This window comes from Schistocerca piceifrons, chromosome 4 (assembly GCF_021461385.2).
Source record: "Schistocerca piceifrons isolate TAMUIC-IGC-003096 chromosome 4, iqSchPice1.1, whole genome shotgun sequence".
Taxonomy (NCBI): Eukaryota; Metazoa; Arthropoda; class Insecta; order Orthoptera; family Acrididae; genus Schistocerca; species Schistocerca piceifrons.
The window spans coordinates 239,507,701-239,796,058 of NC_060141.1; the positions used below are offsets into that span (position 1 = coordinate 239,507,701).

The following is a 288,358-nucleotide window of genomic DNA, read 5'->3' on the forward strand; positions in this document are numbered from 1 at the left end:
TTCGGGAACAAGTTAATGCATTAGAGTTAGAAAAAAAAAAAACCGCAAGAGCTGCTGACACAAGTAGCATACTTAGTTACATTTTCCAGGGATCATTTTGCATGACAGACCGTAATGATGTGGAATGAGTAACTTTACATTCACATCACAAATTAATTTGTGCATACGGTTAAATTTTGAACATTTATAAGTATTTTTTTTCTTTTCTTTAAAAAAAATGATATTCAGGTGTGAATTAGTAATTCCTAGTCACCACCTTTTATACATCACAGTAATAGAAATTCTTCAACAGAATAGAAGGAATTGTCAATGACAAACTCTCTCAGTTTGTTATCAGATTTTACTTTGCTGTCTGTCAGACATTTTATATCACTGGATAAGTGGTCAAAAATTTTTGTTGCAGCAATGTGCGCCCCTTTTTATGCTATGCTGTCAAGGAGGCAGTAGAAAAACACATTCCCAAGAAAAAGAATATCAAGAAGGCTAGATGGTTGTCGGATGAGGCATTGCAAATTGCAGAAGAATGAAGGAAAACAAAAGCCAATGGAATAGATCAGCAATGTTTAAATTAAATGCAGAGTTTTGAAAAGTAGCTACAAGAGACAAATGAAAACTGCAAAGTAGTTGAAGAGAATGGGGAAGATGAGGGATATTTACAAGAAAATTAGTGAACTTAAGGGAAAATTCCAGATGAAAATTGGAATGATAAAAGATAGAATAGTTAAGATCTAACAGAAGCAGAGTAGAAGATCCACATAAGAAACAGTTGCATACTGATGACAATGAAGATAATGTGATTTTAGCCCAGAGCCAGATATTTTCAACAGTAAAGGCAAATAGGCCCTTGGAAATCTACTGAAAGGAAGGATGGAATTCTAACAGAATTATTCAAAACAATTGGAAAGAACACAATGAAAGTGCTGCATTCAATACATCAGAAAAAATGGAGACCCCAACCCTTTCAGACAATCACATTTATCTCATAACCTAGTCATGCTTAAAATTTTTCATAATAGAGTTGTGGGCTGAGAGCTACCCAAAGAACAAACTGGATTTTGTAAAGAAAGAGGAACCAGAGATCTCATTGCCAAAATCTGATAGATGATCAAGAAGGCAAGAGAATTCCAGAAAGATTTGTATCTCTGCTTTATTGATTATGCTAAAGACTTTGACTGTGTTGACCACATTAAGTTGAGGGAAGTACTCAAAAACATGGGGGTGCCAGATCACCTCTTTACCTGAGATGGAATTTATACTCGGTCAAGAAGCCTTGGTGATATCTTATATGGAGCAACTAAACGGGTCAAGATTGAAAAAGGAGTATGGCAAAGCTGCATATTGTTACCGTATTTATTCACTCTGTATGCAGAGCATATCATAAGGAATGTTGGCTTAAGTAAAGAAGAGACCGGAATTAAAATAGCTGGGATATATGCAGATGACACCAAGCTGATGGCAGAGTGAAGAAGTGCTAAGGAACCTCTTACGGAAGGTAAAAGAAGAAGGTGCAAAGGCTGGTCTAATGCTGGATGTGAAGGAAATAAAAAGTATAGCAATTACACCTAGCCCTTCATGGAATATAGGATTAGAAATAATGCAGGTGGTTCCTATACTCAATTATCTCAGCTCCCAGATTTCTACTGATTGATCAAGAGACGCTTGTTACTTGGCAGAAAGGCAATGTCCAACCTTTTTACAATGTTTTAACAAGTACAGACATAAATTTCACAACATAGATCCATGTAGTAAGGACTATGGTCTTTCCAGTTGTGATACTTGGATACTAAACCTAGACCATAAGAAAGGCTAAACAGGACAGAATAGATATCTCTGAGTTTTGGTGTTGGAGGAGATTCCTTAGCTTTCCATGGACCACAAAGAGAGCAAATAGGTCACTATTATGGGAATAAAACCAGATTGCTCCTTGGAAGGTCTGATACTGAAACAAAAACTAACTTACTTTAGGCACATCATAAGAATACATGATTTGCTTGAAAAGACATTAATGCTGGAGAATATCAAAGGCACAAGGAGAAGAGAGCAGTAAAGGATGAGAAGGATCAATGGCATCACAGAAGTAATGGATTACAACCTGGAAAGTTTGTGGGAGAAAGTGCAGCGCAGAAGAAATTTGCGTGCTGTAGTTCATTGGGTCACGGAGATTTGGAATCAACCAACAAATAGAGAAACAGGATGTTAAAAGTGTCGCAAGGGAAGCGGTACAAAGATGTGTCCAGTCTCTAGCAAATGAGATAGGAACTGAAATTGAGAGCCGCAAAGAAAAACTGAAATGCTTAACTCTGTTTTCAAATGTTCCTTTACAAAGGAGACCCCAGGAGAATTGCCCTAATTTAATACTCATACCATTGGAAAGGTGTGTGAAGCCAATATATGTGTCATTAATGTTGAGAAACAGCTGAAATTGTTACAACTGAATAACTCCCTATGCTTCTATACTGGATTTGTGGCTGAGTTAGCCCTTCTTATAACATACGAAAAACTGTGCCCAGCAGTCAGAAGAAAGCACATGTTACACCCACTTAGAAGATGGGTAGTAGAACTGATCCATGAAACTACTGTCCAGTACCCTTGACATCAATTTGTTGTAGAGTCGCAGAACATATTCTGAGCTCAAACATAAGGAGATATCTTGAATAGAATGACCTCCTCTACACCAACCATCATGGATTCCGAAAACTTTGATCTTGTGGAACTCAAGTCACACTTTTCTCACATGACATACTGAAAGCTCAGGATCTAGCTAGTCAGGTGGATCCAGTACTTCTTGATTCCCCAAAAGTGTTAGATCAGTGTACCACACCTATGCTTATAGTCAAAAGTTCAATCATATGGGGTGTCAAGCAGCATGTTATTTTGGATGGAGAGTCATCTTCTGATGGAGAACCAACTTCAGGTGTGTCCCAGGGAAGTGTGTTGGGACCCTTGCTGTTCTATTGCATATTATTTGACGTTGCAGACATTAATAACAACCTCAGACTTGTTATGGATGAATCAGTTCCAACTAAAGGAAACAGTTCCCTCTATCTTTTAAAACTGTCATGGGTTGCACCAGCAAAGTACTCAGACAACCCGATATTAATACAGTATTCAAACCAACAAGAAATTTGGGTGACTATTTAAACATCGTGAAAGACATACACCCGCCGTCTGAAAGAAGCCGTATAAATATTCAGTCAGACTTTGATAAGATGTCAGAGTGGTGCAAAGACTGGTAACTTGCTTTAAATGTTCAGAAATGTAAAATTGTGTATGTGGGTAGATACTTCACAGAAATTCTAATCATCATCCCAAGCAGAAAAGAGGAGTGATCAAAACAATGGTAGATGGGCTAAAAGAATCTATGAACCATAGCACTGGTAAGATGAGCAAGATCATTTAAGAACAGCCTTCAAAAGCCTGCTCTAACAAAGAATTAAATAGGGCACTACATCCTAAAAGTCTAGAGTTTCTAGGAAAAAAAAAGAACCAACTAAAGGAAACATTTTCCTTCCATCTTTTAAAACTGACATGGGTTGCAACAGCAAAGTACTCAGACAAAAAAAAAAAAAAAAAAAAAAAAAAAAAAAAAAAAAAAAACTGTATTAATACAGTGTTCAAACCAACAAGAAATTTGCGTGTATATTTGAACATGGTGAAGGACATACACCTGCCGTGTGCCACAGTAACTATGTGTACATAGGAACTACAAAAATAAGCATTAACACCTGGCTTAAGAAAGACAAGTGTGGTTGTCACCCAGTCAAGATCGATAAATCATCAGTTGCAGATTACTACACTAAGACCACAGAAATACAAAAGCACAAAAACAATTCCAACAAAATAAGGATTGAGATTAGACAAGTTGTGGGCCTTACCGCTAAATAGAACAAAACAGGACAAACTTCATCCACAACAAGCTCCATATCATACATAAGCACAACTCCGCCATCTTAGGCAGCAGTCTGATGGTCTCATGAACCGAGCATTGTGTGAAAACATGAAAACTAGAATTATAGCCTAAAGTTGTACCAGATTTTCGAAATACCTGTACATCCATAAGTGAAATGCGACCTCCTTTATCTTCTTACATTAGAAGTAATGTCATTTACAAGATTAATGAGTTCAGATAGTTCTTTTTCTCCATGAGGCCATATAGTGAAAGTATAATCCGTGTAATGAAAGCAACAAGAGAGTTTCTTCTTTACCTTGTGAAGTGCTGCTTCTTCAAATTTTTCCAAATAACAATTAAATACAAGTGCACTGAGTGGGCTCCCCACATCCACACCATCATTTTGCTCATATAACACAGGAAACCATCGAATTAGTTTCTCCAATACTGTGATTTAAGCAAGATCTAATAATTAATATGCTAGGATGTACAGAAGACCATAAAAATATAAAAGCATAAAAACAATTTCAACAGACAAGAAGACGGATTGGAATTAGACAAGTTGTGTGCCTTCCCAGAACTAAATAAAACAAACAGTGCCACTCTTCCCCACAACAAGCTCCACAGCATACATTGGCGTGAGTTCTTGACCACAGGCGGCAGTCTAATGACATCTCGAATCCTCTGTTACGTGGATACATGTAAACAGTTTGGCGTGCTGAGCTTATTTTAGTCCATAATAGCTTTCTGAATCATTAAAGCCTCTAGCCATGTCTGCAGCATTTGAAGACAAGACATTAGGCAAGAACTGTGTCTTGGACCACGGCCAAATGCCCGTGATACAAATATCAGCTATATCATCAACCAGCCGCCCAACATAATCAATGGCTCCCACCAAACTGTGTCCAAGAGCAGAGTTGACCATCCAGTGGCAGAACATGGTGCTCAGCCCAACATGCTAGAGTTCAATGGCTGTTTCACAATTTGAGTAATCTGGTTCCTTCACCACAGCATCAGCTTTTCTAAAGTAAACAAATGGCAGTTATCCTTGCAAAAAATCCTTTGTTCCCATAATGCTTTTGGCCTCCCCCTCTGCAAACCCCCAGCCCGCCACCCACCTCCAGCCTGTCTCAGGACCCTAACTTACTTCATCCTGCACCCACACACTCTTCCCCAGTCTCTCCTTCCTCTGTTCTATCATTGCCTGCCAACCCACTTCCCTGTGTCATCATCATCATCATCATCTGGTGCTGCACAAACTCACCAGGGCTGGCACCTGTGTGTCACATCCCTTTTCTGCACCTACTGCCTCTCCCTCTTACATTCCTATCGTGTACACCTGCTACCTCCCTGCAAGCCGTCAGTCACGCTTCCCCAACCCTCCTTCCCCCTGACAAAACCCCTTGCTCTAGTCTACCTACATTACGTATTCAGCCAGCACAATGCAGCTGTTCAGGTGTGTGTGTGTGTGTGTGTGTGTGTGTGTGTGTGTGTGAGAGAGAGAGAGAGAGAGAGAGAGAGAGAGAGAGAGAGAGAGAGAGATATGATATTGTACTCGTTCTGATGTTTTAGTAGGTAAGGTGTTGTTCCTGGTGGACAGCATACCTAGGAACACATGACATACTAACTTGAAATAGGATTAGTTTGAGAGCTATGCTTATGTGTGCGCGCGCGCACACACACACACACACACACACACACACACACACACACACACACACAGAGAGAGAGAGAGAGAGAGAGAGAGAGAGAGAGAGAGAGAGAGAGTCCCAGTAGGAATGGTCAATATTGAGGGATATGATAGGACGACCATTCAAAACAAAAACAGTCTACTAAACTAGGCACTAAAATGCATACCCTAAGAGCTATGAGCACCACTTCATCTTGAGTACTGTTAAACCTCTTCTGCTGAAAGCTCTTAGCTTTCATTATTTTGAGAGGTGGTAGTACGGACCAAAACGAGAAAAAATGTCCAGTAAACATGGGCTCTAAAGTGCACACCACCAGAGCTATGAGCACTGCTTCATCTTCATATCTTTTACCGAACAAGTGCTCATAGCTCTTACAATATGAATATTAGTGCCCCTGCTTACTAGTCTTTTTTTGCTTTGAATGGCCATGCCTGTAATATCCCTAAATACTGACAATTCCTCACGGGACACACTGGATATACAACTAGCTTAGCATGTTATGTTGTTCATGTTGTTCACGAATTGCCGTGTCATTTAAACTTTTCAAATTAATTAAGGTCCTAGATGCATGGTTTTTTCAGAATGTACTTCTGACCAAAAAGCAAATCTTGTAACTGGAATCAGAGGTCTTTGTTAATCCTGCCTTTTGAGTTCTTGCGGTGATATTTACTTGGAAGCTTTCATCTCATAACACATATTTCTTTAGAACCCAAATAGCATTTTTCATAGATCTAGCTTTAAAATTTCTTTAGTGGTACTTTAACACACACACACACACACACACACACACACACACACACACACACACACACACACAGTCTTCGCCTGCTGTTTTACAATCTTAATGGCTGAATTTCCAAAAACGCTAAAACAGGTATTTTTTACCAAGAAACAAATTATTAAATTCAAAGTTTTATAGCTTCAAAATTTCCTTAATAGACATTTTCAAAAAACCATTCACCCCTACTTCACCCCTTTAGGAGTGTAATTTTAAACAACCATTTAACCATTTAACTGCTCTGGATGTCTTAACATGCGCACCTTGCTACCTGTCCCTGTGTGCTCTGAACGTGTTTACATGTGCCACCAGTCGTCCTACTTGGTACTCTGAATGTGTCTACACGTAGACATGTTCAGAGTACCGGGTAGAAGGAATGGTGGTGCACGTAAACACGTTCAGAGTACACAGGGGCAGGTACAAAGGTGCACACATTGGCACATCTAGAGCAGTTTAAAAGTTAAACGAAGCCTACAGTATAAGATCAACCTCCGATACAAATTTCAAGTTTCTATCTTTAGCAGTTTGGCCTGGGTGATGATGAATCAATCAGTAATGACATAAGTAATTATCAGTTTCTGTAGCCCTCAGTGTGTATCTTCCGTAGGGCTCAAAAATATTAGAATAATTACAGCATTCACAGAGGCATTTAAGCAGTCATTCTTCCTGTGCTTCATGAGTGACTAAAATGGAAAGAAATCCTAACATATGGTATCATACAATGTATCCTCTGCCATGTGCTTCACAGAGCATTTGTAGAGTATGCATGTACAAGAAGAGTTTGTTGTAAGTGTATTTTATTGAAGCAGCCAACAATGGTTGTTTCTGCTTGTTAATGTCAGCTTGACTTGTTCTACTTCCCTGAAGGCTCTCCAGGATTTACAGAACAGGGTGTGTGAACTCATAAGCATTCTGACACAAACTCTATAGATATTATGACAACATAACATTCTATTGTAAAATGTTCAATATAAATTGTATAACTTATTAATTCACTAATTTTATATTGTATCATGGCTAATATACTCAGACACAAAAAACTGACAAGTATAAACAATCAAGACATTTTATTTTTAAATGATGTATTATGAAAAAACAAATTTGCTACACTATTACACTTATGTAGTTCTGTAAGTATCAACTTTGGTTATGTAGTTCCTAACTGCTATTACATCACTGAGGTATAAAATAAAACATTTATCTTATCACAACATTACAGAGCAAACTCAGAGGAGGAAAAATGATATGCTACTGGGTTCCAATGTACCACTTTTAACACTTGTACAATCATTTAATACTTCTGCTACACAGAATCTGGAGAAGACATTATTAAACAGGAAAGGGAGGCTGATGACAACAGCTAATTCACAAAACAAAAACGTGCTAGGTTATTGCATGTCTTGATGGAAATACAAATCAATCTTAAAACACAATTTCACATAGGATGCAGACATATTTTCAGTACAAGTTCATGATGTTATGTAAATGCTTTTGCTTCTATGTTAAATTTTTGACACATATATATTTTTTCTTTAATTGTCTTACAATGAACTTCTGGATAGGATATGGAGACAGATCATAAATTAGAGTACAAATGGTAATGAGGTACAACTGTACAAACAACATATTGTAATGAAAGATAAAAGCCTGAAAATGCAAAATAAAAGAACAGCAGAATTCATATTAAATAAACTTTTGGTTACAATTTCTCAAAATTTGTTTTACACCAGATATTTTATAGTAGAAAAGCTGGAACTTGAAATGACTATTCCTTCACAAAAAAGTAAAAAGTATAGTGATAAAGCAGTCATACAAAATTTTTGGCCATTTATGTCACTGTTTAAACAGACAAAACTAAGGTGCTAAACATTTACAATTCCAACAAAAATGTTTTATAACAGTCAAATTTTCCAATCCGTCCTTAAGTAAAGCATTAATGTATGCCTGCATCATATGGAACTTCATGTATAAACAAAATAGCAGCTGATCACAAATTATGATGTACTTTTCTATTAAGCACAAGAATTAGTGAAAACATTAATTGTGCATAAATAAGTTAAATAAAATAAATATAAAAAAGCTTACAAGTAATTTTTCATTTGTAATTTCTGTACATATAAATTACTTTTTCCTTAAAATACCACATTGTGCTACATTAGTAAAACTTTAATCCAAATGATATACATGTCTGAAACATTGTCAATAAATACAATGATGTTTCATCAAAAATATTAAACAAACAGTACATATTTCAATTCTGTACAAAAAGCAGATTGAAATACTTCATTAAAACAAATCACACCTGTCATTGCAAAAATAAATAACCAGTATTATTAAAGTTTTTTATATACTGTTCCTATTTATGTTCTTATGTGAACTAATATTCAATACACGAACAGACTAAGAAACCAAATCAGAAAATTTAGATTTATGCATTCTGAATGCAGATTCTCTTTTCACAATTCTTTTAAAAGCTAATGGCAGTGATAATTTTGTTCAACCCGTTTTTAAAAACATTCAACATTCTATGCATCCTTACATTGTAAGTTTTTTTTATGGCATCACCAAGATATAAATTTCTTCAACACAACAATTTTAGTTTTACATTTTCCATATGCAAAAGAGTTGTATGTTACAACCATATAACAATACACTATAGTATTTTTTTATGCAACACTATTTGCATGGCACATAGCAAACTGTATCATAAAAATGAAAAATATTTCACTACAAATTTTAAAATCTTTTTTTTGTGCGAAACTTTCTTCTGAACACTCAAAAACTGTACCTTAAATGCAATGATAAACAGGGAGATTTAGCAAATTTTTCGGTCCACATTAAATTGCAATCTTGCAGATGTGTATAATATAGAAACAACATATTTGTGTACCTTGCTGACAGATCATCAGATACAAAATTATAAATCTACATTACAAATACTGAATAAATAATAATTAAAAACAACAATAACAATAACACAAACACTAAATTTTTTGAGTATTAAGTACAATAATCATATGATCCTTTTCTAAGCAACACAGTTTTTGGCAGACATGTACAGAACTTTCACAAGATATCTTCTTTATGACAGAGAAATAGGAGTCTTTGACAAATACACTGTGGAACTTGTTCTGTCAGACAAGTAATCAGATAGTTATCAAGAATTGTATTTCCATTGTTGTTTCATGCTCACACAAGGGACTTTTCAGTAGTGCTTGTAGAAAGTGTTTCACACCTTCCCACAAATATTTGGTTGCCTTTGTATATCATCCTAATACATAATATTCTTGAACAGAGATTTTTTTTTTTTTTTTTTAAAAAAAAGAGGGTTCAACATTAATGAATCACATTGGGACACCCTCAGATTAAAAGTCAGACAGAGGGTTAAATGAGTTGATAAAATGAACACCAAAGTAAAAGATGAAGACTAATGAAGTTTAAGACTAATATACAACAACTATAATATGGCTGTCAAAAATGTAAAGGCAAAAAGTACTGAGAAATAAGCTTTCAGTAAGTTCCAAGTTTCTGGGTTTTCAGGCAAGTTAATGTTGCCATTTTCCTTCCACAATATTCTGACAGCTTCCCCAGCCACCTTTGGTAGCAGATCTCGCTGGTTGCTGTTTGAACTCCAACTACACTGTGAATGGACCATGCTGTCCTTGGCCAAAGTATAACAGAAATTTAGGACCGACCAAAATAGCTATGCCAAAACATAAAAAATCTGCACTCTACATCTGATGAAGACAACTAAGGAAGCTATCAAAATATTGTGAAAGGAAAATGACGTTAACGTGACTGCAAACCCAGAAACTTCGAAATAATCAATTTAGCTGAGAAAATCTGTGTAAGATTACAAGGTTTTTCTGAAGGCAGTTCTTACATTTGAAGTAACAGGCAAGGCACAATAAAAGAAAAAGTTGAGAAAAGATGTGTAGCTGGTAGAGGGTAGGAAAAGTTTACCTAGTTTGGGACAAGAAAGATCTGTGCCCTGTGCCCCCCCCCCCCCCCCTCTCCCCCCAACTTACTGCCATTTTTGTCTTGTCTTTTGCTACAACCAATGTGTTGACTTGTTCTCGAATTCTGATGTCTTTTGTTTCACACCATCTGTCCTAGATATTGCAATTTTTTCATTTGTTACATACAAGTGCTGATTTCATTGTTACATATTATTAAAGGCAAAGCTCACCAAATATTACATTTAGGTTTGAGACTGTTCAGTCCAATTCCTATGATTTCCACTGTCTACAGGTCATGAATTGCAAATCAACATTATATAACAATTAATTATGAAATCAAACAGCTCTAAGGAAGACAATACAAAGAGCAATTCAGTTGTTGTTTGCTACATCCCTTTGCTCCAAAGAATGAATATCATTATTCAAACAATATATACAATTGGTAAACATGGAGCTAGTGGTCAAAAGTTTAGAATTGAACCCAAGACAACAGTGAGGTGCAAGATCATAACAGTGCTTCCACACAACAAGATATATGGAGATATATGGAGATGCTGTATGGTCAGTGACTGCTCACTGTGACAACATTGCTTTATGCAGAGTGATGCTCACAGCATTTCTCAAATAAAGCTCACTAGTGGTTACACAACTATTTTCCAGATCAATGGGCCTGCAGCCATGGCACACACAATTGACCAGCTTCAACCCACATGTAATATGTTGTAATTTTATTCTTTGGGGATGGATGAAGGAAGAGGTTTGCCATCAGGCACCAAGACATGGATGAAATGGAAGTAACAATCATCACTGTACCCTTGAATGATCTGTACCACACATGTTGAGAGCAACACTTGAAAGTCTACTGAACCAGCTATAAAAACATGATGTCAGTACTGGCCTTATGTAATAATTTAGCTGGCATCATACAAAACCTGAATGTTACTATGCAATGACCAAGTTTTAATGTAACCATTTAATTCATAATAAATTATTTGAAAATAGGGAGTAACTTATCAAACACCTTGAACACGGCTAATCCTATACACCATTCAACTTACAAAAAGCAATTCGTCCTACACAAAAATATAAATTTGTATATGAAAAAAAGGTAAGAAAAATTTCAGAATAAGAAAGTATATAACTAACTATAAGCAATATAGGATTGGTTTTTCAACATGTCATTCTAAATAAGAACATTGAAAGAATATTCATCTTAAATGGATTCTCCATGACCATGAGCATAAAAGAGATTCAAAATATATGTGTGAGCATGAAACAATGGAACACATAAACCTTATGTGAGTAAAGTAATAAGTAGAACTTTAAAGCTTTTCCAGATCGTACATCTAACATTATGGATACCATACCTATAAGGAACGCTGCAATATCATGGAACACATCCAGATACTGCATGGAAAACTAGTCTTTGTATGAAGATGTTGGAAGCATTTAAAATAATCATTTATCCGATACTGACTGACAATTACCCAAGAAACAACTATCAAGAAACAGTCACATGAAAAAAAGGTCATATTTAATACTTGTCAAATAAAACAAAGGCAGGAAAAAATGAAAGTGAATTGTGACAAATGATGTAAAGTATACAATAGTAATGAGGACATCCATATATCCGAAACAATAGAAGCACTTATTTCTAGCAATACTATTACTGCCAAAACCACGTCACTCACAAAGTATCAGTTTCAACATGGAACTTTCCATAGGGAAGACTAGATGTGTCAAATAGGGAAGGAAGAATGAAAAGGAAGTGAGGGCAAAGAAGCCATATCAGTCATAAAGAATGCAGTGAAGGTTAATACAATGAAGTGAAAATGATAGTTAAAATGCAGTATAATTCATATGACAGTGGGATGAGGGCAAAGTGCTAAAACTATTTCAGGGCTCACTAGCTGTAACAGCTATTGACGGAAGCTACAGTTGTGCTTCACTGTGTGTCCTAGACAATTCAATACTAAGATAAACAAATAAATACTGTGGAATGCTATGGCTGTCATTTTAGGTGTGTTCACCTGTCATTTTTACACATCGGCAGATGTGACAAATATTTAGCACTGTCATGTATATGCATATCTACATGTAAGCTTATCTTTAAAAATGCTGTGATGTTTATGTCAATTATAAAACAGCCCAAGGTATCTGAATACCTGTGGGGTATTAGTTACAGTAGCAAATAATTACATATTTTATTTATCGCAATCAGAAATTAATCACAATAAAATACTATATAGAAATATTTACTGATATAAAGAACAACTATATTGTTGGCAATTAATCAAATAAATTTTTCTTATGGTACTACTGTCCACTGTCACTAACACATCTGTTAGAAATTAGTTCCTGTGAAGCCAATGTAAGCAGTGCCAATTAATTTTACATTTCCAAAGAAAAGTAGGGTTATATCAAAAATGTTAAGAAATTGGTCACTCAACCCAGTGGATGCAAGCCCACTTTTCTTTGTCATTTTCATTTATTTATTTTCTTCTTTTATCCCTTGGCAATACACGGAGTCGAAAAATAACAAAATTTGTTATCCCTTTCTGAAGATTGCCAAACATGTCACAATTTCTAAAATGTGTAATAACACTTGCCTAAATACCTTCACATAGTATTTTATTGTGATCTTTGCTACAATGAAAGCAGACTGAGCACTCATAACTCAGTACTGTTTATGGGAAGTGGTTGATAAGTAGACCTGATAACATATTATACTTGACTAAATGTTACTGTAGGACTTTGATCCAAAATGGAAGCTGTTTGGGTACAGGAACGTGTTACATAATATGTTCTACCACAAGGGAAACATTACAGTAACATCTGCCCAATGACTCTGCTATGTTTTGTTTGCAGTACTGGTACATATGAGTAATGGAATGCTGAAGCAAGCTGACTTCTGGTAACAGAGAAAACTTTCAATGTCAAGCTCACCCCTTGACATTTTTGTAGAAAAGACAACAACAGCATTGAAACTGGAGAGTATTAAGATACTTGACATGATCACAAAACTAATGGCAAGGCTAAAATGATCTACTCTAGGAAAAGCACAACATACACACATCCTGGAAATAATACTACAAAACAAAAATTTCACAAATGGACTACTATCAGGGATTCAGCAAGCAAAAGACATGTAAGTAATACAACTGACTGATGCCTAATGGTTGATATTTACAAGACTGTAAGAAATTGGAGTGACTAGTTATTTCTGAGATGGAGCACTATGTTTTGGCTGACTTTTCCGGTGACTTTTTGCATCTATTCTATCTTGTAGCTTCTGAACCAGTTCATGCAGCTCAGACTGAAAAAGAAAACATTCTATAAGTTTTCTGGGAGTAACAAAATTATATAAGACATTTTTAACAAATAAATGTATGTCAAACAAAGAAAAAATTTATGTTTTTGCCCTGTATTCTAAGGCACTTACAGACTTAAAGGAGGCTTGATATTGTGACTTTAAAAAAAGCTGGATCTTATTAGTGCTTTCTGTAAGACATAAAGAGAAACATTTTTGTTATGTGACATAAATATCATAGGTGTACCGTTTCCCAGGTGTCCTTCAAGGGTTTGACACAAAGTTCACAGCTGTTTTGACTGCTACGTGTACAACATGTTGACACTGGAGTCAAATTTGCAACACAATTATACCTTATTGGTAGTAAGTGTAAGATTTCATTACTGACAACAGTGTCCATGTTCCTGGATATACAATAACATTATTACTGCTTTTGTTATGTTGTGTTTACATGAAAGTTTCTACTGATGTTTGCAGTTTCTTGAGGGCTGATTACACTCTAACCAAGTTATGGGGAGGCAAGGTGCAACAGTAGAGCAGCAAGCTATCTGTACGCAGAATATTTTCCATGAAAGAGCTTATCAAATAAATCATGTCACATTTCAGAGACTTGATGGTCCTCTTTGTGAAAAGGGATTCCTTAGATTAAAGTGAGAAGAAAATTGGTGGACCTCACAGTGTGCTAACTGTTCAGTTTGAGGAAGCTGTGTTGTAGCTAACTGAGGGCAACCCCAACACCAATATGTCATCCATAGGAACTAAATACCTCCAACACCAATGTTGGAACATCCTGCAGGAGTCAGGCATGCATCCATCCAAATATCAGAAGGCACAAGATTTATCAACTGATGACTTTCCCTAGTGCACAGAATTCTGCCAATGGTGTCCACATCAAATTGTAAAAATCCCTGAGTTTTGCTTACTAATGAGACTGCCTTCACAAGGCAAGGAATAGTCAACAGCCACAATAACCCTGTCTGAGAGACGGAAAATCTTAAGCAACTCTTGTGTTCCAATATCAACAGAAATTTACCATAAATGTGTGGGCTGGTATTATTCATTTACACCTGATTGGGCCGTATCTTCTGCTTAATACGTTGCCAGAGAATATTACCCTATCTTTCTCCGTGAAGTACTACCAGAAATGTCGAAGAATGTCCTGCTCCTAGTCAGGCAATGATTATGGTTCCAGCATGACAGAGGCCCACCACACTTTGCTATTTATGTCAGAGAACATTTAGGCAATGTCTTGCCCAACTGCTGGATTGGCAGGGGTGTACCATAGTCATCGTGTTCTCCCATCTTGCCCGTATGGATTCCTATTCGTTAGGGAAGCTGAAGCATTTGGTGTACAACACACCAATAGATACTCCAGAAGAGTTGATTGCCCATTTGCCTTAAACTGTAGCCATTCGTGGAACACTATGTGGTTTTGATCAAGTTAAACAATCATTTACCATACAGATATGAGCTGTGCATTATTGTAAGCAGAAGACATTTTCAGCAACATCTCTAAAGCAACTGTTTGGACATAGCCTGTAAAGATCACTACATCAAAACATTCAAGGGTCCCTAGTGGGTAAATGGTGCATACAGCTTTTTTTCTATCTCCCCTAAACATTCTAAACGTAGTACACACATTTTTTTTTTACTCCCTGTAAGTACTCCTCAAGCCACTGTAGTGTAACAGAAGGTATTTTGTACCATTATTAACAAATTTCTGTGTTATTCCATTTGCGTATTGAATGAGAGAAAAATGTCTGACCATACTTTCCCTAATTTCTCTTACCTTATGCATCTATACGCAAGGTATGCAATGGTGGCAGAAGATTTGTCACACAGTCTCCTTTGAATACAAATTATCTATGTTTACCTACCAAGTCTCTACATTTACACAACAGGTTTTTAGAAGAATAACCTCTGTTACACTTCTGCATAGGCTAATATCAATCTGTTATATGTCTAGTAGCCATCTGGGAATTTTTTTCAATTTCTGGTATCATGTCTACTCGATGAGAACTGGAAGTGCTGGAATAGTATTTCCTTTACAGACGCACTAAATTTTCAACTTTCAGTGTAACCAAGTTTTCCATTCACCTTCCATACTACTGATTGGATGTGTATCCAATTTCATATCACTTCTTGTTACTACCCCTACATACTTACTCCAGATGTTGACAACTAATATAGTGAATGGGCACAATTGGGTTCTTCCTTTTTGTCGTACATATCATTGTGGATTTATCAAAATTGAAAGAGAGCTTCCATGCATTTAAGGAAATAAAAGAAATTTCTAAGTCTTTATGAATTTCTTTATGATTGTCGAATAGTGATACTTTCCTGTACATAACAGCATCAACAGAGAACAATCTGATGGTGCTGCTAAACCTATCTGTTAAAATCACATATGTATGTAAAGAAAATCAGATGTCCACTTTCACTAACTTTGTGCACACTGAATTTTAATTTTGTCATTGTGTATAGCATAATGGGATATATCAATAAAACATTAACAGAGCCAACAGAAAAATACTTTGTATGATCATATCTTGGTCACTGGCTGATGGCATAGTACTGCACAAGTGCCCCATGCGCCCCCCCCCCCCCCTCACTCACACACACACACACACACACACACACACACACACACACACACACACACACACACACAGAGAGAGAGAGAGAGAGAGAGAGAGAGGGAGGGAGGGAGGGAGGGAGGGAGGGAGAGAGTGGGGGGGGCGGTTTAGGGGTTGGAAGTAGGGATGTGATGATGTTAACAGTGTAGGGTGTAGGTCAAAGGTGGGAGGGAGAAGGGGGTGAGGAAGAATAGTGTGGTAGGATGGGAAGAGACACAAGAGACAGGGAGACTACTGAGATATCCTTATATCCTTGAGATGTCCAGACATCACGGGGTTGGGAGGCACCTATCGTTACAGACGTCAGATGTCGTGGGCTGGGAAGACTGGTAAAACAGGAAAGGTGGGAAATTGTTGTGTAACTAACATCAGACTTAAATGCTGGGTCCATCTGTTAAATTCCAGAAATACACATAGCAAGCTATTCTCTATACATCACTGTGGTTGGCTACTGTGCTAGCACTTAAAGAGTGTTTCTCCTTACAGCCTCAACACACTGCTCACCAAATACACAAAACACTGCTGCCTCTCCACAGGTCGCAAGTTGTTATGAACCAGCTGTTCGCTTGCCACAGCTGATGCTACCTCCCTATAAACCAACTTCCCTCCCATGCTTGTGACCTTGCAGCCAGTGAATACAGTCTTTCCAAATGTCTTGTTTACTCCAGACCAAACACCTAATTCCATGTGTAAATTGTGACTCATACTCTCACTTCAAAGTCTTTGGAGAAAGGTTAATACAACCAAACGTGTCACATAATTAATGCATACACTGATCAGCCAGTGCACTGTGGCCACCATCTTACTATCGATATAAACCCATCCAGGCAACAGCAGCATCACCTGGCTAGGAATGACTGCTAGTCAGATACACGCACTGTGCATGTAGTATCAGTGAGCGTGCTGTTTGAGCAAGGGCAGAGTGTGAGAATCCAGAGGCTCAGCATGAGCATTTCGGAAACTGCACAACTTATGGGGTTTCAAGGAGTGCTGTGGTGAGTGTCTCCAACATGTGGCAAAACCCAGGTGAAATCATGTCCAGACATCATGGGGTTGGGAGGCACCCATCGTTACAGACGTCAGATGTCGTGGGCTGGGAAGATTGGTAAAACAGGAAAGGTGGGAAACTGTTGTGTAACTAACATCAGACTTAAATGACGGGCAGAGTACAAGTGTGTCTGAGCACACAGTGCACTGAACAATCCAAATGGCGGGTCTTTGCAGCCAATGACCCAAGCAGGTGCTGATGTTAACACCATGGCATTGGCAACTATGACTGAAATGGGCATATGATCATCAGCACTGGATGTTGGCATTGCATGGCTTGATGAAGCTTGATACCTTCCTCATGATGCTGATGGAGGGCACAAATCTGTCGTCTTCCAGGGGGACAGCTCCTTGACTCTGTACTGTGGGGCGTAGACAAGCTGGCGGCAGCTCCATTATGCTCTGGGAAACATTCACAGGGGCATCCATGGGCCAAGAGGAGCCTGTGCAAGGCACCATGACAGCCAAGGAGTATTGTATACTGGTTGCAGACCACATTCAACTCTTCATGACAATCATGTTTCCCGATGGCAGTGACATTTTTCAACAAGATAATGCACCATGTAATAAGGCTAGGAGAGTGATGGAGTGGTTCGAGAAACAAAGTGGTGATCTCTGATAGATGTACCCCCCCTCCCCCAACCTCCAAGTCATCAGATCTGAGTCCGAACGCACACATCAGGGATGTGATTGAATGTGGCATCAGAGCTCATCGCCCCTCTCCCCAGAATTTACGAGAATTAGTTGACGTGTGCGCAGATATGGTGCCAACTACCTCTAGTGACCTACCAAGGCCTCACTGCTTCCGTGCCATGATGGGTCGCCGCTGTTATCCGTGCCAAAGGTGGTCGTACCAGCTATTAGATAGATGGTCAAATGTTCTGGCTGATTAGTGTACATCAACCTGTTTACGGATTATATACAGGAATCCTCCCTAGTCACTCAGAACCCTTACGATCCAGCATGATTGAGATTTCATCATGATAGCTTCATGATATGGATTAAGAAACTGAATCACATTCCATCACAGCTTTACATCATCTCTCCTACTTATTTCATCACATCCTCTTCAGCTCAACCCATCACATTCCTAGATTTAGACTCCTATCTCTCCTGTAACTCCATAAAAGCCTTTGTGTGTGCCGGATCCTCAAGCACCACCAATACTTCAACTGAGATAGCTGCCATCACTTCAAAATAATTTAAGTAGCTTTTGTGATTAATAGTTTTTGTGAATCACTGAAATCTAACAGCAAAGTACTACTTGTATCATAAAAGTTAACATGAAAGCACAGGATAACCTATGGACAAGAGGTGAGCAGGTGAGATGTGCAAAGAACAAGGGAGAAGAAGAAAGGTGAATGTGCTAGGAGGAGGAGGAATGGCAAAGAGAAGCAGTGGTAGGGGTATCGCACCTGAGTGGACTCGCCCTAATGTAGGCACAGGTAGCAGTGAAGGAAAGAAAAGTAGGGTCATAAATGAAGCAGAAGTTCAGACTGCGAAGGATGGAGGATTGGGTGGAATTGGCTGTGACCTTTTCAAAGGAACCATCCAAGTATTTGCCTTAAGCAATTTATGGAGACCATAAGTCTGGATAGGAATTTCACCCTGGTGGAATTGGCTGTGCCCTTTTCAAAGGAACCATCCAGTTATTTGCCTCAAGCAATTTTGGAAACCATGGAAAACATAAGTCTGGATAAGAATTTCACCCTGGGCTTCCCAAAAGTGAGTCTAGTGTCTTAACCACTGAACCCTCTTGCCTAGTCAGGGGGCAACAATGTGTTCAATATGGCAATATGGGGAACGAGGTTGGGAGAACCAGAGGTGGGGGCAAAACTGAAAGAAGGGAGGGGGTGTCTGCTGAGAGAACAAGGGAGATGAAGATTCATAGACTCACAGAAGTATAATTGACTAGAGTAAGGGGGTCAGAGCAAAGCAATGAGGAATAAGGAGGAGAAGACAGGGGGAGGGAAATGGTAGCAACAACAGTGACACATGTTAGACAAGGAGTGCTGACAGGGGATTTGCAGGACCTAAACCCATCCTCACATGGGATATGTTTCTCATTGAGAAGTATGCTAGACATGGTATCCTTTGTGGTTGTTACACGCTCTTAAATGTCCTGCTACAGTTCGTGAAATGTGTTCATCATCGGGATTTGTGATTCCAGCACTCTCCAGTGGCAGTTGTTGGCTGCATCTGGTGCACTAATTACACAGTACAGAATACAGTTGCATTAACTCTGTTAGCAATAGTTGAAGTATGGAGAAAACCATCAAAAAGATTTTGGACTTGTTGATATATTGAAACTGAATTGCTGGTAGAGGAACATTACATACTCTGTACAACACACTGTAGTTTATAGTAGAGTTATTTGTTAACTCAATTGAATCTCCATCACATTTTCAGTTTTAAATGTCACTTTATGCTTGCATAATAATCATATTCTTTATGTTGTATTGACTACCATCACTCTGGAGTAACGCACTTCATTACATAGGTTTCAAGATAGATATTCGTTTCATAATTTTATTCAAATGGATTTTTTTCAAAGCTACTCCCATCCCTGAAAAAGATATTTACTGGCAAGATAAAAACATGAAGCAGGTCATAAAATCAAGAGACAGGTATATATCTTTTACACAAAGTTTCATAATAGCAAAAACTTCCAGTGTGTAACTTTTATTTACTTTTTGACAAACTTGCAGCCACACGGGTTTCTGGCTACTGGGGAAACATTCCAGTCCTTGGCCTATACAACAAGAATTGCAGTAAGTACATTATTTACAATAAATAACATCAACCATTGCAGATAACACTTTTGTTAAATTAATAAGAATGTGTGTGAATTGTTTGTTGCTAGTGTAGATCCTCTGTCTATGTACTTTAATTCTAACTGATAACTTGTTGGTAGTCACACCAATGTAAAGGCTGAACAGTGTTTACACAACATCTGGGACACAACAAGTGTCTTTTCACAGGTGGCTCTCAGTTTGTTTTGCCAGTTACAGGGTTGGTATAGGTGGTGGTAGGAGGAGAATAGGGTCTGACCAGGATATTGTGGAGGCAGGGGCAAAAGCTAATCTACGTGTGGTGGGAAAAATGTCTGACATACTGGACCTCATTTTAGGGCATGATTTTAGGAAGTCACAGCCTTGTCAAAGTAGCTGATTAATACATTGATGACCAAGATAATACTGTGTGAGAACAGGTGTACTCTTAAGCTGTTTTTTGTAGGGATCAGCAGTACCATGATTGGATGTGATGGCCCGAGGAATCTGCTTCTGAACAAGGCTGGTGGAGTAATTATGTCCAGTGAATGTTGAGGTGAGAATGGTAGTGTATTGCTGTACAGAGTCTGCACTCTGAATACATTGCCTTGAATGCCTAGGCTGTATGGGAGGGAACATTTGACATGAAAGGGATGGCAACTGTCAAAATCTAAGCACTGTTGTGTAGCTCTGTGTGCAGCAGTGTCTGTCTGCAGCTCCACAGTGTCACCTTTACAGAGATGCCAACTTCTAAGAAAGCCAATTAGTAATGTGCCGGACAGTGCAGGCATCGACAAGGAGGTGGGGTGGGAGGGGTGAAAAATTCTTCGATTTCCATTGGAAAAAATCAGCAACTTACATATGCTTAAGAAACTTGTCTTTAACTGGCTATTTGTTCACAATGTATTCACGTTTTTTGTTCAGAGCAGTCTGACATTGGAATAAAAATTTTTCAGTATAGTTTCATCTAGAGCAACTTCCTTTACGTAAGCCCTCGTGTTTGTCCCAATGACTGTCACTTTTCTGTACCTCAAGAGACCCAAAATTTACATGAAACAAATTACTATCGGCCTCCGAAACTGAGGATGCTCTCACAAAGTGAACAATAAAATCAATGAAAAGATTATTTAATTTTGAATGAAGTTTAAATGGGGCTTCTTATTAGATGAACATATTAAAAGAGTTGAGAAGTGGAAGACCAGAGGTGAGAAACAAAAGATAAAGCTTAGTAGATTGACTTTCAAACTGTGCCTTAACTTGTAGAAACTTCAACATAGCCTTACCTGGATATGATTCGCAGAACATTTTTAAAGGGTTTTACTCTTCTACCACACTGTCGCAGAGACAACCACCTAGTGGAAACATACTTAAACATTTTGTGTGGCTTTTCATCAAAGACTTACTGACTTATCTTAAAAGCATTTTGCCTGTTTGAGCTCTTTAGCAAGTAATAAAAAATGTCAATTAAACACTGTTCAATATTAATATTTACGAGACTATTATAGTCCTTTTAAGCAGCTACATGCACAAGATGACAAGCACAGCCTTGCACAGTGAATATTAATATTTTCTTTAGAAAATAAGAGAACTTACACCTTTGGAAACACCAGTCACACACAGTATGTGCATTGTCACATGCAAAACATACACAGTTATTCCATGGACTCTCCCTCTTCTATAGTTCATTATCCAAAACACTGAATGTTCCTTTGACTGTATTGTCATTCTTTTTGAGAGAATCACACCTGCAATCTGTGTAGTTTCGGCATCGAAAAGCAACACAACTACTGGGTACAGATTTTCGCCATTCATATCTTTGCTGCTGTCTGTTGCCAGAGCACAAGACTGGGACCTTATTAATTTGTTACCATTCCCTCAATTGTAGAAGCCACAGTTCAACTAGTGCTCCTGTTTTTGTTCTCGCACAACCAGACTTGGAGGCTTTTTTTTGAATTTGGAAACATTTTCTTGAACAATTGTCCTGCATGATCTCTGCATATTCAAGGCAGTTGAGCTCAACAAGGCATGTTGTACATAAGAACTCTGGGTTTGTTACCAAACTTTCATCTCCCGAGGATTTAGTAAAAATTGTTATTAAATTCTTGTTTGAGTCCCGCAGCTTCTCTGTATATGAATGAATTTTGCTCGCTGTCTGTTTGCACTAACTGTCTCTTCCACCATGCGCGACTGAAAAATCCTGGCTGCACACACTACATAACACATGTCAATCAGATGTGGTAAACAGGACACGATTTTGAGCATTTCTCCCTAAATTTTTGAACAATTCTGTTTGTTAACAATGCACTAGTCCTGGTACTGTCACCACACACATTTTGCTGCACCACAAATTGCTTCGCTGTTTATTTTAAAATCTTTTGCACACATTTCCTCAACACATGCTTAGTATGCACTAGAGGAGCATTCTATGTTACTTTGTTTATGATAAATTCAAAAAATGCTTGTTAATATGTCAGAGCTCATCGCCCCTCTCCCCAGAATTTACGAGAATTAGTTGACGTGTGCGCAGATATGGTGCCAACTACCTCTAGTGACCTACCAAGGCCTCACTGCTTCCGTGCCATGATGGGTCGCCGCTGTTATCCGTGCCAAAGGTGGTCGTACCAGCTATTAGATAGATGGTCAAATGTTCTGGCTGATTAGTGTACATCAACCTGTTTACGGATTATATACAGGAATCCTCCCTAGTCACTCAGAACCCTTACGATCCAGCATGATTGAGATTTCATCATGATAGCTTCATGATATGGATTAAGAAACTGAATCACATTCCATCACAGCTTTACATCATCTCTCCTACTTATTTCATCACATCCTCTTCAGCTCAACCCATCACATTCCTAGATTTAGACTCCTATCTCTCCTGTAACTCCATAAAAGCCTTTGTGTGTGCCGGATCCTCAAGCACCACCAATACTTCAACTGAGATAGCTGCCATCACTTCAAAATAATTTAAGTAGCTTTTGTGATTAATAGTTTTTGTGAATCACTGAAATCTAACAGCAAAGTACTACTTGTATCATAAAAGTTAACATGAAAGCACAGGATAACCTATGGACAAGAGGTGAGCAGGTGAGATGTGCAAAGAACAAGGGAGAAGAAGAAAGGTGAATGTGCTAGGAGGAGGAGGAATGGCAAAGAGAAGCAGTGGTAGGGGTATCGCACCTGAGTGGACTCGCCCTAATGTAGGCACAGGTAGCAGTGAAGGAAAGAAAAGTAGGGTCATAAATGAAGCAGAAGTTCAGACTGCGAAGGATGGAGGATTGGGTGGAATTGGCTGTGACCTTTTCAAAGGAACCATCCAAGTATTTGCCTTAAGCAATTTATGGAGACCATAAGTCTGGATAGGAATTTCACCCTGGTGGAATTGGCTGTGCCCTTTTCAAAGGAACCATCCAGTTATTTGCCTCAAGCAATTTTGGAAACCATGGAAAACATAAGTCTGGATAAGAATTTCACCCTGGGCTTCCCAAAAGTGAGTCTAGTGTCTTAACCACTGAACCCTCTTGCCTAGTCAGGGGGCAACAATGTGTTCAATATGGCAATATGGGGAACGAGGTTGGGAGAACCAGAGGTGGGGGCAAAACTGAAAGAAGGGAGGGGGTGTCTGCTGAGAGAACAAGGGAGATGAAGATTCATAGACTCACAGAAGTATAATTGACTAGAGTAAGGGGGTCAGAGCAAAGCAATGAGGAATAAGGAGGAGAAGACAGGGGGAGGGAAATGGTAGCAACAACAGTGACACATGTTAGACAAGGAGTGCTGACAGGGGATTTGCAGGACCTAAACCCATCCTCACATGGGATATGTTTCTCATTGAGAAGTATGCTAGACATGGTATCCTTTGTGGTTGTTACACGCTCTTAAATGTCCTGCTACAGTTCGTGAAATGTGTTCATCATCGGGATTTGTGATTCCAGCACTCTCCAGTGGCAGTTGTTGGCTGCATCTGGTGCACTAATTACACAGTACAGAATACAGTTGCATTAACTCTGTTAGCAATAGTTGAAGTATGGAGAAAACCATCAAAAAGATTTTGGACTTGTTGATATATTGAAACTGAATTGCTGGTAGAGGAACATTACATACTCTGTACAACACACTGTAGTTTATAGTAGAGTTATTTGTTAACTCAATTGAATCTCCATCACATTTTCAGTTTTAAATGTCACTTTATGCTTGCATAATAATCATATTCTTTATGTTGTATTGACTACCATCACTCTGGAGTAACGCACTTCATTACATAGGTTTCAAGATAGATATTCGTTTCATAATTTTATTCAAATGGATTTTTTTCAAAGCTACTCCCATCCCTGAAAAAGATATTTACTGGCAAGATAAAAACATGAAGCAGGTCATAAAATCAAGAGACAGGTATATATCTTTTACACAAAGTTTCATAATAGCAAAAACTTCCAGTGTGTAACTTTTATTTACTTTTTGACAAACTTGCAGCCACACGGGTTTCTGGCTACTGGGGAAACATTCCAGTCCTTGGCCTATACAACAAGAATTGCAGTAAGTACATTATTTACAATAAATAACATCAACCATTGCAGATAACACTTTTGTTAAATTAATAAGAATGTGTGTGAATTGTTTGTTGCTAGTGTAGATCCTCTGTCTATGTACTTTAATTCTAACTGATAACTTGTTGGTAGTCACACCAATGTAAAGGCTGAACAGTGTTTACACAACATCTGGGACACAACAAGTGTCTTTTCACAGGTGGCTCTCAGTTTGTTTTGCCAGTTACAGGGTTGGTATAGGTGGTGGTAGGAGGAGAATAGGGTCTGACCAGGATATTGTGGAGGCAGGGGCAAAAGCTAATCTACGTGTGGTGGGAAAAATGTCTGACATACTGGACCTCATTTTAGGGCATGATTTTAGGAAGTCACAGCCTTGTCAAAGTAGCTGATTAATACATTGATGACCAAGATAATACTGTGTGAGAACAGGTGTACTCTTAAGCTGTTTTTTGTAGGGATCAGCAGTACCATGATTGGATGTGATGGCCCGAGGAATCTGCTTCTGAACAAGGCTGGTGGAGTAATTATGTCCAGTGAATGTTGAGGTGAGAATGGTAGTGTATTGCTGTACAGAGTCTGCACTCTGAATACATTGCCTTGAATGCCTAGGCTGTATGGGAGGGAACATTTGACATGAAAGGGATGGCAACTGTCAAAATCTAAGCACTGTTGTGTAGCTCTGTGTGCAGCAGTGTCTGTCTGCAGCTCCACAGTGTCACCTTTACAGAGATGCCAACTTCTAAGAAAGCCAATTAGTAATGTGCCGGACAGTGCAGGCATCGACAAGGAGGTGGGGTGGGAGGGGTGAAAAATTCTTCGATTTCCATTGGAAAAAATCAGCAACTTACATATGCTTAAGAAACTTGTCTTTAACTGGCTATTTGTTCACAATGTATTCACGTTTTTTGTTCAGAGCAGTCTGACATTGGAATAAAAATTTTTCAGTGTAGTTTCATCTAGAGCAACTTCCTTTACGTAAGCCCTCGTGTTTGTCCCAATGACTGTCACTTTTCTGTACCTCAAGAGACCCAAAATTTACATGAAACAAATTACTATCGGCCTCCGAAACTGAGGATGCTCTCACAAAGTGAACAATAAAATCAATGAAAAGATTATTTAATTTTGAATGAAGTTTAAATGGGGCTTCTTATTAGATGAACATATTAAAAGAGTTGAGAAGTGGAAGACCAGAGGTGAGAAACAAAAGATAAAGCTTAGTAGATTGACTTTCAAACTGTGCCTTAACTTGTAGAAACTTCAACATAGCCTTACCTGGATATGATTCGCAGAACATTTTTAAAGGGTTTTACTCTTCTACCACACTGTCGCAGAGACAACCACCTAGTGGAAACATACTTAAACATTTTGTGTGGCTTTTCATCAAAGACTTACTGACTTATCTTAAAAGCATTTTGCCTGTTTGAGCTCTTTAGCAAGTAATAAAAAATGTCAATTAAACACTGTTCAATATTAATATTTACGAGACTATTATAGTCCTTTTAAGCAGCTACATGCACAAGATGACAAGCACAGCCTTGCACAGTGAATATTAATATTTTCTTTAGAAAATAAGAGAACTTACACCTTTGGAAACACCAGTCACACACAGTATGTGCATTGTCACATGCAAAACATACACAGTTATTCCATGGACTCTCCCTCTTCTATAGTTCATTATCCAAAACACTGAATGTTCCTTTGACTGTATTGTCATTCTTTTTGAGAGAATCACACCTGCAATCTGTGTAGTTTCGGCATCGAAAAGCAACACAACTACTGGGTACAGATTTTCGCCATTCATATCTTTGCTGCTGTCTGTTGCCAGAGCACAAGACTGGGACCTTATTAATTTGTTACCATTCCCTCAATTGTAGAAGCCACAGTTCAACTAGTGCTCCTGTTTTTGTTCTCGCACAACCAGACTTGGAGGCTTTTTTTTGAATTTGGAAACATTTTCTTGAACAATTGTCCTGCATGATCTCTGCATATTCAAGGCAGTTGAGCTCAACAAGGCATGTTGTACATAAGAACTCTGGGTTTGTTACCAAACTTTCATCTCCCGAGGATTTAGTAAAAATTGTTATTAAATTCTTGTTTGAGTCCCGCAGCTTCTCTGTATATGAATGAATTTTGCTCGCTGTCTGTTTGCACTAACTGTCTCTTCCACCATGCGCGACTGAAAAATCCTGGCTGCACACACTACATAACACATGTCAATCAGATGTGGTAAACAGGACACGATTTTGAGCATTTCTCCCTAAATTTTTGAACAATTCTGTTTGTTAACAATGCACTAGTCCTGGTACTGTCACCACACACATTTTGCTGCACCACAAATTGCTTCGCTGTTTATTTTAAAATCTTTTGCACACATTTCCTCAACACATGCTTAGTATGCACTAGAGGAGCATTCTATGTTACTTTGTTTATGATAAATTCAAAAAATGCTTGTTAATATGTCACAACAAAACATACACCTGTCACCAGGAAGAGACATCATGTGACTATAAAAGAGAACAACTGCACAAGATATATCACTTCATACCTGGTCACACGTTACAATGAATGAAGTCATATACCATGTATGACTTTTGGTGTAATCAAAATTCTACGCACGCAGAAAAGGAAAAGTATACCAACTGTATTGTTGAGAATTCAAGTGGTGAAGAATGATTTTTTCTTGTGCATCCTTTTGAGCACTTTACATGCTTACATTTATAAATCAACAAGAAATCATAATTTTTGCCATGTTGTTCATAAAGTCATAACAACTGGAAGAAATTCATAATTATTATGAATGATTCCTAAGTGACATCCCTATTGTTTTGGTGATTAGCAACGTATCCTTTTCATAATTTGTTTATACTCAAAATGATTGTTTTGAGAGATCTCAAGCTACTTGTTGTTCAAAACATCATATATTCACATTCCATACTCTAGAATATAAAAACTACCAAACACAAAGCTCAACTCCATGGACTTAATACAATACGGCATCTCCTAAGTTCTGCTTGTGATGTAATACCAATGCTGCATCTCACTGGTCGTGTTTCTTTCCTTGAGCCAAAAATCTGACTTGGCACATTCTTGCTTTCACACATTGCAATGTAGTGGAATGCGGAATTCCATGCTGTTATGTCACCAGCTCCTTGTCCATGAATGTTTTCATGTCCCATGAGAGGACACCTTAAGGATGTGTTGGAGGGGCAGTTCCCACACATGCAGTTCACAGAAGCTGAAAGAATTGTGGGAAATGGTGGCTACCAGTTGAAATATACCAACACCATGGTTAGACAAAAACTTTGCAACCAAAAACAAGAATCGAAAATGCATGTTATTGTTGACATAAATTCGAAACTATAGTGTAGTGATGATGAAGAATGCATTCTTTTTAAGTTAACTCAAGGCACACAAAAAGTAGTGGTTACTGATGAGCAAAACAAAATCCACTCTCACTGTAGCCCAAATATTTGGGGGCATAACAACCAGTGCTTTGTATGAAATATGTATCTCCCCTTGTCCTCAACACCTGTGTGGGTCCATCTCAACTTATGGTCTACGTGATCCTGCCCTCTCCCCCAACCCCTACCTTCCTTAACCTATCCCTCTTTCCTCCCCCAGGAGGAAAAGACAAACAGTTATTTTTTCTATTTTTTTGCATGTGTCTCAAAGTAGCACTTAACGTTTCTCCTCCTTAAGTAGTGGTCAACAATTCCGCCTCATAATTTTACTGTTTTCTCAACTGATATTTATTACATTTTTTTTTTTTTTTGTCACAGCTGCAACAGCAAAGTATTTTATATTTATCTACTCTACATCTACCATACACACAAGCACTCCCCCCCCCCCCTCCCCCCACATTTAGGCATCCATGTCTGTGTAGACTACCCCGAGAAATATAAGCTGTATGCCAGCATTAAAAATACTCTCAGAAATCTTCATAGTAAAAAGAAACTAAGAGCCCCCGCTACTTTTTGAACTGAACATTTAATGCATATATCAAATGTGTACAGACGTGTATCTCATGTATGGGTCAAAAATCATATCAGTCTGAAATTGCATGCACTTTAAACAGAATATTCTTTTTATGCAAAGGGAAATTTACCTGATCATAAGTATACATCAACTTGCAGTATTTTAAATGATGCCTCTTTTTTGTAAGTAGATCAATGGCATGGGGAAGACAGTAGACTCCTTCCTCATGGGAATTTGTAACCTGCAACAATATTAACAGGGCTAAAGATAAGCATTTAAAATAAAATACATTTTTCTCTAAAATATGGGCTAGAACCTGAAATATAGTGCCCACTTACAGTACACAAGCCAAGCGGTTATAGCTTCATTAATAACCACAACAGAGCATCCAATACGTGACTACTAAGATGGAAAGAGTAGGCTTACACTCAATATAAAAATGACTGTATTATCTCGTTTATATGGTGGCAGTATTGTTGATAAACATATGTTCTCCCATCTTAATAAAAGTACACAAGAAAATACATTTTTGCCTTTGCATCAGCAATATTTATTTTATTTTACATGACCTAGGTAATCTATTTAACCCACTGTCAATACTATATGATGGGAAACTGTATCTTTAACTTTTAATCTACTAGGCAGTGCTCCATCAATGTCTTGTATCATCACTTAATTTCTTTAATACATATTATAACATCTGATCCATTCCGAATTAACACCTAATTTCTTTGGCCATTACATGTTCTTTGTTTTACACAAGAATAGAAGACGTGAATAACATCTTTCAAGCAGTGACACTAGAAAATAGAGTTTTAACCTGAATTCTAGTCATGTAAAATAAAATATAATGAACTGTAGGCAGAAAACTGTGTTTTCCTGTATAATTATTTATTACGTATTCATATTCAATTCAGTTAAAATGGTTGTTGTTTCCATAATATGCCTCACCAGACAGCGGTATATTGCCGACAGATGTCCATATTGCACATGTTACTGCAAGAGCAAAAATCTTTAGGACTGTGGAATCAAGAGTGTCAGTGATTCCACACTGTGACAGTTACAGATAAGCACTAGCAGATGTTCTGCTTCCTTTACCATGAGTAAACCCCACAGGTCTAATGCCTCCTTCCATGAATTTGTTGTATTTAATAATCAGTATATTTAAAATGCTGTGTGCTGTTCTATATCTGTACCAATGCACACTTCCAACTTCACTCAAGATAAAAATAATGACTTTTCCTTCCAAAGTATTTACTGATGTACAAATATTACATACAATTGACTTAGAATTTAAAGATTGGAAAATTCAGGAAGGAATTGTGGTGTCTATCTGTGACTCAGCATCTCCACTATATGGTGAGTAGCAATATTGACTTAGAATTTAACAAGTTTCATCATCACGCAGTGTTGATTAGCAAATATAAACCCGAAGTCATGCAAATTGAGGTGCACATGTGCATACACTTAAATCCTGAATGAGATTTTCACTCTGTAGTGGTGTGTGCGCTGATATGAAACTTCCTGGCAGATTAAAGCTGTGTCCCAGACCAAGACTCGAACTCAGGACCTTTGCCTTTCGCAGGCAAGTGCTCTACCATCTAAGCTACCCAAGCATGACTCACGCCCCGTCCTCACAGCTTTACTTCCGCCAGTATCTTGTCTCCTACTTTCCAAACTTCACAGAAGCTCTCCTGTGAACCTTGCAGAACTCCAGGTTCGCAGGAGAGCTTCTGTGAAGTTTGGAAAGTAGGAGACGAGGTACTGGCAGAAGTAAAGCTGTGAGGACGGGGCGTGAGTCATGCTTGGGTGCTCTGATGGTACAACACTTTTTGCGAAATGCAAAGGTCCTGAGTTCGAGTCTCGGTCCGGCACACATTTTTAATTTGCCAGGAAGTTTCACTTTAATCCTATTTACAACCACAGCCGATGAACTGTACTAAGGTAAATTAACTTGACATACTAACAAGGGGAGACCACGATGTTTGGATCACAGATTTGCTTCAGACTTCACACACTTTTAATAGTTCATTAGGGTAACATAATGTGAAACTAATAAGACGTATTGCTTAGGAGATTTCAAGCAAATGGCAAGAGAAGTTTTGTGTGTCAATCATGTACCAGTGCACTGTGACACTGAGCATGAGCTGGCGGTGGTAATGTGATTAGTATTCAAGCTTCAGAATTGGTGGATAGCTGGACTGAGTTCTGCTCTTCTTCTTCTTCTTCTTCGTCTACACTAGTCACATTATTTGTTCATATTGAATTTGAAAGGTAATGTGATGAAAAGAGATGTGCATTTGCATGCACTTTATTTAATTTCCAATGTTGTTTTGCTGTTTACTGATTTTTATTATTACAACAAATATATAAGCAAGTTTAAAGCTTTATCAAGCACTTTCAAGCTTGTCCATATTTGACTGACAACAAACAAAAAAAATTCTCTCCTGAAGATGTTATTAAAATGCATTCAATTGTAAATCGCCAATTTTTGGTATTGATATTTACAAAAATGTTGTGTTAGGAATATTTTGCTCCAAATTGTCAAAAGGAAGAGAAATTTTTCAAAAATTTGATGAGCTTTGTTTCGCCTTACAAATTTAGGAGATTCCTTGTGCATGCGGGAAGCTGCATTCATTCAATGGAGTATAAGGTATTTTAATTTATGTTTTCTGTGTATATATGAAAAATATCATCCTGCAACTTGTAATGTCAAAAGAACAACTTCAAATGTGCCTCTAACAATTAATCGTATCTTACCTTCACATTCTAGCATTTTGTACCTCATTGTGTTATTGATTAAAGTTATTTACACCTTTATTTATTGATGTTTGACTTGGTCTTTCCAAGCCTGTCCCCTGTCCTTGAAACTTGTGCCTGTAGATCAAAGCATCCAGGTGCCAAGCAGTTCTCAGTACCTTACTCAATTGCAGGTATACAAGGTTTTGGATATCATGACAGGCACACATTTTCAGGAAAACTTTATGCATTTGGCTGTTTATTTACTGTAATTATAAATGTAGTATTTGTTGCCATAATAAAATTAGCAAAAAATCAAATAGCATTCGAAATTCAATAAAAGTCCATGCAAATACACGTATCTTTTCATCATACTACCTTTCCAATGTAACACGTACAAAATAATGTAACTAGAGTTGGTGGGGGAAAAAAAACAAAAAAAGAAAATTATATGAGCGAGACTTAACCCAGTGCGCTTGAATGCTAACCACATGACTGCTCCACATGACTGCTGCCATCTCGTGCACTGCATCGCAATGCACCGATACATCAATCATGCATAAAGTTTATCTTGCAATTTTATCAAATTCATATAACTGGTACACCTTACTACTTGCACATTATGTTGTCCTAGTGTACTATTAAAAGTGTATCGAGTTTGAAGTAAATCCAAGAGCTGAATGTTGTTGCCTCCCCTTGTGAGTTCTCATCTCTGAATACCGTGGGGTCTGATCAGAAGTACTGATCACCATATGTTACAAGATGCTCTGCTGAGTACAGATGTAGATGTAGATAACATTAATCAAAAAGCTTATCATTTCTTTCAATAGCATGATCCAAGTGGGATACGTTTACCTCCACAAAACTTGCATCACTTCAGCTACCACAGAACTTAATTTTCATTTATATTTTAATGCTAGTCAATGAGATACTGGAAAGTTAGAAAGTCCTAGAAGGGACGGGGCACACAAATAATTGAAGAGGTACAGGCAATAGACAATCACTTGTCAGAGGATGAAAAGGTTGCTAAGCTTCCAGACAACAAAATTTAGCACCCAGAAAGAGAAGAGAATTTAAAATGAAACCTCTTGTGTTGAGTCGGGACCTCTTCCTAGATTGCTGCCATATTTGTTGATTATTATTATCTGGGACAGTACAGAACAGCAGTATATTGCTGCACACAGTCTAATGTCATTTATTGGCAGTTATGCTTTGCGGTCATTGCACCACTACAAACACAGCCATTTGAGTTGGGGTATTAATGTTATCCTGCACATGGGATGTTAGTTCCCTAGTCTGGTAGCTGATAGTCTCCAACCAGTGGTGCAGGATAACTCAGAATGTTGCAGGAAGTTCTCGGATGACAGGTGCTTGTATGAAGGGCTTATGATGTGCCCAGTACACAAAATATTGATCTTACCTTATTGTTGTCTGACATGGTCAACGGGAAATTTGACAACCCTCAATTTACAGTCGTGTCCAATATCAGGCCATTGTCACATCCGAACGTGCCACAAATCTGCAGCATATCTGTGCCTTTTACAGTGATCACTCAACATCAGATGCTGTTCGAATACCTTATATACCCAAGTGGGCTTGGTAAAAACGTTAAATATGAGCAACACTAATGCACTATGGTGGCCATTCCAACCTACTGCAGAGAACTGCAAGTAATCATTTACATACCTGCTGATGATATGTACATGTATGAAGTTACATTGGCACCCAAGCATGTGTTCTGCGTGCTTCACTTTTAGTCTGGCAGTGCATATATACCTGAAGAGATTACTGTCTGAAAGCCTGGCAACATTTTCATCTTTTGTTTATGCACCTGTCGACAGCTCACTACCTCCAACTATTTATTCCTTTCATTAACTATCACTTGTCAACAACATTTCTGTTACAAAGGATGTGAATAGTGTTATTTGCTAATATATGGGTGTTGAATTTCAAAATGAAATCAGTTTTTGGCTATTCAGCCCACTTTTATTGTGACACATTACCCTCTATCTATTAAAATCCTTGAAAACACTACATATTGGTTATTAGTCTCTGTCGTAACTTATTTATTTGACAGGTTTAACTGTTGAAACATAACAGAAATATTTACAAGGAACTGAAACACACAAACTCCAGTTTATAAATCTGCATCCAGGATTTTGGTACACACAGATTCGTGTGTTTGTTGTAACTTGCATCTAAGCATTGAGAGTGCTGACAATTGTTGGAAGTGACTATTGTTCTAAGTCTGTGAAGGTTTATGGTTTGTGTTTTGGGATAATTCAGAAGAAGAAATGCCTCATACCCAATTAATGAGTATAAATTTTCTTTTTGTATCTGTGGAGAGTTAATTATGCAGAAATAGATGGAATAACCTCAAGTAAGAAAAACAATGCAATAGCCCAATCTACCATCTGCTAAACCAGACCGCAGTTATAAGTTTCGAAGGACATGAAATGGCAGCAATAGTTGAGAAGGGAGTGAGACAATTTTGTAACCTGTCTCCAGTGTTATTCGATCTATGTACTGAGCAAGCTGTGAAGTAATCTGAAGACAAATCTGGAAAGGGAATTTAAGTTCAAGCACGTGAAACAAAAATGTTCAGGTTTGTTGATTATGTCGTATTTCTGTCACAGAGCAGAAGGTTTGGAAGAGCAATTGAACAGAATGGGTAGTGTTTGGAAAAGTGGTTATAATATGAACATCAACAAAAGTGAAACAAAGGGAACGGAATGTAGTCAAATTGGCTCCAGTAATGCTGACAGAATTAGACTAGAGGAAGTATGTGTATGGAATGTAGCCTTTTGCAGATGCGAAATATGGACAATAATAAGTTGAGATGAATAGGGAATAGAAGATTTTGAAATATGGAACTACAGAAGAATGCTGAAGAATAGATAGTTAGATCAAATACATAATGAGAAGGTACTGAATGAAACTGGGGAGAAAAGAAATTTATGGAACAACTTGACCAAAAGAAGGGATAAACTGACAGGGCATATACTGAGGGATCAAGTAATCGATACCTTGCTACAGGAAGGAAGTGTGGTGGGAGCGAAAATTGTAGAGGAGACCAACGCTTGACTACAGTAAAAAGGTTCCAATGCATGTAGGTTGCAGTAGTTATGCAGAGATGGAAGAGGCTTGCAGTAAGCAAGCCTTCATTGCAGGCATTTTCAATCAAGGCCACCTGTATTATAGATTTGCAGTGTTTGGAAGAACGGGAAAGTATGCTGAGTCATTGCGTGAACGATAATCAGATCTGATCATAGTGAGTCTAGTAGCAACCATCCTTCTGCTCATTGCATTGTATTACAAGAGCTTAAATTAAATTTCACAGTCATTTACACAAAGAAACACTGCTTTTGAAGAAGGCCGTCTCTATAATGGGCTTCCACAAATTGTTGTAATTTCTGCATGAAAAACGCTAATCCAAGCCAGGCAGCCTTATGCTGGTACAACCTGATGTTAAATGTAAACACTCCTCCTCAAGATGCTCCACAACATGACAGTAATTTCTGCCCTCTTTCTCACCCAGGATGTCCCTGGACTGAATGACCTAGTCAGCAACAAGCTGTACATATTTTGCCTATTGTTCTCTGTTTACGAAGACTCTAAACTTTAGTGTTTTAACCAATATTGCGCTAAAAGTTTTATTTACTGTAATTTTATAGTGAATATCAATAATAAGTCTCACATTAGGACACAAATATCTTTTTATGCGGTTTCACAAAAGAGCAGGGCTAATTGCTGTTAGAAAGAAACAAAAACAATTAACTATTTCAGATTTTTTTCAAACGGACAAAATTCAAATTTTTTATTTTCGTATTTTGAGCAATATAAAGAGAATGACGGTAAGAGTAATTTATTCACTTTCGCTTGTTATGTTGTCTATGCTTTTCTCTATTTTACACTTTCCCGCATTTTACACTTTTTTGGGTCAGTTAGCTGAAAAGTGTAAAAGGAGGTTTTACTGTTAGAAAGCAGTGCTTCTCCACAACGAAAACAAATTTCCTTCTGTTCCCGTTGCTTGCGCAGTTAATCTGAAGGAAATATGAGAACATTAAACTGGTACTACAATTATCCAGTTAGAGGATTACTAAAAGGGTGTATCTGGAGATCTCAAGATAACTTCAATACTTCTTGGCATGCTGCTCGAGTACACGAAGCACTGCTGTTTCTATGTGAATGGGGCAACAGAGACAGGAAAAGTCACTATTAGGGAAAAAACAACCCACTCAGAATGACCTACTGCATGGACAGAAGAACACGGTGAAAGCCCCTTTCGTTGTCCCCAAAAGGCATGGTCGTGAGGATTCATATATTTTTTTAAGATGTTTCCAAGGAACAGTGAAGCAAAAATAAAGGAAATATGTAAGACCATAAATTATTTGTTGATTGATGCTGAAAGAACGACAAGTCTGTGTTTCACAAGTGTTTGCATGAAATTTTTAGGCAACCATAATACAGAGAACTATCATAACACTATATAAGAACTATTGAGATAATATCGCCTAATGGGTTGCATCATGTCACTTAAACTACATTTACTGAATGATCATTTGAGCTTCTTTTTGGATAGCCTAAGTTCTGTTAGTGATGAACATAGAGAATGATTCCGTCAGGACATTTCTCAAATGGAAAAGTGTTATCAGAGCAAATGCAGTACCACAAGAGAATTCAGCTAGGTGACTTCTTTGACAACTGGCCTGTGGTTGCCAAAGGCATCACCCAACTGCGTTACTGTAAGTTGTTTGAACATTTTATACACTGGGAGAAACTTAAGTTTCACACAGATCCACAATGTTGTCAGGAAGGAAATATTTTTAGGTATGATTCTTCACTCTTATGCTATTCACTTCTTTCATTCCTTTACGTACTGACAAATTCTTTTGCTGTTTGGATTTTGTAGCCTTGTTGTGTGAGGGGTATCATTTTGCCAGATACATATAGGAGTAATACATAGGCTTCGATACACATTTGCAGAAACTATTATTGCATGAAAACTAGGGCCTGAACATAAAGTCTGAAATTAGATCTATATTCTGAGGCAAATCATCTTCAACAAACTGTGGACAGGGTTCTTGTACTCGCATTCCCTTTTTTTCTCTTTTCTTTTGTTACCAAGAATGACACACACACACACACACACACACACACACACACGACTCTGTCAACTATGGCAGCTAAAGCCTGAATGTCTTTTTACAAAGAGAGAGAGACACACACTATTTGCACACACAAGCAAGCACACCTCATGCACACACGACACCCAAATTTGGCAGCTGAGGCCTGAAGACAACTATCACATGGGATAGTAGTGTATTGGTGGGAGGACAGAGGTAAGTTGTCTGGTGGAGTGTGCAAGGTCTAGAATGCTAACAGATGTACTGTCAGGAGGTCGCGAGGCAGGGAGATGGAGAAAAAAGAAGCATAAAGGAAAGGAGTGTGGAAAGATGGGTGGGTGCATTGGCAGAAAGCAGTAAACAAAGAGGCTGGGAGACATGAGAATGGGGAGGAGATGACGGGACACAGCTGTAAAACCATTGGGTGGAGTGTGTGGCTGCAGTATATTACCACATGTTGAGGCCGGGATAATTACAGAAGCAGAGAATGCATTGTAAGGATAAGAGTTTATAGGTAGAGGAAACAGATAATTGGCAGAAGCCTTTTGCCAAGTAGTCACTGTGATTCATAACAACAGTGGTGGAACCTTTGTCTGCAGGTAGGATGTGTAGGACAGGATTTGTTTTGAGGTTGTGTATCATTATTTTTTCTTCTGCTGAAAGGCTGTTATTCTGAGGAAGGGACCTGAGGAAGTAAGGAATTTCTGGAAGGTGATCATCAGGTAGTTAGGTAATGGGGGGGATCACGGTTGGATGGTGGTATGAACTCAGAGAGGCGGGGTTCAATGTTGCAACTATGTTTTGGTTGGAGGGATTGTCTCTGACAAGTCAATCATGGTTAAATTTGGGTGTATGGCTCAAGGTGAGGCCTTTGGATAGCACTGAAACTTCCATGGGGCTGAGGGTTTTGGTGGAAAGGTTAACAACAGTGTTATGGGAAAGTTTCAGCTTTTTGAGCCAAGATATTCAACCACTTGACAGAGAGAGAACAAAATACAAATAAAAACTTCTGTAAATTCTTTTTTTCTGTTATATTAACACCTGGATTATCTGCTCATCTACTCTGGACAATAATCTTGTTTGCTCTACTGCTTTCCTACTTCTTGCAATGTGAAGATATGTCCGATTCTGAGAGTTAGGGCTTGGAAATTTCAGTATTAATCTGAAATGAATTTTTGAAATAATAGACAACCTAAATCATTATAGCTGGAGTGACCAAACTCTAGTTTATTACAACCTGAGTACACACAAAATGTAACCATAACCATGACATTGAACTTCTAAGTTAAAACAAAAAGAGTTGAGGTATAATGTATTACCAGTGAAACAAAAAGATTTGCTCGGCAAATTTCGCACTCGTAATCCCCATCTTCTTCTCTTGCAGGTCGATACTTCTTCTTTTCAGGTAATGGCAGCCTCTCTGATGTCTTAAGACCAAGATTAAAAAGCTGCTTTCGCTGATCCAGTTCTCTCTCCCTGACTTTCAGTATCATTGGCAGCACCTGAACAACAGAATTTTCATTAAGCCACAGAAATCATCAACTCTAAACAAATGTAAGACAGAATTTTGACCCTGTGATGGAGAAACAGTTGTGGGGAAGATACATAAATAAATGTGGAGTACAGCGACGGACACCAGCATGGTGTACTCGTATGCAATCAGTTTATGAGCCATCAGAGGAAGCCTTTCTGACTACCCCAGATCCTGAATCTCGACTGGTTCAGGTCCAATGATGATATTTTCATAATATGAACTCATGGTCAGAGCACTACACTCATTCCTCAACAGTCTCAACATTTTCTCTCCTGTACATTTCATACGCCACTGTTCTAGGTTCATAGAAACCTCTGTTCATATGAAGCCCACCAACCATCAGCAGTACCTCTACAATAACTGTCATCCCTTCCACATTAAAAATGTTCCTTCCATACAGTTTGGTAACTCCTTGGCAGTCCACCAGCAGAGATGAGCAACATGTTGCCCAGTATGCTGAAAATCTTCCTAAGGCTTTCACAGATAGGCATTACCTCCCAAATTGAGTCCACAACGACTTTTCTCATGAGACATCCACAAATGCCATTTATTCTCAAACCATCCTCATGAAGCAGGTGTAGAGGAGCATTCCCTTCATTACTCAGTGACACCCTTAATTGGAATAACTGCAATATGTATTCCACTGGAATTTCCACCCCTCTCAAAGCAGTATTCATCTGCTCACCCAATCTACAAAATATCCTGTTTTATTCTTACTCCTTGCATATCCCCAATCCCTTGTCACATGGGTTAACATTTGAGGAAGATCCTGGTGAAAGACCTGAGCTATGGACTCACGCAACATACAGCACCGTCGCAGGCAGTGTCATCTGTGAAAGTAGTCCAACCACATATCAACTCTGCAGAAAATTTTGAACAGCCTTTTATGTGGGCATGACCATATCCAAATGAACTGAAAACTATCTCCACCCAAATGAAAAGAAACTGAAAAACTGTAGTCACAGTACAGATGACCACCCAGTGACAGACATGCTTATGAGCATGACATGCTCAACTTCAATGGCTATTTCACAAAGACAATAGGACAGCATGTGACAATCATTTGTTAGCAAAAGAAGTCATTGTTATAGATGGCAGTGATATCACTTAACAAGATAAAGAAATGAAAAACTTGGAATAAAGGGATACACGAGGGAATGCTGATGGTGACAGAAGAATGAATGGAGCAGCAACAAATTAAATAAATGGCTCTTCTTCTTCTGTTATTTCAAGCTTTTGCCCTTTTTTCATGATGGCTGTCCGGCTAACACTCATTTACACTTCAGTGTTTACTCTGTCATTCTTTTATTTCTTGACTTGTTGGGTGGTCTTTCTGGCACCTGTTAACTTGAATTTTTAAAATTCATTTGCTGCTGGGATGTCATTCTGATCTACCTTTTGCCTTGTTCAAATGTATTCACTTTTAGTCTGGAGCCCTGTTGATATCCTACCCAGCTTACAAATCAAACCATTCTCAAAACTTTTCCCTCTGTTTAAGCATTTCAAAGTCTTGGACTCCATAGCTCTCCTACAGTAACAATTACAAACAAAAATATATAAGACTGTACTTCTGGGTGATATGCCAAATTGTTGTTTCCATTTGTTGCTACCCAGCTATCATTTTCAGGAGCTGTGACTTTTGCCTGCCTGGACTCCACCGGACTGAAAATTACTCTTGGTCTCATGCAGCTATTTATAGCAGGGACTGTGTCCCGAAACCCATTACACTCCATGATACTCTTTTGTTTCTCATATTTTGCCTTGATATTCAGTGAAACGGAAATTCTTTCAACATTTTCCAACTCTGGTGGCTGATTTTCCAACTCTGGTGGGTGTTATGGCCAGTGAGATTTTAAAAATTGAGTTCCAGGCCCCATGCATTGTTTGAATTGAACCCTCCACTCCTCTTTTATTAGGTTTTCTGGCATCTTTATTTTGACAGACTCCTCAATTTTGCTGTTCGACAAGTTTGCCGTTTGTACCATGATATTGGTCTTTCCATATTTCATTTCATCATTATATTTGAGGCATGGCTCAGCGGCAGTCGATATGCTTTGTTGTTTAATCAGGTGTGTTACTGATGTTCCTTGCATTTCACATAACAACAATGTGAGCTCTGACAAATGAGTATCAAAACTGAGAGTTAGCATCAGAAATTGAACTCAGCTATAAATTGTGGTGTGAGACAAACAACATTTCACAGTCTGGTTGGGGTCCAGGCAGTGAGTACACATAACAGCAAAACACACACCACCTGAAAAAGATGGCTGGGTCAGTTGTCAAAATATTGTGCAGGAAATGGAAACAATTAGACAGATCACCCAGAAGCACAATATTAATCAGCCATGCCAAGAAAACCTGAGACATCAAAAAATATATACAACCAACAATGTAATTAAAAGGAAAAATTAATGTTCAAGGTCAGGTTCTCCAGCTACTCGATTTCTTCATGACCCGCCTGATGCAGTTCTTCCAAGGTTTTCACGAAAGCATGCAAAAGAGTGTCCCAAAGGATATGTGATACTGCCTGCATCACCTTCCTGCAATCATACCTGGCAGAGTTTTGCAATGCCCAGATGTGGAAAGAAGAGGCAGTTCTTCCTGAGCCACAAAAGATGTGGACATATTTGCACTGGATGGCACAAAAGCAAGAATTTGGCACCCGTGTTTTGACTCACAAGATGCTGTACTGGAGTGAATATAACTACTCTGATTTCTAGGCAGCCTCAGAATTAAAATTGTAGGCTAAAAGTCTCTTGGTGGTTCTATAGTCCAGTTGATGAGATTTCAGTTGAACTGCAGAACCTCAACTGCTTAGCACCGTGATGCACCAGAAAAAACTTGTTTGTCAGGTTTTGTGTATGTATCAGTCTATTGTAAGCTGGTAAGTATATTTATTTTTGCTGACTGACAATTAACTTAAAGCAGAAATAGATGATCTTGTACATCTAAAAGAATTTTTAAAATTAAAGTGTCAGTACTTTCTGCTCTAACATCTTCGACATTCTTGAAATGTTTAAGACCTTTTGACTTGCATGAAACTACAATTACATGGTGCTAAGAACAAATTATTAAGTATGTGATGTATAATTAAATGCTCACCTGTTTTAAAACCTCCAAGTTGGACCGTGTGTCAGTTGCAATACTGAAGAGCAATCTCTCCAAAGAAAACATGGAAGGCTCACAGCTTTCTTGAATATCCTGTATGAGAGACAGATTAATAACAACTTTTCCTTAACATTTACTCAGTTAGTGACAAAATATCATTAGCTACAGCACTGTAACATGTATATTACTGAGGTGTTGCTGAGTGAATTATTTAGAAAACTCTCCGATTACTCGGCCTTGGATAGATATTTATTTATCCCAATCACACAGAAAACAGCAAAAGGAATGACCTCTGTAGTGTAAAAATAAATTTTACATGTTTTTCGAAGTATAAATGCAGTAAACACATAATCTTTTAAAAAATCCTTATATAGTACAGCACACTATACACTGACGAGCCAAAACATTATAACCACCTGCTTAATAGCTTGTTTGTCCATTTCTGGAACGAAATACATCACTGATTATGTGTGTCTCAGATATGACAGTTTGTTGGCAGGTTTGTGGAGGTATGTGGCATTAGATGTCTACACACAGTTCATGTAACTGGCGTAAATAACAGATTGCTGATTTGTGTATGCAGTGATGGCACCCAATAGAGACCAGATGAGTTCCATTGGATTTACAGCAAGTGAATTTGGTCATCGAGACATCAATGTGAGTTCACTATAATGCTCTTCAAACCGCTGTAGCTCAGTTCTGGCCCTGTCAGCATGTCTTTGATTACCACCACAGTTCCCATGCAAGTGGAGGAGAATGTCTCCCATAGCATATTACTGCTCCCACCAGCTTGTATCACTGGCGTGCTGGACGTTTCATGCTGCCGTTCACCTCGATGATGGGTTTTGTGAAGACAGCCGGTGACCTAATATACCAAAAATGTGTTTCACCCAAAGAGCCAACACATTTCCACTGATCAACAGTCAAATCCTGATGGTCCCATGGCAATCGTAATTGAAAGTGTCATTGGGTCAACAAGTGAACACGTATGGGTGGTCTGCTGCAGAGCTCCATGTTCAACAATGTACAATGAATGGTGTGCTCCGAAACACTTGTGCATGCACCAGCATTGTGCTCTTTTAGCAGAGATTCCACAGATCACCATCTATCCTACTTTACAGAGTCGACGAGCTCCGAATGCGTTCTGTGAAGAGTCGTGGACATCCAGCCATTTAGCACCTAGTTGTGGTTTCACTGTCCTTCTACCTTTTTCTTTAGGTGCTCAGGATACTGGCATTTGAACATTTAATCAGCTTCACCACTTTTGAGATATTCATTCACCTTCTCTGCTTATTAATCTGCCCTTTGTCAAAATAACTTATCTCAATGGATTTCCCCATTTGCTGCCTATATCTTCACTACGGTGATCTCCAATCCGTGTCTGCTCCACTTACATACTTTTGTTACCACGCCACGTGCCCACAATGCCACCAGACTGCATCCAACATCACAGTTGGCAGTGGTCATATTGTTTAGGCTTGTTAGTGTACATCAACTCAACAGCACTTAATATACTGCACCTGTGATTTAATGATCATGATCTAGAATGTAAGTCTCATTGGAAATTGCTGTCTCCTAAGGTCAAAAGAGAGAGCCTTTGGAATGAGTAGTATCAGTGGAATAAAGGTTATTCGACTCTCTTCCTTTCCTTTTTCAGATTGTCAGTTCAGTTCAAATGCACTGCAATCACCTACGCATACTGCCATGTGCCAATACATAGTTTTGACAGGTCAAGTTTCTGTATTAAAAGAACTGGAGATCTCACTTAAAGTTAAGAGTGGTATGGTGAACTGGGCTGGATCATGTGAGTGTAGGAATTTCTCTTGGAAATTGATGACCCCATCAGAACTTCCAAAGGTATAGTAGGCCATATGTACACTGATGGAAAAAAAATCACAACACCAAAAAATATTTAATGTAGAGTAATGAAATTTCAGGAATACCTTTATCTAGGTAACGTATTTAAGTGATTAACATTTACAAGATCACAGGTTAATGTAAGTGTGAGATAAACCAGTGCAAATGTGAAATGCTGGCACATATGTTGAATGCAAGCGTACAAATGTACATGCATTGTATTGTACACGTGCCAGTTGTCAGTTTGTCAGATGTAGTTCCATGCCTGTTGCACTTGGTCGGTCAATACAGGGACAGTTGATACTGTTTGTGGATGAAGCTGTAATTGTCATCCAAAGATGTCCCATATGTGCTCGACTGGAGACAGATCGGGTGATTGAGTAGACCAAGGTGGTATGTCGACATTATGTATAGCATGTTAGGTTACAACAGTGGTGTGTGAGTGAACTTTAACCTGTTGGAAAATACCTACTCGAATGCTGTTCATGAATGGCAGCATAACAGGTCGAATCACCAGCATGATGTACAAACTTGCAGTCAGGGTGCATGAGATAACCATAAGTGCTCCTGTCGTCATACGAAATTGCACCCTATACCATAACTCCAGGTGTAGGTCCAGTGTGTCTAGCATACAGACAGGTTGATTGCTGGCCCTCAACTGGCCTCCTCCTAACCAACATATGGCCACCACTGGCACCAAGGTTGAATCATCTTTAATCAGAAAATACAAAAGTCCTCCATCCAGCCCTTCAATGAGATCTTGCTTGACGCCATTAAAGTCACAAACAGCAGTGGTTTGGGGCCAGTGGAGTGTATGCTACAGTGCATCTGGCTTGGAGCTGTCCTTGAAGTAACGGATTTGTAACAGCTCGTTCTGTCACTGTAGTGCCATCTGCTGCTCAAATTGCTGCTGCAGATGTAGTACGATGCTCCAGAGCCATATACCAAACAAGGTGGTCTTCCCTCTCAGAAGGGAACCTCCCCATCGCACCACCCTCAGATTTAGTTATAAGTTGGCACAGTGGATAGGCCTTGAAAAACTGAACACAGATCAATCGAGAAAACAGGAAGAAGTTGTGTGGAACTATGAAAAAATAAGCAAAATATACAAACTGAGTAGTCCATGTGCAAGATAGGCAACATCAAGGAGAGTGTGGGCTCAGGAGCGGCGTGGTCCCATGGTTAGCGTGAGTGGCTGAGGAACGAGAGGTCCTTGGTTCAAGTCTTCCCTCGAGTGAAAAGTTTACTTTTTTTATTTTCGCAAAGTTATGATCTGTCCGTTCGTTCATTGATATCTCTGTTCACTATAATAACTTTAGTGTCTGTGTTTTGGGACCGCAACGCAAAACCTTGCGATTAGTAGATGAAAGGACGTGCCTCTCCAATGGGAACCGAAAACATTTGATCGCAAGGTCATAGGTCAACCGATTCCTCCACAGGAAAACGCGTCTGATATATTCTATACAACACTGGTGACGGCATGTGCGTCACGACAGGAATATGTTGTCGACCCACCTAACGTGTACACTTGGCGAATGGGTAAAAAGATCCTTCTACCTTGCCCGATTTAGGTTTTCTTGTGGATGTGATAATCACTCCCAAAAAGTGATGAAAACATAAGAGTTTGTCACATAAACTGAAAATAAAAAATTAAACTTTTCACTCGAGGCAAGACTTGAACCAAGTACCTCTCGTTCCGCAGCTGCTCACGCTAACCACGGGACCACGGCGCTCCTGAGCTCACATCGTCCTTGATGTTGCCTATCATGCACATGGACTACTCAGTTTGTATATTTTGCTTATTTTTTCATAGTTCCACACAACTTCTTCCTGTTTTCTCGATTGATCTGTGTTCAGTTTTTCAAGGCCTATCCATTGTTCCCTTGTCAGTAGTGCCACATGGCTGTCTGGAGCCCAATTTTCTTGCAACCGTACATTCTCGTGACCCCCACTGTATGTCATCATGTACGACGACTACATTCCTGCCGAGTCTTTCTGCAGTATCACAAAAGGAACCTCCAGCTCCTTGTAGGACTATTAAACAACCTCATTCAACTCACTGGTGGTTGATAATGACTTCTTCGTTGTCTTAAAGGCATTCTTGACTAACATCAACTTAAAACGTTCATTCTCATTCTGTTACAGCATGTATTAAAAGAAAACCTGATTTGCATCCTCGTAATGGTGCTACTAGCGCCACTCTTATAGGAGACTGGTGCGATATTTGAATAAACATCAACCTTCAGGTGTAGAAACATGCCTACCAACCTTTTTTCCCCATCAGTGTGTATGAAGTTTGGTTTGAATTACACATGTGTTCCAGATGTATGCTTACATGTCAGCCCTTCCTTCTCCTACCACCACTCCCATCCCTGGAAGTGCTATAGGTGACCTACATCCAAGAAATTAATCCCCTCCCCCTAGATAGTATATCATGCGTTCAATGTTTGTCACTTGTTTTCAATTATTTTTACATGTCACCTCTCCACCTATTTATAAAACTTACTTTTACATTTTGTTCTCTCTCAAAAGTACTACCTAAAAAGGAAAAACATACTTACCTTAAAAACCTGCTCAGCAGTGTCAAGCCAATGTGGCTGAGCAAAATAGACACTCTCAGAAACCAGGTATCCTGTGCAAATGCTTGAAGTGAAGGCTCGTGGGAAGACAATGATGAACTGGCCTGGCTCTTGGACAGTATGGCAGAGAGACACACCGTGTTGCACGAGCATTGGGGGCGGCACCATGGCAGTGTCAGAAGGCAACCAGATGGTGCGATTGCGGCAATAACGTGGCACCAGTTTCCCGAGAGCGTTCCTGAATGCTGTACTGTAGGTGTCGGGTATGCCATACCTGCAAGAAAAGTTGAGCTTCAGTGTAAATTGTCTGAACAACAGAAATGGAAAAAATTATAGACGTATGTCCTTCAAAGTTACCTAATTGTAGTACAATATACAACCTGTAAACTTTTACCTGCAATGCAACACTTCTAGTTGTGGTGCACCGGCAATAAACTCTTGTGTACTTAACTACTGATCTACATATTCATCTGTATGGAATGTGGCAGAGGGTAGATAGTCTACCAATATTAATTCAGAGTGTATATGCGAACAAGGAAAAAAAATTCCTTGATTTTTCCCAGATTTCCCGGTTAAAAATACACTTTCTCCCGGGTGAAACACACTTTTTCCGTGTTAAGTGACAGTATATTTTCCTGCGGAACTGCAAAACTTATCAACCCTTTGAATGGTTAAGGTTTTATACAAGAGTGTAGAATTTCCTGGTACTTTAGAAAATGAAACTCAGGGAAAAAGACACGTTTTGGAAATATCTTTGATGTGCACCAACCTGTACACTGCGTATTTTCATATTATGAAAGTATACATTGGGATTATTCCAACAAACACCGCATATTGCTTTCTGAATCATTGAAATTAATGCACTTTTGTAAGCCAGTCATAGCTCATGTCAAGTGATCTTGACAGTCAATGACAGTGGATATTCAGAGCATAGGACACGTGATGTAGTCAGCCAACAGCAACATCACTGTTACATAACACGAACACACAAACAGGGAAAGTTAATAGTTTAAATTAATATACATAATGTTGCTACACATATAATATTGGTCTCTATGGTTAATAAGCTGCAAGAGAAGCTAAGCTTTCACATATAATGTTGATTTTTTTTTGCCCATGTTACACTTTAAGATATATCACACAAATGTGGCAGTAAAATTTTTAATAATGACATAAATGTCTGATCTTCAGGGTTTGACATTCTTCTAAATGGCTCATCATCAAAGAGTTGATTTTTAAATGAGAATCAAACGCTCTGTGATTTAAGAAATTCATGGTACATTCTCGCAAATAGTTCAACTTACGTAAAAGGATACTTACTTTGAAAGTAACACTTTTCAAACCACCATTCGCAATATTTTCCCGCAACTTATTAGAAATAGGTTCATTTCAGCAGCTGCCAGAGAGCACAGGTAACAGGCAACATCATGCTTGCGCAGCTATCATGACTTAGAAAGCCCGTATGTACGTACATGTAAAACATTAAAGATCATACATTATGTCATAAAAGAAACAAGACATCAGAGGATACTCCAAGAGCGCCGTAATTTCATGACCCTTACTAAAATGTGCACATTTAAAGTGCATACTCAAAGTGCACCTTTGTATGTCCAGATTCCCAATGAAGTAGACTTCGACCTGATATTAAGCTTTTCAGTGTGGTTTTCGGGGTGTAAATTTTCTTGGAGCACCAGTACTGTATTATATCATGTTTGGTTCTTTATTATCACATAATGCCGTATGTGCTAGAAGATGAAAATGTGCACTTGAAATGCAGTGAACAGTTGAAACCAGCCAGTGGAATTAAACATTTCTTTCAAATACACTGACTGCCTCTGGGGAAAAGGTTAATAAAAGTCAAATTTCTTTAGCAAACACACAAAAATAACTTCATTGTTCTGCAAGGCGATTAATGCTTGACTGTCAGAAAGGTGGAAATAAAATAAAATCTGAAACTAATAACATATTTTAGCCTTCCGTAATTATGTGAATGTATTTCAATTAAATTGATAGCTCCCGGCCTCAGATATCAGTTTTGTTTTCATTTGACGTGAGAATAAATGAAGGGGAAACAAGCAAAATCACTAAATGTAAACACAGGTCACATGGAGACTATCCACTATAACTCAGACTGCTCTGCATATCAGCCCGGGATCTACCGATATTTGCGAATTGGGTCAGTACTACAAGAAAATCAAATTTTCAAAAATATATTCACATCGTAGCGCACATCTTTATGAAAAGTCTGAAACATAAAACGTACATGTTCGAGGAAATGTAAGAATGTTATTTGCTCTTAAGTGTGCCGAAGTGCAGTGCCACGCCTCTTCATACAGCATTGTTCTATCGCACATTGCTGTATTTTGCTATGCAGAATTGAAACAAGTATATTTTGTAATGGATGCCATCAGACTATATTCAAGACAGTGGGAATTGAAATGTCCTGTGGTGCCTCTCCTGCTTCCAGTTGACTGGTTTGACAACCTGCCCCTCTTTAAAAAAAATCTTGCAATTAATAGCAGATGGGATTATTTGTAATTGGGATAGCAAGAACTCAGACAAGAGACAAGCAAGAAAGTAAAGAAAGTACACATTTCTTCAATCCTTAGCTCCTAGCATTTTTTCCTCTCTAATCTTGCTACTGCTTTACATGATGTGCTTTCCTTTCTGCGAAAGAATCTATTACCTCATCAAAGTTCATCAAACGTTTTGCTACATGAAAAATCGAAATGTCGTTATCTAATACTGAAAAAGCTGTTAATACAAATAATACCCAAGAACGGTGTGGTTCCTCGATCTGATTACATCTATTTCGTCACTGCCTGCTAGATAAAACAAAATAGGCCTTTCTAATACTGCAGCAATTTTTTAACACACACCAAATAAATAAGACTGTTTTGGCGCAAATGGTCATTTTTATAACACGAAGTTCATGAAGTACCAATATCAAATGCCTATTAGGCCTACTACAACAAAAAAGCTGCATGTTAGGAAATAGTTTCACATTTCATTCATACACACCAGTTTCTCAAGCATGAGATCGAAAAGTAGTATTTTTATATAAATTTGGAATCATCTTATTCTTCCATAATTTGTGTGATACCTTCGTTTCTTCTCCTTCCTTGTTCTAACAAACAATCTTGTCATCACCAATTCTGTAGATATTCCTGCCATTGTCAAAATTTGTTCGCCGATTACCTTCACTAACGCTGCCAGAATCAGCAGTTTAATTAACCCGCAATTATTCTCCGTTTATGCGTTGTTACATGTTCATACAACACGTTTTCCGCATTACTTCCAGAATAGAACTTAAGCAGTTGCTAGCTGGGGACTGTACAACTGGTCCTTACTAGAATGAGATTTTCACTCTGCAGCGGAGTGTGCGCTGATATGAAACTTCCTGGCAGATTAAAACTGTGTCCCAGACCAAGGCTCGAACTCAGGACCTTTGCCTTTCGTGGGCAAGTGCTCTACCATCTGAGCCACCCAAGCACGACTCACAACCCATCCTCACAGGTCCTGCACACAGTGGTCCTTACTAGTGTAGCGATCTGGCCAAAAATTTTCTGGCAAAATTTCATTTTCTTGGATACATCGAGAAGATAACACATAATTTTTCTCGCCTGTTATACCTGTTAGTCATTTATTTCCACTCTGGTAGTCTGAATCTATAGATTTCACTAGTAATTATAACAACATTGATCTTTCGCAAACCAAATGAACCACATAATCAGACAGCGATTGGCATTCATCCATTCGCCTTTACTTCGCTCTGCTTGTATGGACCCGTGGTCGCCTTAACTGTTTGGCTATCTGACCACACTTTCCATCCAAACCAAATTCCCAAACCCTCATACACTATTTCCTTAGTGATCCACTGTCCACAATCCTCATTGCTCGCAGCACTTAGCATGATTCCTACAAGAGGTCGGACCTGGGTGCATTCGCTTAAGGTATCATGTAATGCCATCAAGGCATTTATATTATAATTATTATAATTATATGTGTGGTCTCTCTTCTTTCTTCCATGTCCAAAAGATCAGACACCACACATATAGTAGTCATACTAGTGATTAAAAAATAATAACAGCCATATTAATGATTAAAAAATAAGGCAATTCACAGTTCTCATAACTAACTAAACATTATGATTGTTTAATATATCTATTTGTTTGTAAATAACATATTTCCTTCAGTAATCTAAAAGCTTGCCAAATTTTATGTTTATATGGTGAAGTACAAAGCTGTAAGCACACGATTTCTTTAACCGAGAAACCACCCGAAGCAGTTTTCACTACAAACACAAAATGATACACAACTTAATTTGTAAGAATCATTAATTTACCAAATCTTGCTTGCGCCTGTGTGAAGGTATTCAATCCAAGGGAGACCATGAGGATCTCTGTACCAACAGCATGTTGCGAATAACATTCCCACATGGAGGGTTGGCACTGTCACGCCTGAAAAAAAAATTGAGCTTAGTATGGCTTACTGTAATCAGTATTTAAAGTGGTGTCCTAATTAACCTGACACTTTAATTTTTATTTTTTATTGAACTTTGCCATTTGTCTTGGTCTCACATTGAACTTCTGCCCGAAATATAGAATATCTTGTCTCAAATGTTCTACAAAAATAATATTTGAAAATAAAAATTAGCTGTTAGCTATTAGGTGCACATTTTTCTAACACCGAAGGAAAGCTCCAGTATACCTTACTGGATTACCACACTTGGGGGGAGAGAATGTTAAGTTACTTTCTAAAAGTAATATCAGTACAGAACTTTGAGAAATGATCATGCAGCTAAAGGTGTGTTTAACACACTAGGGAGCAGCTCATCTTGCTCTGGGCATGTGTCTATGTCTGAAGGCCGAAGTGGGTATTGTGGGCACGAAGTGTCCAGTGGTCAGGCATTGCACTAAAGGCATCTACGGTCACTTCTGGTCAGCATACTTCAGCAAGCCAATGCCCTTCAGTACTCGCTGGAAGGACTCATTTACAACAACAACTGTGCTACAAGGACTTTGCAAATAAATGCTCCTAGAATTCTTAGTGATTGTGGTACTGACAAATTCTGGATACAGGCTGGATGCCAGATGGGATGTGAATGGTACAAACTATTATCTGGCTGCTGATCTACTGAGTAAGCCTTGTCAAATGAGTGTTTTTGCACAAACATTTTCATTGTCTTCCAAAATATCTTATATTATTCTATGCTTAGCTGATAAAACTTTCTTGGCCTTATAAAATCTCTTATACTATAGAAAACATAGATTATAAAACATACTTTGGTATCCTTTCTTCTCCCTCTCTATTCAGATATCTTTCTTTGATTCTATCCTCTCTCTTTTGGTGTGTGTGTGTGTGTGTGTGTGTGTGTAATCCATCTCAAAAAAGAATTTGTCCGAAAGCTAGCGAAATTTTTTGTCTTGTTTCGTCCCTGTCAATGATTCAATGCCTGTACTTTTCAGTGTGTTGTTACCTTCACTAAATAAAATAAATAAATAAACAGAAATATGTTTTGTCAAGACTTTCCGTTGCCATTATAAAAGTATGATTTTGATTCATTCACAAAGTGAACATGTTAACTCAGAAAATGATAGCCTAATTTTCAGTAGATGAAGATTTTTGATGGTGTTCCATTAAGTTTCGGGTGTGCAGCCGCAAGAAATCTCCTTCTTCTTCTAATATTTCGGCTGTGTAACGTTCAGCCATCTTCAGAGTGAGTCGCAAGACTGCCGCTCCAGTGCTCGCTTCGTGCCTTTATACTGTTTTACCGGGCGTGCGGCCACAGATGCAAATGCACCAGAGACGTTGGGCGGCAGAGACGTGCATAATGCGCGAGTTGTATCTATGACTCCGCAGTTGATCTGTGTTGGCATATCGATATATCATTGTGAGCTGCACTGTGACAACGTCTTTGCAAGTTTATTAAGGCAAGTGCCGGATTCCAGGATTTATCAAGATTGAAACCACTATCTCTATTAATTAAATTCGTCGTCAAGTGAATTTCAATTGCCTCCTTCACTATCGAGTCCCAAAAGGATGATGCAGTTGCCAAAATTTCGACGTTGTCATACAACATACTGTGACCATTATCAATACAGTGCTCTGCAACTGCTGACTTGTTAGGTTGTAAAAGTCGTGTGTACCTCCGGTGTTCTGTACATCTTTCTTGGACAGTACGAGTTGTTTGTCCGATGTAAGAAAGGCCACATTCACATGGAATTTTGTAAACTCCAGATTTTCGGAGCAGCAAATCATCTTCGACGGAGCCCACGAGTGCGGCTGTCTTGGGTGGAGGACGAAAAATCACTTTTACTTTGTGTCTGCCGAGAATGCGTCCTATTTTTGATGAGAGGCTACCCACATATGGCAGGAAGGCCATTGATTTAAAGGTTTCTTCATCTTCTTCTGCTTTCTTTGTGACCTCTTTCGGTTTCATTTTCAGTGCCCTCTGTATTTGTTGTGGAGAGTACCCATTGGGTTCATCTTGCAGACTGCTTTTGTCAGAAACAATATGCGATCTGTGAGTCAAAGTTCGGAGAACACTCATTGTCTGGGCAGGATGGTGGCAGCTATTTGCACGTAAATACAGATCGGTGGGCGTCGGCTTCCTACATGTCCCAAAGTGCCATCCTCTCTGTGCCGAAGATGGCTGAACGTTACACAGCCGAAATATTAGAAGAAGAAGGAGATTTCTTGCGGCTGCACACCCGAAACTTAATGGAACAGTCTTTGCGCCGCCAAAACCTGAAGATTCACATTTTTGGTGGTGTTTTCCAAATTTTATTGATCTGTTGCAAACAGATGGGCAGACAGAAAATTGGGTCATACGTTCGCTATTCAATGAAGTATGATGTTACAATGTACTCCTTGACTAAAATGAAATGCAGTGTATCATAAGCAGATTTACTTAAATTGTTAAACTACTCTCGTCTATTCCTTTTTAGCTTTCTATCTAAGGCAATCGTGTGTGGTATCATTATTTTTAATCACCACCAACACCACCACCATCATTATCATCTCTGGTGTCATTATCTTGGATGATAGTTACACCTAACCAATGAGAGGCGAGAAAAGGAGGCCTTGTATTTCTACAGTGTGTTAACCGTAAGTTAGCCCATGCCAGAGGATGGGGGTTACGAGAGCAAGCTTATAATCTTGGATGTCATAAATATTTGGCTGTTTCTTATATGCTGCAATTTCTAAGGTTGTGATTTGCGTGGGACCAGAGAACTCAACTGTTTTCCCCAGATACACAGTGAATTTCTCTTTCATATTGACATTAGAATTTGAGAATACTCCTTTGTCTCTTGCTTTCATCAAACATTCACTGTTGGCAGCACTACGAATTGTGCTGCCCACTTACCATTCTCCTCCCCACATTTGTCCTAGTCCTTAGCCAAGCTGATCTCAACATTCTCTTTCGGACATTTTCAAAATATAACTGCATATGATCTCAACTTCCAAACATTCATCTTTAAATGTAACATGACCCCTATATTAATCTTTTAAAGAACATAAAAAAGTTGAACGCAGCAGCAATTGTTTAATATGTGAATGTAATATGACCCTGTAGTTTTTGATGGGGAAAAAATCTTGTTTTACAATCAGTTAAAACCTATCAGAATAACTAAACCTAATAACCTAATTCCAATCAGAATAACTAAGCAACAAATTCTAGCAATGATACAATTCATAATCACAACTAACTATAATAAATTGGTAAATTCAAACAACACGTTATTTTCTCACTTTGTTTCGGTTATATCCATAATAACTTCATTGTATTTTTCTGATTAAAGTACTCATGACAATCCAGTCGTAAGCAAGAAATAAAATGTAGTTTTATGATACCGAACTTGAATAATCATAAATATACTACTACCTATTTCATAACATTTGACTCCTTCGTTTTGAGCTTCTTATCTGGCTACCTGATGAAAATTTATGTGCTTTATCTCGTTGGAATTGCAGCAATGTTTACTTTTATCTGGTGTACTAATATCACTTTTTAGTTGAAAAGGGGTGACATCTGCAGTAATATTTACAAGAAAGCTCTTTTGTGCATGTTTTGGCGAGTGTCAACCTTGGAGAGACACAGAAGCCAGGTCACAATTATGTTAACAGTATAAAGAGAAACCATTGTCTACTTGAAGGCAGTTTTTGTTGTTTTCTCAATAGTGATTCTGTCTTAATACGAGGGGCGTTTGAAAAGTTTGTGCAAAGCCCGAGAGATGGCACCACTGGCGCATGTCGAGGTCATGTTTAGTTAGTAGCATCTTTGGAAAGAACGCACACTGAGTTTCAGCCATATTGGTCTATTTCTTTGTGTTTGGCATTCGTGTGAATCAAGGAAGTTGAGTGATTGTCAAAAAATGGACGGAAAGAATTTTGTGTGGTGATTAAACATTACTTTACGAAAGGCAAAATGTCTCGGGAGACTAAAGAGAAGCTTGATAAACATTACGGTGTCTCTGCACCTTCAATTAGAACAGTTTATAAGTGGTTTCAAAATTTTCAGAGTGGCCATATGGGCACAAGTGATGGTGAACATTCTGGGCACCCTGTGGAGGTTACGACTCCAGAAATCATTGATAACATGATATGGTGATGGATGACAGAAGAGTTAAGGTGCGTGAGATTGATAGTGCTGTGGGCATCTCGAATGAACGGGTACATAATATTTTGCATAAACATTTGGACATGAGAAAGCTATCCACAAGATGGGTTCTGCGATTGCTCATGCTTGACCAAAAACAGAATTGTGTGAAGTGTTGCAAGGATGGTTTGCAGCTGTTCAGGAAGAATCCGCAGGACTTTAAGCATCACTTCGTCACTGTGGATGAAACATGGATACATTACTATACTCCTGAGACCAAACAACAATCTAAACAATGGGTTACCAAGGGAGAATCTGCACAAAAAAAGCCGAAGACCACTCCTTCGGCCGGAAAGGTTACGGCGACTGTCCTTTGGTATTCACAAGGAATAATCCTCATTGACTATCTGGAAAAGGGTAAAACTATTACAGGTGCATATTATTCATCATTATTGGAGCATTTGAAAACAGAGCTGCAAGAAAAACGCCAGTGATTGGACTGCAAAGAAGTCCTTTTCCATCACGACAATGCACCAGCACACACTTCAGCAGTTGTGGTCGCAAAATTAATGGAAATAGGATTCCAACTCATTTCACATCCACCCTATTCTCCAGACGTGGCTCCCTCGGACTACTATTTGTTCCCCAAATTGAAGAAATGGCGGGTGGGACAAAGATTTTATTCAAACGAGGAGGTGATTGCAGCAACCAATAGCTGTTTTGCAGACTTGGACAATTTCTATTATTCGGAAGGGATCAACAAATTAGAACAATGTTGGATGAAGTGTATAAGTCTAAAAGGAGACTATGTTGAAAAATAAAAAAGGTTTATCCCAAACATGTAAGTAGTTTTTATTTTTGCATGAACTTTTCAAGCACCCCTCTTAAAGGTGGATAGATTTACATAGTTTCCCCTATGGCAACACATTTGAGCAAGATGAGAAGTATAAATGGAAGCTCTGTCATTACCTTTCACAGCTATTATGTTTTTATGGGCATGTTTAAATCATTAGTTTTTTCATTCTGGGCTCGCAGATGCTATGTTACTGGACCTCTAAACAGTTTTTCCATTTCAGTGTTCATTGTTGCAGTATCTACATTGGGGCTTCCTGACAGATATGAAACAATCTTGTTGTCATTTGTTGTTGTGTACTCATATGAGACGGCCTTCATGATATAATTACTTGCCTTGTACTTGTGTGAAATTGTGCATCAATTACCAAATTGTGAAAAGTCAATGGTATTTTGTGCCTGTGCTTACTTTGAGGATGAAAAAGAACAGATCAAGGAATTCTGTATCTCAGTCAGTACAGAAAAGAGAAGAATGCCTCAATAGTAAGGAAATTACAAGGAAGCAAATTTCGAGAGTATAGAGAGAATAGGTACTGCTAAGATTTTCAACTACAACATGATTTTTGAGCAGTGTTAAAATCAATAGGATAATACCTGTGATTTTTGTAGTATTCGATCTCTCAATCACTTTTCTAGAGAAGCAGTGAGTGGTGGATGGACTAAGTTTTCTCTTACTTGACTACGTCATTTGATATTTTGATTCTATGTATCTTGCAATGTATAATGTAAAAGCCTGAGGAGATCTCAGAGTCTTTCAATCTTCGTTCAATGCCTATGTTTATTACTGGAAATAATAGCAATTAAAAGCAAAACAAAAAATTGGTTATGCCTTGTATTTAGAGAGAGAGAGAGAGAGAGAGAGAGAGAGAGAGAGAGAGAGAGAGTTCTGGTGGGCGAATGAAGTTTGCATTCAGCAAGTTTAAACACAGAGTCATAAGAAAGAAAATTCATAACTTATATGTGGAAAAGCAGTTTCCAGCAGCAGCAGGCATATTGGAAAAGTTCAAGACTGAAGTGGAAGACTTTACTGATATGAGTGAAGATTCTGTGAAGTTTGGAAGGTAGGAGATGAGGAAATGGCAGAAGTACAGCTGTGAGGATGGTTCGTGAGTCACGTTTTAGTAGTCCAGTTGGCAGAGCACTTGCCTGTGAAAGTTAAAGGACCCGAGTTCAAGCCTTGGCCTGACACACAGTTGTAATTTGCCAGGAAATTTCAGCATGGAAATTATGGCAACAGTAATAAATTAAAAATTTAACAATCCCACAGCTCATAATACAAATAGAAAATAGCTGATCTGCTGCCTGTGTCTCTGTAATATGCCTTTATCTGCTTGCCGCCCTTGGAAATGGACAACTTAACATGAAAAATTGAGATATCAAACTTCAGCCTTCACCCTTTAGCACTGGCTATTTGTGATTTCCAGGTACTACTAAGATCCTCGACTACAACATGATTTTTGAGCAGTTTCAAACATTAAAATAAATGGGAGAATATTGGTGTTTTTTGTATATTCAATCTCTCAATCACTTTTCAAGAAAAGCAGTGAGTGGTGAATGGACTAAGTTTTCTCTTATTTGCCTATTTTATTTGATATTTTGGTTACACATATCTTGAAATGTATAATGCAAAAGTCTGAGAAAGTCTTAGAATTTTTCAATCTTCGTCAATGTCTATATTTATTACTGGAAATAACAGCAATAAAAAACCAAAAATTGTTTATTTTAGGTACCAGTTATTTTGAACAATTTTAACAGCTATGTTAAAGTGGATACAGAAAAAAATGGTGGGAGGGGGGACTGAAAACTGGTTGTTTCAGAGATAACTGGCATCCCTAACAGGGAGCATGACATACGATGTAATTAACAAAAGTTCAAGCTTTGTGCCCATGCTCTCTTTGCTGTTATAGCTACAATGGTAAGTGCAATCACAGCATCTCACATTTGACGCTATAGTGATGAAATGTCTGCTCTGAAAACAGCAAACATCTGCCTGCAAATAGAAAAAGCTTGTAGCTATAAAGTGTGCAAAGGAAATTATTCTCCTAATCATGGTCTGGCTTCTATGACCCCTTAAGGTTGACACTCAGGGGAAAATGTTCAAAAAAGCATGCTTCCTCTTAAATATTACCACATATGCTGTCCTCATTCCAATTACACTCTAATATTCACAAATCAAGTAAAGGCAGACACTTAAAGACTATTCTGGCAAAGTACAACACGTCAATGTTCACTGTGTGATGTAATCACAATATGAGCTCCAAGTCAGGGGTCAATCATTACGAAATGGGTAACAGTCACTGGAATCATATGAGTCATTCCGTGTAAAAACACAGATATTTTGGTGGGTCCTAAGGTGAATATTTTAGAATTTAGTCATATTTGGTACATGGATACCTACATGTCTTGATACTAAAACTGCCCCTAGCATTGTCTTAACTCTAATCATTTTTGATAAATTCTGAAGACTCTAGGGTACCTGGTCATTATTCAGGTGCCAATTTCCCTGTTTTCAGATACCTACTACTCACTAATGAGTTTACCTACATGCCTCAATTTTTTTGTGTTGGCCAGTAAGTTGACATAATGTGCAAAAAGTTACATTTTTCATGAAAAATGTTGAAAAACAAACTTTTTCCATGCTGTGCTTTAAAATTGTGATTATGTGTAGCTATCGATGTATGTAGACACCTGGGTCATCTTTGGTTTGACTTGTAAACTGTAATAAGCTGTGGAGTTGGCAGTATGTTGAGTGCTCCCTCTCGTAATGTTGTACGTTGATTATTAATAAAACCTGAAGGAAAGCAGTGTCTGGTGGAATTTCATTGCTAACAACAAAAGTTATATTACAGTTTGACAACAGATAAAGCTGTATGTATGCAATGTATCTAAGTATTTCGTGATATGTATTGACACATTCCGTTACATTACTTTATGTGTTGCACTTTTATTTCCAGTGACGAGTTAAGGATTTTATATTATTTGAACCCATTGATTTCATAGCACCTTGTAAGCGCTTGTAAAGATTTTGTGTGTGTACATAACATTACATTATGCAAGTTTTTCTTAAATATGTGGCAGTTAGTGATATAAAGAAAGTTCAATTTGTAATGTATTTCATGTGTTCTTCCATTGTTATACAGGCTATCTGATGATGATCTGTAGACCAAAACAGGTTGTATAAAAAAGAAAAACTTGTTCAGCAACTGTTAGTGGCTAATCATGACTTTTTAAAAATAAAATAGCTTTTCATCAGCAAGACAAAACACACCATTCATTAATTTTCAACTGAATACATCCTTACCATCTAAATATGTTACTACCTTACTGCATTAGAAGTACTACTCACCCATCACTGGACCAAGAGAACGTAGAACAGAACCACTATTGTTCGTGAGAACTTTCAGATTCCATGGGTGCTTTGCAAATGGGCTATTCTTTGATACAGGAAACCCATAGCCCCAGCCACTGGAATCAATAGAACCAGAATGGACGCAGACATGTGCCTGCCGGGACACCACATGCTTCCAGAATTCCTGCTCCACTTCAGATGCAAGGGGTTCTGGCTGCTTAAACCACATGGCCATAGTATTCCTTGCAATCCGGTAAAATGCACTGAGAGCCATGCTTCGACCCTGTAAATGGAATATAATAATTTCATCAGAAGACGATAAAATGAATACTACCAAAAAAATCAAAAATTAAAGATACTGCATTATTGTAATTTCACACTTTAGAAAATTTCACTTACAACTATGAAGTTGTGTGTTTGAGTGGGCATGAACGACTGATTCATTCATTCACAAATTGTGTTTTGTAAATCCAAACCATCCAGCATACAAAATGAGTAAGTTATATACAAACACATAGAAAGCACAATTGCAGACTACTTTGCAATTACCAAAAACATGTTAAGAAGGCAGACAACAGTGTACAAAATTATGTATGACAATGGAGAAAAACTTGACAGGAGATATCTTAGAATATGAAATATACATGTTGGTGTCCCTTTGGGGCTCCATTTCAGATTCTAGTCATATGGCATGTAAATGCATTCCCTAGGTGCTCTAGACAGTAAGCACCTGATCACTACATACGCCATGACACACCCTGTGTCTACTGCGCAGGCATCTAACCCAATCATACTGAAGAGATTACAAAATTTATTGAATATGAAACAGCTCCCTTAAAGTGGTAACTTAAAAGTTTAACATACAAAAAACAAATATTATTCACTTTAAACATAGTCGTCCAAATAGACAAAAGATGGTAAATGATCAGATTTTGTAAAAAAAAAAAAAAAAAAAAACCTGTTCAGCAAGTAAATTTTTGGGTATGTACTTAGGTAACTGACTTCCATGGAAGCATCAGGTTGACTATGTCTCCTTAATGGAAAAAAAAAATTCCTATCTACAAGTATTAAGGAGATTAGCATCATAGCTTAACTCTTAAATTCTATTTCAAACTAATATCAAAAGGGCTTTCATCAAAAAATAAAAATCCAGGATGGAATGTAACAATACGATGAAAAGGAAAGTTGCTACTCTCTATACAGTGGAGATGCAGACTCGCAGGTAGAAACAACAAAAAGACGGTCACAAACAAAGCTTTAGGCCAGCAAGTCCTTCATCAACAATAGATCACTCACACACACACACACACACACACGACTACAGTCTCAGGCAATTGAAGGTACACTGCGAGCAGCATGATGGGAATGGCGACTGGGTGGGGTAAGGAGGAGGCTGGGGTGGGGAAGGGGACGGGTAGTTGGTTGGGGTGGCAGACAGTGACATGCTGCTGGGGAGTGTGCACGGATGAGGCGGAGAGAGGGTAGGGCAGGGCAGCTATGTGCAGTTGGGAGTTTAGATGGAGGGGGGACGGGCGGGGGTTTAGCGGAAAAGGAGAGAAGTAAAAAGACTTGGTGCGATGGTGAAATGAGGACTGTGTAGTACTGGAATGAGAACAAGGAAGGGGGCTGGATGGGAAAGGACAATGACTAATGAAGGTTGACGCCAGGATGGTTACAGAAACGTATGATATACTGCAGGGAAAGTTAGCACCTGTACAATCCAGAAAAGCTGGTGTTAGCGGAAAGGATCCATATGGCACAGGCTGTGAAGCAGTCATTGGAATGAAGGATGTCATTTTTGGCAGCATGCTCAGCAACAAGGTGGTCCACTTGTTCCTTGGCCACAGTTTGTCGGTGGCCATTCATGCAGACAGACAGCTTGTTGGTTGTCATGCCCACATAGAATGCAGCACAGTGGTTGCAGCTTAGCTTGTAGATCACATGACTGGTTTCACATGTAGCCCTGCCTTTGAAAGGTTAGGTGATGTTTGTGACCGAACTGGAATAGGTGGTGGTGGTGATGGTGGTGGTGGTGGTGGTGGTGGTGGGAGGATGTACGGGACAAGTCTTGTATCTAGGTCTATTACAGGGGTATGAGCATTAAGGGGTTGTGTAGGGATGGACGAGTATATTGTTTAGGTTCGGTGGACAACAGAATACCACTGTTGGAGGGGTGGGAAGGATAGTGGGCAGGACATTTCTCATTTCAGGGCATGATGAGAGGTAGTCGAAACCCTGGCAGAGAATGTAATTTAGTTGCTCCAGTCCTGGGTGGTTCTGAATTATGAGGGGAATGATCCTCTGTGGCTGGATGGTGGGACTTTCCCAAAGTCCCACCATCTGGCCACAGATGAGCATTCCCCATGTAATTCGGTACCACCCAGGACTGGAGCAACTATCAATTGGAGAATACTGTAAAAACACTTATCTGTGGATACAAATAATGCTGTAATTTGTACTTTATTGAGACTGCCCAAGGATGTAAATTTGCATGTTATGAGGGGGGGTGGGGGGCGAGAGAGAGAGAGAGAGAGAGAGAGAGAGAGAGAGAGAGAGAGAGAGAGAGAGATTGCTGACCTACTAACATTGATAGTTGCGGACATTACATCTTCATTACATATACAGGTAACTAGTTCGAAAACTGCCAATGTTTTTGCTCTTATATTACTCATCTGCTGCTTTTATGTACTGCTTCACTTTAAGCATTTCTGTAAATTTACTGGTTTCAGAGAACTCTATAAGCTATTTATACACTGAAAACACTGGAACAGGCATTATGTAATATTCTTGCTGCACACTTCTGTACAATGACTTTTTTGACCTGAATTGCTTCATCCTATACAATTATGCCATGTGGCAGTATTGAGTGAAAGTATGCAACATATGAAAGCAATCTTGTCCACAAGTAAACATAATGAGAGAAATTATTAAGTTTAGGTTAAATTATCCAAGTGCTTTCGTCATCACAGTTTATTACCTACCTGAATGGATGGGAATTTCACACGTGGAGATTCATTTGAGCCCTTTATCACTATACTTTTGTCATCATCAACCATCACCAATTTTGAAGGATTTTTCAACATCTACATACATACTCCGCAATCCACCATATGGTGCGTGGCGGAGGGTACCTCATACCACAACTAGCATCTTCTCTCCCTGTTCCACTCCCAAACAGAACGAGGGAAAAATGACTGCCTATATGCCTCTTGTAATTCTTTTAAACAGGTGAAGTACAGGAGTGGGCCAAGTTCAGAACCTTGTATATTTAATGTTTCCCCCTTTCAAATGATTGTATGTGGACATTTACACCTCACTGTTCTCAGTGAGAGAGCATCAGGAATTCGGGTGAGGGGACTACACTGATTCATGTCTAAAAAATTCAACAGAAGACACTCTAAGAAAACATTTAATATAGTGACTTGTGGTCAGTCATTGTGAACTCTAACCCATATGAATATCTGTTGTCTGGTTGTTTCCCTATTAATAGCAGCCTTATCTAGGTAAAAAGGAGTCACAGCTGTACGAAGAAAACTGATCACCTCATTACTCATGAACATTCTACACCTGACACCATTCATACTGATACTGAATTCATGGTGACTGCTGAAGATTATATGCAAACAGGGCAAAGTGAACACTTCTCCTTCTGTTGTAGTCACAACAGAATAGTCAATTCATACTGATACTGAATTCATGGTGACTGCTGAAGAGTATATGCAAACAGGGCAAAGTGAACACTTCTCCTTCTGTTGTAGTCACCTGATCTAACAGCATGCACACAAAGAACCTGAGTATTCTATATTTGTGGACTAATACCTTTTACAGGTTCTTCTAATGAATGAGCATGTGCATTAATGCCCACTGTGGGTATATTTTATTTACATTTTTCTCAAATGTTAACTCTGTACAACAGCAGTGCAGTGCATCAAACTTTGTTTTGTCTCTATTGGAGAAAGGTATTTAGTTTGAATCGGGAAGCAAAGAAAAAAAATTGTAGACAAATCTGTTGGTGCCCAGGGTGGGAGGGGGTGTGTAACGCTGGAAATGCATATCCTCCTATTTCCATCTATTGTACTATAATTTTTTTCCCTTGTTTTGTTACCTCAAGATATGACATTTCTGTGTCTTTATATATTGTAATTGTTTTACTATTTGTATATATATGCATTTATGTCGATTTATAATTGGTTTGTTTTGTGAATATTATTTGTATTTATACGTTGGGTCTGGCCTAGGGAAAACTATGCTATCGAACGAATACATCGATAGGTCGTGTGGAGAACCAAAGTGTTTAGAATCTTTGGTAGTGTTAACTCTGTCGCGTGGAGTGCGGGCAGAGGGGGAGTCTGGCTGGGGTGGTGCAGTGGAGCAGGTGTGTTGTGTGACGCTCCCGAGAGTTGCCGCGCTTTCGGGGTTGGGCAGCATGTAATTGCGCTCGACTTGCTATGATAGTTTCTGACACGGTGTCGTGGACGGGAAGCATTAGCTGGCGCACATTAAGAGCCCTTTTCGCCTGGTGACCGTGTCAAGAAGAAGGCGCGCCAACATCCAGCTTCTGCAATAGGGACGGCCGACAATGAGTGACTGTCGCCACCTCCTCGATCGACGGCTTCAAACCTTCAATCAACCAACAAGGAAGACTGGAAGCACGTAAAGTTTTAGAACTGTATGGCAGACCTCAGATTTTCAAACTGTTCCATTTTCATAACTAAATTACAGCAACGTAGCATGAACCTTTGTTGCTCATTGTCCCAATTGCATTACCAAGCACGGTCCCTTCCTTTTCCGGAATGAACCCGAGAGTCCTTGAAATTCAAACGCCAGCATCATTCGATTTCACTGCCTTAATTTCAGAGTTCAGTTAAGGTATTCATAGCTGCCTACAATATTTAGATTACACAAGCACAAATTAAGAGTGCGAGTTTTGTTACTGTATTTTAGCTTACCTGTGACTGCAGCTCAGCTTGGTACGTACTAAATTTTACTATTGTTAATTGTTCAGAATCATTTAACTCAAGTTCAAAGTTAAATCTCTTATTTCTAAATTGCGTAGATTCAAGTAGCTTTTGAAATGATTGTTGAGGTAGTCCAAGACTAACCGTATTTTACTGAATTTCGATGTGCTTCAGAAAGAAAGCTCACTATTAACTTCAGTCACTAAATTAACTTTCGATTTTCCGGTTTTATTAGTTCTTTTGCTAAATTAAGTCAGAGTGTAGCGAAATTTATTACTTCTGACAAACTTTCGGTTTTCACACTACACGTGTCAACCTTCAGTTGCCACGCTTCTAGTGCTAATTATATGTGTAATAACCTTTCTTTTTCAGTTACTATAGTAATTGTCCTTAGGACTGGCGACCGTAATTTCCCCCAAATCTCAAATTACCGCTAGTTAATTGTTAACGTAACGGCCGCACATTTACTTTCTTTATTAACTTTACCCCTTTTCAAAATTAATTTCCACTAGTTTCATTTGCATTTTTCTTTTCATTTAGATGTAACCCTTTCCTCCCTCTTTACCGACAGATTAACTTCGGTGACGATTGCTTTTCCCAAATTTCCATTAGGTACACGCGGTTTAATTTTTCACTGTCATTAAGGTCGATAAGTGAGGGGGAGGTTACAGGTGGGTGGGGGGAAACACACACACACACACACACACACACACACACACACACACACACACACACACACACACACACCTACCTTTACAATACATTCTTCATTTTCATCACTTGTATCTCCGTCTGACGAATCATCTTCATGCGTGCCTGTACTTGACGTATTATCTGGTACGGGTAAACGACTTTCTCGGAGTGCCCATTCTTTCTCCACTTCCTCAAACAATTTCTCTCGTTCACCTATATAGCAAAAACAACTTTATTACATAAAACTTGCTGTTCTTACTTAGGTATCATAATTTCAGTTATGGAGACAATTTACACTAATAAAACAGCAGATAAACTATGGAATGAATAAAGGCGATGAGCCATTGTGAAGAGAAGGGGCTAAGCAGTAGATGCATATATATAAGCAACTGAAAGCTGTAGTTTAGCTTTTAAAATAATGTATTTCTGCTGAGCAAGTTGCATCCACAAAGACAGACTAAAAATACAATACATGTTGCAGATAAAAATGTTTCCAAGTCAGATGCAAGTGGCATATGAAGCATATGTACAACTTCACTGGTATTGACATACCTGGGGAAAATCTAAAAAAAATGGCTGCGAAACTATATTTTTCTCTACTTCTAAGGGATTCTTTTGCCAAATACTTGGCACTCTGCCTCCCGAAAGAAAGTATTAGCCAACAATTCCGTTTCACTGTCGTTTTATACTTTTACATCACGGTGGTGCATGGAACTAAAGTAAGTCAACTGAAAGAAATTTGCCTTGGACAATTCTACATAAATAATATCAGATACACGCAGGAAGTTTAGGACGAATACAAAAATTTGGAAAAAAACTACAAAGCCAAGCAATAATTAATTAAAAATGTTAAAAACATATGGGGAGGAAGTCAGCTGAGCAAACAAACGAAATGGAGAATAGTGGGATTTTAAGGTCACAGAGTCTGAGTATTTGACAGAACACAACCTCTAGAATACTGGCAAGCATTCAATTTGCATAAACATGAAATTTGGCATTCTATGCGGAGTGACCTAATGCAATGGAATTTGAATGTGTTAGGAATACCTGGAGACAATGTGTCATATGGAAGTAGATATTTGCAATATATATCATCCAACTTTGTAACCCTGTCTTGTGCTGCTTTCGGTATTTTCATTCCATCAGCAACTCGCTGCCATTTCTTCTTTTCAATCACTTCCTTCAGTCCACCAAAACTTTGTACTGTCTGATACAACCTTGGCAGGTCTACTTCCATACCTCCGACCTACAATAATAATAATAATAATAATAATAATAATAATATTTTAAAAGACTTTTGAAGTAACTCATAATAGCAGTTCCCAGTCAAAACTTAAAAAGGTCAGGTCAGCAAAATGTTTAAATTGCATTTTTATTTTTAGTAGCATCGTTGTCAGTTAGCTTCTATTTTCATCAGAACACGGTTGCAATTGTGCTGAAAATGTGATGAAGACACAATGTTATTATGAATGTTACAGTAGATTAATGCATATGGTTGTAATGAAAGACATGGAATGCAACAAAGAAACTACATCATCATGGCAGAGAACACTGAAAATTAAAACAAAACATGTATGGTTTACACAGAGAATTTCCAATTGTCAGATCAGATGTATTGTAAAGTAGCCAACTGAGACAAATATGCAGTTAAGCTTTTGGTTAACTATAAGTTTTTTTTTTCTTTCGAATAACCCATTTGGAGGGTATGATGAATCAACTTTGGCTACTGTTCATTGTATTAGATTTCTTCAGTTTCCAAATTTCCTTCATCCTTTTAGAGTGTTGTTCCCTTTCTTCTTGAGTCCACTTTCGTCTAGTTATTTTTTTTCTCTCCTGAAATTCTGCCTTTTGAACTGCCTTTCTGAAATGTGTTCTGTTTTCTATTGTGTCTATTGTAACTCCAGCATTTTCAATGTCCTTTTCAGTCTCTATGAACCATGCTGGCTTGGATTTGTAGCTATTGAGTAATGTGAATATCTGCTTGGTTAGTCTGTTGTTATCCATTCTGAATATATGTCCAAAAAACTGTAGTCTCCTCTTCCTCATTACATCAGTTAGTTTCTCCGTTTTCAGATATAGCTCTCTGTTTGGTCTTAACCTGTATTCAGCATTATCGTTTCTTTTAGCTCCCAGTATTTTCCTTAAAATTCTTCTTTCGACCTTCTCTAGTTTCTCAAGATCTCCATTTCTTGTTAGTTTAAGTGTTTCTGCCGCATAGAGAGCTTCAGGTCTGGCCACTGTTTGGTAGTGTCTTAATTTCATGTTCCAGGACAAGGATTTTTTATTATAAACGTTTTTGGTCATACGAAACACTCTTTCCATTTTGTGCACTCTAGTTTCTATAGCTATCTTTTCTTTGGCATTGTATGTAATCCGCTCTCCTAGGTATTTAAAGGAATCTGTTTTGTGTATTGTGTATTGTGTTGTTGTCAACTGCAATATTTTGAGGAGCATCACAGATGTTTGTCATAAACTTTGTTTTTTCATAGGATATTTGTAGTCCTACTTTGGCTGCTTGTTTTTGTAGTTCTCTTACTTGTTCTTGGGCATTGTCTAGTGAATTTGTATTCAATGCCATGTCATCTGCGAAGGCTAAACAGTCGACAGTGATCTTGTTTGGATTTCTCCCTAGTTGAATCCCTTTAGTATTGATGGCCTTCCTCCATTCTCGAACTACCTTCTTCAAGACACAATTGAAAAGCAGAGGTGACAGACCATCTCCCTGTCGAACACCTGACTTTATTTCAAACGATTTTGAGAGCTCTCCCCTAAATTTTACTTTCGATTTTGTATTTGTCAAAGTACCTTTAATTATTGCAGTTGTTTTAGCATCGAGTCCCAATTCTTTTCAGATATCAAGCAGTGTATTTTTGTCAATTGAATCATAGGCTTTTTTAAAATCCACAAAAGTAATTACATATTTTAAGTTCCTGATTTTCCTCATTTCTATTATGTTCTTTAAATTTAGTATTTGTTCTGCACATGACCTTCCCTTCCTAAATCCAGCCTGATACTCTCCTAGCTGTTTGTTAAGTATCTCTTCTGCTCTTTTTAAAAGCGTCTTAGACAAGATCTTATAGGTCCTATAGGGGAGATTCCCCTATAATTGCTAGGATCTGTTTTCTTCCCTTTTTTATGTAGTGGATGTATTAATGCAGATGTCCAGTCTGGTGGTAATCTGTGTGTTGTCCAGATTTCTTTTAGTATTTCTGATAGACACTGTATCATGTTGTCACTAGAGTACTTCCATAGTTCAGCAACTATATTATCCTCTCCAGGGGCTTTATTATTTTTAAGCTGTTTTATGATTTCTTTTATTTCTTCTGTGGTTGGCGGCTTGGAGTCTGGTGGTGTTGTGTTTACAATATTGAAATTAAATTTTTCTTTCGGTGGATAATAATTATGTAGTTCTTCAAAATATTCAGCAAGTATTCTACAGTTCTCTATGCTATTGTATGCAGTTTTCTGCGTTTTTGGGTCCGTGAAAAATAGACTAGGAGGAGAGTATTTCTTTAAATTACTTTTGAAGGTTTTGTAAAAGTCCCTAGCATTGTTCTGTTTGAAGTTGGAGTCTATTGATGCTAGTTGGTCTTTTATGTATTGAACTTGGATCTTTTTAAGGCCTTTTGAAGCTTGCTTCCGGGCTTCTTTTAGGGAGTTCCTATTTTTATCATTTTTGTTGGCATTCCAAATGTTCCACGCTCGTCGTCTTGTTAGGATTAGTTTGTCACACTCATCATTCCACCAGGCATGTTTCCATTTTTTGGTAAGGAGAATGGTTTCTTCTGCTGTCTGTACTATATCTTTTTGAAGTTGTTCCCATGTTTTAGGTGTTTTCTTTTCCAAAAGTGTCCTGAAATTGTGTTCCTTGGTTAATTTCTGAGTGTCAAACTTTTTAGGTTGATATTCGCTCTTTCTTTTATATATTGGTCTAATTTTGAATTTAACGACAGATAGATAGTGATCTGAATCTAAACTTGCACTCTTAGCAACTTTTACATTGAGTATCTCTGATGCAGACAGTCTGCTTATAGCAACATGGTCAAGTTGTTTCTCCCCACAGACTGGATTCGGGGATACCCATGTAGTTTGTTTTCTAGGAAGTTTTTTGAAATATGTAGACTTTAGAACTATGTCATGTTCTCTGCATAAACTAATAAGTCTTTCTCCATTTGCATTGGTTCTTTTATGTGCAGGGAATTTGCCTACTATGGATTGGTGATGACGTTCTTTGCCGATTTGAGCATTAAAGTCTCCCAACATTATTATTGTGTTTTTGGATGAAATCTGGTCTAAGGCGTTTGACAGTTCCTGCCAAAAAATTTCTGTTTGTTCTTTTTGTGTTCTGTTTTTCTCATTTGTTGGTGCATGTGAGTTTACAATGGTATACAGTTTGTTTACTGATTTGAAGGTTAATGTTGAAAGCCTTTCATTGACAGATTTAAATTCTACTATCGAGTTTAATATATTTTGGTTTACAATGAATCCTGTTCCAAATTGGGGTACATTCTTCATAACTCTTTTTCCTGGCTTCCCTTTGAAGATTCTGAATCCCTCTGAATCAAATGAATGTTCATCAGTATACCTTGTTTCTTGGAGTGCAGTTATCATTATATTTTTCTGTTTTATAAAATTTATTAACGTTTTAAGTTTTCCTGTTTTTAGAAGTGAGTTTACGTTGAACGTTGCCAAGTAGTTTATATTTTTGTGTTTAATTTTATTTGTTGCTTGCTTAAGGCAGGTTTCAGGATGCTCCGACTCATCCTTCGCACATTGCTGTAGGCCCCCAGAATCCGAATGCCTACTTTTAATTTCCTTAGAAATTGGAGATTGGTTACTCCCTGGGGTAAAATCTCTTACAAGGTGCGTATCCATTGTTGATTGTTTGTTGGGTTAGGGGAACAAGTCCCCTAAGGATTCTACTCGAGGTTATTAGCTCCGAGGAATGGTTTTCAGCCGCACCACTGGTGGACAGACGCTGACCACTCAGCCGCTTGTTTCAAGACAGACGCCAAGTGGATTTTTTTCTTTGGTTGCCTCTTCCGCTAGTTCCGCCGTACCGAGAACTATTCCCTCCGCCTTCACTACCATTGAGGTCTTCACTGTAGTCCTAGCAAGGACCCCTTACAAGGTGCTATCACCCGGGCCAGGTGAACCTTGGTTTTTTAACGAGGTTGTTACTCCTCCCCCTCCTCCTTCCTCACCTCTTGTATGGTGAGGCCCTGGGCTTGGGACCGGCGTAACTATAAGTTTATGATATTAATATCAAAGTCAATACATAGTTTAAATCTCTTTTTCCTCATCAGATTTTTTATCTGCTGATTACATACAAGAAATTTGCAAAATGAGTTCCCATATACATTTGGATTCCAAGATTCATTATCTATGCATGTGGTTATAAGTTGAGCACATGGAAAACACATTTTCAAAAACAAATTATTTAATATTCAGAAACTTAGTTTCTTACAAACTAAAACACGAGCTCTCTCATAAACTACTATATATTGTAAATCCAATGGTTAGAACCGCTTGAAAGAGCTCAACATGGGCTCATCTGTATGTTGTACATATTATGTGTTAATAAATTACTTAAATTCAGTGGGACACTCAATTCAAAAAGAAATTGTGATACAGCTTTGAAACTGGTTAACTGAACAAGTTGTTCCATACTTAAAAGTTAAAAGGAATCTCCAAAATTTTGATTGTACATTCATAAGTTATTACACGTGGTCAACAACACTCACCCAAGGAGGATTGTTCAAGAGTATGCTTTGAGTGGCCAAGTATTTTTTAATTGCCATCATTTCTCTTACATTTGGTCCCCAACGATGCAACATTTTATGAACATACTGGTTATAGGCTGTAAATCTCATTTCATCGGAAACTTTGCATTCCGGCTGAAAAAAATAACAACAGAAAGTTAGTACCATCATAGAATAAAAAAAGAAAGAGCTAGAGAAATGTAATACAATACTTCCACTTAAACTACATCAGCGACAATAAAAAACATTAGTCCTGTGTCGACTCACACAAAAACAAACTTATGAGCAATCTTCCCCGCCACCCTTTCTCTCTCTCTCTCTCTCTCTCTCTCTCTCTCTCTCTCTCTCTCTCTCTCTGTGTGTGTGTGTGTGTGTGTGTGTGTGTGTGTGTGTGCACCCTCTTCCTTCCCCCCAGTTTCAGACAGGTGTCTGCAACTTGACACGTCTTCTTTACGGTGAGAAGCACTCTATCTTGTTGATAATCCTACCTGACGTTTCCACTGCTAGAAAACATACATTTCTGTTGAAAAGGTGCAACTTACAGTACTTGTAAGCATACCCAACTGGTTACAAAAATGTGATGCCAGTACAGGGGCCAGTGTCAAAATTAAGCCACAGTCAAACAGTACCTCAAGGTCTAGTGTGGGAAGTGGCCAAGTTTTAAGCAAACCACTGCATGGGGTAGCCATATGGTCTGAAATGCCTTGCCATGGTCCGCTTTCCAACCACTGCTTCCCAGTCATGCCCCTAGACTTTTACAACTGCCATCTGGTTTCTGTACAAACTGTAAATAGCCTTTCGCTCCCTGTATTTGACCCTGCCACCTTCAGAATTTCAAAGAGAGTACTCCAGTTAACAGTGTCAAAAGCTCTGTGTAAGTCTCCAAATGCTAGAAATGTGGGTTTGTCTTTCCTTACTCTATCTTTTAAGAAAAGTCATAGGGTCAGTACTGCCTCAGTTGTTCCAACATTTCTACAAAATCCGAACTGATCTTCCCCAAGGTCGGCTTCTACCAATTTTTCCATTCATCTGTAAAGAATTCATGTTAGTATTTTGCAGCCGTGACTTATGGTAGAGTTTTGTCATGGCTGGGTCTCCCAAGGCTATCAGCAGTTCTAATGGAATGTTGTCTACTTCTATGCCCCTGTTTTGACTTAGGTCTTTCAGCACTCTGTCAAATTCTTCACGCAGTATCATATCTCCCAATTCATCTTCATGTACATCCTCTTCCATTTCCATAATATTGCCCTCAAGTACATTGCTCCTGTATAGACCCTCTATATACTCCTTCCATCTTTCTGCTTTCCCTTCTTTGCTTAAAACTGTTTTCCATCTGAGCTCTTGATATTCATACAAGTGGTTCTCTTTTCATCAAAGGTTTCTTCAATTTTCCTGTAGGCAGTATCTATCTTACCCCTAGTGATATATGCCTCTACATCCTTAAATTTGTCCTCTAGTCATCCCCGCTTAGAAAATTTGCACTTCCTGTTGATCTCATTTTTGAGACATTTGTATTCCTTTCCGCCTGCTTCATTCACTGCATTTTTGTATTTTATCCTTTCATCAATTAAATTCACTATCTCTTCTGTTACCCAAGGATTTCTACTACCCCTCGTTTCTTTACCTACTTGATCCTCTGCTGCCTTCACGATTTTATCTCTCAAAGCTACCCATTCTTCTTCCACTGTATTTCCTTCACCTGTTCTTGTCAACTGCTCCCTAATGCTCTCTCTGAAACTCTCTACAACCTCTGGTTCTTTCAGTTTATCCATTTTCCATCTCCTTAAATTCTTACTTTTTTGCGGTTTCTTCTGTTTTAGTCTACAGTTCAAAACCAATAAATTGTGGTCAGAATCTGTATCTGCTCCTGGAAATGTCTTCCAATTTAAAACCTGGCTCCTAAATCTCTGTCTTACCACTATATAATCTATCTGAAATCTTCCAGTGTCTCAAGGTCTCTTCCACATATACAACCTTCTTTCATGATTCTTAAACCAAGTGTTAGCTATGATTTAAGTTATGCTCTGTGCAAAATTCCACCAGGTGGCTTCCTCTTTCATTCCTTACCTCATTCCATATTCACCTACTATTTTTCCTTCTCTTCATTTTCCTATATTGAATTCCAGTTCCCCATGACTATTAAATTTTCATCTACCCTCACTATCTGAATTTCTTTCATCTCATCACACATTTCTTTAATCAGATCATCATCTGTGGAGCTAGTTGGCATATAAACTTGTACTACTGTAGTAAGCACAGGCTTCATGTCTATCTTGGCTACAATAATGCGTTCAGTATGTTGTTCGTAGTAGCTTACCTGCGATCCTATTTTTTTTTATTCATTATTAAACACACTCCTGCATTGCCCCTATTTGATTTTATATTTATAGCCCTGTATCCGCTGACCAGAAGTCTTGTTCCTCCTGCCACCAAACTTCTCTAACTTCCACTATATCTAACTTTAACCTATCCATTTCCATTTTTAAATTTTCTAACTTACCTGCCTGATTAAGGGATCTGACATTCCATGCTAGGATCCATAGAACGCCAGTTTTGTTTCTCCTGATAACGACGTCCTCCTGAGTAGTCCCTGCCCGGACGTCTGAATGGTGGACTATTTTACCTCCGGAATATTTTACCCAAGAGGTCGCCATCATCATTTAATCATACACTTCGATTATACACACAGTGTACAATCGAAGTATTCGAAAGTAATCACCAGAGGTTTGAGCACAACCACCCCACTGTTTCATGAGTCAAAGGATTCCCTGTTCCCAGAATTCCTGTGTCTTTGATCTTAATCATCATGGTACAATAATTATGCCCTCCGCCCCATGTACAATGTGCATTTTATTAATGGTCTGCTTGATTTCCTCACTGCATTTAAGAGCTGTTCATAAAAACTGTGGCTTTAAGCAACTAGTTATTAAGTAAATGTTATTAAGAATGGCATGTGAGAAAAATTGTTGCAGACTAGGCATGCATAGTCAGATGCAAACATAAGCCAACCCTGCAAAACATTAAAACAGAAAATTAATAGGTTTTTGGAACAAAGAAGTCATGTTTTTATGGGTGTTAACAGTTACTCCAGTTTGCAAATATTTCAAGAATATAGAATATAACACATCCAGCTGCTTTCGTGGAGTAATTTTGTGATTCTTTCCCAAAGGCATGCCCTGAAGGGCAAAAGGTCAAAATATGTGTAAATTATTTGAAAGATGGATCACATATACAGTGAAGCGAAGCCTCCAAAACATATAACACTTTCCAAGAATTTGATAAGGAATTTTGGTGTGAATAATAGTGTCAAAGCTTCCAGCAGAAAACTGGAGTTGAATTAAAGCTGCTGCCAATAAAAGATTGAAATAAAGGAACAATGAGTAGCTATTTTCAGTATCACTGGGATAAAAACACACATCTGCATGATCTGGTAAAGAATCGAGATTCCGCGAAAGACTTGCTATAATGCTGCACCATGACTGTGAAGAGGTACTGTGTTTGATGCTCGATCACATGGAAGTCATTAACGATGAATGCTGAATGCAGGAACGAAACCAGAATAATTGATGCGACCAAAATTTTGGGTACGCAGCATGACTAACACTACAATAATCATAACCAACACTGTAATTACAGCTTATAGGTAGAAGAAAATTATAGGCAGACAGATAATCGGTACGTGAATGAACAACACCAACAATATGAAGGACATTCTCAGTCACACTATGATGAACAAAGGTGTGATAGGTCACCTGAAAAATCAAATAATGATCAACAGACACAAGTGCATCATTACTTGGAAAACTAAGTTCAGTTTGGAATAAGATCCAATTCAAAACAACGCAGCCACAGAATTTGTCATGCTACCTCATATGACTATGGACATGACATGAGAGAAGATTTATTGTGAGAGATTGAAGTAATTATGGACAATCGTCTTAATGGCTATTATACCAGTTCATATCTGTGGGTTAAATTTATAATTTACTCGCTGAGAAATGCAGCATTGTCCAGTTGGAATATATGGCATGGCAGATGGCATGAGCACCATTCTAGATATGAGATGCATACAGATGTATATCTCATCAAGGATATTATGAATGCATTCAGATTTGATGTCGGTTATCTGATTCGAGATTTGTGAGCGAAGACACTGAGTCGCATTGCTTCATGTTCCTCACTTTTGTCACATTCTTGTGCGCATTTTTGTAAGTGTTGCTTTTCTTTCTTCTTCCATTTCGTTTCTTCATGCTAGTTTTCTTCATTGGGAGTTCACATAAGAGCGTGTGAACATACTTTTATGCTTCAGCATGTTGTCTGGAAATGAAATTATGTACTGAGTAATACTAAATCATCCACAGTAACTAATAGAAGTATGATAAGGATATACCCTAAAAGAATAATGCAAAAGAAGAAAAAGCAAAGTGAGTGACAAAAATGCACTAAATTATGAAAAGGATTGTACTCATGAAGGATAAGCAAACTGTTTATTCGAAATCACTATAGTCTACCATTTGAGTATTCATTTGTTAGTTACGTCTACCATTCGATTATTCTTTTGTTAGTTACAAGTATTTTTGTCTTTGAGTCTATCTGGATTTTTTCCTGTGTATCTCTGTTCATCATCGGTAAAGTGTGATTGATGAAAATGCACTGAGAGATTAAAAATTGATCTATTTGATATTACACAGTGATTAAAGTCTGAATGATGAAACGACGCAATCATCATATTACGTTGGACAACTGATACAATAAACGCATTTTCACATGTGCGGTAAAGTTCCTAAGTCACAGACTATACAGGGGTTTTCCTAAGAGTATTTACTGCTCCATATTTCATGGATTTTTGCTTGTCACATTCGCCCACTGCCACGCACCATGGCCAAATTCTCTTACTAACAGCATGAAACCAAGGGCTGTCTACCACCACAAAGACAAGTGGGTGGCAAAGTGTGGTCATGGAGAAAAGTCTGTCAATATGTATACTCACTAGCCTTTGTTATATAGACAAAGAAGAAGATGGAAAATGACAGTCAACTGACTACAGTCTCACATAAATAACAGCAATAATTATGCAGCATTGTTATTTCTGGTCTTTCCAGCAAATAGTGTGAGAATTATTAGTGTGATTAAAAATAAAAGTAAACCCATAACTGAGCAGATATTTTTAAAGTTTTCTGTTGACAGTAGAGAATTTGAACATGAATGTTGATATTTCCATCTTTATTTGTTAATTTCTTGATTGGCAATGCCTGGCTTATGAAATACAAGTGTAGATTGGATTTCATAAGCAGTAGATTAATTATTAAAGGTAGCAGAGGAGAGATGATAGTATATTTTAAAGGGTGCTCTAGAAGATGTTGACACTCCGAGTGTAAATGAAAAATATATTGATGTACGAGAAAATGAAGTTGAAGCTCAAGTCAGTGTGGTTAATTATGCTGATACGCAGGTCATTGCAGTTGAGGAAAATGAAGACACGAATCTGATTCTGTCTGTAAACGCAAAATTACATATTACGGATCATGACTGTTTAAAGGCAGACCTTATCTTACTCTGTCAATACAATGTGAAGCTGTGAAATGAGAAAGCAAAAGAAAGCTGTAACAAGGAATCACTGAGCAGTCAGATTGCAACTATTGTAATCCCATCTATGTAGTTAGAAAAAAAAAAAAAATAATAATAAAAAAATGCATCAGTCAGATTGGTTTTGGATGCACATGCTGTTCACAAAATTATACTTGTATAACAACATCAGACACAGAATCTAGAAGAACTATTACGGAGATTTAAAGGCATCAAATATTTAACAAATTTCAAGTTAAAAAGCAGTTTTTGGCAGCTGGAATTGATGAAGCTAGAGGAGGATACAATGCCATTCAAAATAATGGCACATATTATCAGTCCACAATAATGTCATGCAGCCTGAATGTGTCATTTTCACTTTTATGCATTCGTTGGATAAAGTTTTAGATGAAAAGTTGCTGCGAAAGGTAGTCATCTGCAATGATGATATTTTAATTGGAAGCAAAACTTGGGAAGAGCACCTTGATCCCGTGAAAGAAGTATTAGAAACATGTAAAATATCAAATATTATCATCAGTGTGGATAAAACTAAATTGGGCAGAAACAATTAAAATTCTTGGGACACATTATAACGTCAGATGGAACTGGGCCGGATCCAGAGAAACTGAAAGCTGTAAGAATGTTTGGAATGCTGAAATGCGGGAAACAACATAAAAGCATTTTGGGATTCTGTGGAAATTATCGTTGATTCCTTGAGATTACTGTCTCACTAATGAAGTTACTGAAGAAAGACATAATCTGGATATGGTCAGAGGAATGATGATCCAATTTCGATTTTATCAAGTCAAAATTATGTCAAGCTAAACCGTGACACCATCCGGATTTAGCAAAGGAATTTTTCACGGACTGACAGTAGCAATACACCATAGGTATTGAGGTGTATGAAATACATGGCAAAACAGACCATCATACAAATGCATCTGCAAATCGCTCCTTAAATCTATGAGGAAGTACATAGTTACCAATCGTGAACCTCTAATGATTGTCTGGGGATTTCAGAAATTTCACTTTTACCTACTTGGAAGAAAAACCATTATCTTCACAGACCACAAGACCTTAACTTTCTTAACGAGCTGTCGCTGAATGCACAACCATGACATGCTGGGGATTAAGTTTACAAGAATTTGATTATGAAAGCTTTTTGCCACTCCAAGTCAGTATTTTTGACACATTGTCACATCTTACTGATTATGTAGGAGAGACAGACAGTGCACATCTGTTACAGTGAGATATACACATTAATTTCATCAAGGGTGTTGGAGGAGAGTAGTTACCAAGAAATTACTATGCAATATGTTGGCAGAACAAGGTGCAGATGAAGTGTTAAAGCAAGTGAAAACTTTGTATGATGACCCAGATCACTCCAACTCTACTGTAGTGAAGAACAAGCAATATTATCAAAAACAGCAGACTATTTTGTACCAATGATCCAGTCTTAATTCTGATTAGTGGAGATTATTTATACCACAACATGCAACAGATGATGATAAATAAGAGATACACACATTTTGGCCCAAGTAAATGCATTATGAAATTGCATGAATATAATTCATTTAATAACATGGCAAAAACAGTTTTTGTGATATCAAAACTGTGTGACTTTGTGTTAGAAAATAAAGGTTTCAACTGAGTAGCATAGAGGATATATCAATAGTAAAATACTTGACAAACCTGGCCCCAGTGCTTTCAGCTGATCTCTATGAATCAGTGCCAAGAGCTAAAGGCAATTTTATGCACAGTATGCACAATTTGTTTGTCTTTATCCTTTGCATAATGCACAGCATGTTTGTCTCAACACAAATGCAGAATGCTCAAGAAATTGAAAGGTTATTTTCTGAATATGACGAAACCAGAATGCATCCTCAGCGATAATGGCTCACACCTTAGATCAAAATTATGGAAGTTTCATGGAGAATCAAGCCATAAAGAAAATTTTAATTTCCACTTATTGTCCAGCTTTGAATCCAATAGCGTGAATTATGTGAGAACATGGAAGATTATTTCATGCATACTATGACAAATATCATAGGAAGTGATAAGCAAACCTTCACAACTTCAAAACAGAAATGAGCATTATAAGTATGACACCACGCACAGTTTTATGCAATCAAAAGTAACCCAGTATTTTTGAACAGTATGTAACTTATCCATAAAAAAACTGATATCCCACATGATGAAATGTTGCAACAAGTTTTAAGCTCCACAAATGAGAAAGCTAATGTTCACAAGTAGAGCCATCATGAAGTAGTGACACCTCTAATACACAAAGTGAGTGAGTGGATTCTTGTCAAATTTCATACAAAATCTTCCAAGGTGAAACATGAATTTAAGGAATTTAATCATCACGTTGGCCCCTTTGCAATCAAAATGACTGTGCATCTATTTGCACACAACAGCAATTCAGGCAAATTTATGGATTCCAGCACACAGAGAATATTACACTGTACTACAGATGTTGAAATGTGGGTGTAGAGTTTTTCACTTAAATGGACAATACTATGGAACTGTAACTATTTTCTACTGTATAGGATTTTTTATGCGTAGAAGAAGATTATTTGTGTGTGTGCATTGTTTTTCATCTTACAGACAGTGACTGATCTGATGGAGACATCACAACAGTGCAGTTTTATACAAATTGTGTGTGTGTGTGTGTGTGTGTGTGTGTGTGTGTGTGTGTGTGTGTGTGTGTCAGAACTTATTGAAACAAGCATTTTAACAGCAAAAACTGCAAGAAAAGAATAACACATTCACATGATTGTGTATTTTCTTTTTTATTACTGCTGGTATCAACTGTCTATTTTTTATGTACCTGAGCCACATACACAGCCATAGAAGCAACGTAGCAGAGATTTGATTCTGCAGCTACGTCATCGCAAAGGTGCACCACAGTTAGCAGTGTTCTTTGATGATTAGAGTTCACCACCTTCAAGTCCATTCTATCCCCTCCACTTTGGCAGTGTCCACCAATGTCCACCAACACTGACCTTTCAACATTGATACACTCTGAATGCTTTGCAGAGCAGTTGTCAATGCATCATGTCATTAACCAAAATGAATTTTAATCACCTCAACTTAACCTTAACTTTGCTGTTCTCACATGCGTTTTCACAGTCTGCCTAAGATATTAGCTTAACAACTACCAATAAAGTACACACTAGAAGATGTCTTGTACGTTTGTTGTTAACAACTACCAATAAAGTACACACTAGAAGATGTCTTGTACGTTTGTTCTGATGAAGAACACTTTCAATTATATTATTGTTTGATTGCTAATTTATGCACGTACTACATGACATTTCTCCCCTGTTCAATGGTTTTATGAGTACGTTCCTACATTTCCAATCCATCTTGCAAATATTTCTATGTTGTTTATATTTATATATGTGCAATTACTTTACTTGACAGGTTAGGCCAACTTATAGTTTCTGATCATTCAACTATATGCTCTGCCAGTATTTTTAGTTTGTGAATAACATTTTATTAAATCAATCAGGGTGGTTCCCCCCCCCCCCCCCCCTTCTGCATGAGACTCATTGAGGCTCTGGAAGGTACCGACAGGGATGAGGAGCCATGTTGACACCAGTGCCATTGCCAGCTGTGCTAGGTTTCTCAGTTGAGAATCCATGGCATGAAAGCCCAATCAATGTGGTCCCACAGAATCTTAATCGAGTTTAAATCTCAGTGGTCAGGGGAATATAGTAAATTCATTCTGATGCTCTTTGAACTAAGCATATACACTGCGAGCTATGTGACACAATGCATTGTCCTGCTGGTAGATGCCATTGCGCTGAGGAAAAACAAACTGCATGCAGGTGTGGCCATGGTTCCCAGGACGGATGCATACTTGTATTGGTCTAGTGTGCCTTCAAGAATGACAAGACCACACAGGGAATGCCATAAAAACATTCTTCAGACCATAACCCTCCCTGCTTGTTTGCTTTCGGACATTTCATGATGTACACACCAACGACCATCTGCCCAATTGAGAATAAAATGGATTCATTTGAAAAGGCCACCTGCCACTCAGTGAATGTCCAGTTACAATATTGGTGTGCAAATTCCAGCTTTTGTCACGCATAAGCAGCAGTTGACCTGGGTGCATAAAACAGACACCCCTTGTGGAGGACAATATGCAGCAATGTTGAATGAATAGTTGTTAAGAAGACACTGTTTGTAGCCCCTTGGCTCATCTGGGTGGTCAATTGCTCAACAGTTGCACATTTATTCACCCTTACACATCGTCACAGCCATCTGTGGCTTGTAGTGCTTCAAAGTTGCCTCGGTACCTGTTTTGGGTAGTCCAATTTTGTCATGCACGGTATACTTTAACTGTGGCAGCACATGAATGGCTTACGAACAGAGCTGTTTCAGAAATGCTTTCACCCTTGGCCCGAATGAGAATGATCATGCCCTTCTGGATGTCAGATAAATTGCTCCAATTATGCATTACAACAATGACTGCACTGTTTTCCATGTGACAATGCTGAGAAATAAATATGTACTCATGAAGAATAAAGATGTAGAATGTTAATAAAGTTTATTTTATTTAAAAAGGCTTTAAGAGTTTTCACATAAGAAATTCAGAGGCACTACTCTTCAGCAATCCATCGTACAAATTGAATTATTTGAACAAAGTAGAAATCTACAGAGATCTATACAGTTTTGCAAGTAAATTTTGTGGCTTACAGTGTCAAAACACTTTATATTTATTGTATGTGACAAAAACTATGTACTACACTAGTTTGCTCCTGATCAGCAGCCTTGTTTTTTGATACAGTTAATCAATTGATTGTATAGATCAAAGGATATTAAGGATGGAGTACGATTACATATACATCTACACCTATACTCCCCAAGTCACCTCAAAAGTGTGTGGCAGAGGGTAATTTATGTACCACTGTCACTTCACCCTTTTCCTATTCCAAGTACATTTGGTTCTCAGGGAGAAGGATTGCCAGTAAGCCTCTTTGTGGGCTTGAATCTCTCTAATTTTATTTTAGTGGTCTTTTCATGAGATATATGTAGGAGGAAGCAATATATTGGTTGATTCTTCTACAAATGTACACACTCTGAACTTTAACAGCAAACCATACCATGATGCAGAACACCCTTCTTCCATTGTCTTCCACTGGAGTTGGCTGGGCACCTCCAAGATCCTTTCTTGCTTAGCAAATGAAGCTATAATGAAACATACTGCTCTTCTTTGATCTTCTCTATTTCCTCTATCAGTCCAATCCAATATGTATCCAAGATGGATAAGAAATACTCAAGTATTGGTCAAATGAGAGTTCTGTAAGCTATTTCCTTTGTTGATGGACTTCATTTCCTAAGGATTCTTCCAATCAACCTCAGTCTGGCATATGCCTTATCGACAATTAATTTTATGTGGTTATTCTAATTCAAATGATTCTGTACACATACTCCTAGACAGTTTGTAAAGTAACTGCTTCTAGTGATTGTTTTTTAATCATGTAATGATACATCATTTTCACTTTCTTCACTATTTTTATTTGTCCACACCTATCCGACCAGGCTGCTCCAACTCATTTGTGTAGGAGGATCACACTAAGCATACTGTTGTACAGGCTCCTGTATGAAGGACATAGTAATATGCATCCCTGGCACTGATTTACAGCTGAGAGCTTAAAACAAATAAGTCACCTAGTCAGGATGAAATCCCTATTCGGTTTTACAAAGCATACACTACAGCATTGGCTCCTTACTTAGATCGCATTTATCATAAATCTCGCACAGCACAAAGTCCCAAGCAACTGGAAGAAAGTGCAGGTGACTCCTGTAAACAAGAAAGGTAGAACAACAAACCCACAAAATTACAGACCAGTATCCTTAACACTGTTTTGCTGCAGAATTCTTAAACACATATGCTCTTTTAAAATACAATAAATTTCCTTGAGATGAAAAAGCTTCTGTCCAAGAATCAGCACAGTTTTAGAAATCATCATTTATGCAAAACTCAGCTTGCCCTTTCCTCATACCCTGAAAACCATGGATGGAGGGGAACAGGGAAATTCCATATTTCTAGATTTCCTACATTACTTTGACATGATGCCCCACTGCAGAATATTAACAAAGGTACGAGCATATCGAATAGGTTCCCAGATATGTGAGTGGTTCAAAGACTTCTCAAGTAATGGAACCCAGTGCATTCTCCTCGATGCCAATTGTTCATCAGAGACAAGGGTACAGTCAGGAGTGCCCCAGGGAAATGTAATAAGACTGCTCTTGGTTACTTTATACATAAATAATCTGTCAGGCAGGGACAGCAGCAATCTGTGGCTGTTTACTGATAATGCTGCAGTGTACAGAAAAGACTTGTAGCTAAATGACTGTAGGAAGTTACAAGATTACTTAAACAAAATTTCTACTTGGTGTGATGAATGATTGCTTGTTATCAATGCAGAAGATTGTAAGTGAATGCAGATGAGTAGGAAAAACAATCCTGTAATGTTTGAATAAAGCATTAGTAGTGTACTGCTTGACACAGTTACATCAACGAAATATCTAGATGTAACATTGCAATGCAATATGATATGGAATGAGTACTTGACAAAGGTAGTGGGGAAGGCAAATTGTCAACTTCAGTTTTTTCGAAGAATTTTAGGAAAGTGTGATTCACCCGAAAAGGAGACTGCATATAAGAACACAAGTGTAACCCCGTTCTTGAGTACTGCTTGAGTGTTTGGTTCCTATACCAGATCGGATTAAAGTAAGACACTGTAGTAATTCATAGGCGGGCAGCTAGATTTGTTACTGGCAGTTTTGATCAACACACGAGTACTATGGATTTGCTCAATTGGGGATCCTTGGAGGGAAGCCGGCATTATTTTCACAGAACACTTCTGAGAAAATTTACAGAAACCAGATGATTTGAGAACAATTCTAGTGCCACCAACGCATGTTTTGCATAAGAGAAATTGGAGCACACGCCGAGGCCTACAGACAATCGTTTTTCCCTCATTCTATTTGTGAGTAGAAAAGGAACACAAATGACTAGTAATGATGCAAGGTACCCTACATCACACACTATATGGTGGCTTGTGCAGTTTGTATGTAGATGTAGATGTAGTTGTAGAGCCCACAAGGCTCTGCTCCTCATCCACTGGGCATGTGCAGTACACAGGTGACCTGTGGCATCATGTTCATACCTTCTTCAGTTGTGTATGAACAGCCTGATCTCTCACTGATATTACACAAGATTTAAATAACTTAAATATGATGCTTCAAAGGAAGAACCTACTGATTATCCACGTTCATGATTGAAGTCCATCTATCTGAATGACACGCATTTCCTCCCTCCCCTACCTGTCTTTATATCTATGGTTAACTTTAGATATTTCACATCGTTTATCAGCAAAACATTATTCACTGTCATCTGACTTTTGAAACAAGATGTCAGGAGTAGTGTAGCCTATAAAATGAAGTGAAATAATTAAGCAATCCATTTTTCAGTTGCACATGACATTGTGCCTTTCGAAATACAATAAGAAGCAATTGATTTACAACATTAAATTTTGTTCAGCAATATGTACTACAGTGGCACGAATTTGCGATGTACAGGTAAAAGTGCTTCCCAAATGACACTGAAATGTGATTGATATCATGCCTATGCTTGGGTCAACATTTTGCTTTGATCAACTAACTTTCTTTCTTTCTTCTTTTCTTGTCACATAGAAAAAAAGCTGTAGAAAGATCATAGCATTACTATCCAAGACTGAAAAGTTTTCTGCATCTTGTGACACTACAGAATCTGATGACATATATTTCATCAGCTATGAATAAGAATCAATGTCATATACCAAATCTGTAATAAAATGTCAGTATTTTTTACTTGGGTGGAATATTTCTGTTAAACAGTCAATGTTAACTAACCAGACTGCATTGTTATGTGAAAAGTGTTGACTACCAACGTAAGAGCCATTACTCAAGCTCTGGTTGTGGGCACTTGGTTGAAGCACACAACTGAGTTTGCTTTGGCCCGATAGAGGCTTCTCACGCTGGAAATCCTGTAGCAGACCATGCTTTTCACATCCTTTCTTTTGATACAGGGGTCTTAATCACCATACTACAGAAAACTTTCTTGTATTTCTGTTTTTGGTAAAGCACCCCAATACACTCACATCTCACACTCCCCTGCATCCACCTCCTGTTAGTTCTGCTGTATTTCTTGACTTACCATCAATAACAAGAATTTTATTCACATTTGATGCCTCCTTAAATGGAAATTTGGTAACACATATTAATTCAGCATAATTCCAATTTAACTTCATGTTTTCCACATAAAATATTTCACACTCTTCTCCAGATGTCACTAATGATCAGAGATTGTGCGGACTTTAATTTGATTCATGGTGTACATTAGAATATTGATTTTTTTTCTTTTTTTTGTGATTCCCCAGAGACTTTTTTCTCTGTCTGAAAATCTGTTCTACAGTTTGAACACATTATTCCCATTAATGTTGCAATATATTGTTAATTCACCTGTTACTGGACGGCAACAACATACCACACGACCCCCCCCCCCCCCCCCCACTCTACCAGCAGCAAGATTCTTACTTGTATGAGCAGTATTCGCTCAGTCCATAGCTATACAAAATCCTACCGCATCTAGGATGAGATAATGAGTAGGAATAGAAGTAAAAAGGTTAGTAAAAAAAAAAGGCCTTACATTAAAAAGGCAACAGACATTACAAGTTAATTGCAAAATGTTAAATGAACTGAAGTAAACTTTACATTTCTCTAAGCTAATTTTCTACAGCTGATATCACCGAACCTGGTTTTTTTGTGTTGGTAAGTGCTATTTAATAACATCAATCATCAACTTGGTCTGTGGAATAATTTTGTTTTTACAGATTTCAAAACAGTTGTATTGTGCATGTAACCTTAAAATCAGTAAATGGGAGTTTTCTCTCCGTATAAAGTTCTTTGTCGGTCAGTTAATCACATACGTAAATTCAATCAACATTTCTAATAATTCATACTTGAGCGACTAAATTAGAATATATTCGTATGTCTCTTGAAAATGAGCCATATGAAGGATGTTGCAACACTGCAGCCACACATGTAAACATCAAGAAAATGTGCAATATGGTATAGAATGAAATGTGCTTAGAACCGAATTAGCCACAAGTATGCCATAAGTATATTGGAGGGAGAGTAACATAGATTTTACATGGAGAATCAACTATGAGAATCTTTGGAGCCAAATGGAGGCAGCATTTTTTAATTATAATATTTAATTGTAACAGTCAAAAATAAATGTGAAAATGAATTTCACAGGTTGTTTGGACCACTTTGAAAATGATCTACTAATTTTGTGAAGTAATCTAGTACTGGGGATGAGACATGGATCAATCACCCCCTCAGTAATGAAACACAAATCAGGGCAATGAGCCAAAGTTGATGTCATTTCACAAAATAGGACTAAGTCAAATTTTATCTGCTGGAAAGATTATGGTCAGCATTGTCTGAGATGTGAAAAGGCTTTTCTTCATCTATTGCCTTGGAATCGATAAACCAGAAACCAGTAAATACTAGCAAAATCTTCCGTGCTAAATGGATTAACAAAACATGTAAAAAGATGACTGGAATACAAAAGGGAGAAAACAGAGGTGGTAGTAATTATTCTTTTACTTATTTTGTTAGTTAGGCTCTAGAATCATGATAATCTTCCAATGACTATAACAGTTCTCAATAAATTATTCCAAAATATATGATCAAGTTGACACATTGTTTATAAAATCCACATTTCGGTCACTGTTGCAAGTGACCTTCATCAGAATGACATATTTCCAGCGAATACATTACCTTGTTGAACGCCATTTTCAACAGTGACCAAGACATTAGTTTTATAAGCAACATCATGATCTCGTACATGTCTAGAAATATTTTGTTGAAGGTGATTATAGCCACTGAAGCCTACTCTTGCACATATTAATAGTTGTTATTTTTTCAAGGAAGATGTTTCTCTAGAGTTCACTGTGTCCAGCACAGCTCTCTAAATCTACATCTATACTCTGCAAACCACTGCAATCTGCATGGCAGAGGATACATCCCAATGTACAAGTTAGTAGAGCTTTTTCTCATTCCATTCACCTATAACGTGTGGGAAGCGTTTGATACCTCCATGCCTACTATTATTAATCTAATCTTCTCCTCAAGGTCTCTATGGAAATAATATGAGTCATCATTTAAAGTCACCAGTTCTTGAAACTTTTTAAGTAGTCATTCTTGGGATATTTTAAGTCTATCTTCAAGAGACTGCCAGTTCAGTTTCTTCAGCATCTCTCCGTGACACTCATGGGACCATTAGGTACTAGTTCCCAGTTTCTCATACCAAAAACTCTCAAAATTACATTATAGTCGTTCTGAAGATCTTTTGGTTTTAAGTGTCTTCTTTTTGTATGCCCATTTCCTATATATTTTTTTTTCTAAATTTCATGTATCGGGATAGTCTTGTTCTCGGATCAAGTCAAGGATGTTGAAGGTGTGTTTCATCCATTTAATTACCTTTTTTGCACAGTTTCCTTTTTTTATCTTTTTCTTTCACTTTTTTAAAAATGTGTTTCTTTTATTGGATTCTTTATGTTAACAATTTTGACCCAATATATTGTGTATGAACTTTCTCTCTTTTCTTTTTAATTCCACTAACAAATAACAAACTTCTTTGAGAAACGATATGACACTTGGATGTACACACACACACACACACACACACACACACACACACACACACACGATTTATGACAATTTTGGAGAGTTTAATTCTGGTATTTATGGAGAACTGTTTTCTATTGCAAATGTGTTGTTTGTCTCAAGAATCTATTTCTGGCTCCTGCTGTCAAGGTTTCTACTCTGTCACATATTTAAAGCTACTTGCATACGCATTTTAATGGTCTGAATGTGGAGCTTAGTGGGACTGTGTTTTCACAGATATTAAGCATTACTTTCACTTCTTCAAAAGATACTTGCAAGTCAGTTTGTGCTGCTACTTCTCTCAGTATGTTAATTTGTTCTGTCACTGTTTCACAATCTTCTGTCAATATGGCTATGCCATTTACAAAAGCTAAGCCTTCTATTTCTACACTACTCTTGTTAGTCTCAAGCATGAAAAATTTAAACATGGTCTGAACCTTTAATTTATTTTGCAATACTTGTATCTTCTTCTACTTCTTCTTCCCCCCCCCCCCCCCCCCCCCCCCCCACACACACACACACACAGGTGAATTACAGTGACAAAAGTGCATTTCCCTGCCAACCTACTGCTTTGCTTCAAATTGTTTATTGAACGTCCTTGGAATTTTATTTTGGACTCGCTATTAGTGAATGCTGTTTTTCATCAACTACCACTTCTCACAGTACGTTAAGAAGCACATCATGTTTAATTGAGTCATACGCCTCATTAAAACTGGTGGAGGTCAATATACGAATATATTACCTTTGTGCTGGCAGAAAACAGCTTATTGATGTTTCCAGGTGATGTCAATAACAAATAATATTTTTAATCAGGACAATGGATTGAACTGATAGGGCTAGAAGGACCAAACTACGAGGTCATCAGTAACTCCATCTTATATGTGTACAGCAGGAAAGGATACAGAAGACAAATCCTGATGAACTCAGTTGTAACCAAGAGTCAATAAAACCAAGAGAGAGAGAGAGAAGCAAGTAGAAGTGAGAGTGGGGTAAGAGGGTGAAGATGAGGGAAGTGTTCTGCTCAGAAAGCATCTGATGGCCCCTGAGACATGTTATGGGATTGGAGATGTGCCCTCTGCATGTGAAAGGCATTCCCTCACCCTCCATTACAACATGAAAACTAGCAACGTGGACAAGTTGGTAAGACCTCAGGGAAGAGTCCAATGATGACAAGACAGTAAATCAATGACAGATGTAAAAAAATAAGAAAAATTACAACGTGGGAAGGGCAGGAATCACACTGGACCACTGAGTAAGTGCAGATATGGGCCCGCTGGGTCAAAGCAGGTGACGAGGGAACCCCACCTATCCTTCAAGTAGCCAATGAGGCGATGTGACCTACCTCACAGAAAGGAGTAGAAACCACCCTTACATATAAAATGTAAGGCCAGACCAGTCACTTTGGCATCATCCGCTAGCACCAGAGCATCTGGTAGCAGGTTGAGAAACCAGTGCAGACAATGTGTTCTGAAACACTTCACTATCGGCAGGGAGATATCACATTGTAGACAGCAAAACCTAGAGACATCCTCACACAAACAGCCACAACCTCCAAAGTCATATTGAGTGGCAAATGTTCACTATAGACAAAGAGTCCAGAATGTACATGCAACCTCCGCCCAATGCTCTGTCACAGTCAGCTTGATTCTTAAAATAGCCCCAACAGGCACAGAGGGCTGGGGTTCACAATGCTCAGAACAAAGTTTCCTAGATGGCAATGCAACCATAAGGGGCATGCATAAGACAAATTTTAGCTCAGTCAGATGGTGGAAAAACCAAAACAGTTCTGCTGAAAGATCATGCTATTCGTTTCCAACACAGGGTTGAAGGAACCTATGAGGCATGTCATGCCCTAGTGTTGCCTGCTTGCCACTGGTTGCAAGGATACAGCATCATTACACATTGGTTCTGAGTCAGTTGGTGTGGGTGATGTGGTGCCACAGGAGCCACCAGGAACTCGGTATAGAGGTGGAACATGAGGGGTCTGGTGGCAAGTGGACCACCGGAACCTTTGTTGCCCTGGAGGTCTTCTTTTTGTCCGCCTTTTCTTTGGATGATTTCGATGTCTGCAAGAACTTAGTTTCAGGGTCAGGGGAAGAATGTTTAGCTTTACGACCAGCAACCTGTGTTTCCTTCAGCCACTGATTGATATTCAGTAGTAGATCTGCAGAATCCTGCGACAGGAGTGTTGGAGTGTTCCAAGGAACCTCTGCCTTGTGACAGACACTGGAGGAGGGTGTTGCACCTTTGGCTTCAGATGAAGATCAATATCCTTAGTGGGTGGGCAGTCGACACTCCAACAGTGGATGTGGAGGAAACAGGAGGAGGAGGGGCCCCAGGTGAGTGGAGGTAGTTTAGTGGCCCCAAGGGCCTGATGTAGACGGCACAAACGGTATTATAGCAGTAGCAAATGTCATCTCCATATGTACATAATGCAAATGATTACATTTTGTTTTGGCCTCCTGATATGCGAGTCGGTCAAGAGTCTTGTGAACAGGAGGAATGGTGCTCCCCACAGTTGACATAGCAGGATGGGCAGGGTTGGCCAGGTGGGGGGTGTGGGGTGGGGGTTGGGGTGGATGGCTACTGTGTTGGATTTTGGGCATAGCACAAGGAGCATTGGCAAGTTACAAGGAGAAGACATGTGCCCACTCGTGAATTTGCAGCACCGCATAGGAGGGACAACATACAGCTTCACATCACAGCGATAAACCATCGCCTTGACCTTTCAATAAATCGGTCACTTTCAAGCGCCAAGACGAGGACCCCAGTATCAACCCTATTGTCCTTTCGTCACAACAGGACATGATGGATGAAATGCATACCTTGTCACTCCAAATTGGCACATAACTTGTCATAGGTCTGTAAAGCACGTCATGGTGGAAGACGACATCTTATACCACACTGCGACTGTTGCAAGGCGGTGTTAGTTACAAGAATGTCACCTCAATTGCTTGTCACAGGTGAGCAGTGTCCGCAACAGAACAGGGGATGCTGTTTTAATCAGAACGGAATCACTTTTCATTTTCAAAATAGCTGCTACTTCCCAAACCTGTCCTCAAGGGGTTCAACAAATAATAATGGCTTTGTGGACTCCATAGCAAACTACGTGTTGTGGGGAGTATTTCTCTCCTTGTCTGTTTGCCCTCTATCCCTTGCATAGCAAAGCCAGGGAAGGAAACATTGCGGAATAATACTCCTCTGCATTGCATTAGTCCTTTCCTTCAAAAGAGACTGTTGGGGCCATGTTGCCACCAGTGGAAAAAACGTTTGTATCGTTTGTATTCGCAAGTCATCTGCCTTGGTGCCACCGCCTCTGAACATGGACTTTCCTCATGGGCATCAACCACCCACAGCAACAGCAAACTAGCTCGTTAATCATTGCTAGGAGTCCTTGTGCCCCAGCTACAATGGGCACATACTCCTTGGCATACCTGGGGAGTTTCCAGCTCAGGTACCAGTAGTACGATCCCTGCATGATCAGGGGGCTACCACCATGCAGTACCAGACAACCCCCCCCCCCCCCCACCCACCCACACTGGAATGGCTACGGTGTTGGGTTTACTGCTTTTGCCAAAATGGAAGGGTACAAAGACAGAAAGGCACAAAAAAATGGATTATACACAATATAATGAAAGATGAAAGGTTTTAGAAAGTGCCGGAAGACAGGATAGTGAGTGTTCAAAATCATAAGCCAAATCCACGCACAATTGGTGCCAAGAAGACTATCCAATGGAAAAGTACAGGGAGAAATGAAGAAGGATAGACTTGCAGCATGGAAAGGGAAGAAGCACTGTATGGGGCAGGCCCCGTGGCAGTCAAGCACAAAAAAAAAGAAATGGGAGCCCTCTGGCGGGGAATCAGGACAATTTGTCTGCCCACAAATCTACAGTGGTAATGGGAAAACTGATGGATTTTTATTAAAAATTGTAGGACAAACTACCATGTTACTTAGTATTATCATTATCTGGCTTCAACCTACTCTGAGATATAAAGATATTGTTGACTGGGAAATGTTCTGAATCTAATGAATGTGTTAAATTCAACTGAAAGGCTGTGACATATATATTCTGCTAATATTCCTGAATCACACTTCAAATGGAATGCACATGCAGTTGGACAAGATGCACTAGTGTCAAAGAGAAATGTTTGGGAAAATAAAGTAATTTTTTGACCTTAAGGGACAGCCTTTCCACGAATTAAAGGAAACTATGACGATTACTACTACTACTACTACTACTACTACCACCACCACGGGGTGTTCAAACAGTGAATTCATGCATTTGGTCTACACAAAAAGTACATCAGCTGCAAGAATCCCCTCTACACACTCAAGAACTGTGTGTCTGGTATGCATCATCACATAGCCAAATAGTCATTACATTCTTTCATGGCACAGTAATTAGTGAGCGCCACATACAGATGATGCAACAATATCTAAACATTATACTTGAAAATAAGTTCTTACCTGGCAAAGTGAACTGGTTACCTGGTCAGCATGGCAGCACCTTTATGTCAGAGGAGGAGGGAGAAGAGGCATTACTAGAGGACACTCCAGCAGTCTTGCGAGCAGAGAAACGTCACGTTTCACAGTTGTAAGTGCCACTGAGTGTACTCCCAGTTAATAAGAAGAATGAAAAAAGGCATACAATATATCTCACCATGGCTGCTCTCGATGCTTCATTGGCAGTAACCATAATATGATCTTCTTCACTGGAGGTTATCGGTATTCATTGAGCACTACAAACAGATGCTCCAACGTTTTCTAGACACTATACATGGTAATCAGCTATTACCCAGCATAGCAAACTGGTTGCTTGGTCAGCATGGCAGTACCTTCATGCCACAGAAACATGGAGAGGCATTACTGCCGTACAGTCCAGTACTCATATAAGCAGATCAATGTCACACGTTAAACAGTTGTATGTGCCACTGAGTGAAGTGTCCATTAATAAGAACAAAGAAATGGCATACAATTTATCTCACCAAGAGTGCTCTCATTGTTTTGCTGGCAATATCCATAAAATGACCTTCCCTCCTGAAATCACTGTCTTCCACAGCTGTGTCTGTTGACTCATCATCTGGAGTATCAATTGTCGATGAAAATCCTCCCTTAACGTTTCTATCTTTGACGGGTGTTCAATATGCAATGCAACACATTTTCTTCAGCCTGTTTTGGCTGATAAAATGTGGAATTTGTTGTGGGATATTGTGGAATATTTCCACTTCAGCCTTTATGACATTCCAATAAGTAGTCAAGCTATATGTAGCCTTCAAAACGGCATTTTCAATGGAAGGGCATTCCAAGCAGAGAGTAGTCACTGAGTTTCTTTTGGCGGAAAATCAGACCACCGCAGACATCCTTAGGCATCTGCATAACGTCTGTGAAGACCTGGCACTAAATAAAAGCATGATGAGTCATTGGGCGAGGTGCCTGTTATCACTGCAACACTGCTGCGCAAACCTGTCTGATCTCCCAAGTGCCCACTGGCCGCACACAGCTGTGACTCCTGCGATGTTGGAATGTGTGGACACACTTATTTGAGGTAGCAGACCGATCACAATCAAACACCTCGCTACACAATTGGGCGTCTGTTGGTAGTGTTGACACACACGTCCACTACTTGGGGTACTCAAAAGGTTTTTGCCTGTTGGGTTCCTTGTTGCCCAACACGAAACCATAAAGAGTAATGGAGGATCATCTGTGGAGGATTGCTTGCATGTTAAGAGGCTGCTTGACAATTTTTTTTTGTTTTGTTTATTAAACATCATCACAAGCAATGAAACATTGGTTCATCACATTGATCTGGAAACAAAACGGCAATCCCTGGAGTGGTGCCCGCCAGCTCTTCTTCAAAGAAAAATTTCAAAACTACACTCTCAGGCGGTAAATTCATGGTGACAGTCTTTTGGTACTCTGAAGGGATTTTTCTATTTCATGTCCTCCTTCATGCTGAAATGATTAAATCTGAAGTGTACTGTGCTACCCTCAAGAAATAATTTCTGCATGTTAATCACCACAAAAATGCAAACAAACTTCTCCTTCTTCATGGCAACGCAAGGCAAAGTATGTGAACCCAAGAGGAGCTGACAAAATTTCATTTTTTGGATTCCTCTTCCTCATTCATCCTAGAGCCCAGATCTTGTACCTTCCAACTTCCATCTGTTTGGCCCAATAAGGACGCACTCTGCAGGCATTACATTCTCACAATAGAAGGGTCACTGCCTGAGACTGCAGTCCTCTGTGTGTGTGTGTGTGTGTGTGTGTGTGTGTGTGTGTGTGGGCGCGAGCGCGTGTACAAGTGTGCATGCGTATGTGCCTATTGGTGATGAATGCTTTAATGGCCAAAAGCTTCAATTGTCAGAGTCCTTTGCTTGTGCCTATCTGTGACTCAGCATCTCCACTTATGGTGAGTAGCAACTTTCCTTATCCTAATATTGTTATATTCCATCCTGGATTTTCCACTATTAGATTCATATTCTTGACGTATTAGAACTATCGATCTTATTGTTTGCAAGATTCCAGATCAGTTCCGTAGGACTTATGTGCAGATAGTGTGACAGCAGTCAGAAGGGAACCAGTCTTCCTGTCAAATTTTGTCAATGCAATGAAGAGCAGATGGTTTGTGCTCCTTAAATAATTAATGCCAAAAGTTCAAATTTCCTTGTTTCTATGTACTTTCTGTCCATTTCTACATGATAGTCCAAAGTTTTTCTGTTACAAGTATAGGAGAGAAGTGAACGTGAAAAGAATTGTTACATGACACTATTTGACAATTCTCGTACCACACTGTAAATTTGCAACTTTTATTCACAGTGTTGTGTGTATGAATCCACAGTTTGTCTAAAGAAACTATTTAATTATGATGTTCATTTCTTTTTATAAAAAGTCTAATGAAGTATGCTATTTTTGTAACTGTGTTCTCATGTCCACACATAATTATTCGTTCATTCTGGAACCTTTAACAATGAAATTTCATAGGTGGAACAGCTTTTCTCAGAGTTTCTTTCTTAGCCTGGAGGTCTGCTTCTGTGTGACAAAAGCTGTGAAGTTTTTGCAAAGATCGTATTTCAAAAATTGTTGTCTAATAACACATTTATCTACTTCATGGATGAAATATTTATTATATGCATTTTACTTATTTTGCTTTAGTGCAGATACTAGAATTCTGATCGGCTCAGCACTGTGTCCCTCCTTCGATTTTTACACTACTGACACACTCAACTCCTGATTCTCTCTCTGTTGGTAAAATTAATGACTACAACAGCAAATTAATGTGGCTAGCCATGAAGGTATTTTCGGTGGTCACGTTTCACTCACATTCTGTGCTCACACTGCCAGCTAACAATGCGGATTACTTTGAAATGGAACATGACTCAACCAAGTAATGTGACCAACTGATTTCCCACTATGGCTGGTAACCACTCTACCTTGCTGTGTAATATAGTACTCGTGGTCCCAGCAAGACAATGTTACTGCTCATACAGTCAACAATAACAATATTCTTTCAGCTCATTCTTTTCATGGACAACCTATCCTAAAGGGCTGCAGTATACAATTGCCTGATTTATCCCACTTGATTTCTTCTTGTGGGGAATTCTTACGGATTCTGCTTACACAGCTCATCCTCACATTATTCTTGAACTGCACAAAGAAAGCGAACAATGTATGGCTGAAACCCCTCAATACATGCAGCGACATATTCTATCACGTGACTTGCAGCATATATGCCACTATCAGCTATTATTGTAAGCTAATATTTTTCCTATTAGGTTCTGTTGCTTTTTGAACACCTTAGCTACAATTTCTACTTCTACTGTTACTACTACTTCTATGTTACAACTACTATTACTGTTACTATTACTACTATACTAAAGAAAATCATTTACTACTCTTTTATTCAAACCTTGAAATTCTGAGGTGGAACAACACGGCATAAGCCAAATTTCTCTGCAATTGGTCGTATCTTATCTATGAACTCAAGGGGGTCCTGAAATTCTTTCTCAGTGGGTCGAAATGTAGGTGCTTCCACCAACTGTGCAGCACCACCTGGAGCTGGGAATGCTGATGAATTGATGGGTGTAATCACATAATTTGAATCTGATGACTTTACACATTTTGCCTTTGCAGGACCCCTAGAATTACAAAAAAAAGGGTAAAATAAACATTTACTACAATTTCATATGTTGAAGTGAGTTCTGCTATAAAACTAAATAACTTCTAACTACAGCATAACATACTATACGTGCAATGTAACTTGGCACTTAGTGCAGAATGGGGTGGGGCTCTGGAAGCAGTGGAACTGGTAAAAGTCAGCTGGTATTAAGTCATTTCCATCTTAGTAAACAATCCTCTTCATAATATTAATAGAAACAGCGATAAGATTTTGGCAACATGAAATCATTTAAGCAATTGTCACCTCTGTGTATCAACTCTGCTCTGCTTTCACAGAAATGTAGCTGCATGTTTGTTTTGTATGCTATCTGCCATGTAACCATTGCTATCACAAATTGCTTACATCTTTTCAACTGCGTCTTGTACTCGTCCACCGCAGCACTCGAGGTCACAGAACCAAGTTACGACACCTGAAGATGGGCATATAAGAGCTCGAAACCGGGCGTGTGATAAATGAAAGAACGTTATAATTCTAGCGGTATTTTCAACCTCTGGCTTACATCTTTGTTCCAAAAAGGAGTGCCCCCCCCCCCCCCCTCCCCGTGTAAAGTGCCAAGTTATGTTGCCTGTATAATATCAGACTATAAAAGGAAAATATATTACACTGCTTAAAGGTAAAAGTCATTTACGCTTTATCACACATTTATCTTCAAGTGAACTGTTGGCAATGAAAGACACTTTCAATATTAGTTAGTGAAAAAATTAAATGATTATTCTCCATGAAGTAAAAATCACATTTCTCCCCAAATTTAACAGTGAGACAGTATGAAAAGCTCATACATCTTAGTCATAACCACATAATGTAATTCACATGCATCACAGCTTGGCAAGTATACTAACAAAAACTGTATTTCAAAAAGGACCGATGTCATGGCTGAATAAAGTTTGGAATTGACAGGTAGGAAGAAAAGGATGCAAGATGAATCCAACTAAGGAACAAGTACACAAAGAATTTCTAAGCCCTCTTACAAAAGATATACTGCCTTCAAAAAAGTCACTCGGTAATTTTCAATACAGAAAATTGTAACTGGAACCTTGGGATTACTTAGAAAATGGATGAGGGAAAGGCTATGTTAGAGGTGAATTGCCATGGTGACAGGGTATATGGACATGAACTTACAAAATGCGAAAAAAGCAATTACAAATAGTACTACAATTGTGTGACTGCTGGAATCACTAACCAATTCTTCATTAAAAAAAAGGGCTCTAAGCACTATGGGACTTAACATTTGAGGTCCTCAGTCTCCTAGACTTAGAACTACTAACCTAAGGACATCACACACATCGATGCCCAAGGCAGGATTCGAACCTGCGACTGTAGCAGCAGCAGCACGGTTCCGGACTGAAGCGCCTAGAACCGCTCGGCCACAGCGGCCAGCAATCCTTCATTACAAATGGAATATTTTCACCTCATTGTATGACAAGTGCCATATTAATGTTTAAAGCATTCGTGCACTCACTTTTTACATTTGCTGAAGCCTGTGAAGCCTCAACCTCATCAAAAGCCCCAAGAGTAAGATCACAAAGATCTAGTACCCTGGGATTTTCCTCATGCTAGTGTTCTAACGTCATCTACACTGCCTCACAGAGACAAGAGGAGACTGATAATTGGACATTATTATAAATTTTGCCAAAAATTTTATAAATTCACTGAGTAATACAAAATGCCCAGATATCAATACAAAGCTTGAGGGGAAAATTCACACAATTTAGCCAGGTATGTTGTAAGAATATCTTACAAAAAAATTAAGTAATGTAAAAAACCTGTACAGCTGCAATGTACAAGAAATTGGCTTGCACAATGCTGCCCGCGCCCCTATTATTTGGTGAGTTGTCACCCTTGTTCTTTAAATTATTTATAAAAAATCACTAGTTCAAAATACGACTTGTACGAAAGCTACCATGTTATCAGCCTTGTTTATGTGTGTGTTGAGGACGCAACATATCTGCAGTTTGTTTAGTTGTTACCTTTACTCTTAAATTCTTTACATTTTCGTAGAATTTTCCATTAACATACACTCATGCTCATAAATTAAGGATAATTGCAGAATGTGGTGCCACACAACGTGGTACTACACAAAAGTGGCGCTAATAGCATAGGCACGTAGGAAACACACACGACACAGATCTGTAAGTCCACTATATTGGTGATACATTGAGAAAACCGTCCTGAAACACTTGTGCTACAAAATGCCACTGTTTCCTGCGCATGTACCCTGACATCAATATGGGATATGATCACCATGCTCATGTACACAGGCCGCACAATGGGTTGGCATACTCTGGATCAGATGGTAGAGCAGCTGCTAGGGTATACCTCCCATTTTTGCACCAGTGCCAGTCGGAGCTTCTGAAGTATTGTAGGGGTTTGAAGACGTGCAGTGATATGTCGACCGAGAGTATCCCAGACGTGCTCGATGGGGTTTAGTTCTGGAAAACAGGCAGGCCACTCCATTCGTCTGATATTTTCTGTTTCAAGGTACTCCTCCACGAGGGCAGCTCAGTGGGGCCGTGTGGTGTTATCCATCAGGAGGAAGGTGGGACCCATTTCACCCCTGAAAAGGTGGACACACTGGTGCAAAATGACATCCCAATACACCTGACCTATTACAGTTTCTCTGTCAAAGACATGCAGGGATGTACATGCCCCAATCATAATCCCACCCCACACCATCAAACCACAACCTCCATACAGGTCCCTTTCAAGGACATTAAGGGGTTGGTATCTGGTTCCTGGCTCATGCCAGATGAAAACCTGGCTAGAATCACTGTTCAGACTATACCTGGGCTCTTCTGTGAACATAACCTAGGACCGCTGTTCCAATGACCATGTACTGTGTTCTTGACACCAGGCTTTATGGACTCTCCTGTGACCAGGGGTCAGTGGAACGCACCTTGCAGGTCTCCGGGCAAATAAACCATGTCTGTTCAGTCGTCTGTACACTGTGTGTATGGAGACAACTGTTCCAGTGGCTGCAGTAAGGTCCCGAGCAAGGGTATCTGCAGTACCCGAGCAAGGGTATCTGCAGTACTCCGTGGCCGCCTGTGGGCACTGATGGTGAGATATCGGTCTTCTTGTGGTGTTATACACTGTGGACGTCCCGTACTGTAGCACCTGGACACGTTTCCTGTCTGCTGGAATCGTTGCCATAATCATGAGATCACACTTTGTGACACATGGAGGGCCTGTGTTACAACCTGCTGTGTTTGACCAGCCTCCAGTCGCCCTAGTATTCTACCCCTCATAATGTCATCAATATGTGTTCTTTAAGCCATTTTCAACACCCAGTCACCATTAGCATTCTGGAAACGTCTGCACACTTACTCACTGCACCGTACTCTGACCTGCACCAAGACACCTCTGCATATGTGGGCTGCTGCCAATGCCACCGTGCGACGACCGCAGGTCAATTACCGTATTTACTCGAATCTAAGCCACATTTTTTTTCCGGTTTTTGTAATCCAAAAAACCGCCTGCTGCTTAGAATCGAGGGCAAAGCGGGAGTTCTGAAAAATGTTGGTAGGTGCCGCCACAACTAACTTCTGTCGTCGAATATATGTAGCGCTTCACAGGCACAAAGATAAATACTGGCACCAAAACCTCTGCGTCAGTAAATAAATTTTAAAAAAGGTGGAAGACGAGCTTTTTTTCTCCACCCTGAGTTTTGACCACTGCATTTTCATACATTATCCAACGAAGTAAATACAAATTCCGTAGTGTTCATCTTCGAATGTAGCAGCATTTCAATGTACTACGAAAATCTGACTGGCAAGATTGTTTGGGATGTTTGTCAATATGGCCAACTCTGCGTTCTGAATTTTTTCCTACCTGTGAGAAGAGATGGTTGCTAATAGGAACTTTTATGAATTGTGAATCACATGCAGTATTCTCTTCACCATAATAGTAATACGAATATAAAAATTTTGCCATGAATTCTTTCGTGTTTGCTGCTATCTCATTTAAATCCTGTCTGCCTAATAAACTACGAAACTAGGGTGAAACAACAGCAAACGCGGTAGAATATACATATCATGTCATGTTTATATTCGTATTATTCTTATGCCGAATAGTGATACAGTCAGAAATGAAACACGGCAATTGATTAGATTTTTAAATCTAAGATGACTCTAATTTCTGTGCAGAATGTAATGTACAAAAGAGGCGTCTGCAAAAATTTTGAAACGGAGAAAATTTTTTCGCTAAACTCTTGTAAGCGGCGGTAGCGCGCACAAAAGCAAGCCATGCCGTGAGTGGCGACAGGTCGTAAACACTCATTATCAGAATGCGACAAACAATGCATAACACAGTACAGTAATGCATTTTCAGCTTTGAGTGGTGTAAACACCAATAACAAAGAGAACGGCACTTAACAGATCAAAGAAAAATAAGCAATCAATTCAAACCAAACGAAGCATGTGAAAAAGGAAGGGTTCCCGTATAAATACGAATGGAGTGCCTGACGCATAGCAACGGCTACCTGGTAAAGCTTAACTGCTAAGCTTACGACTCGAACCAAACTACTATAGCTGTATCGTCATTCATTCGACCTAAATTGTGTCTCATATTACAATGGACCAGCTTTGTTTCAATTTGGAGGTACGGCCTAAAACTTTTCTCTCCCCTTGAATTTCGAGTCTCAGATTTCAGGTGCGGCTTAGATTCGGGAAAAATTTTTTTCCCTCGATTTCGAGTCTCATTTTTCAAGTGCGGCTTAGATTCGAGTGCGGCTTAAATTCGAGTAAATACGGTAGATAGGTTTCATTTGGACTGATGCTTAAAGGTACTGATACTGGTCCTTGTGATATTACGCGCAGTAAAAATTACAAAATGTCTATGAAAGTTTAAATATTAAAATCAAGATATTGAGCACATCACAGTTCATACCTAAACTCATCACTGACTCATTAAAATTATCTTCCATTATGACATGGTCACACTGGTTCCTTTGCAATGAACTGGGTTATACCAAAACCCTGCATGCAGCCATTTAGCAGGCAAACTTGTGTAAAATAATGGCAGAAACCTATGAAGGATTTCTAATGCAGGATTTACTCTAGTAGTGGCATTAGACCAATGTAACTAATCCACTGTTATTCATACTTTTATTTCTGCCAACACAACTGCCTTCTGCCTTGTTTTTGAAATTTATATGGAGCTCTGAGAACAGGTGGAACGAGTCTTTCACTTTTATATACCAAGATATAAGAATGTAATGTTCGAAACATGTACAGTACATGAAATCTATACATACATAAATTACAGACTATGGCTGCAGTTTCTTTCTGTATGTTTGGGATAATCTCACCAAAACTGTAGCACCCAGTTCTCACTAATAGATGGACTGATTGATTCATGTATCTAATTTATAAATATTTTGTACAAACTGATCGAACTATGATGAATTAAAGCCAGCCATAACTGCAAAAACAATGCCATTCAAGATGGCAATTTGGGCCACAGCTTGTACCAAAAGAAGACGCACACCGACCTATACTTAAATGTGAGACAGCTGCCACCTCCCAGCTCAGAGGAATGGCATGCTCAAAAGGGCTTGCACCCTCTCTGAGAATGAAAGTTTCAACAAAGAACTTGAACATATGAGAGCAGCTTTCCTGAAGAATGACTTCAAGGAGCAGCAAATTTGAAGAGCCCTTGGTTCCATGCCCTCTGTACAACTGGCGGAATCAGAAGAGGATTCTCAGGGCATAGTCATTGCATATATTCCTTTTTGTGGCGTGTTATCTAGGAAGACAGAACGAATTCTCCAGAAACATCTCGTGAAAAATGATCTTGGACTACAGAAATCCAGGGTCTGTCAGATACTCTGCCAATGTGATAAGACATACATAGGTCAGATGGTGCATACTGTCGAACACCAACTGCGTACCAGATTGCAGCAGTTTAACAGATTGTAAGTCACAGAACATTGCCTGATAGAACTGCATGGAATGGACTATGACCATAACCTAGGTTCTGAAACAGATGTCCAACTTCTTGGACTGTGTCATTAAGATTCCAGTAATAAGGTAATCACTGATAAGTTGTGACAGCACGTACATCCCAAGTAGGCATGGGATCCTACTATCAGAATGATCAAGAAGAGAAATGAGATACCAGACATCAAACTGACATCGGGGGCAGGTGGAGAAATAGCAGAGGTGCTACCAGTATGCACATGTGGGTGCAAACCTAGTACGGAGCATCGTGTCAGCAGGATGAGTGGGGTTATGGATGCTGGGTGTGGACAGCTGACACAGCTGCTGATCAAAGGGAGAGGGGCAGGGGATAAAAGCACAGTGCCGGGCCCACCATCAGTCAGTTCATCAGAGTACCTGATGATGATAATGTGAATATTTGTTGAAATACTGTGCCCCTTAGACACTGACGTCCGGCAGTTCAGTTCACCTGTGAACCATTTTGGAATGACATTGCCATATAGCGGCACAGCTGCCATGACTCCAGAGAGCAGTGAGGCTTGAGTTGAATCCAAGTCAGGCCTTGTAGTCTACAAGTAAAGTGCACATCTGAAAAGCAGAAGGTTGTGGGATTGAACATACCCGGATTGTAGATTTTTTTTTTTAACTCAGCATTCACCTCTGTCTTTTAACTTAGCATTCACCTCTCAATGACGTGGAGAATCACCAGAAATGAATTGTGGTTACACACACACACACACACACACACACACACACACACATTCTCCTTCTATACATGTTATAAATTAAAGTCCCCCCTCCCCCCTCCTTTTTCTGCCCATATATGAAGGCTAATCAGAGGAACTGCCATAGTGATTTTGATACAGCTTTCATTAACAGATAGGCTGATTCATGAGGCAGGTTTATGATGTGACTTACCATACGAAAGCGCTGGCAGGTCGATAGAAACAGACAGACAGACACATACATACACACAAAATTCAAGCTTTCGCAACAAACTGTTGCCTCATCAGTAAAGAAGGAAGGAGAGGGAAAGACGAAAGGAAGTGGGTTTTAAGGGAGAGGGTAAGGAGTCATTCCAATCCCGGGAGCGGAAAGACTTACCCTAGGGGGAAAAAAGGACGGGTATACACTCGCACACACACACATATCCATCCACACATATACAGACACAAGCAGACATACACTCCTGGAAATGGAAAAAAGAACACATTGACACCGCTGTGTCAGACCCACCATACTTGCTCCGGACACTGCGAGAGGGCTGTACAAGCAACGATCACACACACGGCACAGCGGACACACCAGGAACCGCGGTGTTGGCCGTCGAATGGCGCTAGCTGCGCAGCATTTGTGCACCGCCGCCGTCAGTGTCAGCCAGTTTGCCATGGCATACGGAGCTCCATCGCAGTCTTTAACACTGGTAGCATGCCGCGACAGCGTGGACGTGAACCGTATGTGCAGTTGACGGACTTTGAGCGAGGGCGTATAGTGGGCATGCGGGAGGCCGGGTGGACGTACCGCCGAATTGCTCAACACGTGGGGCGTGAGGTCTCCACAGTACATCGATGTTGTCGCCAGTGGTCGGCGGAAGGTGCACATGCCCGTCGACCTGGGACTGGACCGCAGCGACGCACGGATGCACGCCAAGACCGTAGGATCCTACGCAGTGCCGTAGGGGACCGCACCGCCACTTCCCAGCAAATTAGGGACACTGTTGCTCCTGGGGTATCGGCGAGGACCATTCGCAACCGTCTCCATGAAGCTGGGCTACGGTCCCGCACACCGTTAGGCCGTCTTCCGCTCACGCCCCAACATCGTGCAGCCCGCCTCCAGTGGTGTCGCGACAGGCGTGAATGGAGGGATGAATGGAGACGTGTCGTCTTCAGCGATGAGAGTCGCTTCTGCCTTGGTGCCAATGATGGTCGTAGTCGTGTTTGGCGCCGTGCAGGTTAGCGCCACAATCAGGACTGCATACGACTGAGGCACACAGGGCCAACACCCGGCATCATGGTGTGGGGAGCGATCTCCTACACTAGACGTACACCACTGGTGATCGTCGAGGGGACACTGAATAGTGCACGGTACATCCAAACCGTCATCGAACCCATTGTTCTACCATTCCTAGACCGGCAAGGGAACTTGCTGTTCCAACAGGACAATGCACGTCCGCATGTATCCCGTACCACCCAACGTGCTCTAGAAGGTGTAAGTCAACTATCCTGGCCAGCAAGATCTCTGGATCTGTCCCCCACTGAGCATGTTTGGGACTGGATGAAGCGTCGTCTCACGCGGTCTGCACGTCCAGCACGAACGCTGGTCCAACTGAGGCGCCAGGTGGAAATGGCATGGCAAGCCGTTCCACAGGACTACATCCAGCATCTCTACGATCGTCTTCATGGGAGAATAGCAGCCTGCATTGCTGCGAAAGGTGGATATACACTGTACTAGTGCCGACATTGTGCATGCTCTGTTGCCTGTGTCTATGTGCCTGTGGTTCTGTCAGTGTGATCATGTGATGTATCTGACCCCAGGAATGTGTCAATAAAGTTTCCCCTTCCTGGGACAATGAATTCACGGTGTTCTTATTTCAATTTCCAGGAGTGTATATATATATATTTTTTTTCCTGTGACGAACGACAAGTGTGTTAGGTTGACAGAATGAACCACTGATGGAACATGCTCTCAAACAAAAACAAATCAGTTATCGCAAATTTAGCTGTCCCACTTGCTATTGAACAACTAATTAATGATACTAAAGAAGCACACATTATGAAAGTGTAAATGACTGTCTTATGCTATTTTGTTTATTTTTTATGTATTTTACATTGTGGTGTCATGAATACTGCTTGCAGCATGTGCCTTTAGTCTGAAGATAGCTACAGGCTGCTTGAACTTTGTTACAGCATTGTGAAATGCTCATTTTATTGTATGGTAAGAAATACATAAGAATAAAAGATGTTCAAAATATTTCAGATTACTTGTCAATTCTCCAGCAACATCAATTTCAGTTCAGTTCCTTTATTTGTTTATTCAGATAAAAGTACTGTAGTTATTGTCAAGAACCATCATCAATTTCACTTAACTACAAATACTGTAAGTTATTTTTATAATTGGTTTTTAAGTCAAAGAACATTATTAACCTCCTACTTTGTCCACATTAAGCAGCAATATGTAGGGGGGATATGGTTGAAAATTCAAAAGTGTCAGCATTTCTACTCACTTGTTTGGAATGTTTAGAGCAATATTTTGAAAATGTGATCTTACTTAAAAATAATGTACGAATACTACAAATGATGTCAAATTTGGTGAAGTATTGTCTTCAATCTACATTACACAATTTACGATTCTTAGTAATTCACAAGACAAGTGAAAAACACATAATGACAATTTTATAAAACAGAAACAAACTAATTCATCCTCAACAAAATGGCTCCTACCAGTCAATTGCTACCATGATACACAGAACTCAGAAATGGGGCCACCAGATGTAAAATAGTCGAAATTCCCTTACAGATTGAAACTGTCTCATTAAATAGAAGCTCTAGCTGCTTAAAAATTTATTTTAATAATTTTTTATGTAAGTGAAAATCACTCCTTGATCAGCATTTTTTGCTAAGTATGTGCCTGATTACATAATTCTTTGAATCTGCTGAGTTTGTAAACAACAAATCATGATATGGAGAATGTTGGAAAAGTATCTGATTTTTTTTTTTTTTTTTTTTTTTTTTTTTTTTTTTTTTTTTGCGAGCACCAGATGGATTTGAATCTAGTGCACTTGCATGAACTGACTTTGAACCTTTGTGTGCATGCGTGAACTTTTCCCCGCCTGTCGATAGCATCAGTTGCTAGTTAGCAGCAGGTGCATGAGGTAGTGTGTAGTGGCCACGTCGGTTTTTCATTGTAAGGGAAATGATTGGAATGACTGGAGCAGTGCTACTGCACCAAATACTGCCAGAGACTGGGTGACAGCCAGGTGGAAACTATTCGGATGGCTTTCGGTGACTATTCTCTAGGCATCACACAGATTAAGGAGTGGTACAACTGGTTTAAAGATGGCTGCACATTGGTGGATGGCGAGACATGTTCCGGCCAGCCATCAACATGCCCATATGATCACGCCACTGCCAAAGTGAATGCTGTGATGATTCGGGACCGTCGTGTGACTATCAGAGAAATTGGGCAAGAGGGGACACCAACTTTTCCAGCACATTCCATTGTGACCAAAGATTTGGCAACAAAGAGAGTGTCGGTAAAATTCGTGTCGAAGCTGCTGACGGTAGAGCAAACGCAAGTTCATGTTGAAGTCTCACAGGACACGCTGAGCTCCACAGTGACCCCCAACTTCACTAGTGAGTCCTGAGTGTATGAGTACGTCCCAGAAACCAAATACCAGTCATCACAGTGGAAGCACTGTTTTTCGGCAAGACCAAAGAATGCCCATCGATTGCACAGCAACATCAAAGTGATGCTGACTGTTTTTTTTTTACTCCCAAGGCGTGTACACCAAGAGTACATACCACAGGGTCAAACAATCACCAAAGAGTACTACAGGGATGGCCTCCATTGCCTACGTGATGCTATGTGGCACAGGAGAACAGACTTGCAGTCAATAGGAAATTGGCACCTCCATCACAACAATGTTCCAACACTTCCTCGCACCTGATTCAGAGCGTTTTGGCAAAAAAACTATATTCCTGTGCTTCAATAGGCTCCTTAATCTCCTGATTAGGCCCTTTGTAACTTCTGGCTGTCCCCAAACTTGAGGCCATTGAAAGGAATGTGATTTCAGACAAGAGAGGACATTATGGAGTGCTTTTTCTCCTTCACTGATCTGCAACGAGCAATGGCTACTGGACACTATATTTATGGGCCATATGCTACCTTACATGTATTATTTTTCTGCCAATGTCAATAGCTGTTAAATATGTCTTCCCTGACATCTTCTGGCAACTCCTTTTACTCCCCGTCCCCCTTGTATCTGCTCCACCAGTGTGTCCCAAGCACTCCTTGACTTACAACATTACTTCTACTGTGTAAATTATGTACATCTGTTAAGTATAAAAATTTTACTTAAATTAAGCAGAGCTGTAATGCAAAATTATTCATAGCTGTACTTAGTGTAGCTGCTTCTACCACTTTTAAGACACATCTTATTTGTGATTTTATATTTAGGTTTATTGATGTTCACCTGAGAAGGCCTGGGAGGCAAAATGAGTTGTGACAATAAAGAAATTTTATGAAACTGAGGCTACTAATTAATCAGACTCATATAAACAGTTGTTGAAAATGCTTTATGTCCAAAATAAGGAGTGTGCTAGACAAAATAATAAAACACCGCATTGAACCGGAACGTAAACCGATATAATTACCTTTTATACTAAAATACTGACTTTGTGAGACAGATCATGGGGCATATCTGGACAGCTCAGCCGGTAAAAGCACTGCCCACAAAATTTGAAGGTCAGATTTTGAGTTCCCATCTGTCGCACAGTTTTAACCTGTCAAGAATTCTAACAACAACGCACAGTTTTAATCTATCAAGAATTCTAACAACATTTTGCTGCAGATTGAACCATTTAGTATCTGCCAAGAAAAACAAGAATGTAGCTACATCATATTAAATATTATTGTGAAAAATCACACAGCTTAACAAATAATCCTGCCACACACACAAATTATGCCTGCTACACACACAAATTATGCTACAAACAATCCTAATACATAAGCAAATGTATATCACTGAGAATGAGCTATGCAAACGTACCGCTTACTTGGAACCAATGCCGATTTAGATGACGTGCCTGCAGCGCTCTGATCAGCAGACCCTCTGCGTTCCTTTGGCAGGGACTGTACCGACACAGGCTGTTTCACGACTGGTGCTGGTGAACGTGGAGTAACCTCATGTTCAACAGTTGTCGTTGTTGCATCGGTGCTGATAGGTCTTCCACGAGCTGTAGGTTGCACAGTACCCACGGGTGTAGATCGTGATTGCGTGATAGATCGTTGACTAGGTGCACCAAGGACAGACCTTTAAAACAGAGTTTCACCTTTCACTTTACAAAATATGGCTTAACACAAATAAATATTTGGATGAATCTTGGATTTTACAAAACCATACGAACAAATATGGAGGCTCGAAACTATCTAAAAGTCGAGCTGGTCGGCTCATTGTGGCTAATTCTGGATCTGCACATATCGTTTTTATATCAGGAGCAAAACTTGTGTTTCATGATCGTAAGAGTTCTGTTGTATCTGATTAGCACTTGGAAATGAATGGTCGTGTTTTCAAGAATTGATTCATTAATTTGTTACACTCTTTGTAAGTAGTATGCATTATTGTACTGGATAATTCCAGCTATCATTCTATCAACATTGACAGAATACCAGCTTCGAAATGGTTTACAGCAGACATCATGGATTGGCTTCAGATGCCGGCCGGAGTGGCCAAGCGGTTCTAGGCGCTACAGTCTGGAACCGCATGGCCGCTACAGTCACAGGTTCGATTCCTGCCACGGGCATGGATGTACGTGATGTCCTTAGGTTAGTTAGGTTTAAGTAGTTCTAAGGGACTGATGACCTCAGAAGTTAAGTCCCATAGTGTTCAGAGCCATTTGAACCATTTTGGCTTCAGATAAGGTTGTTCAGTTTTCTCCTGCTGAAACGAGGGATGAACTTTTCTCCAAGCACGAGATAATAGATGTGAAGAAGGTAGGTGAGTCCATCTACACTGCAAAGGAAATGGGACGATGATGTGAAGAAGGTAGGTGAGTCCATCTACACTGCAAAGGAAATGGGACATGTAGTTGGGTGGCTACTACCTTACCACGACCAGTATAATCCCATTGAGTTGATATGAGCTCAATCCCTTTTTATATAAATTATAGGCTACCAGTTTTTAAATAGAAATTATCAATGGTATATAAGGAGTTATTCAGGAGAAATGATTTTGTTAGATTTAAAACTTGCTTTGCTACATGTCAGACTTTTTATGTTATTGAGCAAATGATCAAAACTTTCTTCTGTTGCTGCATATTAAATTCCTTTCTCAGCCACTGACAGCTTGAACAACTGGTATTGTAGCTGTGGATTTCACAATTCTTCTCAAACTGCGGTGGATTATTTATGACAAATTTCATTAGTGAATATACAATGAGGTGATAAAAGTAATGGGACAGCAATACACACTTTACAGATGGCAGCAGTATCGTGTACACAAACTATAAAAGGGCACTGCAATGGGTGGTGCTCTTATTTGGACTCAGGTGAATAGGTTTCTGGCATGTGATTATGGCCACACGAGGGGAATTAACAGACTTTGAACACAGAATGGTAATTGAAGCTAGATGCATGGGACTTTACATTTTGGAAATCGTTAGGGAATTTAATATACCGTGAGCCACAGTGTCCAGAGTGTGCTGAGAATATTAAATTTCAGGCATCACTTCTCACCATGTACAGCTTTCACATAATGACCAATAGCAGCAGCATTAGCAGAGTTGTTGGTGCTAACAGACAAGCAACACTGCATGAAATAACTGCAAAAAAACAATGTGGCATCTATGACAAACTTATCTATTAGGACAGTACAGTGAAATCTGGCAGCAGATTGATATTAGTGCCTTTGTTAACAGCATGACATTGCCAGCAGTGCCTCTCCTGGGTTTGTGACCGCATCCGTTGGGCCCCAGATGCTCGAAAACTGTGGCCTGGTCAGATGAATCGCGATTTCAATTGGTAAGAGCTGATGGCAAGATTCGAGTGTGATGCAGACCACATGAAGCCATGGACCCAAGTTGACAATAAGGCACTGTGCAAGCTGTTGGTGGCTCTGTAATGGTGCCAATTGTGTTTACACTGAATGTACTAGGTCCTTTGGTCCAACAGAATTGACTATTGACTGAAAATACTTATGTTTGGCTTCCTGGAGACAATTTGTAGCCATTCATGGACTTCATCTTCCCAAACAATGATGTCATGTCACTGGCTCACAATTGTTTGTGGTTGGTTTGAAGAACAGTCTGTACAATTCAAGTGAATGATTTGGCCTCACAGATTGCCCATCAAGCATTTACAGGACATATGCTCAGTTGATGCCACATCAAGTTATTGCATTACACTGGACAAAAGGTGGTCTGACATGATATTAGGAGGTATCCCATGACTTTTGTCACCTCAGTGAACGTACTATGATCGTGCAGCTATAATGCTAATTCTACCCTACTTGCTGACTCCTGTTTATGTGTTACATCAATTATTGGAATGACTCCATCCGTTGTACAGAACTAAATGTAGTGTGTTTTCTCTAAACTCAAGGAGAGTCCATTTTCACAGAACCACTTAATAATTCTTTGAAAAATGTCATTAATAATCTCTAGTGTTTCTTTCTCTCTTGGGAGTCATTCTAACACTAGTATCATCTGCAAAAAGTACCAATTCTGCTTACTGAATATTAAGTGGAAGGTAAATCACATACGTAAAGAATAGGAATGGACTCAAAATTGAAACCTGTGAGATTCAACCTTTGATGTCTCTCCATTTGCTAAAATTTTTTATCTTTTCAATGTTGTCTGAATTACTGATCATAACTTTTTGAATTCTGTTTGTTAAGTATGGTTCAAACCACTTGTGGGTAAAGCCATCAATTCCGTAAAACTCATGTGTTGCTAAAAGTGTAACATGATCTACACAACCAAATGCCTTGGAAAGATCATAAAAAATGCCAAATGGTGATATTTTATTATTTACGGATTGTAATATTTGGTGGGTAAATGTATAAATAGCATTCTCAATCAAGCAACCCTGCTGCAATCCAAACTATGATAAGCTAAATAAACTGATTCTACCTCAATGTAAGACCAATGACACCCATACAATTGTTTGTAGAGGGAAGACCAAGACCTAGGGGTATGGAGTATCTTAAATATTTTGGAAGATGAGTGGCAACTTTTAAGTAACCATTGAAAAGTTCCAGTTCCAAGCCTGTTAAAAACTTACATAATACCAATTTCTAAATCATTTTTTCAAAGAGAAACACTTGATTACATCATATTTTTTCCTTTCCCTCCAGGCATGGGCAACCTTGTGTGAGACTACTTTCAGGTACACTACTTTCTCAAATATTTTGGAAAAAGATATCAGTACAGAAACTGGATGATGATTATTTATATCTTTCTTGTCACCTTTCTTATACAAAGGTTAAACAATTACATATTCTAATCTGCCTGGAAAAATTCCCTTCGCCAGTGATGCATTACATACAAGATGTCCCTCCTAACTCTGTCACTCATATATTTCCAAAATGAAGCAAAATGTGAAAAATGCAATTGGTCAGGAATGCACCTGTCAGGTGCTCACACAATGGGCAGCAGGAATGCATAATCCATAAGGTCAATGAACATCACTTCCTAAAAAAAGTTAAGATTTTTTGGCACATATATGTTTTTTTCCACAGGATTGAAAACTTGAGGGACAATTACTGACAGCAGACTTGGTTTCACTGTTCTAACGTCAAACATTCTGAAATATTAGACTTAAAGAATGACAACAACACCATGGTTTTTTTGCACTGTCCTCCAGCCACCTGTCAGGGACTCTCACAATGGGCAGGTATGCACAATCCATAAAAGTAAACAAACATCACTTTCAACATATATTTATTTAAATGGCACATGTTTTTGACAGAAATGAGAATTAGAGGTACAATTTCGTGACAAGACATGTTTCTACTGTCTTAAACACAATTATTAGTGGCATCTACCCACAGAAATTTCACGTTTGTGCATGACATCTAGCAAGGAAAACACACTCACAAATAACCGGTAACATCATATCCAATGAACTTCCATCACCTCAACAGATGTTTGAAGTGTCCACTGTTTGCATCAGTACACTTGTGGAGACAGTGAACAAGTGAGCACTGCACAGATTGTAGTATTTTCACAGGTATCACTGGACATGCAGCAGTAATATGTTGTTCCACACCCTTTGGTCTTGTTAGGGATTTGTAGTACACACATTATTTCACTGCACCCCACAGAATGAAGTCTAGCGGCATCACATCAGGCAGCTGTGCTGGTGAGCTCCCAGGACCTCCCCATCCTATCCATTTATTTGGAAACACTGCAGCTACAACTTCCCTGGAAACACATGCATAGTGTGCAGGGCATCCATCATGCTGGAACCACTTTGATAGACATGTTTCCAATACCATGTCCTCCACGAGAAGGGGGAGTGTGTCTTCCAGAAGTGATGCATATTGCCATTCAGTTAATGTTCCCTGATAAAAATAGGGACCATAACATGCATACCAATGAAGACCAGACCAAACACTGAAACCCCACAGTCACTGATGACCAACTGAGCAAAACTAGGGGGGATTTTGTTATTTTGTACTGGCCAGTAGTGTATGTTCCACAAACTCATGCTACCATTCTTGTCAACAAAGCTTCACCTGTAAACAATATATAATGTAGGTAGTCAGAATGACCTCACGGCACTGATGTGCAAAAGTCTTCCTGTACATTTCTTGGTATAGTGAGATGCGATACGGATGAAATGTATGCCTAAGCAAAATTCTCCGAACACTACTACAGCTTATTCCAGAACTGTGTGCAATCTGTTGTACAAATTGTTAGTTGCTGTGTTTGTACACGAACACTTCCCAGGCGCCCAGCTGAGTGTTTCCATGAGATAAGATCTGGGTACTGTTCAGCCGATCTGGGTAGCATTCAGTGCACACTGCTACAGCTGTTACTGCATTTCTGTGACATCTGCCATAAATTAACATCATATCTAGTTTCTCTTCATTACTGAAGACCGGCATATTGACGAGATGACTGCAAACGTCACAAGCCACACCAAAGCAGGGAAAGCACTGTCTGAAACACATATGAAATTTGTCACAGTGTATTATCCTGTTTGACACTGACAGCAGTTCTGCCAGTAGTAACTGCACCTCTAGTTTTCATTTCTGTGGAAAAAAACGTACATGTACATTAAAAAAATTACTGTGTTGAAAGTAGTGTTCTTTGACCTCCATAGATTATGCATTCCTGTCCATTGTATGAGCCCCTACACAGGTGCAACCCTGGCCAATTGAATTTTCCACATTTTGTTTCTTTTTCGAAATTTATAAGGTGACAGGTTTGGGGGAGGGGGGCACCTTATATCATTATGGAAATTCCTTACTAAGTTAGAGAAATTTTTCAGTATTCTGTTTAAAATGCCATCGACACCAGCTGTGCTTTTGTTTTTTAGATGATTAATGAAAAACACATATAAAGATGTGAAACAAATACTAACAAAGAGATAGAGGGGCTGGCCAGTACTTACCTCAGCTCAGTACATCAGTACAGCCAATAGATACACAAAAAACACAACCGAAAATTTACGTTCCTAGCTTTCGGAACAAATGTTCCTTCAACAGGGAAGAGAGAGGGGAAAGAAAGGGAAGAAGGGAAAGTAGATTCAGTTACTCACAACCCAGGTTATGAAGCAACAGGGAAAGGAAAACAGGGGGGGTAGCAAGGATGGAGGCATGGTTGACAGAGGGAAGCCAAAGATATTCTACTGTAAGTACTGTGCCAGCTTCAAACCAAAGAGGATGCATACAGAAATAAAGAGGTATATAGTATAAAGATAAACACAACTATGTAGGATGAAAAGATGCGTGAATGGCTAAAGAGGAAAGGGAAAGAGGAGAAGACTGAAGAGTAAATGGGAGTGAGGTTGTTTAACGTAGGTTCAGTCCAGGGGGATGGCGGGATGAAAGGATGTGTTGGAGTGCAAGTTCCCATCTCCGCAGTTCAGAGGGACTGGTGTTGGGTGGGAGAAGCCAAATGGCACATACGGTGTAGCAGGTTCCTAGGTCCCTAGAATTATGCTGGAGGGCATGCTCCGCTACTGGTTATTGGACACCACCTAGGCGGACAGTTCGTCTGTGTCCGTTCATGCGCTCAGCCAGTTTAGTTGTTGTCATACCGATGTAAAAGGCTGTGCAGTGGAGGCATGTCAGTTGATAAATGACATGTATAGTTTCACACGTGGCCCTGCCTTGAATTGTGTATGTTTTACCAGTAGCGGGGCTGGAGTAGGTGGTTGTGGGGGGATGCACGGGGCAAGTTTTGCAGCGGGGTCGGTTACAGGGGTAGGAACCGCTGGGTAGAGAAGGTAGTCTGGGAATATTGTAGGGTTTAACAAGGATGTTACAGAGATCAGGGGGGCGACGAAAGGCAACTCTGGGTGGTGTGAGGAGAATTTTGTCAAGGGATGATCTCATTTCAGGGGTTGACTTGAGAAAGTCATATCCCTGGCGGAGTAATTTGTTGATGTTTTCGGGGCCAGGATAATACTGGGCGACAAGGGGGATGCTTCTGTGTGGTCTGGGGGTAGGAACATTGTTGTTGGACGGGGAGGAATGTATTGCTTGGGAGATCAGTTTGTGGACAAGGTCTGCAGGATAGTTGCGGGAGAGGAAAGCACTGGTCAGGTTATTGGTGTAATTGTTGAGGGATTCGTCACTGGAGCAGATACGTTTGCCATACAGCCTAGGTATTCATGGCAAACGTATCTGCTCCAGTGACGAATCCCTCAACAATTACACCAATAACCTGACCAGTGCTTTCCTCTCCCGCAACTATTCTGCAGACCTTCTCCACAAACTGATCTCCCAAGCAATACATTCCTCCCCATCCAACAACAATGTTCCTACCCCCAGACCACACAGAAGCATCCCCCTTGTCACCCAATATTATCCTGGCCCCGAAAACATCAACAAATTACCCCGCCAGGGATACGACTTTCTCAATTCAACCCCTGAAATGAGATCATCCCTTGACAAAATTCTCCTCACACCACCCAGAGTTGCCTTTCGTCGCCCCCCCCCCCCCCCCTTACCTCCGTAACATCCTTGTTAAACCCTACAATATTCCCAGACTATCTTCTCCACCCAGCGGTTCCTACCCCTGTAACCGACCCCGCTGCAAAACCTGCCCCATGCATCCCCCCACAACCACCTACTCCAGCCCCGCTACTGGTAAAACATACACAATTCAAGGCAGGGCCACGTGTGAAATTACACATGTAATTTATCAACTGACATGCCTGCACTGCACAGCCTTTTACATCGATATGACAACAACTAAACTGGCTGAGCGCATGAACGGACACAGACGAACTGTCCGCCTAGGAGATGTCCAATACCCAGTAGCAGAGCATGCAATCCAGCATATATCTAGGGACCTAGGAACCTGCTACACCGTATGTGCCATTTGGCTTCCCCCACCCAACACCAGTCCCTCTGAACTGCGGAGATGGGAACTTGCATTCCAACACATCCTTTCATCCCGCCATCCCCCTGGACTGAACCTACGTTAAACAACCTCATTCCCATTTACTCTTCAGTCTTCTCCTCTTTCCCTTTCCTCTTTAGCCATTCACACATCTTTTCAACCTACATAGTCGTGTTTATCTTTATACTATATACCTCTTTCTTTCTGTATGCATCCTCTTTGGTTTGAAGCTGGCACAGTACTTACAGTAGAATATCTTTGGCTTCCCTCTGTCAACCATGCCTCCATCCTTGCTACCCCCCCTGTTTTCCTTTCCCTGTTGCTTCATAACCTGGGTTGTGAGTAACTGAATCTACTTTCCCTTCTTCCCTTTCTTTCCCCTCTCTCCTCCCTGTTGAAGGAACATTTGTTCCGAAAGCTAGGAACGTAAATTTTTGGTTCTGTTTTTTGTGTATCTATCGGCTGTACTGAGCTGAGGTACTGGCCAGCCCCTCTATCTCTTTGTTAGCTTTTGTTTTTTAGGCTTTTTATAATGTTATTAATTTAAGTGACGGACATTGTTGCTACTTGAAGTTTTATGGAATGATATTTTTAACATACTTTCTTGCTTCTTCAACTACACCATCATGGTAAGTTGATTATTCATGTGGTGGCTGTTGGAAACGGCAGGAGGTGTGAATTACCCCTGTATTAGGACTTCCAAGGGAAGAAGAGTGTTGAAGCGAGGTAGCATCAGCTGCTTGCCACAGTGTTGGCACCATTACCCTTAACAATGTGTAACATAACAATTCGCATCTAGGGGCAGCTTAACTCTGGCAGCACTCAGAAATAAATGAATATATCCCAATTAGTGCCAGTTTTCTTGGCTTCTGGTAGCACCACTAAAATCTACATTATCGTAGACATGCAGCACGTGAGCTCTTAATTCCCTTAGTTATCCACGGCTTACATGGTTTTTAACCATATTTTCTGCATAAGTTTTTAGGGTAGCTATTTTCAAATACTGATACAAATTCACAATGGAATAAAGTGAATTTGATATTAGTGTTCTTTCCATATATATGCCTCACCCCATATCACGTCTTTTTAACTTACTCTTAAAACACTGTATCCTGTTCTCATTAATAAGCCTCACTGCTTAGTAGGAACCTGTCTCAGGGCTGTAAGGTGCTATATTGCTAATTTCCATTAACTGTACATCAAGGTTGGACGGTCCATTAACAATTGGGTACAGATTAATTGGTTCAGCCTGAACACTGTCTATTAATATGCTGTCTATTAATACATTGTTAACCAGGGTCCTACTATCTTGCTGCACCCGAGTTGGAAAATTAGCTATTGAAATTAGACTGAAAAACCCAAATACTGATTATGGTTCATTTTTCCTGCCTGTATCTTTTAGGAAAGATACTTTGAAATATTGGCATATTACTGTTTCTTCTTGTCTGACAGGCTGTCCAATAATGTACCTAGATTTCTCATAAATAGCTGAAAGTTTCCTAGTGGTGCTCTGTAGACTGTCGTAATTACCAGAGAAGTATCCTGCAGTAACAACTCATAAGCATATGGTTTTAGGTTCTGACTACACAAAAAAGGTTTGTTTCAATATTTCTGACTCTGTGTCCAACAACTAACTAATAACTAACTCTAACAACAACTAACTAACTAACTATACTTCCTGTAATCTCCATTTTGTTATTCTTATAATTTCTGTACAAGATGTACTGTAATGACAGATGAACTGTCATACAATCTCCATGAAATACTAGTTCTTCATGCAACACGGTTTTGAGAGAACAACCTTGCCTTTCTTCAAAGATTTGCATTTACGTTCCTCAAGAATCTCTGTTACACTTTCATATGGGCTCTACTGCCCTGTTACAATCCTAGCATTAAATCAGATCAAATGAAACTATATGATTCCAGAGATCTTTTCAAGTCTCAAACATCTATGATGTATATATGCAGACTGATGCAACAAATGAAAATTTGTACCACATAGTTTCATTTGGTTACAGCACCTATGCCTGGGTTTCAGGAAGGATCCCAAATTTCATTTGATGCTGATGTGCTGTTCCAATACAGTTGGAGAGTCTCTGCAATGCTGTTTGAGTTTAGTGGGAATACCAAGTGGGCTGCGGTGTGAATGGGAATTTGGACTGAGGAGGGAGGTGTGATAGGGTAGTCAGTGAAGTTGTGCAAAGCTACTGTGCCAGGGTGGCACAATGTTCACTGGATCTGTTTATTGAGTAGGAGACCTGGGTTCGAATTGCGGCCTTAGCACAAATTTTCATTCGTCGCTTCAATCAGCATTTATACATAGAAAATATGTAACACTATTTCTTAATGTTTTACATTTTATGTAATTAATATTGATAATATTTCATATCTTTAATCCTTTCACTGTAGTAAATAAAAATGAGATGTATGTCATTGACTTCCTTCCACGACCCAGAGACTCCTCTCTGCGGTATGTGACTAATGTAATCTTATTCCCAACTAGTGACTGCTCTTTGGAGATGTGCTTCAAATGCCAGTAGCAAGAAAAATCAACTTACCTCCTAGCAAGAGCAGAATCTTGTGCAGAAGCAGATGAGCGGCTGAAGTTTGGTGGTTTCGTCACAAGCTTGGCTCGCATGATGACACGCTGGTTCGGCCCTGTGGGACCTTCAGTCCCCAATTTCACTGCTACACCCTGTATCATCTGTGAGGAGGAACCATGGCATGAACCAGGTGACGACTGTAAGGGAATGTAAAAGAGATGGCCTTCTTCATCATCTTCGTCATCGTCGCCTCCCTCTGTCTGAGTGGAAATCTCCATGCTGCGCTGAGGTGGTTCTGGTTCGGGAGGCCCAGTATCTGGATCAGAGTCTAAATTCACCTGTACAGCTATCGATGTACTGGTCTTCTGACCAGGGACAAAGCTTTCATTTAATATGTCTACCTGGACACATGCTGACTTTTCAAGTTGCTGCTGAGATTTGTCTGGCAGGGCAAGTGAAATAGTCCGCTCATCAGTCACAGACAATTGGCTAGAAGCATGAACATAAAGTTTTTCGGGATGAGGGTCTCTCACAAGTTGCCCTGTAGTGTTCCCCTCAAACACATTCGGTAAAGACTGGCATTCTTTGCTTGTTTCGTCCATTCCCGAGGCAGCGTCAGTCTTACAAGGAGCCAAGAAATCTCTCTGGCAGCTTGATTCCAAAACTGATTTGGACACTGGTCTATCTAAAATTTCTGTGTTATTCGGTTTGGGCGAATATGGTGCACAGATTTCTTCCAATGGGAAATTTCTCACTTTGGTAGGAACATTCTCCTTCTCTGTTACTGAGGACTTCTCTGATGCCCCAGTACAAACAGGAGCAACTGAAGGTGGAGATTCAGCAATAAGTGTGTTCTGGACCAGTGAATTAGTGTCTGCTCTCTCTTCAGTACTGTAGTGAGATGAATTATTTAAATTCTGTGGTTCAGTCTCAGGTTGTTGAACTGGCGTGTCGCAGTGTTCAAAGTTCTTCTCTGTTACTTGTGACATGGAGCAAGACTCATTCTTATCAGCGATGACACAATTCTCTACACTTCTCTGCATATCCTCTTTATCAGCAGATATGATATTTTCGCTTACAGAGCCTTCTAGGGATACATTTTGAATTTCAAAACCGGTTTCATTAGCATCATCAGGACTGGGACATACCTTTCCTAATGCACTTTTTAGTGCTTCTCTTGCGACGCCTAACCCACCTCCATCCAGAGACAATTCTTTTTCAGTTGCTGACAATGGCAAATCTGTCCCGCTTAATTTTTCTGCAACAGATGGCATTGTTGTAGTAATGTCAAATGCCTCGGTATTTATAGCTGGTGCTTCAGTGACATTTATATTTTCAACAATTAGCACTGGTTTCTCTGGAATATTTCTTGTTTGTGGAAGTACTTTAGGCATTTCAGGGACATTAGGATTATTGACAGATATATTTGGAACATTTGAAACATTTTTATGTAACTCTCTTGAGCAGTCTGTTGGTGCAATACAGTCTGAAACAACACGACTGGAAACACTGTTTTCAGTTTTCTGTTCAGACACCACAGTTTTCAGCTTTTCAACTTCAGACATATCTACCAGAGGTGCGCTCTGCTCACCAATCACATTCTGAGCCCCTGCATCTTTTGTTAACAGGAGGAGAGGCACATGAGTGGGGCTGAGAAGTATTTTGCTGGGGTGTTTGATAGGCGGCACACTGGTACTGGTGGCAGGAAAGCTGTTGTCTCTCACTGTGTTTACATTGCTCGCTTGCACAGTACCATGTTCTTCACTGTAGACTGGACATGCAAGAACTGATGTCTTATCGGAGGGTGCCAAGTACAAACATGTTGTGTGTGGATCTTTCTGAGTGACCGTTCTTGCTGGGCTTAGTAGTATCTTAGTAGGTGCCCTCACTGGTGCTGTGCTGAATTGTCCACCAGCCACACTGCTAGAAACGTTGACAACAGAAACATTGTTACCTTGCAATGCAGACACATGGCACTCTGAGGGATTCGCAACGCTTGGAATCAGTGCAACATATTCAGTAGGTTTTTGTGCTGGGAGAACCAACAATGTTACAGGTGAGTTGGGATCTGTGCCAGATCGTAACAATATGCCACTGACCTCTTTATTCAGATGAGGTGTATGTTCCTTGGTAGCCGGTACTGGCTGATTAGATTCTTCAACTGTACGAGAGACTGTAGAGCTGACCGTACCGCTTACAGTTTTTGCACACCCGATCCCCGCTGCTTTATCCTGAGGTACCTCCGTGTTCTCTGCAGATTTTCCAGGATCGACTTGTGGTACTGATATGACAGGGGGCGGCATAGGCAGTGGTTGTACTGTGGCTGTAGGAGGTGACGGTACATCAGTTTCTCCCAGTTTTGTTAAATCCTCCTCAGATTTTGATGTAGTAGTGCTCGATGTTCTACTGTCACGAGTGTTTCTTCTGAAAGGTGTGCTAAGAGGAGGGAGCTCAGAATCTGATTCAAATGCGTACACACTACTTTCATTTTCGGGTGAGAAGGCATTTGCACTCGGTACAAGCTCTTTCCTTGCTTTAACTTTATGTGAGAAGGACCTTCGCTGCTGGAATATGGACTTTTTTTCTGGAGATGGCTGGATTTTGTGTCCTGGACTCTTCATTGGGGTAGGCACTTTACCTGCAATTTTGACTTTTTTGGTTTTGGCAAAGCTGGAGGGTTTTTCTGCCCTGTTTGCATTAGATGGATAAGTACCCACATTTTTTGTATGGTTCAATATATTGTGATTGGCAGCAGAACCACTAGCAGTGACTGGTGTCACTTTGTCTTGCATTATTGGCTTACTTTTGTGGGTTTCGTATTCTTTTCTCGTTTCAGTGCTGCCTTTTTTTGAGACAGGGTCTTCTGCTGGCACTTTCTTTGTTGGAGGAGATTCAACCACTTCAACATTAATTATTTGTGATGCTGATGTGTTGAAAACAAAATTCAAGTTTGAAGGTGTCCTCTCACCAGGTGATCCAACAGCTACTTTCTCACGAAGAGGTGAAACTTTGTTCTGCACATTTAATTTATAGCCGCTCTTTCCCGATGAAGTAGCTCGAACAGTTCCAGCAGTACTCCTATTGCCAACTTCCGTTTTGTATGAGTCCTGTTCCACTTTCGAGAATACTGAATCACACATTTTTGGTGTGTTATCTTCAACTTCACTGCAAGAATATTCACTGTCTATCACAAGTTTGTCATTGAAATAATCATCTTCATCAGCTGAAGAGGAGCACTTGCACACATTTGTTGTAAACACTGAACAATCTCTTTTGTGTTCAATGTTATCACTATAACTTTCATTGAGCCACTTCTCAATTCTCTCCGTTGACATGTTAACTTTGGTTTTACTCTTAGTATTCCTCATATCATGAGGGATATCAAAATCTGGTAGTTCTGCTGGAGGTGCTGCCACCGGACGCTCTTCATTGAGCCTTGTTTCCATTTCTTTGCCAGTTTCGACATCTTTATTGATAACAGCATTACAATCAACAGATCTCTCAGCACAATTACCTTTTGCAATATCTTCAAAAGTTTTAAACTGAGGTTTCAGTTTCCTGGAATCCATTTCACTTCCTTTTGGAGAAACCATTTTACTTTTTTCTTTTCTTTGACTCTCCTGACTTTCTGTGACCTGAAGCAAACTGTTATTCACACGATTGGGTACATCCAGCTCACTCAGTCCCTGACAGCTGTATGGCACAGTAGGATAGCGTTGCTGAGGTGGTATCTCTGATTCTGGAGATGATAAAAAGCCTAACAGTTTCTGAATGTCTTTTACTGACTCCCTACTGGATGAAATGCTTAACATGCTCTGAGTTTCAGCCAGATTTTCTACACTTTTTGACAATACAGCATTCTTCTTATCAGCACTGCTCTCATTTTGAAACAATAAGCTCTCTCTCCCTTCACCATCTTTCTCTATCGTAAATGCTCCGGATACATCCTTTTCGCTAGCACCGTTACTGTGGCGTCCAGTTGGTATGCTGCAATTTCTATCAAGTACTGCAGAAGCCCCCACGAACAAGTCTCCGTGGGCTTTCTCTTGGATTTCAGGCACAGTTTTATGGACAGCAGTGTCTTCATCGTTCTGAAATGACGAATCACTTGAAACAGACAACTTCCTTTCAAATGGTCTCTCCATGTTCAACATTCTCTCTGCAGCAGCTTTCTTACTGTTCATAGAAGTTGGTATAGCTGACATCATAATACCAGGTACACATTTCCTCTCCATTTCGTAGTCATCTGTCGATGAACTCGATAACATTTTAAATTGGATGTCATTTTGAGGATTACGTTTTGAGAAAAGGCCTGCCTCAGTTCCATTTGTGGCTGTCTTTAGGTATGGCACCTCCACTTGTGTGTTGACTGGAATACTAAAACCAAAAGATTTTGAAAGAATTGGAATGGGTTTTGGCACTCTTAAGTGTGGTCCAAAGACACTACTCGTAAGACTACTGTCAGGATGACGCAGAGAAGAAAATGTGCCTTGGGTCAGAATGTGCTTCCTTCCAAAAGCTGCACTTCCTGAGCTAAAGGAACTAAATTTATTTTCAATGTGAAAAGAGGCAGCTTTCCTTGAAGAAAACACCTCCTCCTTTGTATTTTGTTTTTCTTCCAACATTCCTCTCCTGAGTCTGTCCCCATCACTACGAACTGATTCAATCCGCTTTTCAGAAAACAACCATGAATTTGTTCTGATACTAGAATGTCTCTTTTCCACAATAGCAAAACTATTAACAAACTTTTGAGTATCTTTTTGTGATCCGGAAGATCTTCGTCTCTTGCCTGACACCCCCTCCTGTTTTGGGCTGTCTGCATCCTCGGACTCTGTGTCTGATTCTTTGAGTGAGACCAGACTCAACCTTCTTTGAATTTCCATTTCAGATTCAGTCCATGAGGAACTGGACCTCCGGCTCGACTCTATCTTTGACATTTTTTTCTGTGACTCTGTTTCTGGAGTAGGGGAGCAAGGTAATTCACTTGTGTTGTGAGTTTTATCAATATTACACACCTTTTTCTTGGGTGATGCCTTTAAAACATCTTTCGGCCTGCTATGTTTCTTCACTATTTCTTTATCAACAGCTGTTTTTTTTTGAAAGATTTTTTTGCTTGTGTCCTTGAGATCATTTGAACATTTCTTTTCATTCCCTTCTAGAACACATTTACTCTCTTCCTTGCCTAAATTATCTTTTTCTTTAGTCTTTTGTTCACTAGATAACACAACTGGACTGGCAGTATCACATTTCGCATCATTCAGTTCTTTATTTTTTGAAAAAACTGTCTCACTATCAACAGAATTTCTGCTGTTCTTCTCAGTTGTGTTTTCTTTTGTTTCATTAGAAACTGTTTTAGCACACACTTCCTCAATTAGAAGTTTTTTTTTATTGCCTCCAGAGTCGTCGTCCGCTTCAGAGGCCTCAGCACACTGTTCACTACTCTGACCTTTCTTATTTGACTTCAACTGACCACTTGTAACTGGCGTGCCTGTACTCCCAGATAACACAGGTTTCTTCCTCGTGTTTTCTTTAGCAACAGTGGGCTGAGGCTTGCCTTCCTCATTTTTTGTATTCTCTTCGTTTTTTGGTCTTCTTGCATCTTTTGTCACCTGTTTCATATCATTGCTCTTCTTTACCTTTTTAGATAAATCCACTACATTCCTTGCGCGAGTTTCCTGTACTTTATCCAACTTTAATTTTGAAGACTTCTGAGCAGAATCACATGTTTTCCTCGGTTCTCGTGAACTGGAAGATGTGATTTTTGAACTATGTTCTTTGCTTTTCTTAGGTACATTTTTATCCTTTTCTGTTACAACAGCTTCTATTTTACTTTTTACATCCACTTTGTTTGCCTTCCCTGTCGAAGAATTTTGGGTATCTTTATTTGAAATATTTAGTGCCTTAACTGCAGCATTTTTTAAAGCTATTTTACCCAATGGTTCTTCATCAGAGTCACTAAATTTATCATCCAGAGCACTTTCGAGAGCTCTAGGCTTACGTAGTGCTCTACTGGGTGAGGAAGGAGATGAATCCTTATTTCTAAGATTTTTAGAAGCAGCTGACTCAGAGGCAGTACTCTCAGATGATTCAGAAATGGTAGATACAGGATCTTTCATGGGTGCTCGTAGGCTTCGACGAGGAACTTGAGGTTGTTTCATGCCACCGTCGTCACCTTCCTGTTCTTTAGGTGTACGCTTTTCTTTGGTTGTGATCTGTGTTTTGGTACCCAATGAAGTCTCACATTTCTTTTTTTCCTGAGTTGCTTGTAACTTCACTTTTGCCTTCAATCCAGGTGAATGAACCACTTCCTTTGATTCTTTTGAAGAATCTGTGGAAACTTTGGCATCAGTTTTAATTTTTACCCTACACTTACTTCCTTGCTTCTCATTTTCAACTTTCCGTCTTGCTAGAAGCTTTCGTCTTTCTTCTGGAACTTTTTCCTTTCCCAGCGTTTCCTCTTTCTTCACGGCCAACTTTGGTTTTGCACTAGGAGTTTTTACCTTCTTTGTATCCTTTCCCTTGAGATTCTCGTCATCTGCACCTTTCTTTTCTGTCTTGTTGGGAGCCTCCACTTTCGTTTGTCTAGAACGTAAAGGTGAACTGCTCTTACTGATAGTCTTTAGGGTCTTCACAGCTTTTGCCTTTATTTCATTTTCTTGTTGCTCTGGGGGAAAAAAAGAAAAAATGTATTTATAGTAGTAAAGTAATTGTGACTATCGCAGAATAGTAAAGTCATTGTGCTTTATCTTCAAAACAAATATTTCTACATCACATTCATTTTAAATTGATAAGGAACAACCCCTCTGCTAATAAATTGTGGATTCAATGGAAGAAAACTGAATGGTATTATGTGAAACTGCAATCAGAATAAGGGTAAGGAAGATCAGAGTTTAATATCTCGTCAATGGTGAGGTAATTAGTGACAGAGCTCGAGCTGGGACAGAAAAAGGATGACAAATGACACTGGCTGTGACAAGACACCATTTCTAAATTCAAGTATTGCATCTGGTTGTACTGATGGTGTGAAAGACAGCAGGAGTTTTGATACTGAAAATCCTAGAGTGCTTTCCACTATTCTGAAACTGACTGAGGGAAATATTAATCTGATGATGCTTTCACCTCAAGGAAGTATAATGGCATCAGTGATAACCACTTCAATTAATTCTGATGCACACATTAAGTAATAGTTGTAAACAGTATTCTCCAACTTGCAATACAGGGTTTGATTTATTTATGATAATTTCTTTTTCATTTCTCTCTCTCTGTATTATCATTGCCTCCATTCAAGGTACAGGACTACTCTTATGATACTCGATCCAGTTACCATATTTACTTGATTTTTAGACAAGATTTTTGCCCAAACTCGTAATTCAAAAAACAGAAGGCCATCTTATATCTGCAGATCAAACTACTGCCGCTGATGTTAACAGGTTCACATCATTTAATAGGGTATATAGGGATCATCTCATATTTACGGATGAAGCTTTGGATATTGGGGCCACCTGCTAATTTATTTTGAAGAATTCAGAAGGGCAGGGCTGGACATACAATACTTGCTTTTGAACACATTCAAGATTTCCCAATATGTCATTTGAACAACCAAGTGACATTTAACTCACAAGGCACCAGTGCAAGGGATATGCGAGAAACAATGAACTAGCCACTACAACAATCTATTGCCCTGCTTAAAATTTGACACTTTGTGAAAGACATGAAGAAATAGCACTAAATTCTATCACCTTACAAACTGTTGTTGTATTTGAACAAAGAAGCAATGAAAGTTCTCATACATGTATGGATACCATACACAAATACTACGCTGCTTTTTAAGTGAAGGTAACTTTCAAAAGTGGAAATGTTGTCCTTCAAAAAACATTATTTGATTCTGAACCCGAATCAATATTTTATTTGATTATGAGAGACTGTAACAATTTACGAAGTGGGTTACAAATGAGAAATTTTATTGCTGTTCACATTTTAGAATACTGAGTAAAAACATGACCAGCTTTTAATCAGCTTTAGAACATGATGGTGACATCCAGGTGAAATAACAAGGAAAATTAACTGCAATTTGCCTGAATCCTTTTGTAGTCGAATTTGAATTTAAAATTGGGAAGTACTCCACAATAATATTCATTTCTGCAGGAGATGGTAAAAGTCTAGATAGGGGCCCAGGACATACTTATGTGTTTTGTGCTGGAATTTTGTCAACATTCACCAAGACATACAGTACGATGGGAACAAAATGGGGAGTGTCAGCTGTTAGTTCTACACAGCCAATGAGAGAGCAGCAGGCGGACGATATGCTTGGATAAGAACAGCTGAATTCTCAGATTCCATGGTAACCACAACTTCAGAATCACAAGTTAACCTAAACCATTTCTTTTTGTTTATTTTATTTCTCCTTGTTTTATCAAAATGTAGAGAACTAACAAATGGCATAAATTTAGACTAGGTATAATGTTAACTTTTTAAGCAGATATTTATGTCAATAAAAATTTGTAACTTTAATTAGTCAAAATATGTTAAAAATAAATTTTTCTCAAGAAGCCTCTTGGAAAAAAAGGGGTTGCTTATACTCAGGTAAATATAATTAAGTTATTTTTAATTAATGTGTGACTCTGTACTGTAGTTGTCAGTCAAGCTATGCAGAGATATAAATTTTCTGGTAATGTATGGAATTCTCATAACGAAATTTACTTGTTTCATTTATGGTATTTTGTTTCTATACATGATTTACTATAGGACTGTTCTCATCCAAAAACAATAAATTCCTTCAAACAAAACCTCATATTTCTACAGTGTTCCTAATATTTTGAAGTTTAAAATATGTCGTACGATATGACATTATAGTATATTGATATCATAGTCTCACGCAGAGCCGTCTGATTTATTATGTCACTGTTCAAACAAGACATGTTGTATAACAATCTCCACTTTATCCACAAGGCCTTTGGCCTGTCCGCACTTCCAATTCACACAGGTTTGCAAGACAACATTGAGAAGCACTCTGCTCTCAAAAGTGAATAGTCTCTTGTAAGAAGTGTATGAAAGAATACCTCCTTAAATTCTGGATCCTCCCCACAAACACCAGCTTTTCTAAACTGCGCATGTGGGAACTCTCCCTGCAATATATCCTATGTTTCCATAACCCTCCTGGCCTTCACCTACCTATCCCCTTCTCTGTTCCCATTCCAGCACTATGCATTTGTCTATTTCACCAGTCTTTTTACTTCTCTCCTTTCGCGCCCCCCCCCCCCCCCCCTCCTGCCTGCACCTAGCTGCCCTATCCTCTCTCTGCATGTGTGTATGATTTCCACTACATGGTGAGTAGCAGCTAACCTTTTCATAATGCTAATTATTTACCAGATAGGATCAGCAACACTACAAAACTGATTTCAGATGATGCTCTTGTCAGGGAAGTATTGTCAATGGATGATTGTAAACAATGCAGAAAGCCTTGGGACAAAACTTCAACAGCTCATTTTAAATGCAAGACAATATCTATAACAAACAGAGAAAAACCTGCCAAAATTCCACTACAAAATTGATGGTGAACCTCTGGAGCACACAATATGCCAGCAATATGAAATGGGACATGCAATATTATCGAAGGTGAATGGAGATGTCAGATATGTTGCAAGGGTTTCGAGAAAGCACAGTAATCTGTACCTGAAACTTCATACAAGCCATTACTGTGACCAGTTCTAGAATACTCCTCCAATGTTTAAAAGTTGTCATCAAATAGGTATCACAGCAGAAAATGAATGAATTCACACACACACACACACACACACACACACACACACACACACACACACACACACACACACATATATACACGGCTAGATCATAACAGAACAGTGTAGCCCAAATGTCAGAGTAGCAAAGATGCTGGGGGAATTTCTGTTGAAATCATGAGAAGAATGTTGACAAAGTTCCTGCAGAACTGTATTAGTAAAGATAGTGTGACCATTAAGTTGCCACCATCACATATCTCATGTAGGAGTCATGACATTAAGAGAAGAGAGACTAGGATGTGTACAGGTACATACAGACAATCATTCTTCCCCTCCCTTAAAACGCGAATGGAATAGGATAGAAAAATCACTAATGTTGGTACAAAGCACCCTCTGGCATGCCCTGTACAGTGGATTGTGGAGTATGTACAAATATGTAAAAGTAATTAAAGCCTCTTTTGAGTGAGTACAGAGATTTCAACAGTGCAGGAACAGTTAGGAACACAAATGTGTTACTACTGATATATAATTATTATTGAAATATTAATTTTTACCCGCCACATACTGACATGATCCTTCATTACTCCAAAAATTTTATGTAGTGTTTTCCTCTCACATATACTAAAGGTCTCTCATCTTTCTTTGGCAGTGTTTGGGTTTCACATGTGTATGTTACAACTAGTTTTATAACTGATTTGCTGCTACATATTACAGTTTTCCTACAGATATTTCTGCTCTTTAAGATATCTAACAAAGCGTAATATATATGCGTTCTGATTTCAAATTTTGATTTAATCTGTTAAATTATTTGCTATACCAAAGACAGCTCTAAGATATTTAAATTCATTGACTTGTTTAAATGGAGCAATTTATACATTCAAGATTCAAATCATCATTATCTTTGGGAGCACAGATCAGCAAAAAACAAAAAGTTGTTTTTCTGGCATTAATTGCAAACCAGTTCCTCTGAGGTCTTTGGTCAACTGCTATGCAAGAGATATAATTTCTCTTTCATTATCTTAAAAAAACTCTGTCATGTAAATCAATATTGGAATTTTTTAAAATTTTGTGCTCAGTTGTCTGATGAGTTCGATCCCTTTTTAATTGCTAGAACGGATAAATATGCTGATAGGCCACATATTAAATCCATCTGCAATGAGAATTTTAATTTTGATCCTAAAAACGGCATCTTCTGTGCATATTTGGGTTATGTTCGTAAGTTTCTATGGGATTCCAAATTCTCTCATGGTTGTCCAGGGCTAATTTCTCTTAACTAGAAGATGTTTGAGACATTTTAAGAAGGTTTAAAGTGTGCAGTGATACAGTGTGTATAATTAAATTTATTTTTTTCAAGCAGAACAAATGCGGCTCCATATTAAAACTTTTTTATTACAACTGCACCATTCAGCAACTCAAATCTCAACAAAATTCACACACAATTGAGAAAAACATGGTATCTCCAATCAAATGTTTGGAAAAAAGCCGTACAAAATTATTTGAGTACACCTCAGTCTATCTGAATGTGGCTACTTACCAATTCTCCTTGAATTTGGCAGCTCTGGAAAACTATCTATTGAGAGAGAATCCTCATCTACTTCCTGATCCGGTGTGGCTAATTTCTTTCCCAATAATTCCATGTATATAGCAGCTGCTTCCTTTGTCTTGCGAGTTGGTCGAACAGAAACTCTGCAAAAATGCAAATTTAACAGTATGTACAGAATGGTTCTTGTGTCTGTAAAATGCAAGTGTGTCTGTAAAATGCAGATAACATTTAGATAAAAGCACCAATAACAGTGGTTTTTTTTTCCTTTCTGGAAATTACAAACAAAAATGCTATGAGCTACACTTTACTACACATACACTATGTAATGTAAAAGAATTTTTGTGAACACTGCTGAGTGATGTCTGGATATTCATTTCTTTTAAAACGTAATTAAAGAGATTTTTGTAACATCATGATTTTATGAAATAATTACAAAGCGTGTATTTTTATGTTTCATTTAGACTCATCAGACATCGGAACACTATGGCTGAATGTACTTTGCTGGAGAGGACAATCGCTGAGCCGATCAGAGCAACAACTGTAGCCGAGAACCAGCGACTGTGAAAAAATAGCGCCACTTTCTTCTGATTACCTATGTCCATTATTTTTAATTGTAAAGAAAAAAGATATACATTTCTGTTCTGTTCATGTCTGGCTACGCTGGCATACACATTGCTGACCTACAGTGATGAAAACTAAACCATTTTCTGAAGCAGTCCTGTCACCGTCCCCACACATGCCGTGATAAGCCTTGTTTCACTTGACCATCAGCTGATGCAAACACACATCATTTCTTCTGTATGTATTTTAGATTAGATAGTTGCATTTCAGCATGATTTCGCTTTGTATGCAAGTTCCTTTCAGGAATATTTTATAATTGGTGTCCCGATAGTTTTTGCATTTGGAAGACATAAGATAACCACAACAAGAGGCTAGAAGAGACTCATACCACAGGCACAGTTATTGCAGAGCATCCAGAGAAAACACTCAGGTCTTATGGAGTGCACCAGACTGAGAGGCCACTAGAAGAAAAAAAAGAAGGGCAAGAACAAGAATGTTCTTTCAGGGAGGAATTGGTAGAGGAAAATCAGATATATAATAGGGCGTCTCAAGTGAAACCCATAAGGGTACCTTGACTTATGAAGTACCACTTACTGGGTGGGGAGGATTTTGGACTCAGGAGGAGAGAGTTATAAATCAAATTAAAAAAAAATAAATAAATAAAATAAAATATTGATTTGTCTGGTATTACGAGTATATGAAATTAAAATGGTGTGTATAACTGGATACAGGGGTAAACTTGTAGGGAACAGAGAATTTACTCAAAGTTCTTAAGTAATCCAAAATATGAATGTACCATTACTATTAGGATTAGACTGGTTGGAAAAATACTATGCTATACTGAACTACAAACAGTTTGATTACCTGATCCTAAATCTGGAGCAAGTATTTATTTAAGGGAAACCAATATTTTATCAAAAGTATCACAGAAAATAGTGAAATGAATGTAAGTATTAATTTAGTAGAACAGATAGGAAATAATGAAGAACTGGGCATAATCCATAATTAGGATATGGATGCACAGGAAGCTATTATGAAAAAGGTGAGAGAGCGTGATAATTTGTCTGCAAAGGAAAAAATGAAATTATTTAATTTCCTATATCATCAAAACGTATTTTCAGAAAAATCAGGCGTGATAAGGATACAAATTTCAACGTAAAATAAGGAATGACTGCTCTGTTTTTAAAACATTATAGGAAGCCACAAATATACAGTTTAGTACTACTATTAAGAATGAAACTAAAGGAAACTATGAAGAATGGAAATAATACTTTGTTGGTGAAATGTTAAGATTGTGCGACATTGCCTGAAAAGTTTATTTGAAAACCCATTACCCTCTCTTACCGGAGAGAGTTTAATGAAGTGAAATGTTTCATTTAATTATGAAAAGAAGTTGTCAAAGACAATACACTGAGGTGACAAATGTCATGGGATAGCGATATGCACGTAGACAGACAGTACTACTGCATACTGTAATGTAATCAACCGTCGGAGATAAAGTTTATCTCATGTGAAAAGTACAATGCCCACAGTAAAGAGTTACGTTGCCAGAAAACGTGTTTAATTTATTTAATTATGAATATTTTCTTTTATGGTAAGGGAAACATTCCACGTTCGAAAAATATATCTAAAAACAAAGATGATGTGACTTACCAAACGAAAGCGCTGGCATGTCGATAGACACACAAACATACACACAAAATTCAAGCTTTCGCAACCAACGGTTGCTTCATCAGGAAAGAGGGAAGGAGAGGGAAAGACGAAAGGATGTGGGTTTTAAGGGAGAGGGTAAGGAGTCATTCCAATCCCGGGAGTGGAAAGACTTACCTTAGGGGGAAAAAAGGACAGGTATACACTCGCGCGCGCGCGCACACACACACACACACACACACACACACACACACACACATACACAGACACACACACACACACACATATCCATCCACACATACACAGACACAAGCAGACATTTGTAAAGGCAAAGAGTTTGGGCAGAGATGTCAGTCGAGGCGGAAGTACAGAGGCAAAGATGTTGTTGAAAGGCAGGTGAGGTATGAGCGGCGGCAACTTGAAATTAGCGGAGGTTGAGGCCTGGCGGATAACGAGAAGAGAGGATATACTGAAGGGCAAGTTCCCATCTCCAGAGATCTGACAGGTTGGTGTTAGTGGGAAGTATCCAGATAACGCGGTCGGTGTAACACTGTGCCAAGATGTGCTGGCCGTGCACCAAGGCATGTTTAGCCACAGGGTGATCCTCATTACCAACAAACACTGTCTGCCTGTGTCCATTCATGCGAATGGACAGTTTGTTGCTGGTCATTCCCACATAGACAAATGTCTGCTTGTGTCTGTGTATGTGTGGATGGATATGTGTGTGTGTGTGTGTGTGTGTGTGTGTGTGTGTGTGTGTGTGCGCGCGAGTGTATACCTGTCCTTTTTTCCCCCTAAGGTAAGTCTTTCCGCTCCCGGGATTGGAATGACTCCTTACCCTCTCCCTTAAAACCCACATCCTTTCGTCTTTCCCTCTCCTTCCCTCTTTCCTGATGAAGCAACCGTTGGTTGCGAAATCTTGAATTTTGTGTGTATGTTTGTGTGTCTATCAACCTGCCAGCGCTTTTGTTTGGTAAGTCACATCATCTTTGTTTTTAGATATATTTTTCCCACGTGGAATGTTTCCCTCTATTTTTTATAACTTACCAAACGAAAGCGTTGGTACGTTGATAGACACACTAACAAACACAAACACACACACAAACGAAAGGATGTGGGTTTTAAGGGAGAGGGTAATGAGTCATTCCAATCCCGGGAGCGGAAAGACTTACCTTGGGGAGAAAAAGGGACAGGTATACACGCGCACGCACGAACACATACACACACACACACACACACACACACACACACACACACACACACACCATCCGCACATATATAGACACAAGCAGACACCTGCTTGTAGACAATAAAACTGTTCAAGTAGAAGGCAAATTTGAACAAAAGACAGGAATCACTGCTGAAAAAATAGATGTAAATAAGGAAAGATGAAGTCAAGGGTTTAGAAAATAGTATTAGTGACATCACTAAGAAACTTGAAAGTGTTAGTAGCAATATGGTCACCAATAGTTTGGCGAACAATATTGGCACTATGTGGTGCAACATTCCAGTAAAAACTTTTCATGGACTAACCATTATTGTATGGAGGGAATGGCTTTTGCAGAGTTTGAGGAGAGGTTCTTAAGTAAATTCTTGTCAGAGACAGAACAAGCTAGAATAAAAAGCGAATTCTTGAATGGACCTGGTTATAAACATGAGTTTGGTAGCATGAAGCAATTTTGCAAAAATCAGTTAAGGAAACTCACTCACCTAAGTAAACCTTTTGATGAACTCACTCAAATCGATGCGCTAAAAAGAAGGCTACCATATGAATTACAGTGGGAGTTAGGTTATGGACCGGATGACACAACAGATCAGTTTTTGAAACATGTAGACAAACTAGACAGAATTATTGAGAAAACGGGCAAACCACCACACCATAATCAAAACCATTTTTGAAAGACAGGACATATAAATTGGGGAAACAGACAACACGATAAAAAGGAACCACACAATTTTGGAAGTAATGATTCTCATCAGAGAAATCACCAGTACAACTTCAAGGGATCACAGCGAAACAATTTCCATTACAAGGGTCAATATGGAAATAATCATAATCAATTTGGTAACAGACACTTTGGAAATAAACCAAAGGAGTGGCATAGTCATAATGGTATGGGGAGAACTGAACAGGAGTTAAAAAACTGAATAGGGCCCCATTGGCGGTCCGCAAGGTAGGAGCTACTTATACACAAATGAAAGGGCCAACCCAAACTGTCAAACTATTATTTTAAAGAGAAGTGTTACCCCATTAATGTGGTATCTGTTACAAACAATATATGTCATACAAATAAACCAGAAACAAAAGGTAAGTTATTTAAAGACACTGATTGCTTAGATAACTGTGAAGAAGAATTAAACTTAGATTCATTCTATGAGTGGGCTGAGAGGGACATCTTGCTGGAAGATAGTTGTTCAAATGATCAAAGTGTGTTAGGAATTAGAGAACTTATGAAAGAGTTTGGTGGGCTAGGAATGAAAATTGCACCTAGTAAAGATGATTTAAATGTGTATCTGCATAATGAAGGTAAGGGTGCAGAGGATCAAGAGGATAATTTTTGTGATGTTGATTGGGAAGAAAAGGAGATTGAGGATAGTAGTGAAGAAAGATGTTTTATTGGTGTAAGTGAGGAGTTGGTATCTTTAGCGATTACTAATATAAAAGAGGATAGTAATGAAGTTAGTGAGGTACACATGAACACAGTTGACAATTTGAATGATAAGGATGCCAGAATTTTAGTCAATGAGCTATCTGATCTTAATACATGTAAGAAAAACAATGAGAGGGAACTGACAGCAGGTAATCTTAACAGCATTAGGGGAGTAGATGATGAAATGTCAGAAAGTGAGCAATTTTTGTTTAACTTATGGGTTAACAGTAGTGCCATTAAGAATGATGAAAATTTCAAAAAGGTAACACTTGATATATGTGAAACTTTGTATCCAGAATGGTGGTACCACATTGCACAAATGTTAAGAGAGAAATATAAAGAAGACACACACAATAGCACAAATGAATGTAGTTGGATTAATGAAATACTCAGGAATAGTAATCAGGCCATAGAAAATGCAATTATGAGTAATGGCAGCATATAACTCTGGTAGTAATGATACAGGTAAGGACACTAGTAAGGGATATGGATTTAGTGAAATTGAAGATGACTTATTACACGAGAATATTAATAAAAATTTTAACTTTGATGTAACCAGTCCGTTTATTGATGTACAGATAGGATCATGGAAAGGAAAGTGTTTATTGGACACAGGAGGTCAAGTATCTGGGATATCAGAATCATTAAGTAAAAAACTGAAAACTAATAAGGATTATGTTGAGTTACTTGTAGTAGGAATTAAGAGTAAGAGGTGCTACTGGGAGGCACAGTAGATCAGTAAGGAGTCAGGCTTTTATTACTTTTGAGATTGAAAGAGTATCGTGGTCACATGGGTGTCTCGTTATTCCGGATCTCACAGAGGATTTTATCCTAGGCATGTCTTGGATAACAAAAGTAAATGTAGCATTTGATTTGGTTCGACAGAAATTAATGATAACTGTACCAAGTGGTGAAGTCATTGCTACGAAACTTCTTACATCAAATGTGTCTTGTATGAATTAGACTGTGAACAGTATTGAATTTACAAAAGAAGGTAAGTACATTGAAGGCCATGTCACAGATTTTGATACAGATGAGATAGAGTTTGAAAACTTGGTAAATGAAAAGTAGCCGAAGCTAGAGAAATAACTGAGAACCAAAAACAAGAGTTGAAAGTATTTTTATGGGAAGAATTAAGAATGTTATTTATTAAATAAACTATGTATAAATTTTTTGTATAAATTAGTTCATAGAAATTCGTCAAAAGAGTTAAACCTGACTAGTACCACTAGGACTAGTAAAAAATAAACAAAAAGAATGTTCTCAGCAACCCCTACTTTTACAAAATGTCACTCTGAATGACTTTCATCATTGTCATGATTGATTTTACAACCACCGACACAAAAATAGTGGCAGTGTTGTAGGCATAAATATTGGCTGCATCCTTTGCATGTATATTTGGTGAGTCTTGTCGTTTTATTTTCGTCGTCCAAAAAAGGGGGGTAGGACGTCAAACGGTCCGACTTGGAGCAGGAGAGGCACCACAGGACATTTTAATTTCCACTGTCTATACTTTTACAAGTAAATTCATAAAACTCTGTCAGCATGACCAGGATGGATTCAGGATTCACACTTGTAGCAGCAGAAGTTCAAAAACATAACCAAATAATTTTTTTTACATGTGAAATTTCATCATTTTTTCACTTACTATTGGCTGCATTTGTTGCTATAGGTACACTTTTCTTCATAAGTAAGAGAGACTGTTCAATGAATCTTGCACAGCATACAAACCATACTTACAGGTGTCTGAAACTCTAGAATCTATTTAATTTATGAAAAAATGAATGAGCTGTTACGTTTTAAACTATGTTTAGAAAAAAATCAAATTTTGTAGTTAATAATCTCAATTTTTACCACAGTTTTTAATTGATTTGGAAAATTCTAGAGTTTCATACACCTGTAAGTATGGTTTGTATGCTGTGCAAAATTCATCAAAGAATCTCTCTTACTTGTGAAGAAAAATGTACCTATAGCAACAAATGCAAGCAACAGTATGTGAAAAAATGATGCAATTTCATATCTAAAAAAAATTATTTTGTTATGTTTTTGCACTTCCACTGCTATGAGTGTGAATCCTGAATCCTTCCTGGTCATGCTGACGAAGTTTTATGAATTTATTTGTAAAAGTATAGACAGTAGAAAATAAAATGTCCTGTGGTGCCTCTCCTGCTCCAAGTCCTATCCCCCTTAAATAGCTTCTGGGCTGGGGACAAGTTTAATCCCATAAGGGAAAGTGTAAAAAAGTTCGTGTTAAAGTGGATGACAAATTTGTCATACTTAAACAACAAAATCGAGCCAGAGCAAATTGTTATGGGTTTGGAAGGTAAACTACCTGCGCACTGGCGGAACAAACTTATTTCAGCGCCGAGGGATGATGTACGTAAGTTCATTAGTCATTTGGAGAGGGTTGAGAAGTTTTTGCATGAGGAGGAACATGCAAATCGTAATGTCAGACCACCAAATGATGCAGGACCGCGACATAATGTAAACATTAACAGAATTAGCATGTTCCGTGGAAATGGCAGGGGCAGAGATGCCGGGACGTGGTGCTATCCTGCAAATGATTGGCGAAGTAATGGGGAGCAGGTGCACGATTATCAATCGTATTCTCCAGTGCGTGAGAATGATGTTGCGCAAAGGCAGCAGCAGAGATGGGCAAACGTAAGAAAGGATACCGAATTACAGAAGCCATCAAACTAAACGCTGTCTGTGAAAGGGCTAGTAGTTTGAGCCCACTAGCAAAACCTTTTGTATGTGTTAACAGTAACCAGACAGGGACTGTAAGGGAGGTACAGGAGAAAGTAGTAGCAACAGGCGAAACGAGCTATGTAAAAATCTGTACGTTTAATGGAGGTTTAGAGGATTTTTTTGGATGGACATAAACAAGATAAGCACTGTATTGCAGACGAGAGGGGTGGTGTATTAGTGGAAGATGTGACAGAATCCGATTGCAAGAAAGTGGGTAGCAACCAAGTTAAAGTCGAGTCATGTTCTGAGGAAGGAGAAAGTATAGAGGCTGCAGAATTACAGGAAATTAGTGATGCCAGTGTGGAGGAAATATTAGTGTCTATAAATGATGACATTTGTGAGGCTATTAGGGAGAAGCAGGAGGATGGTGACCAAAATGGGGGTCAACCAGTTAATAGTGGAGAAAGGGAAGAGAGAGAGGCTATAATGGAGAATAGTGAAGTCCCAGAAGGGAGTTTTGAGTTGTCACTAGTGGATAGAATACTTAGTATGGGGGAGGAAAGTGGTGAAGGTGATTCTGCAAAAATCTGTGTAATTTCCGTAAACAGGCAAGGTTTCGATAGAAGAAGGTTGTGAACGACTTGTTGGAGGAGTGTGCTGATACTAGTATGGAAAGGAAAGTATTGAGTCAACCAATAATTAGTCTGCAGGTGTGCGATGAATAGGTACAGTGTTTAGCAGATACAGGTAGTGATTTATGTGCTGTGAGTAAAGGTTGGTTAGAATCATTGCAAAAATGGAATGATCTTGTAATTATGCCAGTGTTGGGGGTACAGGTTATTGTAGCTACTGGAAAAGTGAAAAAACCTGATGGACATGAATGGGGTGGAAGTACTCCATAACTTCCTTATAATTCCTGATCTGTGTATAAAAATGTTGATTGGTGTAGATTTCTTTAACCATTACAAAAGGAGATTAAATTTTAAAGAAAGTGTGATAATTTTTGCGGTGGTGCCATTTTTTTGAAAAGACTATGTGATCAATGAAGAAGTAGCCAGTATACCAGTTAGGTATTGTAGAAGGACAGAGGATTTGGGGGACTACAACGAGTATGGAGATGATGTGGGGCTGGACCCTGAGGAAATGAGAGTGGTACAAGAAAAAATAGAACAAGAAGTGAAAGAGGTGAGGGTAATCCTACCACAATATACAGCACAAGATTCCATAAACAACATTTCAGTTAGCTAAGAAATGAGAAAGATGACAACCAGTACAGTACACAAGGTAAAAAAGGGCAAAGCATTGGTGGAACTGTCATCTGGACTCAGGTGATTCATGTGGAAAGGTTTCAGACATGATTATGGCCGCATGAGAGTCTGACTTAACAGATTTTGAATGTGAGATGGTAGTTGGAGCTAGAAATTGTTAGGGAATTCAATATTCCGAGATCCACAGTGTCAATAGTGTGGCTGGAAATCCAAATTTCAGGCATTAACTCTGACCATGGACAATGCAGTGGCTGACGGCCTTCACTACATGACCGGGAGCAGCGGCGTTTGCTTAGAGTCATCAGTGCTCACAGACCAGCAACACTGCATGAAATAACCACAGAAATCAATGTTGGACATATGATGAAAATACCCATTACGACAGTGCAGCAAAATTTGGTGTTCATAAGGTGTGGCAGCATATGACTAACCGAAGTGCCTTTGCTAACAGCATGACATTGCCTGCAGCACCTCTCTTGGGCTCAAGACATTATTCATAAGACCCTAGACAACTAGAAAACTGTGGATTGGTCAGACAAGTCCGGATTTCAGTTGGAAAGAGCTGATGGTAGGGTTCAAGTGTGGTGCAGACCCCACGCTGCCATGAACCCAAGTTGTTAACAAGGCACTGCATAAGTTGGTGGTGGCTCCATAATGGTGTGGGCTGTATTTACGTGGTATGGACTGTGTACTGTGGTCCAACTGAACCTGTTATTGACTGGACATGGCTACTTGGAGACCATTTGCAGCCGTTCATGGAATTCATATTCCCAAACAAGATAGAATTTTTATGGATGACAATGCTCCATGCTATCAGACCACAACTGTTTGTGATTGGTTTGAAGAAAATTCTGGACAATTTGAGTGAATAATGTGGCCACCCAGATTGCCCGACATGAATCCCATCAAACATTTATCAGACATAATCAAGAGGTCAGTTTTTACACAAAATCCTGCACCAGAAACACTTTCGCGATTATGGATGGCTACAAAGGAAGTATGGCTCAACGTTTCTGCAGGGGATTTCCAGCAACTTGCTGAGTCCATGCCTTGTTGAGTTGCTGTACTAAGCTGGGCAAAACAAAGTCAGACTTGCTATTAGGAGGTCTCCCACGACTCTCGTCACCTCAGTGTATATTGCTTAATCTGTATACAAACAGATTTCATTTATACAGTAGTGCTTAGCTTTCAAAATATTGAGAAGTAGCTAACTGAAAGACAGGAAAGCTATAAAATTTACAGAATCAGTTTAACAGATGTTTAGCTGATGACACTATGGTCATGAAAATGAAATACAAACAATTTTCTAAAGCAGTTAGATTATGTTGTTCAAATGAAAAAAAAAAAACTATCTGGATAACAACTATAAAATATTCCCAAAAAGCTTACATATGAACTGAAATCTTACTGATGTGAAACTACCTAGTTAAACATTTACACAGAAGAAATAAGATGTTCGTAGCTCACCAGTACAAGGTCACATAAAATAAGATGTATCACGGCAAATGTTAATACTTAGAAGCATTCTTCCTCAATTGCCGGTTCAATGCTATTATCTTGTAGATAAGAATAACTGTTTACAGTTTTAGTCAACTGAATTTTATTTTGTTTATTGAGCTGATTTCACACAAAAGAAATTTTTATTGAACCTAGCAGCTAGGATAAGTGCAGGAACAGCACTATTGTGAAATGCACTTCAGAGAAAATTTTTATACGAAGGAGTTTTGGTCCAGAATTGTCTACAGAAGAGTCAACAAACAAGCAATAAAACTAGGAGACAGAAAAAGCAATGCAGATTCCAGTAAGCAACTGGATGTGAGATTTTTCATTAAAAACAAAAATACAGGTCAGTTGTAAAAGATGATTAATAGTTTTATAGAGGCACTGGATAACAATAGGCTCGCAGTGGTTAACAACTATAAGAAAACAGAACAGTGGGCATGTGTATTCTAGCAATTCACTGCATTCTTCAAGACATCTTTAAGAGAGGACACAATATCCTTTATGGACAACACTCTCCTTCACAAAGTAGATGATGATAGGCGAATAATGACTTACTGCCCAAGAAAAAGAGTAAAAAATTAATCAATTACAGGGAGTATTGTATGATATAATGGTGCTTAAGAAGGTCATACAAATGAGAAATGTGTTGATGCATGTAAGGGATTCTTGTCTTGGGCTACTTTAACTTGCTAGCTGATTATCCCAAGATAACTTGGGTCAAACTCTCTTGCTAGAGTTATCCTGAGATAACTCGAGCCTCCAAATTTTACACATCCCTGCACCATCATCCCGATTATAAACATTGCAGTTTCTTTCATTGTCACTTGTTAGCAGCAGGATCCAGATTATGATCCCTGTAGTTCCTTCTGCTATCACTAGTTAGCATTTTTTGTAATTCTGCATTTTGTTACAGTGTATTGCTACTGGGTTGTGCTCATGAAGTTGTTACATACAACATTGCCATGTTGTTTCATAGAATTTTGGCGCAGTTGTTGCATATTACATCTGCTTGCAGACTTCTAAAATGAAGAGAGATTATTCCAGTGAGGAAGAGCGGTGGGAAGACATCCCTTTTTGGAATGTGTTGATGACTCTTTTGAACTTCTGTCAAGGGAGGAAGAATGTGAGGAAGACACCAATATAGATTGGTCTCAGATGAGTGCGTGGCATGTTGTTGATCAAAATAATTATCATGCTCCACCAAGATTTCCATTTACTGCTAATCCTGGCTATATGATTCCTTTTGCTGATGATGAACTTGAAATATTTGAACACTTTTTTGATACAGACTTGGTGGAAATGGTACACTTGGAAAGGCCTAAATGTATCAGCCAAGGTGCTTCAACCACTAGATGTAATGTTTTGCCACCATAATATGAAGAACTTTGAATTTTCCTTGCTCTAATCATTTTGCAGTGTTGTTCAGAAACCTGAATTGCAGATGTACTGAACATGGCAGGCAAGCATATCAACTCCATTTTTCAATTACATAATGTCTTACAAGAGGTTTTGCCAAATCAAAAAGTATCTCCATTTTTCTGATAAAGAAGTATATGATGCTGCAAATCACCCAAAACCCTAAGCTTAAAAAAATTTGGCCAGTTTACTGCAAAGTGAAAATAAATTCAAAACTTCTTATGTTTCATTATGGTGGATGAAGGTCCACCTCTGTACAAGGGCTGACTGGGTTAGGTACAGTATATCCTGATGAAAATGGCAAGATCTGGAAAAAAATTCTACATGTTGTGTGAATCATCTAGCAGACAAGTGTGGTCCTTGATTATTTACACAGGGAAAGTGGCACAGCTGAATGCAGACTTTACAGATTTTCCACTGTCATCACAAGTTGTTTTAACCCTTGTAAAACCACTCCTGGAGCAAGATTACTGTCAAATGACAGATAGCTTTTACACATCCCCACATTTAGCAGATTCCCTAATTTTGAAGTTCACTGATAGTTATGGAAATAAAAAAGTATGAAAGGAGATCTTTCAAGTGAGAGACAAGAAAGGTGTCATACTTCATTCAACTATCCACGCTATGGTGATATGGTGGAAGAACAAACAAGAAGATTTGTGTTTATAGTGTTCTGTCGACAACACAGATGGAGCACAAGCTTGGATTAGGGAAGGATCAAGAAGGAAAGCAACTATGCCCTTTTGAAGGGACCAGCCCGGTGTTTGCCTTAAGTGATTTAGGGAAAGGAATGCGAGTCCGTGTGCTAACCACTGCAACACCATGCTTGGTGATATGATGGAGACTAAGATAAGGTCAAACAAAATAATGAAGCCAAAGCTTATGCTTGACTACAACCACAAAATGGGAGGAGTGGATCGCGTGATCAGAGAACGGCTAAGAATCCAATACCTAGAAAGGAAGGCACTGTTTAGCAAAAGTGACAAAAAGCAGATTACAGAGTACCTGATGGCTCAACACAAAAGTTTTGTCTCAAGTACAGATAGTGTTGAGGATCAGTGGACAAAGTTCAAAACCATCGTACAATATGCGTTAGATGAGTATGTGCCAAGGAAGATCGTAAGAGATGGAAAAGAGCCACCGTGGTACAACAACAGAGTTAGAAAACTGCTGCGGAAGCAAAGGGAACTTCACAGCAAACATAAACATAGCTAAAGCCTTGCAGACAAAAAAAAATTATGCGAAGCAAAATGTAGTGTGAGGAGGGCTGTGCGAGAGGTGTTCAATGAATTTGAAAGTAACGTTCTATGTACTGACTTGGCAGAAAATCCTAGGAAATTTTGGTCTTATGTCAAAGCGGTAGGTGGATCAAAACAAAATGTCCAGACACTCTGTGACCAAAATGGTACTGAAACAGACGACGACAGACTAAAGGCCGAAATACTAAATGTGTTTTTCCAAAGCTGTTTCACAGAGGAAGACTGCACTGTAGTTCCTTCTCTAGATTGTCGTACAGATGACAAAATGGTAGATATCGAAATAGACGACGGAGGGATAGAGAAACAATTAAAATCGCTCAAAAGAGGAAAGGCCGCTGGTCCTGATGGGATACCAGTTCGATTTTACACAGAGTACGCGAAGGAACTTGCCCCCCTTCTTGCAGCGGTGTACCGTAGGTCTCTAGAAGAGCGTAGCATTCCAAAGGATTGGAAAAGGGCACAGGTCATCCCCGTTCACAAGAAGGGATGTTGAACAGATGTGCAGAACTATAGACCTATATCTCTAACGTCGATCAGTTGTAGAATTTTGGAACACGTATTATGTTCGAGTATAATGACTTTTCTGGAGACTAGAAATCTACTCTGTAGGAATCAGCATGGGTTTCGAAAAAGACGGTCGTGTGAAACCCAGCTCGTGCTATTCGTCCACGAGACTCAGAGGGCCATAGGCACAGGTTCACAGGTAGATGCCATGTTTCTTGACTTCCGCAAGGTGTTCGATACAGTTCCCCACAGTCGTTTAATGAACAAAGTAAGAGCATATGGACTATCAGAACAATTGTGTGATTGGACTGAAGAGTTCCTAGATAACAGAACGCAGCATGTCATTCTCAATGGAGAGAAGTCTTCCAAAGTAAAAGTGATTTCAGGTGTGCCGCAGGGGAGTGTCATAGGACCGTTGCTATTCACAATATACATAAATGACCTTGCGGATGACATCGGAATTTCACTGAGGCTTTTTGCAGATGATGCTGTGGTGTATCAAGATATTGTAACAATGGAAAATTGTACTGAAATGCAGGAGGATCTGCAGCGAATTGACGCATGGTGCAGCGAATGGCAATTGAATCTCAATGTAGACAAGTGTAATGTGCTGCGAATACATACAAAATAGCAGGTCAGCAACTGGAAGCAGTTAATTCCATAAATTATCTGGGAGTACGCATTAGGAGTGATTTAAAATGGAATGATCATATAAAGTTGATCGTCGGTAAAGCAGATGCTAGACTGAGATTCATTGGAAGAATCCTAACGAAACGCAATCCAGAAACAAAGGAAGCAGGTTACAGTACGCTTGTTCCCCCCACTGCTTGAATACTGCTCAGCAGTGTGGGATCTGTACCAGATAGGGTTGATAGAAGAGACAGAGAAGATCCAACGGAGAGCAGCGCGCTTCGTTACAGGATCATTTAGTAATCACGAAAGAGTTACGGAGATGACAGATAAACTCCAGTGGAAGACTCTGCAGGAGAGATGCTCAGTAGCTCAGTACGGGCTTTTGTTAAAGTTTCGAGAACATACCTTCACCGAAGAGTCAAGCAGTATATTGCTCCCTCCTACGTATATCTCGCGAAGAGACCATGAGGATAAAATCAGAGAGATTAGAGACCACACAGAAGCATACCGACAATCGTTCTTTCCACGAACGATACGAGACTGGAATAGAAGGGAGAACCGATAGAGGTACTCAGGGTACCCTCCGCCACACACCGTCAGGTGGCTTGCGGAGTATGGATGTACACTCCTGGAAATTAAAATAAGAACACCGTGAATTCATTGTCCCAGGAAGGGGAAACTTTATTGACACATTCCTGGGGTCAGATACATCACATGATCACACTGACAGAACCACAGGCACATAAACACAGGCAACAGAGCATGCAGAATGTCGGCACTAGTACAGTGTATATCCACCTTTCGCAGCAATGCAGGCTGCTATTCTCCCATGGAGACGATCGTAGAGATGCTGGATGTAGTCCTGTGGAACGGCTTGCCATGCCATTTCCACCTGGCGCCTCAGTTGGACCAGCGTTCGTACTGGACGTGCAGACCGCGTGAGACGACGCTTCATCCAGTCCCAAACATGCTCAATGGGGGACAGATCCGGAGATCTTCTAGAGCACGTTGGGTGGCACGGGATACATGCGGACGTGCATTGTCCTGTTGGAACAGCAAGTTCCCTTGCCGGTCTAGGAATGGTAGAACGATGGGTTCGATGACGGTTTGGATGTACCGTGCACTATTCAGTGTCCCCTCGACGATCACCAGTGGTGTACGGCCAGTGTAGGAGATCGCTCCCCACACCATGATGCCGGGTGTTGGCCCTGTGTGCCTCGGTCGTATGCAGTCCTGATCGTGGCGCTCACCTGCACGGCGCCAAACACGCATACGACCATCACTGGCACCAAGGCAGAAGCGACTCTCATCGCTGAAGACGACACGTCTCCATTCGTCCCTCCATTCACGCCTGTCGCGACACCACTGGAGGCGGGCTGCACGATGTTGGGGCGTGAGCGGAAGACGGCCTAACGGTGTGCGGGACCGTAGCCCAGCTTCATGGAGACGGTTGCGAATGGTCCTCGCCGATACCCCAGGAGCAACAGTGACCCTAATTTGCTGGGAAGTGGCAGTGCGGTCCCCTACGGCACTGCGTAGGATCCTACGGTCTTGGCGTGCATCCGTGGGTCGCTGCGGTCCGGTCCCAGGTCGACGGGCACGTGCACCTTCCGCCGACCACTGGCGACAACATCGATGTACTGTGGAGACCTCACGCCCCACGTGTTGAGCAATTCGGCGGTACGTCCACCCGGCCTTCCGCATGCCCACTATACGCCCTCGCTCAAAGTCCGTCAACTGCATATACGGTTCACGTCCACGCTGTCGCGGCATGCTACCAGTGTTAAAGACTGCGATGGAGCTCCGTATGCCATGGCAAACTGGCTGACACTGACGGCGACGGTGCACAAATGCTGCGCAGCTAGCGCCATTCGACGGCCAACACCGCGGTTCCTGGTGTGTCCGCTGTGCCGTGCGTGTGATCATTGCTTGTACAGCGCTCTCGCAGTGTTCGGAGCAAGTATGGTGGGTCTGACACACCGGTGTCAATGTGTTCTTTTTTCCATTTCCAGGAGTGTAGATGTAGATGTAGATGTAGAAGTACTACATGAAAATCTTTGTCCTTTTGCTGGAAATTTTTGTGTGGAATTCTTTAACTTAGGATGGCAAATCTGGAGGGAAAAAGGAGTCCCTGTAATAAATGTTGACCATCTTGGAAAAAATGTTTGAGAAATACAAAGGGATTATCATTTCTCCTAAGTCAGGCCAACCAGGACGAAGCCCCATGCTCTTCAGTTGATGGAAAGATGTTTTCAAGAAGTCATTGAAACAACAGAGAAGAAGAGCAATCCGACATGAGTAGGGGAGACAATCATGATACTCCTGTCCCCAGTGCCAGGTCTTCTAGCGTGTCACAGGTGCTTCAGAATCATACACAAACAGATTTCTAATACCATTCTAGTGTGATTCTGGTATCTATATCTTATCTACCGCCTGATTTGTATCTTTAAATAAAAAAATTTCATCTCTGTAAATAAAAACAATGTGACGTAACGAGTATTTGCAGAGATTTGGGATGAGTCCGAGTTACCTCCAGGTAATACTGTTTATCCACTTCCACCTACAATATCTCCTTAGATTTTCAAGGATGAGTTGCCAAATCAATATATTTTCAAAAAGCATAAAATTACATAGGAAAAAAAAGAAGCAGGTAACATTTTGAAAGTTTCGTGGCAGGAATAGGTACATTAGGAGGTTACAGTATAAGTCAATATTTTTCCTTCCATTAATTAGTGCAGCCAGCTGTTGTTTACAAATACACACCATATTTCATCTTGGCACCTGCCACCTATTTTCAACTGAGCCAACGAAGACTGTTACAGTGTACTGGTCGCAGGTGAGTGTGTGGCATGTTGTTGATCAAAACAATGATCGTGCTCCATGAAGATTTCCATTTACTGGTAATCCCGGCTATATGATTCCTCTTGCTGATGATGAACTTGAAATATAAACACATATGGTCCCTGATTATTTACACGGGGAAAGGGGCAAAGCTGGATGCAGAATTTATGGATTTTCCAATGTCGTCACAAGTTGTTTTGACCCTTGTAAAACCACTCTTGGAGCAAGATTTGTAGTTGCAAGACCAACCACACTACTGCACTGCATCCTTGATTGCAGAAATGTAAAACTCAGATGCCTGGTAGGCTGCAGATCACCATGGCCCTAAGCATAGTCTATTACATGCACTGAGAGCAAATCGTACAAATAATAGTATTCCACATGTTACCCAACTGATAACAACGTCCCAGTCAATAGGGTTTCCCACCATGCTTCCAGACTCCTTAACAATTGAATCCCAAAAAGAATTACCAATAGCCAAAATTGTTGTTTCACTGTATTACACTGCATGCCCAGCAGAAATACAGTGCTCACTAGAAGTAGACTTCATCGGTTGCAAAAGGTAAAGGCAGCACTGATTTTTCTACTCAATATTCTTCTACAGTGCATGTGGTCTGACCTAAATACACCATACCACACTGGATAAGTATTTTACGCACTCCAACTTTCTATCATTCACTAATCCAAGAAGATCTGCAATCTTAGATGGTGGGTGCTGTAACGTTACAAAAACTGGGAAGAGCACCTTACTCATAAATGGTGGTAGAAAACAAGAAGTTACTAAGGCTGAGCAGGCAATCATCATAGCTAGCTGATGGAGCATATGTCAGGACGTGGTGAGGAACTGAGTTGTCTGTGGATTTTCCCCACAGGAACTGGTTGAACTCCAGCCTCGGAACAGAGCGGAGTTCTGCAGCAGCAGCAGTTTGTTTGTACACAGGTCACATACATATTTAGTTTAGTGGTACTCTTAAGCATTTCTGACTGGAAGTGAATAATAGCCGATTGCTTATCTGTTTTTAGTAGTGCTATTTGGGGAGTCCCCTACAATCAATCTTTCTCGGCCAGAAAGTCTTCACCGACCCCAAGATTCTGGGCAACTTTTCTGTAATCCTTCCCATTTCCTAAATCTCACCAGTGCTTTTCCTTCATCCCTCTTCCTTTCCCATCAACCATTTTGCCAGATGAAGAAGCCACTGGCTACAAAAGCTCTCATATTTCCTTAACTTTTATATGTATTTTCTTCTGCCACTGCTTGGTGAGTACATTTTTTTAATCTAAATCTATATGATTACTCTGCAATTTGCAATTAAGTGCCTGGCAGAGGGTTCATCGAACCATGTTAAGTTACTTCTCAAACAACATGCGAGAAAAATGAACACTTAAATCTTTCAGTGTGAGCTGATTTCTTTTATTTTATGATGATGATGATGATGATTGGTTTGTGGGGTGCACAACTGTGCAGTCATTAGCACCTGTACAGAGTCCCAATTTTTCCATAGTCCAAATTTTACACAGTTCGATCTAGCCACTGTCACGAATGATGATGATGGTGATGAAATGATGAGAACAACACTAACACCCAGTCTCCGGGAAGAGAAAATCCCCAACCTGGCTGGGAATCAAACCCGGGACCCTGTGATCCAGAGGCAGCAACACTAGCTACTAGACAATGAGCTGCTGACATTTTGTGGCGGTGATCATTTCTCCCTATGTAGGTGGGCACTAACAAAACATTTTCATACTCTGAAGAAAAAGTAGGTTACTGAAATTTCCTGAGAAGGTCCTGTTGCAGTGAAATACAGTCTTTGTTTTTTAATGGCTGCTGCCCCAATTCTATCACATTTTCAAAATCTGATAATTCTCTTTGCATATTGGTCCAAGACTGTTGCTTGATATGGTACATATTTAAATTTGACTTGAGGTAGTTTGGGATTTTAATGGCACACTACTTGTATATGACAATTTCAGAATATATGAAGAAGTTTTTTTATTGCGATCGTACTTTTATGATTAGTGAACATCACACTTTTACTGTAAATATATGTTAGGCATCTTTTGCTTGTTATCACACCTGGATTGAACATAGTAGTCATTACACATCCAGAATTGGGAAAGTGTTAAGTTACGCCATCAGTCTAAGAATATTTTAATATTCACCTCCCTATAGCCAGACTGTCACAAGTGTCTTACCACCCTGCATGGTATCAAGATTTAAGCTCAACATCACGACACTCACCTGAAACACTGGTAAAGTTTTGCACTGTTTTGTTGTAGTACCATTAAAAGTTCTCAAACTTGTATCCCATACCTTTCATCTTGCTGATGTGAACTGTCTTGTTTATATAAGTGAATACTTGACTTAAAAAATTGATATTTTTAACTGATGAAAATATCTTATTGGATATAGAACATTGAATATCCCAACTGCCAAACAATACAGAAATACGTGGTCAAGTGGGTGGGTGGATGAACAAAATGTAGTGGAAATTGCTATGAAAATTACAAGTCAGTAGGCCTCTACAGCAGTACTTCGCTTGGTCATTTATAAAAAAATAGGAATTTTATTCTAAAGCCTACAGTAACTCACCCACTGCTAGTTCTTTGTTTTGTTTCTGTCTCTTGAAGTCTAGAACGTGTTACAATTTGTGGTTTTTGTCTTCTTGACCTCTCAACTATCCGCTTAATAACTCTTCTTGCTAGCTGTTGCTTTCGATTCTTTTGATTTTGTTGCTGTTTCTGCAGCTGTCTTTGTTGCTCCACAGGTTTGGTTTTCTTCACCAGAGGTTGATCATCATCTGACGAAAAATCCGAGAGAGTGCTTGCAAATGATTTACTGGCGTTCTTCTCAGTCACTGCAAATCAGAACAGTCATATCACAACTCAAAAGCACAATTTTTACAATAATACCTATAATTTGGAACTTTAGTATTCCTCTTAAATTATTGAGTTACAATAACACAAACCTCTAATACACCGGTTTCAATTTAAAATCCAATTTCAAAACAAAAACATCGCAATACATCAGGAAACAAGTCATTACACTATAACTAGATCATTGTAAACACATAATGATCTATAAACTCAATTAAAAACAAAAACATTAAATTGGTTCAACAGTGTTTGAGAGAGGAATATTATTAACATAAAGTAAAATGCTTTATGCTGTTGTGTGACGCTGTTTTACGTTACTTTAGGTGAACGGTTTCACGCAGAACAATATTATCTGTACTCACCAGGTCCTCATTCACTTCAATGGCAAATACATAAAATGTACTTAGAATTTGGGAGCTATTGCACGCAAAGAGTTACGCATTATTTAGGTGTCATTGTTGAGTTGGGTCTTTATGAAAATCAGACAAAACTGTCCAATCTTCTGGAGAAATTTCACATTTTTTCATAACACTTTCTTTAAACATGCACTGTAAGCCTGAATGACTCTACTGAGATAAACTAAGGTGTGCACACTGTACAAAATGAAATGACTCATTCTGCTGTTCACAGGGCAGCCTTTATGTGCATCTTGAAAGTTGTTTGGTGTACACGACACTAAATGATGGATATTAAAGCTTGGGAATTTTAGTGGACATCCTGTTCAAAACAAGAAGAAACAATTGGCATACAACTTGTTGTTTCTGAATAATGAACATTAAATTATTCTCCTCAGCTACTATGCAACTATTGTGGCCTCTAGATCCCACAATAAATCGTCATTGAAAACAGTCATAACTCCATCTGATATTTCCATGGTTGTCCTGTCAACACACTGACATGATGCCAGCCATAGCATCACAGTCTGCACAAAAAATAAGCTTTCATCCATGTTTATGCTTCCAGTTGACAGTGCCATGCACCACTGTAATGGAATCAACTATGGCTTTGTTTGCATTTAGTGCCCAGTATATCAGGAAAACAGCTTCTTTGGCAAATCAGCGTAGATGAAGATCTGGATGGTGTTTGTTTTGCATGGTGTACAATACACAGCTTTAAATTCATTTCAGCAAGCATTGAGTTCACACATATTATGTCTGCAGAATCATACAGCATGAAACATGTGAAGAACATCACAAAATACTGCCAATTGAAGCAATGGGATTTTTGCAACTGACATGCCATGAGAATTCATTCTGTGATTTCTAGAGAGTAAAAATGCCCATTCACAGATTAAACTTAAGCAAGAACAACTACTCATACACCTACGCCTGTGTGAGCTATTTGCCAAATTGTATCTATATGACCTCTAGGGATAGATACGTATTGGCTGGAAATATTGGTAGTTTGCGACATGTCAGTCCAATAACTTTCCTAAGTAAGTTCTTTCTGACATGAGTGTCACTTTTCGAGTGGCTGCTAATTAAGATTTTTCAACATTTCTGTTACACTCTCTCCAGGCAACAAATCTGTGACCATTTGCGCTGTACTTGATGTTCTCTGCCTTTTGGACCTGATATGGTTTCTTCCACTTGAGCAGGATCTGAGTATGGGCCACACAAGTATTTTGTATGTACAGTCTCTTTAGAAGACAAGCTGCAATCAATGAATCGGCCTGGGATTTGTGTGGTCTACGACTGAGCTTATGTGGTCATTCCACTTCATATCTCTACAAGTATTATTATTCTCATATATTTGTATGTTGTGACTGACTATGGCAGTAACTAATTAATCCTGCAGTCAAAGGACGCTACAATTTTACTTTCCATGAAGTGCACAATTATTATTTCTCTATATTAAGAACAAGTTTCCAGTCATTACACCAGAAGGATATTTTGTGGAAGTCTAACTGGATAAACTACAGAATTAGCAGTCTCCATCGTATTTTATTAATTTTACATCGCCTCATGATTTAACTAGATATGGCAACAATTTTTAGGGTTTCATGCCTCAATCAGTAAAAACAGAACCCTTATAGGATTGCTTTGTTTTCTGTATGTCTGTCCATCTATCGGTTCGTCCAACTGTTAAGAACCCTTTTACTCAGGAACGGGTACACATGTCAAGTTCAAATTTGTCACATATGTCTATGGTCAGTTGGAGCTGCAAAAATTTTAATCTTCTAGGTCACTTCACTCAAAAGATGCAGCCATTTCTGCCTTGTATTTTGATACTCAAAAACTCACTCATCAAAAACGAACAGGGTACTTCATATTGACCAAGAACCACGAAATTTGCCAAGACACAAGGTTTCACAGTACAAATAAAGGAGAAAGCCCCAAACTTGTTAATTAGAAATTATATCTCATTCCGAAAAAAAAATTTTGTCATTTTTTATTCGTCTGTCTGTCTGTCCCTCTATTAAGACCCCTTTGTCTAAAGAGCAGTTTGGCATATCATGTCCAAATTTATGTCACACACTAAAGTCTACGGTCCCTTGGAGGTGGAAAAATTTTAAGCTCCTAAGTCACTGCAATCAAAAGATTCAGTCACTTGTCACATATTTTGATATTTACAAACTCAGTCATCAAAACCATTAGGTTACTTTCTGTTGACCGAATCATGAAAGTTGTAAAAATATAACACACAAAAAAATATCTTTCACCATTTGATCATACATCGCATTCATCATCTGTCAAACGCATAATAGACAAACACTACTGCATGCAAACATAAAATGTAAGCTGTACTCGTGTTTTGGTAAGCAAATAAAATAACATTTTCTTAAATCTTTTCTCTTTATATGTATAAACTGAAGTTCCCTGCTTACTTCTTTTTGTACATCCAGACTATTGTGAGGAACCATTGTAGAGATTTAGATATGGTCTTGGAATTTCCAGGATCAGTATCTTGCCAGTATCGATAATAGGCAAAAATGATTGAGATTCTTGATTCCCAGGATGTATGAACTATATATAAGGGGCGTTCAAAAGGAAACGAGCCGGAGTCTGGAATGCGCAAACCAGTGACAGGATGGTAATATCGTGGCATGTGTAACGAAGTGTGGTTCCGATCAGAGCATGGAAGTTCACAGCCTGTCACTAGAGGGCACGCGTGCATGTCACGTGACTATACAGAGCTAGCAGCAGCATGTATCAATTGTCCAATGCTGCCAGTCGCATTGCAAACAGTGACATCGAGGCATCAACAGAAGAGCAAAGAGGTGTTGTTCGTTTTCTGACAGCGGGAGGAGTAGGAGGAATGGACATTCATTAACAAATGTCACAAGTGTACAGCGAACACTGCATATCCCTTGCAAGGGTCAAGGCGTGGCACAAGCGCTTCAGGGAAGAACGGGTGTCGTTAGCCGATGATGCACGGTCTGGAGCACCACACTGCATTACTGATGACATCCTACAACTGGTGGATGCACTCTTTACCCAGGACCGACGAGTTACTGTGAAAGCCATAGCCGCCGTGGTTGGATTGAGTGTTATAAGTGTTCACACTATCATGAAAGAACGAATGCACATATGCACAATTTGTGCCCAATGGGTGCCCCACAGTCTTCAGCTACACCAGGAAGTATGCTGAATGGGCCATTGTCTTGCTCATCTGCAGCGCTATGCTCGGGATGGAATGCTTTCCTGGCATGAGTGGTGGCTGGATATGAGTCACGGCGTCATCCCTTCGAACCAGTATCAAAACGACAAAGTCTCCAGTGGAAGCACCCAGGGTCACCACCACCAAAAAATGCCAAGGCCATCCACTTGAGTGCAGGAAAGGTTATGCTGATGTTCTTCTTTGAGCATGATGGACCCATTCCAATTCACTTCCTGCAGCACGGGACAACACTGAATGCCCAGTGTTACTTGCAAACCTTGACCACCCTTCACCACGCAATCAAATCAAAACGACCAGGCAATATCACCTGTGGGGTCATTCTGCTCCACAACAATGCAAAGCCTCGTATGGCTAACACAGTCGCGGCACTCCTGCAGAAATTCAAATGGGAGGTTCTCGGCCACCCTCCATACAGTCCGGACCTCTCTCCTTGTGATTAAATCATTTTTGGTCCCCTCAAAAAGGCTCTGAGGGGCAAACGATTCACCTCGGATGACAACATCCATCTGTATGTGTGGAACTGGTTAACATTGTAGCTCCAGAAATTTGTGTCACAGTGGGACAAGTGTCTCAACAGCCTGGATCAATACTTCTAACACACAGGTACTGGTTTCTGTAATTATGCCTCCGGCTCGTTTCTTTTTGACCGCTCCTTATATATACACAATTAAGTTTGTGCTGAACCCTAAGTGCGTGAGTCTACTTGCACTTGGCCAATTTTTATTCAATAAAATTTCCTCACAGTTAGCAGCATTATCAATGAAGACCCTAACATTGCAACTAATTTTACTCACTAACTCATTAATGTATAACATGAAAATCTAAGGATGACTTTCCAATCCAGGATAAAATGCTGATAATTTCCCATCCAGTTGCAAACCTGATTAGGTCGCCAGTAGGAATATATCTGAATATTTTTCCCTTGTGCCCTATGTGTAGTTTGTTGTTTTCTGACAGTTACCTTTTTTGTCGCCTTTTGGTTCAGCCGGCTTAAGGGCACGTTCGTTTATAATTCCCTGATCACTTCCCACAGGAAGCTGCCCACCACTGCGCAGTCCCCGCCGCCTCGCAAGAATCTCTCTTGATATTTCTCTTCTTCGCAGCAAGATTCTAAAAAAAAGGTACAAATGAAATACAGCCTTAAGTAGATGCATAAACCCAAGTTAGAATAAAATATTAGTGAGCTACTTACAGGGTAACAATAAATATAAATCAAATGAACCTTTGTAATTACGTTTTCATGCAATTTACCTCCTTAAAGGTGAACGCTTGATTGGTCTCAGTTTCCTAACAGCATGAATAATTTTGACGGGAGATTTCTTGACAACATGTTTTGCTGCTGAAATAATTCTTTTATTCGATTTTGTCTCTTCCATCAAAGCAGCAGATCTCGTTCGCACCATATTCTTGTCTTTAACTGAAAAGAGAATTGGGGAAAAAAGATCAAACTTTAGGCAAAATCTAAAGGAAAAAGGATTAATTTGACAGTTCAAATGGAAATATGAGAAAGATAGTTTCTGAATGCATTTGAATAAAGACTGGTAAAGATCGCACGTTATGCAGTGGTTTTCCTTCATCAATCGGGCAGTGCACATCTGCAACTATACAGGGTGATTCTTAATAATGTTTAAAAACCTCCGAAGTGATGTAAAAGATGCAGAGACAAGTAACTTCATATAAGACACGTGGGAGCCACAAATGTCGGGAAATGCCCAAAAACTGGCTGACAAAAGTTTGAGCATGTGATGTCACCAGATAATGTATATAGTTGCACGTGCACGACTTTAGATCATGGGGCACAGGGTTTGAGTCTTGCACCTGGCAGGCAGTATTTTCTCACAGTGTGTAAGACAATTCTGTGTTTACATTTAGGTAAGATTTGTTATTTAATTTATTGGTTTCGCTGTCTCCAATGGTGTATTCAAAAGTATAGTACAACAAAAACCTACTGCGTTGTTTACAAGTAAATGAGTATAAGTTTCCGGACTGTACTGCAACCAATAAGTGATCTACATTTTTTTTTACTAAATTATGTCTGTAAATAAACAAAGAATGGAGGAAAGAAAAGAAAAACAAAATAAGAACAGCTTTTGGTTGGTTACAATGAGGACTATAATTCTGTAACTACTTCATTTACAACAAATCACACTGCTTGAATGCGAGTATTGCAACACTCAATCATTCCTTCACTCACGCGCTCAAAAATACCCTCTGTATTTGGGATTTACACAGTGGCAATGGCCATATGGGCTAGGAGATCCATTTTGGACGTTACTGGGGTGATGTAAACTAGCTCCTTCACATGACGTCAAAAGCAAAAATCTAGTGGAGCAATGTGTAGCAATGCACACTACTGGCAAGGGTAGAAATGACAGGCCCAATCAGCGCAAGTGTGGCGAGGCACGTTGACTGGTGACATCATATGTTCAACATTTGTCATCCGCTTTTGGAGTATTTCCTGACATTTCCAGCCCTATGTGTTTTATAGTAAATTACTTGTCTCAGTGTCATCTACGTCACTTTGAACATTTGTAAACATTACTAAGATTCACCCTGTTTAGTGCAGGGGTACCTTGGTACATTTACATCTACATCTACATGGATACTCTGCTAATCACATTTAAGTGCCTGGCAGAGGGTTCATTGAACCACATTCACAATTCTCTATTATTCCAATCTCGTATAGTGCACGGAAAGAACGAACACCTATATCTTTCTGTACGATCTCAGATTTCCCTTATTTTATTGTGGTGATCATTCCTCCCTACGTAGGTTGGTGTCAACAAAATATTTTCACATTCGGAGGAGAAAATTAATGTTTGGAATTTCATGAGAAGATTCAGTCGCAACAAAAAACGCCTTTCTTTTAATGATGTCCAGCCCAAATCCTGTATCATAAAAAAAAGTAGTTGTGAGATGAGAGAATGTGCTTCCCTACTTTGAGACTCATACAGCGCCATATACTTGTATCTTTCTCTTGGTGTTATAATGGCTTTGAACGGTTGCAAAAATAAACAATACCAAAGTGTGTGTGAATTCTAATGAATTATTCGATTTATTACAATAGAGGATTTGTATGGTTGGTGATGAAACAGGTTAAAAAAACCTGCAACAAATTTTCATGCCAGAGGTTCAAAACCAGGTATCATATTTAATGTATTGTGAGACACTTTTGCAACCGAGATGTGCCATTCGGAACCAGTGATGGGAAAAGTCAAGATCTAGAACTCTTTCTGAGATTTTATGGTCATGTATTAATGCCAACACTGTAGAGTCAATATGAGCTTGTTATTGTTGTACTTGTAGATGGAGCACCATAGTCTTCTATTATACCAAAATGTTGATCTAACACATCAATGTTAAATCACTGTCTTTGTGCTGTAAACAACACAGAAATATTTCTAAAGAATACTTAGATTTTATGGTCTTACAGCATGTTCTGCCAATAAATTTCACTGTACATTACTGTCAGTATAATTAATTTTTGTTGGGAACTTCTGCCTGATTTATGTCCTGAGAACTGTCTTGTTTCATTTCACACTACAATGTTCTGGCTACATTGTGGAGCACCACTAATTTTGCTTTAACTCTTGGCAGCAAAGGAGACAGAGGATGGTTCCAGGCAAACGGAAGCCTTTTGACAGGATTCAGTACATGCATTTCAATACTGCTCACAGAACTCACTAAGCTACAAAATTATACTCAAACACTTAAATATAAGACAATATTATGAAAACCAAACAATGGAAAATCCAGGATGGACAGCCTTCATTCCACCATCGCACCCAGTCTCTTTGCTTCTCTCCTTTTCCGCTACCCTCTCTCCCCACCTATGTGTGACTCAGCATCTCCACTATATGGTGAATCGCAACTTTCCTTTTCATAATATTATGAAAACGATAGACTGCTACTCAAATATAGAGTTACAGATAGGCATACGAAAAAGACTGCTACACATTTGAGGCTTCGGGTGAAAGGCCATCTAAAGTAGAAATCACATGCACATTCACGCATGATCCTTGTCTTTGGTTGTTGAGGCCTCAACGGCCATAGGCTGTGTGTGTGTGTGTGTGTGTGTGTGTGTGTGTGTGTGTGTGAGAGAGAGAGAGAGAGAGAGAGAGAGAGAGAGAGAGATACAGAAGGCAGGAATATGTACAAGAAATGTCCAAGACAGTTTTTGAAAATGAAATATTTTGACCAATTTTGAAAAAATTCCACATAACAACGGAGCAGATAACTTTTTTTAGATACATAAAATAACTACGCAATATTCAGTTCAGAGTCTGTTTTTGCTTACAATATTTCCTGAGAGTGGACTCTCATGGTGAGGTGCTTTATTTGTTGTTTCTCCTATGAATTTCATTAGTAAACTATAATTTCTGTTCATTCATTGTATATAGTTTCTCCTGGATTTTCTTTTTTTCTTCTTTCACTAGCATCTCAGTTCATTTTTGTTAATATTGTTTGTCATCTGTCTTCTGACTGATTTGATGTGCCCTGCCACGAATTATTCTCCTGTGCCATCATCATCAGAGTACCAACTGTATGCTCTGTCCTCAATTATTTGTTGGATGTATTTCAGTCTCTGCCTTCTCCTATAATTTTTTACCATCTACAGTTCCCTGTAGTATCATGAACATTATTCCCTTATGTCTAAACACACATCCTTTCATCCTGTCTTTCTTTTTGTCAAGTGTTTCCTGTACGCTCCTTTCTTTTCTGATTCTGCTACGAACCTCCTTAGTACTTAACTTATCACTCCATTAATTTACAACATCCTTCTGGAGTACCATATCCCAGATGCTACAGTTTTCTTCTTTTTTAGTTTTCCCAAAGTCCCACTACTGTACAACATTTTGCTGCAACATACATTCTCAGAAATTTATTCCTCAAATTAAGATCACGTTAGATACTAGACGACCTTTTTGGGTAGGTATGCCTTCTTTACCTGAGCTAATCTGTTTTTTATGTTATCCTCAAACGTACATCATATTTCATTTTGGTTCCGCATTAGCAGAAGTCCTTTACTTCATCTGCTTCATGGATACCTATGTTGATGTTAAATATATTGCTAATGTCATTTCTGCCACTTGCCATCGCTTTCATCTTTCTTCAGTTTCCACTCAATCCACATTCTGTAGTCACTCCATTCAACAGGTCCTGCAATTCTTCTTCACTTTCGCTGAGGATAGTAATATTATTATCAGCAAATCTTAAACAGACGTACCCAACCTGCTATTATTGTACTTGTATTAATTTTTTTTTCTTTTCCTCTTTTTTATCTTGAATCCAGTCAGACATTAAACATTTTCTGGAACATTGTTCCAGGAAAACAGCAATCTCCTGTATATCAATAAAATTTGATAAAAACTGTCCTGATAGCGTAAATATTTATGCTATCAGAACTGTTTTTAGCAAATTTTATCTAGTCATACATATTGTACATCTGTAGTGAACACCCACATCTGTCAAAATGCTAGTCAGACCAAATGCTAGTCAGACCATATTTCATACAAATCCATCATTCATATGATACTAATTACACTAATGTGTTTAGCTTTTCTGAAAACCATATTGATTAAAAATAATGAATAACTGACATCACCATAACGGATTGTAATGTTAGATTTTGAGTAAGCTACTCAAAAGTTTTGAAGTAGTGACACTTACCATTAGAAAGCTAGGAATTCATGCTGTACAGTAACATGTTTTAATTTTTCTATAACTAATTAACTTTGGATGTAATTGGTACTTAAGTTCAGACATACTGTACCCACAATTATTGTTGCCTTTGGTGCCATTGTACTTGTTTAAATCCCACATTTACTATTATAGTTTTGTTGTCCTAATTTTTCTGGACCAAATGACACACTTCATTAATCAATTAAGCCACTAATTAAGACTTTGGATAAATTATTATATTTACAAAAATGGCAACTTTACTTGTAAATGGGAAATTCACAGTGTAGATACACAGAATAGTTCTGTGTCTTTTTTTACTTTACTAAGTACTTCTTATGCAAGCCAAGTCATCCCAGAAATATGTAGCTTGTCTGAATTAGTAAAACCTCACCTAGTAGTTTTATAAACAAATCTGTATGTTCCAAAGTCCAAAAACATCATTATCTCTGTTTATAAACACCCGTTGAAACCCAACCATCTTCAGCCCTGGGCTAGCTAGCACACAGCAACATCTATGTAAGGAGTACGCATACTGCAATTACTTGCTAACATCTTTGTGTTGGTAAGACTTTTATCCATTGTGGATGTGGAACACTGCGACTGTGGTGTGAAAAGGTTTTCAGAAATTACTGCAACCAGTCGCCTTTTATGTAGATGTATTTTATTTAACCATGACCGGTTTCGAGCTGCCTAGCAACTCATCATCAGATGGTATATACATTTAGTGCTTTTTTGTACCCATTGTGTTGGTATCTGCAATCTCACGTTTACCATTATAGTTTTGTTGTCCTAATTTTTCTGGACCAAATGACACACTTCATCAAAGTCAGTGCATACAAATAATTCAGTTCACAATTCACTGCAAGTATGTGCTCATTTGGATCAAGTTATGCTGTTATATACGTTTAAAAGCCTCTCCATTGTCATAGTTGGAACGATTAACATTCTCGTGTCATTTCTCCTGTTAATATGTCTTAGTGGAATATCAATGTGAACTACTTTGACTTGTGCAAGTATAAACTATGTTTACCAATTTACACTTTGTGGATATGTTTTTGTGATTTATGCCTTGTTGAATGCTTACAGTGTCATTAATAATAAATAAACTGCCCTCAATTGACTGTGTTTCTATGACCTGTGATTTATGTGATTGGGAGATTCATGGTAAGTGTTACCACTGAAACAGTTTCATAGTGTAGGGACTATCCTGGTTGTCGCGCTATGTAATCAACAGAGTTAAGAAACTGGTCATCATCCATAAAAGTCACCGGAGGTTTAAGAAATGTGTGAAAAAAGTCATTCTGGAAACAGTAGTGTTGCATTCACAATTGTTTAGCACCATTCAAAATGCAAAGAAATTTTCAGTTACAAGACAAGGAACTTACAGAGGACAAAAAAATTACGCTCAAACCAGGTTAGTACCATCACAAACCTGACTTTTAATCCCACTCTCGAACCTGCCAAGAGTCTAACTGAGGCATCCACATACAAAAGTTATCATCCTAGTCTGATTCAGAAACAGATCTCCCATGCCTCGTCTCTACAGTCACCTCCTACATACCCATTGCCCAACAACAGAGGAGCTCTCATCTTGTGACTCAGTATCACCCAGAACTGGAGCAACTGAATCACATTCTCTGGCAGGATTTCGATTGCCTCTCATCGTGCCCTGAAACGAGGAATATGCTACCTATTATCCTCCCCAGTCTCAATTCAAGTTTAACAAATGTGTGAAATAAGTGGATCTAAAAACAGTGTAGTAGAAAACATTATTATTTAACACCATTCAACACCAAAAAAAGTTTTAAGTTATGAGACAACAAACTTATGCACTACAGAAAGAAGAAGATGAGGCTCGAACCAGGTTAGTACCATCAAAACCCTTACTTTTAACCCTACTCTTGAACCTGCCAGAGGTCTCACTGAGGCCTCAACAGGTCGAAATCATTATCCCAAATTTGTTCGGAAAGAGATCTTATGCCATGTACATCTGGTTTGGCCACAGAGGAGCAATCCTCTTGTGACTCAGTAACACAAAGGACTGGAGCAACTGAATCACATTCTACTTATTGTTACGGCCTGAAATGAGGAATCTTCTACCCTCCACTCTTCCACCTCACCCACAGTGCTATTCCACCGTCCACTGAACCTACACAATATCCTTGTTCATCTCTACTCAATCCCTGCTCCAAATGTTTTGCCTCATATCCCTGCAACATAACTAGCTGCAAGACCTGTCCCATAGACCCTCCCACTACCACCAAAACCAGTCCTGTGAGAAGCATCTCCTATCCCATCACAGGCGGGGCTACCTATGAAAGCAGCCATGAGCTCTACAAACTAAGCTGCAACCACTGTGCTGCTTTCTATGTGGGCATGTCAAATAACAAGTTGTCTGTCTGCATGAATGGCACTACCAAACTGAGGCCAAGGGACAGCTGGACCATCTAGTTTCTGATCACATTCAACACAATGTGCTTCACTTCAATGACTGTTCCACAGCCTGGGTCATCTGGATACTTCCTACCAATACCATCCTTTCTGAATTTTGCAGGTGGGAACTCTCCCTACAACATATCCTTCACTGCCCCAACCACCCTGGCCTCAACCTTTGTCAGTTCCTGTTCTCTACCTACCCATCACATTCCCTGCTCCCACTCCAGCACTACACACACCTTCTATTCAGCCAACATACCTACAATCTTGTACCCTTCTCTACCTGACTCCTCTCCTCTCCCTATTCCGCCCACCCCGCACACGCTCCCGACTCTGCTCCTAGCAGCCCTATCCTGTACCCACCCCACCTCTGCTAGCTCTCATAGGTAGCACATCTACCTCCACCCTATCCTGTTATCTGTCCCCCCCTCCCCACCCCAACCCTCCCTTAAACCCCAAACCAGATTGCTACGCAGGTGCAGACTGCAGTTGGGCCACAGCAGGTGGAGATAGTGGCCACATTTTTACAGCTCTACACCTCCTCCCTATGGCAAGTAGCAATATACCCTTTTCCTAATTTTGTTGTATATCTTTAATTTTATGTCCCTGTTTCCTGTATATTACTCCTGTCAGTAACTTGGATGCACAAACTGTTAAACTGATTGTGCAATAGTTCTTGCACTTGTCTGAGCTTGCTATCTCTGGAATTGAGTGGATGATATTTTCCAAAAGTCTGATGGTATGTCTCCAGTCGCATAGATTCTACACACAAACTTGAATCATCATATGACTGTCATCCCGCCCAATGATTCTGAAGGAATGTTATCTGTACCGTCCGCTTTATTTGATCCCAAGCCTTAAAAGGTCTGTTAAACACTGATTCTCATACTGCAGTCTCTCTGTCTTCCATATTGATTTTCATTTCTTCCTTCTATCACATCTCTGTAAAAGTCTTCTCCTTTGTAGAGGTCTTCAACATATTCTTTTCCGCCATCTGCTCTCTAACCCAAGTTTAAGAATGGAATTTCCACTGCACATTTAATGTTGGCATCCTTGCTTTCAATTTCACTATATGTTAAACATTTCGATAATGGAAAGCTAAGTTCATTCAGCAATTCTGAACAACATTACTGGGACCCTGCCGGTAGCACAGAACACAATGATTCCACTGCAACTTCTACTTTTCTCCTCCTCTTAAGGCAATAGCTATTACACTCTTTATGCTTCTAGGGTGTTAATATTTCAATCTTATCATATACTTCTACCCTGAGCAACTTGTGGGCTGAATCCCTTAAAAATACTTTTTATCTCTATGCTTTTCACTCTTCTTCTTCTTCTTCTTCTTCTTCTTCTTCTTCTTCTTTTTTTTTTTTTTTTTTTTTTTAAAAAAAAAAAAAAAAAAAAAAAAAGGTCAACAAAGTATCAAAGGGCTGAAACTATTAATGGCTTCGGTGTGTGATGGTCAATGTGTATCTACCTTTCTAATTGGTACGATGTCAATTTCATGCAGCTATCTGATCTGGAAAGTCTTCCAAAATGTTTCACTGAGGAAGATCATAATGCAGTTCCTCTTTCAATCATCTCACAAATGCTGAAATGGCACATATTGACTGTGGAATAAAAAAATCAACTAAAAATTCTCAATAGTGGAGGGGCAACTGGGTAAAATGAGATACCTGTGAGGTTCTAGATAGAATATTCAAAAGAACTTGTTTTTCTTCCAGCAGTAGTTTACCATACATCACTGGAGCAACGAAGGCTATCTCGCAACTGGAAACAATAATGGGTCGCTCTCATTTTCAAGAAAATTTGTTGAACAGATGTGCAAATTATAGGCCTTTATTGCTGATGTCAACCTGGTGTACAATTATGGAACATGTTTTATGCTTACAAATATTAACATGTTTGAAGAATGAAAATTTCTTCTAGAAAAATCAGTAAGGATCACACACAAAGGTCATTCAAAAGCTCTCTCTGTTCATTCTTGAGATCCATAGCACTGCAGACAAACGTGCCCGCACTGATGACATGTTCCTTGACTTTTGGAAAGCATTCGATGCAGTTCCGCTCTCTCATTTCGTGAACAAAATATGAGCTTACAGAGTATGGGACAAGATTTATGTTTGGACAGAGGACTTCCTTGCAGACAGAGCTTAACATGTCATTCTCAACAGAACAAAATTAACAAATTTTGGTGGGACCCAAAGAGACCTATGGGCCACGACAATTTACAATTTAATGATCTAGTGGATAATATTGGAGGTGCCATGGGACTATTTGCAACAGTGCTGTTGTCTACAGGAAGGTAGCAAGGCTAGAAGAGTATGGCGAAATGCAGGAAGACCTGCAGATGATCGGTGATGGTTGCAGGGACCAGCAGTTGACTCTGAACATAAATAAATCTTAATGTATTGCACATACACTGCCAAAGAAATCCACTGCTGGTGAAAAATCACTGGGAACAGTAACTACCATACAATATCAATGAGTAGCCAAATGGAGTAATGTAAAGTGAAATGATCACACAAAACAGGTAGTAGGCCAAGCAGATGCCAGGTAGAAATTCGCTGGAGGAAGCTTAAGGAAATGTAATCCACCCACGAAAGAAGTGGCTTACAAAACACTCATTCAAGCAATTCCTGAGTACCGTTCATCAGTATGGGACACTTACCACGTAGGGTTAATATAAGAGATACACTAGGTCCGTGAAGAGTTGTGCATTACTCACAAGATCATTTATTCAGCAACAGAGCATTAGAGAGATGCACAACCAACTCCAGAGGCATACGCCACAAGAGAGGCGTCATGTGTCATGGAGAGGTTTGCTACAGAAATTTGGAGAGTGTTTTTTCCAAGGAGAGTCAGGGAAAATATTACTTTCTCGCACAAACACCTTGCAAAATGATCATGATGAGAAAATTAGAGCTCATTATTGGCCGTCACTGACAGCCATTCTTCCTGTGCACCATTTGTGAATGAAACAGGAAAAGGGAGGGGGGGGGGGGAGATAATGGTACAAGAAATACTCCCCCCTCCCCCTCCCCCAACACCATGAAATGACTTGTAGAGTATAGATGTAGATGCAGACATAGATGTACAATTGAAGGAGTAAAGGGAAGCCACTCACAAAATATTTTTGGGCTGAGAAGTTGACATACGCATGAACAGACAACAGCTTCCCACAGTGGTAAAAAAGAGACAAGAGGCTGGACAAGCTGGACGGGAGAGACAGCAAGGGAAAAGGGTAGGCATGTGGCACCAGCAAATGATGTTATGTTAGTCTACTAGCTCCAAGGAACAGCAAATAGCTGTATCTACTCCTTACTTTATTTGCTTGAACTTCCATTTTGGACTATTATTTTCTGCTGCATCTTTTTGTCTGTCTGTTTCCCATAAGATAATGTATGCACATCCGTACTTCTCAGGAAAGAATCATTACAGCAATCTGCCCAACATTTATGAATCACAGACTTAAAGAATCTGAGTCCACCCCACATTGGGATGTCCTTACCAATCCCATGAAGAGCAAACATGTAGATTTCTCTTTATTATCAATTCATGCAAAATTGGAGAAACAGGGCTCAAAATGGTGTCTACTAGGAGGGAACTTGATTTCAATAATATTAATATGTTTAGCTTAGTCACTCAATTTACAACCAGCCGAAGATGTACATCATCATTTCAATCTTTACCCTGGCTTATAGCTTCTTGCTTCTTTCAACAATGGGGTCTTCATTAAATCATTTCATATTTCAGCATCTTTAAGAAAGACTGGAGGAAAAGGGAACAAATCTAGACAGTGAGTTACCTTTCTGGACAAGTTTGCTCAGATTGCCTGCTCTCTGCCTGGCAAGCCGTTGCTCTTGGTACTTCTTCTTAAGAGCCTGAACTGCAGCTGTTGGCCTCCTTTTAGCAATACTCTCCACTTTTTCATTTTTACGTGGAGTAGGTTGTGACTGCTGGAAACAAAATGTAGCTTATTTTATGAGAAATCACTTATTAATGTCACAATATTTATTCAAAGTTCTGCAAATAAATGGATATGTTAAATGCAATACTTATAAAACTAAAACCAAGCAATGAAAATGTGCACTTAATAATAAAGAAAAAAAATAAAAGGAAACATTTTACGGAATATGGGCTACCAAAATGAAACAAAATCTGTCCTAAGCCCAAATCTTTACTCAGTCTCTTTTTTCTCTTTTCACTTATTTTATTTATACGCGAGAGAAAGTATATAATTCTTTACTATTAAGATATAATATTGTAACAACATGGAGAGGGGATGGGGCAAGGGGTGGTCATCAATAGAACAGACATGAAGGAAGTACCTCCGTCATACTCATACTGGCAGAAACATATCGCCATTTTTCTGAACTGTTTTATGAAAACTCTTAAGTGTAATGGGAAGAAGAAATTATTACTTCTCCAGCTACTTTACAGCTGCCTATCCTCTTGACTACGTTATCAGTTGGCTCAACAAAGATAACATCTGCCATAGATTTTCTTCCAATTTATGGACAATTCAGTGCTGACCAGCCGCCACACCATCCTCTGCCAATGGCAATAATTCGGATGCAGTACAGAGACGTGTGAGGGTGAGGCACAGCACACCTCTCTCCCCGTCACTGTCATCTTCCCAGACCTTGGAGCTACTACTTCTCTTTCAAACAGCTCTTCAGTTAGCATCATGAAACTGAGTGCATCAAATTTCAGTTCTCCCACAAATGGAAAATCCCAGGCAGTACCAGCAATTAAGCTCAGGCCCTCCATATGGCAGTCATCCCTATGACCAACCAGTTATTGATGTGGAACTTATATGTAGGAGAATCACATGTACACCCCCCCCCCCCCCCCCAAAAAAAAAAAAAAAAAAAAAAAAAAACCTGCATCAAGAATACCATCAATGACTGCAGGAGAGACTAGATGAAGTGGCTGTTTACATTTTGTACAGTCAAGTACGTTTCTTTCAGTTTCTCATCAAATGTATGGTCTCTGTGAAAATAATGTCACCCTTTAAATTCTTCTCTACAAGTTCACACATATCTCTTACAGAACTACTCAATACGATCCATACTGTGCTTATCTATTTTCTTATTCTCATGTGAGGCCCTTTACGTGTCAATGTAACTGTCTGCAAATGCAAAGTGCTAAAAATATTTTTGGATTCTGAACAAGTTCTTTTACTATTGGATCACATATTCATACACTTTATGTGATACAGATGGATGTAACAATGGATATTCCATAGGTACAACATGCCACTATAAGAATACCTACACATTCAATATTTCAACACATTTTTCAATACAGCAGCTATTGCTACAGTCACATTAAAATGAGGGAAGTATTCTTCCTGGATACCTTTTTTAGCACCTTGCCTCAAGCACCTGGAAAGAATTGAAGAGCATTTTACTCCTATAGACTCTGGGAAGACACTTGGCATGGTGGCTCATGGGTTTAGCAGAATCAACAAAAGCCACAATGCATCATACAACTTTGGATCAATATTCACTTGTTTCGGGTAACTAACAATCTAAGCTCAGCACATAATGCACTGTACACTGGCACTATGGTCATTATTCTATACGGTCTTCGTTATGTTGAGTTTTGTTTCATGTGACGTTAACTGAATGGGTTGTCTCTGCTCTTGTACACAGAGGCAGACAACATGCTCAATCCAGTGCTGACTGCTAAGTTAGGCTTGGCTGGCAGTGAGGGAAAGTTGTACTTTCAGTTTGCACTGATTCAGCTAGCCCCATCAGCCAATGCACCAAGTATCTTAATGGAGGGCATCAACAATAACTTTTAGTAGTTTGCATGTCTCACGATATAAACAGTTTGCTGTAAATTTTTTTTACTCCTGAGTTCCCATGTGGATAGCATGAAAACACTGATTCTCAAGAAAGTTAGATACCAGATAATCTGAAGCCAGTTTTTTTGTTAGAAAAGAAAATTTAACAAATATTAAATTATAAAATTTACTTGCCTAATATGAGAACCCGATGGTAATGCTTCATTTTAACCCATAAAGATACCAATTAACATTTTCTTTTTTCTTCCAAAAATTTAAATAAGAATAACAAAAATTCGTATACCTCAGTTCAGCCATCACGCCACCAATATATTTGGAATAATTAGTGAACAATTCATATGTGGTGTGATTAATAACATTACAGACAGAGAGTGAACATTCACTACACAGCCAGTACACTATATGCAAATTAAATTGAATAAAACACTTGCTAATAAAAACTTAACATCAAATAAAGTTCAAAACTTTGCAACTAGCATATCTTGTGACTGCAACTGGAAACAAAAGTTTCACTTTTAACACTTGAAATAGTATAGCTGGTAATGCCAAATGCATTTTAGCATCCACAAAAAATGTGGTGAAGACAGTATAATCTTCATTTTTTTCCCTTGTATTACCTCTAACAGAGAAAAAATTCAGCTCAGGCAAAAACACAAACGATCAAAAATGTAAATAAAAGACATCAAACTCAAGATAAATGCATCTCTCAGCAGTATTAAAAGGCACACAAGGCATTAGCAAAATTCTAACATAACATTTTGTGCAGCTGCTATTTCAAATCTTCCAGCTCAAATAACGTACAGACTGATATAACCCCGTGCTACGTACACACAAACCAAGGCTAGACGCCTGACCATCCGGTTGCGAGCAATGAGCTTTGGAACTTGAAGCTACCAGTGGCTCCTTAACAGCCAAAGATATTCCACATTCCTGAGTCACACTGGCCTAAGGAACAAACAATTCACTGTCAGAAAAAACGACCAGGTAGAAAAAATTAAATATGTAAATGAAGAAACAGTTTGCAAGAAACTTCAATATTATTCCTTTATATGGCTGACAGAATGCACTGCTTTCAAGCAAGAGAGGCTAACCGTTAAATGGGACCTCTGCGTATCATCCTCATTTTCCAACTGCCACTACAATATATAAACACACACATATATATAGTTTATATTACGGCCTTTCAGGCCCTCTCTTGCATCTAATCAATCGTTCTTAGAGAGATGACATTGCAATGTTCATAGTATATGAAGTGTGCACAATAATAATAATAATAATAATACAGTACACAATAAACAGTACAACAGTAACACCAGTCTTATTAGCAGTGTGTTAAATAGTTTTCCTGTAACATAACATTCCCGCTAAATGGACGTAATGATACACCAATTAAAATACATAGCAAACTAAATAATTTAATTTTTGAAACTTAATAAGCATTAAAACATTGTGAATTTACAAAGTTCTTCACCTAATAAAATGCTTTTTCATTAAAAACCCGAGTCATTATTATTCATTTCAAACACATTTTACCATTGGTCACTCAGCATAAAGCAGATTCAGGCTAAAAGATGCATGGAATAAAGAATTATCTGATTTCAGACTTGTGGAAAAGATTTAGCTGCAGGACGGATATCCGCCATAGCTTGCTATGGTTCTGAAGGACAAGGACAATTTAATTTTTTTATTAATTAATCCTGGGATCATCTTGCTATGATACAGGATTTGTCATCACAATCCAATCAAAACAGATAGCCTGAATACACATACCTACAGAGTATATAAGTATGTTTTTTAATGAGGATAGGACAGGCAGTCAGCTGTACCCTTGCTGAAGCAACCATCCCAACTTTTGCCTCATTTGGGTGGTTCCCGTCATACAATCTTCTTTTCTTCACACACAATTTGTACTATACAGCATTTTACTTAATCAAAACTGAATTGATTGTTTTACTGATCTAGAAACACAAATGCTAAAATTTTTAAACTGGAATGTCTACACTATCTTTGATATTACTCCTGGGGCAAATAAATACTAATGTTTTTCTGTTTTGGAAGTAACTTCCGCACAACAACTGGCTAGTAAATACCAAAATTACTTCAAGGGATATGTTTTATAATTTCCAGTTGTTCAGACAGTAAGTTTTGCAGCTTTGTTGAGGGATTTCTATTTTACGGGAGAACTTGATCTTTAAACTTTCAGAGTATCATAAGCTCTAAAATTTTGAGCCAGCTAATAAACTTTTGCTTGAACACTGACACAGATTGAATGAAAGTACTAAGTTTTCCCATTATATAAATATATTTGGCTTACATGTCATGCAATAATTTGAAAATGATTTTAATTTAAATATTTCATTGTTTACACAGAACCTTAATAACAAATAAAACTTAAATTATACTTCAAACAAGTTTAATGTTTAGAAAGGCTTATAAATTACTGGGGGACACAAGGATTGTCATCTTATTGACTAAAATATTACTTGATCATAAACTATATAAAATAAGCATTTTAAATAATTTGTGAAGTATGCTCCAACTTAAGACTACATGTAGAACCATGAAACAACGCAAAGAGGCTACTGTCACACGGTTTTGGCCTTGTGATTATTCAAGCTTTCCCAGAGGATGTGTTGTAAATAGTATTCACGAGTTTGCCACCTTCACGGGTTTTGGCCTTGATCAGCACTTGCTATCCAGTGAAATATAACTTCATAAACCTTAGTAAAAGCTTTTGCAATGTCTCCGGTTGGGATTTTCCAGAATGTGTGTGGGGTAGGAAGTTAATATTTTTGTCTGAACTATATAACTCTTAAGATTTTAGGCAGGGTACTCACTGATGTGGCATGATAAGTGATGTGAACACATGGCATGGCAGGACAATGGCATGGCATGCATGTGACTTGACAGCAACAGAAGTAATATGACACCTTGTCTTCTTTGTACAAAGATGATCGTTCGGCTTTAGTCAACTTGGTTAATTTTTATGTAAATAAAACAAAGCTATATCTGTCTCTGTAGTTAGTTTCTTATTACAACTTTCACTTTTTATGCAAGAAATTAAAAATCACATGTTTGGGATTTGTGTATGTTATCTGCTATGTAACAATACAAGAGAAGGAAAGTTGCTATGCACCATATAGCAGAGATGCTAGTCGCGATAGGCACAATAAAAGGATTCACACAAAAGCTTCGGCCATTAAGGCCTTTGTCAGCAGTAGACACACATACACACACACGCACACGCTCACATAAATGCAACTTGCACATACGTCTACAGTCGCAAAGAGCTGAGAAGCGTTAATTGTGTGAATCTTTTTGTTGTGCCTATCAGCATCTCTGCTATATGGTGAGTAGCAACTTTCCTACTCTGGTATTGTTACATTCCATCCTGGATTTTCCACTGTTTGATTTTTATCTGCTACGTAATATTTCTCATTTGGTTTTGAAGAAACTTTTCAATATAAACATTTTTGATTCTTTCACATCTTATATTCTCACATCACAGCTTTATAATGATCTGGCTTTCTTTTCATTATCGCTTGTAGTTATTATGATACTTCAAAATCAAGTAATCTATCAGCCATATTTCAAAAAGGTTTTAGTGAAAAATACAGTCACTGCCTAGTTTACATTTGGTGCACTGTAGGTCATACATTGCTGCGCATGAAATGTAGCTAACACATCGAAACTGTTTGTAACTATGGAAGGAGAGCTGTATCTATTTCCAGTCTTAAGTAAACAGGTAATATATTTTGGCAGCTGGCTGTGAAGGGCTATGTCATGCCACACTTGACACTATAGCCTTGCGCTATGTGGAGTTGGGCTCATGTATCTCTTACGTATGTGGTTTCTGAAGTCTGTTACAGTCACATTTTAGGTTAACAATGTATTAGGAATTATTTTCGCTTAGAAGTGGAAATCGACAATAGCAGATACAACAGCACAATATACTGTATGTGTCAATTTTTCTTGTTTGCACTAACAGTTTCATTCATGAAACATTCAGTAACAGTTTCTGTTTACATGTTGTGTGTTCCAGTGAGCAATGAATGTTAAATTGGACTTTGCTGTTGATATAATTAAAGCATACTGTGTTCTGAATGATTACCTATGTGTGAGAGAGAGTGTCAGCAAACTGAAAACACATTTACTGCAAAAGAACTTGAATCTGCCACAAACATGGATGAAAGAAGAAGAAAAATGTCAGCAATAAGAAACATAGATGCAATGGTTAATTATTTCTATAAGTGAGACTGGTAATGTGCCTTGCCAGGACACCAAAATCTGATGTTTTTCACACATGAATCATCATATAGATTTTCCTTTACATGTGTAGTTTTGTTGATTTCATTATTTTATCTTGATTGTTATTTTCAATAGCTGTGTCTGTAAATTATTTTGAAACATAATAAAACAAACTAATTTGCTTCTGCTGCCTCTTTCTTACATTATCTAGTAATCTGTTTTAGAGCAGTGCTTACTGAATGTGGTTTGTTTGATACTCTGATTTTGCTGATGTCAGTATCAATCCTTTCCAATAACATAATTGTCCAAGTCAATCATGTGGCTCAATTCATGTGATGCAAATGAATTGATGCCACTATTTATGCTCGTTCACAAAACAAGCGTCACATCATGTAAGAAATCATAGTGCGTGCTGCCATCGATGCTTCATTCTCATCCGCCATTCATTTGTTGTACATGTTGTAAAAGGACACCCTCCTCTAATATTACCTTTTTTTATAGAAATAAACAACTGCATGTATACTATTGATTCTTGTATAGGTGAACATTATCTCAGCTGTTTAACTAAATGATTTCAGACTACCTAACAGATCAAAACGAAAATTTCTGTTCTGACACTGACAATGTTCAGTGTTTATGGAAGAAGTTCAAGGCAATCGTAAAATGCGTTTTAGACAGGTACGTGCCGAGTAAAACTGTAAGGACGGGAAAAACCCACCGTGGTTTAACAACAAAGTTAGGAAACTACTGCAAAAGCAAAGAGAGCTTCACTCCAAGTTTAAACGCAGCCAAAAACTCTCAGCCAAACAGAAGCTAAACAATGTCAAAGTTGGCGTAAGGAGGGCTATACGTGAAGCGTTCAGTGAATTCAAAAGTAAAATTCTATGTACCGACTTGACAGAAAATCCTAGGAAGTTCTGATCTTACATTAAATCAGTAAGTGGCTCGAAACAGCATATCCAGACACTCAGGGATGATGATGGCATTGAAATAGAGGATGACACGCGTAACGCTGAAATACTAAACATCTTTTTCCAAATTTTCCAAAGCTGTTTCACAGCTGCAGTTCCTTCTCTAAATCCTTGCACAAAAGAAAAAATGGCTGACATCGAAATAAGTGTCCAAGGAATAGAAAAGCAACTGGAATCACTCAACAGAGGAAAGTCCACTGGACCTGACGGGATACCAATTCGATTCGACACAGAGTATGCGAAAGAACTTGCCCCCCTTCTAACAGCCGTGTACCGCAAGTCTCTAGAGGAACGGAAGGTTCCAAATCATTGGAAAAGAGCACAGGTAGTCCCAGTCTTCAAGAAGGGTCGTCGACCAGATGCGCAAAACTATAGACCTATATCTCTGACATCAATCTGTTGCAGAATTTTAGAACATGTTTTTTGCTCGCGTATCGTGTCGTTTTTGGAAACCCAGAATCTACTCTGTAGGAATCAACATGGATTCCAGAAACAGCGATCATGAGAGACCCAACTCGCTTTATTTGTTCATGAGACCCAGAAAATATTAGATACAGGCTCCCAGGTAGATGCTATTTTCCTTGACTTCCGGAAGGCGTTCGATACAGTTCCGCACTGTCGCCTGATAAACAAAGTAAGAGCCTACGGAATATCAGACCAGCTGTGTGGCTGGATTGAAGAGTTTTTAGCAAACAGAACACAGCATGCTGTTATCAATGGAGAGACGTCTACAGACGTTAAGGTAACCTCTGGCGTGCCACAGGGGAGTGTTATGGGACCATTGCTTTTCACAATATATATAAATGACCTAGTAGATAGTGTCGGAAGTTCCATGCGGCTTTTCGCGGATGATGCTGTAGTATACAGAGAAGTTGCAGCATTAGAAAATTGTAGCGAAATGCAGGAAGATCTGCAGCGGATAGGCACTTGGTGCAGGGAGTGGCAACTGACCCTTAACATAGATAAATGTAATGTATTGCGAATACATAGAAAGAAGGATCCTTTATTGTATGATTATATGATAGCGGAACAAACACTGGTAGCAGTTACTTCTGTAAAATATCTGAGATAATGCGTGCGGAATGATTTGAAGTGGAATGATCACATAAAATTAATTGTTGGTAAGGCGGGTACCAGGTTGAGATTCATTGGGAGAGTCCTTAGAAAATGTTGTTCATCAACAAAGGAGGTGGCTTACAAAACACTCGTTAGACCTATACTTGAGTATTGCTCATCAGTGTGGGATCCGTACCAGATCGGGTTGACGGAGGAGATAGAGAAGATCCAAAGAAGAGCGGCGCGTTTCAGCACAGGGTTACTTGGTAACCGTGATAGCGTTACGGAGATGTTTAGCAAACTCAAGTGGCAGACTCTGCAAGAGAGGCACTCTGCATCGCAGTGTAGCTTGCTCGCCAGGTTTCGAGAGGAGATCATGAATGTAAAATTAGAGAGATTCGAGCGTGCGCGGAGGCTTTCAGACAGTCGTTCTTCCCGCGAACCATACACAACTGGGACAGAAAAGGGAGGTAATGACAGTGGCACGTAAAGTGACCTCCGCCACACACCGTTGGGTGGCTTGCGGAGAATAAATGTAGATGTACATGTAGAATTTAAAATGATTTTGTATACTATGTATTATATTTCAGGCTAAAATGTATAAAAAGAAATTAATTAGTACTCTGTACGTGCAGTTAAAATTACTCTTCTTTTAGAAATATTTGAAATTAAGAAATATCTGGCATACTTAAAATTCATATTATTAACTGCACAATCTAATGCTACTTATTAAATTTATTTCTGGATTCATTTATTAAATAATGTTATATCTTGGTGACGAGTCTTCTTTTGCTTTGTAAACTCTTTGGAATACTGTAAGTACTACAGAATGTTAGTAGTAGTGGGTATGCCTCTCATGGAGACAGATGTATTATTATGACTGACACTAACAATGTAATTTGGGATGTTATAGAAGTGGAAACTGTAAAAACGGTGTGATACTGAAAAACGTGACAAAAACTAAAATTCAAGAGTAAAACAGGCAAATCTTTATTCAGATCAACAGGAACCTACAAAATCAAAATTTCAGCTTCAAGAATATACCCCTAGACGCAAGAACTGCAGCCAACAACAAGAGAAAATGAATATAAGTAAAAAGTTTTTTCTTTTGTAAATCTTATGCCTCTCAGTACTTTCAAAACTTGTGCAGAGACAGAGAATTTTAATAGAGATGTGTGGGACAGTAAGATTAGAATGTTTACAATGAAATAATTAAAATAACATATTTATCTTTATACAAACATACTACACATTTCCAAATACATGTCTGTCAACCAATCACACTAGAAATGCTTCAGAAAGCACATTATTTCAAGTTTTCACAGTTATTTGACTTGACTTGTCCACAGCAGCCTGTTACAAAATACTTGTTATAAGGTTCTGTCATAACACAGTTGCATTCATTTATTAGCCGACTGTGTCAGAAGAAGCATGATGCAACTCTTCAACAATAAGAGAAATGTAGGAATGTCTCCAAACTTTAAAGCTGAAATCCAACAAACATTTAAAGTGTTCAAAGACTTGAATATGTACCCCTCCCCCTCTTTTTAATTTATTCTATCATTTGAATAACTATGGTTGAAATGTTATAGGCAATGTGGGTATATCTGCAGCATGAATATTTACTCAACATTAAACTCTGAACTTTCTGGGGGTCGCAGCTCGTGACGTCAGGCCATCAGATACCTAGTGCTGTCAGTGAATGTTACACTCAGACAATCATCTTTACACAGCCTATACACAGAAAGTACGAATGGTCAATAGTCGAGTGCACAGTCTGCTGTTAGACCTCTGCACTGTGGCAAAAACATAAGATGAAATTGCAGAAAATACACTAATAAATGGGTTATACCGTATTTACTCGAATCTAAGCCGCACTCAAATCTAAGCCGCACCTGAAAAATGAGACTCGAAATCAAGGAAAAAAATTTTTCCCGAATCTAAGCCGCACCTGAAATTTGAGACTCGAAAATCGAGGGGAGAGAAAAGTTTTAGGTCGCACCTCCAAATCGAAACAAAGTTCGCCTAGTTGTAATATGAGACACAATTTAGGTATAATGAATGACGATACAGCTGCAGTAGTTTGGTTCGAGTCGTAAGCTTAGCAGTTACAGTTTACCAGGTAGCCATTGCTACGCGTCACGCGCTCCGTCCGTATTTATACGGATATCCCTCCTTTTTCACGTGCTTCGTCTGGTTTGAATTGATTGCTTATTTTTCTTTGATCTGATAAGTGCCGTTCTCTTTGTTATAGGTGTTTACGTCACTCTAAGCTGAAAATGCATTACTGTACTGTGTCATGCATTGTTTGTCGCATTCTGATAGTGCGTGTTTACGGCCCGTCGCCGCTTGCGGCGTGGCTTGCTTTTGTGCGCGCTACCGCCGCTTACAAGTAAAAAATAGAGAGGAGTCGTCTCATTAGCGAAACATTTGTTGTTACTTACACTACTTCTTTATTTGATAACGATCAACAAGAACCAAATAATAGACTGCGTATGATAGACAATGTTCTGAACGAAATTTTAGCGAAAATTTTTCTCTGTTTGAAAATCTTTGCAGGCGCCTCTTTAGTTCATTACATTCTGCACAGAAATTAGTCATCTTAGATTTAAAAATCTAGTCAGTTGCCGTGCTTCATTTCTGACTGTATCACTATCAGGCATAAGAATAATACGAATATAAACATCACATGATATGTATACTCTTCCGCGTTTGCTGTTGTCTCCTCTAGTTTCGTAGTTTATTAGGCAGACAGGATTTAAATGAGATAGTAGTAAACACGAAACAATACATGGCAAAATGTTTATATTCGTATTAATCTTATGGCGAAGAGAATACTACATGTGATTCACAATTCATAAAAGCTCCTATTAGCAACCATCTCTTCTCACAGGTAGGAAAAAATTCAGAACGTAGAGTTGGCCATATTGACAAACATCCCAAACAGTCTTGCCAGTCGGATTTTCGTAGTACATTGAAATGCTGCTACATTCGAAGATCAACAATACAGAATTTGTATTTACTTCGTTGGATAATGTACCAAAACGCAGTGGTCTAAACTCTGAGCGGAGGAAAAAGGCTCGTCTTCCACTTTTTTTTTTTTTTTTTTTTTTTTAATTTATTTACTGACGCAGAGATTTTGGTACCAGTATTTATCTTTGTGCCTACAAAGCATGCCTGTGTGGCGCTACATACAGGGTGTTTCAAAAATGACCGGTATATTTGAAACGGCAATAAAAACTAAACGAGCAGCAATAGAAATACACCGTTTGTTGCAATATGCTTGGGACAACAGTACATTTTCAGGCGGACAAACTTTCGAAATTACAGTAGTTACAATTTTCAACAACAGATGACGCTGCAAGTGATGTGAAAGATATAGAAGACAACGCAGTCTGTGGGTGCGCCATTCTGTACGTCGTCTTTCTGCTGTAAGCGTGTGCTGTTCACAACGTGCAAGTGTGCTGTAGACAACATGGTTTATTCCTTAGAACAGAGGATTTTTCTGGTGTTGGAATTCCACCGCCTAGAACACAGTGTTGTTGCAACAAGACGAAGTTTTCAACGCAGGTTTAATGTAACCAAAGGACCGAAAAGCGATACAATAAAGGATCTGTTTGAAAAATTTCAACGGACTGGGAACGTGACGGATGAACGTGCTGGAAAGGTAGGGCGACTGCGTACGGCAACCACAGAGGGCAAAGCGCAGCTAGTGCAGCAGGTGATCCAACAGCGGCCTCGGGTTTCCATTCGCCGTGTTGCAGCTGCGGTCCAAATGACGCCAACGTCCACGTATCGTCTCATGCGCCAGAGTTTACACCTCTATCCATACAAAATTCAAATGCGGCAACCCCTCAGCGCTGCTACCATTGCTGCACGAGAGACATTCGCTAACGATATGGTGCACAGGATTGATGACGGCGATATGCATGTGGGCAGCATTTGGTTTACTGACGAAGCTTATTTTTACCTGGACGGCTTCGTCAATAAACAGAACTGGTGCATATGGGGAACTGAAAAGCCCCATGTTGCAGTCCCATCGTCCCTGCATCCTCAAAAAGTACTGGTCTGGGCCGCCATTCCTTCCAAAGGAATCATTGGCCCATTTTTCAGATCCAAAACGATTACTGCATCACGCTATCTGGACATTCTTCGTGAATTTGTGGCGGTACAAACTGCCTTAGACGACACTGCGAACACCTCGTGGTTTATGCAAGATGGTGCCCGGCCACATCGCACGGCCGACGTCTTTAATTTCCTGAACGAATATTTCGATGATCGTGTGATTGCTTTGGGCTATCCGAAACATACAGGAGGCGGCGTGGATTGGCCTCCCTATTCGCCAGACATGAACCCCTGTGACTTCTTTCTGTGGGGACACTTGAAAGACCAGGTGTACCGCCAGAATCCAGAACAATTGAACAGCTGAAGCAGTACATCTCATCTGCATGTGAAGCCATTCCGCCAGACACGTTGTCAAAGGTTTCGGGTAATTTCATTCAGAGACTACGCCATATTATTGCTACGCATGGTGGATATGTGGAAAATATCGTACTATAGAGTTTCCCAGACCGCAGCGCCATCAGTTGTTGAAAATTGTAACTACTGTAATTTCGAAAGTTTGTCTGCCTCAAAATGTACTGTTGTCCCAAGCATATTGCAACAAACGGTGTATTTCTATCGCTGCTTGTTTAGTTTTTATTGCCGTTTCAAATATACCGGTCATTTTTGAAACACCCTGTATATTCGACGGCAGAAGTTAGTTGTGGCGGCACCCACCAACATTTTTCAGAACTCCCGCTTGCTTTGCACTCGATTCTAAGCCGCAGGCGGTTTTTTGGATTACAAAAACCGGAAAAAAAGTGCGGCTTAGATTCGAGTAAATACGGTATACTACTGTACGCTTACTGGAGCAATAATACATCTCCCTAGCACTACTTACACTAACAATATGTGGAGTTCAATACAGCGAATGTAAAAGATATTTATGCAGCTACATATTTCTGCTTTGAAGCTTGTTCAGGAGACAAATCACTGAACTAAGAAAAACACAGACTACAAATTTAGGTGTTTTACGATTTTACTTCTATGTCAAGTACTTGAACATGAAACACACATTACAGCCTATAAGATAAAACCACACAATAAATATTAATATATTAATGTAGATAGTAAATTTGCAGGTGTTTTATATGATGTGACTACCAACTTCATAGTCTAACGTACTCTGAAGGCTATTTGTTCAGCAAAATGTCTTCAAGCGGGTGCTCATTTACAAAACAGTACAGCAATCAACTACAAATGTGGAATTGCATTCATAATGTACCAATGTCAACAGTCATCAGTAATAAAAAAATTAAAAAAAGGCAGCCTGATGTTCTGGATCATGATAAAACTGAGACTGAAACTTTACGTCACCAGGAAGGACTGTAGAAGTCTGGTGATTGCATGCACAAAATTCAAAAAAAGTAGTTCATTGAAAAATCAGTATGTTTACATACTTGTTTGAACAAATGATGTTTACAGAAACAGTCATGCAAAGTGTTGAGAGACACTGTGAATAAAGTGAAAAAGCATCCCTCATGAGTCATCTAGTAGATTCTAGTACATAACAATTCAAAAGGCTGGACAGTATCCACAGAAAGATATGCTGCATTTTTTCCCAGGATATTCTACATTTCCTCTGTTTCGTGCCCACTAATTTCTTCGTTCTGTGGAGAAATGAGCATACGAAATGCACCAGTACTGTCGATGAAACTTCCTGGTAGATTAATCTGGTTTTACTCTGTGACGAAGTTTCTTTTCAGTACACACTCTGCTGCTAAGTGAAAATACATTCTGGACGATTATTGATGTACCTAAGTCATTTTACATGTTCATACAAAATTTTAATTTGTTTCATATGACCCACAACTGACAATAAAATGTTATTTTCCTTAGAAAATTATGACTGAATACTTGTTCATTACTATTTCCAACTGACAAATGTATAGAATTTAAATAAAAGTAAAAAATGCTGTAAAGGAGATCCAAACTGGAGACTTCCACCCCAGACTTCAACAATAAGCATTCAACGACAGGCATCTACATAACATGTGATAACTGTTTTGCACTTAATAGTGCTTTGGAATCATCTCATTTTTATCGGTGACTTTTTCAAGATTTACTTTTTTAAAGCTGTGTTTCACTTCGTTAGGAAACTAGTATCTGAGAACAGACTTTCAAATCCTATAAATATCATCATCATCATCACATCATCTTACATCATGGACTGGGCCTTTAAGGCTGTTCTGTCTGCTTTAGAACTGATCAAGTCATCTCTTCACTGGTCTCCTCAAAGACATTTTGTATTTTGGTTTACATTGTTTTATAGCTTTAGCGATTCTTGCATCTGGCATACAGTCTATATGGCCCTCCCATCTCAACTGATGTCCACTCTCGGTAGCTGAGTGGTTAGTGCGACAGACTGTCAATCCTAAGGGCCCGGGTTCGATTCCCGGCTGGGTTGGAGATTTTCTCCGCTCAGGGACTGGGGTTGTATTGTCCTAATCATCATCTTTTCATCCCCATCGATGCGCAAGTCGCCGAAGTGGCGTCAAATCAAAAGACTTGCACCAGATGAGTGGTCTACCCGACGGGAGGCCCTTGTCACACGTCATTATTATTATTGTTATTCTCTCAACTGATATTGCTTTATTATGTCAATTATGTTTTGCATATTTAGTTCAGCTTGGATGTCACCACTTCACTTTTTATCCATCTGTAGAGGAATGTTGGAAAAGGATGGGCTGTCATGATGTGACATATCAAAACTCGTCCGAATTTCCCAAGTGATTTATTATTTCCAGCTACAGTGCTCCTATTCCTCTCGGTCTGCGTCACCGGGTCCCGCAATGCTGAGGACACCACTTTGGTGTCTGTGAAAAAGCTTGGCATGTAAAGGATTGCCTCAGCGACCCATGCAGCGCACTGCTGTGTGTTGGCCGCGGACTTGTGACATCAGGTTGCGCCGGCAGTCGACTCAGCGGTCTTCATCCCTGCCACCTCAGTGCCGCAAACTGGGAGTTGCAAGGCAGCCCGCAGCATGCTTCCTCGGCGGCGTGGCTAAGATCGCGGCGACAACAAGTGCCCGCAATCTGGTGTCTGAATCTGCGGCCCTTGTCTTGGGATGCTTCCGGCGTGTGTTGAGAGCCAACAAGACTGCCCGCAGTAGCAAGCTGTGGCGTGGCCCACCGCTGGCTGGCTGCAGACCCTGTGTTGGCCTCAGAGGGTTGAGCCAGTGACCTGCCGTGGATTGGAATGCTGGCACCCCATCTGCTGCTGCATGTAGCTGGTGGTGTGATGCGCCCCACCATCCAGGAGAGCTGTCACACTTGAATGCCTTGTTAGTGAACCGGTGTCCTCATAACACCTGGGTTGGGCCAGTGAGCCCATTCTGCCTGTAAATCGCATCATGCAAACTGCTGTGTTTACTCTTTGCAGTGGGTCTACAGCCCTGTGGCTTCCATTCTACTTTGTAACCACTGGTAGCATAACTTACTGTCAACAGGCTCACGCTCAGAAATATTGCACCGAAGCTAACCTTTTCCCATCTTAAATGGTGGTGCCGCTACATATTCTCCCCTTCGGAAAGACCTGGTCCCCAGGTCGACCTCTAACTACTCTTAAACTTGTTTGGGCCAGCACGTACTGATGACATATTTACTACTACTATTAGAAAACTCAGATGTGGTCTAGTCCTCTTAAAGCACATGACATGAAACAAAATGTAAAAATTCCTTACTGGATGACCACTCCACTTAAAGCTCAATCAACCCCTTACCTACCCATCTTATGCCCTCGGTATCCAATCCACAGGGTTTTGGACTACCGTCGATTGGCTCTCCACCTGATCAGAATGAAAACAACATACAACAAAGTTAAGGCTGCAATGGCACTTGGCACAGAGGTGCTTAAGATGATTGTTACTTGTCATTGCCTTTCCCTGTATTGAGCGACATGCTGCACAGCCTGTTCGGCTGATATGCACCCCTCTTGCTCTGAAATGAACTGGTTTACAGATCTCAACAGACCTGACTTCAGAGTTTGATTTAGCAAGGTCAGATTCTGCCTTGGCAAAAACTCCAAATTTGCTTCTGGCCATTACAGCTGTGGCTGTGTAACATTCAAATGCGTGACTCCTGAAATTGATGCTGGCAGATGGAAGGTTGGTCCTATTATGTTACACGCAGTTCCACTGATTAAAATTCCGCTCCCCTCAAGCTCTATGTGTTTCGCTTCGGTAAATATTCCCTGCTCAAAACAAATTGCTACCACTATTAATTTTTCATATGTGGAGAAGATCCAATGCATCCCGACCTGTTGCAGGCTCAATTTTGGCTCCGTGATGTCCCTTGGACAGTCTATTTCTTTACTCCTGGCTAAAAATAACTGCACCATGCACATGTCCGAATTGGTGCTTATCACCCTGGCTGGACATACTGTTACCTTCCCTCTTGGAAAAGACAGCTGTCCCTAGCAGGCTCACAATACATACAACATATGAAAATACAATGCCTAATTAACCTACGCAAACCCAATGACACATAACAAGAAAACAAAAAAAAACTACAAATACTCCACTACTTTCTGGATCGCAACGCACAGGTACACCTCTCTCCACGCTCTCTTTCTTCCTATTCTCTTCCTGTGACATGTCTGGAATCACATCTGGACAACCCTTAAATGGCCGCAACCGCCCAATGTATACTATCATTGTTCTAGTTGGCAGCTGAAGCTTGACATTAACCAGGGATGTGGTTTCAACTGCCTGGTATGACCCTTGATACCTCGTGACAACTTCTTCGCTTTCCCTTTTGGCGTATAGGGGCTGGATAGCACTACCCATTGCCCTACTCTATACTGCGGTAAACTCCCTTTCCACTTCACTGCGTCTTGCTGCCTTTCCAAAGCCTTCGTATTCGCCTTTTGTACCCGTTTCCAGACCTCCTGAATTGTCCTCGCCAATTGACGTACAGATTCCCTGGCCCTTCCTTTCTGTACCTTCACTAAATCAAACGGTGATGGCATTTTTCGTCCATACACTACCTCAAATGGAGACAAACCGGTATTGGTATGGACTTTTGCATTGTATGCGCATACAATATGCTTCAAATACTTGTCCCACAGATAGTGATGAGAACCCACACAAAAACTCAGCATCTTCCCCGATTGTTGTGTGTACCCATTCTGTCTTTCCGTTCACCTGTGGATGCAACGCGCTCATCCTCAACTTCCTTATGTTCAGCAATTTACACAGTTCCTTCATTAAATCCGACATGAAGTTGGTCCCTTGGTCAGTAATTATTATCTCTGGTACACCAAACTTCAAAATCCAGTTGTTTATTAATGCTTGCGCGACCACTGCTGCCTGTTGATTTGGCATAGCCACCATATCCACATACCTCAAAAAATGGTCTATTACTGTCAGAACGAAAGTGTTCCCTGATGGTGTTCGACTGAAAGGTCCTAAGACAGCAATTCCCAACACAGAAAATCGACTTGTCACTTCCGGCAATCACTGTAGCTGTATCCATTTCCAACTCAAATCTACTCTCTGCACAGATGGTATTCAATTCTTGACATATTGATCCACATCTACTTTCCTACCCATCCACCACTCTCTTATTTGTCGCTTTACTCACACCATGACCAGATAACACTTTCAAAACCTCATCTCTCAGCTTCACTGGTACTACTACCCTTGGCCCTAGCTTCATTTCCCTGCACAGAAGACTGTCATACATATTAAATTGTGGCTGTGTCCGACACAATTCACAATCATTGTCAGCGTCCTGTAATTATAGCCATACTGCTAGGTCATAACCTATGACTTCTACTTTTGACACCTTTCTACTCAGTGCATCCGCATTACCATGCTTCTTCCCAGGCTTATGCACGACCTCGTAGCTGAATTCACTAAGCCTCACAACCCACCTAGCGAGTCTAGTGGATGAATCCTTCAACCCCAACAACCACTTCAATGCAGCATGAGCTGTCACTACCCGAAATCTTCTCCACTGTAAATAACATTTAAAATATGTGATTCCATAGATTACGCTAAGCATCTCCCTCCATTTTGTTGAGTAATTCCTCTCTGCTGCATTTAACTGCCTAGAAGCATAGGTTACAGGATGTTCTTTCTCATCAATTTCCTGACTAAGAACAGACCCTAATGCTTGATGTGATGCATCACATGCGCGATAAATTCCTTTTCAAAATCTGGAAACATAAGAACCGGACTTGATGTTAACACTTCTTTCAGTTTGTCAAACACTTTCTGACACTCTTCTGTCCACTCAAATTTCACACCCTTCTGTAACAATCGCGTCAATGGCTGTGCTAAATCTGCAAAACCCATCACAAACTTTCGATAGAAATTGCAAACTCTGAAGAATGATTGCACTTCCTAAACTGTTTTCAGCTCCCGAAAATCCCTTACAGCCTGTACCAACCTCACATCTGTTCGCACTCCATCCTTACTGATAATATGACCCACATATTTTACTTCTTCTAATGTAAAATGACACTTCCCCAGGCTTAACGTCAAACGAGCTCCTCTTAACCTCATGAAGACTTCCCTTAACTGCTGTCTATGCTGCTCCATACTATGTGAAAACACTATAATGTCATCCAAATAGACAAGACACTGCCTTGGTTTCAAACCCCTCAACACACTGTCTAGCAACCTCTGAAATGTTGCTGGAGCAATTTCTAAACCGAATGGCATTCTCATGTACTGGTAATGGTGTCCAGGAATAGAGAAAGCAGGTTTTGGATGACCCTCTGGAGCCACCTCTAACTGATGATAACCACTTGTCAATTCCATCGTAGAGAAGTACTGACACTGTCCTAAGTGATCCAAAGTCTCCGATATGTTTGGCATGGGGTGTGTGTCCTTAACTGTCTTATTATTGAGGTATTGGTAGTCACAATAGAACCTGTATTTCTTAGTTCCATCCACAGATTTTATAGGCAGAACGACAATGCCCACTCCTCAGCAACTATTACTATGCTCTATAATACTGCCCGCAAGCTGCTGATCAATGAAATCCTCCACAACTGGCTGCAAATACCTCGGTATTCTATATGGTTTACAGTAAACAGGTGCTTTGTTCCCTGTTGGTATCCTATGTAGAACTAACGGAGTTTCTGGTAATGGCCCTTGAATAAAAAACAAATCCTTAAATTCCCACAAAAAACTCTTCCATATGCTCTTTTTCTCTTCCTTTCAAATGCTTAACTTTGTTATGCAATGCAGTTCCATTGGCAGTTAGTGGTTGATCGCTACGCCTACCTCTCGAACACCAGTCTTCGTCATCTGGTCCATACAAATTCGCTACTAAAACTCTTTTTCCCAAATTCGCCTCTACAGCGCTAAAATTATCCACAAACACAGGGACTACTCGCCCGTCGTTTCCCTCTTGTAAGCGTACAATACTACGTTTCACAAAATAACCTAATGGATCCAAAACTTCATTATCCTCCAATGGTTCAATAACACATACTGTACCCACAGGTCGATTTGACTCTACACTTCCCCAAAGCGACTTCCCAGTGCCTCTAGACACACACTCATGTGAATTAAGCCTTAATGCTAATGTAGGCGGCTCAATTGGTTTGTTCATTACGTTGAATCCCCCTCGCAACAGCTCTGCATCGACAACAGTTTTCGATAGCTGAAGTAACATTCCGCCAAGTTCCACAGTTCGTTGTCCAAGGTCAGTTTTGGCATGATATTGATGCAAGAAATCTTCACTTAGGATCATGTCATAGCCCTGGCTCACCCATGGTACTACCTCCATGCATGCATCAAATCGGACTTTCCCTATGCGAAAGTCAACTGTCACTGACCCCAAAGGAGTGACCTCCTTACCCCTCACTCCACTCAACCTATAATGTGGTGGATCTAACTTCCTTCGTCCCATTAAACTCTTAGTAGCCACTGACACTTGCGCCCCTGTGTCCAACAAAATCTTAAACTTTTTAGTTCCTATGGATCTTACAACGGAACATTCCACCTCTGCATATGTCTTTGTAGCACTGAAATTAAATGGGAGCTCCCTTGGCGGGTCTTGCGCCCCCTCTGCCGTTTAACGACTGTCAACCTCTACTAACTGCACTTCTCCATCCTCCACACTGCTGATTTCCACCCCCTCCTCTATTCCTTGGTGACTAGGTACATGTGTCCCGTACGACCAAACTTATAACATTTTATATCCGCTGTAAACACTGCTTGTCTATCAAGTACCCCCGTTGCCACGTTTATTTCCTCATGTTGAATTGCCAGCTGAATGGCCGAATACAAATCTTTCGGAGTCCCTTCATGCACTTTCCACGGCATACGCGGCAGTAATCCCCTAAAAAATATATCAAGTGCCCTTTGCTCAGCCTCCTGCAACAGAACACCATTCGCCTCATCGCTCTGACCCAACTCGTAAGTGTACTTGTTAATTTATCTTATCCTGTCCGCAAATTTCTCTACGGTCTCCCCCTGCCTCTTCGTCACTGTACTCAACCTCTCCCAGAAGTACTGAGCGCCATTCTGTTTCTTGTACCTCTGTAAAAGCCCCTCCTTCAACTGCTTAAACTGTCCCGCCTTCCTTAAGGCCTCAGAACACCTTACATATGTCTTCGCTTCACCCATTAATCTAATATTGGCTACATGTAACAACTGTTCATCAGACTAACCATTCATCACAGCAGTGGTTTCCAAGTCCTCCACAAACTAACACACATCCTCAGATGCCTTGCCAGAAAATGGAATAATCAAACTCGCGGTGGCTGGATCAATCACCGCTACACATCAAAGTATATTCATCCTAAAACTATACACAAGCAAAGCAGAAATGTCCAAAAACTGATAGTAGTACAGCCAAGGCACATGGCAAAAGTGGAGCACTTTGCATTCATCTGGCAGTGGTGTCACTGCCACATAGCATAGTTATGTTGTGTCAGTCTGATAGGAGTGATCCCATTAGACTTTGTGCGCGTTCCATCTGAAGTTGCATGCATTGTACCACACCACTTGTCACGTAACACTCCAGTGGGCGCTCTGCCCTATGTTTTGAACAGCAATTCACCAATGTACTCATTACTGAATAAATGATGGTGTAACACAAATGTTATTAACTACTGTCTTTATTACCTACAGAAACCACTGTTGTGAAATTTGTTGTAGCACTGAAATTCCAACAGTAATCAAATGGTGAAGTTCAGAACACCCTGTACACCAAAGCATTACAACTTTTTCACTATGAACTGCGCTGGGCCACTCACCGGGGGCTGGTCGGCCATGCGAGAGGGGCGGCTGCTGCTGGTGCTCGCCACGGGGGCGGCCTTGCTGCTCTCCCCAGCCACCGAGCCCCCATCCTCCTCGATCGTCTCCTGGACCGGCGCTGTGTTGAAAAAGTCCAAGCGTGCAGGAAGTATCGGAGTACCTGTAATAGAACAGTTGTGACTTCTAAAGTTTTATGAGCTGTGTATCCAAAAGTAACAACAAAAGTTAATATAAATCATCTTCTGTCTTTTCAGTAGCGTTTACACTTTGCCAACATACACTTCAAAGCACTGTTCCACCAACAGGGCTACAGTTGCTGTGTAAGAAACATGCAATGCCAACATACCAGAAATGCATATTTGCAAATTCTGCCAATGACTTTTGCATATGACATCACAGTGAAGTAACTTTCACATGTTGTTGACACTGTTTTGTGAATATACAGAGTTTTCGACAATGACAAATGATCAACTTTTATGGCTTCTCTACAGTAGGAACTGGAATTTACTGAATTATTTCTAACAGTGGTAATTATGTTGATTCGAATAATTTTTCTGAAAGTCTGAAATTAAAATACAGGAAGCAAAAGGTTACGTAATACATGTGAAGAAACCAGACAGCAGTTCTCAGAGTGGAAGGGCATGAAAGGGAGGCAGTACTTGACAAGGCAATGAGATAGGGTTGTAAGCTATTCCCCATGTTATTCAGTTTGTAGATAGAGCAAGCAGTGAAGAGAACTATGACGGAACTTGAAAATTGAATTTCAGGAAGAAGAAAGAAAAACTTTAAGATACGTTAATGACATTGTAGTTCTGTCAGAGACAGCAAGTAATTTCAAAGATCAGTGGAATGGAATGGATAGGGTCTTGAAAAGAAATTGTAAGCTGAACATGAATAAAAGTATAGCAAAAGTAATTGAGTGTAATCAATGCAGATGGTGCCAGGAGAATTAGATCAAGAAATGAGCTACTAAAAGTAGAGAGACGAGTTTTGCTATTTGGGCAGCAAAATAACTGACAACAGAATAAGGAATGATACAAAATGCAGCCTTACAATAGAAACTAAAGATTTCTTGAAAAGAAGAAATATGATAAAACTGAATTTAAAATGTGTTAGGAAGTGTTTTCTGAAACTATTTTTCTGCAGTGTAGCCTTATACAGAACTGAAACATGGACAGAAAATAATAAAGACAAAGAGAGAATAGAGGCTAGGACGCAACCCGAGGCATCAGTACACTGTGAAATTGGTAATCAAGAGAATTATGGGGGTTAACAATTGGAGTGGGAGACTAAAGCTGCACTACAGTAACGAGGTTCAATTGGATGTAGATGGCAGTAATTATGTAGAGAAGAAGAGGCTTGCACTGGGAGGACTAATGTGTAGACAATGTGCCGGCCGCAGTGGTCTCGCGGCTCTAGGCGCGCAGTCCGGAACCGCGCGACTGCTACGGTCGCAGGTTCGAATCCTGCCTCGGGCATGGATGTGTGTGATGTCCTTAGGTTAGTTAGGTTTAAGTAGTTCTAAGTTCTAGGGGACTGATGACCACAGCTGTTAAGTCCCATAGTGCTCAGAGCAATTTGAATCTTTTTTTGTGTAGGCAATGTGTAAACAAGTCAGACTGATTATTACACCTAAAACGACGAAGGCCTCGGTGCTTGAAGATTGGAAAATCACAACTGAGGTGACAGCGGAAAAGTGAAATTCAGCTGCAGATCAGTTTTCAATTTCTTGTACAGAATATTTAAAATGTCGCTGCCCATTGGGTTGTGCGACTGTTGGCATCAATTCAAAAGGCCAACTAAATAGAGCCAGCAGCAGAAATATTGCAGCTCTGCCACACCAATCCAGATGACCGCTTTAGCCACTCAATTGCCACAGACAAGCTGTGTGTATCACTATGAACCCAAGACAGATGAGCACAACAAGCACTGTGAGAAAAAAGTCATAGACCCAGCATCATAGAGGCTCGTGAAACTGAGTGTTTTTGGGACTGCCATAGTTTAGTGCTAACAGGTTTTGCTCCTTGGTGCAAACTGCCATAGGATTATACTGGTAGTCAAGCTGAACCAATGTGAGGAGCTGTCTAAAGGGGAGTTTTTGCTCCAAGACAATGTCCAGCTCATTCTGCACAAAGCACAGACAAGCTGCTTATTTGGGCTATTAAATTTTCCCTTGCACCCAGTACTGTCACGACATGATACCTTCCTCTTTCCTCGCATGTAGAAAGCACTGCGTGGCAGGCATTTCTGGAATGACAATGAGGTGGCTTTTGAGGGGGGGGGGGGGGGGGGGGGTAACATTTCCTGAACAGTCAAAATGCAGACATCTACAAACACGGTCTCAAGCAAATCATCCATCGCTAGGAAAAATGTTTGCATAGAAGGTTGAATATGTAGAGAAGGATGAACCCCATCACCAAGTTTTATGGCTGCAGTTTTATTTTTTTTAGGTTCTAGTTAAAATTTAATAATACCTCCTATACAACCAAAAAAGTTTTCATTTATCTCAGAAATGCTATTCCCAGCACATTTTATAATGCCCTACACTACTGTAACACATAGTAAAAAGGAAACTGGTAACACAATTTCATCTATAGCACAATAACTGGCAAAAGAAAAATTCCGCTTTTAAATACAGCAACAGTATGTTTTGCAAACAGTGTAAGTACGTAAATGACATAGGTTACATACCATATGCATTCCTAGAGAGTACACAAATTAGTAAAAAAATGGGGAGGTTAAAATTACATAACCAATAGTATAAAAAATCAACACTAATTACAATCATCAATAGTATAAAAAAAACCAACACTAATTACAATCATCAATCAGTTTAAGTACATAAATGACATAGGCTACATACCATATGTGTTCCTAGAGCGTACACAAATTAGTAAAAAAATGGGGAGGTTAAAATTACATAACCAATAGCATAAAAAATCAACACTAATTACAGTCATCAATAGTATTAAAAAAATCAACACTAATTACAATCATAACTAAAATATTTTGTTTTTAAAACTACATTAAAGGGTAATTTTAAAAATTGCTTAACCTCGGAAGCATAGAAATGTAAGAAAATCCTCAGTCTTTGGCCGCTTCGATGGGATGAGTTCTGGAGAGACGACGGTGCCATTGCTCTTTACTTTGTCCTTGTCTTTCACTGGAGTTAATGCTGGGCTGCTTAGGTTAGAAGAACCCTGTGCAAATTTCCTCTGAGCGTGTACTTTTGTTCTGCAACAGTAGAGGGAAGAAAACGGGTCAAAATTAATAGCTGTGATGTTCCTAACACTGTTAACTGTTCCACTATGAAGAAATAATAACTACTATAAATGGAGCACAAAATACAGTAAAAGTTACGAAAAAGGACAATGTTCATATTTAAGCATTTTATGAAGCTGAGTTGGAAGTGGTCTCCATGTGGTGTGGCATTTGTGTCTACAGCTGATCTTAAAGCAGCCAATGAGAGAATAGCAGAGAGACAACTTGATTCATACAAATAAATTTAAGTAATTCTCCATGTTCTGGTATTAACACAACCTAGGGATGTGTAATATATATTAAAAAAGGTGTCATGGACATACGGTAGCTACTACAGAACTGTAATACAGCTCACTGTGATGACATCAAGTTGATCTTTTCTGCAAAATGCAAATTTTTATGAGAGATAAGATCAGTAAAGATATTTCTTATTTTTTATATGATAAATACAGGGTGCTAGAAAAAGAGCCTTGTACTCTTACAGGAGACGTTCTGGCTGAAACTAGAGAAAAAAGTCCTTTAAACATACGTCTGGAAGCAAGAACTTGTCAAGATATAAGTAATTTTACTTGTATCTAGAAATAATAAGCACAGAGTGTTACAGATTGTCTTCTTATTGATCTTCATTGAACACTTATTATTGGTTGTATTTGTCTCTGTGCTTAGTTCAACTATGATGCTATTGTGTGATACAGCACTTACAACATTAGTCAATCTGTACATGTTGCTCCAAGATTTTGCTGGCATCAGAGCAAGATTTTTGATTCCATGCAGTGTGGACAATGTCAAAAGTAAAGTGGAGGCTTATTATTCCACAGAGAACTCATAGACATGGTGTTCTGGTATTGTTTAGCCAATGGTATTGATCGGCAGCACATGTTGTGTATGTCAGCCAAATTCAACAATGCATTAAATCTTAACCCCTGGAGTGGGCATGTAGCATACTTTGTACACATGTAAAAAAAGAAACTATCTTTATGTTATGAAGGTAAAAAAGTATGAGCAAAATAATAGTTTAATCTTAGTTTAATTAAACAATGACAAAATAAAGTTATACTATATGTGCTAAATCACTGATTGCTTAAACAATAATAAAATAAACTTTCACTGTATCATTCTGTAGTCATGTACAGGTGTTAATCCACTGTGATGACTCACTCGAAGCATTAAACAGCACAGTTGCAACAGATCCCAGCTTCATGCTTATTCTATTATTAATTACCTCACAGACAACTGGCTCATTGTGGGATTGTGCTGCTAGCTTGGAATGTGGGGCATTTCCCGGCTCAGATTGTAAATTTTTTTCTCACCTAGCTCACCGCTTATTTTATGTTATTGCTGCTCATTTGGATGGGGTGACACCACAACTTATCACTTTGTTAGCTGAAACAATAATGAAGGAATAGATGTGGGCTCGCAATTGTAAAACAACAATGTAACGGCATAAGACAATGTTATTTGTGGATGGCGCACTTTATACATAGCCACATTCACTCAAGGGTCAAAGATGTTCAGCAGATTGTTCTAGCAACTTGTAGACACAGTGTTATTCACAACAAGGACATGGGATTGCAGCAGACCTTTCACAATTCATTTGAATGCCAGATATGATTCAGCGAGTGTTGTGATGATTATACGATCCACATGATTACTCTGCAATACACACTTCAAAGCCTGGCAGAGGGTTCACAAACCATTTTCATACTATTTATCTACCACTCCACACTAACAGTACAAAGGAAAAGCAAACACTTAAATCTTTCCATGTGAGCTCTGATTTCTCTTATTTTATAACAATGATCACTCCTCCTTATGCAGGTGGGTGTCAACTAAATAGTTTCGCATTCAGAGGAGAATGCTGAAGATTGAAATTTACTGACAAGATCTCACCACAACAAAAAACACCTTTGTTTTAATGACTGCCACCCCACTTGCATATTATATCTCTGCACTCCCTCCCCTATTTTGCGATAACACAAAACGAGCTGCCCTTCTTCCAATTTTTTGATTTCTTCTGTCAATCCAGTCTGGTGAGGATCCATACAGCACTTCAACACTTCGGTAGATGATGGACAAGCATGGTGCAGGGAGTTCTTTTAGTTGATTTGTTGCCTCTTCTACTTGCTCTGCCAGTAAAACACAGTCTTTGGTTTGTCTTCCCCACAACATTATCTCATGTGATTGTTCCAGTTTAGTTTGTTCCTTATTGTAATTCCTAGGTACTTGAGTGAATTGACAACCTTTAGATTATCCTGAAACGTGTGCAAAAAATTGGCGCTGCTGAAGTCATAAATCACATCCTTGCCTGGTCAGTTCTGCATAAACAGTTATTTTATCCATATCACTCACAGCATTTGTGAGTCCTGAGGCCACAAGGACACCATGTCAGATAATACTTCTACTAATGGATTCTGAGACGGAACATTGAAGATATACAGTTTACAGCTTGCATTTTATTTATGAATGAGGCTATATTTACACAAGATGGGATAAAAAATCAGCACAATCATCACTTGTATGCAGATATAAATTATTGATTATGGAACCAAGACACCAAGTTCACTTAAGTATCAATGTGTGAGCGCAAATTGTGGGTGGTGGGTTCACAGGGCCATACATCATACATTTTACTGGACAAATTGACTGCTACTGTTTCTTTTGAAAGTTTGTGTGTGTGTGTGTGTGTGTGTGTGTGTGTGTGTGTGTGTGTGTGTTTGTGTGTGTGCGTGCGTGCATATGGGGGGGGGGGGGGTGGGGGGGGGGGTGGACAATGAAGAAGAGATGTGCTGGAGAACATTACCACTGCAAACTGCAAAAACAAAATTGATGTGGCTTGTGCATGACAGGGCACCATACCATTTGCTATACCTTGTACAACAGTAGTTAACAAATGTTTAATGAGTGCTGGAATGGTCAAAGACGTCCAGTAGCAAGGGCTCCTCATCCTCTGTGCCTTAATCCCTTATATATAAGATTATCGAGATAATGAAAGGCATTAGTATAATCCACACTCTCTAACAATGCACGAGTTTGTGAACCTTCTAGAAGGAAGCTGAAGGTTGTGGAAGAATGAGTGGTACTCACAGTGAGCAACTAGTGTAGTATCAGGCACATGGGTATCACAGTACATGTATTTTTTTCTGGGAATATGTTTCTAGGAGTGGGCGTTTTTTATTTTTTATTTTATAATACTGTGCCCTGTAAGAGCATGGAACACTTAAAAAAAAGGGAGAAGGAGAAGAAGAAGAAGAAGAAGAAGAAGAAGAAGAAGAAGAAAGAAAGAAAGAAAGAAAAAGATAATAAAAACATCCCGCATACCAAAGTATACTTACATTCAGTGATAATTCAATCTCTCAATTTAGTCAAATGGTTTTCTCTTGTTGCCAGCATTTGTGGAGGAGTTCATTATTGAGCCACATGTTTGTATGTGGAAAAAGGTCTTTAGTGGTGGCAGTATCTTTTTTTACTCTTGGATGTCCTGATAATGAATTTTCAGGTGGTACTACAATAACAGTGTGCAATGTGATCAATGTCTTTTTCACCCTACTCTTGTAAGGTACCTATACGATGGGCAAAAGTAAAAAGGAAGAGAGATGAGTCTGCTGTACCATTGACGATGAGGTCATTACAGAGGGAGCATAAGTTTGGATTGGGAAAAGACAGGGAAGGAAAGTGATCATTACTTTTGACATGTACCATCCCAGCAATAGCTGTAAGTGATTTGGAGAAATCACAGAAGACCTAAATCTGCACTGTCAGATGGGGATTTGAATGTCACACTAGTAAAAAGGTAAAAAGAAGAGGATGGCAAGCTTTTATCACAAAAAACAAACCAAGAGTTAGTGGAGTTGCTGAAAATGTGCAGCTACAAGTGGCAGGAAAGTATTTTTGAGGTGATGTGGACAATGCAGCCATGGAAGCACGACATAAGAACTAATATCACATGTGGGCTTTGGAAAGTGCCATTGAGAATCCACCCCTGCTTTCCAGAATGTTACAAACATTAACTTTTCATTAATTAAATCTTTCATCAAATGGTTATCTGGACATAAATATCACATATAAAACTGTGATACAACAGTTCATCACAGAGGAAAATTACCAATACTGGCTTATGTACAGTACAATAAATATTATAGCAAAGTGGGATACAGAAATTAATTTGGTCCAATCGACACTTTACTTTACAATGTGTTGTTGTTGTTGTCGTTGTTGTTGTTGTGGTTTTCAGTCCTGAGACTGGTTTGATGCAGCTCTCCATGCTACTATATCCTGTGCAAGCTTCTTCATCTCCCAGTACTTACTGCAACCTACATCATTCTGAATCTGCTTAGTGTATTCATCTCTTGGTCTCCCTCTACGATTTTTACTCTCCACGCTGCCCTCCAATGCTAAATTTGTGATCCCTTGATGCCTCAGAACGTGTCCTACCAACCGGTACCTTCTTCTTGTGAAGTTGTGCCACAAACTCCTCCCCAATTCTATTCAATACTTCCTCATTAGTTATGTGATCTACCCATCTAATTTTCAGCATTCATCTGTAGCACCACATTTCGAAAGCTTCTATTCTCTTCTTGTCCAAACTATTTATCGTCCATTTTTCACTTCCATACATCCTGAAGGAAGTCATTCACAATATGTGCATGACGGAGGCATGAATTGTCATCCATGAAGACAAATACCTCGCCAATATGGTTGCACTATCAGACGGAGGATGGCATTCACTTATCTTACAGCCATTATGGCACCTTCCATGACAACCAGCAGAGTATTCTGGCCCCACATAATGCCACCCCAGAACAGCAGGGAACCTCCACCTTGCTACAGTCGCTGGACAGTGTGTCTAAGGCAGACACATCTCTAATGATTATCTGGTTGAAGGCATATGCTACACTCATCCGTGAAGAGAATGTGATGCCAATTCTGAGTGGTGCATTTGGCATGTTGTTGGGCCCACCTGTACAGCACTGGATTATGTTGTGGTTGCAAAGATGGAGATTGCCATTTACGTCGGGAGTGAAGTTGTGCGTCATGCAGTCTATTGCGCACAGCATCATTCAACACGGTGGCATTACTGTCAAGGTTCCTTCGAGCCATAATCTGTAGGTAGCAGTCATCCACTGCAGTAGTAGCCCTTGGGCAGCCTGAGCGAGGCTTGTCATCGACAATTCCTGTCTCTCTGTATGTCCTCCATGTCTGAACAACATCGCCTCGGTTCACTCCGAGGTGCTTAGACACTTCCCTTGTTGAGAGCCTTTCCTGGCACACAGTAAGAACGCGCATGTGATCGAACCGCGGTATTGGCCACCTCGGCAAGGTTGAACTACAGACAACACAAGCCGTGTACCTCCTTTCTCGTGGACTGACTGGAACTGATCGGCTGTTGGACCCCCTCCGTCTAATAGGTGCTGGGCATGCATCGTCGTTTACATTTTTGGGTGGTTTTAGTGACACCTCTGAACAATCAAAGAGAGTCAGTCTGTGATACAATATCCACAGTCAACACCTATCTTCCGCAGTTCTGGGAACTGTGATACAAAACTTTTTTTGATGTGTGTCTATAGATCAGAAACAGCAGAGGGCCTACAACACTTTGTTAGGGAATGACAGATATAACTTCTGTTTCTATCAATTACTATGAACTGTGAGCTTTCCGACAGGAAATCACAACTCCAGTCACATAATTGAGGTGATACCCCACAGTCATGCAATCTGATTAGAAGCGGCTTGTTAGGAATGGCAACAAAGACCATCTGGAACACTAGAAATGTACAAAATTGTTGAGGCTTTCGTGGCCACTTGTTGACAAACTGCCTACTGGCTTCTGTCTCGGGTTCTTTGGCTGACGTTCATCTAATGATTTTTCTGACGTTTCGCCAGCACGAGTGGCTGGCATTGTCAAAGCTTCACCCTCCATTGCTGGTGGTGACCTGGGGCCGAGCTTGCGGGCACAGACTATATGTACCTGGCGCGCCAACGTCCGAGGGCTTCTCCGCGGTCATTTCCGGTGCGGTTCTCCTCTTGCTACCTGCGACGGTCTTTCGCTGCAGTACGGGAAGCCAGGATCAGTTTACCTTAAGGCTTTCCTCTTTCTTGTTCAAACTTTTTGCGTGTTTTTGTATTTCCACAGCTTCTCTGAACAAGCACATGTGATAGTGCTTCTCTACAGCCAGAACTTCCGTGTCGGCGAATTTTATTACATGGTCGGTCTCATTCAGTGCGTGCTCCGCCACGGCCGATTTCTCCACCTGCCCCAACCTGCAGTGTCGCTTATGCTCTTTGATCCTGGTGTTAATGGATCGTCCAGTCATTCAGACATAAATTTTTCCGCATGTGCATGGTATACGGTATATTCCCGACATTGCAAGTGGGTCTCTTTTCTCCTTCGCCGATCTAAGACACTCTTTGATCTTCCTTGTCGGTTTGAAAATAGTCTTTACGCCATGTTTGCGCAATATACGGTCGATTCTGTCCGTCACTCTGGGAATGTAGGGCAGAAAGGCCGTATCCGACATTTTTTTTTTCTGGTTCCTTACTTCACCGAGTGTTTGGCTCTGTTACACTTAGTGCAGTTCATGGATCGCTGGTTCAAGTTTCGCCTTAGTCATTCTTTTTTATGAATAATACACGTCTTCTTGTTTCTAGTTACATATTTCATTAAAAATTCCTGTCTTCATTTCAAATATAAATTCTTAATTATTGATATTTTATAAAATATTGTTACTAAAGGTAGCTTAAATTGTGAAAACTTAACAACTTAATTTTTAGGGCAAAAAAGAAAAACCAAATACTCTTTATTTGGACTGTGTCCTTTGTTTTATACCACAGATGTAGTCTCATGTGAACGAGAGTGATAAGAGGAGAAAATGCTGTGCCTGGGTGGCTTTGTGGATTCTGACTCATTATCAATGTAGTAGAAGACAGAGGATTCAGATAAGGAAGGAGTTAAGAGATTACCAGACGACTGATTGTAATTAATAACTTCAGTGGTTTCAGTATTCACCAGTATGGTGAAATCCCTGCAGTATGCCTTTGTATCACACGTAGCTCATTCAGAAAAATTACCTGTATTTAATTTAGGAATTTTCATTATGGTTGTTTGTTATTAAGACATTGTTTTAGGTAAGAACGATAGCATTTTGTGCTTTCCGTCTGGTCACCTAAGAAGTGTTTTGCCAAATATCACTTCATTCTCTTTGCAAATTAAATGAAACTCAAAGCTATATTGTTTCTTTGCTCTTCTCTTTTTATGTCTGAACTGCAACTGCTCAGGTTAGCTGGACCAGCTGGCTGGCCAGTGCTGTCTAAGATTAATGTGGCGGTAAAGCTGTTGTCCTGAACTATCATTCAGCTATGTGCATGTAACACAGCATAAAACATATCCTTATGATCATACTTGACACTACTGGACACAGCTTGGCTTCTGCTTCATATGAAACAAAATCCAATGAGATTCAAGCAAATGTGGAAGAATACATGGTGTAATGTTTACATCAGGTTCATACTTATAATGAACAGAGTACAGTACCTCAGTATAAACAGCACTTGGAACAAAAATTTTCTTATTGGCACTGAGAATCATTCAGTTCTATGGTATAGTACTAGAACATGTTTAATAAATTATTTATTTTCCAATTTATCTCACTATTTCTCGCACTGATGAGCTTAGCACCATAATTCTATGAGATCACAATACCTTCTCAATATCTGGGATGCAAAGAAGTTACATACAAAAAGAGATACTTTTTTTTTAATTTTCCTGATAAATGTGAGATTTGCCACTCAGAACATTTGACACTTACACTATCTATATGACATCACACTTCAAGGAATATATCAATGACACACTTTGTTCACTAGATCTCATTGTAACTGTTCTGAGATCACTTGAGTATCTGCTCTTCTGCAATTCATTAGAGTAGGGGCCTACTTAATGACCTAGAATCACGTGTTGAAAGTTGCAATCACTCTTTGACCCACCATTCTCACCAGTCCAGTGCCTGACATCAAGAGTTGTCCAGAGTGAGTTTCCCAACTCTTTCATACTGTACAGACTGAAGGGGGTAGGCCTATGTAGGGTTGTCACTATAAAGAAAATTATACATTCATAGCTGCGTTGTTTAGACTTCTGCAGTTTTCATGACTGATGTCATCTGCATAATAAATCAGTCAGTCGAACTATGCAACAGCAGCCCTTGCAGAGTCCCTCCCTACAAATGTGAATTAATATTTAGTGTCCTGTAAGCTAGCAGTTGTTGAGCATTGGAAATAACATCCCTACTCAACTTGTTTTATTTTTCTGATAAAGATTCATTAGATGTATTCAGTTTCTGCATTACTTTCAAAGTATTAGTTGTAGTGTTTTAACAGCTCTTATACTGCATTTGTAGTACTGGACTGGAAAATACAGCACAAACATATCACACTGGCCAAAACTGATGAAGATATGATGAACAACAGTAACATTAAAGTTACTTGTTTCTATCTGGTGGATAATTTATTCAATACTAGTTGCACTAGTTTGTACATTTTCTAGAAGGTGAGCTAACACTAACTCCTGATGATTACAAAGTTTCCCTCGATCTGGCATCTAGATTAACATCCCAATATTAATTCTCTTACACTGAATCCATTGTCATATGTTACATTTGTTTGATGAACAGATTTCATTTCTTGAGTAATGTCCAGTGTCCTGTCAACAATGAAGTGACATGGAAAATGCAATAAATAATCTTTTTTTATGTTCTACATGAACCAAAAGCTATAAGTTATACAGCAATAGCAACAGACAAGGTATGAAAACCACACTGCACACAAATTTGCTCTCAAAAGTAAAAAGAAGTAAAAAAGAGGAATGTTAACTTACACGCAAAAATTAACAATCATTCATCTTGAAAGCTTGCTTTGATTTGGAGAATAGCACTGTGTGAATTTAAGGCTTGTAAATAATACATTGCACTATGCTACAGAAATCATAAAAGCAGCATAGATGACAAACACTTCCTGACAAAGTACTTTATCAGCGACCAAGGGTAGTATTGGGGTGAAACATTCAAAGGCTCAATTTTCATAAAAACTGTAAAAGTGATACTGTTTACCTTTTTGGACTTCCCTGTATATCTTCATCTAGGGATTCTTCCTCCTTTCTACGTTTCTTGATATCACTTCTGCTGATAACCATTGCTGAAGAGGGCACATTACAGCTTTGGACACTGCGTTGTCTCCCCCATCTTCTCTGGAATCCTACGCTGAAATTATAAACAAAATAAAAAACAACTGAAGAGAAAGGTAACATTCAAACTTTAAACCGCATTATGGAAATGGAATATGTAAATAATGACCTTCAACAATGTGAAATCATACATCAATAATGAAGGAAAATAAAAAACAAGTAATTTGGATAAAACTGCCATGTTCCAACATTTTATCACCGATTAAAAAGGTCTTGGCCAGGTACAACACATAATCCCAGTATTCAGTCCTCCTCCTGAGATTACAGCTCATATGGATTTCAGTGATGCAACTGGTTATAGCCAACAACGATATCCATTAACTTCATTAATTACAAGATCATTCACGATCCAGACATTTCAGTGTGAAACATCATGAAGGGCACTACAGAACACATCCTTTAAACTACAATGGTTTTAAAATTACTGAAGTCGGCTTTTTTATTACAAGACAGGCATCACAAATCCACAAACAAGTTACTGACAAAATACGACTCATCTGTTCAACACGAGAACAAATAAAATGGTATCTTACATTTAATAAGACATTATCTTCCTCCAGCTTATTTTTGAGTACCATGAATCCTAGACATGAGCGAATTGCTAGTATATAAAGCACGTCAGATTATTACACTAACAGCCTTATGTAGATGATCATAAGTTACTCTCTAAATATTATGCAAACAGGTATGTGAAAAGTGAGGTGCAAGTGCTCAGATGATTATAGGCTAGTAATAATAGTCACACACAAAAATAAAAAGGCTTACACTTTAATTCATATATAAAGTATTCTGTTTAAGTGAGTTAACAGTGCTACATTGTAAGTTCACATTATAATAGCCTAAATAAAATTAAGCTGAGTTGACAAGTATTACATTCTCAAAAAAATCCTGTTAAGAATAGAAAGAGTCTTCAAAAGACAAGTTTTTGGCGGTTTTTCGACTTTAGTCAGAATCCCAATGGCTGATCTGACATTAAATGAATATTTATTATATACCTTTATGCTTGTATAATGAACTTTCTTCTGCACCATGCCGAGGATTTTTGGTATATTTGAACAGATATTGTTTACTTTTTGTATCATGATTTTGATAGGGACTGCTTATTTTGTAAGTAGTACGACCTTTGTTGACAAATCACATAAGCGAATAAATGTACTGGGAATGGCATTGTGAGGTTTTTCAGCAGTTCGAAAAAATGTATGTAGAAACGGATACCAGTTTTAAAAAGCAAAAATGATCACTTCCACCAAACATAAAGTTAAACGTAACACTACTAATTCGAATAGGCATTAAACATTCTTTCAGACTGATAAATGTTTACGCCAAAGCTCTAATATTTACGCGAGCCATCATTCGTGCGTATTATGTATACAAGCTGAATCGCACGTGTGCGCTTTCCGTTCCTGAAATCTAATTCTTACTTTCTTTCAGAGTTGTTGGGAGATGATTACATGAAATACAAACCAAACGACAGCTTCTACAACTCAGAATTGGATGCTTCTCGCAATTTTCTACCATCGTGTAATGACCTAACAAAGTTCAATCACCTAGACCTTGGTCTTTATTACCTCAATGGATATTGTATTTCGGTTCTCACACTGAAACATGCAACTACACATACCCGTACTGCTCCTAGGAACTTCTTCCGTCACACAAATAACCATTATAACATCAATTTCTCACATACCTACACCGCTCACACACACACTTCACATGGACGCATCCTAACTTTGTTATTGTTTTGTACCTGTGTTCCAGCTATTGTCAAGAGGCGGCGTAAAAGTCGATACCGATGAGTGTACCTGTAAAGTGTAGGGTATTATCTTGCAATCCAATGAGAAGCCCTTGCTCGAATAGCAGCATCACTCCCTTAAACTGCTCTTACCTTTCAGTTTATAATTAACGTTAAGTTCACATGTTACACCGCGGCGTATAAACTTTTTAAGGTAGTGTCAACACATTTTCTCCGCTGCAAATCGAGATGGCAGTGGTAGACAAATGGCGGCAAATTCAAACGTAATTCCTTCGGAGTCACCTTCGCAAAACTGTGCTTATCCACAAATAATGGCTGCCTGAGCAAATTATTTAACGCAGCTGTTGCCTAACAGCCAAATTTTACGTCAAATGTTTTTGTGTACGAAAACATGAAAAAATAAAGAAATATATCTACAATTTTTTATTTGGTATCTGTTTATTGAACCACACTGCCAACAAAAGGTATAAATATAAAATTATACATACAGAGAAAACTCTATACAAATAGTCTGAACAACTATTTAATTTTTTTTTGTAATTTCCATATAGGTTGAACAGTTATAGCTAACGTATCTTGACATACCAGTTCAACAGAGTGGGGAGCATACACCTGGAGATTAACGTGTTAACGCAACTAAAACTGGAACACCAAACTGGAGACACGCACGTTACAGTCTCGTAGAAAACAAAAAAGGGCTTCGTACATTTGATGGTCCATTTCAGGGTTTCAATAGCTTGCAACATGCTCTTTGAGTCTGACGCTTTCAGCAGGTTCTAGAGCCCCGCATAACAAGCAAATATGTGAGCCTCTCGAATCGCCATCTTTTTCGCGGTAAAAATTGATCAGTATGGGAGCAGACGAAATTGTTTGGGAAATTTCAGCTTGGGGTCAAGAAAGTCGCTTGATATCGAAAGTCGTAAGTAATGCATGAACAACATGTGGCCAAGAAAAATTAATGTAAGTGCTGAAATTTGAATTGATTACGCCAAAGCAATTTTTCATAAATTTGTAATGGTGAATATTGAGGTTTCCCAAATTATATCTGAATGAACTTCCAAATGGGATTATATAACTGTCTGTTTGAATCCAGTTGTCGATGGTATGCCTAATGGTGGCATAAACAGTGGGCAAATGTTCCTAATTTCCAATGTAGACCTTATGAGGGAAGATTGTCTATTATTTCTCGTAGGACGATTAGTCTACTAGTAGGCAGCTGACTCTTGCGGCAAATAAATTTTCTCGCCAAGTACTGACGTCGAACATACAGTAAAGGCATCTACATCTACATCGTACTCTGGAAGCCACCTAATGGTGTATGGCGGAGGGCACTTTTGTATCATTAACTGAGTCCTCCAACCCTGTTCCACCCACGAATAGCGTGTGGGAAGAATGATTGTCGGTAAGCTTCTGAAATGGCTCTAATTTTCAGAATTTTATCCGGTTTAAACCCGTCTCTGGCCACCCAGGTTTAGTTTTTCGTGATTTCCCTAAATCGCTCGAGGCAAGTGCCGGGATGGCTCATTTGAAAGGACACGACCGATTTCCTTCTCCATCCTTGACACAATCCGAGCTTGTGCTCCGTCTCTTATGACCTCGATATCAACGGGACGTTTAACCCAATCTTCCTTCCTTCCTTGGAATTTTTCCTCGTGGTCATTACGTGAGAAGTATGTGGGAGGAAGTAATATGCGACAAAAAATAAAAACACCTACAGCCGTCCTTATGATTTTATTTTATTTTGTTGCTATCAGTTTCGACGCTTCATTGCGTCATCTTCAGGCTGTTTTGATGTGGTACAGACTGATACGATCCCCATGCATAACCCATCAGTTACCAGCATTACTGCGAATCCAATTGTCTGGAGGCCATTCTGCGAATCATTACTATCTTCTGGTGTTGCTACTTTGTAACAGATAATCGTATCATCTGCGAGCAGTCTTAAAGAGCATTCGACGTTTGCTGCTAGATCATTTATATATATTGTAAACAGTAACGGTCCTACAACACTTCCTTTGGGTGTTGCGGAAATTATCTATACATCCGTCGATTTTGTTAAATTAAGACCGACGTGTTAAGTTCTGTCTTGAATCCAGTCGCAAATCTTCTCCGATACTCGATAAGCTCGTATTTTTTTTCACTAAACGACGGTGCGAGACGGTGTCAAATGCCTTCATGAAGTCAAGAAATACGACATCAACCATTGTCTATGGCGCTGTGGATCTCACGGCGGAACAGAGCGAGCTGAGTTTCACAGGATCTCTGTTTGAGGAATCCGTGTTGATTTTTATAGAGGAGATTTTCATTCTCCAGAAACGTCATAATTCTTGAGCACAAAACATGTTCCATAATTCTGAAACAGATTTACGCCAACGATATAGGTCTATAATTCTGGGCGTCTGTCCTACGGCCCTTCTTAAAAATGAAAATGAACTGCGCTTTCTTCCAGTCGTTGAATGCCCTTCGTTGCCCAAGCTATCTGCGGTAAATTACTGCTAGAAGGGGAGCAAGTTACTTCCAGAATCTTTGTAGAACATTACGCGTATCTCATCTGGTCCTAATGTCTTTCCACTACTAAGCGATTGTAGTTGCTTCTCTATCTCAGTATCTGCCATTTCGACGTTCGTACTACGATTGGAAGGAGGGACCGTGTTACAGTCTTCAGCGGTGAAACAATTTCGGAAGACCGAATTCATTATTTCGGCCTTTTCTTTCGGTGCCAGATGGTCACTGAGTGAATGAATAGATGATTTTGACCCACTCGCTGATTTTACACACTATCAAAACCTCTTACGGTTTTTACTCAGATCGGTTGACAAAGTTTTACTTCCTAAGTCATTGAACGCTTCTCTCATTGCTTTCCTTACGCTCATTTTCGCTTCATTCAGCTTTTGTTTGTCACAAAGGTTTCTACATCTCTTGAATCTGAGATGACGTTCTCTTTTTTACGTAGCAGTTTCTTAACACGACTATTAAACCATGGTGCTTCTCCCCATCCCTTAAGTCCTTACTCGGAACATACACTCCTGGAAATGGAAAAAAGAACACATTGACACCGGTGTGTCAGACCCACCATACTTGCTCCGGACACTGCGAGAGGGCTCTACAAGCAATGATCACACGCACGGCACAGCGGACACACCAGGAACCGCGGTGTTGGCCGTCGAATGGCGCTAGCTGCGCAGCATTTGTGCACCGCCACCGTCAGTGTCAGCCAGTTTGCTATGGCATACGGAGCTCCATCGCAGTCTTTAACACTGGTAGCATGCCGCGACAGCGTGGACGTGAACCGTATGTGCAGTTGACGGACTTTGAGCGAGGGCGTATAGTGGGCATGCAGGAGGCCTGGTGGACGTACCGCCGAATTGCTCAACACGTGGGGCGTGAGGTCTCCACAGTACATCGATGTTGTCGCCAGTGGTCGGCGGAAGGTGCACGTGCCCGTCGACCTGGGACCGGACCGCAGCGACGCACGGATGCACGCCAAGACCGTAGGATCCTACGCAGTGCCGTAGGGGACCGCACCGCCACTTCCCAGCAAATTAGGGACACTGTTGCTCCTGGGGTATCGGTGAGGACCATTCGCAACCGTCTCCATGAAGCTGGGCTACGGTCCCGCACACCGTTAGGCCGTCTTCCGCTCACGCCCCAACATCGTGCAGCCCGCCTCCAGTGGTGTCGCGACAGGCGTGAATGGAGGGACGAATGGAGACGTGTCGTCTTCAGCGATGAGACTCGCTTCTGCCTTGGTGCCAATGATGGTCGTAGTCGTGTTTGGCGCCGTGCAGGTTAGCGCCACAATCAGGACTGCATACGACCGAGGCACACAGGGCCAACACCCGGCATCATGGTGTGGGGAGTGATCTCCTACACTAGCCGTACACCACTGGTGATCGTCGAGGGGACACTGAATAGTGCACGGTACATCCAAACCGTCATCGAACCCATCGTTCTACCATTCCTAGACCGGCAAGGGAACTTGCTGTTCCAACAGGACAATGCACGTCCGCATGTATCCCGTGCCACCCAACGTGCTCTAGAAGGTGTAAGTCAACTACCCTGACCAGCAAGATCTCCGGATCTGGCCCCCATTGAGCATGTTTGGGACTGGATGAAGCGTCGTCTCACGCGGTCTGCACGTCCAGCACGAACGCTGGTCCAACTGAGGCGCCAGGTGGAAATGGCATGGCAAGCCGTTCCACAGGACTACATCCAGCATCTCTACGATCGTCTTCATGGGAGAATAGTAGCCTGCATTGCTGCGAAAGGTGGATATACACTGTACTAGTGCCGACATTGTGCATGCTCTGTTGCCTGTGTCTATGTGCCTGTGGTTCTGTCAGTGTGATCATGTGATGTATCTGATCCCAGGAATGTGTCAATAAAGTTTCCCCTTCCTGGGACAATGAATTCACGGTGTTCTTATTTCAATTTCCAGGAGTGTACATTGGGCACATTGCCCGATGGCTTTGAATTTTTTCCATTTGTTCTCCACATCTTCGTCCTCATCACCGAATATTTGATGCTGACTGCTCAGATACTCTGAAATTCGTGTCCTGTCACTCTTGTTAAGAAAAAATATCTTCCTACCTTTCTTAACATTCTTTGTAAGACTCGTTGTCATAGATGCTACCACAGCCTTATGATCACTGATTCCTTCCTCTAAGTCAACCGATTCGGTAAGTTCAGGTCTGCTTGTTGCCAGGAAGTATAAGACGTTGCCCTCAGGAGTTGTTTCCCTAACTATCTACTCAAAGGTAATTTTCGGACAAGACATCCAGAACAATGTCATACGAATCCCTGTGTCTGGTACCAATTTTGATAGCATGACACTAACAATCTATATCTGTCAAGTTGAAGTCATCCCCTATTGCAACGGCGTGATCGGAAGATTATTAAGGATATTCTGCAAGTTCTGTCTGAAGCTCCTGCTCCAGGCGGCTTATAAAAGCATCCGATTTCCATTTTTGACCGATCTTTGATAATTAACTTCACCCGGATTAATTCCCAATCGGAATCCGTGATAACCTCTCTAGATTTTATTGAATTCCTTGCGGCAATAAACAGGCCGCCACTATTTGTGACTAACCTATCTTTACGATAAATATTCCAATCTGAACTTAGGATTTCGTTGTCATTAACGTCCGCTTTGAACCAACATTCTCTCCCTAATACTATACGTACGTTGTAACCTTCGTTAAGCGATACTAATTCTGGGATCTTTCCTCGGATGCTCCTGCAGTTTACTAAAATCATGTTAACCTGTTCATTTCTGATGTGCGAAGGCGAACGTTCTCGAGGACCATGTGGCTAATTTATTAGGTAAATCGTCTTTGATCCCAAGCGAGAGTACCTGTAACCTAAAAGAGCCCTATGTGCACGCCACACGTACTCCACTACCCTAGTAGCCGCCTCCTGTGTGTAGTGCACCTATTAAGTGGACCCCTACAATTCTACACCCGACAACAGAGGTCGAGAAATTCACACCCGATACCGTCGCAGAGTCGTCTGCGCCTCTGGTTTAGACATTACACTCTGCTCCAAACCAGAGGACCGCGATCAATCCTGGGTACAACGCTACAAATAGACAGCTTAGCCTGCACCCCGCGTGCGATGCTAGTTGCCTTCACCAAATCAGCCATCCGCCGAAAGGAGCCGAGTATGCCCCCAGAACCCAAAAGGTAGGTGTCACTCCTGCCAGCATGTGCCACTGCATGCAGCCGGTTGCACCCATTGCGCTCGATAGCCACCGGCAGGACCTTCTCCACATCAAGCACGAGACCATCCGACAAACATACCGAGTTCACACTGGCTTTCTTTCCCGCCTTGCCTGCTATTTCCCTGAGAGGCTCCATCACCAGCCTAACATTGCAGTTCCCAATGACAACCATACCCAAACTCTGCACTTGTCCGGAATGGGCAGGAAAATCAGCCGCTGGCCCGACACGAGAGACATCCCGCGCAGGCTCAGAGTTATCATCAGCACTTCATCAGTGTCCCAGTATTTATCTACACTCCTGGAAATTGAAATAAGAACACCGTGAATTCATTGTCCCAGGAAGGGGAAACTTTATTGACACATTCCTGGGGTCAGATACATCACATGATCACACTGACAGAACCACAGGCACATAGACACAGGCAACAGAGCATGCACAATGTCGGCACTAGTACAGTGTATATCCACCTTTCGCAGCAATGCAGGCTGCTATTCTCCCATGGAGACGATCGTAGAGATGCTGGATGTAGTCCTGTGGAACGGCTTGCCATGCCATTTCCACCTGGCGCCTCAGTTGGACCAGCGTTCGTGCTGGACGTGCAGACCGCGTGAGACGACGCTTCATCCAGTCCCAAACATGCTCAATGGGGGACAGATCCGGAGATCTTGCTGGCCATGGTAGTTGACTTACACCTTCTAGAGCACGTTGGGTGGCACGGGATACATGCGGATGTGCAATGTCCTGTTGGAACAGCAAGTTCCCTTGCCGATCTAGGAATGGTAGAACGATGGGTTCGATGGCGGTTTGGATGTACCGTGCACTATTCAGTGTCCCCTCGACGATCACCAGTGGTGTACGGCCAGTGTAGGAGATCGCTCCCCACACCATGATGCCGGGTGTTGGCCCTGTGTGCCTCGGTCGTATGCAGTCCTGATTGTGGCGCTCACCTGCACGGCGCCAAACACGACTACGACCATCATTGGCACCAAGGCAGAAGCGAGTCTCATCGCTGAAGACGACACGTCTCCATTCGTCCCTCCATTCACGCCTGTCGCGACACCACTGGAGGCGGGCTGCACGATGTTGGGGCGTGAGCGGAAGACGGCCTAACGGTGTGCGGGACCGTAGCCCAGCTTCATGGAGACGGTTGCGAATGGTCCTCACCGATACCCCAGGAGCAACAGTGTCCCTAATTTGCTGGGAAGTGGCGGTGCGGTCCCCTACGGCACTGCGTAGGATCCTACGGTCTTGGCGTGCATCCGTGCGTCGCTGCGGTCCGGTCCCAGGTCGACGGGCACGTGCACCTTCCGCCGACCACTGGCGACAACATCGATGTACTGTGGAGACCTCACGCCCCACGTGTTGAGCAATTCGGCGGTACGTCCACCAGGCCTCCCGCATGCCCACTATACGCCCTCGCTCAAAGTCCGTCAACTGCACATACGGTTCACGTCCACCCTGCCGCGGCATGCTACCAGTGTTAAAGACTGCGATGGAGCTCCGTATGCCACGGCAAACTGGCTGACACTGACGGCGGCGGTGCACAATTGCTGCGCAGCTAGCGCCATTCGACGGCCAACACCGCGGTTCCTGGTGTGTCCGCTGTGCCGTGCGTGTGATCATTGCTTGTACAGCCCTCTCGCAGTGTCCGGAGCAAGTATGGTGGGTCTGATACACCGATGTCAATGTGTTCTTTTTTCCATTTCCAGGACTGTATATAAGCATACATTTACACATGTCACTATCCGATCGCCAGAGATTTAAATCCGCTTCTTTCAGATAACGTGATATTACACTTACCCGTACAGCTGTGCTGAGGACTGCTAGACTTCGTTAGGCGTGTAGGTATCTTCCCGCCTACAAGAGTGGGTAAATTGTCCACTCTCTGAATTACGCAGAACATAACTTTATTTATTAGAACATTCAGCTCGCTTATGAACAGTCGGAAGACGTTTTAAACGACTGTAAAATCATCTCTTAAAGGCTGAAACAGTTGACGATGAGTCACTAGTCAAGCTGTATGTAGCCATGTACAATCTCTACGAGAGTAAGCATAAACCAAGGAATAAAGAGCACTATCGCTGCAACATCAACTGTGGCGGCGTTCGCACTTCCACTTGACAGCGCAACGACACACAGCAGACGACGGCAGATGCCCTCGATGTGTCACTACATACTGTTAATTTCAAGATTGTTCTCATTCGCGGTTCAGTAGTTATGGCAAGGGAATTCGCATTGATGTAGGACTTTCTCACAATTTATTTTGATTTGGAGCACATTTTGAAAATTCTAAAATGATGTGGCTAAGATCTCCGCCGTCTTATGGACGTTTGCTGCATGGAGGAAAATCTACACTGAAGCGCCAAAGAAACTGGCATGGGCATGTGTATTCAAATACACAGATATGTAAACAGGCAGAATACGGCACTGCGGTCGGCAACGCCTACGTAAGACAAGAGTCTAGCGGAGTTGTTAGATCGGTTGCTGCTGCTACAGCGGCAGGATGTCAAGATTTAAGTGGGTTTGAACGTGGTGTTATAGTCGGCACACGATCGATGGTACACAGCATCTCCGAAGTGGCGATGCAGTGGGGATTTTCCCGTACGACCATTTCACGAGTGTACCGTCAATATCAGGAATCCAGTAAAATATCAAACCTCCGACATTGCTGCGGGCGGAAAAAGATCCTGCAAGAACGGGATCAGCGACGACTAAAGAGAATCGTTTAACGTGACAGAAGTGCAACCCTTCCGCAAATTGCTGCAGTTTTCAATGCTGGGCCATCAACAAGTGTCATGGTGCGAACCAGTCAATGAAACATCATCGATATGGGCTTTCGGAGCTTAAGTTTCACTCGTGTTCTCTTGATGACTGCATGAAACGAAGCTTTATGCCTGGTCCCATCAACATTGACATTGGGCTGTTGATGACTGGAAACATGCTGCCTGGTCGGACGAGTCTCATTTCAGATTGTATCGAGCCGATGGAGGTGTACGAGTATGGAGACAACCTCATGAATGCATGGACCCTGCACGTCAGCAGGGGACTGTTCAAGCTGGTGGAGGCTCTGTAATGCTGTGGGGCGCGTGCTGTTGGAGTTCAAAAAATGGCTCTGAGCGCTATGGGACTTAACTTCTGAGGTCATCAGTCCCCTAGAACTTAGAACTACTTAAACCTAACTAACCTAAGGATACCACACGCATCCATGCCCGCGGCAGGATTCGAACCTGCGACCGTAGCGGTCGCGCGGCTCCAGACTGTAGCGCCTAGAACCGCTCGGCCACCCCGGCCGGCGCAGTTGGAGTGATATGGGTCCCGTGATATCTCTAGACATGACTCTGACAGGTGCTACGTCTGATCACCTGCATCCATTTATGTACATTGTGCATTCCGACGGTCTTGGGTAATTCCAGTAGGACAATGCGACACCCACACGTCCATAATTGCTACAAGGTAGCTCCAGGAACATTCTTCTGAGTTTAAACCCCTACGCTGGCCTCCAAACTCCCCAGACATGAACATTGTTGAGCATACCTGGTATGCCTTGCAGCGTGCTGTTCAGAAGAGATGTCCACCCTCTAGTATTCTTACGGACTTATGGACAGCCCTGCAGGATTCATGGTGTCAGTTCCATCCAGCACTACTTCAGGCATTAGTCGAGACCATGCCATGTCGTGTATCGGCACTTCTGCGTGCTCTCGGGGCCACTACACGATATTAGGCAAGTGTACCAGTTGTTTTTTTACTCCTAGGTGTATCAACTGAAGTCCCCTTCTCGATTTATTATTATTATTATTATTATTATTATTGTAAATTCAGGCTAGTCTAAGGAACTACTGCAGAGATTTTGAGCCATTCTGCCTCTATTTCCGTCCATAATTGCGAAGGTGTTGTCGGTACATGATTTTCTGCACGAAGTGGCCTCTCGATTATGTCCCATAAATGTTCGATGGTAATCATGTCAGGCGGTGTGGGTCGCCAGATCATTCTCTCGAACTGTCCTGAATGTCCTCAAACCAGTCGCGAACAATTGTGGCCCAGTAACAGGGCGCATTATCATCCATAAAAATTCCATCTTTGTTTGGGAACATGAAGTCCATGAATGGCTGCAAATGGTTTCCAAGTAGTGGAACATACTCAATTCCAGTCAATGATCGGTTCAACTGAACCAGAGGACTCAGTCCATTCCATGTCAACGCAGCCCATACCATTATGGACCCACCATCAGCTTGCACAGTGCCTTGTTGACGTCTTGGATCCACGGGGTAGTGGGATTTCCACCGCTCTCAAACCATACAATCAGCTTTTACCAACTGAAATTGGTACTCATCTGATCTGACCACTGTTTCCGGATATGGTCACGAGTCCAGGAGACGCTGCATGCGATGTCGTGCTGTTAGCTAAGGCACTCGCTTCGGTCGCCTGCTGCCATAGCCCAATGACACCATATTTCGCCGAACTGTCCTAACAGATACGTTCGTCGTACGTCCTACATTGATTTCTGCGTTTATTTCACGCAGTGCTGCTCGTCTGTCAACACTGACAACTCTACGGAAATGTTACTGCTCTCTGTCGTTATGTAAATCCCGTCGGCCACTTCGTTGTCTGTCGTGAGAGATAATGCCGAAATTTGAATTCCTGAGTCTGTCTCCATGCTCGTACAAGTCCATCCGCTTGATAAAGTTTGGAACTAGACTCGCCCGACCAGGCAACATGTTTCCAGTCATCAAAAGGCCAACGTTGGTGTTGGACCAGGCGAGGCGTAAAGCTTTTTGTCGTACAGTCATCAAGGGTACACGAGTGGGCCTTCGGCCCCGAAAGCCCATATCGATGATACTGACACTTGTTGATGGTCCAGCATTGAAATCTGCAGCAATTTGCGGAATAGTTGCACTTCTGTCACGTTGAACGATTCTCTTTAGTCGTCGTTGATCCCGTTCTTGCAGGATCTTTTTCCGGCCGCAGGGATGTCGGAGATATGATGTTTTGCCGGATTCCAGATATTGACGGTACAGTGGACGTTCGGGAAAATCCCTACTTCATTCCTATCTTGGAGATGCTGTGTCCCATCTCTCGTGTGTCGTCTATAACAGTAATTTCAAATTCACTTAAATCTTCATAACCTACCATTGTAGCAGCAGTAACCGATCCAACAACTGCACCAGACACTTGTTGTCTCACATAGGTGTTCGCCGTATTCTGCCTGTTGACGCATCTCTGTATTTGAATACCAGGTTCTTTGGCGCTTCAGTGTATATGTAGAGGGAGATGATTTAATAAAACATATTTTATTTACTTACTAAAATATGTACTATTAAAACTTGCTTCTTGCCGAACTTCGTGATTCTAGGTCAACGGGAAGTATCCAATAGGTTGTGATGAGTGAGATTTCGATTATCATAATATGTGATATAAATGACCGAATCTTTTGATTGCTTCAACTTAGAAGATTAAATTTTTTACACCGTCAAGGGATGATAGATTTTAGTATTTGACAAAAATTTGAACTCGATATGCAAACATGTTCCAGAGAAAAAGGGATCTTAAAGACAGACGGACAGACAGACGGATAAAAAATATAAAAAAAAATTTTTTTCATGTGATATAATTACAGATTAACAATTTTCGGATCTTTTTCCTTTGCTTGTACAGTTGAACATTATTTCTTGCAAAATTTCATAATTCTAGGCCAAAGGGGACCACCCTATAGGTCTTGAAAACGAGTTTTCAAGTATCAAAATATGTGACATGAATAGCCGTATCTTTCAATTGCATTGACTTCGAAGCTTAAAAGTATTACACATCCGAGGAGCACAGACCTTCACATATGAAATAAATTTTAACTTGATACGTCTACCGTTCCTGAGAAAAAGGGTGGGACAGACAGACCGACGGACAAAAAAGCGATTCTAAAAGGTTCCGTTTTTACAGATTGAGGCGCGGAACCCTAACAAACAACGTATACAGAATTTCACAGTGTTTAGAGGAGATCAAAAGGAAGACTTTTTTATGTGACAAAAATGTCACAGACAAATAGGGCTCCTTGAAGGACTGGACACTGGATTTAATCTGGATGCAAACAGAGCTTTCAGAAAGCACTTGTCTGGAGTACAAGTTTTAAGTTAGCTATCGTATCTCTGTACTCTTCGTTAACCTACACTACTGGCCATTAAAATTGCTAGACCACGAAGATGACGTGCTACAGACGCGAAATTTAACCGACAGGAAGAAGATGCTGTGATATACAAATGATTAGCTTTTCGGAGCATTCACACAAGGTTGGCGCCGGTGGCGACACCTACAACGTGCTGACATGATGATAGTTTCCAACCGATTTCTCATACACAAACAGCAGTTGACCGGCGTTGCCTGGTGAAACGTTGTTGTGATGCCTCGTGTAAGGAGGAGACATGCGTACCATCACGTTTCCGACTTTGATAAAGGTCGGATTGTAGCCTATCGCGATTGCGGTTTATCGTATCGCGACATTGCTGCTCGCGTTGGTCGACATCCAATGATTGTTAGCAGAATATGGAATCGGTGGGTTCAGGAGGGTAACACGGAACGCCGTGCTGGATCCCAACGGCCTCGTATCACTAGCAGTTGAGATGACAGGCATCTTATCCGCATGGCTGTAACGGATCGTGCAGCCACGTCTCGATCGCTGAGTCAACAGATGGGGACGTCTACAAGGCAACAACCATCTGCACGAACAGTTCGACGATGTTTGCAGCAGCTTGGACTATCAGCTCGGAGACCATGGCTGCGGTTACCCTTGACGCTGCATCACAGACAGGAGCGCTTGCGATGGTATACTCCACGACGAACCTGGCGGCACGAATGGCAAAACGTTATTTTTTCGGATGTATCCAGGTTCTGTTTACAGCATCACTATGGTCGCATCCATGTTTGGCGACATCGCGGTGAATGCATATTGAAAGCGTGTATTCATCATCGCCATACTGGTGTATCACCCGGCGTGATGGTATGGTGTACCATTGGTTACCCGTCTCGGTCACCTCATGTTCGCATTCACGGCACTTCGAACAGTGGACGTTACATTTCAGATGTGTTGCGACCCGCGACTCTACCCTTCATTCGATCCCTGCGAAACCCTACATTTCAGCAGGATAATGCACGACCGCATGTTGCAGGTCCTGTACGGGCCTTTCTGGATACAGAAAATGTTCGACTGCTGCCTTGGCCAGCACATTCTCCAGATCTCTCACCAATTGAAAACGTCTGGTCAACGGTGGCCGAACGACTGGCTCGTCACAATACGCCAGTCACTACTCTTGATGAACTGTGGTATCCTGTTAAAGCTGCATGGGAAGGTGTACCTGTACACGCCATCCAAGCTCTGTTTGACTCAATACCCAGGCGTATCAAGGCCGTTATTACGGCCAGGGGTGGTTGTTCTGGGTACTGATTTCTCAGGATCTATGCACCGAAATTGCGTGAAAATGTAATCACATGTCAGTTCTAGTATAACATGTATGTCCAACGAATACCCGTTTATCATCTGCATTTCTTCTTGGTGTAGCAGTTTTAATGGCCGATAGTGTATTTGTGTTTCACTGTTTTCACTGTTCCACCTTGCTGGGTCCACCCAAGCAGACACAATTACGAATAATATGTCTCTTGCACTCACTGACAAAAAAAGATCGCAAAACCAAAAAATAATTAAATCAGGGTAATGAAGTTTCCGGAACATATTTTTTTAGGTAATATATTTAAGTGATTAATATTGCAAGATCACAAGTTAATCTAAGCGCGAGATTAGCCACTGCGAATGTGAATGCAAGCATGCAAGCATGCGGCCATTGTACTGTACGGGTGACGGGCGCCAATTTGTAGAAGGAGTTACATGACTGTTACACTTGGTTAGTCAATATAGGGACTGTTAATGAAGTTCGCAGATGACGCTGGAGTTGTCGTACGATGAAGTCCCACATGTGCTCGGCTGGAAACTGATCTAGTGATCGAGCAGGCCAAGGGACATGTCGACACTCAGTAGAGCATGTTGGGTTACATCAGCGGTGTCTGGGCGAACGGTATCCTGTCAGGAAACAGACTCTGGAATGCTGTTCGTGAATTGCAGCCAATAGGTCGAATCACCAGACAGATTTACAAATTTGCAACCAGAGTGCGCTGGATAGCAATGAGAGTGCTCGTGCTATCGTACGAAATCGCACCCCAGGCCCTATCTCGAGATCCAGTGTGTTTAACACTCAGACAGGTTGGTTACAGGCCCTCAACTGGCCTCCTTCCAACCGACCCACGCCATCACTGGCACCGAGGCAAAACCAGCTTTCACCAGAAAACACAACAGACCTTCACTCCGTCCTCCAATGAGCTCTCGCTTGACACCATTGAAGTGACAAGTGGCTGTGGTTTGGGGTCAGTAGAATGCACACTATGAGGCGTCTGGCTCAGAGCTATCATTTAAGTAACTGATTTCTAACAGTTCATTGTGTCACTGTGGAGCCAACTGCTGGTCGAATTGCTGCTTTAGATGATGTGGGATGAGCCAGAGCCATGCACTGAACACAATGGACTTCCCTCTTAGTAGTGCTATGTGGCCGTCTGGAGCTGGTCTTCTTGCGACTGTACCTCTCGTGACGACCGCTCCCAGCAATCATGTGCAGTGGTTACATTTCTGCAAAGTCTTTCTGCAGAACCACAGAAGAAAAACCCAGCTTCTCGTAGCCCTATTGCATGACCTCGTTCAAATTCAGTGAGTTGTTAACAACGGCGTCTTTATCGTCTTAAAGGTATTCTTGATTAACATCAACCCACCACGTCCAATCTCGAATGTAACCAACGCTCACGACCGTTACAGTGTATTATGTTTCAGATGTAAGGACATGGTTATCAATTTTTGGTTATGTCACACAATTCTTTATTCAAAAATGTGTGTGAAATCTTATGGGACTTAACTGCTAAGGTCATCAGTCCCTAAGCTCACACCACTTAACCTAAATTATCCTAAGGAAAAACACACACACCCATGCCCGAGGGAGGACTCGAACCTTTGCCGGGACCAGCCGCACAGTCCAAGACTGCAGCGCCCACACCGCTCGGCTAATCCCGCGCGGCAATTCTTTATTGGTGTTGGGATGTTTTCCATCGGTGTAGTTCTAGCCACTGGCTCATTCTGTAAGCTGTACATAATTTCTGTGACATGGATGCTAGTGTAAAGGTTGTCTCGAACCTTTTGGGTCAAATTGAAATAAGTGATAGTGGGTTCACAACCGATTATATTGAGACAGGGGATACATACTTACTGCGTTATGAACATACACAGTGTACACCTCATAACAACAATGTAGCTCATAGTAATTGTTCAAAGTGACGCCTGCCAGCCTTGGTGCACGTATTGCAATTGCAGATGCAGTTCTGCTGTACTTTCGCAAAGATCTCACGTGTCTGTTGTTCACTGGAAGAGGCAGCGGGTGGTAAACAGTGTACACCTCTAACTACCAAACAGACACATTGTACACCACTTAGCTCATAGCATGTGTCTCATGTGATGACCACATGCATCATATGGGTATATTAACGTGTACCGCATGCATACCACTATTCATAGTGTCAGTTGCCCATTGCATCATACACCTTATTATGTGTCCATGGTGAGGTGTGTTACTGTGTACAGTGCAATGTGCGAAGTCAAAGATGGAACGTTACTCATCACGAGAGTTGGCAGGAATGCATTTAATGTACAGTGCGGCAGGATGAAGTGCCCATAAAGCAATATGAATGAACAGAGACCAACAGACGTCATCCTAAATGGAAAAAGTTTATCTCCGTGGGTACTAATTTACGAAAGGTGGGGTCATTCGCGTCACAGAGAACTAGTCAAGATTTCCACCAAAGATATGTCCAAACACAAAAATTTGAAGAGAGAGTGTTGGATCACATGGTCAAGCACCCAGCAATAAGCACCTGTCAATTACCTGTGAAACACGCACTTCGAAGGTTAGAGTGTGAAGAGTACTGGTAGAATAGGTATTACTCTTCTATCATAAATAACACGTGAAAGCACTGGGACCAACGGATTTTGAGACCCGAAGTCACTTCTGCAAATGGATTATCCACCACAGTACTGTAATGTTGAACTTCAAACAATTCGTATTGTTCATGGGTGAGCCCTCATTCCCTATGAGGCTGTTTTAAACAGCTGCAACAGCCGTATCTGGAGTGAGGACAAGCACCATGCCACCCACATTGGTGGTCACCAGCAACAATTCTCTGTGAAGGTATGGGTGTGCTTTGTCCAGGCTCACCCAATAGAACCTTCTTTGCTGCCTCCCCATTAGACTGCTCCACGTTACCTGATGTACTGCCACAGTTCTTGCAGATTGTACCACTTTTGTCCATGGAAGGATGCGGTTTTAACACAATGTCGCACAAGCCCATTTTTGGTGTTAGCAGCCATGAGCATGTGAATAACATGTACGAGGGTGAGACAAATGAAAACCTTAAATTTGTTATAGCAAATCGAAATTTCGCGCCATTATCCTGTAAGTTGGTAAGCGTGCTACAAACAGCTTGCACAATGGCCTGTAGGTGGCAGCATAGTGCAGATGCACACATACCGTCGCAATATCAATATAAAGATGGCTGCCCCACTTGCGACTTGCACCAGGGAAGAACAGCGTTGTGTTGTTCGGTTTTTTGCATAGTTAAGGTGTGAAACCTACTGAAATTCATCGACGAACAGAGGTTCAGTACGGTGATGCATGTTTGTCACAGTAGCAAGTCTACGAATGGAGTAGGAAGTTCGCAAATGGTGTGACTTCAGTGGAACATGCTCCTCGTCCAGGTCAGGCACAACGAGTTGTGACTCCACAGAACATTGTAGCAGTTGAAGCCATAGTGAAGGAAACCCACCGAATGACACTGAATGACATTGCAGCATGTTTACAGATTAGTCATGGGTCAGCACTGCATATTGTGCATGATGTGCTCCAGTTTCACGAAGTGTCTGCAAGGTGGGTGCCATGGCAGCTGACTCCTGAAATGAGAGAACGACGTGTTGGTGCTTGTGAAGAACTTCTTCAGAGCTTTGAACGAGAAGGTGATGGCTTCCTTGCAAGAATCGTTACTGGGGACGAAACCTGGGTCCACTTCCACCAACTGGAAACGAAGAGAGCGAGCAAAGAATGGCGCCATTCCTCATCACCAAAACCAAAGAAGTTTCGAACAGAACCATCAGCAGGAAAGGTTATGCTGACTCTCTTTTGGTACGAAAAAGGAGTCATTTTGGAGCATTACACGCCTAGAGGGACCACTGTCACCAGTACATCATACGCAGATCTCCTACAAAATCATATGCGGCCTGCAATCAAATCAAAGCGACGTGGATTGATGTCAGCAGGTGTCCTTTTGCAACATGACAATGCAAGGCCCCACACTACCCGTACAGCAGTTGCAACAATCACAGACCTGCATTTTGAGTGTCTCCCTCAACCACCATACTCACCAGACCTTGCCCCAAGTGATTTTCATTTGTTTGGACCACTCAGACACGCAATGGGAGGAAAGAAGTTTCGTTCTGATGAGGAGGTACGCCACGTGGGGCATGAGTGGTTGCGCAGACTACCAAAAGAATTTTTTTCTAAAGGAATTTAAGCAATTTGTAAGCGCTGGAGGACTTGCATTGAGTGTGGGGGAGATTATGTTGAAAAGTGATACAGCTTTGTACCACTTCTGCACAATAAATAATATTTAAAAAAAATATTTAAGGTTTTCATTTGACTCACCCCCGTACCTTCATTATTGGATTGGAAGCAGAGGGTCTGCCCAAGGCCAGCGCAATCACCAGATTTCACACCCCTGTACTCTTTCCTCTGGGGTTACGTCAAGACATTGGTGTATGAAACCCCTTAGATGCGGATGAAGACCTGCTTGCTAGGGACCAAGCTACCTATCTGCTGCCACAATAGACACCAAAGAACTTTGAGAGAGTGAAGCAGAACTTCATCTGTTGTTGCCGTGCATGCATTGGGATTGGCGGTCTTCACTTTGAACAATTACTATGAGCTTCATTGTTATTATTCAGTGTACACTGTGTATGTCCATAAGACAGTAAATATGCTTTTCCAATCATTGGTTCCTTATCTCATTATAATCGGTTGTGGACTCACTATCACCCCTTTCAATTAGAACCCAAAGGGTATGAGATACCCTGTATCTAATACGCTGCCGAAAAAAAGAAAAGTGCAATACCCTCAAGGACTGCATCAAGCCATACCGGGGTATAAGACGTGCATATTGAGGGACTGTAGCGTTACTGATTCATTTGTCATGCTCTTTGGCGCTCAGGAAGCCTTTCTGTGAACCCACATTTTCGACTCTGCAGGCAGTAGCTGTGCTGAGCTTAGAGGTGATCAGTATTTACTATATCCATTCTAGGATACAACCATGCTTCACTGATGAGTTCATACTCCTGCTGAACAATTTCAGCCATTTGTACAGGGTCATATTGTGGGGCTGCAGGAACTGGATGGGCGAATTGATGGAATGCTGCATATTTTGGGCTCAGTGTATTGGTGGTGTGTTGCTGCTTTCCGTAGTGGTCTTGGGAACATTCCCACACCTGTAGACCGGGTTCTGGACATCTGTGTCCGACTGATGCACGTCAAAACCAATGCAATGTGTGAGCAGTGGTGGCCGACAGAACATCATCCAGAGCTCAAATCTGGGCACGTTTCACCTTCTGTGTCATCAAGAACTATCAGGAGCCATTTGCTTGCTGCAGGATTGAGATCATTTGTGCCTCCAGCCGGGCTACCACTGACACCATGACACCACCGAGCACAGCTTCTCCGGTGTCGTAAATAAGGTGACTGGAGAGTGGAATGGCAATTTGTTGTTTTCAGTGATAAGAGTAGGTTTTGCCTGTAGACGAGTAATGGATGCATACGTATACCGTGTAGGCCTCACCTGTTCCAGAAGCATTCAGCTACGACACACAGTTCCCATCCCAGGCTTCATGGTGTGGGTGGCCATCAGTTACAAATCAAGGACACATTTTGCATTTCGGCAGGGTAAAGTAACCAGTGGCCACTACCTTACACAGGCTTTGCTACTGCGATTTCCTCGAAAGGAAGGTGATGCGCTTTTTCAGTAGGACAATGTGCATCCACACACGTCTTCTGCAAGACAACATGCTCTTCTTGGTATACGATTGCCCTGAGCAGCAATATCATCAGATCTCTCGCCAATTAAACACTTATGTCCTGCAGACATATTGCATCGTTCATCCGTTCATATTTTAATTTTTCAGCAACAGCTTTCGACCCATACACATTTTGCCACTTCTAATAATGAACTACTAACAGCTGAAAATGCATAAACTGCTACGCTTCTCTTTAACATAGCGACAACAATTGAAAATGTACGAACTGTTAAGGCTCTCTCTTATATTGCAGCAGTTGAACTGTTAAGTTTCACCTCATGAAAAATTTGCTAAGTTTCACCAACATAGTATCAAATTGGACTGCTAAGTCCCTCTTTAGGCAGAATTCAAACATTTATTGCTTCCAGACTACAAAAGATAGAAACAAAATTCCAACGTTCCTGGAAAGAGAGAAGTTAATATTTTTATGTATTCGATGTGAGCACAATGTGTCTCATGACAAATAGCAAAATGGTCGCTCATTTCCTGCCACACACAAAGCAGCTGGTGTCTCGTTATTGAAGTCACAGCTTCAACAATGCGAAGACTTTCAAGAGCGTCAGGCATAAGGAGGATAAAAATGTGGTCTTATACGTAACTCCCCAGATAAAAATCACAATGTGTGGGTCTGGTGACCTGAGAGGCCATCGGCGATGAAGTTCATCTTATGCTCCTCCTCTTCCAATCCAACGTCCTGGAATGGTGTCATTCAGGTAACGTCAGACATACTTAGGGAAATTTGGTTCTCTTCGAAAACGAAATGTATCTCAGTGGAGTCAGGCAGGAGACAATACCACAGATCAATTCTCGTGAACTCCCTTGCTTAAAGTTCCCATAAAGTGGCACAAAGCGGGTTCTGGTGCAATTCAGATGTCAAATTAATTATGCCAATGAATTAATTGATCAATTAATTATCCCCACCACCTCATGATGTCATGAGTTTTCCACAGCTGGCCCACAAGTCCCCCTCATGGACCTCGCAGCTCAAGGTCCCCTCCCCTCCCCCTCCCCACCACTCCCATGATATAATCCAAGATGGTGGCTCTGGGAAAAATGGTAGGGAATTCAAATTTATTGGCAGGAGATTCAAAATTTGCGTGTCCGAGGGCATTTTTGGCCCTCCCCCACTCCCTTCCTCCATCTGGCAGTAAAAGGACTCAGTCTGTGCTGAGCTGCCAGATAGGACAGATAGGATGGATGTACATTTTTATTATTTCACACATAGACCAGTATATTGTTTATTTAAACAAATATAGTTGCAGTTGATCGATCACTAGACAGTAGCCCCATCCAGTTTCATCAATAACTGCTAGATGTGGAGTGGATATCATCGATATTAGCTTAACAATGAAGAGTTGCAGCAGCCAGACTAGCCAATAGCCCTGTATGGGAAGGATGGGTGGTAATATAGGACAGCAAGCTGTCACTGAAATACATGACAGTAGCCTCCTGTCGATCTCCAAGTGAATAGCTGCTGTTAGGAGGAACATAAAGATAGGTAAAACAGCGACCAACTGTCCCACCACGCCTTTTTTTTCTTTATTGTAATTTCATTCCCTGGCCCCATATGGGCAAGAGAGGGCTGTCGGCGTCACAGTCCGCTGCTCTTCAGCCAAGAGACAATATAGTGTTTAAAAAGATGAAACAAAATGTAGGTTAGGTTAGTGTTGTTTAACGTCCCGTCGACAACGAGGTCATTAGAGATGGAGCGCTAGCTCGGGTTAGGGAAGGATGGGGAAGGAAATCGGCCGTGCCCTTTGAAAGGAACCATCCCGGCATTTGCCTGAAACGATTTTAGGGAAATCACGGAAAACCTAAATCAGGATGGCTGGGGACGGGATTGAACCGTCGTCCTCCCGAATGCGAGTCCACAAAACGTAGGAAAAGGCTTTAAAAGGAGAACATAAGAACACAATAATGGGGGACACAATGGGGGTTAAAATATATACTTACACGGAGACTTTCATTGTGAGTTACAGTTAAAAAAAGACTACATAAAGATAATAACACAGTTGGCGATATGTGTAGCACATAAAATATACCGAAGTCACAAGTACAAGATGAAAGTTGGCCACAGTATTAAAAATCCACACTAGAACGATGGCACTATCAAAACCACTGCACGAGACAGAGCACATACAACAAAGAATAAAAACTGCTGGGAGGGACCAGCCAAGGGAGAAGAGGCCTCAGAGGATGGAAGACAGGCGAGAGGAGGGGGCAGTGGTGGAAGGAGGGAATGGCTAGGATGGGATGAAAAGAAATGGGGGCGGGTAGCACACCAAGGGGTAGGAGATGGACAGGGTGGGAGAGGGAGGCGGAAAGAAAACCAAGAGGGAGTGCAGAGACATGGAAGTGGTGTGCTGGAAAGGGAGAGAGCATAGGAGGGAGGAAAAAAACAGCTCAGCTAAAGGGAAAAGGATGGAAGAGGGAGCCCTGAGGAAATGGGGGAAGGTGGGGTTAGTGAGGCACTGGAAGGTACGTTGGTAAAGGGGTTGGAGTGTATGGAGATGTAGAGAGGGTGGGACACAATGGTAAAGGCGTGGCAGTGGGTGGGTGGTAGAGAGGATAGGAGACATGAGGGTGTGGGATGTGGATGTGTTTGAGGAAAAGGAGAAGATGTAGGAAGGGGATGAGGTCATATAGGATCTGTGTGGGGGATGGGATGTGGATAAGGAAAGCTGGGCGGAATGCATTGCATTCGAGGATTTGGAGGGTTTTATAGAATTTTGGTGCTGCAGAAATACAGGTGACGCTGGCATAGCAAAGGGTGGGATGGAGCAAGGATTTGTAGGTGTGAAGGATGGTGGAAAGATGCAGTCTCCATGTCCAGCCTGGACAGGAGTTTCAAGAGGTGGAGCCTATTGTGGCCTTTGTGTTGGATAGTAAGGAGATGGGGAGTCCAGGTGAGGTGACAGTCAAGGGTGAGGCCAAGGTATTTCAGGGTAAGAGTCAGGTGGATAGGATGACCATAAATGGTAAGGTAAAAATCGTAGAGACAGAAGGAGAGGGTGGTACGACCTATGACGATTGACTGGGTCTTGGAAGGGTTGACGTGAAGGAGCCACTGGTTGCCCCCAATGATGATAACTGGTCGAGGTGGGTTTGATGGGTGCATTGGGACTGTTGAAAGGTGGGATAGAGGGGCAGGAAGGAGGTAGTATCAGTAAATTGGAGGAGATGAACAGGTGGGGGAGCTTTGGTCACATCTGCAGTATACAGGAGATAGAGGAGAGGGGAAAGGACAGAGCCTTGGGGGATGCCTGCGGTGGGATAAATCATATGGGAGTTTGTATTGTGGATAGTGACATAGGAGGGACGATGGGAGGGAAAGGAAGCGACAAGATGGACGAAATTGATAGGAAGGGCGTAGGTTTTGAGTTTAAAGAGGAGCTCAGGATGCCAGACACGGTCATAGGCGTTCTGGAGGTCGAGGGAAACAAAGATAGCGGAATGATGGGAGTTAAGTTGGAGGGAAAGAGAATTGATAAGGTTAAGGAACTGATCATCGGCAGAGAAGGAGGGCCGGAAACCACACTGGGTAAGGGGAAGGAGGTGGTGATGATTGAGGTGGTGATGAATATGTTGGGAGAGGATGGACTTGACCTTACTGAACATGGAGGTGAGGCAGATGGCATGATAGGAAGAGATGTCAGAGGGGAGTTTGTTGGGTTTAGGGAACAGCGGGCTGCAAGAAATCTTCTACAGGTCAGGGTAAAAGCCAGTTGAGAAGATGACATTGCACAAGGTAGCAAGGACAGCCAGAAAGGAATGGGTGGATACTTGATTTGGCAGTCGGTGACACTACTGTGACAAGGCACAGTGTTGCATTTAGAGTGGAGTATGAGTTTGAAGTCGTGTGCTGTAATGAGAGTATTTAAATCTGAGGGGTATAACTGATGGAACTACTGGAAACTGGGTGCAAGTGGCAGGATGAGGTATTGGTGCATTCAAGGGCTGGGGGGAGGAGAGAGTAATCAAAGTGGGGACTGATGGGAATGGAGAAGACCTGAGAGAGGTGGGAAGCAATTTAGTTAGCCTGTCTGAGGTTGTCAGGGAAGGGGTGATTGTCATGGAGAAGGGGGTAATGCAGTATGAGATAGGTACCAGTGAGGCAGGGGAAGGCAGACCAGTACTTGGAGGAGTTGACAGGGAGGGTGGTGTTGAATTGTGAACATTTCTGGCGCCAGTAATGGCCTTTCTTTCTATTAAGTGGTTACATATGTGTCATTGTAATTGCTGATGGTGGAGGAATGTATCCCAGTCATGGGTGCAGAGGAAGGAACAGTAGCGCCTGTGTGATTCACAGAGTAGAAGGACAGGATGTGGAGGAAGAGTAGGGCAGTGAGAGTGGATAAGTTTGGTAGGAACGTGGGCCTTCACGGCGTCAGTGATGGTCTTATGGAGGAAGGACGAGGCATAGGTGAAGTCAGCAGGATGTTGAAAGACAAGTGTGTGGCTTTTGACCTGGGAGGGAATGGATTCCCAGTAGGCATCCCAGTCGGCTTGGCAGTAGTCATGAAAGGACTTTGGACAGGCAGAAAGGCGGGGGCCAGGACATGGGGCAATGGGTTGAGGAGATGGTGAGGAGGTCTGGAAGATGGTTGCTACCAATGGGGTCTAGGATGTCCATGATGATACGACCAAGGAGGTTGGGGGAAGTGACAACGACATTGAGATGGAGTTACTTTTGGGGTGGTGTGCTGTGGGATGGGAACAAGTCCACTATGGAGGGTAGGGTGTACGTCCTGGAGGATGATAGTGGGGAAACAGATGATGTCTTTGGCTGTAGGGGTGCATGGACGGAATTCTTAGGGTTAACGGGCTGATTGATGGGGTGAACAGGCATGTTAAGCTCAGGATTGGTGGGAGGGCGTTTGGCCTTGCATTTGGAGGAGTAAATGGGATGGGGTTTATTGTAGGTGTTGGAGGGAGGAGGAGAGGCGAGGTTTTGGGCACCGTTTTAGGAAGTGGGAGGCTGTACAGTCGGGCCAGGTGTTTTTTTTGTAGTTTTGGGTGAGGTGATCATTGTAGAGGAGGCAGTGTTGACAGCAGTAAGATTGAGGAGAGGTCAGTGGGGTGTCAGTGATTAAAAATCAGTGCTCCCTTACTGAAAAGGTGGTCAATAGAGGAGGCAGGATCTGTGAACACATGCATCAGGTAGGTAGAAGTGGAGTTGTTATGGATGTGTTGGCCTAAGCGAATTTCCAGGGTGGGGTGGGCATTCAATTCCGCCAACACCTCCGCCTCTGTGACCATGGGACTGAGCTTTGTGACCATGGCAGTGAGGATTGGAGGATGATGAGGGGGTTGGAGCTGACTGGGAGAGGAGGAGAAAGGAAAGGTGTGAGAGATGCATGGGGGCCAACAGTGATACGGGGAAGTTTCGGAAGGAGGTCAGTGTGGAATGAGGAAGAGGGGGACTTGTTAAGGATTCTGCAGAGGATAAGCTGAGCAGTGGGTGCACTGGGGATATACTTCTGTATTTCTAGGATGAGTGTGCACGCATCGAGGAGTTTGGAATTGGAGTGGGAAAGGATGATTGTATGCAGGATGGGGGCTTTGGATGAAGAAGGAGGGGTGGTGTTCATGGGGGGGATCGGGATGAAGAGGGGTGTGCTTTGGTTTCTTGGAGGACGGGGTGGTGGCGAGGTCAGCACTCAAGTGTTTGGGGATTTTTTGGGTGGGACTGGGCAGGAAGGAGAGGTGAGGGTATGGTTGGAATGGGAGGTGACACGAGGCAGGCCATCATGTGAGATGGAGGCACTTTTAATTGTGGTTATGCGCTCTGTGGTGGAGACTGTGGAGTGGCGGGCAATGACTCTGGTGGGAGAAGCAGGAGTGGTTGTAGCAGAGCAATTGAGGATTGGGAGAAAGTCTTCTCGACAAGCTATGGGAACTGGGGAGGAGGATGGGCATAGGCATTGGTATGGGCATGGGCATGAGCATGGGCAGGCACAAGGGCAGGCACAGGGGCAGGCATTGGAGCAGGCACAGGAACAGCATACAAGTGGGGATACAGGTAGGGATACAGGGGTAGAGAGGAGATAGAAGGGGAGAGGACTGTGAGGAGGGGAGATGGAGTAGGCAGGGGAAGCCCAGAGGAGGCCCGCCAGGAGGTAACAGTCGGTGCAGGGGAAGGGGAGATGTAAATGATGGTGGTAGTGGGTGTGTCCATGGTGGAAAGAGCTGTCACTGTCACCACAGTGGGGAAAGAGAGCAAATACGTGGGAGGGGGTACAGTGGTGAATGGTGGCAGTGGCAGCAGCAGAAGCAGCCATAGCGGCAGGCAGGGGGAGCTGTTCATGAGAGTAGCCCAGGAGGCAGAATCTTCCAATTTGGAAGTGGTTGGACTCCAACCCACAGGATGTCTGCGCCTCTTTTTTTCCCTTTATTTTATTTGCAATTCCCCATGTATGGCGGATTTGCAGCAGCATAGGTGCTGCTCTTCAGCCGAGTGATATTAAAAGTGTGCAGGAGGACATTTAAAACAATTTAAAGGAGAAAACATGGTGGGACCTACAAAAGGGGTGACTGTAAAATGGAGATAAAATCTAAAAAAGTAAGTAGGCATCCCAGTTGACGCAACAGTAGTCAGGGACTACCTTGGGAGCGGGTGCAGGGTGGGGATCTGGAGGCAAGTGGTGAGCAGATGTTATGGTGAGAAGGACAGGGAGGTGGTCACTACCTGTGGGGTCAGGGATGTCTGCGGTCATATGCCCAAGGAGGTTGGCAAAGGCAATGACAACATCAGGGTGGTGTACTTACGAGACGTGTGTGCTGAGAAAGAGGAACACAGTCTCCTTGGATCATGGGGAGGAACTGATGCCATCGCCAAAGGGCAGCAGGGGAGCAGATGTGAATAATGATTTCAGCGGCAATCACACAAGTGGAGAAGGTGTGGTCAACTTGGGAGATGAAGTCATAGGGAACAGAAGCAGTGGAGTGGACATAGATGTGGCTTTGTGGGTGTGGAGGCTGGGGGAAGGGAGTAGAGGTGTGGGTAGACAGCAGGGGAGGTGATGGGGAATGGGTGAGGGAAAGGGGTGGGGAGCAGAGGGGAGGTGAGGGGAGGGGGTGGAATGAGAGGGGAGTGGAGTGGAGGGGAGGGGCAGAGAGAGAAGGGGAGCAGAGTGGAGGGGATGAGTGAGGAGGGGAGTGGGGATGAGGGGATGGGAGGGGAGAGGTGGGGAAAGGAGGGTAAGCAAAGCAAAGTGAGGTGGGGTGGGGCAGGGTGGGGTCAGGCAGTGGTGGGGGGGAGGGAAGTGGTGGGGTTGGGCGAGATGAGGCACATTGAACTGATACCATCTTTACCTCACTATAGTGACTTTGAAAGAGTTCTATATTATACAGAATGTAACGATACAACGTAAACTATGTCCACAGGTCCTTGTGGGCTCATAATTGTCGAACAACTGCCATGTCATCGTCTGCCAGTGGCTGCCAGTGGCTTCACTGGATGTGGTTCAGAGGTTGTGGGGTCAGCACACCACTTTTCCATGTGTTGTCGGTTTTTGTGATTTGGATCCACAAATACTAAGTAGCTCCTCAGCTGGCATCGTGAGGCTGGGGGCATCCCACCAACGAAAATTCTGGACAGTACTTCGAATTGAACTTAGTTCCTTCAAATAGCAGCCAGACATATTGACAGACATGCTGGACCTAGTGATTTATACTACTAATAACTGAGATATACAGATGGTGGTCAAGTGTAGGCTAGACAATAACTGTATACATCCAGGTCTATTAGAGGCGACCAGTGGATGAGACAAACAACTGTACACAGCAAAACAGCAGATGCATGACTCCTTGGTGAATTTGAGTGACTGGGACTGCTGCTATGTGAGGTGGTCAGTGTGCAGTGTAGCTTCATAACTTCACGCCAGAAACTGTACCTTACGCTAAGTGCCATCTAAGCCAGGCACCACACCCCACAGCCTTGCACACAAGATAGCGTCAACTGTTAGTTTCTGCCTCATTTGTCTGCTCTCAAACATTAAGAGCACGAGAATATTGGATGAATTAAAGTCTGACACCTAGGAGATTTTGAAAGGTCGCTGATAGTCTAGACCAGCGACAGGGCATGGTAGCTCTCCCAAGTTCACAGTCTGAAGAAGGCACAGAACGAGGTACTTCTACTTGAGATGGCTCCCCAAGACCACCCCTTGATTTGTAATGTTCAGGGCAGGTTAAATGGGTAGTGATGAATAGCAGATTTTAGAGTGAGACTTAGGTTAGTGACCAAGTATGTGTTTCTGTATTACACACTGAGGTGACAGAAGTCCTAATACCGTGTTGGATTTCCTTTTGCCAGGCATCGTGGCATGGACTCAACAAGTCGTTACAAGTCCCCTGCTGGAATACTGAGCCTTGCTGCTTCTATAGACATCCATAATTGCGGAAGTGTTACTGGTGCAGGATTTTGTGCACCAGCTGACTTCTTAATTATGCCCCTTAAATGTTGGGTGGGATTCATATCAGGCGAACTGGGTGGCCAAATCATTCGTTCGAATTATCCAAAATGTTCTTCAAACCTGTCACAAACAACTGTGGTCCAATGACATGGCGCATTCTCACCTGTAAAAATTCCATCTTTGTTTGTCCATTAATGGCTGCAAATGGTCTACAAGTGGCTGAACATAACCATTTCCTACCAATGATCGGTTCAGTTGGACCAGAGGATCCAGTCCATTCCACGTAAACACAGATCACATCAGTAAGGAGGCACCACCAGCTTGCACAGTGCCTTGTTCACAACCTGGGTCCTTAGCTTGGTGGACTCTGCATCACTTTCCAACCCTACCATCAGTTCTTACCAACTGAAATCGGGACTCATCTGACCAGGCCAGGGTTTTCCAGTCGTCAAGGGTCCAACCGATAAGGTCACGAGTCCAGAAGAGACGGTGCAGGCAATGTCATGCTATTAGTAAGGGCACTCGCGTCGGTCGTATGCTGCCATAACCCATTAACCATAAATTTCACCACTCTGTCCGTCGGCCATTGCCTTGTCAGTGGTGAGAGATAATGTCTGAAATTTGGTATTATCGGCACACTCTTGACATCGTGGATCCAAATACCATTCTGCATTCAAAGTCTGTTAATTTCTGTCGTGCGGCAGAATCACGTCGGATACCTTTTCATACGACCACCTGAGTACAAATGACCATTCTGCCAATGCTACCATTTTTTAATTTGTGTATGCGATACTACCGCCATCGGTATACGTGCGTATTGCTATCCCATGACTTTTGTCACCTTAGTGTATACTCCTCGTCAGTAAAGGACTTTTGAAAACATGTTCGATGAAAACTAACTCCAAGCTAGCACCTGATCCCTGGCGTAATTGATTTATGATTATGTAGAGGGTGGCGACACTGAGATATTTCAGCTGATTTAATGTATGATGTTACTTTCAGAAGCCCATCTGTCGGTTATAAGCCGTGACAGAAGTCAATAGATGAAGATATGCTGGCTTTTCTGATCGGAATTCATGGAAGTCTGGCGCGGATTTCCACCTGACCAGTTGCTGCTACGTTAACAGAACCAGAAGCCTGATAATCTGTACGCTTTCATTGGAAGGCGTCAACGTGTAACGCGACGTCTAGCGAGCAACAGTTGATACTCGGACTCCCACAGAATCTCTTTCACCTGTTACGTGCAATGAGCAAAGTGGGGCTGTCTAATCTGTGCTCTAAAATAATTCTTTTGAATTATTTGCGCTTTTTTTCAGTCTAAGATCTATTGTAAATTATCGACGGGACCTAATCAAACGCTTCAAATACAAACTACTTCGTAACTTACAACCGAAATGTGAAAGTTGGTTCTGATGTTGAAAAACAGACACATATAGCTGCGTGAAATTATCCACCCACTTTCAAACCGCTCTTTTTAGGTACGTGTCGTTACTTCATCAGCTTTCTCTGTGTGGTTCAAGTTTTCGTATTTGCTTTGTCTTTTAAAAATTACCCCAGCTGCACCTGTACTATCATTTATTGGTAGTCAGAACTACTCCTTGCTCAAAGTGGTGTAATAGGTGATATGGGGGAAGGGGCGGGGGGAGGGATGGCTCTATGAATCAGTTGCATCAGTCCTAATAAGAATAAATTGTTTACCTAACGTGAAGGGAGACGTACATCACAAAAACGTACAGCCCAACCTCGTCTGTTGACTGACAGAGACCGCCGACAGTTGAAGAGGGTCATAATGTGTAATAGGTAGACATATATCCAGACAATCACACGGGAATTCCAAACTGCATCAGGATCCACTGCACGTACTACGACAGTTAGGCCGGATGTGAGAAAATTTGGGCCGTCCGGGGTGGCCCGCGCGACAGCTACGGTCGCAGGTTCGAATCCTGCCTCGGGCATGGATGTGTGTGCTGTCCTTAGGTTAGTTAGGTTTAATTAGTTCTAAGTTCTAGGGGACTGATGACCTCAGAAGTCAAGCTCCATAGTGTTCAAAGCCATTTGAACCATTTTTGAGAAAATTTGGATTTCATGGTCGAGTGGCTGCTCACAAGCCACACACCACGCCGGTAAAAGCCAAAAGTCATCTCGCTTGGTGTAACGAGCGTAAACATTTTACGATTGAAGAGTGGAAAAACGTTGTGTGGAGTGACGAATCACGATACACAATGTGGCGATGCGATGGCAGGGCGTGGGTATGGCGAATGCTCGGTGAACGTCATCTGCCATCTTGTGTAGTACTAACAATAAAATTCGGAGGCGGCGGTGTTAAGGTGTGGTTGTCTTTTTCATGGAGTGGGCTTCAAAAAATAGCTCTAAGCATATGGGACTTAACATCTGAGGTCATCAGTCCCCTAGACTTAGAACTACCTAAACCTAACTAACCTAAGGACATCACACACATCCATGCCCGAGGCAGGATTCGAACCTGCGACCGCAGCAGTAGCGCGGTTCCTGACTGAAGTGCCTAGAACCGCTCGTTCACAACGGCCGGGGGAGTGGGCTTGCATCCCTAATCGTTTTGCGTGGCACTATCATACCACAGGTCTACACTGATGTTTTAAGCAACGTATTGCTTCCCACTGTTGAAGAGCAATTCGGGGATGGCGTCTACATCTTTCAACACGATCGAACACCTGTTCTTAATACACGGCCTGTGGCGGAATGGTTACACGACTATAACATCCCTGTAATGGACTGGGCTGCACAGAGTCCTGACCTTAATCCTATAGGACACCTTTGGGATGTTTTGGAACTCCGACTTCGTGCCAGGCCTCACCGACCCAAATCGATAGCTCTCCTCAGTGCAGCAGTCCGTGAAGAATGGGCTGCCATTTCCCAAGAAACCTTCTATCACAGACTGAACGTTTGCCTGCGAGAGTGGAAGCTGTCATCAAGGCTAAGGGTGGGCCAACACCATACTGAATTCCAGCATTACCGATGGAGGGTGCCACGAACTTGTAAGTCATTTTCAGCCAGGTGTCCGGATACGTTTGATCACATAGTGTAGGTAAAGCGATATACCACTGGCGGACACTGATTAAAAGAATCCGCTCGTCGAAATGAAAACAGTTGCTGTTTAGTATCAGATGAAATCAGATTCCACGTCTTATTGGAAGGGAAACCCTTACCCCGATTAATAATATTAACAGGTAATCGAATTTCAATACATTCCTTTAGAACACATGCCAAGTAGCGGGATGCAGGAGCAATCATTTGTACCTCATTATACAACATCTTGTGTCCCTCATTAAGGCAGTGTTCTGGCACTGCGGATTTCTCTGGCTGGAGCAGACGAGTGTGACGAGGGTGTTCCACACATCGGTCCTCAATAGGACGGATAGTATGGTCAATAGAAGCCATCCCACAATGACTAGGTATTTCGTATACTCCTTTATCCCAAGACATCTTTTACTGATCCAGAAACGGCTCTAATCGTAGTCTGTGGCATAAATAAACATTTGATGTCATTTCTTTATAAAATCTTTGAAATTTTCTGGGATATATTCCTAGAAAAAGGTAAAAAGCAGTAGATTTACAAGAATCCTCTGATGGTTTCGCTGGCAGTCTGAACTGAAGAGCACGACATACACTCTAAGACAAGGAAAAAGAAGTGAGTGTATGTGTGTGTGGAGGGGGGCTGGGAGGGGGGGAGGGGGGGGGGGAGCAATGCACCACGAAGTCGGTAGATGTGATGTACTTGTACAGACAAGTGAATGATTATAATTTCAGAAAAAGTGGATGATTGATTCAAGAGGAAGAGCGTCACAAATTAAGCAAGTCAATAACGTGTTGCGCCGCGGAATTTGAATCCCCATCAGACGTCATGGACGTCGAAGATCCCTAGAGGTCTCTGCACTATGCGCCGTAAGCTGTGGCGGCGTGCGCCTCCTGGCGCCACAGCGGAACACGTGGTCCCAGCGGCCAATAGCGGCGTCCCCAATAGAGTACTTAAGCGCCTGCCTCTCGATCAGCCGGCGATCATTGTAGGCAAAACCACCCCTTCCTTCCGTCTCCTTGACTTCTATGTCACCATCTATGGCCGTCCTATCGCCCTCACCCCCACCCTTAAGTACCTTGGCGTCACCCTTGACCGTCGCCTCGCCTTGAACCCCCATATCCGGGCGATCCAAGCCAAGGCACGCTCCTGACTCCGTCTCCTCAAGCTCCTTTCTGGCCGCGCATCGGGTCTGGACCCCCCCACCATCCTCCACACCTATAAATCCCTCATCTGCCCTATCCTCTGCTACGCCCACCCTGCCTGGATCTCCGCCCCTCCTCGAACGCCATGCTCTTCGCCTCGCCTATCGGATCCGTCTCCCCTCTCCCACGCGGATCCTGTACGACCTTATTCTGTTCCCACACCTTCTCCTTATCCTCGAACGGATACAGATCCTCTACACCTCCCGTAAGGACACGTAAGATTCGTTAATTGTGCTATGAGCTGTCCAACATTCCAGCAATGCGGAGGGACGCCACGGTCATTTTACGAAAATAATGAGGATCTATGGAGACCAGCATACACTATGTGATCAAAAGTATCCGGACACCTGGCTGAAAATGACTTACAAGTTCGTGGCACCCTCCATCGGTACTGCTGGAATTCAATATGGTGTTGGCCCACCCCATCTTATTCAGTCTTAGCAGCCTACGGTTTGTCGTGTTTCATTTTTTGGGAGCAGATGGGCTGTACACGAAGTGATGTGACTGGAGGAGATGGCGCAGCGTTCAGCTGAATGGACTCTTGTTCGGGAGAACGACGGTTCAAACCCTCATTCGACCACCAAAATTTAGGTTTTCCATGATTTTGTAAATCGCTTAAACCAAATGCCGGGACATTACCTTTGCTCTGTCTCTAATGATCTACACTCATGCTCATAAATTAAGGATAATTGCAGACTGAGGTGCCACAGAACGTGGCACTACACAAAACTGGCGCTAGTAGCATAGGCACATAGGGAACACACACGACACAGATCTGTAAGTCCACGGTATTGGTGATAAGTTGAGAAAAACGCCCCGAAACACGTGTGCTACAAAACGCCACTGTTTCGTGCGTATGTACCCCGACATCAATATGGGATATGATCACCATACACACGTACACAGCCTGCACAATAGGTTGGCATACTCTGGATCAGGTGGTCGAGCAGCTGCTGGGGCATAGCTCCCATTCTTGCACCAGTGCCTGTCGGAGCTCCTGAAGTGTCCTAAGGGTTTGAAAACGTGCAGCTTTACGTCGACCGAGCATCCCAGACGTGCTCGATGGGGTTTAGGTCAGGAGAACAGGCAGGCCACTCCATTCGCCTGATATCTTCTGTTTCCAGGTACTCCTCCACGATGGCAGCTCGGTGGGGCGTGCGTTATCATCCATCAGGAGGAAGGTGGGACTCACTGCACCCCTGAAAAGGCGGACATACTGGTGCAAAATGACGTCCCGATACATCTGACCTGTTACAGTTCCTCTGTCAAAGACATGCAGGGGTGTACATGTACCAATCATAATCCCACCCCATACCATCAAACCACGACCTCCATACAGGTCCCTTTCAAGGAAATTAAGGGGTTAGTATCTGGTTCCTGCTTCACGCCAGATGAAAACCCGACGAGAATCACTGTTCAGACTATACCTAGACTCGTCCGTGAACATAAACTGGGACCACTGTTCCAGTGACCAAGTGCTGTGTTCTTGACACCACGCTTTACGGGCTCTCCTGTGACCAGGGATAAGTGGAATGAACCTTGCAGGTCTCTGGCCGAATAAACCACGTCTGTTCAGTCGTCTGTAGACTGTGTGTCTGGAGACAAATGTTCCAGTGGATGCGGTAAGGTCCCGAGCAAGGCTACCTGTAGTACCCTGTGACCGTCTGTGGGCACTGACGGTGAGATATCGGTTGTCTTGTGGTGTTGTACACTGTGGACGTCCCGTACTGTAGCGCCTGGACACGTTTCCTGTCTGCTGGAATCGTTGCCATAATCTTGAGTTCACACTATGTGGCACACGGAGGGCCCATGCTACGACCTGCTGTGTTTGATCAGCCTCCAGTCGGCCCAGTATTCTACTCCTCAGAACGTCATGAATATGCGTTATTTGAGCCATTTTCAACACAGAGTCACCATTAGCACGTCTGAAAACGTCTGCACACTTACTCACTGCATCATACTCTGACATGCACCAGCACACTTCTGCCTATGTGGACTGCTGCCAGCACCACCGTGCGACGATCGCAGGTCTAGTGATAGTTCATTAAAATGTATAGCCTACATCAGTTGTGCGGTAAAGAGAGTTCTGGGACAGTTTCAGTTTATTCAAGATGGTGGTTCCTCCCCCACCCACATCTCCCCTGGCCCCCTGGTGTAGATGTGGCAATGTCGTACTGATGATGTCACCAGATAATGTCTGGGTTTTTCCTCCCTTCCCCACTTCCCCTCCCCTCATCCCACTTCCTTTCCCCTCCCCCACTTGGAAATTGGTGGGAAAAACTCAGCCTATCCTAAGCTGTTGGTGTGGAAGGACTTAGGATAGTTTATTTTCTTTATTTTATGTGTTATCCTGTTGGAAAATTTTCTTTATTTCATTATTTTTGGAGCTAAAATTAGTGATAAGTTAAAATTTTGGAGGGAGGCAGAGGATATACTGTTTATTTGTAAAATCCGGTTTGCATATTCCTTATTTAATCAGTTTGCAGGAGACAGGGCTCCTCCCATCCCTCCCCTCCCCAACCTGGAAATTGGCAAGAAAAACAGATCAGTCTGAGCTGAGCTGTTGGCGTGGAAGGACCTAGGATGGTTTTCTTCTTTATTTCATACTTTTGGAGTGTTATCCTGATGGAATATTCCTCCTAAATTTTTTTTATTGTGCTTGTGCTCACCTTGACACGTGGAGACTGATCTAGTTCACATTACCGCCACCAAAGGGCGTTCAAAATTGTGACATCATGAGTGAAAAATTGGTAGGAACCAGTAGGAATGCTTGTACAGTGGGAAAACCCAGGCCTGCATGTTCAGACACGTCAGCTATTGTTCACATCCTTCAGGACCACCCACATACAGAATGCAGGTGGGAAGATGGGGAATGTGTTCGACAGCGTTCACCAGGCCTTCCCGGAAAGAAACAACTGTTTGCTTCATCAAAGTCAGCGCAAAGTCCTCTGGGACAGATGTTGTTCACAAGGGATGCCTTTGAAGCAACTGCTTGTGTGTGGAGACAGGAAACACAGCAGTATTTGTAGATGGCATAAAAACCGGTGTGCATCGAGGAGGGATACTGTTCACAGATCCACTTTCCAGCAAAACCTGTTGTCAGCTACATCAAAGCTGGCGCATAGCTGCTGGACCCTCCTTGCCGATCTACAAGTGAGTAGCTGCTGAGAGGGACATAAGAATGGCTAGTAATACTAGAACAACATCTACTGTCCCAGTGCTGCTGTAAATCCATTCTATCTATTTACAGGAAACATACAGCAACAGCACTGGGAAATGAAAGCCAGTTATAACTATTTACGAGTTGCAAGTCACATCCTAGCCAACAGAAACACGGGCAATACATCGTACAATATTTTTTACGAGTCTAGTGTTCATCATCTTACTTGAACAATGGGGAGTCACCTCCAGTCTAGCCCAGCGCCATCTGCCAAGTGTATTGTGTATTTGAAGAGCCGACAGGTCAGAGCTTTTCTTTGTACCTGCCGGTCACCTTCAGACCTTCAATCTGGTCGGCTGAAGCCTCGTGACTACGCCTGCCGCTGGAAGCGAAAGGGCATCGTTAACCCCAGCACCCTGCGGGACAAGCAGACAATGCTTGGACATAGAGTTCTAACTATAATTTCACCCTTGACATAGACTCCCCAGTTTAAAAAATCCACTTTACCCAGTCCAAAACGGGGATATTGTTGTCTATACATCTCGAATTTCTCGCGTGAATTGTGGAGTCGTCCATTTTATGTGCGTTATTTTCGAAGATAGAAGAAATAATAGCATACACGAGTTTTCACATTGCTAAAGTATCGCTAGTTGTGAAAATACTGTACACCATTATGCCATAGGCCACATTTCCTCTAAGTATTCTTCCATCTGGTAAAATTTGTTCAAATACGCTTAATATCTGTTACGTCCTGCATCACCGGACTAAAATATTAAACTCATTTTTGGCTCATAACGGAGTGCTTAAAGCATGCTCTACTTCTGTCACAGGAAGCTTTCTCAATTTCGAACCCTCTTAAGGTATTCAAATGCCTCGTCACCTACGAAGTCTCTTAAGGTAGCCAAGAAACAGCACAGAGAAGGTGTAAATATCAAATTAACACAACGTTGTTTGTTGTTGTGGTCTTCAGTTCATAGACTGGTTTGATGCAGCTCTCCATGCTACTCTATCCTGTGCAAGGTTCTTCATCTCCCAGTACCTACTGCAGCCTACATCCTTCTGAATCTGTTTAATGTATTCATCTCTTGGTCTCCCTCAGCGATTTTTACCCTCCACGCTGCCCTCCAGTACTAAATTGGTGATCCCTTGATGCCTCAGAATATGCCCTACCACCCGATCCCTTCTTCTAGTCAAGTTGTGCCACAAATTTCTCTTCTCTCCAATTCTATTCAATACCTCCTCATTAGTTATGTGATCTACCCATTTAATCTTCAGCATTCTTCTGTAGCACCCCATTTCGAAAGCTTCTATTCTCTTCTTTTCTAAACTATTTATCGTCCATGTTTCACTTCCATACATGGCTGACATTTAAATCTATACTGGAGGTTAACAAATTTCTCATCTTCAGAAATGCTTTCCTTGCCATCGCCAGTCTACATTTTATATCCTCTCTACTTCGATCATCATCGGTTATTTTGCTCTCCAAATAGCAATACTCATTTACTACTTTAAGCGTCTCATTTCCTAATCTAATTCCCGTAGCATCACCCGATTTAATTCGACTACATTCCATTATTCTCGTTTTGCCTTTGTTGATGTTCATCTTATATTCTCCTTTCAAGACCATATCCAATCCGTTCAGCTGCTCTACCAGGTCTTTTGCTGTCTCTGACAGAATTACGATGTCATCGGCGAACCTCAAAGTTTTTATTTCTTCTCCGTGGATTTTAATTCCTACTCCAAATTTTTCTTTTGTTTACTTTACTGCTTGCTCAATATACAGATTGAATAACATCGGGGAGAGGCTACAATCCTGTCTCACTCCCTTCCCAACCACTACTTCCCTTTCAGGTCCCTTGACTCTTACAACTGCCATCTGGTTTCTGTACAAATTGTAAATAGCCTTTCGCTCCCTGTATTTTACCCTGCCACCTTCAGAATTTGAAAGAGAGTATTCCAGTCAACACTGTCAAAAGCTTTCTCTACCTCTACAAAGGCTAGAAACGTAGGTTTGCCTTTCCTTAATCTATTTTCTAAGATAAGTCGTAGGGTCAGCATTGCCTTACGTGTTCCAACATTTCTACGGAATCCAAACTGATCTTCCCCGAGGTCGGCTTCTACTAGTTTTTCCATTCGAGTTTAAAGAATTCGCGTTAGTATTTTGCAGCAGTGGCTTATTAAAGTGATAGTTCGGTTATTTTCACATCTGTCAGCAACTGCTTCCTTTGGGATTGGAATTATTATATTCTTCTTGAAGTGTGAGGGTATTTCGCCTGTCTCATACATCTTGCTCACCAAATGTTCAAATGTGTGTGAAATCTTATGGGAATTAACTGCTAAGGTCATCAGTCCCTAATCTTACACACTACTTAACCTAAATTATCCTAAGGACAAAGACACACACCCATGCCCGAGGGAGGACTCGAACCTCCACCAGGACCAGCCGCACAGTCCATGACTGCAACGCCCTAGACCGCTCGGCTAATCCCGCGCGGCTGCTCACCAGATGGTGGAGATTTGTCAGGACTGGCTCTCCAAGGCTGTCAGTAGTTCTAATGGAATGTTGTCTACTCCTGGGGCCTTGTTTCGACTTAGGTCTTTCAGTGCTCTGTCAAACTCTTCACGCAGTATCATATCTCCCATTTCATCTTCATCTACATTCTCTTCCATTTCTATAATATTGTCCTTAAGAACATCGCCCTTGTATAGACCCTCTATATACTCCTCCCACCTTTCTGCCTTCCCTTCTTTGCTTAGAACTAGGTTTCCATCTGAGCTCTTGATATTCATGCAAGTGGTTCTCTTTTCTCCAAAGGTCTCTTTAATTTTCCTGTAGGCAGCATCTATCTTACACCTAGTGAGATAAGCCTCTACATCCTTACATTTGTCCTCTAGCCATTCCCGCTTAGCCGCTTTGCACTTCCTGTCGATCTCATTTTTGAGACGTTTGTATTCCTTTTTGCCTGCTTCATTTACTGCATTTTTATATTTTCTCCTTTCATCAATTAAATTCAATATCTCTTCTGTTACCGAAGGATTTCTATTAGCCCTCGTCTTTTTACCTACTTGATCCTCTGCTACCTTCACCGTTTCATCCCTCAAAGCTACCCATTATTCTTCTACTGTTTTTCTTTCCCCCATTCTTATCAATGGCGACCTAATGCTCTCCCTGAAGCTCTCTACAACCTCTGGTTCTTTCAGTTTATCTAGGTCCCATCTCCTCAAAGTCCCACCTTTTTGCAGTTTCTTCAGTTTTAATCTACGGTTCGAAACCAATAGATTGTGGTCAGAGTCCACATCTGCGACTGGAAAAGTCTTACGATTTAAAACCTGGTTCCTGAATCTCTGTCTTACCATTATATAATCTATCTGACACCTGTCAGTATCTCCAGGCTTCTTCCATGTATACAACCTTCTTTTATGATTCTTGAACCAAGTGTTAGCTATGTTTAAGTTATGCTCTGTGCAAAATTCTACCAGGCGGCTTCCTCTTTCATTTCTTCCCCCCAATCCATATTCACCTACTACGTTTCCTTCTCTCCCTTTTCCTACTATCGAATTCCAGTCCCCCATGACTATTAAAGTTTCGTCTCCCTTCACTATCTGAATAATTTCTTTTATCTCATCATACATTTCATCAATCCCTTCGTCATGTGCGGAGCTAGTTGGCACATAAACGTGTATTACTGTGGTAGACTAGAAGTCTTGTTCCTCCAGCCACCGAACTTCACTAAGTCCCACTATATCTAACTTTAACCTATCCATTTCCCTTTTTAAATGTTCTAACCTACCTGCCCGATTAAGGGATCTGACATTCCACGCCCCGATCCGTAGAACGCTGGTTTTCTTTTTCCTGATCCCTGCCCGGAGATCCGAATGGGGGACTATTTTACCTCCGGAATATTTTACCCAAGAGGACGCCGTCATCAGTTAACCATACAGTAAAGCTGCATGCCCGGCTGTAGTTTCCCCTTGCTTTCAGCCGTTCACAGTACCAGCACAGCAAGGCCGTTTTGGTTAGTGTTACAAGGCCAGATCAGTCAATCATCCAGACTGTTGCCCCTGCAACTACTGAAAATGCTGCTGCCCCTCTTCATGAACCACACGTTTGTCTGGCCTCTCAACAGATACCCCTCTGTTGTGGCTGCACCTACGGTACGGCCATCTGTATCGCTGAGGTACGCAAGCCTCCCCACCAGCGGCAAGATCCATGGTTCAAATTTATAAATTCAGTAATGTAGCTGATTTTTATTAAGATGACCATCTCTCCTTGTGTAAGTGGGAGATTGAAATTTTGTTAGAAAATCTCGCCGAAACGAAAAAACACCTGCTTACCACTCCAACTTATGAATCATATTCATGTCACTCTTGCCCTCGCTTCTACCCGCCCGACGGCATGTCATTGATATCTAATAGCTGCTGATTATCTTTCAGTAAAAACGTTTGTATTAGCCTCTAATTTCCCATGGCAGTCTCTTCGCGAGACGTATGTGAGAGGCAGTAATATGTTTGCCCATAACTCTTAGAAGAAGCGGTATAGAGCTCACCTTTCAACTCCCCTTTTGTCAGAATATTGCTTACCCACCATATTCTCGAGAATCTTTCAGTTTTCGACATACAGCATTTGAATCCACCTGATTTTTATGAGTAAGAGGTGTCCCCCACCAGTCACAGATCCCAGCTGATCCTATCGAAATCCCATCACGTTCTGGCAGTATTGTTCCATTAGTTAGGAGGCTGTCTAGTCCTCCAGTCGTCACTGACTAGGTAGAGAGAGCTATCACAACGAGAAAAACAAAACATCCATTTTTTTTTATTGCAGCCATGTAACTGTGGTTGCCCTGTACTTCCTATTTATCTCGTTCCTAAGGTATTTATACAGCCGTATTACCATCTTTCTGTGAACATTTTTGTGCTGCCTCGATGAGTCAGTCAGTTGAGGTATAGCCACCAATTTTCTCATTGTAGTCACTTCACAAGACGAATGTGGGAGAGAGTAATATGTTTGTTCACGACAATTAGAAGAAGAAGTAAAAAGATCACCTCTCAGCCTCTCTTTTGTCAGAGTATCGCTTACCTCCCATATTTGCACGAATCTTCCAGTCTGTGATTCGTAGCAATATCTATATCTATCTATCTATATATATATATATATATATATATATATTATTATTATTATTATTATTCACGTTTGGGCCCTACTGGACCACGCGAAGTACAATCACGGGGCATTCAGTTATTTTCTTTTAGACTTTCTCTCTGCCCAAATTGTTTTCATTCTCTCGGAATGAGCTCTTTTCCTTTCATCAGACCATGTGGTTCCAGTTTTCTTTGGTTTTTCAGCTTGACCAACTACCCAGTCATCAATTTTTTGCCTAAATAATTTTCTGTCTTGAATTTCATCTTGTTTTATATCTGCCTCTTTCATGTCCTCTTTTATAGCAGCAATCCATTTTATTGTCTCAAATTTAGCTTTACTTCGATTTTCGTAGAATTCCATTACTTGTTTAGTTAGTCTGGTAGCATCCATTCTTTTACTATGCCCATAAAATTTTAATCTGCGTTTTTTCATATCCGAATATATGCTGGTTTATTGTTGAATTTCACTATTTGCTCTTAGCCTGTATGTTCCTTCTTCAGTATATTTTGGACCTAGAATTTTTCTGATTACTTTTCTTTCTCTTTTTTGGATTTCTTGAATGTCCTTTTTTCTGTTTAAAATTAGCGTTTCAGCCCCATAAAGGCACTCTGGTTTTATGACCGTGTTGTAATGTCTCAATTTAGAGTACCTCGAGAGACATTTTTTGTTGTAGATGTCTTTTGTAAGTCTAAAAGCTGTCTCCATCTTTTGACAACGAATTTCATTTCCAATTTTTTCTAGACCAGTCTCTGAGATTGTTTCACCTAAATATTTGAATTGCGAAACTCTTTTGATTTTTCCATACTTAGTTTCCAAAAGTTTGGGTGCCAGTTTGTTGCTAGTCATATACTGTGTTTTTTCAAATGAGATTTGGAGACCTACTCTTTCTGCTGTTTCTTTAAGAATTTCTATTTGTTTCTGAGCAATTTGGATGTCCTGCGTTAGAATAACCAAGTCGTCTGCAAAGGCCAAACAGTCTATTCGAATATTTGTTCGTCCTAATTTCACTGGTTGGTCAATTTTGAACTCCAATTTTCGTTCGCGCCACTCTTGTATTACTTTTTCTAGAACGCAGTTAAATAGCAACGGAGAGAGTCCATCACTTTGCCTCACGCCTGTTTTTATTTCAAAGGATTCTGAAATTTCTCCTCTGAACTTTACTTTTGATTTTGTACCAGTTAGCGTGTCTCTGATAATTGCCATGGTTTTAGGATCCAGGCCTTGTTCTTTCACAATTTGGAAAAGAGATTCACGATCCACTGACTCATACGCCTTTCTAAAATCTACAAAGGTACAAACTAGTTTCTTATTGTAAATTTTTTGATGTCTGAGAATTAGTTTGAGGACTAAAATCTGTTCTGGGCAAGATCTATTTGGCCTGAAACCTGCTTGATATTCGCCAATTTTCCATTCAAGTTGTTGTTGTGCTCGGTTCAGAAGACATTGAGAGAGGATTTTGTATGTGACTGGAAGAAGAGAAATTCCTCTGTAATTATTAACATCAGTTTTGTCTCCCTTCTTATGAAGTGGGTGAATCAAGGCGGTTTTCCATTCATCACGAATTTTTCCAGTTTGCCAAATGTTTTGCATGATTGAAGTAATTTCTTTAACGGTTTTTGGACCAGCTGCCTTTAAAAGTTCTGCAACAATTCCATCTTCATCAGATGCTTTGTTGTTTTTCAACCTATGAATTTCTTTAATGATTTCCTCTTCATTTGGTGCAAGTGAAACTGGATTGCATTGTTGGGGAATTTTTGGTGGAAATCTTTCTGTGGGCTCGGGGCAATTTAGAAGACTCTTAAAATATTTAGAAAGTTCTTTGCAATTTTCTTGGTTGTTAAGAGCCAACTGTCCATTTTCCTTCTTGAAGCAAAGATTCTGGGGTTGGTACCCCTTTATTTTGGTTTTAAAAGTTTTATAAAAATTTCTGGTATTGTATTTCTGAAAATCTTCTTCAATTTCTAAGAGTTGACTATTCTCATATTGTCTTTTTGTTTGTCTAATTAGTTTTGAAGTGTCTTTTCTAGTTGTCAGGAATGTATCATATGTGTCTTCTGTCTTGTTGCTATTCCATGCTTTAAATGTCTCTTGTCTGGCTTTGATTGCATGATCACAGTTTTCATTCCACCAAGCATGTTTCTTGTGTTTTCGTAAAGGAATTTGATCTTGAGCTGTTTTGATAATCTTGTGTTTGAGTTGTTCCCAATTTTGTGCACTTGTTTTGTCAAATTCGTCTGCTAATAATGATGGTTGGATTTTACTGGTGTCAAATTTGGGGATTAATGGTGTCCTTTTGTTGAAATTTTGGGGTTTTAGCTTTAGTTTCACACGGGTTAAGTAATGGTCTGAGTCAATATTGGCGCCTTTACGAACTTGAACATTTAAAATTTCTTTGTGACATGGATACGAGATTGCAATATGGTCAATTTGGAATTCACCTATGTCCTTGTTAGGTGATCGCCATGTCTTTTGTTTTGAAGGTTTTTTCTTAAAATGACTTGACATAATTTTGAGATTGAAATTTCTGCAAAATTCTACCAGCCTCTTTCCATTTTGATTGGTCCATTTATGTGCAGGGAATTCACCGACCGTTTTTCTAAATTTTCTCTCTTTCCCTAACTGTGCATTAAAATCACCCATTAAAATCTTTACATAATTTTGAGGAATTTTGGAGACTGTATTCTCTAACACTTCCCATGACTTATTTACTTTTTCTGGATTTGTTTTATTCTCCTGGTTGATAGGCATGTGTGCGTTAATTAAACAGTATATATATATATATATATATATATATATATATATATATATATATATATATATGGGATGAGGCAGCTAAGTCATAACACCCCTTGAATCTCCCCAACCGTAATAGATACAAAGATGTTTTTTGGACAGTGGATTGCAAGGCCAGGGGCTACTTGAATACATCACATTTCATGTTTGTGTTTTTTTTTATTATAGAGATATGAGGCCATCTTTGGTTTATCTAAATGGAACCCTATGTTAAATTTTAGCGTAACACGATGGGCTTAAAAAGACGGTTTCAAATATGTATATATCATAATATTTAGGCAAATAGTTTTTGAGACACAGATATGGTCTCGTATCGTGTTCGTTCTGCGAAGTGGCGTTGTCCAATGCGACCTTTCCTGTTGTGTAGAGTACATGGTAAACGTCGCGAGTCCGTCCTTACACAAACACGCCCATTTAGCAGGCAATAGTAATACATGCTGCGATATTTTGCGCAAAAATTAACTGATGATGTCCCTAAAATATTATTCAGTTATTTGACAACTGAGATACCAGAATAGTAGACAACATACAGTATTAAAATACTACAAGATGTTAATACATTTTAAGTAACAGAAATACAAATGTAAATGAGGAGGCCCTTACTAGTCACAATTATTCCGTACGTATTTGCTTTTTATTTGAAGATATTTACTATTGATCACAATACGAAGCAAATACACACAAACATGCAAAATACATACTGCACATGATGCAAAACTTTACTGAAGCATGTGCTCAAAATGCTTCCCCTCTACTGCAATGCACATTTTTAGTCGCCATTCGAATGATTTGTGAACGGCTGCGAGGGTGTCACGTGAGATATCAGCGCACGATTCGATGATACGTTGCTTGATATCGTCTGGCGTAGTTGGCATTTGAGCATACACTTTATGTTTGATTGCTCCCCACAGAAAAAAAGAATCAAGAGGGGTCAAATCAGAAGACCGGGCTGGTCACTTCACTTCAGCTCGTCGCCCTATCCAACAACCCGGGAACTTTTCTTTTAACAGCTCTGTAGCCACACGGCAAGAGTGAGCACGACAGCCGTCATGTTGCAACCACATGCACTGACGCGTAGTTAGTGGAACTTCTTCCAGCAAAACGGGCAGAACGTTTCGCAGGAACTGTGCATGGTTATTGCCATTTAGTATACCCGGAATGACGTACGGCCGCACAATGACATTTCCGACGATGCAGCACCACACGTCAACACTCAACGGTTGCTGATGCTGTACCTGTCGAAGCCAATGAGGGTTCTCTATTGACCAGTAACGCGTATTATGCAAATTCACGTTACCGTCGCTTCATCAGTAAAAAGCAACCGTTGAAAAAACGTTGGATCATCCTGTAGGCGCTGCAGAGCAAACCGGCAAAATTCCTGGTGCCGTTCGAAATCCACACCGGAGAGTGCTTCATGTAATGAGAGGTGAAACGGGTGAAACCTATGCCGGTGCAATATGCGTAGAACACTTCTCTGACTTATTCCACATTCCGAGTCGATACGTCGCGACGAAACTGTAGGGTCGTTATGCGCCAACGCTAGAACGCCCTCTTCATGTACCTCGCCAGTTGCAGTTTTCTGCCTTGTCCTCTGTATGGCGTTCCATGATCCCGATTCAAGTAGTTTCTTGAAAATACGTGCAAGAAGCTGGCGCGTAGGACGCTCACGACCAGGATACAGCTCTCCATATCGCTTTATTGCTCTAACAGCATTTCTTCTTTCACCACACTAGAAGCAATCTAACTTTTCTTCGTTGGTGTACATGTCTGCTTCAAGAAACTGTGACGGAAATGCGATGTCCAGCAGCACACTTATACCCTTCTCTCCAGCTACCTCATGAGTCACCATGCGGTGTTATCGAGAAGCAGGAAAACAGCGCCTTCCCTGTTAAGTTCCTCAGTAGTCAACAGGAAAGGTCGCACTGGATAACGCCGCTTCGAAGAACGAATACGGTACGGGAACATATCTCTGTCTCAAAAACTATTCGCCTAAATGTTATAATATACACATATTTGAAACCGTCTTTTTAAGTCCATCATGTTACGCTAAAATTTAACATAGGATTCCATTTAAAAAAAACCAAAGATGGCCTCATATCTCTGTAATAAAAAATAGCACAAACATGAAATGTGATGTATTCAAGTAGCCCCTGTCCCTGCAGTTCACTGCCCGAAAGGCATCTTTGTAACTATTACGGTTGGGGAGATACAAGGGGTGCTATGACTTAGCTGCCCCACCCTATATATATAACAATATAAGTCACGAACCCCCGCTAATTTTATCGAAATCCCATCACGTTGCGACAGCTATGTTCATTAGTTAGAAAGCTGTCCATCCTTATGTCTGACACTGGCTGTGTACAGAGTTATTACAATGAGAAAAAAGATAGCACACTATTGTTAGGGAGAAATTCACCATCATTCGAGAGGAGTTTCAAACATTTTATTTAAATCACTTGTGTAATCAATTCTGTAGAATTATTGTAGTGTTAGGATTCCATACAAAGAAGGTAATAGGAAGAGAGAAATGATGTAGACCATAAGGACACACTCATAAGGCTACACAGTCCTGCACTTAAGCATGCTTTAATGTTAAAGGAGCGTGGTTGCAGATATTTTGGTCATGTGGAATGAAAACCTTTTAACACACCAATGCAACAATTATATTACCAACACATAACACACGTTCACTCTGTAAGTTTTCTATCCAATACTCAAGATGAGAAAACTGCTACCTTCTACACCAAGAGGAAAAAAACATACATTCTTACACTATACAGCTTTCCGGAGGTATACAGCACCAACTGTTCACATCCGATTACGGTTCGGGAAATATGCTACGCGCGCATCAGTCCTATAAAGTGATAGTCAGCGACAGAAAATGCATGAAACAACTACATCTTATGAGGAAAGAGATAAACGGATAGGAGTGGTGTTTGACATATGAAATTACACGCCATGCTACTCTAACTCCGTCAACAGAACACACTTTCTTCCACACATAACATCTTTCAAACAAATGTATACACAGGGGTTGCAGCACCTCACAAACCTCTGTCGCTATTTCGAATCACTGCAATTATGAAACTGAAGACTCGATTTATGTTCAAGACGTGGCAGGGGAATGGAGTAATTGGCGTACATCTTATTCATCTAGAGGAGGGTGCCGAAATAAGTTTTTCGTCGGTTTGGTGGACACGGTTCATCACACAAGCTTTGGAAGATGCATTGGAAGTCCTCTAATGACTGTAGTACGGAGAGGTTTGCTGTTAATGATCCCAGATAGTGCTCTAAGTCATAAACAGAACACGCAGTTGTATACTATTCGAACGCAGGTTATACCACACAACTGATACATCCAGAGCGAACAACGGAGAAAAAACGGTAAAAGGTGTGATAAATGATCTGCTGCAACATCTCTTTCTCTCTAGAAAGCATCATCAGTCTACCATTACATTAGACCTCATTACAACCCCTCTCAACTAATTACTCCATCTACTTTCTATTATCCTTTAACGCAGATCCATATCAATTTAGAGGCAGATGTTTCTCTTTTCCAGGAAAGCATCAAAGACAGCAGTCAACTTTTATGTATCCCTATTACCTCAGAACACATAGGGCAAAATGTTGTCAAAAGCCTTGCAGCAACTGTTTCGTCAGGTATTTGTTAGCTGACACTGCATGGTTGTGATTGGTGGAGAGTACAGAGAAGCACGCTGTAAATACTGTTTTTTTTTTTTTTTTAGTGTCCATAGCATGTAAACAATCTTGCACAGGATCAAAGATTCGATCCATTCTGTAGATGTGTATTGCAACCCACAAGCTGGTAATACAATGCTCTTAGACTAAGGACACTTTATATAAAAATCTATAAGGTGGTTACCAATAACATTGGGGCCACAACTGGGCTTGTGATCCGACGTGTATACATTTGTTACTCTATATTTGGTGGTCATGCATGTTAAAAATCTTATAAGATGTCGTTGTTTCATGGATTTTCTGTCGCTGACAATCATTTTATAGGACAGATGTACACATAGCATATTTCCCGAACCGTAATCGGATGTGAACAGTTGGTGCTATATACCTCCGGAAAGCTGTATAGTGCAAGGACGTATGTTTTTTCCCTTTGGTGTAGAAGATAGCAGTTTTCTCATCTTGAGTATTGGATAGAAAACTTACAGAGTGAACGTGTGTCATGTGTTGGTAATATAGTTGTTGCATTTGTGTATTAACAGGTTTTCATTCTACACAACCAAAATATCTGCAACCACGCTCCTTTAACATTATATCACAATGTTGCAATAGATATGTAAAAGCAAATAATAAATATTTGAAAGATTTTGATGATAAAAAGATATCAAATTTTTTAGCGTATTTAGATGAAAATAATCTGTATGGTTATGCTATGAGTCAATATTTACCATATGACGGATTTGAATGGAATGAACCAAATAATTTTGATTGTACAAAAATAGGTGAGATGTCAAACACTTGTCGAGATGGATACATATTCGAAGTAGATCTAGAATATCCAAAAGAATTACATGATTTACATAAAGATTTTCCATTAGCTCCTGAAGGAAAATTGTGCCAGGGACGAATGAAAGCGAATTGATATGTACTCTGAATGATAATAAATATTTGAAAGATTTTGATGATAAAAAGATATCAAATTTTTTAGCGTATTTAGATGAAAATAATCTGTATGGTTATGCTATGAGTCAATATTTACCATATGACGGATTTGAATGGAATGAACCAAATAATTTTGATTGTACAAAAATAAGTGAGATGTCAAACACTTGTCGAGATGGATACATATTCGAAGTAGATCTAGAATATCCAAAAGAATTACATGATTTACATAAAGATTTTCCATTAGCTCCTGAAGGAAAATTGTGCCAGGGACGAATGAAAGCGAATTGATATGTACTCTGAATGAAAAGCATAATTATGTAGTTCGTTATAGAAACCTTAAACAGTATCTGTCTCTTGGAATGAGACTCACAAAAATACATAGAGTTTTAAAATTTAAACAATCTGATTGGCTAAAGAAATATATAGATCTGAACACACAGATGAGGACTAAGGCTTCAAATGACTTTGAGAAAGATTTCTAAAAATTGATGAACAATTATATGTTTGGTAAAACGATGGAAAATAAAAGAAACAGAGTGGATATAAAATTAGTTCCAGATGGGAAAATGTGTGATAAACTTACAGCAAAGCTAAACTTTAAATGCAGAACCACATTTAATGAAAATCTTGCTGCTATCCATATTAATAAAACAAAAATCACATTTAATAAGCCTATTTATTTTGGAATGAGTATACTTGATCTCTGAACTATTGTATAAAGACAGGCTTGTTTCCCCTCAGCACAAAGGCGTTACTGTTTCTGGACCTGACCTGCTTGGTTGCTTGCTTTCTACATGCATCTCCAGACTGTGGGATTACAAGAACATATTTAATTTCACATGGTTTGCCAGAATATCATACCATTTTGCGATACTTCTCGATATCAAGCGCACAGCAGTATTGCTTGCATAGCAGTATCGCTCGCGCAGTTTAATTTCAACCGATTTCTGAGCTTTAGCTCAATACCTCATTTTTTCAATAACTCTATCGATTTTAGCTATTTACCTCATTACGCTCGATAACCAACCGATTTCTGAGTTCATTATCTAATTTTAAACGTGAGTGTAAGAAAATAATTTAGTGACTCATTTCTCTAGGTGTGCATCAGAAATTAAATTTAAGATTATTTTTAATAATTCATGAGTGGAAATATCAGTTTCCTCTATTTTTTTTCGAGCTCTCACGTAAAGGTCTTCGCAGACAGGGTAAGGTACTAGTAACTCAGTGGTTAACAGCACGCTACACCTCGCAAAAGTTTCGGGTTTCTAGAGAAATAATTACGAGTCTGTATCTTTGGAATTAAACTGCGTGAGCGATACTGCTATGCAAGCAATATTGCTGTGCGCTTGATATCGAGAAGTATCGCAAAATGGTATGATATTCTGGCAAACCATGTGAAATTAAATATGTTCTTGTAATCCCACAGTCTGGAGATGCATGTAGAAAGCAAGCAACCAAGCAGGTCAGGTCCAGAAACAGTAACGCCTTTGTGCTGAGGGGAAACAAGCCTGTCTTTATATAATAGTTCAGAGAGTGACTTCAGTCCGCTGAGGGCGCACTGGTCATGCATCGGAAGCAGATGATCTGTGACCATCGGCTTTGGTGGATGACTGCTGAACTTTGCGGGAAAATATCTAGTGGTACGAGAAGTATATACGGTGCTGTCGGTCTTCGCGGTATACGTACAAGTGTCTGGCAGTTGATAGCTATATGAATGATGCAAAGGTAGCGATTTTTTATGGCGCAGGATACGGATTGTTGTTTACTACATGGTCATGGTACGCGGTGTATATTGTCGAGTTGGAGATTGGTTTCACACTCTAATATTCATGCTTCTGTCCTCAGTGGCAGAGCAATGTAATTGAGTAAGAGTCTTTCCATATTTGACGATCTGTAGGTAACTTTTGCAGGGTTTAACTGTCAGTGCAATATGGCCATCTGTACAAAATAGTTTTGCCACTGAATGTCTCGTCTGCAGAAAGAAAAAGGCAGACAGTGCATCCACACCAGCAGCATCAGTAATTTGGCGGGTAAATCAATAAGTTCCAATCATAATGCTCCATTCATTCACAAGACATCCTTTGTCCAGGACGTAGGAGCATGTACTTAGTGGTGAGAACGTTTGCATTTCAGAGATGTTTGTTGAAAGCAGGACTTAACGATTTCCAGGAAGGGTAACACGTGATGGACTGGGTGCCATGTTAGGACCATCAGAACGACTACATTCGGTATTATTCTGGGCTATTTTCGTAAACAGGTTCTGTTAGGACAAAACCTTCCGTGCAGACTAGCTGAGACATCATGAAAGCTCCTATAAAAGCGACTATTAACTATTTCTGTGACACTTTACAATTTCCGAGAGGTATGTAAGTAGTCATATGATGTCAGTATAAGACTGAGAACCTTTTGGATGCACCTGCAATGGTGAGTCGCCACAGGAATATTTCACAGAGGTGTGTCAGCCATGCCAGGCAGGTAAATGTGTGCACTGCTAGACACAGCTTGCATGTCCTGTTAGAATCGCTAGGAGCAATGCACACTGCGCTATTCTGGGTAGCATTGGAACAGGTTTCTATAGTGCGACCTGTTACATCAGTATAACATTGAGAACCTTTTAGCTGCATCTGTGAGGATGAGCCACTATGCAAACATTTCTCTCGGCTCTGAACCGGCAGATACGCCCCAGCCACAGTGGTTAGGTAAACATGTGCATGTCCAGAGGGTGACTAGGCTCTTATTTATATAGAGATGTGGCATCAGTATAACATTCAAAGAATTCTAACTGTATACCTGAAAACTGACATGACTTTCACCTCCTAGCAGTATGTGGCAGTGGCCTGAGCGCAATGGCTCATGCCCTTGCGTTCATCTCTCCGGCGACGTCGATTCGTGCGAGCGTTGGACCTTTGTTGGAGATATTTTGCTGATACGTTGTTGTTGATTATAGTTCGAATGTGGTTTTTAAGTGCAATGAGTGTTTGTGCACTACATTATTTTCGGCATTTTAAGCGTTGTGAGCTTGTTGGCAGAGCATTATACAGCATTATTTCGGTAATTTATGAGTAGTTTACAGGTCTGGTAGGGTATTTAGTGTGACCCCAGCAGAGTGAGTGTTTTGTACCAGTGTTATAAATATACTATGTCAAATCCGTCGCTAAATAAATTGTTCCAAAATAAATAAAGTACAGTTCTGCCTCTTTCCTGCAGCCCAGAAAAGGCTGACTCCTTTTCCCGCCATTTTCCCCAAACCACCATCTTGGACTACATCACGGAAGGGACTATAGCGCCCTCTAGTGGTGGTACTGTGTACTAGATCAGTTGAACTCTGGACCTCATGATGAACTCACTGGATGGAGCTACTGCCTATGAAAACTGAAATTGTTGAAATAAAGACTGCGTGTGAAATAAAGACTTACGTCTATCCTATGCAGCATCCCAGCACTGGAGGAGTCCTTTTCCTGCAATTTCCAAGGAAGAGGTTGAGAGGTTCCATGCCCTCTTTTGCATGTCTCCTCTCATTTTCATCAATGTTATCAATGTTCTGTGTCATTGCATGGCAGTAACAGACCAAATAAGGTTATTGTAATTGGAGTATTTGTACTGAAACACGTATGTAACGTAGCAGCGATGGTGAAGCATGATAAAATCTTTGACCAGAGAGCCATTTATCGTAGTTAGTCTGCGCTTGACCGCGCGAGTGTTGCGAGCAGTACGCTAGTAGTCGTCGTGCAGTACAGTCTGTCGGTAGTAGCAGCCCAGTGCGGTTGTGTGATGTAGTCTGTCGGCAGTAGTGGTCTAGTCCTGTCACGGTCGCGAGCGGGACGCAGTCGGCGAGCGTCGACATGGCATTCTGGTCAAGATGCTGAATGAGGTATATTGTTAATTAAGGTAATCATCAGATAATGTAAAGTTTATTTATTGTAATTAATTTTCAACAAGTGCCCCAATAATAATTTTGATTTCAAAGCAATATTTTTAACAAAAGAAGCATTTAATTGAACCAACGATTTCCTTCCATTTCCCTTAAAGAAAAGTTTCAGTTAAATTTAAAAAAAAAAATATATTATTTGCAGTGCAGTTCCTCCAAGCTGTGGCCAACAATAAGAGCAGAAATTTGACAAGCAGTTTCAATGAGGTAAGAAATTAATTCTGATTTTTTTTTGCACAGGGCCAAAGACCGATATTTTGGTTTAATTGAATTTTCATTATCACTGAGATTTTCTTATCACTGAATGGACTTTCATTTTTTGTGAGGGACTTATACTTGGGTCAGATTGCTAATTTTTGTTTAATTGTCATTGTCAGTAGATTTCATTGCGGGAGGTTACACTTGGCTCCCATTTATTATTATATTTTTTATTTAAATATTTCTGTGGGGACGATATTGCTTCTTGGCTCCATTTCTATATAATATTGTCTTCTAAATTTTTGTGGGGAGGTTACACTTGGCGACACCCAGTCCAGGATCGTATTTCGTTGAGAATCTTTTGAAAAACAGTCAGATATCTGCTCTTATTTGCTTAGATATAATTAGGATTTGGCGCAACGCTTTTACTAATCTTGTGACTTTCTTTCTACAGGTCAACGGCAATTCGTTGCTCTGTTGTATTTGTGTGTTGTTTTTGCATTGTGCTTATTTATTTTGTAAAAAAATTTGGACTATTGTAAAAATGCCGCGAAAGACTGTGAATAGTGTATCGCGAGGTATTATGAATGAAATTACCGACTCAAACAACTTAACCGATAGGACATGTGACACGCAGTGTAATGATGACAATCCTGCGTTCACTAACAATCAGTGCATTACAACCACTAATGATGACTTTTATCTTAATGACGAACAAAGGAACTCAATTGTCTCGTCTGTTAATTTGACGACAATTGATGACGCGGGACGCTCTATTGTAATGAGCGCTGCCGAGCTTAACACACCTGATTTGGAAAATTCAAGTAACGAACAGACAAATTTTTTTAATGAAAATGAACAAGATACACAAAGTACGCCGGAGTTATTTAATTCCGAAATAGTGAATGAGAGTGTACATTTGACAGGGAAAGCTTTTTGTGAACCAAAGAATGACCAAATGGTCACACAAAACGTGACAATTGCATGTACTCCATCACAGAGTACTGAGAATGCAACAGCTACTTTAGGTTTGGATCAATTTATGACAATAATGCTACAGATTAAGAACGAACTTAGTGTAGATATCAAACAACAGAGTGAGAAAACAGACAACAATTTCAGACAACAGAATGAAAAATTAGACGACAATTCCAGACAGCTTAGTGAACAAATTAGAGCCGTTGCCGCGCAGTGTCATGACACTAAGGAACAGTTGCGCGTGGAAATTGAGGCTTGTTCAAAAAAAAGTAGCGAAGAAATTAGGTCTGTTGCTCAGGAATTAAGGGAAATGCAAACAGCTACAACAGAAACACTTAGAGCGGAAATTAGTACAGTCGCTAAACAATGCTCTGAAAAAGCTACACAATTACGCGACGAGTTTAAAGCAATGACAGCAGAACTTTCGCGCACAATGGATGAAAAGATCGACGCGAAATTCGACCAACAGAACACTCAGATTGACGAACGCTTTAATCTCCACATACAAAACAGTGATGCGCGTTTCCGCAAATTTATTCAGGATCAAAATAAAGTCAAACGTCAAGTCATGGAAACAATCACTGCTCAGAGACAAGAAGACAAACGTAAAATGTTTGCGAAGGCAAAAACATATGTAGACAACAGTATTGCTACAATGTCCGACGAAATTAATTCCATCAAACAGTCGAACACAGAATTACGTGACGAAATTTCTGACCTTAAATCGAAAACAGACACATACACAACAGATTTCCAAACAGTGACAGACAGATTCGAACAATTAGAACTAACACAGGATTGCGATGTCATCAAAGCTGATGTTAAAAAACTGAGCGAAACTACACGTAAGTTGCAAAGACAGATTAATGCGTCCGATTCTAAAACCGATGATCAGGCAAAAATACTGACTGAAAAATATGATGAATTAGCCAGTCGTATTGATGCTATTGAAAGTAATAATGAAAATAAATCAGATGATACTGCAACGATTTCATTTAACCAAACACCTGAATTTCAAAATTTACAGCAGACAATTAATGAGATCGATTCGTCTAATAACACGTTGCGTAGAAAATTGTCGAGTTTACAACAAGAAGTAACAGAGATGAAAAACATTTCAGTTAATAATAACATACCACAACAGACGCCACTTTATGAACATTTGTCAGACTCACGCAGCGCGTATAATTTGGGTAATCTACAGAGAGTACGGGACTTAAGATTCCGATCAACCACAGTTCAATAGATTCTCTTACGATCCTGAACCTGTCCCATCACACAGAGATGATAATTTCGATTACAAACATTTTCTGTCAGTGAGAAAGTTTAAAGTTTTTAAAAACGATAGAACGCAGATTCACCCACTGGATTGGATTCAACAATTTAGCTTTGCTCTTCCACCGACTTGGCCTGTAACTCATAAACTTGAATTTATTTGCAGTTTTTTGGAAGGCGAACCGGCAACTCGTATGAGACCGATCGCGAGACAATGCTATTCGGTAGAAGAATTCCAGAATGCATTTCTGTCAGCGTATTGGTCGAAGACGACACAGCACGGAATTAAAGACCAGTTAATTAGCTTACCAAATTATGAGAACACAAATTTTCCCAGTGTGACGCAATTTTTTGAGCACATGGTGCAACAGAACCAGTACCTAAGTGAACCGTACAGTGAATCCGCACTTATACAATTATGCATCTCTAAATTACCACGGTCATTAAGGGTGTCACTTCCAACGGGGCAGCAAAAGGAAAACATTTCAGCATTCAGAGATCTTTTACAGCTCTTGGAAGTACAACAATCTGATTATTCTTTTGTAAACAAAAATTTTTCTTATAATAACCAAGGTCAACAAAAGTACAGCAATTATGATCAGACACGTAATTTAAATAGGAAAGATAACAGACGCTTTAGGAACGACAACTACCAAAACTCTAATAACAGCCAAAATTCTAATTATCAATATCGTCAAAATTTTCAGCAACAGGAACCACACTTTAGTAACAATAGAGGTATTTCACAACAACAACATCAAAACCAGCCGGTTAGCATACCTAACCAACAATGGAATGCACAAGGTCAACCAGGCTTTAATGTTTCGCCGCGTGCACGTATAGTCCCTGATACAAGAAATAGTAACGTACGGCAGCAAGGAAACAACTACGTACAAAGAAGGCAGTATTTCAATTCCTATCGTAATGCACCGTATAGGAATGACTATTACGACAGACGTAAAAATAATGAGGACAATTTTCAGCGTACATCTAACAACAGTCGGTCATACCAACAGCAAAATTATGCACGAGAACCTATTCTCATGAACGAACCCGACAGTAGGTATCATCCAGAGCGTAATACGTCTGGAAGAAGTAATAGGACAGTTCAAATAGTCGAAATGCCACAACATCCTCCTAATAATAATAACACGTCAGATAGAATCTGACTAGATACTGTACAGGACGCATCTTCCAATAATACAAGCACTACCTTTGACACGCAAAATGTTGTTCGTGAAAATATAATTACTTTTGACGACATACGAGACACTCTTTTACAGGAAAGACCAGTTGTTCAGAAAACTATTTCACATCCTGTTATCGAAATTAAAATTGGTTCATCAAAATTTTCAGCAGTAATTGATTCCGGATCACCTATATCAGTAATAAATGAAGAAACTTTTAACGAGTGTAACAAAGAGAATACCTATCCGACATTACCATTAGGCAAAATGAAAGTAAAAGGAGCAGTGTCGAGTAAAGGAGTAGACGTCAAATTACAGACGCATTTATCATTTTGTATTGGAGGTCATACCTCCCACTCTAATTTTTGGATTGTTCCTTTATTGACAACAGACGTAATTTTAGGTACGAATTTTCTGGTACAACACGACGCAGTTATTGATTTTCAGAATTCGTATTTAATGTTAAAGGATGAAAATGTACAACTTGCTTTAGAATTTCAGCACTCACTATCTGCGGAAGAACAAACAATAAACCGCACAGAGGTCATTTCCGTATCACGTAACATAGACTGTAATCCCACATTGTTCACTGATACGTACGTACACAACTATAATACTCCAGACGAAACTGACTACGACGTAATGCAGATGATTTCCGATAAGGTTAAACAAAGCAGTGCAAATACAGACGACGAACGCACGCAGTTACACAAAATTCTTTTACAGCAAGCTCCAGTTTTCGACAACATTCCTGGTACTATGTCCGGTTTTATGTATGAATTTCAAGTCAAACAACACGACACATTTAAAGCAAAGCATTATCCCATTCCATATATTCACAGAGAACAAGTTAAAAAGGAATTGCAGGATATGCTTGATCAAGGAATTAACCCGTTGCATATTGTTAAGAAGAAAGATGGCTCACTTCGCCTTGTACTTGATTCACGTCACATTACTGACATTATTATTAATGAAACAGATCGACCACAGACTTTAGAGGAACTTCTACAGAAATTTCACGGTACAGCTATTTATTCTACACTAGATTTGAAATCGGGATTTTGGCAAATTCAGCTTCATCCGAACTGTAGAAAATATACAGCTTTTCTCTGTTTCGGCGACTGTTATCAATTTTGCAAATTACCATTCGGCTTAACTATTTCTTCTGCAGCTTTTATTCGTGGTTTGAACACAATACTTCCGACAGAACTTAAGGACAGAATTACGACGTATGTAGACGACATTCTTATCGCAGAAGCTAACTGGTCTGAACACAATATGATTCTTGAACGTCTGTTACAAACTTTCCATGCACAAGGACTCACAGTTAATCTCAGTAAATCGCACTTTGGCAAAACTTCCATAAAATTTCTTGGACACGTAATTTCAGCAGAAGGCATTGCGCCTGATCCGGAAAAACTTCAAGCTCTACGTGACATTACTGTTCCGACGACGAAGAAGCAATTACGCAGTTTTTTGGGTTTAATTAATTTTTTTCGTAAATTTATTCATCACTCTGCTTTAGACACACCCAGATTTGCCAATTAACAGGTAAAAACACTATTTGGTCATGGGATAAGCAAGCACATTCTGAATTCATGAACCTGAAACATGCTTTGTTGAATGCTCCACTGTTATCGCACCCAGATCTTACTAGAAATTTTTCCATTGCCACCGACAGTTCCAATACCGCTTTAGGCGTACACATTTTTCAGGAAATTGAAGAAGATGGCTCTACAGTAATTAAAAACATCGCATTTGCAAGTCGCATTCTGTCACCTGCTGAACGAAATTATGCTGTTACAGAACTTGAAACATTATGTGTTGTATGGGCTTTTACGAGATTTCGGCACTTTCTTTATGGCAGACATACCACCGTTTACACAGACCACAGAGCAATACAATTTTTACTTTTGGCTAAATTCACTCACGATAGATTAAGCAGATGGAAACTTTATTTACAGGAATTTAATTTTACAATAGTTCACATTCCCGGCACACAAAATGTTATAGCAGACGCACTATCGCGTTCTCTCGGCAACAATCAGCAAGACGTAGCAACCAACTTCTGCAAAACAAGTTTCAGTGTCATGTATATTCAGCAAGTTGCATTTGAAAACTTTATTTTATCGTCATTACAGGACATAGCACAAGAGCAAAATAAAGACAATGTGTGGAAAGAAATTAAACACCTTTGGCAAGATAAGAATAATGTTACGATTAGAAACCATTACACTGTACGCAATGACATTCTGTTTCGCCGCTCTCATCCTGACAGCAACAATTGGTTATTATGCATTCCTGACGAACTGGTTAACAAATTAATCTGGTACACTCATTTAAGTTACGCACATTACGGAGCAAGAAAATGTTTTCTTATACTGAGACAGAACTGTTATTTTACCAACATGGAGAAACGTATACGACGAGTTTTAGCGTCTTGTAAAATTTGCCAGAAAGCTAAATCAGACACCACTTCACATATTCCTCCTTTATATCCCATTATACCTCTTAAATTAAGACATATGGCCGCTGTAGACATTTTTGGTCCGATTCCGAGAACTAACAGAGGTTTTTGCTACATATTTGTCGCTGTTGAGCTCACTTCAAAATTTGTTACTTTCACTCCATTACGCAAAGCTACTGCTAAAACTGTTTCGAAAGCATTTGTAAAACATTTTCTATTTCATGTAGGGCATGTGATGAGAGTAATTTCTGACAATGGATCTCAATTTCGTTCTGGCATATGGACACGCATGTTACGAGCTAGAAACATTTCTCCGATTTATATATCCAAGTACCATGCTTCTTCGAACCCTTGTGAACGGTTAATGAAAGAAATTGGTAAGCTGTGCCGGATATACTGCCACAAAAGACATATTGATTGGGATACACACATACTCTCATTCCAAGATGTAATTAATTCCATTCCAGATGAATCCACTATGCTATCTCCGTCTGTTATATTGAAAAACGTTGAACCACCAAACAAAATTAAAGAATTAGTAAACTTCCCTAAATGTCGTCGACTAAGACACCACGAAATAATTGACATTGCGCTGAACAACATCAAACGTACCGCAGAGCGCCGGAGAAGACAGCAAAAACAGGTTTGTACACGCCGCGACTTTCACGTTGGACAGAAAATATTAGTACGTACACACTATTTATCCAGTAAATTAAAAGGTAAGTGCAGTAAATTTGAACTTCTATATGCAGGTCCATATCGGATTCGCAGCATCCCTCACCCCAATGTTGTACACGTCGAAACTTTAAGAACCAGAAATTCGAATGGCAACCACCACTGGTCAAATATTAAACCCTTTATTGAATGAAGACACCTTATGATTCGACACACTATGATGCCATTTACTAATTTTTTTTATGACCACTTATGCAATTATATTCACATGACTAATTACTGATGATTATCGTATTTTTTCTTGGCAAGTGCCCGGCAAGGTAAGGTTAGCAGGTCGTTTTTCTTGTCGTTACACATCAGACCGTGCACATTTTCCATTTTTTTTGTGTATATGATTGTACTCCAGTTTTGTTTGTATGTACTGTGAAATAGTTAAGATATAACACACACCAGTTGACTTTGACATTTTTTTTGCCCTATGATATCTCAACATCGTGACTGTTTTACATTTTTTTTTTTTTTTTTGCTGCTGCATTGTGATATTCTCTGTACATTTTGGCTTTGAACACTGTCAATGTCTTTGACATATTACGTTTTCTGTCATGTTATGCTGTATACTTAATTATGTCACCATAAACCAGTCATTATTTAGTGGGTATATGATTTAAATGCAAGACATTAATCTTTGTTCATCAATTTCAGAAAGAAATGATGCGTGTAAGAAATAAATTCAACAGAAATGGGAATTTCACCTACGGAATAAACAAAAGAAGATGCAATAACTTTATGAGGAAGAGTAAATGGATCAGGATTAACAAGCATTAACAAGAATATACTATACTCATCGTAGAATAGCAGTCTTAACTAATTTTTTCTTTCAGAATACAAGGTGATTGATACAGGCTGTCAGACAGAACTACACATCTTAGTTTTAGTGATGAAATATGCTAGAGATAAGGAATGGTTGTGTAATGAGTAATGAAGTGATTTTTTTTTTTTTGCAGATGATAATGAATGCTGATGAATAATGATGAAGGATATGCTGTTATGAATAATGAAGTTTTTCTTTACAGATGATGATAATAATGAAGTGATTGATAACGAAGTTTTTTTTTTACAGATGAGGATAATGTTGAAGTTATGTATTTATGCTATGTAGTTATTTAAGTATTTGTTGCAGTTTGCTTTGACGGCAGGTGTTATATTGCATAGTAGGATGACGGAAAGTTTTGGAAAGGACAGCTATGGAACACATTTTTATACACATTTCACTACCTGTTAATTCGAAGTTCACTACTTTTCAGCATAGTATGTGTTTCTTCTTTCAGGTCAATAATCCATTTTGTATTTTTTTCCAGGAGAAGCTTTTCATGATACATACTAAACCTGTTACTTATTATAACTGTTCTAGTACTTGCATTTTTATTTTTTTTACCCATTTGTGTCTATCATTTATAAATGTGATCACATATACTGCCTTGTTACATAACCTTGCTACAGCTGACTCATGACGAATGACGTTACCTATCCTCATTTGCAACAAAAGGTCAAAAGCAAATAGTGTTATGCCTCAGCAATTAATTATCGATCCCAACGCAATGCATTGCTAACAAAAAAAATGTATTACCAGTCCCACATAATGTCACTAGTTTATGATAATTCTGAATAATACTGATTAGCTCTGAATAGTATGTCACTTGAGTAATGACTTCTTAATGAGACAAAAAATATATATATAGAATAATGCTTTGTAACTGGCTAATAACTGCCACTGTTTATTGTAATGAGACTACTTATAATGCCCATGATTATTAATGCTATGATTGTAATTAGCTGATTTTTAATAATGACTTCTTAATGATCTGAATAATACTGAATGAGGAACAATGTTTTATACTATTCGATACTTGATGGCCACTGAGTGCCAATAATTAGTGTCACTTAATGAATTATATATTAATTATGTCATCAATTAGCTCCTGTTTTCAATTATGACTCTTCATGTTATAATAACTGGCCACTGAGTGCCAATAATTAGTGTCACTTAATGAATTACGTTATTAATTATGCCATTAATTAGCTCCTGTTTTCAATGATGATTTTTCATGTTCTATTACTGGCCACTGAGTGCCAATAATTAATGTCACTAAATGAATTATGTTATTAGTTATGCCATTAATTAGCTCTTGTTTTCAATGTTGACTTTTCATATTTTGGTAAATGGCCAATGAGTGCCAATAATTTGTATCACTCAATGTATTATGTTAATGTTAGGCCAATAATTGACTCTCCTTTTCAATTAAGACGTCTGATGAACATTATTCTGTCATACTAAATATGCTTTGTAACTGGCCAAGGACTGCCACTGTTTATTGTAATACGATTACCCATGATGCCAATAATTTAATTTTATGAACATTATTCTGTGATACTAAATACATGGTACAGAAATGTTCAATAACTAGGCTATGAATGCCGCAAACTACTACTGTAATTCTCAATATTATGTGACTTAATGTCCTTCATCTTATGAGCTAACTACCCTGAATTACTGCAATATCCATTTGTCCTGTCCATCCTCCTGATCATGGAGCACTATATTTGGTTTTTGCACCAATTCTACGTTGGTGTGCCTTGTAAGAGCGTGGTGTTGACACGACATGCTGTCCACCACCGTGAGCGATGAAGACGTTATTATGGTCGCAATGTTTGGTGTACCTAGTGTACTGCCAAAATGAAAACATGGAACATTACTACGACAGTTCAGTGTCTTGGCTACGCTGATAAATTCTGATGGAAAAAAAACTTCAAATTGTCACTTGGTGTTGTACTTCTGTGGAAAGATATGGACTTTCAGAACAGCTGTGTGCAATCTAAAGTGCTACAACCATGATGCAATCCTTCCCTTTCCTATCCTAATTTTTGTCACATAGTGAAAATCATTTTTTTTGCTAACATCATTTATGTTCATGGGTTATACATTTTTTAGATTTTCTCAACTCCAGTGCGAGTACACTCATGTCACTTATCAACATGATTTTCTGCCATTATGTTTATTTGTTCTGAAAATGCTAAAGAATTTTTTCAGTGCGTGTGCACTCTGTTATCTGTCAAATAATTTGTACATACAGTTTTCTGATTTGCTAATATGTTTTGTACTCATATCTTGTCTTTGTCTGAAATGTTTTGTACTCGGTGCATGTGCACAACATTTAATTCATGTATTTAAATATTCTGTAAATTGTAAAAGTTCATTAACTAAAGAAAAAATTTGCCGCGCTTGGCAAGTCCAAATGACTCACCATCGCTGCCAAATTTTTGCCCCCCCCCCAGTGGAGGGTTATGAAACACGTATGTAACGTAGCAGCGATGGTGAAGCATGATAAAATCTTTGACCAGAGAGCCATTTATCGTAGTTAGTCTGCGCTTGACCGCGCGAGTGTTGCGAGCAGTACGCTAGTAGTCGTCGTGCAGTACAGTCTGTCGGTAGTAGCAGCCCAGTGCGGTTGTGTGATGTAGTCTGTCGGCAGTAGTGGTCTAGTCCTGTCACGGTCGCGAGCGGGACGCAGTCGGCGAGCGTCGACATGGCATTCTGGTCAAGATGCTGAATGAGGTATATTGTTAATTAAGGTAATCATCAGATAATGTAAAGTTTATTTATTGTAATTAATTTTCAACAAGTGCCCCAATAATAATTTTGATTTCAAAGCAATATTTTTAACAAAAGAAGCATTTAATTGAACCAACGATTTCCTTCCATTTCCCTTAAAGAAAAGTTTCAGTTAAATTTCAAAAAAAAAAAATATATTATTTGCAATGCAGTTCCTCCAAGCCGTGGCCAACAATAAGAGCAGAAATTTGACAAGCAGTTTCAATGAGGTAAGAAATTAATTCTGATTTTTTTTTGCACAGGGCCAAAGACCGATATTTTGGTTTAATTGAATTTTCATTATCACTGAGATTTTCTTATCACTGAATGGACTTTCATTTTTTGTGAGGGACTTATACTTGGGTCAGATTGCTAATTTTTGTTTAATTGTCATTGTCAGTAGATTTCATTGCGGGAGGTTACACTTGGCTCCCATTTATTATTATATTTTTTATTTAAATATTTCTGTGGGGACGATATTGCTTCTTGGCTCCATTTCTATATAATATTGTATTTTAAATTTTTGTGGGGAGGTTGCAGTACTGAGAGCTCAAAAATACTTTTCACTTGATTCCGAAACATGTTGTTTTACTTCTGTGGGTGGCCTGGGCGAGGCGAGCATTGTAGGACGAGGCACACTGCGTTTCTGGTTGGGAGCTGCACTTCCCTGAGTTCGTACAATAGGCTTAAGCACCTGGTGGAACAACTGACGTCGGTCGAGTTTCGCCTATTGTATGCAGGGCGAAACGACCTGCAAGACGTCTGAGTGTCGTCGCAGTTTATGTGTTTACTGTTCCGGTGCGTCCGGAACGAAGTTTCCTAGCACTGACAGATTGCATTGTCCTCATGATTCTGAGAATACTTGTCGGCTGTGCCGTGCTGGGTGCGACTGTCTGGCACCGGATGGCCAGTGGTCTAGGCAGGTTGTTTTTGTAGCTGGTCAAACGGCAAGTTCAGTGCCCTCAGCTGAATAGCAGAGGCATGACTGGTCAACTTAAACTGAGGCTAGTTGACGTCATAAAGCCCTGCTCGAAATTGGAGGGAACGGTCGCTATTGGCGCGAATGATGTTCTGAGACAGTGTGGGGGAATTTTGGAATCAGAACCGAATGCTGATTCGCAGTTTTCGAGGAGAATAGGGAGTTGAGCAATGCTGGCTTCGTTCTTGCATCGCATTACAGAGTAAGATTCGGGATCTGATCTTTCTCGGAGTCAGACGGTTTTGCGACTTGGTCGCTCTTTTTGGGAAGAACTTCGAATTCTCTGACAGCCTTCGTGGCCAGGGGTTGACACAGAGTTGCTGTAAGGCAGAAGTCGGCGCCTACATCATCAGGACGCTGCTTACCGACGACGTGCTACAGATTGCAGTACTGGTACAGTATTTTGCGGCTCTGGCATTGTAGGACCTTATCAATTTTATGCTGAATCCCTCAGCATCACGCGCACTCGCTTTGCTACAAGTCCACCTTGCTTGTTTCTCCATGTGATCACATTTGAGCTCTCACTACTAATTGCAATACTTCTATGTAGTCGGGAGATTAATATTTAATTCATTAGGACCTCCAGTCATTATCGTCAATCTATTGCACCACAGATAGTAGGAGCCCCGGTGTTCTTGAGCCATCTCTTATTCTCATAATATTTCAGTATACCCTATCCTATAACCCACTGTTTGTGTCGGTAACCATGTACATTTATGTTCTGATGTATAAGAAATCTTATTGTAATATTTAATCCGCATATCATTTCGTAGATATATGCAGAATCCCATTTCCTGTCGTTTATTATGATAAAGTTCTCTTTTTTTCTGAGTAGATTACGATTTTTATTAAATTATTGTGAGTGTGCACTCCTTATTTTACCAACCAGCAGGGTCCACCAATATTTTCTTCCATTACTGTTGCACACATAATCAATTAGGTGGTATATAAGGGCTTCGAGTGCATGTCCAGTTCTCATGCAAAATTCGCCTGAATTAAAGAGGTACAAACTCTTCTCCACTCCAGTACCTCGCAAGGTGGTGGTTGGATGACTTAGGTTAGTGGAGGTAGCCCAAGTGACTTTTTTTCTCGCCATTTTCTTTGGTTAGTGAAGGAAGCCCAGTTGACCTTTTTTCCCCGCAAAAATTTGAACTTCCCACCATGACATCATTGCGGTGTTGCCATATCTAATGACATTATCTTGGATCCGCCATCTTGAATAAATTTTCAACAATGCAGAGTGGGGCCATACAAAGGGTGTCCTACTACTCCTGTGCACTAAAATGATTTGCTAGGCGCCAGCCATACCTCGATGCTGTCCATGTCTCAGTCACCTTGGTCGCCTCGCTACAACAGGGTACTCCCTGTAGTGCAACGAGTGGGCTACACTCTGCTCTTGTCACTCAGGTAGCTGTGGCACCACATATTGTCCCACGCCTAGTAAAGTGCAACTGCCCTATCTGCCAGTTACTATCTAAAGAAATTCAAAGCTCTCATTCCAGATTTGGCACCACATATTGTCCCGTGCCTAACAAAGTGCGAGTGCCCCGTCACTCACTTACTATCTAAAGATATTCAAAGCTCTCATTCCAGATTTCATTACGCCAATGATGTTAATTGGCCATCACCACTCGGGAACTTAACGAGATAAAGTTGAAACAAGGGAAAAAAACGGAAATTTGGAAGCCACGAGAGCTTGGCATCTTTCATAGCTCCTCACTCATAAAAGATTTTGTTTCATAGTGATTGGCTCACTTACCATTAGGATAGTACGTCATTCACATAAAAAATCTGAGAAGTTGGAAGTTACATTACGCGTTAATCAAATCAGAGAAAGTCAGCATGCAACCAACTCTCTTTCTCACTAACTACAACACCTCACCCAACACAGACTTATGCTCAGGGATACCATACACATTCAACAAGCAAGTCATCGGCACAAATGAAAGTTGGGCACTTGGCAGAAGGACTATCTGGTCCCTGCAAATTCAGACAATTAAAAATCCATTTTTGTGTAGCCAAGTCAAACGCAATCGTCATCCTCCAAGAAGGCAAATTTCCTTATTACAGTTATTTAAATTTCGAAGTTGTTCTGTACGTACAGCATTCCTCATTAAATGAGGATTGTACATTGAATGCAGGTGACTGATGGTTCTTATAGCCCACATTCAGTACTTGAGACACGAAATCTGCAACAAATATTCGGCATTCATACACCTGACAGCACAATAAAACATTATCACTGTTTGTGTGACATGTATATAGTGTAAGATTTTGTAGCAATTACAATTATGTAGCACATTATATGAGACAATTCGAAAGATCAAAACAACAACATCACAACAAAATACCCAACAGAATTAAATATATCGCCACATAGGCATCAAATACACATAAGAAATCTACACTCCCAGCATGAAACAAGAAAAAGAGATTTACTTTTTCAGTAATAAAATGGCATTGACTGTGAGTGTTGTATGAGATCCTCTGAAGGAGGCTATCTATTGAAGGAATCCTTGTTAACTGATTTACCATAAACTTAAATCAAAAAAGAAAAATTGTTTAAGAAAACATGTCAAATTAAAAAAATAGTGTTAGATGTTTGAGAGGCATGGAAAGATATCATGTGTCCAATGACCTCTATTGTACAGAAACTAAGAAGGAGAAAAACATAAGACAGTGGTAAGCTAGGCAATACCAAGACTGTCAAATATTACAACACAATTCTTCAAGGTCTCAAGATTGTGGAGCGATAACTTGTGTTGATGGGGGGGACTATGTTTTGCAGGACTATGGTGTGTGATTGTCAGTACCAAGAACTTATCATACACTTACACTTCACCCTTTCACTAACTTCACAAGGGTCTTCTTCCTCTCTGACAGTGATCCAGGGATATAAGTTTGCATTGGTGTGGTCGTGCTCTCAGGAGAAGGTGTAGCTATCTCCAAGGGCCATCACACTGATATCCCTCAGAAGACACAACTGGGATAGGTCCGCACCAGAGATCCCTCTGCATCGATAGAAGTAACGTCAGCCAGACCAGGTGGCTCACATTGTGGCCAAGCAGCTTATTCCAGGTAGACTGCTCTATGGGAGATGGGGTCAGTCATTGCAGGAAGTCTCTGTAGGTGTCTCAGTCATGACTGAAACATGGTATGTGGCACATTCCCCCTGTGGACCTCACCTCATATGGCTAATGGCAGGAATATCAGGCAGCTGCCTCATGAGAGAAAAGAAAATGGTCACTTCAGGATTGAGCAAGGAGTAGGGTGGCCTGGATGGTGTGGTACCACTGATTTGTTAGTCAGTGAGAAGGACCAGATAGAATGCTCATGTTTTAGTCTCTCTTGGAGAGAAGAAATTGAATTAGGCTCAGGTATCGAGACTCCTTAGCACAAACTGCATTGTGCTGGGGGAGGATTGCATGGGAGACTGAACCATGAAAAGACTGTAGTGTCGTCAGTGTTCACCATCAGCGTGCACTGGAGATATTGGTTCCATAAGTCGATGCCGTTGTCACCATAGAGGTGCGTCTGCTACTAATTGTTTTCCATTGCTGTGAAGGGGAGTCTCCGGGATGCCCTCTTGTAATCAGGCACCATGCAGTCTGCCACCACCGACAGTTGGTAGATACAGCTCTGTGGTCCGGCCTGGCCTCTGGCTTTGCTCCGCCATGCGCCCGTTAGCCGCTGTGGAATTTGGAAGGGCCCTGACGTTTGTTAAGCGGGATGCCTGTCGGCACACTGACGCAGCCCCAGGCTTTTCCCTCAGACCTGACGACTCCAGCGGTGGGTTCAGCTTACGTCATGCAATCTGCCTCACTTCACCTGCACGATACTGATGGGTCATTATCCCCAGTATTTTCACAATACAATTTTACAAATACATAGAAATAAAATAAAATACAGTCTTTTCTCTGACAATATTAATCGCTGGCGTTAAGTTGAATATGTAATATTGTCATTATCATGTCTAAAAAATTCATGACTGAATAGCTTACAATAAATTATTCTTATTTATAAGACTTTAGCTATCTTACATACATTAATGTTGGCAATGTAATCCTATAGGGTCCGACTAACATAAAGTAATGGTACAAAAATCGAACCGTCTTATGGCCTAGAAAACCCAAAACAATAAACAGATGCAGGCTCAAAACAGAGAAAAAATAGACTACTGCCATAATTAACCCTGTTCCCAGGATACATTATTCTAATAACACAATGAAATTCAGCAACTGTCTACCAATCGGCCCGCATCTCGTGGTCGTGCGGTAACGTTCTCGCTTCCCACGCCCGGGTTCCCGGGTTCGATTCCCGGCGGGGTCAGGGATTTTCTCTGCCTCGTGATGGCTGGGTGTTGTGTGCTGTCCTTAGGTTAGTTAGGTTTCAGTAGTTCTAAGTTCTAGGGGACTGATGACCATAGATGTTAAGTCCCATAGTGCTCAGAGCCATTTGAACCATTTTTGTCTACCAATCACCATATGACTAATTGTTCATTATGCTAACTACCGATGACAAACTGCAGCACTAGGCTCTGCTGGCAACATTGTGCTCAATGACGACTCCTATCGCATCTGAAAACAACATGTGTAGACAGAGCATAGTACATACCACAAAAAAGAACACAGGTAATTATTCTTGAACTGTAAAGATCTTAGTGATCGTTACGCAGAACTTTGAAGTAGTAATAATAAAAATATTTTTAAAGATATCCACCTACTATGAAGACCGATAAAGTTGCCAGTACATGACACCTTTCCTCCCAGGCTAGTGCTTCCTGAAGATGCGACGTTGCGCTTGTTGTGATCAGTTGGGCGCCACGTTCTCACCATGGCTCTTTTCTCCGCCACGCCCACGCGATGTACACTGTAACAGAGTGATGTTCTTTGAAACAAGACAAGAATTCTTGATCTTGTATCATACCCCACACATTCTCCTTCACCTTCTGTTGCAGGTTGAATGTGCATTATGTTAGTGCTTTCATTACGCATGTGTTCATGACTTCACCTACTCATAGACAAAATTTGGTCGAGGAGATGCTGCTTACACCCTCGCACTCATTGTCCGGTGCTTCGGTGTCGAGTCCACACGTCCACCGACATGGCATTATTGTGAGAAACTCGCTACTTCCACGGGGATGTACCCAACGCTACAGGGGCGTGGCCTGGCTAGGTGGCCACCTTAGCATCGTTCTAGAGCAAAACACCCCCCGAAAGGTAGTGCAACGCTCCCAGTGGCGTGCCCATTCTCCAACGAAAAATTTCACGGAAAAAAATGGTCCTACGCAATTAGTTGCCATACTCCAACGAAAAATAAGGCGACCACTTCCCCAACCACATCAATGTCACAAAATCGGTCAAGTTTCGACACTCACAAGAAACTTCTCCCGTAATTAGGGTCTTGAATGGATGGTATTGTTGCCCCCACAACAACAGCGAATTGTTTGTTGCGAATGAAAAGGAACTGAGTTACATTTCATTGACACTCAGTGAGGACGGACAAGATAACATCGCCCTTCTGGTTTAGTTCATCGGTCTACATATCAACAAATAACTTGGTCAAAAATTATTCTACACACTCCTACATCTACTTTATGTACATTTCTGTCTTAAGCACTTTGGCCTAAACTAACTCCATACGAGTTCGCTACCCTAACCTACTCAACAGATGGTTTAGTATGAGAGATATGGTGTAGCCCAACTAATTTTTTGCTCTTCATCTACTTCAGTTCAAAGGCGTTCTGGTGGCAGATCTTCCTGCTTCGGTGTGGTCCATTGTACACCGAAAATAATTTTTGATATTTTTGCTTCAGTTTATTTGATAGCCAAAAACCGTTCAGAAGGACCTTACGGCCCACTTGTAATACTTTTTCATTTGCTTTCTTGTTGGCACGTTCCTTCCTGCTTCGAGCGGCAGACTGAATTCTGCAGAGATCTATGTCTACAATTTTCTGATGCTGCAGTCGAGTTCGTGGTGGGAAGTCTATCTCCTTCTTTATTTAGTACTGAGGCTATCGATTCTTTAAGACTGTTATCGGTGTTAGCTTCGTGATCCTATGAGGTGTCTCACTGATGTCGTCTTGGAAATTCTTGAAGAAAACGTCCCAGGAGACGTGTTGCTTCTGGCACTATAGCCAAAACAGGTTGCCTAACTCTTTTATCTGATGCTCGGCCGAATTCGAGCTCGGGTGGTGTGAATAGATAAAGATAGGTTCAGTCCTGTTTCTTTTTAGTGTCTCTTTCTCCCGCTCTGTCTTGTTTTGGAACCCATAATCAGAGATAATTCTCTCCACGTGACCAACCTGTGGCCGAAAGTCTTTATGCAGAGCTCGTGGCACAGCCAACCCTGTAGTCTTTTCCAGTGATGTGAAAATCACGAATTTCTATGTCAGTTCGATAAAAACCAACACGTACCTGTATCCTCTCCGCGACATTACTCTTGTACTAGAGACTGTAATGATTCCTGCCAAGATCCTCTTTGATACCAGGCTGTACCCTATAGGTGACCGTGATAATGCGTCAGCTATAACATTTTGACTGCCCTCTATGTATTTCATGGTGAAATTGTACTGCTGCAAGTATGTTATCCATCTTATTAGCCTTTTGTGGGTTAATTTTGCAGTGAACAAAAATTCCAGGGCCTTATGATATGTGTAGGCTCTGGTCTTCCAATCGTATATGAAATTTTTAAACCTCTCAAACACCCAGAAAATTCCCAATGCCTCGAGCTCAGTAACAGAGTAATCCTTCTCGTATTTTGAAAGGACTCTGCTCCCATATGCAATACTTTTCCACACTCGATTTCCATCCTCAATACCATCCTGGAAGACTATCAAGCCCAAGCCCGTATAGGAACTGTCAGTGACCACTCAGAATTCCTCTGTCAAATTGGGATGTGAGAGTACTAGGGCTCCTAGAAGTGCCGACTTCAAGGCGTGAAACTCTCAATACGCAGTTTCGTCCCACTGGCATGCTATTTTTTTTTCCATAAGCTGATTCAGACGTGGGCCGGTGTACGTGTTCACATGAATGAATCGATTATAAAAATTTGTTTTGTTTGTTTTTGTGGTAAGCTTCTACTGGACGAAACTGCTGAGGTCATCGGTTCCTAGACTTAATCTAACTCAAACTAACTTACGCTAAGGACAACACACACACCAATGCCCGAGGGAGGGCTCGAACCTCCCACGGAGAGAGCCGCACGAACTGTGACAAGACGTCTCAGAGCGCGCGGCTATAAAATTTGTGATACCAAGGAACCCTGTTAGCTATCTTTTGGTCGTCGGTCTTCGAAACTTCTCAATCACTTCAATTTTTGGGGGGTTAGGTTTAATTCCATCTGTTGTTATGATCTGACCAAGAAATTTCACAGATGACGTTGCAAATGTTGATTTTTCAGTATTCACAACGACTCCAAACTCCTTGAAAGTGTGAAGAAAGTCCCACAGTGTCGTGTGATGTTCTTGTCATGTCTTTTCGGCTATTAGTAGGTCGTCAACGTAACTCGTTACGTGTCTCTTGAGGTAATCACTTAGAATGCCATGAAGACCTCGGATAAACGCATCTGACGAAATATGAAGCCCAAAAGACGGTCTCCAGAATTGATAGGATTTCCCAAATGCTAGGAATGCTGTGTACTGCCGGCAATTGTGGTGCAACTCAATTTGCCAGAAGCTGTATCTGAGATGTACCGAGAAGGAAATGGATACTCCTTGAAAGTTCTGGACAAGTTCCTCGAGCCTCTAGGATCTTCCTGTCTCTGTAGCAATAATGGTGTTGATCTGATGTGAGTCAAGGACAAGGTGGATAGCTCCATCTGCCTTCTAGATTATCTTGAACGAGTTATTATAAGTGGACCTGGAGGGCACTATTTCCCCATCCTTCACCATTTTCGTGATTTTCCTCGCCACTTTGTTTCTGTATACCAGAGGAATGGCATAGGGTGGAAACTAAAATTTTTAGTGTGGACGTCCCTTAAACTCATAGTGAAAATTTTTAATCGAGCCTGATTTAGGCACAAAGACTTCTGTGTTCTTCAGTAGCACGTTACGAACTCATTGCGCTCCTCAGGTTCAGTGCGTAGAACGGACCGACCCTTTCCTTTATGACCACCTTGATTTCTTGGATCATTACTTTCTTTTCGTTTGTTTGCTGAGAAGACTCTTCCAAAGCGTGGTCTTTTCCGTAGTCACCATTCTTATAACTGAGACGGGTGCAACTGGTTGGAAGCTGCGCTTATATCGCGTGCTCCTCAAACTTTATGTGGACGTTACTGCCATTGCGCAATACAATTCTCCTCTTCCAAGGTCGACAATGACCTGATAATCCCTTAGGAAATAGATACCTATGATCATGTCGATTGCCAAATTTTCCACGACTAAGAAGTTGGTTTCTAGCTGGTGTTCTTGATACATGAATTCCAATCGCTTCTCCCGGCTTACTTCCGTGCATTTTCCTCCAAGTGCGTCGTTGGTAGGGTAGGCCAGCTCTTCTTCTCTGAACAACGTTGGTTGGCTGTAATGTAGCTCCCACTGTCGATTATACAGTGCAAACGCACGTCCCCCATGGTTGCAGTAATCATGGGTGAACGTCCAGTCGCGTTATTACTGCCTGCTCCTCCAGCGTATCCCAGATAAGAACTCATACTTTAGCATGTGTACCTGGTTCGATCCGAGAGTGTTTGCGGAGTCGTTTTGAGCCGGCTTCCCACGAACCTGGCGTCAGTTTCACGTCACACTACTACTTCGCTGTTGGCTGGTGGGATTAGATGCATGAATTTAGATATTTGACCTCCCAAGAACCTTGGTTTGCCTCTCGCCAGTTTTGCTCGAAATGCCGCTCGTTATTACCTCTTGGGAATTGGTGAAAGTTTCCTCTTCTCGAATTCTGTTCTCGGTGCTCTTGTCCCCCTGACGATCCATCCCTGTTATTTCTTAGGCCATTCTTCCGGTGTTGTCCCTGGTAGTTGTTATTCTGTTCTGCGTTTCTCTTTCAAGTCTATTGTCTGTCGAATATTAGCTCAAGCTCGCGCAGTAGACACTTAAAAATCTCGATATCTGTACCATATTTACCAACTAGGACTAGCTGGCAATTGCTTGGTAATTTCGAGAAGGTGAACCGAATGATTTCACTGTTATTGTGCGGCGCGTCTAAGAACTGGTTCTTTTTTTTTCAGTCCTTCGAGTAATTTCGTACAGCTCTTATACGCAGACGATTCGAGGCGTGGGTCCAGGATAATTTCTTGTTTTATTCGGTCTTGCATTTCCCGTGACCAGTATATTCCGAGATTCGCATCTTTGAATTCTTGGAATGATCGGCAGTTTGCCGCCACTCCGGGTATTTCCTCAGCTGCTGGACCTTCAATATGTCCGTAGATAAGTTCCATTTTCGCCTCTAGTAGCCATGGCCCTGGTAATGAGTGGCTAACCTGAGACAGCCATACTTTCTCGTGGAACGGACTTTCGTTTCCCCAAAAAGTCTGGAATTTTACCACTGACAAGAAGTGCTTATAATTGAACTTGTCACTGCGTTTTGAGGGATTCATTTGCAAACGCATTAATGTTTGCGTTTCGCCTCGCTAGTCTCGCACTGTTATTTGCCACTGCTGCGGTTCTTTTAGCGACTGTCGCTTCTATCCTAACTAAGGCAGCCTCCCTCTTCGCTGCTAACGAAGTCTACTTAGCCTCGTTACTGATCTTTCCCACTACTGTTAGGTAGTCATCGATTTTCTCAAGTTGATTCCCCAACTACTTTTCTGCCTCCTGACGTGTCTTTTCAAATTCTTGCATTTGCTCTTTTCTATTTCTTTCTACTTCTCTTATTTCTTTCAAAACCTGGAATAGTAAATTCGACTAGTGCTGGAGCTCAGGACCACAGATTGCTGACATGACACGCGACTGCTGTGCGCTGCTATATCGTATTGGCAAGATTGGCCTTTTGATGCTTTCGTCTTTTTCTTCTCCCCTATTATCACCTTTACTGCTATACTCGCGACCAGTTAATGAACTGTACCTCACATCAACATCATCATATTCTGTGAAAACGTGCACCACCTCATCTGCTGACCCACTTTCGTTCGTCACTTCTGCTCTGTCCATCATACTATACATTTAGGACTTACTCTTATTATGTCTCAACCTAGCCTTACTTCAGATTAACATTCACGCAAATGGACAACAAACCAAAATATACAGTGCATTACATACGGTAAAAATTTTAAAATTTATCATACACCTTCTAGTCTCCCAATGAAACTTGTCACATCAATTTGCATTATCAATTATCATCCCCTCCAAACTAGATCCACAACACTGTTAGCAACTCCAGATATCAGCACACACAAAACATGGAATGTGGTGCAGTTATGAACTACAAAAATACCCTCAGCTAAATGCAAAGAACGACACAATGATTAGTAAATTAATGACAGCATTTTATATTACAGCAGAGTTAAAAGAAGTGAAGGGAGAAACAAAACTGAAATTTATTAAATGTGGACTGCTTCTCAGAGGCAACCTGGAAAGACCCTGTCAGGGTCGCCATATAATGCGAGGTGCTGGGGTTGAAAGACGGTCATGTCACTCAGATTCGTTAAAGAAATCCGTATTAATTAGGCTAATACACTCCAACCCCCCTTTAACTATCCCATTTACTATCATACAACAGACAATTTATGAAGGAAAACATGGTAGGGCATTTTTTGTGGTTGGCTTAAGAGTTGCGTCCTCGACATAATTCTGCTTATGATAGTTTAATAACTGATCACTCATACTGGCAGAGGGTCCTGATAATAAACGTGAAAGTCAACTACTAAATAATACAAAAATTTTGGTGTCATAAAGTCATTTATTATGAGAATTCCTAAAGTATTACCAGACACAAATCTATATACACTCCTGGAAATGGAAAAAAGAACACATTGACACCGGTGTGTCAGACCCATCATACTTGCTCCGGACACTGCGAGAGGGCTGTACAAGCAATGATCACACGCACGGCACAGCGGACACACCAGGAACCGCGGTGTTGGCCGTCGAATGGCGCTAGCTGCGCAGCATTTGTGCACCGCCGCCGTCAGTGTCAGCCAGTTTGCCGTGGCATACGGAGCTCCATCGCAGTCTTTAACACTGGTAGCATGCCGCGACAGCGTGGACGTGAACCGTATGTGCAGTTGACGGACTTTGAGCGAGGGCGTATAGTGGGCATGCGGGAGGCCGGGTGGACGTACCGCCGAATTGCTCAACACGTGGGGCGTGAGGTCTCCACAGTACATCGATGTTGTCGCCAGTGGTCGGCGGAAGGTGCACGTGCCCGTCGACCTGGGACCGGACCGCAGCGACGCACGGATGCACGCCAAGACCGTAGGGTCCTACGCAGTGCCTTAGGGGACCGCACCGCCACTTCCCAGCAAATTAGGGACACTGTTGCTCCTGGGGTATCGGCGAGGACCATTCGCAACCGTCTCCATGAAGCTGGGCTACGGTCCCGCACACCATTAGGCCGTCTTCCGCTCACGCCCCAACATCGTGCAGCCCGCCTCCAGTGGTGTCGCGACAGGCGTGAATGGAGGGACGAATGGAGACGTGTCGTCTTCAGCGATGAGAGTCGTTTCTGCCTTGGTGCCAATGATGGTCGTATGCGTGTTTGGCGCCGTGCAGGTGAGCGCCACAATCAGGACTGCATACGACCGAGGCATACAGGGCCAACACCCGGCATCATGGTGTGGGGAGCGATCTCCTACACTGGCCGTACACCACTGGTGATCGTCGAGGGGACACTGAATAGTGCACGGTACATCCAAACCGTCATCGAACCCATCGTTCTACCATTCCTAGACCGGCAAGGGAACTTGCTGTTCCAACAGGACAATGCACGTCCGCATGTATCCCGTGCCACCCAACGTGCTCTAGAAGGTGTAAGTCAACTACCCTGGCCAGCAAGATCTCCGGATCTGTCCCCCATTGAGCATGTTTGAGACTGGATGAAGCGTCGTCTCACGCGGTCTGCACGTCCAGCACGAACGCTGGTCCAACTGAGGCGCCAGGTGGAAATGGCATGGCAAGCCGTTCCACAGGACTACATCCAGCATCTCTACGATCGTCTCCATGGGAGAATAGCAGCCTGCATTGCTGCGAAAGGTGGATATACACTGTACTAGTGCCGACATTGTGCATGCTCTGTTGCCTGTGTCTATGTGCCTGCGGTTCTGTCAGTGTGATCATGTGATGTATCTGACCCCAGGAATGTGTCAATAAAGTTTCCCCTTCCTGGGACAATGAATTCACGGTGTTCTTATTTCAATTTCCAGGAGTGTATATAAAACAAAGTCGGGTTTGTTACAACACTTATAACTCGAGATCTGCTGGACCAATTTTCATGGTTTTTGATTTGTTGGATTTGTCTCCGCCCCGACTAGCAGAATACATCTTAAAAATAATGAAAAATTGACGAATAAAAATTTTCATGGTTTTTGATTTGTTGGATTTGTCTCCGCCCCAAATAGCAGAATACATCTTAAAAATAATGAAAAATTGACGAATACTTGAAAAATGCGTTATTTTCCCTAAAAGTTCTTTAGTTTCGGAGCTGTCAAATTTTTTTGTCAAAATTTGTAAGTAATGATTGACATTTATGTATGCATTCATAAACTATTTAAAATGGATGAATAAACAATTATGTGTATTTTTTTTAAAAAAAGATTGAAAAATATTACGCGTGCGTTCAGAAATGTGTAATGAATACTTAATCTATATATATAAAAGAAAATCGTGTTAGTTACACTATTTATAACTGAAGAACGGCTGGACCGATTTGGCTGAAAATTGGTGGAGAGGTAGCTTAGAACCAGGAGACGGGCATAGGATACTTTTTATCCCGTTCGACCGCTATAAAACGTAGTATAACAGAAACGCATCTGGCGTGGAATAACAAAACGCAAATTAGATTTAGTAGTTCAAACGAAAGTACCCCTGTTGAACCCCCAACAAAAGGAAGTTTATGATACATTAATGAAGGCAATTGATGATGGAAATAGTGGTTTATATTTCCTAGATGCCCCAGGTGGAACTGGCAAGACATTCCTCATGTCAGTAGTTTTAGCCACTGTTCGTGCGAGATCCAACATTGCGGTTGCAGTTGGTTCTTCCGGAATAGCAGACACATTGTTAGATAGATGCCGTACGGCTCAGTCAGCATTAAAATTACCGTTAAATCTTCAAGCTATTGAATAACCAACATGTAATATTACAAAAAACTCAGCAGTGGCCGAAGTTTTATCAGCATCCAAGATCTGGGACGAATGCACAACGGCTCATAAACGTGCATTAGAGGCACTTAACCGAACATTGAAAGATCTACGCAATGACTCGAGATGTTTTGGAGAAGCAATGATTTTACTGTCTGGCGAATTCCGCCAAATACTGCCAGTAGTTCCAAGATCAATGGCTGCAGATGAAATAAATGCTTGCCTCAAATCATCGAATCTATGGCGCTTTGTGAAGAAACTTTAACTGACAACAAACATGAGAGTTGCATTGCTTAATGATACATCTGCTGAAGATTTCTTTGAGCAATTGCTGACTATCGGTAATGGTCGAGTACCTGTCGAAGAATCGAGCGGATTGATTTCATTTCCTCATAATTTCTGTAACTTTGTCTCATCGAAAGACGAACTTATCAACAAAGTATTCCCAAACATCATTACTAACTACAAAAGTAATGAATGGTTGAGTGAGCGAGCAATTTTAGCGGCTAAGAATAAAGATGTAGATGACCTAAACTACATAATTCAGAATGAGATCATTGGTAAAATGCATTCATTCAAATCTATTGACTGTGTAACAAATGAAGATGAAGCCACCAACTATCCAATTGAATTTTTAAACTCTTAGGATGTGCCTGACATACCACCGCACAATTTACGCCTAAAAGTTGGCTCCGTAGTAATCATGCTTCGAAACATAAACCAACCAAAACTGTGCAACGGTAAACGTTTTGAGGTAAGTAAATCGATGACCAATGTTATTTACGCGACGATACTCAAAGGAAAATTCGAGGGTGAGGAAGTTCTCATTCAGAGGATCCCGATGGTCCCAACCGATGTGCCGTTTGAGTTTAAAAGACTTCAATTTCCGATCCGTCTTGCATTCGCCATGACCATTAACAAATCACAAGGCCAATCCTTGAAAGTTTGTGGTTTAAATCTGGAATATCCATATTTTTCAAATGGTCAATTATATGTGGCATGTTCACGGGTCGGAAGACCATATGCGTTGTTTGTTCTTGCGCCTGATAATAAAACAAAAAATGTCGTGTATCACATGGTACTGAATTGAAGAGTGGAAGCTATGCACCAAAAAACATAAAGAATCATTAAAATACTTAATTTTTATTTGTCCTAATAAAAAATTGAACTTAACATCCAAAATCTGATTATTTATTGGCTTTAAGGCGGAACAGAGTTCGCCGGGTCAGCTAGTATTGAAGGGAATATAAATAAGAACAATGTAACTTGGGTAATGAGATGTTGGTTGAATCCACTTACAGGAGTGGGATCAATTATCATGTTATAGAGCACTACAAACTTTGTGAGTGAGAGAATGCCTAAACATATTACCCGTGACTAATATAAACAATATCGATAGGAAAGAGAGCCCTTGATACAGATCACAAGTGCAAACCGTGGTTGTGTATGATAAGGCGACAGCGTAAACTGGGAGTGGTCAAATTAATTAGGCTACTGCGCCAGTGCAGCAAACACATTACCACCTGCAAAAATGCCCAGAGTGCTAAAATGATGTTCTAGCTGCTCTCAGTGGCCGTCCACTCCAGTGTATAAAGATCTGACCAAAATAGTGCGAGCGCGAAACGGCAAACAAATCCGACTGCTGTCACCTGGTGGTAACATTGTGGTTCTGCCCGGACTATCGAGACATTAATACATCTGACTCTTGCGATCACCTTCCTTCTGACTGATTAGAAGTGAAGAACTCTGACGTCCAGACGCGAATTTGAGAACTCCTCACTTTGCTTTCACACTGAAAGATTAGCACCTTGTCCACACCGCACAGGAAAATCTTTGATAGTGGGAGGACACAGAAACAGCTGCCAATGATACTGTTAGATCCTGCCACACCTCTCCCCTCGAAACCAGTACAACAAATTTTCCCAACAAATTTTCCTCCTATCACGGGTCGTCCTGCCAAATTCGGAGTGCACTCTTTTGCGTCAGCACACGTGACACCCATCTACCAATCAGATGGCGTTTATCTGTCTATGCGTGGAAAAGTAAAGACATGTAACTGCCTCTGGCCACTGGACGACAGTGGCCTACTTGGGCACCGCATTGTGAACTCCCGTGAACGCAGACATTAAAATTTTCCGAACCAATGCAGACAATGCAGCTATCTGGCCTCGTCTGGTAGACGAACGGTGGATCCCCGTGCACTAAAGTGCTTTACGAGGTTCCAGCCGTGACACTGCCCCCGTCCTGGACATGCTGCTCGCCTTGCTATAGAAGGCGAAAACGCATTGAACCCGCTGTGATGCGAATGGTGGGCTGTACTGTGCTCTTGTCCCTCAGATAGCTGTGCTACCATATATCGTCCCCTGCCTAATAAAGTGCGACAGCCCCATCTCCCAGTTAGTGTCTAAAGAAAATCAAAGGCCTCATTTCAGATTTCATACCTCCAATGATGTTAACTGGGCTTCACCACTCGGGAACGTAACAAGAAAAAGTTGAATCAAGGCAAAAAAAGAAGGAAATATATCATAAGAGCTTGGCGCATTTCCAGTTCCTCAGCATGCAAGCATCTATATAGATCATGTGTAATTGGACAGGTGAAGTGAGTAAGGTTGGTGTGGAACAGTCTTCACAGAACGTCAGTTACGGCATTGCAATGAGAATACCTGTCTATATCACTAGCGTCGGTCAGTACAAGTTTGGAACACGGGTTATACTCTTTGCGAAAGCAAAATGTCAAAGTATATCGATTACTCAAGTCGTTCTGTTCCTTCACGAGACGTCAAATGTAGGGGGTTTAATACCCTTCTACTTCTGGTCAGTTCCAAGTTAAATCAGAGACAATGTTGCAGGGAGAGTTGGTTCAAGACAGAGGAAGAGTTGCGAGATGCATTGAGAGAGGTCATCTAGAGTTTGCTCACGGTCCTTAGTTGATAGGTCCAACGAATACGAGAATACTTTGTGACTCCCATCCGCTCAGTGGGAAAATGCTTATCGAAATAAAATCTTACCGAATTCATAAACTGTTTCGGCTAAGGAACGTATTTGTTGCACTTCTTCTCTGCTCATGGCTACTTCCTACACTAAGAGACAGTGATGGTCGCAGTGTAACGGGGTTCTCAATATGTCCACATGTATGTGACCCTTGTAAAGTAATGGACGGTGTGGTTTAGTAATGATACAGAAATTGAGAACCGTGCTGCTATGTCATTGTCTGATAGTATCAAGAGATCTACGCAAAGAGACGTTTGGTTGATGTGACAACTCGTCGAAATTGGTGGTTTGCGCATCGAGTAATTGAGTAAAATGCGTTGAAAGTACGGAAAACCTGTATTACAAATATTGACGGAAAATTCGTAAAATTGTGAAAATACAGGAAAAAGTATGGAAGAATGACGATAATTACATGCTCGCCTGCGTGAATGAAAATAATTCCATTCCTCCATCGGTGCAATTGACTTCTGATGGTGCACATTATCTGTGTTGGAAATTTGTGGTAAGCTCCTATGGAACCAAACTGCTGAGGTCATCGGTCCCTAGGTGTACACACTACTTAATGTAACTGAAACTAACTTACGCTAAGTACAACACACACACCCATGTCCGAGGGAGGACTCGAACGTCCGACGGGAAGAGCCTTGTGAACCGTGGCAAGGCGCCTTAGACCACGTAGGTACGCCGCGTGGTTTATCTGTACTCTATGTGTTTAAGTCCTGCAGAATATCCTGTTGTCCCACATGCAGTTATGCACTGTAAGTCATAAAAATGAAGGACGCGGTGTGTACGATTACCTCCTCTCTGCGTAATTTTTGTGGTGTAGAATTAATTTTGTTATTTCGTATAATTCAGTGCTACGTGTGGTTTGAAATACACGCGCAGGCGTCGGTCTCAACCTACAGCAATGATAATGTAACGTACCAGTTTAAACTGTGAATATTGTTTTGGGAACGCCACGCATACTTTGAGCGCGAGTAAATGCGTCTTAAATATACGTAGCGTGACGTAATCTCAATACGCAAGCAAAAAGTTATTTATTATTAATGGAAGTGATACGCTCTCTTTCAACAAATGACAACGTAACGTAACGTGCAACTAACCCAGCGAGAATATAGAGCATGAAATGTTACATGGAAAGAAAGAGTGGTGCAAACACCTGCGTATTACTGAAATAATTGCAAAGAATTTCTTTAACTTTATCTCTTTATGAACTGAGTTAGATTTTAATCCTTTGAATTAACTGAAAATATTATAAACCAGCGGTGAAGCTTCACCTACACCTTGCAGTGTTATGTCTCCGAATAAGTTTTGTAATGAAAAATATTAACTAACTTTAATTTTAAAAACTGACTGTAAAAATTCATAAAAGCATTTAGAATTATGTTGCTTTGCGAGTGAAGTTTGCAAACACTGAAATGCTCTCTAGCACATGTAATGGCGGACTCATCGCCACCAAAACAATCGAAGCCAGATGAGCAATCGACAACAATATTATCATCTTTAAAAATTTTCGAGAGGAGGGAGAGGTATTTTTGAAAGGAAACACGAGATACCTTCAATTAACAACATATTGCAAATTCAAAACTCACGCAACTGTACAGACAGCGAGTTATACATACATCGACCCACAGGCGAGAAAGACAACAATCAGGCGGAAAACAGAACAAACAGGGTCGAGCAACATGGTCTTTGTGTATATATACTACGATTACAATTACAATATTTGTCACACGATATTATCAGAGTTGACAAAATGACTCATAATGTTACAAACATAATTTTCTCTGTTTACATTCAAATCAGTTGAATAAATCGCGTCATACATTAGATAGGCTTTGAGAGGACGCCACAAGCGCCCAAAGATTTGGGGGTCAAGCTGATAACTGGCTAGGACACAGAAACAGCGATCACATACCAGGTTGCAATATGCACCACCAGTATGAACTATCAGTGCTCTTGGTCTCTTTGAAAACAGAACACCCCACCACTGTGGAAGATGAGATTAAACGTAAAGGTCATCGCCTTCGGACAGCTGTTTGGAAACACTCCACAATGCCGCAAACACTGCCAATTTTCGTGTATTGAGATATCTTCTACATTTTTGTCAATAACAAACACTGCCCCTGGTAATTGGAAATTTGTGGTAAGGTCTCATGGGACCAAACTGCTGTGGTCGTCGGTCCCTAAGCCGACACACTACTTAATCTAACTTAAACTAACTTACTCTATGGACAACACACACACCTATGCCCGAGTGAGGAATCGAGTCTCCGATGGGGGGAGCTGCACGGACCGTTACAAGGCGCCTAGACCGAGCTGCTACCTGCCGCCACTGCCCCTGTCTTTTATTTGAACCATTCTGTGTGTTTTGGTAGCAGCTTAGTTTACACCATTCGATGTTCAGATTTCTGTAGAGTCAACGGAGAGAAATGTGTCGACCTCGTTTTAGTACCAGACACAGACCTCAAAGTCATTGTAGAAAAACAAAATGTATGTATGTGTACACAGCTTCGATGTCTTATATCAAAAAACTATGTATCAAACTTCTTGTGAAACAACAACACAAGAATTATCTATTGTGACTGATAGTCTGTGGGGTATGGCCTTCCTCCAGTCAGACGACAAAACTTTACACAGGTTCGTGGAAGCGACTTCGATCACTGGCCATCGGTCCAATGGACCATTACACGTATATTTAATGAGATCGACACTCATGATCGTATCAACTCAAAAACGGTATTTGTTTCCGATAAATGGAAAGAGAGGCGCGCAGTAAAATCTTATTGGAATCTCTGCCAGGTGACGTTAGCGAGTTTCACTCCGTTGCATGTTACAAAAATAATGAGGAGAGAGAGAGAGAGAGAGAGAGAGAGAGAGAGAGAGAGAGGGAGGGAGTGAGGTAGGGGGAAAATGTGCCTTCAATGACGACTCTGACACCATTACACTGTCATATTTCTAGCGTGGTAATTGTAGGAATACGATAAAGGAAAGGACTTGTAATGGGGGATATTTATAGGCTGTCATTCGGTATGTATGAATTGTAGGTGTTAGGCTTCTGAATTTCTTAGTGCACTGTAAGTTAGTGTACTATTTTTCTCAGTGTGACAGGTCTCTACCTAGTCAGTGACAGATGGAGGATTAGGCAGCCTTGTAACTATGGAACAGTGCTGTTGGAACGTGATGGGATTTCGAGAGAATTATCAGGGCTCTGTGATTTGGCTGGGGTATCAGTTATTACTGCTCTGGCAAACGCCAGCTATCGTGCAAGAACGTATGTAATAGAAATAAAAGAAGCAAGGGCTTTTTAATTGTAATTATGCCCTTTATTCCTCGACAAATTTGTGATACTGACGATGTGGTGGGAGAGTTTTACCACTGGGAGGCTATGGTAGGCTTTGCGAAATGGCGCCCAGATGGTGGGAATATGGACATTCCATAATTTTTCGGAGACTAAACACCAATAAATGATGTGCTGTCATAAGCTGCTGCCGGCACACCGACCGGCAAAGATGTATCGCAAAGATCGGTAGTAGGCGCTGGATCGAGCGCAATAATCATGAGAGAGACCAGAGACAGACTCGCGAGCAACACACTGCCAATGCCCTCTCGACAGCAGTATTTAGGCCGCCGCTGCTGACCGGAGAGCCTCACCACCTCAGTCACTGACGCACTAACTCACACTCCAGTTTGGCATCTGTCAGTCCACTCGGGGAGCGGATTGTAGAAAAAGGATACAAGCCACCCATTATGACGTCCTCTCCCTTACTTCCTACAGTACAAGACTCTACAAATGATGATAATCCCGCTACTTGTTGGGAATGTTATGTTGTTTGAATGTGAAGTTGCTGTTATGACATATCACCAGGCATGTGTTGGAAGTGATCAGACTACTATTCCTGTAAAAAATTGCGTGTATCTAGTCATAAGGGGTGGATAGATTTGTGATTTTAACACGTTGAGGAGTATATCTGACTGTAAGAGATGATAGGTTCATTTTATAAACTCTTACACAATATACCAATGGAAGGTTTCAACTGAATTGCTGTAGTGTACAAACAGAGTGGGTAATATGGCTGTAACCAAAAGGACACACAGAACCTCCTCTCGTTGGCTCCCCTAAGCAGATCCTCATATGATCTTTGTCACATTATGGACTGTGATGTTTACTAGAGTACATCAACCCATATCGGTGACGTCTTTCCAGCCCTTTCGCCTGTTGCTTGTCGTATGGTGCCACACTAACCCTTCCCATGTCTGGAGCAAAACGGTAGATACCTGGGAAACACTCAGCTGTTTTGAAAATGCTGGGCTGTGAATGTCTTGAAAATACGTCCCCCACTCTATCAAATTGATTGACTAGTTAATTAACTCAGTACCCTCTGTGAGGGACATTTTTTTCCTGCATTGTATTGGTGGATACTATGACCAGTATAAGTGGCAGGTTATTATGAAATTCGATCCTGCAACTCCCCAATTTCGAACCCTAGTCTTCCCCCTTCCAAATTTTTTTCCTTGCATCCTGTTGGTGGATACTGGCACAGGTAGGTCGTTTCGCAGGAAGTTCTTATGTTGGACATAACCTAGAATTTAAAATTTCAGCTCAATTGTGCTATGTCCTTCTATAATCTGCAGGAGATGGGGTAGGCATTTGGCTGGTGTGTGCTCACAATACCACTACCGGAAAAATAAATTGATCATTTGGAAATTTGACGTTGCTATTGGTTTTAAAAACACTACATAATTCCTAAATTAGTTCTCTCAGCTACAACAAGATGAGCAATGAAGAGGAGGAGGAAGGGCGTATTTCATGATAGGACATCAACAACGACGAATACCGCTCCCACCTTTCTGCTACAAGATAGAGTCCGCTGGACTGTATTGAGAAGCGCTAAACACCACACACTTAAACTACATTTCATTCCGTAGTAGTAGCTGTCATGGTTAGATGTCAAAGATCACTGGAACACTCATAAATCGCGTATGCTCTTGTCCCAATGTCCACGTGCATTGACCCAGGGCAGAGATTACGTAGTACTAGTTGCTGCTGTGGACACGTGTCTAAGCAACTGTGCCAGGTCTGCAGCCAGACTCGACCTGCCAGAAAGGACTGCCCGGGAGTGGTATTTGTTCGTGTTGCTGTCCTATCATGTGGCAGACCCTTGCTCCTCCTCCTCCTTCTCATTCTTCATCCTGGTATGGCTGAGAGAACCAACTTAGAGGTTATATAGTGATTTAAAAACCAATAGCAATGTCAAATGTCTGATTGATCAATGTATTGTTTCCGATAGTGGTACTGCAAGCACACTTCAGCCAAACCCCTGTCTCGTCTCCTGCAGATTGTAGAAGGACATAGCACAATTGGTGTGAAATATTAAATTCTCAGCTAACTCCAACATAATGGACTCCCTGCCAAACGACCTACATGTGTCAGTATCCATCAACAGGATGCAAGGAAAAAATCTGGAAGGGGGAAAAGTAGGATTTCGAAATTGAGCAGTTGTGGGATCGAATTCCGCAATTCCCTGCCACATATATTGAAACGTCCCGTTTGAACAATTACACATGACTGCGTTTAAACTGACACACAATATTTTTAGCGCAACGCAATCTGACTTTCAAAAATCCCTACAAAAGCATGAGCCTGACTAACATTAACCTATGCGTTTCACAAATCACTTACCTCACAAAAATCTTCGTTACTCGAACTACTGCAATACAGCGAGCGCCACTACCGCCAGCTAAATAAAAGATTCAAACTACTGAAGGCACTAACTACTGATAGGCACAGTTAGCAAAAGAAAGATTTTGATAGAGAACAAACAATGTATTTACCTTAATATTGTTCAAAAGTCATATTATTTACATCAGTTCATGACATCCAGTCTTACAAATGTACTGTTTCTGATGGACACACCTCCAGATTATCCATTCTCAAAAATCCGCCATCTCACTTCCCCACATCCACCACTGCTGGCGGCTCGCCTCCAACTGCACAACGCTACGCGCTGTTAACAGCCAACTGCCCAACACTACAATGGCCAACAACAATGCAAACCAGCCACAGACTGCACACAGCACAGCCAGTGATTTTCATACAGAGCGCTACGTGGCGTTACCAATATAAAAACCTAAACAGCCTACTTACAATATCAATCATAGTAACCACCAATGGAGTGCAAGGAAAAACTGCTCCACACGGAGGGTATCGAGTTAATTGATTGGTCGATCAATTTGATAGAGTGAGGGACCTAATTCCAAAGCTAGGACTGGGGGATTTGTGAGGAGGGGGTAGTTAATTGATCAATTTAATTAATTAGTCAATTAATTTGGTATCAAAAGTGTGCTTGTATTGGCGAAGGAGGGGGGTTGAAGATTTCTCAGAGGGTTGGGGGAGGAGGTGGATGAGAGGGATTTCCCAGAAAGTTGGATTATCCCTGGGAGGGTCATAAATCAATTAGAATACAGGTTAAGGTGGGGGGGGATTATAAATCAAGTTTGCCTCTGAATGTGTGCTACCCTACTACTGTCTTTCCCTGATGCTTCTTTTTTTCGGTACATTTTCGAATGGAGTATGCCAAACTATACAATCCTAGAAGCATTCATATGATTTTGCTTTGGGGATCATTCATGTAACATGAACCAATGTGGGCTCACATGATTAGTGGATAGCAACTATGCAGAACTGAGCCATCAAATCGATGTTGCTGTTCACCATTATATATCATTTAGCCACGAACAGGTCTATGTACATTAATGAAGGGATAGCAGTTGACAATGACTTCAAAGTTATAGTGAAAGTTGAGAATGTGTGATGATGTACGAAGGTGAGGCTCATTCAAATAAAGTGGGAGAAGCTGTGCAGCATACTGACATATATATTGAGGGACAATGCATGGGTAAGTACGATGCATTCCGCTTCAGCATTACTCAGCTTGAGAATCATTGCAGGGCATACTCCTAAAGCATCTAAGTGTCATGCACATTTGTGGTATGCAGACAGTGGTACGTGCTGCAGTGGAGCCAGAGAGGATCTGTGGTGTTGTCTCACTTAATGTAGTGGGAGAACTGAGACGGAGATGTCTTGTTTGTGATTTCAGTCACTCAGTCATTCTAAGATCAACGAAAGTTCAATGCAAGGTGGTATACCTATCGCAGCAAGTTTTGGATGCAAAACTGTAGAATTCAATGTATACCAGTACTATTATTTGCGAAAGACCGTTGCATGGTCTCCAAGGTAATCAATGCTATTTAGATACAGCGATGCTACATGTTTTTCTCCTTTCTATCAACGATTGTTCCATTAACACTACAGTCTTCCATGCATATAGACTCCATTCTAATTTCGAAATGTAATTTACCTATGTGAAAAAAAAAATACCCAGTAATCCTGCATTGCAATGGAATTAGATGCATATAACATAGGTCGCAAACGACTGATGCTGTATGGGGTACTCCCTTTCATAATTAACAAATGTTACCTTAAAACTACAGTCTTCCATACCATTTACATCCAACATTGATTTTTTAAAAGTACTTCCATATCGCTTGCATTTAGACAGGATCAAGCATAAACAGTTCATTTCCATAGATGTAAGTCAGTGCTTAAAAACCATGTCCTTTTGAGTGGAGGAAGATGTAAACATTTCTCCCGAAAGTTATGCAGTCGCACACATCCATTCTGATAATCCGAATCTGTAAACTAGTAGCCTTCTAAATGAGGCCACTGCAGTAATACCGGCTGATGGTTCATCTCACCATCAGCCAGTTCTGCCTTAGATGGATTGTTTTTATATTCCAGCTGCATCCATACCAGTTTCTTCTAAAATACACCATGCTCACGACTATGGAATATGATAAAATGTCTCTAGAGTGCATAGTCTCCCCCTAGAAAAGTACTGACATGCGACGTCTTCCTTTGATTCAATATATAGTGCATACATTATGAAACCAGGCACCTTCGACCGCCAATTCCGATTACATCCATTGTGTGATGCTTTATATTAAAGAAATATTATTCATGGCCATAAGCAGCACTCAGATTTCCTTTTCCACCCTGTAATACACTCCAATACAGAATCTAGCACAGCTGGCCACAGTACTGGAGTCGGCGTCGCTCCATATCCCTTCCAGAATCTCGTTGACTTTGTTTCTTTGCGTCCTACATCAACCAGTCAGCGTCGCAAAAGGCTTTTGACAGTTGGTCACATTAATGTGTTTGAAAGGTGTAAAGCGATATAACAAGCACTGATATAAACGAATTATTACAGTCTGTACAAATTACTAAATGAAAGTCCTTCAATGCTTTCTTTGTCTGTATATGAGGACTAATCTCAGCATATACAGTAAGATTTTTAATACTGTTTTCACTAAAAGACGCTAGACCGATCCACAAGTAAGTTTTATTTATGTAATCTATTGCTACTATGCCAGACAAGTCGTCCAGTTATAGTTGCTTAGTGCCACCTGTGTGAAGCTGTGTGGATCACTAAATTGTTGCTGTATGAAACTTTGAAATACATTTTATTGTTATTGTTATTAATATTGTTGGGATCTGTTGTGAATTAAAACTAAGAGTGATGGCAAGTTATATCTACATCTACGTGTACAACCGCGAACCAATGTGAAGTGCATAGCACAGGATATGTTCCACTGTACCAGTTATTTGGGCTTTTGTCCGTTCCATTTTAGTACAGAGGGCGGGAAGTATGATTGTTTAAATGCCTCTGTGCTGTAATTAATCTTGATCTCAAAATCCCTAAGGGAGCAATATTCAGCGGTTGTCATAAATTTCTAGAGTCATCATGTAAACTTGTTTCTCGAAACTTTGTTAGTAGACTTTCTCTGGGTAATTTCTATCTTCCCGAGTCTTCCAATACAGTTCTTTCATCTCTGTGAGACTCTCCCGTAGGTCAAACAAACCTGCCACCATTCATGCTGCACCTTTCTGTGTCCGTTCAGTGTACTCCGCTAGTCCTATTTGGTACAGGTCTCACATACTTGAGCAATTCTGGATTACACAAGTAATTTGTAAGCAATCTACTTTATAAAGTAATGATATTTCCCCAGTATTCTACCAATAAACTGAAGTCTGCTACCTGCTTTACCCGAGACTGAGCGTTTGTGATCGTTCCATTTCTTGCTCCTTCCAAGTTTTACACCTAGGTGCATGTAAGAGTTACAGATTACAACTCTGAGTCACTGATATCGTATTCATAGAACACTATGTTTTTTCGTTTGTGAAGAGCGGAATTTTGCGTTTCTGAACATTTAAAGCAAGTTGCCAATCTTTGCAGATCTTGAAGTTTAAGCAGGGTCTGACTTAATATTTGAACAGCTTCCTTCAGAATGTACTTCTTTGTAGATAACTGCTTCATCTGCGTCACAAGATCATTAATACAGAACATAAACAGCGTGTAACGGAGTTCCTTTTATATGTTACTTTTATATGTGACGATGATATGAGGTTGCTGCATAAGTTCGTAGGGTTTTCGGTAAGTTTAATAAACACAACAGATACACATAACAGAGACTTTAGTTATGAATAATATATTCTCCTTCACTATTTATAACAGTCTGCGAATGCTGGGATAACATTTCGATTCCGTGACAGGAGAAATCACTTGGCTTTGAAGCGAAGAACTCATTGTGCCGTGTTCGGAGTTCATTTCAATACGGAAAGGAAATTCCTTGGAGGTTGTTCAGCAGAGAGCGGAAAAGGGGAAAAACCTGAGGGCGCAGGATAAGGTCAATAAGGTGGGTGCGGACTGACTTCCCAACCCAACTCCTATATGGTGTTTTTTGTCAGTCTAGCAGAATGCTAGCGGGCGTTATCGTGGAGTAGCATCACTTACGCAGTCTTCCTGGTCATTGTTCTTGGACTGCGTCTGCATGACGTGTTAAATAAATGTCAGCAGTGATGGTTACACCTCAGGGAAGCAGTTCATACTAGACCACACCGTCACTGTTTCACCAGATGCATAACATTATCTTCCGTGCATGTGTACAGGACTTCGTTTGGGGAGTTGCTGTTTTGTTTGGGCTCAGCCATTCCTTTCTTCTCCTTATGTAAGCATAAAGAGACCATTTCTCGTCAGCAGTAACGATACAGGATAGGAATGGTCGGTATTGTTCAGGAAGCAATTAATGACGAACAAGCAGAGATGCACAAACTGCACACGAATTGTGATTTTGGCTTAGAGAATGAGGTATCCAAACACCAGATTTTGAACCTTACCCAATGTATGCAAATGCCGCAATATGGCGCAATAATCAGAGTTCATCACGTTTGACAGTTTTCGTGTACACTTACGTTGATCTTTGTGGATTAATGCGTTTAAACGATCTTCATCACACCAAAAAGGTCTTCCTGAACAGTCATTAATGTCAAAAAAATCTTCCTTAAAGCGAGAAAACCTGTTTATTGTCGTGCTCTGTCCAATGACATTATCCACATACACGGCAGAAATTTTTCTGATTGCTTCCCCTCTATTGGACTGAAACATTCGAAAAAGTTCCGATTTCTCCATTTGGCACTCCGTTATCTAGCGTCCTCCAAATGACGAAATGACAATGTGTAAACTCAAATAGGAACACTGAACTGTTGTTATTGTGTCCAAAGACTGGTTTGATGCAGCTCTCCATGCTACTCTAGCCTGTGCAAGCCTATTCATCTCTGAGTAACTACTGCAACCTACATCCCTCTGAATCTGCTTAGTGTATTAGTCTCTTGGTCTTCCTCTACGATCCCCCCCTCCCCCGCCCCCACGATTTCCTCCAGTACTAAATCGGTGAGCCCTTGATGACTCAGAAAGTGTCCTATCAACCGATGTCTTCATCTAATCAGATTGTACTACAAATTTTTCTTCTCCCCAGTTATATTCAGTACCTCCTCATTAGTTACGTGATCTATCCATCTAATCTTCAGCATTCTTCTGAG

General features: G+C 40.5%; 1 protein-coding gene across 1 annotated transcript; it reads right to left on the reverse strand.

The window, feature by feature from the left end:
• Positions 1-9,637: 9,637 nt before the first annotated feature.
• LOC124794633 lies at positions 9,638-198,516 on the reverse strand. The gene is made up of 22 exons (XM_047258140.1): positions 198,471-198,516; positions 196,650-196,799; positions 187,346-187,524; positions 184,290-184,450; positions 162,691-162,841; positions 152,016-152,181; positions 151,726-151,874; positions 146,860-147,124; positions 127,287-127,438; positions 116,028-122,676; positions 105,945-106,208; positions 93,972-94,200; positions 69,748-69,900; positions 65,051-65,249; positions 64,062-64,216; positions 58,350-58,635; positions 49,895-50,009; positions 45,532-45,823; positions 41,108-41,206; positions 37,791-37,973; positions 28,737-28,847; positions 9,638-13,633 (listed from the first exon to the last, which is right to left on the reverse strand). The coding sequence occupies exons 2-22, from the start codon at positions 196,730-196,732 to the stop codon at positions 13,535-13,537; spliced, it is 10,140 nt and encodes a 3,379-aa protein (XP_047114096.1). The 5' UTR covers positions 196,733-196,799; positions 198,471-198,516; the 3' UTR covers positions 9,638-13,534.
• Positions 198,517-288,358: the final 89,842 nt, after the last annotated feature.

Excerpts from the sequence above, each read along its gene's own strand:
- LOC124794633 (XM_047258140.1), bottom strand. The coding sequence starts at position 196,732 with ATGGTTATCAGCAGAAGTGATATCAAGAAACGTAGAAAGGAGGAAGAA. Across the intron at positions 147,125-151,725 it reads ACCAAAAGGCGACAAAAAAG|TGACTGAGAAGAACGCCAGT; the intron begins GTAACTGTCAGA and ends TCTGATTTGCAG. Across the intron at positions 65,250-69,747 it reads TCTTGAACAATCCTCCTTGG|GTCGGAGGTATGGAAGTAGA; the intron begins GTGAGTGTTGTT and ends TTATTATTGTAG.